This window comes from Schistocerca gregaria, chromosome 10, assembly GCF_023897955.1.
Source record: "Schistocerca gregaria isolate iqSchGreg1 chromosome 10, iqSchGreg1.2, whole genome shotgun sequence".
In the NCBI taxonomy this organism is placed as follows: domain Eukaryota; kingdom Metazoa; phylum Arthropoda; class Insecta; order Orthoptera; family Acrididae; genus Schistocerca; species Schistocerca gregaria.
In genome coordinates, this window is record NC_064929.1 from 65,636,544 (window position 1) to 65,864,268 (window position 227,725).

Genomic DNA, 227,725 nt, shown 5'->3' on the forward strand with positions numbered 1-227,725 from the left:
TACACATCTGATCAAGTCACACTGATCCATTAGCTTCGGCTTATACCGACATTCAGAGCCACAGGCACATTTCACGAGTAAGTGGTATTGCTTTGCAATATCTATGTTTACTTTGAACCCATGGACTGACAGAACCCATGGGCTGACATGGTTCAAACGCTAATCATTTCTGCAGAACAAACTGATGTACATATGTTGAGAAAATGTACAACCTGCCACTAGTGATTCAAGATGTACTGTTTTTTTCTGAACAGTTCAGTATTTGTAAATAACCCTGGAAAAACCCATTAAAAGTCCAAACTGTAATTACCAGAATTAGGCTGGCAGAGAAAATGAGATGGTAGTGGACAATTTTATGGGCACCAAACAGTGGATCAATCCCAAACCTCTTTCCTGTAATTCCAAGAGTGATGCTGTGTTACATTGAATTCAGCTGTCAGTTTTGAATGTTTCACTTTGGAACCGTGGGGCTATACCCCCCCCCTCCCCCTCACCCCCCTTCCACTCAACCATAAGAAGACAAGTATGAAAGCTGTGCCACACGTGTATTTATCACAGTTGTGTGTGCACTCATCAGACGAAGGCAATGCCATCTCTGATCAAAACCTTGGACAAATAAAATATTTATTCAGCAGAAGCAAAAAGTGGGTATGTTGTGTAAAGTGGGTAGTTTGAAATGTAATTGCCTCAGTCATGTCAGAATAATGTAATTGAGTAGATCGTTAACATGAATGAGATAAATTTTTCTTATGGAGTTATTTATTTTCACTTTGCCTTCATTTCACAACCAATTTTAGTTCTTAAACCACTGTCCAGTGATTGATGTTGTTGTTGTTGTGGTCTTCAGTCCTGAGACTGGTTTGATGCAGCTCTCCATGCTACTCTATCCTGTGCAAGCTGCTTCATCTCCCACGACCTACTGCAACCTACATCCTTCTGAATCTGCTTAGTGTAGTCATCTCTTGGTCTCCTTCTACGATTTTTACCCTGCACACTGTCCTCCGATACTAAATTGGTGATCCCTTGATGCCTAAGAACATTTCTTACCAACCGATCCCTTCTTCTGGTCAAGTTGTGCCACAAATTTCTCTTCTCCCCAATTCTGTTCAGTACCTCCTCCTTAGTTATGTGATCTACCCATCTAATCTTCAGCATTCTTCTGTAGCACAACATTTCTAAAGCTTCTATTCTCTTCTTGTCCAAACTATTTATCATCCATGTTTCATTTCCATACATGGCTACACTCCATACAAATACTTGCAGAAACGACTTCCTGACGCTTAAATCTATACTCGATGTTAACAAATTTCCCTTCTTCAGAAATGCTTTCCTTGCCATTGCCAGTCTACATTTTATATCCTCTCTACTTCGACCATCACCAGTTATTTTGCTCCCCAAATAGCAAAACTCCTTTACTACTTTAAGTGTCTCATTTCCTAATCTAGTTCCCTCAGAATCACCCGACTTAATTCAACCACATTCCATTATCCTCGTTTTGCTTTTGTTGATGTTCATCTTATATCCTCCTTTCAAGACAGTGTCCATTTCATTCAGTTGCTCTTCCAGGTTCTTTGCTGTCTCTGACAGAGTTACAATGTCAGCGGCGAACCTCAAAGTTTTTATTTCTTCTCCATGGATTTTAATACCTACTCCGAACTTTTGTTTCATTTCCTTTACTGCTTGCTCAATATACAGATTGAATAACATTGGGGAGAGGCTACAACCCTGTCTCACTCCCTTCTCAACCGTTGCTTCCCTTTCGTGCCCCTCGACTCTTATAACTGCCATCTAGTTTCTGTACAGATTGTAAATAGCCTTTCGGTTCCTGTATTTTACCCCTGCCACCTTTAGAATTTGAAAAAGAGTATTCCAGTCAACATTGTCAAAAGCTTTCTCTAAGTCCAGTAGGCTTGCCTTTCCTTAATCTATTTTCTAAGATAAGTCGTAGGGTCAGTATTGCCTCACGTGTTCCAACATTTCTGCGGAATCCTAACTGATATTCGCCGAGGTCAACTTCTACCAGTTTTTCCATTTGTCTGTAAAGAATTCACGTTAGTATTTTGCAGCTGTGACTTATTAAACTGATAGTTTGGTAATTTTCACATCTGTCAACACCTGCTTTCTTTCGGATTGGAATTATTATATTCTTCTTGAAGTCTGAGGGTATTTCGCCTGTGTCATACATCTTGCTCACCAGATGGTAGAGTTTTATCAGGAGTGGCTCTCCCAAGGCCGTCAGTAGTTCCAATGGAATGTTGTCTACTCCCGGGGCCTTGTTTCGGCTCAGGTCTTTCAGTGCTCTGTCAAACTCTTCATGCAGTACCGTATTTCCCATTTCATCTTCATCTACATCCTCTTCCATTTCCATAATATTGTCCTCAAGTACATCACCCTTGTGTAGACCCTCTATATACTCCTTCCACCTTTCTGCTTTCCCTTCTTTGCTTAGAACTGGGTTTCCATCTGAGCTCTTGATATTCATACAAATGGCTCTCTTTTCTCCAAAGGTCTCTTTAATTTTCCTGTAGACAGTATCTATCTTACCCCTAGTGAGGTAAGCCTCTACATCCTTACATTTGTCCTCTAGCCATCCTTACTTAGCCATTTTGCACTTCCTGTCGATCTCAGTTTTGAGATGTTTGTATTCCCTTTTGCCTGCTTCATTTACTGTGTTTCTGGTTTGTGTATAAATTGTAAACAGCCTTTCGCTCTCTGTATTTTACCCCTGCCACCTTCATTGATTATAAAAAAATTTCCATATGTATAAAAATGGCAAAGTTTTCACATATTGTGTTTCCATTCACTTTGTTTTACAAAAATTCAACTGCTCTTGATGTTTTGACTCTCAGGTGCAAGGTGGTAAATGTGCAAAGCTATAACATTTCTTTCCTTTTGTATGCAAACTAACTGCCAAAACACCAAGAACATATACATTTTTGTAAACCAAAATGAATGGGAAAACAAAATGTGAAGATGTTGCCATTTATGCACATATGGCAATTTTTCTAGATAATCAATAGACAGCAACTTAAAAATCTAAAAGCACTTCGAAACAAAAGAAAAGTTTAATCATGAATGGTTCCAATGCCTTTGTTCATACGGTGTCTATATCTTGACAAAATGTCCTTGAGATTTGCATGCACAAATTTTCACGTGTTATAAGCAGCTTACGTCAGCTCAGATTCATAAAATACGAACCTATTTCATAAGAAAAGTTCAAGTAAATAAAACTCTCAGTGGGAAAAACTGACTCATTAATTGTATGGCTGTGGTACTCTCAGTGAAAAAGAGTTAGACAGTTGACATTTCTGATTGTTAATTAAAGGATTTTGCTTCATTCTGAAATTAGAATTCTTAGTTGGAGACACTAATTACATCTAATTAAAATAAGCCGGTATGGGTTGCACAACCATTCACCATACATAACGTTTGGGGTCTGTTACAAAAATTATAATTCATTACAAAGTTAGCTTCATATTAAGTCACTGTACTCATGTGACTGAGTGTAGAAAATTAATATGAATCACATAAAATCAAATATGCAATTATTTATCAAAACAAATGTTTAAGTTTGATATTTGGCATAGTAAGACACTTTTGTGAGGGAAATAAGGTGTTTTAAGGTGGAAGAGCAAGCTAAGAAAATTTTGACAAATTATGCAGAATTATTATGGGGTAAGTAATTGTGATGAATTTTAAAACAGCAAAAGATAATGAAATGCCTGTTGAGGAACTACTGTCAGTGGCTGGGGTCACAATGTTTATCTTACCTTTGGCGTTTTGTGGCTTTGAAATGACAAGATAGACTGTTTTGTCTTGCACATTAAAATATAAATTCCAGGAAAAGAAGTCTTGTTACTTTTTAATTACATTCTGGACCAACTTATCTTTCAAACAATGCTAAGCATTTCATCATTGTTTATATTTTCTGTCAGTCCTTAGTTGGTTCTGCATTGTCCAGTTACATTAATGTGACTACATGTCAGAAGCCTGAATAAATATCTTTTGCAGCTTGGACCACTCCGAGACATGCAAGTAGAGTGTCAGTGAGGTTCTGGAAGGTACTGACAGGGACGTGGCGCCTTGCCGACCGCAGTGTTGTGGCCAGCTGTGTTAGGTTTCTCAGCTGATGATTCATGGCACGAAAAGTGCGATCGAGGTGGTCACACAGATTCTCAATTGGCAAACAGTAGAAACATACTGACCAAGTGGCACTCTCATCATTTCAAGAAAACTAGGGAAATGAATTCGTGTTTGATTTACGGAAGCAGACATTCTTTATGGTTAAATCTTTAATGAAATTTTGACTAATATATTAGAATAAATTTAAAATATGTTTCATTGAAATCTTTTTATTGGGAGATACAAAAAGTTTGTTTTCTGCTTTAAGCAAATCACTTGGATCAATTTGGTACAAACAAATCATGAAATTACAGCTGTGTCACCCTGAAACACGGAATATCTAAGGAGGTAATCAAACTTAATCATCTCAGAATTCGTAGAGTTGCACATTTCATTGTCCTGGGCCTTATTTCCCCTTAGTTTTCTAGATACGTGCAGAACTGACAGGTAGAAGGGATGGTGAACTGGTAGAACAAATTTAAGATTTTTTTATGTCTTGCATTTTTTTGTATGGTATTGGATTTGCTGCCCTAGCCTAGACAGTTACGTAATTTCAGATTATGCTTGCAAATCTGTTTCATTACATTTGAGGTCAATTGATTTATACTTCTCTGTACAGTCATCACTGTTATCCATAAAGCTTGAGTCCTTGAAAAATTGTATTTTTCACATTTGTGATATCTTTGTTCTCACTCTGAAAAGGGTTTGGTAGCTTTTGTAGTGATTTAATAGGCTTTAAAAATCCAGAAGCTTATCAGTCAGGTCTCGAACTATGAAAGATTTACACTTCCGACAGCCACTCACGAGGTTCAGCCACGTCAAAGGTGTGAATGTGTCTGACCTCTCCCTTTGATCTTGACTTATGAAAGAATAATCTGTGTCATTTGGTAAGTATGTGTGGCCACTCACAACGTAGTGCATAACAATATTTTCAAGATGGGACAGCTCATTGACCAGAAACATTAAGAAATGAAATGTGTTCCAATCTCTATTCTGTCCGGAGCAGCAATTGCTAAAAAGGCATAGGGTTTTGATGGTATCTGTGTAATGAGGGAGGTAATCACTTCCTGAGAACATCTTGCCCCACAGTGTTGAGACAATATGTTTGTGACTATTTTTTCTCTATCTTTTTGATAGGAATGTCTTCCGAAATAGAGCATCTGAAGTTGGCTTAGATAATAGACCTCACTCATATTTAAATATGGAAGGTGCAGTGAATGGTGATGGAGTGAGAACATCACTTCCCAAGAATATCTTGCCCAACAGTCTTCAGGCCACATGTTTGCGACTATTTTTTCTTTATCTTTTAGATAGGAATGTATTTCGAAATAGAGCATCTGAAGTACCCTTAGATAATAGGCCTCACCTGTATTTAAATACAGTGTGCGCTCCAACTCAGAATTTGTAGTTGGTAAGGACTCATTATTTTTAACTTTTGCTATTCAGTCATTCAAAATACCTCACACTTTAGTGCCAATTTGATATGATTGTCTTTCTGGGTTCTTAAAGTTAAGCAAGTTTCTAGGTCTTCCTCAACTTTTATTGCTACTTCAAATGTAACACATGTCTCTATTTAGATACAAACTGGCTTTTCCTCTTACTCACTTTTTTCTTTGAATGGTTCATACATTTTATTAATGGACATCTCAGGAAACAAGTATTGAAGTAAGGACTTTGTTTCCCCATAGCGGCTTCTGCATTTAGGAAAGCTTTAATATTGTCTCTGATCCATGTAAGTTTCTCTTCAGAGACCTTGTTTGGAGGAGATTTTCGTCCCCTTTTGTCATTTTCAGGTATTCCAGAGTCATTCTTTTTAATTCTTAGTGCATAATCAATTCTTTTATTGCTTACTTAGCTCACACCTAGAAAGAAATTTTTACAAACTCTTTTGTCACGTAACATGAACTGTCTCATCGCACTTTTGTGGCTAGGTGCCTGATTAGAATGCCATTACTTATTTCGTTTGGGTACTACAATTTTTACAACATTACATAAGAAGTCATCTGTGTGCCCCATGAAGATAACTGGTAATTCATGTTGTGTGTCACTTTTCAATTTTCTGTACAAAAATGCTCACTGCATTTAAAGCATCCTGTTGCACAATAACGCATGCCCCGAAACAGACAACCATACGAGAGCACACTTCAGTGATGCGGATGGGAAACACTGTTATATCTTCCATACAGCTGGGATCGTTTTGTGATTTTCACACCTGTAGTGATCCGAAGAAAAACATGCACAGACATAGGTTTCAGTATGAGGAATTGCTGGTATCGTCTCCCATACTTGGAATACATGTTTTAATCTGTGTCCTGATTAGTTTTGAATGGAAGCATTTCATGGTCATGTTGCAGCAGGGGTTGTTTTCTTTTGGCTGCTCCTTATAATTTTGAAGAAAGAACAACGTACTATGTTACAGAGATGTTGAAAAAATAAAAATTGATTGGGCTGGCAATAGAATTACAGGGATGTGGTGGAAAAATTACACAGTAGATTAGTTCAACTTTTTAATACGTGCAACACAACAGCAAATAATACCTGGATTACTGCAATTTATGTGGAAGAGAAAAATAACTGCAAAATTTTATGGGAATATCACTATTTACAACAGCAACTAAAATATTTCCAAGACTATAAAAGAAAATCGCAAAAAAGTATAACTGAAGCTTGGAAATCAATGTAGGTTTAGAAGTGAAATGGGTGCCTTATTTGTTGTTGAACAGTGAATAGACGAAAAAAATAATTTGAACTGTTCTCTATGCATTCCATTTTTTATCTTCAAAAGGCACACATTTTGGTAAATTTTAAAAAGCAAAGTCCACATGATTCAGTGAATGAAATATAGAGGTTATACCAATCCATATACTTCAAAATTGTGTTAGACCATGGGAAACAGACATAAACTTACAAATTAATTATGGCATTAAAAGGGGATGTGGCCTATAACTGCTGCTATTTATTATGCTTTTATTACTGTGATAGTCTTCAGACTGAAGACTGATTTGATGCAGCCTTCTGCACTAGTATGTCCTCTGCAAGCTTCATCTCTGTGTAAATACTGCACCCTACACATAACTGAATTTGCTAAACAGTCAAGACATGGTCTCCTACAACTTTTACCACCAACAAAAAATATAGCAAGTAACAATTCTACAAAATGCTTGGCTCTTGCCAAGATTTTCACTGCAAATGTACACATTGATAAATCATATACACGTGTTAAACAAATATATAATCACAAAAACAGTTCACTGAAAACCGACTGCTTCTTGATGTTTCAAGATGTGTTATTCTTTGGAGAAGACCACATAGTAATGGATTAAAGTGGAGATTGTTTGCAGATATCTGTATACAAAATTCAAAGAATTCTCAGAAAGTATAATATGAAAATTTTATGAACTGAAATTAGGCAATATCAATAGCTTTGAATGGTAAAACTTCCAGTCACTAATAAAATAATATAGTAACAGACTTTACATATCTGATAAAAGAAATACTAACAAGATTTCACAAAACCAGTCAGAAGTGGCTACCCTATCTGGAAACGATTGTTGGACTTTGAAGGAAGACACTGTTTCACCAGGCCGTATATTAAAATACTTTATTCTGCACTATCAGTTTTGGTAATGCTGATTCTAAAGTGCGTCTAAGAACATAACAACATACCATGTTGAAACAAGAGAGCTACAACATCTACATTGGATGCAGCAATACACAAATATGTTGTTGACGTAGTTCTCTTGTTTTATTATGGTGTGTTGTTATGTTCTTAGATGCACTTGAAAATGGACTATGCCTAAAGCTGGTAGTGCAAAATCAAGTAATTTATAAACAGCCCTGTGGAACAATGTCCTCCTCCAAATTTATTGGAGCTGTGGACCCCAGCCAGATTACAATAATTGTTAGACTCTTTGCCAAAATGATAAAGAAAGTATAAATAATAAACAAATGTGACTTTTTAATTTTGAGAAAGTCTGAAAAGTACACAGTACATGGCATGTAAAAAAACTAGTACTTGATGTATGAGGGCTGTTCAAAAGCATCAACTTTTTTTCCTTTTCTTTGTGGAAACCGAGAATGGTATCAGGGAGCGCTCTCTGAGATATACATAGTCCATATGCCAGACTTTTTTTTTTTTTTTTTTTTTTTTTTTTTTTTTTTTTACAACTGTGGAAACAACTAGTCGCTGGCAAACTGTTGACAAGTGAACATGTGTAAATGGTAGTATTCAGATTTTATGTTGTCAACAAAATGACAGAAACAACATTATTGCAACAAATTTTGCTTTAAATCTGGCGATTCTCAAGTTGAAAAAATCTGCAAGATTAGACAAGTGTTTGGGGACGAAGCAGTAGGTATCACACAGATAAAGTAGGGGTACAACCACTTCAAAGATGGCCTCTCATCAGTGAAGAATGTGCACATTCAGGTAGGCTCTCAATACCTGCAAATGAGGTCAGTATTGATCGCATAAGGACCCTGGCAATGCAAGATAATACGAATCGTGATCAGAGAACTTGCACGCAAGGTTAAAATTAGTATTCAATCCATTTCAACAGAAAGTCTGGGCCTCAGGACGATTTCAACAAAATCTGTGCCAATGCTGCTGACAACAGAGCAGAAGCAACTTTTGAGATTGCACAGCACATGCTGGATAATGTGAACAGTATTAACAACTTTCTCAACACATCACTGGTGATAAGTTTTGGGTTGATGGATATGTCCCATAAACAAAATTCCAGTCAATGGAAGCATCCGTCATCCTCAAGACCCAAGAAAGTGAGGCAGGTCTGCAGCAATGTGAAAAGTCATGCTGACCTCATTTTTCTACTCCAATGGCATGAGCCATCATGAGTACAGCCCAGAAACAAGAAATGCCAATAAGGAATACTACCGAGAGGTTCTACATCGCCTTTGTAAAGCAGTGCGATGAAAGTTGCGGGACTTGTGGGCAGCAGCCATTTGGTGACTCCTCAGTAGTGTGCCTGCTTGTCATTCTCAATTAATTCAGAGTTTTCTGACCAAACAGACATGACTGTGGCTTGCCAGCCTCCCTATTCCCCTAACCTAGCACCGAGTGACTTCTGGCTTTCCGCTAAACTGAAAGAGACTCATAAAGGGACCAGAGTTCAGAACAGGGAAGACATTATGCAGAATTCGATGGAATAGCTGTGCTCCATACCAGAAGAGGTTTTCCATGATGCTTCCAACAATGGCAGCAGCGCTAGGATAGTGGCCTACTCTGAAGGTGACTAATGTCAAACAACTGCATACGAATAAATACTTATTTCGTAAATGAAAGTCCGATAGTTTTTGAACAGCCTTCTGTATAAGCACATCAATCTATATAAACATATCAGTCTACACAGTACCATCACATTGCAACACAAAGATTAGGAAGACCGTATCATTTTCAGATTGAACAACTCGTGTAGTCACAGTGTGGAAAAATATTCAATACTACCTGATTGATGATGGTGGGAACACTGCCACCAATGATGATGACTTTGAAGACTGAAAATAAAATAATCTACAACCTTCTCTTGATTGCATCATTACTTAAAAATGTGCATTACAGTTAAAAAACTGAGAGGGGCCAGAGAAGAGAAAATAAAGTGTTTCTTTACTAAATCCGAAAAGAATCACACATTTACTTGGGCTGCAAATTCTCTAGATTTTACCCCTGCCATTGTATGGTCACAAACTGTGAAGTTCGATACTTATTTTCCCGTGTCAGTCGCACACTGTATCTAAATGAAACATTTTATTTGTAATTTTATTATAATCTGTTTAGCATAAGGACTGATTTCTTATGTACTATTATCTGTTTCACGTTAACCTGGCTAGATGACAGCTGAACAATGTTCATCCAAAGCAACCTGTGTTCCACACACAGAACTGACCATTAGACAACTGCACAGTGTTAGTTTGGGGTGCCAAGGAGATGGGCATCGGCTGACTGGGTCATTGACAGAAATTACCACAAAAAAACGAAAAATTAAGAAAGACTGCTATAAAGGAAATACAAAACTGTCAGGTGGCTTGAGTCATAACTCAGTTTGCTTTGAAATAACGTTTACAACTCAACTCTGTAGAAGTTTATGTATAATGTGTTTTATGACAATATAGTTATTAAATGATGACTAACTGAAAACCTCAGCGGCCGACAGGTGTTGTTTATATACCTCGATGTAAGCCGTCTGCCATGTAAGCAGGAGATCCCGGGTTCGAGTCCCGGTCGGGGCACACAATTTCGGCTGTCCCCATCGAGGGATATCAACAACACCTGTCGGCAGCTGAGGTTTTCAGTTAGTCATCATTTATTCCAGGGAAAAGCTGCACAGTCATCAACAGTAACTGTTCTTTCGAGAACAAGTTACTGTCTTTGTATATATAACATAGTTATTGCACACACAGTTGTAGCACTAAGAGATGTTGACAGGTTGGTTTCATTTTACTGTGCCAGCAACATATCAGAGTATATAAGTGTTGGCTTTACCAAAAGTCTCAACACCCCCTTGCTTTAAATGCTCATGGAGAACTTGGCAAGGAGAGCTAAATAATTCTGAAAGTTTATTAAAGTGAAACAGTACATAATTATACACGAATATTTTGACACATCTGTACAGGCAACATCATCTCTGACTTAAAAAAATCTCTGAGAAATTATCATACACTGCAGTGCAAACTGAGATTACCATAAGATGCAATATTGAATGATATTTTTACTTTATCTAAACTAATAGTACATTAGCTGAAAATAATCATCGTTTTTAAAATCTATCGGCAAAAATTTCTCTGGGTTTTTCTCTCTGCGAAAATCTCTGAAGCCAGCTGGAGTAATAGTTTAGAGACACTGTTAGCATGTGGGAGGATAATTTATTGGTCCAGTAAGGCTTTCAGATATAGTTAATAATCCCTTTTTATTTTCATTCCAAATTACATTTTCTACAATGGACAACTATAATTTGTGGAAAATGAATAAAAGTAGCTGCTGCAGAATTGATTTCTCAACATTTTCCGTGAATTTTTTTCTTGAGGAGGAAGGACCAGTCAGTCATCATATGGCCACTGACAATATTTCACCTTCAAGAGACGCATGCCCCTCTCTTCTTACTTCACTTGATAGATCACGTTTTGAGAGCAATATTTTCTAATTCTATGACACTGAGGTTTATTTACAATGCTTACCTAACATAAAATATAACAAGTAACACTTCTGCAAAACTCTTGGCTCTTACGAAAGCTATCATTGGAAATTTACAATCCGTTATCATGTATACACATTAAATAAGTGAGCAGAAAATACGATTGACTGCAAATTGACTAATTGATTTTAACTCTAATGTTTTGACTTCGTTATGGTACTTCTTACATTAGGTTGAATGCTGTATGTGCAAAGTAACTCGACACTTGACATGCATGCTTCTTGCAGTGAATGTAAAGGAAGTGTAAACATTCCTCCATTCCCAGCAGCACCCACACCAAGTCTAAAGTTACAGTACGAGCACACAGCAGACAATGAAAGACAAAAAATAAACACAATCTCTCAACATTTATTGCAGTAAGTTGTCAAATGAGCAAATCAGAAAAGGACGAAATACAATGTAAACATCCTAGCTGGGGTTCCTTACTGCACTAAAGCAGACAGATAGGGTATGGGGGGAAGGGGGATTATGGCTGAAGTAGGTAGAAAATGTTACATAGAATTCTTCACCATTAATGTTCAATCCAAAAAGTTTCACATTAAAGACAAAAATGTGACATTTTTGCCTAATTTTACTGGAAACAAAAGTAGCATAGCACAATAAAAAAAGTATTTAAACCAACAATACGATTAACAGTCACGCAAGAGAAACAGACTTGAGCTGGCCAGTAAATCGAGGGAGAATACAATCACACAAAACAATAATTTTTTTCTGAGTTACAGATCAACAGCTACTGAAATTTCTTTTTACTGGAAGCTCAGCTCACCTCAGATAGCTTACTTCTTCCTCAAAATGACAGTCACAGATTTTTCTACTTTTCATCACGCCATAATTTAATCAACAGCACACACATAGATGTTTGCTTATGACTCTCTCGAAGACCCTATTTCTTCATTAACTCCTAAAATTATACCATAATACGGCAATGAGGTCAACACATTTAATTTCTGCTGATTAACACCTAGCACATTTATTAGGAAACAATACGACGGACACACAGAGAAAGGACCTCTGCAACGACTAATGGAGAATAGCAGCTGCAGCTCACTGCCGCAGCTCTCCTCACGAGTGAGCAGCACCAGCCTCACAGCTCGAACGCCTTTTCAGCGACAGGGCTCAGCTCGTGCCCGCTCTTCTTCAACGTAGAAACAATTTTATCCACAGCTGCACAGAAAACACAAATATTTAGACATTATTCGAAATGGAAAATTCTTGTAGGCAAAATCTAATAATGGAAAATCTAGGTTACAATAACAACACGATGTATATATGCGGACTGAAACAATGAATGAAAATTTGTACCATGGTCGAGAGTTGAACCTAGGTCTCTTGCTCACTAGGCAGATGCACTAACCCCTAAGCCACTGTGGCAAGTGGCTTTGCACAATTGCACTGATTACCCTAAGGGTGTACATTCAGGTGAGGAAGAAAAATTCCTAGCTTCTTCCTGGATTTCCCAGTGAAACACACATTTTACCCAAGTGAAAACACACTTTTTTCTGGGTGGAAACACACAATGTCCCAAGTGAAAGAACTTTTTTCCATGTCAAGTGAGAGTATACAATGAGCCTTTGAATGAAAAAGGTTTTATACACCAGCACAGGACTTCCCAGCATTTTAGTAAATGGAACCTAGAAAAAAACAATGCATTTTAGAAAGCTCTTCAATGCGCAGCAAAATGCACATTGTATATTTTCGTATTATGAGAGTATAAATACAAATTCCCCAAAATACAACCTGGTAATTTCCAAAGCACTGAAATTGAGATTGTGCTGAGTGATTTCTGCTGTCAGCTAATCATAGCTCATATCATTTGATCTTGCCAGTAAATGACAGCAGATATGCAGAACATAGGGGTAGTCAGCAAATAGCAACTTCACTTAATTATTGCAAGCAAACAACCAGGAAAAGTTAATAGTTTAAATTAATGTACATACAGTATATCTACAAGAAAAGCTAAGCTTACACACACAACATTGCCCGTCAAAAACTTTATGCTGTTTTTTCCAAGGGGATGGTCAGGCAGGTTCCTAAGAGCACAGCTTAAATTGTAGTAGCTGAATAATTCTGACAAGTGCGATAATAAAATATCACTTCAGTACACAGTACATTTCTTGGGTTACCTGACTGAATAAATGTTCTGACGAGCACTTCGACTTTTCTACAGAAAAGGCAATTACAAGTGAAATTGTTCAAGAACTCACCTTCCACTTTTTTTGGAAGGATAATTATATTTTTTCCATCATTATTGCATAATTTGTAACCTATGAAAGAACTAAAATAAATATGAAAAACTAATCTTGAAGCTTGGTCTTTCTTAGTGTGTGTTATCCTTTAAGATATTATCAAGATCAAGAGATGAATACACTAAGCAGATTCCGAGGGATGCAGGTTGCAGTAGGTACTGGGAGATGAAGCAGCTTGCACAGGATAGAGTAGCATGGAGAGATGCATCAAACCAGTCTCAGGACTGAAGACCACAACAACAACAACAACACAACAACAACAACAACAACATTATCAAACACAAATGTTCCAGTAGAATTTTAAATAATGGCGTAAATGGCTGGTCCTCAAAAGTCTAGAATTTAATAAATTCATCGCGCATTCTCACATGTAACATACAGGGTGGCATACAAAATGTGTTACAATTTTGTTTTTGAATATAAACTTTATTGGCAATACAATCTGAAAGGAACATATACTACAGTGACAAGCCGTCCATGGAGATTCGTTCTAACTCAGCACATGCTCAATATGTCCACCATTTCGTTTCCTAACTTCCTTCAAATGAATATTGAAGTTAGTGATTACCCTACGGCACATGTCTTCCGTAATTTCACTGCAAGCTTGAAGAATAAGTCTTCTGAGCTCCATTAAATCACGTGGACGTTCCGGGAAAATTTTTTCCTTTAGGAACCCCCAAAGAAAAAAGTAACATGGATTGAGGCCTGGACTATTGGGGGACCTATTTTGTCCGTCATTGAAGCGACCTGGAAACCTGAGTGAAATGATCCGCATGTCGAAATGCTCATGTAAAAACTCCAACAAAGTGTTTGCAGTATGTGGCCTTTCTCCATCTTGCATGAACCACTGCGTGTTGAAGGGCAAGGCAGTAGCAAGAAGCTGTGGAATGATTCTGTTGCGACGTCATGCTCAAATAACGCTCGCTGTTCACAGTTTCTTCAAATAAAAAGGGTCCAATAACTCCGTGACTGGAAATTGCTGCCCACGCTGTAATCCTTGGAGCATAATGTTGTCGTTCATGAATCACTTGTGGGTTTTCAGTGGCCCAAAAGTGTACATTTTGTTTGTTAACCACACCGTCTGAATGAAAATGCGCCTCGTCTGAAAACCAAACATTGTTGAGTGTTCCTTCCCTATCCTCCGCCCACTGAACAAACAGTAGTCTCTGCTGCTTGTGTTCTTCAGTGAGCTTCTGCGCACAGGTCATGTCATACGGGTACATATGGAGGTCTCTTAAGAATTCGTTGAACGGAGCGTCTGGATATTCCTAGTTGCACTGCTGCCTTTCTACACGATTTCCCGAGACTTCTCTGTACAGCAACTCATTCTGCTTCAATATTCTCTGGCAAACAAACAAGCTTAGGCCGAGGTCGCTTTGCTTCCAATACTGTTCCTTCCTGTGCAAATTTATTGTACAACCTGTGGATGGTCTTCTTGTAAGGGACCCATTGTGTGTTAAACTGTTGTCGAAAACGCCAACAAGGCTTTTCATTTCATGAAAAAGTAACACAATTGCCGATTGTTGCTGTGTCGTCAGTCTTCCATTGTCAGCCATTGCTGCTTACTAGTCTCCTAGCGGCAGTATCGTGAATTACACGTCATTTCTTAAGTCATTTGTTTTTTTCCAAGTTCTGCTGGTGCTGCTGTAGAGATCCCAGTGGGATATCTAATGTGTGAAGTAAATTGTGAAAGAAACAATTGGTAACACATTTTGTGCGCCACCCTGTAATTCATCTTGTGTAAAAGGGAATTTATTTTGAAAGTAACATTTCTCAAACCACCATTTGCAACATTTTCCCACGACCTATTACAAACATAAACAGGTATGACATCTCGCTGATTGAAAGCAGCTTATAATTACGAAGTACGACACAGTATTTGTTCTACAGAATTCAATGCTGTTTGTTTTAGCAGACTGCTTGTGTGTGCACTGTGTTTTGTTGTTGTAAATAGCACATCTTCTGAAGTTTTACTTTGCTGTTTCTTTTTCTCTCATTTGGTGTTATTGCTGCAGTATTTATCTGCAGTAGAAGGCTACAGCAAATTCCTTTGTTATAGTATCAGTTTGTTCCAGACAAAATTACAAAAATTTGACTGAAAACTAAAACAATCAAAATTTCTCAAAATTCCCTTATTGAAAAATCCCGGGTTTTTCCCATATGAAGAAAACCCTGGTTTTTCCCAGATGAAAACATTCCCAGGTTTTCCCCGGTTATCCTGGAGCGTATACACCCTGATCATAGCACACCTCTCTCCTCAAAGCATTGAGGAGAGAGGTCTGCTAGCGTATTCTGTGTTGTTGTGCAAAGCCACCGTGCCAGGGCGACAGTCATTAACGCATCTGCCTAGTGAGCGGGAGACCCAGGTTCAAATCTCCGTCTCGGAACATATTTTCATTCTTTGCTTCAGTCTGCATATACACATCATAAATGTTTGAGACCTGAAAAGGTCCCTGGAACTATATAGTTTTCATTGGAATAACAACAATACAAAAAGGATAAATTGCTGCTCACCACAATGAGTGTGCGAGATCATGTTGTTGGGAAATTCCATTAGAATTTCACTAAATTTTTAAACAAAAGCAGGGTGGGAGACTTGGTGTCTCAACTCCAAAACACACCTAACAGTAACCAACACCAACATGCCTAGCTTTCAAAAACAATTGTTTCTTTTTCAGGTAAAGAGGAAATCACAGAGGAAAATTTTTTGGGTGGTTATGGAAGGGAGGAGGGAAACCAGGTTTCCCACGACGTGAACTGATCAGCAAGAACATGGTGACCACTGACCTCCTATCTATATTTTCCTGTCCAGGTGATGGCGGTGTCACCTTGCAAGGAATGACTGTTCATCAGACACATGCATGGCACACGCAGTATCAGTGAGTGCACTGTTCATGTGTAGACTGGGGAAAAAACATGACCTATCTGAGTTTGAGTGAGGCTAGATTGTGACGGCTGGAAGTTCAGCATGGGCATTTCTGAAACAGCACAACTTGTCAGGTGTTCGAGGACTGCTGTGGTGTCTTCAATACATGACGAAACCAAGGAGAAACTACATGCAGACAGTCATGTTTGGGAGGGGGGGGGGGGGGGGCACTCCTCATTATCTATGTCTGTCACTGTAGGCTGGGCAGACTAGTAAAACAGGACAGGCAGCAAACTGTAACAAAATTAACATAAGACTTTAGTGCTGGGCAGAGTACAAGTGTATCTGAATACATAGTGCACTGGACACGCCCAATGATGTGCCTATGCAGTGTACAACCTGTGCATGTGCCCATGTTAACTCCACGACACTGCCAACTATGACACTGGACATAGGTGCAGTGGCAGACACAGCAACCTACCGAGGCTTCATTGCTCCCGTGCCACAACATGTTACCGTTGCTATCTGTGCCGAGGGTGGACATACCGGCTAATTGGCAGCTGGTCAATCTTCTGACTGATTAGTGTCAGCCTTACATTTAACAAGGAAGGAAAGGAAACCCAAGAGAAATGTGGGAAGAAAATTAAAGTTCAAGAAGAAGAAATAAAATCATCCAGGTTTCCAGGATGGAAGGTAGGAGACGAGGTACTGACAGAAATAAAGTGTGACAACAGATTGTGCATCGTGCTTGGGGGAGCTCAGTCAGTAGAGCAGCCCACGAAAACCAAAGGTCACAAATTTAAGTCTTGGTTCAGTATACAGTTTTAATCTGCGCCAGGAAGTCACATTCATAGCTGCTGATGACAAGGGAATTCTGTCATCGGAGAAGAATTTGGAAGAGTAGGTGAATGGAATGGGTAGAGTACTGAAATAGAGAACTTATGACGAACATGTGAAGTTAAACAAGAGTACTCTAATGTAATTGAATTAACTTATGTGAAGTTGAAGAAATTAGATTAGGCAATGAGAAACTAAAAGCAATAGAGGTGTACCCCTGTTTTGGCAGAAAAACTACTGATGATGGCCAAACATTATGGGATGTAAACCAGCAACAAGGAAAGCAAGCAATATCGAGTATGTTGAACAACACAGTTGTCTGACACTAATATTAATGACAAGTTGATAACTGTGGCTGTGCTCGTGTATCAGTAGTTTTGTTATGAGGAGTGATGGAGAGCAAGTAAACTACTGTACGTGCAATAACATCATCTGCCCTCACATGTCTGGCTGTTAGGGTGAGCAAAGCTCGAAATGCACACCTCGCTCTTCCCCCTCTCAAGCTGGAGCCATGAAGAGAGGGGGAGGGAAAGTGATGAAGGAATACTGTAGATGGAGACTAAGGCTTGCAGGTTCAAACAGGCATCAGAGTACAGAAAAATAAGAATAAGAATAATAATAATAAGATGATGATGATAACAACAACGAAGATGAGCACTAGCATGACCACGACCATCACCACCACCAGCAACAACAACAATGTAACAAAATGTTCTCTGTTTTCCAGCCGCGTCAATTCGAATAATATGCTCGAGCTTTCGAAGGCCATATGCCACAGAGACAAACCTGCAAATAGGCTCACCAGACAAAATATTAGCTATGTTGCGACATTCCATGCGATGAGAGAATTAATAACACTTCGTGTGGGGTCCTGGTTATTAACAAAATATGTTCAATCGTATGGCCCTTTTAGCAGTTATAAAATGTAAACATTGTTTCAAAATTGGCACTTGCTGTATTGTAAAGTAATATTTTTTGTACTGTTACTTTGCTTCCTCGGAGTCTTTCATGACGGCATACATGAGTAAAATGTTCTCGGTTTTCCAGTCGTATCAATTCGAATAAAATGCTCGAGCTTTCGATGGCCATCTCCACCACCGTCGTCAGGAGTTCACTGAGTGCCGGGACTGTTACGGTCTCCCGCTTATATAGGCATGATGACATCATCAGCAGCCAGTCAGATCGATCCAATGTGGCGCGCGTGCATAAGTCGACCCGGGCAGCTAGCGGAGCTACTGCCCGTGGCAGCACCGGTGACGTCAGGTGGCACCGAGGGCAGGCACCACGTTTAAAACTGCTGCTCCCGGGTCGCACACCTGTCTCTGCTTTCTTTCGATGTCCAACGCCTGTCCCCATGCCCTGCTGAGTGTGTATCCCTGGTCTCTGTTGAAATTGTTGTTGTTGAAGCAAATCTCTGCCACTTCCTTTATAACGGAGTCCCAATATGCAGTCACTCGAGCCAACACTTTTGTATTTTTTAACTGTATTTTATCTTTGTTTTCTAGGCAATGCTCCGCTATGGCTGACTTGTCAAGCTCCCTTTGTTTTATATGGCGCTTGTGCTCAGTACAAGTCTCCGTAACCGTGCAAATTGTCTGCCTAATGTACATGCTGCTACATTCACAGGGTACACCATACACACCGGACACTCGAAGAGCAATGTCGCCTTTAACAGGGAGCAACGTATCTCGTATATTGGGGGCGGGCCAGAACACTGGTCTTAGCCCATGTTTCTGCAGCAGACGGCCTAACTTGCCACTAGTTGCTCCACAGTATGGCAGGAATGCAGTCCGTTTGGCCTCTTCTACTGATTCGTCGGCGGCCCTTGAAAGCGTTTGCAGTGTCTCTTTTGCTGTATCCATTTTTCCTGAAAACACGTTTTAAGTTCTGCAATTCAGACTGTAGGTGGTCGTCGTCAGAGATAATCTTGGCTCTATGAACCACCTTGTTCAGGACAGCTTTCTTGTGTACAGGGTGATGGAAACTATGGGTGTTTAAGTACCGATCAGTGTGAGTTAGTACACTGAATGACCAAGCTGGCCTCCTGCCTTCCACTCAACCAAAACATCCAATAATGGTAGCTTGCCGGGCTTCTCCACGGGCAATAGCTCCGCTAGTTGCCCGGGTCGACTTACGTGCAAGCGCCACATTGGATCGATCTGACTGGCTGCTGCTGATGTCATCATGCCTATATAAGTGGGAGACCATAACAGCCCCAGTCAGTGAACTCCTGACAATGGTGGTGGAGATGGCCATCGAAAGCTCGAGCATTTTATTCAAACTGACATGGCTGGAAAACTGAGAACATTTTATTCATGTATGCCATCATGAAAGACTCCGAGGAAACAAAGTAACAGTACAAAAAATATTACTTTACATTACAGGAAGTGCCAATTTTGCAACAAAAGTTTACATTTTATAACTGCTAAAAGGGCCATAAGATTGAACATATTTTGTTAATAACCAGGACCCCACACGAAGTGTTATTAATTCTCTCATCGCATGGAATGTCACAACATAGCTAATATTTTGTCTGGTGAGCCTATTTGCAGGTTTGTCTCTGTGGCATAGTGAGTAAAATGTAAAAGTAAAAAGTACAGGTCCAGGTTTTGACCCCTGCTTAGCCCTAGGCTCTTTTTTTGTCATCTAGCAGTTCTTTCCCCTCTGGCAGTTACTTGTTAATGGCAAGGAATACTATGTTTAAGAGTTCACGTTAAACTGCAGATCCCTCTTCAACTGGCTGGTTAAGTCAGTTCAAAAGCAACAACTAACCAGCCCCAGAAGAATTGCTCCTGGTAAAGCACTGCAATGTTCAAACCAACCTTTGGGTTGATAATAGTCTCATCTTTTACCTCGAGTATTCACATCTGTTCACACTGTCCCTATGAACACGCTGGGATTCAAAATGCTGTCCTAATTGCGAACCCCGACACTGGCGCATTATGCAGACAGTAAGTATAAGAATCTCAAGGCCTGTTACAATGAGAGCTACCTCTGCAAGAGAGGGGATGCCACATTTTATGGACCATAAGAAAATAAAGATGCACCTTAATTTTTAAGCAATTTTTAAAAAAAACACCACTTTTACTATTAGACTGAAAAGCCACACTAAAGAAATTTCTTAGTTTATAAAAAACCAAACTGTCCTTTAAAATCCCTGAAAATCATCATCTGAACTACTACTTCGTCCTCGTCCTCTTCACCTATAATATGGTCTTCACTGCCATTGAGAGCATTACTTATGCTGCACTTCTTGAGAGATTTACCACTAATGTCTTCTCTCTAAACCATGGCTGTTTTGTCCACTGACACACTTGTAGGTTGTTTTGAAGCTCCCTTTGGCATGAATTCATGTTGGGTTTCATCCATTTGTTCCATTCCTCTCATACAAACTTCAAATGGTTTAATTATAAAGACATCAAGAGACGGCAATAGTTGACCTCAAGGAATAACAGCAAGCTCTGTATTTCCCTTTTCTCTTTCTCAGAATTTTTCAAATGACTACAAAACCAGTCTAGAACAAGAAGAGAACACTACTTCAATAAAGCACCTTTTCTTCTGTCCTGTACTCTGTTAATCCATGATTTGATACCAGCCATGTCCACTCAGCCCTTGTCATGTACATGAATAACAACACTTGGCAGTATTCCAGAAGGTTTTGGCATTGTTTTGCATTTGAAAATGATCATTGGATTAAGTTTAGTATCATCAGCACAACATGAAAGGACAACAGTATAGTGCATTTTTTCCAAGTCCACTTGTTTTTATAGTTACAGTTTTAGCACTTTCACAGTAATAGTACTGTTACTTGGCACATCAATTGTCAGGAGAGTTTTGTCCATATTCACTCTTTGACTTAGTTCTGCACTTTTTCTTTCAGTAGTGCAAAATGCCACTCATCTGTTCTGTTCCCATGCTGTTCTGCATATGCTATTACTGTCAATTCATAGCCCACATAATATGAATACCTTTTACTTTTCCCATTACGAAAGTAGCTATGAACAAAAATGTTGTACTGTTACTGACAACACAAATCATGCAGGAAAGACACAAATAACTGGCAGAAACTCAATCAACTAACATGACAATGCCTCACCAGGAAAGCCTGAGGAATTACAACACAAATCATTTTCAATTCAAGTTCACTGGCACTTTAGACTAAAATGATGCATCATAGGCCAGACAGTGCTCTGGGTTTGTGATGGCAGGGCGGGAGGAAGACAGTGTTAGCAAGCTCGTGAATTTCCGTTGCTTTGGCACATTGCTGCTGCCAATTGAATCCAATGTTGCAAAATAGAGACAGGTTTCCAGCAGCATCGAATATATGGTCATTTTTAAGACTGGTGGAAATTTTAAATAAAAAAGGTAAACATTTTTATATTAATTTCAAATATTAGGAGGCAATTTTCTGAAGGAAAAAAGTGTGTTTTTGTTGTGTACATAGCTCCGTGCAGTCAGCGTGTACACAACTTTCCCAATAGAACACGCCCCGCTAAGCACAACAGCACAGGCGCAGCGCTCGTCCATCTCCGCACTACGAGATGGCGCTGTCTTAGAGACGGACCAAATTCTGCTTCTGCCAATCCGCGTATTAATATGTAACGCAGCCACTGAGATTGCTGCTAACATAGAACCTTTTCTCCTCGCGGAGCACACTCGCACAGTTGTACTTCAACGCGTGAGGTATTATAACAAGTGTACAGACCTCCGATTAGTCAGTCTGCATTTGTCTGCACCAGTCTGTACCAGTCTTCATTAGTCTGTACCAGTCTATAGTCATGTTTCAGCCTGCGCCTAATAAGATTATCGTACTCCTGTACATAGCCATGAAGATAAATGTATAGACCACTTGTCAAGTATCAGAGATATGTGAGAATAAGATTAACGTACCAAGACCAAAGTAACTTCAGATTCTCAATTGTAAATAGCATCCCGAATCAAGTTAAGTAAGGTTTATGATTGTTATTATTTTAATAAATGTGTGTGAAAATTTTTCAAGTTCTGTTTAATGTTGGTTACCGTCAATCTGCTACTCTAAGCGTGCAAGTGGCATTTCTATCGTCTGACCTAACGCCAGAAGATAAACACGCCACAATAAGACCACGAGACATATTGCTGACACTCGTCTACTTTGTTAGAGCGTCAAGTCAAATAATCTGATGGTGTGCGTACCGAAGGTCTTACAGTACGCACAACACAGTTTTACAACCCATAAAATACAGTGTGATAATCTCAGGGCCTGTTATAAAGAGTGCTACCTCTGCAAAAGTTGCGATACTGTAAGCTGAAGGACCTGTGTAAGCAATTTTAAAGATTATGCTCCATTCAGTGAAAGAAAACAAGATTTTTCCCAATTTTTAAATTTTTTTCCCCCAGATATCCTCTACTCTCCATTGAGGAATAAGGAAACAAATTAAAAACTTTTTAAGAATGTCAAGAGTCCAGGAGAAGCTGGAATTCCCACTTAACTTCTCAAGGCTACAGACAAAGCCCCATGCTCCAAAATCCACAAGCTAATTGAGTTAACTCAGATAAAACAGGCAGTCCCAGAAGAATGGGGGTTATCTGTGATATGCCCCATACAAAAAAGGGAAGATAAATTAGTATCAAACAACTATAGGGGCACAATATTACTAGACATCCACTACAAGATTATCTCTATCTATCTATTAGAATGATTTAAATAGCAAAAGAAACAATTTGAGAGTACTGAGATTGTTTTCAAACAGCAGAATCAACCACAGATCAGATTTTTGTGTTAAATCAAGTCTGTGAAAAAAATTGTACACACATCAAAAATAGTTCTGCATCACCTCAGTTTCGAGAGTTCCAGAATATGTACAGCAAATCAGAACAGAGATCATAAACATAACTTCCGCCTTTTTTATTGCCATGAAAACCATACATTGCATGTTGTACCTCCATACAGCGAGACCTTCACAGATGGTGGTACAGATTGCTGTACACAAGGGTATTTCTAATACCCAGTAGCACATTCCCTTGCACTGATGCATGCCTGCATTTGCTGAGGCATACTATCCACAAGTTCATCAACGCAATGATGGTCCAGATTGTCCCACTCCTCAACGGTGATTTGGCGTAGATTCCTCAGAGTGGTTGGTGTGTCAGATCATCCATAAACAGCCCTTTTCAATTTAGCCCAGGCATGTTTGATAGTGTTCAAGTCTGGAGAACATGCTGGCTACTCTAGTTGAGCGATGTCTCTATCCTGAAGGAAGACATTCACAGTACGTCCACAATGGGGGTACAAATTGTCATCCATGAAGACGAATGCCTCGCCAATATGCTGGCTATATGGTTGCACTATCAGTCGGAGGATGGCATTCACATATCGTACAGCCATTAAAGTGCCTTCCATGACCACCAGAGGCGTACGTTGGTCCCACATAATTCCCCCCCTAAAACAGCAGGCAATCTCCACCTTGCTGCACTCGGTTGACAGTGTGTCTAAGGCGTTCAGCCTGACCAGGTTGCCTCCAAACACATCTCCGACGATTGTCTGGTTGAAGGAATATACGACACTCATTGGTGAAGAGAATGTGATACCTACCGTATTCTGAGTGGACATCAATCTGGTTCACTCTGAGATGCCTGGACACTTCCCTTGTTGAGAGCCCTTCCTGGCACAAAGTAACAATGCGGACACGCTCAAACTGCAGTATTGACTGTCTAGGCATGGTTGAACTACAGACAACACAAGCCTTGTACCTCCTTCCCAGCGGAGTGACTGAAACTGATTGGCTCTCAGACCCCCTGTCTAATAGGCGCTGCTCATGCATAGTTGTTTACATCTTTGGGCATGTTTAGTGAAATCTCTGAACAGTCAAAGGTACTGTATCTGCGATAGAATATCCACAGTCAACATCTATCTTCTGCAGTTCTGGGAACCGGAGAGATGCAAAACTTTTTCTGATGTGTGTACAAATATGGCCAAGAACAACACTTCCACTTTGTAGAATTTGAGAAAGCTTTTGATAGTATCTGTAGATGGTAGAATTTGGAATATCATAAAAATTGGTTAGACTTGTAGAGGGATACTTAACTGACACAAAAGCTACGGTTACTAAAGACAATAAGATGACACAAAGTTTCCAAGTGGAAACAGGATTAAGGCAAGATGGGTCACCACCTGTCCTTTTGATCTGGCACACTAATGTGGGAGATCAATAGAGAGAGCCTCCCAGGTGATCAAGATAATTAAAATAGTACCTGTTTGGTACATGCATATAACACTGTCATAGCAGCATGCACACAACAAGAACAGAAAACAGGTATTCTGACCATGGAATTAGTGGGATAGAGGTTTGAGCTACAAACTAGTACTGCAAAGACAATATGGAAGAAAGCTCCATAACTCTGAAGATATAATAGTGAACTATACTGAGCATAAGCATGAGAAACAGTTTATGTATCTTGGGTCAATTTTTACTGAAGTAACATAAGCTGAAGCAGACATTAAACCAAGACTGCAGGCAAGAAACACATGCTGTTGCTTCCTAATTCATGTATTCATTCCTTTAAAATGATAGAGCACAGCAATCAGTTGTCCTTTTCTTCCAGGTTTTATTTGGCAAAGTTTATATTTCAGCTAGTGCCTAGTCACTATTAATACACCATTTTTATAGTATTAATGCATGTTCTAATACACCAGTCCCTGTTGTTTGGCCTTCTGTGACAGAAGCCGAAACAAGTCTTACTTCTGGGAGCAGAACTCAACATTTGGCTCATTGTGACAAAACAAATATTTTTATACAGCCATTTTATTTACAAAAATATGCAATATTTGGGATTTGGTACAACCTTATGGACTTAAAATTTTAAGCCTACTAAGAAGTGTTTGTTGCAGTATAAGAATGCCTTATTTTAAAAGCCTAATTCTTCTCAGTGGAAAGAGAATTCTCTCTTATTTCACAATTTTGCATTTTACGATATGATATTATTCAGATATGTTCTTTTTATCGAAAACAGGAGCCCAAAAATAAGCTATTTAAAAAACTACCAATCTGATAGTTAATCTAAATAACTTCATTTTTGAATGCATGTCACTATTATCTGTAATTCTGGTTTTCTATGTTGATATTAAAAATTTAGTTGATATTTTTTACAATTTTCCAAATAGTTTGCATAAAATTGGACTGTTAGGTGTTAATCTCTGAAAACTGTGTTCATGTGAACTCAATGAGAGTGGCAGAGTGTTTTCAGTTGCCCTGAGACTGCAGTCGTGTGTGTGTGTGTGTGTGTGTGTGTGTGTGTGTGTGTGTGTGTGTGTGTGTGTGTGTGTTGTTGACAAAGGCCATTGGCCGAAAGCTTTAAGTGTGAAAATCTTTTTGTTGTGCCTGTCTGCAACTTAGCATCTCCGCTGTATGGTGAGTAGCAACATTCCTTCCCATATATTGTTAGAATGAGAGTTATGTAAGTCATGACCATACTATTTTATAGGAATGGTGTGCTAGGTCAAAGCTGTTCACCACAAATTCAATGTGATTACTGAAAACTGTTATCACTCACCTTCTTTGTCAATGCTGTCGAGGAAGGCCCACGCAATTGAGAAGCGGGGCAGGAGAGCGACATGGTGCAACATCTGCACCAAATATTCTGGTTCATCTATAAAGTGCTTCTCCAGTGTGCGCAGAATCAAACTGAGCATCTGACCGTCTAACTTTGTACCAACCACTGCAAAAGAAATGACCAATGACCAATGATGTACACAGCAAAGCAAAATTATTTGCAATGACAAAAATGCCTGAATAAATATGTTCTTCAGAATATAACAGCTGTGAGTTACAATTAAAGGGAAAAAATTCTTGCCAAATTGCAACAGATATACAGAAATGATCACAGACATGCTAGCTTCTGTACACAGGAGCAAAGAGAAGAAACAAATGGGCTAATGCAAGAATTAAGCAGGAAAGAAAAGGAGAAAATAAATGTCATGTGGAATTGTCAAACATTCTAAGTGACAAATCTCTCATTTGTCAGGAGAATCAAAAACAAAATGTGTGTCTTTTTGTACATAACTTATTTCTATCGCAAAAAAAACTGGCCAGGTGCGAGTAGGACTCATGCACTGAGACTTCTGTACAAACCTAATTATGTGTATGGACAGTTCATCCTTTCCGGGAATCTAGGCTCTCACTGATTTTTGCCTATTATCGACATTGATACTGGCACAATATTGGTCCCAGGGGTAACAAGTGACGAAAGAAATACTTTTTCATATTCACAATTTTCTGATACTTTTCCTGTAATACCTTCCTTTTTGCCAAAAATTACAGTTCAACACCAAAGGGAAGTACCCTATACGTTTTGATGAGCGGGTTTGTGAATATCAAAATATATCACACAAATGGCTGTATGTTTCAATTCGCTTTGAGTTGGAAACTAATATTTATTTTAGCACCAAGGGAACATAGACATAAGTATATGGTATAAATTTAAACTTAACACATCAATCCATTCCTGAGAAAAAGGGGTCTTGACAGACAGACTGTGGGATTTTAGAATCTATGCCTCCATGGTGTGTGAATGTATTTTGTGTTGCTACAGGCAACTGCAGACAATACGATTTGTTTTCTTCCGTGTATTGAGCTCTTTGTGCGTGAAATTCATGTAGTTTGTGTAATGTATTAATAAATAGTTCCAATCAGAGACTGCCCATAAATTACTCTGCTAACAGGTTATGGGCCCAGGATTATAAAAGTGGCTTAATATTCCAAAAAAACTGCGAGATCACCGGCTCACGAAAAATAGCAGAAGCACATGGTAATTTGGGATGACGTAATCGCTAAAACTGTGGTGCCAGTAAATACCAATTCATTGCCTATGATTGAAAAACTGATGGGAAGAGAAAATTATAGTACATGGCAGTTCGCTATGCAAACATATTTAGAACACGAACAATTGTGGGAATGCGTCAGTGGTGAAGTACAGGATGCAACTAAAGTTTGTAGAGCAAGAGCCAAAATTACAGTCTCTGTCGGTACACGTTCACTTGCAAGATACATTTACAGCAATCTACATCTACGAGTGAGGTATGCAGAGGCATCTCACCGGTGGCGAGGTCCTCGACGGCAACGGCCCTGAGCACCGTGGCGTACCCCTCGAGGCTGGAGTCGGGCCGGGAGCCGCCCCAGGCGCGTGTGAACTCGTAGGGCGACGTGATCCTGGCGCCCGGCTGCAGCGACAGCCGGCCGAGGGCCGCTACCTTCTGCAACCCGTCCCCATCCCTGTCCCGCTGGGCCGCCGAAGGTCCGGCCTCTGGTGTGTTCTCTCTGGTCCCCCTCACTGTGGTCGTCCCACTGTCTTCAGACGAACTTTCGGCTGACTGAAAAAAAAGCACAGTATTACAACACACTGACTCCCTCACTGCTTACCTAGCACTGTCTGGTCACTCATTATGCGTCTTACAGATGGCATGTTCAGAAAGTAAGTGTACTGTGACCATAATAGGCTGCCTTTTTTGTTTTTTTGAGGTTGGCAACAAAGAGTGGTAATGGGGAATCCCCTGATACAGTAGTACGTAAACTCGATGTTGTTGTGTCTAGTTGCATGAAAGATGTCGGTAAGAAATCCCACAAAGTGCAAACCCCATGCTGTGATCCACTTCCTACCCACATAAAGAATAACGTCTACTGAAATTTTTCTGCAAATCCAAGTTTTTTGCGGGAAGTGTGTTATGAGCAAAATAAGTGTGTTTAAGTGGTGTAGGGTGTTTACTGGAATCAGAACAAATGTTCTTGATGAACAAAGGAGTGGAAGATCTTCCAATCTGAGTGATGAGTTGGTGCAAAAAATTGAGGAAACTGTTCATGTAGTTGACAGTGAGTTACATTCCTGTGATATTTCCACAACTCTCCAGAACTCTCTTAGACAAGACACTCACAGAAACAATGGTATACTGGAAATTGTGTGCAAGGGGGGGGGGTCTCAAAACAGCTGACAGTAGCACAAGGAAAATCAAGTCAATAGTGTCTGTGAGTTTCCTGAGCAACATGAACTGGAGGGTAAGTATTTCCTGGTCTCTACTGTGACTGGAGATAAAATGTGGGTGGCTCATTACACACCTGACAAAGAAAAGACAGCCACACTAATTCTCCATTTGCTGAAAAATTCGAAACCACAAATTCTGGCTCCAAAATCATGGCCTCAGTGTTTTGTGACCAGAAAGGAAACATTTTGGTTGGATTTCTGCCTCAGGGGGAAAGGGCAGGTGGGGGGACCATCAATGTGCAACAATATTGAGACCCAAAAGAGGCCAAAAGGAGGAGAAAGCTAATGAGAGGAGTGTCCTTGTCGTTTGGCAATGCAACTCCTCACACAACCTTAGCTTCCATCTTTTCCACCTTCCTTATGGCACACATTAGTGGAACTAAATTTTCAGCCAATCAGCAGGTGCAGAAAGAGGATCTGAAATGGAGAAAGGAGCTGGGAGGAAAGAATTCTTTGAGGAGGACATAAAGAAGCTTGTGGAATGGTCCAGTACACGTACTGAATGGGACAGTGATTATGTGGAACACTAGTTAACAAGTGTATCAACAACAGCCTGCAATTTTTTTCCAAATACGCTTTTTCTATATATAAAAATCTAGTAGACTTACTTGCTGAATATGCATTGTATTTGGTGCCTCAAGTTTGGCTGGAATTGCGGTCCACAGTGCAGGTTATGGCATAGTTGAGCCTCGACTCACAGTGCCTCAAACCACAGGCTACCTATTCGTTTTCTATTTGGTGGAATAAATGGCAGCTGGTTCCCACTGTAGGAAAATTTAAGTTAATGAAGATGAGTAGGAGCAATCATCCTGTAATCCTCGAATACAGTATTAGTGGTTTGCTGCTTAGTGCAACCACGTTGATTAAATATCTAGACGTAGCATTGCATGGCAACATGAAAAGGATTGAGCGTGTAATGTCAATTGTAGCAAAATTGAATGGCCAACACTGACTGATTTGGTGAATCCTAGGAAAGTGTAGTTCATCTATAAAGGAGACTGCATACAGATCAGTCATGTGACTCATTCTCAAGAAATGCTCGAGTGTTGGGATCCCCACAAGGTCAGATTGAAGGAAGATATCAAAGCAATTCAGAGGCAAGCTGCTGGATTTGTTAGCGCTACATTCAGTCGTCTAGCGAGTATTGTGGAAAATGCTCTGTCAACTCAAATGGCAGTTCCTGGAAGGAAGATATTTTATTTTTGCAAAATGCTATTGGGAAAATTTTGAAAACCAGCAGTTGCAACAGACTGAACAATGATCCTATGCCTCCAGTTTAACATCTCAAGTAAGGGCCATAAAGACAAGACAGAAATCACAGTTCATAGAGAAGCATTATGGTGTTACGCATTTCTCAAGAAGAGCAGTGTGTATCCCTACATATGCCTGATTGACAAATAATATTCTTGAACAAAAGAACGACAAAACTAATTATTATCTATTACAGTGCAACTGTTGTGTGGATATATTGTGTTAAGTGCACACGCAGAACCAGGCGATAGGATGATGTGTATTTCAAGATAGGATGGTGACCGCAGTAACCTTTGTTATGCACATCCATTATTGAAGTTCTTGCTCGAAATGGAATTTGTCTGCAACGTAGCCAAATTTTCAGTCTTGTTGAATGTTCCTTTCAATAAATAATAGAGATATTACATTAGATCCCTCACCACTCAAATCATTACGGGGAAATCTTTGGTTTGACATGATGCAACAGAAGGATGAGTACTATGGACTGCAATGGACACCATAACAAATATCACACTAATTAATATACATTTGCTCTTTCAACTGGGCTCATAAAACTATAATTTGGACAAAATTATGTTCAAAATTAGAACCAAACTTTTTGATAGGCCTGGATGCCTTATGAGATGGACTGTTTTAAGCAGACAGCACCTACAAATCTCAGAAACCAATTGTTTTTTAGAGCCACATGCAACTACTTTCAGGATGTGCGCAAAACATACAACAGCAGAGTATGCTGATATTTCACTTTTCTGCAAAGAAGACCAAAGTTATTAACTCAAATGGATACCTGATGATACACCTTCTATCAATCACCCTAGGTAAATAAAAGAAATTACATAATTTTATTATTCAGTTTTAAAGATGGAAAAGTGATAAAATAAGCACAAATATTTATGCCCAATGTCGTGACTCGCCTATCTTTCAAAGTGCCGCCACGCGATTACGTGCGTCCTCTACATGTGGTGCTGTCTGCCAGCCGTGCAGCAGCAGCGCCACCTAAGCGGCCAGCCAGCCAGCGACCGCTAGACTCGGATTCAGTTACGAGTTGACTGTTAAAGTGTACACACGTCTTACTATGTTCACTCGATCTGTGACTTTCATGTATTGCGTCTTTCTTGAAATATATTTTAATGATTAATGGATTTATTTTAATACCATCCTCTCAAAGAAATTTCTTGTTCTTTAATGGAAAATCTCATATAAAGATGTGAAACAAATACTAACAAAGAGATAGAGAGGCTGGCCAGTACTTACCTCAGCTCAGTACAGCCGATAGATACACAGAAAACAGAACTGAAAATGTATGTTCCTAGCTTTCGGAACAAATGTTCCTTCATCAGGGAGGAGAGGGGGGAAAGAAAGGGAAGAAGGGAAAGTGGATTCAGTTACTCACAACCCAGGTTATGAAGCAACAGGGAAAGGAAAACAGGGAGGGTAGCAAGGATGGGGGCATGGTTGTCAGAGGGAAGCCAAAGATATTCTATTGTAAGTACTGTGCCAGCTTCAAACCAAAGAGGATGCATACATTGGTATGACAACAACTAAACTGGCTGAGCGCATGAACGGACACAGACAAACTGTCCGCCTAGGAGATGTCCAATACCCAGTAGCACAGCATGCCCTCCAGCACAATTCTAGGGACCTTGGAACATGCTATGCTGTATGTGCCATTTGGCTTCTCCTGCCCAACACCAGTCCCTCTGAACTGCAGAGATGGGAATTTGCACTCCAACACGTCCTTTCATCCTGCCATCCCCCTGGACTGAACCTACGTTAAACAACGTCACTCCCATTTACTCTTCAGTCTTCTCCTCTTTCCCTTTTCTCTTTAGCCGTTCACGCATCTTTTCATCCTACATAGTTGTGTTTACCTTTATACTATATACCTCTTTACTTCTGTATGTATCGTCTTTGGTTTGAAGCTGGGGCACAGTACTTACAGTAGAATATCTTTGGCTTCCCTTTGACAACCATGCCTCCATCCTTGCTACCCTCCCTGTTTTCCTTTCCCTGGGTTGTGAGTAACTGAATCCACTTTCCCTTCTTCCCTTTCTCTCCCCTCTCTCCTCCCTGATGAAGGAACATTTGTTAAGAAAGCTAGGAACGTAAATTTTCTTGAAATATATTTTTTCAACTTGAAGTTATAACACCCAATCTGACAACAATACACAAATCTCAAGACCCAAATTGCAACAGTTACATCAAAATGTCTCATTGTATTCAGAGTAAAAAGACTTTATGAAAAAAATTGTGTGTGTGTGTGTGTGTGTGTGTGTGTGTGTGTGTGTGTGTGTGTGTGTGTGTGTGTGTGTGAGAGAGAGAGAGAGAGAGAGAGAGAGAGAGAGAGAGAGAGAGAGAGAGAGAGAGAGAGAGAGATCCACACTGACATTGTCGTGTTTACAGAGCTCAGTTACATTTCATGTCTATAATCTTACGGTGTCAGAAAAGTTGAAACCAACAGCATTACACACACCTTGTCCTCTCGTTTCGTTGCACAAATGTACTTGGGTGCAACCTTCATCTTTACAGGGCTGCCCAGTCCCGGGATTTGTGGCAGGAATGATGCAGATGGATGTGGAATGTTCCTTTGTCTTCTTCTGCCTGAAAACATAAAACACACTACACTGTGAACACAGTTCAAATATTTGTTCATTTACATTTAACACTTGTCAAAAGTTAAGACTACGTTGGTTCTGAAAACAAGCAATACAAATACTAATATATAACTGAGTGTTGAATAAACATTTAGACTCCTAAGTCCTCATCTAGCAGATATGCTGCATCAAACAAACCCACTATACCCTGATTGCAGCACATACTATACACCATGTGCTTTTTCAGCATCGCTTGTTTTTGTTTCTGCACATTGCCGAATTGCTCGAGGCAAAAGGAGGTGGAAGATGATATTACAAGATATCCCATGACTCTTGTGACATTAGAATCACTATCACCATCACCATCACCCATAGTTTGCAGCTTCTGGCGGGGACTGTTCAGAACACACGCCCCTCCATCTTTTCCCGTCCATTCACAATTGACTGCTCAGGTCTTACAATATGCACTGAAGCTGACAAAAGTGGTTCGCTCGTGAAGCACTGGAAGAAAATAATTCCACTCCACTTTGTTTACAATGGACACGTTGCTGCCACTGCTATAAAGTATCAAGGAACTAGTAATGCCAAAGATGAAATGGGAGACACAATACTGCATGAAGAGTTTGACAAAGCACTGAAAGACCTGAGTCGAAACAAGGCCCCCGGAGTACACAACATTCCATTAGAACTATTGACAGCCTTGGGAGATCCAGTCCTGACAAAACTCTACCATCTGGTGAGCAAGATGTATGAGACAGGCAAAATACCCCCAGACTTCAAGAAGAATATAATAATTCAAATCCCAAAGAAAGCAGGCATTGACAGATGTGAAAATTATCAAACTATCAGTTTAATAAGTCACAGCTGCAAAATACTAACGCGAATTCTTTACAGACGAATGGAAAAACTGGTAGAAGCCGACCTTGTGGAAAATCAGTTTGGATTCCATAGAAATATCACAACACATGAGGCAATACTGACCCTATGACTTATTTTAGAAGCTAGATTAAGAAAAGGCAAACCTACGTTTCTAGCATTTGTAGACTTAGAGAAAGCTTTTGACAATGTTGACTGGAATACTCTCTTTCAAATTCTGAAGGTGGCAGGAGTAAAATACAGGGAGCGAAAGGCTATTTACAATTTGCACAGAAACAAGATGGCAGTTATGAGAGTCGAGGGGCATGAAAGGGAAGCAGTGGTTGGGAAGGGAGTGAGACAGGGTTTTAGTCTCTCCCTGATGCTATTCAATCTGTATATTGAGCAAGCAGTGAAGCAAACAAAAGAAAAATTTGGAGCAGGTATTAAAATCCATGGAGCAGAAATAAAAACTTAGAGGTCACCGATGACATTTTAATTCTGTCATAGACAGACTTTGAAGAGCAGTTGAACGGAATGGACAGTGTCTTGAAAGGAGGATATAAGATGAACATCAACAAAAGCAAAACGAGAATAATGGAATGTAGTCGAATTAAGTAGGGTGCTGCTGAGGGAATTAGATTAGGAAATGAGACACTTAAAGTAGTAAAGGAGTTTTGCTATTTGGGGATCAAAATAACTGATGATGGTCGAAGTAGAGAGGATATAAAATGCAGACTGGCAATGGCAAGGAAAGTGTTCCTCAAGAAGAGAAATTTGTTAACATTGAGTATAGATTTAAGTGCCAGGAAGTCGTTTCTGAAAGTATTTGTATGGAGTGTAGCCATGTATGGAAGTGAAAAGTGGATGATAAATAGTTTGGGCAAGAAGAGAATAGAAGCTTTTATAATGTGGTGCTACAGATGAATGCTGAAGGTTAGATGGGTAGATCACATAATTAATGAGGAGGTGTTGAATAGACTTGGGGAGAAGAGGAGTTTGTGGCACAACTTGGCTAGAAGAAGGAATCGTTTGGTAGGACGTGTTCTGAGACATAGAGGGATCACCAATTTAGTATTGATGGGCAGTGTGGAAGGTAAAAATCGTAGAGGGAGACCGAAAGATGAATACACTAAGCAGATTCAGAAGGATGTGGATTGCAGTAAGTATTGGGAGATGAAGAAACTTGCACAGGATAGAGTAGCATGGAGAGCTGCATCAAACCAGTCTCAGGACTGAAGACAACGACAACAACAACAACAACATAATGCCAAATCACATAGAATCATTTGTTCACAAAATGACTGTAAATATCACATAATTCTTCATTGTGATGGTATTATCTCTTACACAGCATATTAAATAATTGATTATTTGCATTTTAGTTCATACAATATAGTAAAAGCAGCAAAGCATTCTGCCGTGGCGCCACACAAACCAACGGTTGGCTACTGCGGCAGAGATAAGTGGCATCCGCAACTTAGTGCCGGAGTGCTCCGTCAGCCGGCGCTAGAGGCGTTCCCGCCAAACATTCAGTCAGTCAGCCACGAAATACACATGTGCACGAGTCTTTTTCCTTGTGGATCACAACACTATAATATCACCATCCACCAGTCCGGGATCTCCAACTGCCGCCAATCATCACTATGGAATCAGTGGAGGAAGACTGGAGGTGTTGTGTTGAATAGCCAGAAGAAAGGCAAACTGTTGTCTTTTGACCCGCTGTGGACTGCTGCCCGGGAGATACTTCGATGCAGCCAGAACATCCATCTAAGCTGAACCTGAAATTTGAAACTCTAAATTCAAGGGGAGAGAAAAATTTTAGACCGCACCTCCAAATCGAAACAAAGTTGGTCCATTGTAGTTTGGTTCGAGTCGTAAGCTTAGCAGTTAAGCTATACCAGGTAGCCATTGCTATGCGTCAGGCACTCCATCCATATTTATATGGGTACCCTTCCTTTTTCACGTGCTTCATCTGGTTTGAATTGATTGCTTATTTTTCTTTGATATAAGTGCCATTCTCTTTGTTATAGGTGTTTACGTAACTCTAAGCTAAAAATGTGTTACTATGCTGTGTCATGCATTGTTTGTTGAATTCTGTGTTTAAGCCTGTCGCTGCTTGCGGCATGGCTTGCTTTTGTGCACGCTACCGCCGCTTACAATTTAAAAGAGAGAGAGAGAGAGAGAGAGAGAGAGAGAGAGAGAGAGAGAGAGAGAGAGAAATCGTCTCATTAGCGAAACAATGGCAAGAGACTGCTATTTGTTGTTAGTTACATTGCTGCCTTCTTTGATAATGATCAACAAGAACCAAATAACAGAATGCATGTGATAGAAAATGTTCTGAACGAGAGTTTAGCGAAAAATTTTCTCCATTTGAAAATCTTTGCAGACGCCTCTTTAGTACATAACATTCTGCACAGAAATTAGAGTCATCTTAGATTTAAAAATCTAATCAATTGCTGTGCTCCATTTCTGACTGTATCACTATTAGGCACAAAAATAAAACGAATATAAACATGACATGATATGTATATTCCTCCGCATTTGCTGTTGTCTCACTCTAGTTTCATAGTTTATTAGGCAGACAGGTTTTAAGTGAGATAGCAGCAAACATGAAAGAATACATGGCAAAATGTTTATATTCGTATTATTCTTATGGTGAAGAGAATATTGCATGTGATTCACAATTCATCAAAGTTCCTATTAGCAACCATCTCTTCTCATAGGTAACAAAAAAGTCAGAACATAGACTTGGCCATATTGACAAACATCTCAAACAGTCTTGCCAGTCGGATTTTCATAGTACATTGAAATGCTGCTAAATTCGAAGATGAACAATACTTCATTTCTATTTACTTCGTTGGATAATGTATGAAAATGCAGTGGAGAAAAAAAGCTCGTCTTCCACCTTTTTTTTATTTATTTACTGACACAGAGGTTTTGGCGGCAGTATTTATCTTTGTGCCTGCAAAGCATGCCTGTTTAGTAGCGCTACATATATTCGACGGCAGAAGTTAGTTGTGGCAGTACCTACCAACATTTTTCAGAACTTCCGCTTACTTTGCAATCAATTCTAAGCCACAGGCAGTTTTCTGGATTACAAAAACCAGAACAAAAGTGCGGCTTAGATTTGAGTAAATACGGTACTATTGGAAGGTCCATGGCATTATCAATATAATCATTTTCAAACATCATTACTGTACATACATCACCAAAAATATCATTTTTTAAAAATATAATTCGACTCACAAACAAAGCTACTCACCAAATGGCAGCAGGAGGAAACATACATAAAATTTGAGGAACTGAGCAGGCTTTCAGAGCTAGTGGCTCCTCCTACTGGCAGAAGGGTTATAGGGGAAGGAAGAAGGGTGGAGGAAAAGGACTGTTGAGGTTTGGGAGACTTACCAGACAGGATGAGACGTAAAGACTGACTGTCGGGGACTGCACAGGATGAGACTTGAAAACCTGAGAGCTTCCTTCACCTCTAGGCTCCCAGGTTTTCAAATTTCACCCGGCGCAGACATTTGTGCCCGTCGATTTGCTTCAAATGTAGAGGTGCAACACCTCGGTGCAATCGGGTTCTGTAGGCGGCTGAAAATATTTTTCCTTGAAGGCACTGATCATCTCGGCTCACAGTGGGATAAATGTGTTAACAGTGATGGCAATCAGTTTTGAAATCATAAACAGTTTACTTACTTTCTTTCCCATCTGTTTCATTCTCCTGCTCCTTGTAAGAGGGTAATCCCAAAGGTAAGGTTCCTATTATTTTTATAAGTACATAGATCAGGTTATTTCGACAATGGTTTACATCAGTCTACAGCTTGAACATTTAGCTATTTTTTGACAGAATCACCATTTCTGACGATGCATTTTTGTAGATGCTGTGGCAGTTTTTGTATGCCCACGTAATACCAGCTGGCCGCCATGCTGTTTATAAAGTTATGAACCTCTTCTTTCACCTCATCATCAGAGCTGAATCACTGGGACCATAATTAACGCTGACAGGTACAATGAGACTCTGAAAAAACTCAAATGGGCAATTCAGAACTGCAGAAGAGGAATGTTGAGCAAAGGCGTACACATTATCCATGACAGCACTCGCCCACACACTGATCAGCAAATCGTTGCTCTCCTGCAACAGTTTCAGTGGAACATAATCATCCACCCACCCTATAGTTCAGTGACTATCACATGTTCCCTAGGTTAAAAGAAAATTTGGCCGCAAAGCGATTCAGCTCCAACAATGAGATGTTCATAACTTTCTGAACAGCATGGTGGCGATCTGGTATGACACGGGCATACAAAAACTGCCACAGCGTCTACAAAAATGCATCGACAGAAATGGTGATTATGTTGAAAAATAGATATATGTTCTAGCTGTAAACTAATGTAAACCATTGTAGAAATAAACAGTTCTATGTACTTATAAAAAAAATAGGACACCTTACTTTTGGGATTACCCTCGTATATCACTACTAGTGTAATTCATCACAAAGCTACTCATGTCATTGATAGTAACCATTAACCTATTTCTATTAACAGTAACATAGCACTACTATGACCCTTAATACAACAACAAATCCTGTAAATGTAGAAAATAGCACAAAAATTGCACCGCAATAGCAGAAAAAAACTAGATACAGCTAAAAGCAAACATGTCATTTTTTATAACGAGACACATCATGCACAGTACTGCCTGAATTGCAGCAAAACTAAGTTTACTGTCTTTCAGCATGCACTGCCTCCACATTTCAGTCAGTATTGTGTAATTTTTTAAGAATATTTGCATAACAGTAGAGGTATTTTTATGAGACCAACAGAAAAAAAGACTTTTTTAAATGATGGTATCTTTCCTGCTGCTGGCAAACAAGCAACTTGACTAAAATTAATTAAATCCGAGCACTGTGCAGTGTTTGAGGTGCTCCCTAGTATTCGAGCACCGTTCTATGCCATTACCCGATTCGCCTGTCGTGCTGCTACCAGCAGGCTGTGGGGCTTCTCCCGTAGGCTCGGCCGCAGCGAGTCTGTCCCCCGTGTCGTCGGAAGTGGTCGGTTTGGGCTCTTCCACATTCGTCTCACTGCCCCGTTTCTCTCGGTCAAAATTAGATTCGTCTTTGGCAGGTGCAGTCCCCTCGCCACTGGCACCACCGTTCACAACTGGCTTTTTTTGTGGCGGCTTGTAAAACAGATGAAATGTTTCCATCAAATGGCACTCAGTCTAACAACTGAAAGTAAACATTAATATTCAATACTATTTTACATTGGTTGTAATGGTCTGACCTAATCATATTCTAAGACTCACTGTTTAAGTACTCATGAAACTTTATTGCTTCAATTAGTTGCAAAGTTCACAATCTTACATTGTCATAAATATAATGCTGTCCATTGAAATTGCTGCACGAGGCGCGATAGCAGGTACCAAAATCTGACTTATTCTGCTTATCTATACTACTACATAATGACAAGTCGGTCTTTACCAAAAATATTGACTGATTTACTTCAAGTTTTTACATGGTACCCTAATAAACACTGAGATGGATGCGAGCTACATCTTGCTTCTATACATAAAGGGTGTTCCAAAGAAACAAACATTAGAGACAGGTTCCTTATACCAAAGTGAGAGAAAGGTCTAATAAACAATGGCCCTTAAATGCATACCTTAAGAGCGATGAACACTTGTTGAGTAGAAAAGGTGTGTTTCACACAAGCAAATATGTAAAAGTGTTCACAGATCCTACGATATGTATTTTAGAACCCATGTTTACTGGACTTTTTACTTATTTCTGGATAAGTAACCTATCCCTAATGTTTTCCCGTGATTTTTTATTTTTCAGACACCCTGTACATAGAAATGGATGTGTGTATGCCCCACATGTCCTCCTAAACTACTTCCAAACAAACTTCGCAGGCATATTCCTTACTGTCAGCCACGACCACTGTGGGCCTAAAAACCACCTATCTATCAGAAGGGTGGGGGTGAGAGTAAGAAACAGCACAGCCCTTGACATGCAAATACTCTAACTTTGGTCATCCAGTATTTGAGAATGAGAGTACTTTGTGACTTGCAACAAATTTTACACATAATTTGAAACCTTTACAAAACTTTTTCTCCCTGATAAACCCTACAATTGGATAACAGGAAAAAAAGTTTATCACTTACTACATTTTAGCTGTTCATGCAGTAAAAATGCCACATGATGCATGATGTTTTAATTCGTTGTTGTTGTGGTGGTCTTCAGTCCTGAGACTGGTTTGATGCAGCTCTCCATGCTACTCTATCCTGTGCAAGCCTCTTCATCTCCCAGTACCCACTGCAACCTACATCCTTCTGAATCTGGGTAATGTAGTCATCTCTTGGTCTCCCTCTACGATTTTTACCCTCCACGCTGCCCTCCAGTACTAAATTGGTAATCCCTTGATGCCTCAGAACATGTCCTACCAACCGATCCCTTCTTCTGGTCAAGCTGTGCCACAAACTTCTCTTCTCCCCAATCCTATTCGATACTTCCTCATTAGTTATGTGATCTACCCATCTAATCTTCAGCATTCTTCTGTAGCACCATATTTCGAAAGCTGCTATTCTCTTCTTGTCCAAACTATTTATCGCCCATGTTTCACTTCCATACATGGTCACACTCCATACAAATACTTTCAGAAATGTCTTCCTGACACTTAAATCTATACTTGATGTTAACAAATTTCTCTTCTGCAGAAACGCTTTCCTTGCCATTGCCAGTATACATTTTATATCCTCTCTACTTCGACCATCATCAGTTAAAAACTCCTTTACTACTTTAAGTGTCTCATTTCCTAATCTAATTCCCTCAGCATCACCCGATTTAATTTGACTACATTCCATTATCCTCGTTTAGCTTTTGTTGATGTCCATCTTATATCCTCTTTTCAAGACACTGTCCATTCCGTTCAACTGCTCTTCCAAGTCCTTTGCTGTCTCTGACAGAATTACGATGTCATCGGCGAACCTCAAACTTTTTATTTCTTCTCCATGGATTTTAATACCTACTCCGAACTTTTCTTTTGTTTCCTTCACTGCTTGCTCAATATACAGATTGAATAACATCGGGGAGAGGCTACAACCCTGTCTCACTCCCTTCCCAACAACTGCTTCCCTTTCATGTCCCTTGACCCTTATAACTACCATCTGGTTTCTATTCCAGTCAACATTCTCAAAAGCTTTCTCTAAAGAAACGTAGGTTTGCCCTTCCTTAATCTAGCTTCTAAGATAAGCCGTGTTCCAATAATTCTATGGAATCCAAACTGATCTTCCCCGAGGTCGGATTCTACTAGTTTTTCCATTCGTCTGTAAAGAATTCGCGTTAGTATTTTGCAGCTGTGACTTATTAAACTGATAGTTTGGTAATTTTCACATCTGTCAACACCTGCTTTCTTTGGGATTGGAATTATTATATTCTTCTTGAAACCTGATGGTATTTTGCCTGTCTTATACATTTTGCTCACCAAATGGCGGAGTTCTGTCAGGACTGGCTCTCCCAAGGCCGTCAGTAGTTCCAATGGAATGTTGTCTTCTCCGGGGGCCTTGTTTCGACTCAGGTCTTTCAGTGCTCTGTCAACTCTTCACGCAGTATCGTATCTCCCATTTCATCTTTATCTACATCCTCTTCCATTTCCATAATATTGTCCTCAAGTACATCGCCCTTGTATAGACCTTTCTGCTTTCCCTTCTTTGCTTAGAACTGGGTTCCCACCTGAGCTCTTGATATTCATACAAGTCATTCTCTTTTCTCCAAAGGTCTCCTTAATTTTCCTGTAGGCAATATCTATCTTACCCCTAGTGAGATAAGCCTCTACATCCTTACAGTTGTCCTCTATCCATCCCTTTTTAGCCATTTTGCACTTCCTGTCGATCTCATTTTTGAGAAGTTTGTATTCCTTTTTGCCTGCTTCATTTACTGCATTTTTATATTTTCTCCTTTCATCAATTAAATTCAATATTTCTTCTGTTACCCAAGGATTTCTAGCAGCCCTCGTCTTTTTACCTACTTTATCCACTGCTGCCTTCACTACTTCATCCCTCAGAGCTACCCATTCTTCTTCTACTGTATTTCTTTCCCCCATTCCTGTCAATTGCTCCCTTATGCTCTCCCTGAAACTCTGTACAACCTCTGGGTCTTTCAGTTTATCCAGGTCCCATCTCCTTAATTACCCACATTTTTGCAGTTTCTTCAGTTTTAATCTACAGGTCATAACCAATAGATTGTGGTCAGAGTCCACATCTGCCCCTGGAAATGTCTTACAATTTAAAACCTGGTTCCTAAATCTCTGTCTTACCATTATATAATCTATCTGAAACCTGTCAGTATCTCCAGGCTTCTTCCATGTATACAGCCTTCTTTTATGATTCTTGAACCAAGTGTTACCTATGATTAAGTTGTGCTCTGTGCAAAATTCTACCAGACGGTTCCTCTTTCATTTCTTTGCCCCAGTCCATATTTACCTACTATGTTTCCTTCTCTCCCTTTTCCTACTACTGAATTCCAGTCACCCATGACTATTAAATTTTCGTCTCTCTTCACTATCTGAATAATTTCTTTGATTTGATCATACATTTCTTCAATCTCTTTGTCGGGTGCGGAGGTAGTTGACATATAAACTTTTACTGCTGTAGTAGGCGTGGGCTTTGTGTCTATCTTGGCCACAATAATGCGTTCACTATGCTGTTTGTAGTAGCTTACCCGCATTCCTATTTTCCTATTCATTATTAAACCTACTCCTGCGTTACCCCTATTTGATTTTGTGTTTATAACCCTGTAGTCACCTGACCAGAAGTCTTGTTCCTCTTGCCACCGAACTTCACTAATTCCCACTATATCTAACTTTAACCTATCCATTTCCCTTTTGAAATTTTCTAACCTACCTGCCCGATTAAGGGATCTGACATTCCACACTCCGATCCGTAGAATGCCAGTTTTCTTTCTCCTGATAACGACATCCTCTTGAGTAGTCCCCGCCCGGAGATCCGAACAGAGGACTATTTTACCTCCGGAATATTTTACCCAAGAGGACACCATCATCATTTAATCATACAGTAAATCTGCATGCACTCAGGAAAAATTACGACTGTAGTTTCCCCTTGCTTTCAGCCGTTCGCAGTACCAGCACAGCAAGGCCGTTTTGGTTATTGTTACAAGGCCAGATCAGTCAATCATCCAGACCGTTGCCCCTGCAACTACTGAAAAGGCTGCTGCCCCTCTTCAGGAACCATATGTTTGTCTGGCTTCTCAACAGATACCCCTCCGTTGTGGTTGAACCTACGGTACGGCTATCTGTATCGCTGAGGCACGCAAGTCTCCCCACCAACGGCAAGGTCCATGGTTCATGGGGTGAGGTGTTTTAATTTATTGATTCTTTACAATTAACTGTATCCTGGACACATTTTGTAGACAGTATTCACATATACTAAAGAATGTACAAGCAAAAGTGTATCGTTATACAACACACAAAAGTATCCTAATATGAAAAAAATTATGTTTTTTACAGAATTTCTTAAACAACTTTTCTACGTAGTTGCCACCATTCTTTGGACATTTTTCATAGTGGAAAAACTAACTCTACTACACCCTCTTCATAGAAAGATGACACCAGTGGAGACAGCCACTGCGAAACACAGTTTTTTGCATCACCATCGCCGTCATAACTCTTTCCTCCAAAATCACACTTAAAGTTCAAGAATGAGTGGTAGTCGGAAGGCACTAGATCAGGCCGTACGGAAGGTGACCTAACTGCTCCCAATTTAACTGTCGGGTTAGGTTTCAATGACACCAGCAGAATGGAGACGTACATTGCTAAGAAGCAACGTAATGCTTCGGCTCGACACACTAAAGTTTTCTGTGTTTCACAGTATCTTACCACACTGACAGTTTCAGCAACGGGAAGGAACACTACAAACAGAATGCCCTACTTGTCCCAGATCACAGCGCACGACTTTTTGTGCTGACAATATTATTCTGAATTTTTGGTTCTTGGGGATTGTAGAGTGCCTCTACTTTGTTCAATGCTGCTTTGATTCTGGAGTGATGTCACAAACCCAAGTTTTGCCACCATTGACAATTCTGTTTAAGAATTCATCTCCCCATCACTGTATCTGGTAAGAGATGCCAAAGCACTGTCAATTCGCTTCATTTTCTGATCATCAGTAATCACTTTTGTAACCTGACAAGAACACAGTTTGTGAAAATTCAAGCAATCTGTGAAAATCTTGTGCAAGAGTGTTTTTGAAATTTGTGGAAACTCATGACAAAGCATTCTTACTGGGAATAATTTTTTTTCACGAATTTTCTCAATCACTTTCTCAACCAAACCATCGCTGACAACAGAAGATCACCCACTCCATGCTTCTTCACAAACAATGGTCTGTCTGTTATTGAACTGCCTCACTCGCTCTCTTACCATTCCACCAGTCATCACACTTTCACCACAAATCTCTAAAAATTGATAATGAATTTCAGCTGGCTTAACATTATTCACATTCAAAAACTGTATCACAGTCAGTGAACTCAGAGGTTGTCTTAAGCATTTTGAACAATCACTAAGATATTTAAACAGAACACAATCCGGTTGTAATGGCATCAGTGGAAAGTCAATGAACCAGAAAGACATGTCTGAATGTGCAGAGCTGCAACAGCATCACCTTTATTAACACGTCCCTGGCATTTGCCAGCCATGGCTGGATAGACAGTATCGAAAATTACAAAGGCACTAGAGAGCCAAAGAAACTGGTACACCTGCCTAATATCGTGTAGGTCCCCCACAAACATGTGGAAGGGCCGCAACACGATGTGGTACAGATTCGACTAATGTCTGAAATAGTACTGGTGGGAACTGACACCATGAATCCTGCTGGGCTGTCCATAAATCCGTAAGACTACAAAGGGGTGGAGATCTCTTCTGAACAGCACGTTGCATATGCTCAATAATGTTCATGTCTGGGGCGTTTGGTGGTCACTGGAAGTGTTTAAACTCAGAAGTGTGTTCTTGGAGCCACTCTTTAGCAATTCTGGATGTATACTGTGTCGCATTTTCCTACTGGAATTGCCCTAGTCCGTCGGAACGCACAATGAACATTAATGGATGCAGGGAATCAGACAGGATACTTACGTACGTGTCACCTGTCTACATGTAATAGGTGTCCCATGTCACTAACTGCACATGCCCCACACCATTACGCCGGCCGCAGTGGTCTCAGTCCGGAAGCGCGACTGCTACGGTCGCAGGTTCGAATCCTGCCTCGGGAATGGACGTGTGTGATGTCCTTAGGTTAGTTAGGTTTAAGTAGTCCTAAGTTCTAGGGGACTGATGACCATAGATGTTAAGTCCCTTAGTGCTCAGAGCCATTTGAACCCACACCATTACATAGCCTCCACAAGCTTGAACAGTCCCCTGCTGACATGCAGGGTCCATGGATTCAGGAGGTTGTTTCTATCCCGTACACGTCCATCGGTTCGATACAATTTGAAATGAGACTCGTCCGACCAGGCAACATGTTTCCAGTCATCAACAGTCCAATGTCGGTGTTGACGGGCCCAGGTGAGGTGTAAAGCTTTGTTTTATGCAGTGGTCAAGGGTATATGAGTGGGCCTTTGGCTGCAAAAGCCCATATTGATGGCATTTCAATGAGCAGTTCGCACAATGACACTTTTTGATAGCCCAGCACTGATATCTGCAGCAATTTGCAGAAGGGTTGCACTTCTGTCATGTTGAACAATTCTCTTCATTCGTCAATACCGTCCCTGCAGGATCTTTTTCCAGTCGAAGTAACATCGAAGATTTGATGTTTTACCGGTTTCCTGAGATTCACAGTACACACGTGAAATGGTCGTACAGGAAAATCCCCATTTCATTGCTACCTCGGACATCCTGCATCGCATTGCTCATGCGCCAACCATAAAACCACATTCAAACTCACTTAAATCTTGATAACCAGCCGTTGTAGCAGCAGTAACCGATCTAACAACTCCGCCAGACACTTGTCGTCGTACATAGGCGTCGTAGACAGCAGCGTCGTATTGTGTCTGTTTATGTATCACTGTATTTGAATATGCATGCCAATACCAGTCTCTCTGGCATTTCAGTGTAATATGTAATAATACAAAAAACTTTTAACAGATTGAGCATTTTAGAATACATACAGTTCTCTATTGACATTTGAGTTTTCTCAAAAATTTACTAGTTTTGGAGAAAGTTCAATAAATCCACTCACTTTCTTCACAGTAAAAAAAATCCTATATGGAGTAGAACAGATGTGGTTTTAAGCCCCTACACATTTTGTTCTTGAACCTCTCCAGTGGCAGGAGCTGTACTTCCTTGGGTAGCGACCTGAACATTCCACGGCAATTTTTGGAAAGCTATTTCTTGTTTGGACACTCAACAGGTTGGTATGTTTATGCTCTCTTTGTTGCATGTGTTGTGGTCACATATGTCATGCCTCTTGCTGAAGGAATCTATATTTTCTTAAATGTGAAGGAGGCACAAAAATACATAATGACTATTATAGCCATTATTCCCAATTTTGTGAATAATGACCTGTTCCGGTCTTCTACTCAATGTTGTGATTCTTATTGCTTTTTTTTGGACTAATAATACTTTCTAGCAGCCTACATAGTGACCCCGTAGCAACAGCCACAGCCACAGCCACAGCCAATATGATTGCGAAACAACGAATAATACACTATTAGGAGATACTGATCAGTTACCACATTTTTAATTTTTGCAGGGCATATATAGGTCTCGACAGTTCGTCACACATATGCACAGTGTGGTCCTGCCAAGTGAGACTGCTCTCCACCGTGAATCCCACAAGTTTCAGAATCCATACACAGTTTACATATCCTTTGTCACTGAGGGTATGTACAAATATTTGCATTTTTTCTTCACTGATTTTGATTTTGTTTATAAAAAACCATTCTTTTGTCTCAAACAAGACATCTGCTGCTTCTTGAGCCTTGCTGTCATTGATGCCTTTCGAGTGCAAAGTTGTGTCACCTGCAAATTGCATGAACTGTCCATGGGAGCTTAAGCCATTTACAAAAACTAGAAACAGGAAGGGAGGCCCATTACCAATCCCTGTGGCACACCATATTCTATCCTTCATTCTTTGTAACACTCCTTGGACTGATACTATCTGTCTTCTGTTTTCCAGATAAGATTTGTGCACTGCCAGAACAGTACCTCCAACTACAAAGCGACTGCGTTTATTTACAAGGAATCTATGAAAAATGCAATCAAACGCCTTACTAGGCCACAGAGTGTCACTGCTAAACGTTATTTTTCTCCGAAATTGTGCTTTATCCTAGTAACCATATCTAGTGCTGCCATTGTTGTATGTTTCCATTTATAACAACCATACTGTGCGTCTGAGAAGTGTTCATTATTTTTGAAGTAATACGACATTTGGTCTTTCATTGCAGTTTCAATTACTTTAGCAAAGATTGGAATTTTTGAGACTGGTCTGAAGCTCGCTACCATGTCTGGGTCACCCTTTTTATAAACTGGCACTGTCCTTGCAAATATCGAAAGGTCTGGAAATACATCAGCAGAGATATACTTATTAATTACCATAGTAATTGGTTCAGCAATATGACGGATAGTTTTCTTGAGGAAATCAGTGGACATCCCGTACATACTGCAATGGTGGTAGAATGAAACTGTAGTTACTTTCCAGACATGCCTCGTAGATTGCTGTGCCGAGTGTGGTGCTCCAGATGTTGACACATTGTCTATGTGGACCTCGCCTCATCTGAAACGCGCACGTCTCCTGAGTCGATGTATGTGATATGGCTGTACAATCCTCCGAAGCCAAGCACAATGTGTGTGACCTCAGCCATTAGCCACCTAGGGCCATCGAGATCCTGCACGGGATAGAGTACAGCCCTCCTGAACCAACAATTCCACATGTGCAGTGCTGCTGTCGAATTTTGACTGACGTTAGCAGCAATATTCGGTAACAGTAAACAATAGTCTTAACAGGTCACTATCCTGACTCAAAACCCACAGCATGATCATTAATTGTATGCACAATGCAGGTGACATAATATTTATTTACATCTGCATCTGTGTCAAAATTATAATTTTCAGATTCTATCACATAGTATGTTTTGTTCCAGTTTGACATTGTCACATACTGTCTTCAAAAAGGTTGCAATTTTAGAGACTTGCAGTGAACTAAAATCGACTTTGATGTACTATTCTTTTTATTAACAAGGTGAGGCCATGATATACAGATCATGGACTTATTTCAAACTTTGTACAGTTTTAGTAGTCCATTAGGACAACATAACGGGCAAGTGGTAAGGTGTACTTCTTAAGGTACCTTCACACCGAAAACCAACTACAACAAACAGAAACAGTTTGGCAAACTAGCAACTGTTGACAACTGTTGTCAACAGTTAAAAAATGTTGACAACGGCTTCAAACTGTTGTAAACACGCATTCAGCATTTGTTACAGAAAAGCAAGAATTTTCTAACTGAAGATGAACTAGCAATTTGTGTTATAACTCTTGGTGTAATTGTCTGTCATGAAAATCAGCCTGAAAAGATATGCATGTGGCTAGAGTGAAATTTTCACTCTACAGCGGAGTGTGCGCTGATATGAAACTTCCTGGTAGATTAAAACTGTGTGCCGGACCCAGGTACTGGCAGAAGTAAAGCTGTGAGGACGGGGCATGAGTCGTGCTTGGGTAGCTCAGTGGTACAGCACTTGCCCACGAAAGGCAATAGGTCCCGAGTTCGAGTCTCGGTCGGGCACACAGTTTTAATCTGCCAGGAAGTTTCAGATATACATGTGGTCCAGAAAGTTTTTGTTACAAAGAGAAACTCATGGAGCTTATAATTCTGTATTGATGGAGCTCTATGCTGAAGGCAGGCAGGGTTTCAAGAATTTTGTCAGAATGACATGTGCGCAGTTTGAAGAACTCAGGGCAGTAGCACCACATATTCAATGAAAGACAAATTTTAGAACTGCAGTATCATCAGCAGAACAACTTCTTGTAACCCTATGATTTTTGACAACAGGCGACAGTTATACAAGCTTAATGTACTCTCGTCGAATATCACTGTCCAAGATTAGTGAAACTGTGCCTAGAGTGTGCTGGGTTGTCGTGAATGTGTGCAAGGATTTTGCAAAAGTAAGTACTGGTATTTAACTTACTATACATTCTTAACACATTTATACACGTACTTACTACATATTCAGTTCTTTCCCAATAACTCACTATCTGAAGGCAAGGAACTGAAAGTTATTCTTAAGGTCTGCGATTGCCAGAGTAGTTGCCAGATACCTCAACCTTTAACTAAAATCATATAAGTTGCCGGAATCATTTTAAATATACGCACTAACACTCAGATAGTGTTTCTTCTGTAAGGAAGCAATGAAAATATGTTTTAAGATCCAAAATGGAACATAGTAAATGTTGCTGCCTTAAACTTAAAATAAAAAGACTGATAAAGTGAAATAATTTATTGTCAAAAATCTTTACTTATTTTGTCTCTCTCTCTCTCTCTCTCTCTCTCTCTCTCTCTCTCTCTCTCTCTCTCTCTCTCTCTCTCTCTCTTTTTGTTTTTCTAAAGAAATGATATCAGTCTGTTTCCTCAATATGGATTGCCAGTATCTGTGTTTCATCTGCAGCTGCAGCCTCATTTTCAGCTGCATTAAATAATGCCGCTCTTTCTTCAGCAACAGGTTGGGTTTCGGCCCGCTCTGCAAGCATTTCTTTAGCATTGTATATTACATCAGAAATTCTTCGTTTTACTTTAATAAGAACTTTCTCGTTCCTTATTTCTCTCAGTTCAGCGGCAACCCAATCTGCAAATGCAGAATGGGTGTCTGCTGTATTTGACTGTTTTTTATTTTGTAATGATGAAGCAACTGATTTCATGCACTTTACAGCTTCCTCTGTAACAGTGATCCTCTTCCTCTTTTTTGTGAAATTCAGATCTCTGACCGATACTGAGGGTAATGGGTAGCGTGCAGTTGATAGTGGTGTTGATGATGGTACTGCAGGTGGAAAGATGTTTTTTGCTACAGCTGAGATATCTTCGTTAATGCTTGTAAATTGTTCAGTGGTGTTGATTAACAATTCATGTGATCCATCATTATCATCATCCTTACCCTCTTCAGTGGTGGCTAAGTGGTGAACATTAAATGTTTCTGATAAATTCTGAAATACAGAAAATGTAAACTATAAAACACTGTCCCCCATAAAGATACTTATTAAGACATCGATTAAATTTTAACAGCATTTTTTCTTATTTTTGTAAGAAACATCTACAAAGGAAGAATGAGAGGAAGTATCAAATGGATTTGGAACAATACAGAACTTCCCACATAGTATGGGCGCGACAGATGGCCAACACATTGAAACAGTGCAGCCAGCAGGTACTGGATCATTGTGTTATAATTACACGTTGGATATTTAGTGTTTACCATTGGTAAATGCATATTACAATGTAATCAGTTATGAAGCAGGTATGCAAGGAAGTATTTCAGAAGGTGGTGTCTTCAACAGCTCCAAGATGGTGAGCGATTTTCTAAGGGAAAGATTGCTCTACCCACACCAAGACCACTTCCTGCAAGAAATGTGAATGTGCCATTTGTTACGGTTGGAGATGATGCTTTTGCTCTTACTGAGTACACTATGAAATCATACACACGGTGGCAAGAGAAAGGTAGCCAGGAAAGAATGCTTAACTATCGAATACGTCGCACTAAAAGAATAGTGGAGAATTTTTTTGGAGTACTGTCAGCAGTTTTTTTGGGTCCTAGAACAACTATGCACGCAAGTCCTAAAAAAGCAACATTAGTGACTTCTGTAGCTGTGTCTCTGCACAATTTTCTTAGAAGAGATAAAGAAAATGCCACAGCTTACTCATCATCTGGCAGTTTTGATGTGGAAGATCCAGAAACAGGCAGAGTTTCAGATGGCAGATGGAGGATGTCTCCACAAAATAAATGTCTTCAGAGAAAGGAAGGCAAAGTGGGAAGGACCGCAAAAAATATAAAGGATGAATTTGTAATAAAGTGAAATGGAAAGAGAAGTATGCATAAATAAATATCGAGGAAAGGACAAATGTAATTGCAAACTTCCAAACAAAACCCTTGTAGCGTTATTAACAATATAAGCCATTAATTTGCAAACTACTTCGTATCAGATGTTGACAAAGTGAAATTACAAGAGAAATAAATTTCCAGTGAAAATACAGACGCAATTACAAAATAACTGCCTAAAATTCTTACAGATTCAGTTACGCTATTGAATGACATTTTAGTTACGACTGTAAATATTTTTCACCCTGGCTTCATATGCTCATAAAATATCCATTTCGGAATGTAGATCTCAGCTGTCCCTGACCCACTTCTAGTTTGGAGCATTTCATAATGCTCACGATTGTACTGTGTTTACATATTCATCCATTTCCTTTCACCTACATATTCGTCCATTTCCTTTCACACTCCACAAGCAATACACCAATTCTATGAGAAACATCTTTCAACAAGCCTTCCCTTTATATCTGTCTTTACATACAGAATCAGATGGATCCCACAGAGGTTTCCTAATTTGAATTTCTAACAAAAACTGAATAGTTAGATCTGTTGCCCACTGGTGAGTTGCTACTGTCAAAAGTAACACAGTAGACGAAGAAAAAACAGCAGACGACACAGCAAATGTCCATGCATAAGTCACACGATTCCACCGTATTTTTGATGACCATAACTTTAAACTCAAGACAAAACTTCCCTCAACTAGTTGTTCAAACTCACGACTTCAAACAACTGTTGACAACAGTCAAAAACTAAGTCAAACTTCGAGTTAAAAACAGTTGTCAACCGAGTTTGTTGGAGTTGGTTTCCAGTGTGAATGTACCTTTAGGCATTTTCAAGAAAATTGCAAGAGATGTTTCATGTGTCAGTGATTTAGCAGTGCATTGCAACCCTGAGCAGAAGTGGTGATGGCAGCCATGTGATTAGGGTCCAAGCTCCATAACTGGTACACTGCTAGATCAAGTCCCCCCCCCCCTCTCTCCATATCTATCTATCTCCAAATTTGCATGACCTTTTATTGAATTTACAATGTTATTCAGCTGTTTGATCATTTTTATTATCACAACAAATATTATAACTATCAACAAGTAAATGACCAATGACTTAAGGTTTTCCTAAAAATGTATGCCTGTTGTGATTTCTCAAGTCCTTTATACCTGCACTCAGGTAAGATACCGAAATTGCTTTGCACCTGGCTGCTTTGATCTGCAGACACAAGTTTCAAGGACAATGGGACAGGCTTGAAAAGCCTAGGTCAAATGTTGATAAATAAAGGTGTAAATAACTTTATTCAATAATACAAGGAGTTACAATATACCAGAATATAAGGGTAATGTAAGATTGTCAGATGTGCTTTGAACATTACAAGTTGCAGGATATTTTTCATCCAGGCATGGAAAACATACATTAAAATAGGATCTATTGCACAGAATGAAAGCAATTTTCCCATGTGCACAAGGAATCTTCAGAGTTTTTAACAAAAAACAAAGCTCTTAGGAAAATTTCTTGTTCATCCAAAAATTTGGATGGAGACTGCACATAACGCAACACCTACATAAATATTGCTGCTGAAAATTGGTTATGTATGGCTGAATTTATTTTAATACCATCCTCTCAAAGAAATTTCTTGTTCTTTAATGGAAAATCTCATACAAAGATGTGAAACAATTACTAACAAAGAGATAGAGGGGCTGGCCAGTACTTACCTCAGCTCAGTACAGCCGATAGATACACAGAAAACAGAACTGAAAATGTATGTTCCTAGCTTTCGGAATAAATGTTCATTCATCAGGGAGGAGAGGGGGGAAAGAAAGGGAAGAAGGGAAAGTGGATTCAGTTACTCACAACCCAGGTTATGAAGCAACAGGGAAAGGAAAACAGGGAGGGTAGCAAGGATGGGGGCATGGTTGTCAGGGGGAAGCCAAAGATATTCTATTGTAAGTACTGTGCCAGCTTCAAACCAAAGAGGATGCATACATTGGTATGACAACAACTAAACTGGCTGAGCGCATTAATGGACACAGACAAACTGTCCGCCTAGGAGATGTCCAATACCCAGTAGCACAGCATGCCCTCCAGCATAATTCTAGGGACCTTGGAACCTGCTACACTGTATGTGCCATTTGGCTTCTCCCACCCAACACCAGTCCCTCTGAACTACAGAGATGGGAACTTGCACTCCAACACGTCCTTCCATCCCGCCATCCCCCTGGACTGAACCTACGTTAAACAACCTCACTCCCATTTACTCTTCAGTCTTCTCCTCTTTCCCTTTTTCTCTTCAGCCATTCACGCATCTTTAGTTACTCAGGTTATGAAGTAACAGGGAAAGGAAAACAGGGAAGGTAGCAAGGATGGAGGCATGGTTGTCAGAGGGAAGCCAAAGATATTCTACTGTAGGCACTGTGCCAGCTTCAAACCAAAGAGGATGCATACAGAAGTAAAGAGGTTTATAGTATAAAGATGTAGGATGAAAAGATGCATGAATGGCAAAAGAGGAAAGGGAAAGAGGAGAAGACTGAAAAGTAAATGGGAGTGAGGTTGTTTAACGTAGGTTCAGTCCAGGGGGATGGCGGGATGGTAGGACGTGTTGGAGTGCAAGTTCCCATCTCCACAGTTCAGAGGGACTGGTGTTGGGTGGGAGAAGCCAAATGGCACATACGGTGTAGCAGGTTCCTAGGTCCCTAGAATTATGCTGGACGGCATGCTCCGCTACTGGGTATTGGACATCATCTAGGCGGACAGTTCGCCTGTGTCCGTTCATGCGCTCAGGCAGTTTAGTTGTTGTCATACCAATGTAAAAGGCTGTGCAGTGCAGGCATGTCAGCTGATAAATGACATGTGTAGTCTCACACGTGGCCCTGCCTTGAGTAACTAAATCCACTTTCCCTTCTTCCCTTTCTTTCCCTTCTCTCCTCCCTGATGAAGGAACATTTATTCCGAAAGCTAGGAACTTAAATTTTCGGTTGATTTTTGTGTTTCTATTGGCTGTACTGAGCTGAGGTAAGTACTGGCCAGCCCCTCTATCTCTTTGTTAGTAATTATTTCTTGTCCTTTGTCAGATATGAACATGTTTGAAGGCATTTGATAGAATTTTTAACTGGCCCATAGAAGTAACAGTCACATAATATTTTTTATAATAATAACAATGGAAACAAAATAAAAGTTCATGCAAATACACATGTATTTTCATGTTACCTATAAAAGTTAATACATATCAAGGAATAAGACTAATGTTGGGAAAAAAAAGAGCAGGAGTCAATCCCATGATAATGGAGCTTGCAATTTAAAAAATCATTTAACTTTATGATTTTTCATCGTTTGTAGGTTGTTACTTTTTTGTTGTATAACAAACAGCTTCCCTCTAACTTTATTTAATTTTAATTACAATATCTAGACAGTTTTACTGACAAAACATTTTCACAATGGCCATTGACTCTTACAAGAAACTTATTTCCTTTTTCAATATTGCATTCTATGGACAATGCTTGTTTACACTGTTCGCAGAATCTGTTATTGGAGAGAAGATGGGGAGGATGGATCCGGATGGCACAGACTTGTGAACAGTCAATGAAGTTGTACCCACAACATGTTGTGCACTTGGTGACCAATTCTGCACTCATTCAGTGGACAGCTCAATGGTAATTATGCCCACATTAAAGGCAGTGCAAATGTTACAGCAAAGCAGGTATAAGATATGACTGCTCTGAAAGACAGCCCTTCACAGCCTTTCCTGTAATGAAACAGGATAAGACCATAGTGAGGCAGCAACAGAACATGCTGGGTGGATAAACAGGACAGGTCTCACACCAGTGTCTTCCACAGGGGAATGACCTATGTGGAAATGGATAAATAGGTGTGACGTAAGGATGGTCGGGTGATGCTGAGGGAATTAGATTAGGAAATCAGACACTTAAAGTAGTAAAGGAGTTTTGCTATTTGGGGAGCAAAATAACTGATGATGGTCGAAGTAGAGAGGATATAAAATGTAGACTGGCAATGGCAAGGAAAGCGTTTCTGCAGAAGAGAAATTTGTTAACATTGAGTATAGATTTAAGTGTCAGGAAGTCGTTTCTGAAAGTATTTGTATGGAGTGTAGCCATGTATGGAAGTGAAACATGGACGATAAATAGTTTAGACAAGAAGAGAATAGAAGCTTTCGAAATGTGGTGCTACAGAAGAATGCTGAAGATTAGATGGGTAGATCACATAACTAATGAGGAGGTATTGAAAAGAATTGGGGAGAAGAGGAGTTTGTGGCACAACTTGACCAGAAGAAGGGATTGGTTGGTAGGACATGTTCTGAGGCATCAAGGGATCACCAATTTAGTATTGGAGGGCAGCGTGGAGGGTAAAAATCGTAGAGGGAGACCAAGAGATGACTACATTACCCAGATTCAGAAGGATGTAGGTTGCAGTAGGTACTGGAAGATGAAGCAGCTTGCACAGGATAGAGTAGCATGGAGAGCTGCATCAAACCAGTCTCAGGACTGAAGACCACAACCACAACAACAACAAGGATGGTCAGGGATATTTTGTAGATTGAGCGGGACATTAGGAGAACTGTGGTAGACTTTCCTCACTCTCATGCACAATGATAGCCACGTGTAAGTAATGGAGTGGTGTTTCAAATGTGACATGTAGCCCATTTCTGGTAAAAACGTGTTTCAGGTTATTCCTGTTTTCCTATTATTTGTGTGTAATCCTCTTACTAAGAAGCTGGCAGTATACAAACCAGTGCCAAAACCATGACAGGAACATAGCTACACACCAACATCACAATATTGTGTCGTGGCAACTTCCAAATAGCGCGTCAGATGTTCTTTAGCCCAACACAGTGCACCAAGAAGTCCCTTGCAGAAATACTGAGCAAAGCTGCCTTTATGGATGCTCATAATTGTTGAAGTGTTGCCAGTGCAGGATTTTGTGCTAGAATTGACCTCTCAATTGTGTTCCATAAATGTTCAATGGGATTCATGTCGAGTGATCTAGGTGGCTGTATCATTCACTTAAATTATCCATAATGATCTTCAACCTAATCGCAAACAATTGTGGCTCGGTGACAAGGCGCATTGTGATGCATAAAAATTCCATTGATGTTTTGGAACTTTTAAGACCAAGAATGGCTGCAAACGTTCTCCAAGTAGTTCAGATGGATCAGAGTACAGTGTCCATTCCATGTAAACATTGCCCACTCCATTATGGAGTCACCACCAGCTTTGACAGTGCGTCGTCGATAACTTACGTCCATCGCTTTGTGGGGTCTGTGCCACACACTAACCCTACCATCAGCCCCTACCAACTGCAATCGGGACTCATCTGATCAGGCCCGGGTCCAATTGATACGATCACGAGCCCAGGGCAGGTGGTGCAGGCAATGTCGTGCTGTTAGCGTGCCTGTCACCTGCTGCCATAGCCCATTAATGCCAAATTTTACACCACTGTCCTAACAGATATGTACAGTCAAGGAATATTTTAGGGAATTAATTTAAAAAAAATTATTTCAAAGGGCCAGTGGAATCTTTAAAAGTTTTCTCCCAGAGTAATTCACGCCGTCTCTAGATGACGAGTTGCTTGTCTTTCAAAACCGAGGCGGTTCTGTCCAGTTAAAGCTGCTGACAAACGCCCTGAGCCCTCTGCTGAAACTGCCAGCAAATTCACGCCACTGGTTTTAGCCAAAAGCGTGCGCAGAATACCAATCACGTGTGTGGACGCTGGAGTGGCCTGCGGTGCAGAACAGTGTTGCCCCTCTCTCTTGTAATCAAGACCTCGAGCAGAACAGACGTCTTTTTGGAAGGCACAGCCTCTGGCTCTGCTTTCCACGACCAGTCACCAACATAAGTTAGCATGAACCAGTTCCCCTTCCGTTGCCCATTTTAATTAATTGTTCGACCTTCTAGAGTGGCCTAAATCTGCTAACTTCTGACCCTAGGTCTGTTCTTTGCACTCCGTATATTGTAATATAAAGGGTGGCATACAAAATGTGTTACCATTTTGTTTTTGGATATCAACTTTATTGTCAATACAATCTGAAAGGAACATATACTACAATGAAGAGCCGTCCACGGATTTGTTCTAGCTCAGCACATGCTCAATACGTCCACCATTTCGTTACCTAACTTTCTTCAAACGAACACTGAAGTTAGTGATTACCCTAAGACAAACGTCTTCCGTAATTTCACAGCAAGCTTTAAGAAGTAGTCTTCTGAGCTCCATTAAATCGCGTGGACGTTTCGGGAAAATTTTTTCCTCTAGGTACCCCCAAAGAAAAAAGTAACATGGATTGAGGTCTGGATTATTGGGAGACCTATTTTGTCCATCATTGAAGCGACCTGGAAACCTGAGTGAAACAATCCGCATGCCAAAATGCTCGTGTAAAAATTCCAACACAAGTGTTTGCAGTATGTGGCCTTGCTCCATCTTGCATGAACCACTGCTTGTTGAAGGGCAAGGCAGTAGTAAGAACCTGTGGAATGAAGCTATTGCGAAGCATGCTCAAATAATGCTCGCTCTTCACAGTTTCTTCAAAGAAAAAGGGTCCAATAAGTCTGCGACTGGAAATTGCTGCCCACGCTGTAATCTTCGGAGCATAATGTTGTCGTTCGTGAAGCACTTGTGGATTTTCAGTGGCCCAAAAGCATCCATTTTGTGTGTTAACCACACCGTCTAAATGAAAATGCACCTCGTCTGAAAACCAAACGTTGTTGAGAGTTTCTTCCCTATCCTCCACCCACTGAGCAAACAGTAGTCTCTGCTGCTTGTGTTCTTCAGTGAGCTTCTGTGCACAGGTCATTTGTATGGGTACATATGAAGGTCACTTTTAAGATTGCGTTGAACAGAGCATCTGGATATTTCCAGTTGCACTGCTGCCTTTCTACACGATTCCCTGGGACTTCTCTGTACAGCAACTCATACCGCTTCAATATTCTTCAGCGAACAAGCAGGGTTTAGGCTGAGGTCGCTACTCTTCCAATACTGTTGCTTCCTGAACAAATTTATCGTACAACCTGTGGATGGACTTCTTGTAAGAGACCCATTGTGTGTTAAACTGTTACAGGAAACACCTCTGACTCACTCCAAGGATTTTCATTTCATGAAGAAGTAACACAATTGCCGATCGTTGCCGTGTCGTCGGTCTTCCATTGTCAGCCATTGCTGCTTACAAGTCTCCTAGTGGCAGGATCGTGAATTACACGTCATTTCGTAACTCATTTGTTTTTCCAAGCTCTGCTGGTACTGCTGTAGAGATCCCAGGGGGATATCTAATGTGCGTCGTAAATTGTGAAAGAAACAATTTGTAACACATTTCGTGTGCCACTCTGTATCCTCTTTATTGTACTTAATTTCCTGTTTTGTAATTTAATGGCAGCTCTGGATGCCCACTATCAAATTCTGAGCATTCGACCTCCTGCACACTGCTGCCACGAGGCATATTTAACAACCTTCTTCCCCCTTCCCTGCCATTTTGTATATTAACATTGGTGTCAGAAGTTTCTCTCCCCATCCCCAAACCACACACTCTTTTACAGATACATTTGTCCTACATCCTGCATTGATATCTGTGGTTATTTCACGCAGAGTTGCTTGTCTGTTAGCACTGACACCTCTACACAGATGCCACTGCTTTCAGTCATTCATTGTAGGCTGTTGGCCATTGCATTGACCGTTTTGAGTGGTTGTGGCCATAATTTGGTGTGCTTGGCATACTATTGACACTGCGGATATCAGAATATTGAATTCCCTTACAATATCCAAAATGGAATGTGCCCTGTGTTTAGCTCCAACTACCACTCCTTGTTCAAAGTCTGCTCATTCATGCCATGTAGCCGTAACTCCATCCGAAACAATTAATACGGATCACCAGCTATTCACGTGAATCACCTGAGTACAAAAAACAGCTTTGCCGTTGCACTGCCCTTTTATACCTTGTGTAGGCAACACTACCACCATCTTCATATCAGCATATCATTCTCCCCTGTGCACAACTAAAGAGCTGTCCTGGAACCTGGAGCACTGTCCTCAATCCCGTTTTCTGGTTACCTGCCTAAGGGCTTCCACTCTCTCTCTCTCTCTCTCTCTCTCTCTCTCTCTCTCTCTCTCTCTCTCTCTCCCCCCCCCCCCCCCTTTCAAGTCCATAAAAATAATTTATTGGTTCGAATAGTACAAAGCATCACAATTCTTCAAAGTAGGACCATCTTACATACAGATTATTTACCAGAAAGATTTTTAAGCACTGTATGCATCCTGGGTTGGAGTGTCTCTGAGGACTCAGGACTCATGTAACAGCAGTTTTTATGTTGTTCACCATCTTGAATGGCATATTTTTGAGTGTGTGTTGGGCCAAGGGCAGAATACAAATGTGTGCCAAAGTGAGGTTGAGACTTTAGCTTACCACCCCCCCCCCCCCCACCCCCCTCAGATAATCCTAACCGAGGAGGTGGGGTGGCTGGACGCAGTGTCTCAGAGGAGCTTCCTGGGAATGTCTCTGGGCTGTCTGATGCACACAATCTATTCCCTCAGCCTTTTGAGCACTTCCAAATAAAATGCAGCACTGATGGTCTATCTGGCAGATACAAACTCATGGTGGATGATACCAGTAGCACTGAAAAAGACAACGAGCACTGCCTTCAGCTGGGATCTGCTCTCACAGCTGCCTTCTCAGAACACGGTGACTGCAAGGAGTGCCACTCCGAGCTCTGTTTCTTTGCCTGAGGGTCGTCTTCTGAAACCTGTGATTCCTAGCCAGTTATAACACTGTCCAAAAAATTAGCACCCTTTCCACACTATTCCAGTGTTCTTAAAAGTAGCACTGACTGGTTTTCTGTGAAGAGTCTCACTCTATTTTAGAAGGACACGACATATTCATTTCTGCATATCTAAGGGTATTACACCAGCAATGTGTGTAACACTCGGCGAGAAGATAATAAATAGTGTGGAAAGCTCAAAATTCTTAGGTGTCCACATTGTTGAGAATTTAAACTGGAAAAAAATTTAATTTGCAGCTCCTGAACAATTTATTTCGGCCACATTTGCACTTAGAATCACTGCAAATCTTTGGGAGAGATAAATCTGTAAGCTGACATATTTTGCATATTTTCATTCAAATGTGTCATATGGAACAATGTTCTGGGGTAGCTGAGTTAAGGAAAAAAGTTCACTGTTCAAGAACATGCTGTAAGAAATATAAGGTGTTCACCCACATTCTGACCACTGCTTCACAATGTATAAACACTAATGTACATAATTACAATACTGGAGAGGAAACATGACATTAATTATTCCAGATCAGCTTAATGTTGTCTTTAGCACAAAAAAAAAGGTGCACAATGCTGCAACTAAAGGTTTTGATCACTTACTCATGTATACAAAATATCTGACATACAGGAAAATAAAATATGAAAACAAATTGAAAAAAATTCTCCCTGACAACTCCACCTAATCCATAGAAGAATTTCTATTATTGTAATGTGGGGTGGTGGGTAGGAATTACAAACTCACGCATGTACGTACGTGCCACCTCACATTACACTAATAGAAATTCTACGCACATGCACACGTCACCTCACATTACAATAATAGAAATTCTACAAGCGCGAGCACTTGCTCTCACACACATACAGGTAAGAAATGTTCAGCGTGTAACTGTATTTACAAATTAATTTGGGATGTGAATGTAAAATGACTCATTCCATATCATTATGATTCATCGTGCAAAATGTTCCATGCAGCACGAAACACACCGACCAACCAATAGACAAGCTCTTGTTTGGACTTCCGGTCATCAGCCAAATTTTTGGCACCATTTTTGCAAACACTTTCTTCATCTGTAATTGCTCGATTGCAGTCTTTTAGACAATGGTTTTAGGATGTAACACATTGTGGGCTGTCACACAAACACTCATTCTACAGTCTGTGTTCTCAAAAGATCATGCAAATGAGGCACACACTCTTCACCTTTCGATGGCAAAATGTCTACGCAGTCGCTGGAAATATTTCAGTAGCAGACTTTCTGAGTTTTACGCACAACTTGATTGTGTACTGTTGCTCAATGAATGCTATACACGGCTGGACCTGGACTGAAAACAGAAGTTCACATACAAATATCCTGAGTCTCTGAGGTCTGAGAAAACTGGGTTTGGTTATGTTGGGAAGCTAACACCTATCAACTAGTCTGCGTGGGGACAACGTTCTCCTATCAGTAGCAGTGCCAGAACAGAACTAGTGATATTATTTTATAGACAAAATTAGTGTACATTGGGCTGGTGCATAAGTTCATAGTGTTTTCCAGTTTAATAAATACACCAGATACATATAACAGAGTGTTTAGTCACCAATAATATATTCTTCTTCACTATTTATAACAGTCTGCAACACCGGGGGAATCTTTGAATCCAGCAACTGTTTAAATCATGCAGTTTTGCGGAGAGGAATTCATTTAGCCTTGTTCGGAGCACTCTTTGATTTAGAAAGGAAGTCCCTTGAAGGATATTCATTAGAACAGAAAAGGTGAAAATCTGAGGGCACAAGATCAGATGAATAAGGTGGGTGTGGAATTACTTCCAAGCCCACTCCTGCATAGTGTTTTTTGTTGATCCAGCAGAATGCTGGCAGAAATTATCGTAGAGTAGCATCGCTTCACAGTCTTCCTGGTCATTGATCTTTGATTGTGTCTGCAAGACATCTGAGATGTTGCCAATAAATGTCAGCAGTGACTGTTACACCTCAGGGAAGCAATTCGTAGTACACCACACTGTCGTCATTCCACCAGATATAGTACATTATCTTTTGTAAGTGCATGCAGGTCTTTCTTTCTATGGGCAGCTGCTGCTTTGTTTTGGCTCAGTCATTCTGTTGTAGTCCAAGAACAGTATAACTTATTGCTGGAACAGTTAACACAGATGGAAGAGAAAATTCACACAACTAACAATACACAACTGGCCAAAGGAGCCTTGTACTCCAGCCTACATATTCAGTAGTTCCACCAACACACAACTGCTGTCCTATTAGCTGGCGAGGCGGCTTCAACTGGCCAAATCGAGCATAAACTTTAGATATGAGCTACGAAGTGACACGCACATTCCATTCGTTTCTTTACGTTAACATGCATACACAATTTCTCATTGCCATTAATGATACAGGGCAGGATTGGGCCATGTTGTTCACAAAGCTCATTGATGATGAGCAAGCAGAGATGCTTATATGACCACCAACTGATTTTTGTGATTTTGGCTTATACGGTGCGGATCCCCTACACACGATTTTTGAACTTCACCACTGCATGCAAATGTCACACAATGGTGGAATGATTGCAGTTCATCACAGTTGCCAGTTCTCGAGTAAAGTGAGATGGATCACTGTGGATTAGTGTGTTTAAACAATCTTCATCAAAAAGACCCCCCTTTGAGATAGAAAACCATTATCTTCTCATGCTCTGTCCAACGGAATTACCCTAAAACATACTGCAAATGTTTCTGGCTGCCTTTGCTGCTGTCACCCCTCTACTGAAGTCAAACAGAAGAATATGTCAGAAATGTTCCCAATATTCCACTTAGCACTCCATTGTCTAGCAACCAAGGCTCCACTCACTGGCAACCTTTCAATGAGTTTGATACTTATACACCTCAAATTCACCTTGAATTCAGTAACAGATACTATCAATATACACTCCTGGAAATGGAAAAAAGAACACATTGACACCGGTGTGTCAGATGCACCATACTTGCTCCGGACACTGCGAGAGGGCTGTACAAGCAATGATCACACGCACGGCACAGCGGACACACCAGGAACCGCGGTGTTGGCCGTCGAATGGCGCTAGCTGCGCAGCATTTGTGCACCGCCGCCGTCAGTGTCAGCCAGTTTGCCGTGGCATACGGAGCTCCATCGCAGTCTTTAAACACTGGTAGCATGCCGCGACAGCGTGGACGTGAACCGTATGTGTAGTTGACGGACTTTGAGCGAGGGCGTATAGTGGGCATGCGGGAGGCCGGGTGGACGTACCGCCGAATTGCTCAACACGTGGGGCGTGAGGTCTCCACAGTACATCGATGTTGTCGCCAGTGGTCGGCGGAAGGTGCACGTGCCCGTCGACCTGGGACCGGACTGCAGCGACGCACGGATGCACGCCAAGACCGTAGGATCCTATGCAGTGCCATAGGGGACCGCACCGCCACTTCCCAGCAAATTAGGGATACTGTTGCTCCTGGGGTATCGGCGAGGACCATTCGCAACCGTCTCCATGAAGCTGGGCTACGGTCCCGCACACCGTTAGGCCGTCTTCCGCTCACGCCCCAACATCGTGCAGCCCGCCTCCAGTGGTGTCGCGACAGGCGTGAATGGAGGGACGAATGGAGACGTGTCGTCTTCAGCGATGAGAGTCGCTTCTGCCTTGGTGCCAATGATGGTCGTATGCGTGTTTGGCGCCGTGCAGGTGAGCGCCACAATCAGGACTGCATACGACCGAGGCACACAGGGCCAACACCCGGCATCATGGTGTGGGGAGCCATCTCCTACACTGGCCGTACACCTCTGGTGATCGTCGAGGGGACACTGAATAGTGCATGGTACATCCAAACCGTCATCGAACCCATCGTTCTACCATTCCTAGACCGGCAAGGGAACTTGCTGTTCCAACAGGACAATGCACGTCCGCATGTGTCCCGTGCCACCCAACGTGCTCTAGAAGGTGTAAGTCAACTACCCTGGCCAGCAAGATCTCCGGATCTGTCCCCCATTGAGCATGTTTGGGACTGGATGAAGCGTCGTCTCACGCGGTCTGCACGTCCAGCACGAACACTGGTCCAACTGAGGCGCCAGGTGGAAATGGCATGGCAAGCCGTTCCACAGGACTACATCCAGCATCTCTACGATCGTCTCCATGGGAGAATAGCAGCCTGCATTGCTGCGAAAGGTGGATATACACTGTACTAGTGCCGACACTGTGCATGCTCTGTTGCCTGTGTCTATGTGCCTGTGGTTCTGTCAGTGTGATCATGTGATGTATCTGACCCCAGGAATGTGTCAATAAAGTTTCCCCTTCCTGGGACAATGAATTCACGGTGTTCTTATTTCAATTTCCAGGAGTGTACAAGGAGAAGAGCACAGGAACTCTGGAGAGATATACCAAGAGTTTACACTTTTAATTAAAGAAATAATATTTTACACCTGGTAACAAAATTATGTTATCTCTTAAATGAAGTATTGATATTAAAGAACTCAGAGGAAACAAATTCTTATGGTATACACCTTATACATAGCTGAAAGGCTTTTTTTTAATGCTATATGTATATGTGTGAACAGTTTAGCTGCTGAACGAGCAGTTACCTGCTTGGGACAGTTGCAGTCGCCACCCGGCAGTGGCGGCAGGCCGAGTACCTTGCGCTCGTGGCACATGAGGCAGATGATCTGGGGCGGGTGGCGCACGAACGGTGGCTCTCCATTACAATTGCAGAAGTTCTTCGGCAGCCCGTAATCCGTCATAGGCCCCTTGAATTCGGTAACAGATACTATCAATACACAAGGAGAAGAGCACAGGAACTCTGGAGAGATATACCAAGAGTTTACTCTTTTAATTAAAGAAATAATATTTTACACCTGGTATTCGAGTCCCACATTAGTGCCTCGAAGGTGTTTCTTTATTTATAAATATTCAGTTACAACCAATCATTAAGATTCTTTAGGTAAAAATGCAAGATTGCATCAAACATACTCAGTATTGATAAGGTACTTGGCATCTGGACCCCCTTGGCTTACTAGAATTAGGAAAATAAAATAGATATTTTATTGGTATTCCTGGTTTAAAGCCGATGAAAAGCATTGTTGTCAGTACTATATTGTTTAAGTCTAGTGTGGTTAGAGCAGGAGAGAGTTCCGGCACACTTTGCTCTTCACATGAGCGGGTTCGTTGATGAACTGTTACTGCGACAGCTGTGATTCGGCATCATCTCCAGACCCACTGAATGACTGAATGGACACCACACATCCCGGACCTTACCAGACTGATGACTTATTACGGGGAATGATCAAGTCCCGTGTGGTTCAACAGTGGAACAAGATTAATGTATTGTGTAAAGGCATTGAGGAGGCCTTTCCAAGGGTATCTCCAGAGATACTCTGCAAGATGTCAAGGGCGGCACTGAGACAAGAAGATCTCTGTATAAGGCGGAATGACACACACATACACGGGACACACAGTTTTTACAAGTCACGGGACACACAGTTTTTACAAGTAAGTACTCCAAGATACAATACACTTACCGATTTCATCTCAAGTCATACAGTGTGTGTCAATTCAGCATCATGAAATTTAGTGGGAAAAAAGTATGTTAGACTTCTGTACTGTATGTGTTCGGAAATAAAATATTTCCAGATTATGAATTTCTTGAAAACGGTAAAGGTCCATGAAAAATGTATATTTCGTAAGTTTGTAATATAGTATAGAACAAAAAAAAGTAACTAATAAACCGAAAGTACTAGCAACCCGACAGATTATTTGCTTTAGAGCTCCCTTTTAGAATGTTCAAAATTAGGTGAGATACTCACTCACAGTCTTTCTTTTAACTCACAGATTTAAGAAAAAAGTAAAAAAATTAGAGTTTTTCTAATCTCAACTTTGCTGTTCAATATTACTACTACTCACTACATAGCGGAGATGCTGAGTTGCAGATAGTCACAACAAAAAGACTGTCAAGCAAGTACGCTTCCGGCCTAAAAGGCATTTAAGAAATAATAATAATTCCAATAACAAAGAAAGCAAGTGCTGACAATGTGAGAAAATTAAAGAACTGTACGGTCACGTTTGCAATATACTAAAACGAATTCTTTACAGACAAATGGAAAAACTGGTGGAAGTTGACCTCGGCAAATATCAGTTTGGATTCCGTAGAAATGTTGGACACCCCCATGAACCATGGACCTTGCCATTGGTGGGGAGGCTTGCGTGCCTCAGCGATACAGATGACTGTACCGTAGGTGCAACCACAACGGAGGGGTATCTGTTGAGAGGCCAGACAAACATGTGGTTCCTGAAGAGGGGCAGCAGCCTTTTCAGTAGTTGCAGGGGCAACAGTCTGGATGATTGACTGATCTGGCCTTGCAACATTAACCAAAACGGCCTTGCTGTGCTGGTACTGCGAATGGCTGAAAGCAAGGGGAAACTACAGCCGTAATTTTTCCCGAGGACATGCAGCTTTACTGTATGATTAAATGATGATGGCGTCCTCTTGGGTAAAATATTCCGGAGGTAAAATAGTCCCCCTTTCGGATCTCCGGGCGGGGACTACTCAAGAGGATGTCGTTATCAGGAGAAAGAAAACAGGCGTTCTACGGATCGGAATGTGGAATGTCAGATCCCTTAATTGGGCAGCTAGGTTAGAAAATTTAAAAAGGGAAATGGATAGGTTAAAGTTAGATATAGTGGGAATTAGTGAGGTTCGGTGGCAAGAGGAACAAGACTTCTGGTCAGGTGACTACAGGGTTATAAACACAAAATCAAATAGGGGTAATGCAGGAGTAGGTTTAATAATGAATAGGAAAATAGGAATGCGGTTAAGCTACTACAAACAGCATAGTGAACGCATTATTGTGGCCAAGATAGATACAAAGCCCACACCTATTACAGTAGTACAAGTTTATATGCCAACTAGCTCTGCAGATGACGAAGAAATTGAAGAAATGTACGATAGAATAAAAGAAATTAATCAGGTAGTGAAGGGAGACGAAAATTTAATAGTAATGGGTGTCTGAAATTTGAGTGTAGGAAAAGGGAGAGAAGGAAACATAGTAGGTGAATATGGATTGGGGCTAAGAAATGAAAGAGGAAGCCGCCTAGTAGAATTTTGCACAGAGCACAACTTAATCATAGCTAACACTTGGTTTAAGAATCATGAAAGAAGGTTGTATACATGGAAGAATCCTGGAGATACTGACAGGTTTCAGATAGATTATATAATGGTAAGACAGAGATTTAGGAACCAGGTTTTTAATTGTAAGACATTTCCAGGGGCAGATGTGGACTCTGACCACAATCTATTGGTTATGACATGTAGATTAAAACTGAAGAAACTGCAGAAATGTGGGAAATTAAGGAGATGGGACCTGGATAAACTGAAAGAACCAGAGGTTGTACAGAGTTTCAGGGAGAGCATAAGGGAACAACTGACAGGAATGGGGGAAAGAAATACAGTAGAAGAAGAATGGGTAGCTCTGAGGGATGAAGTAGTGAAGGCAGCAGTGGATAAAGTAGGTACAAAGACGAGGGCTGCTAGAAATCCTTGGGTAACAGAAGAAATATTGAATTTAATTGATGAAAGGAGAAAATATAAAAATGCAGTAAATGAAGCAGGCAAAAAGGAATACAAACTTCTCAAAAATGAGATCGACAGGAAGTGCAAAATAGCTAAAAAGGGACGGATAGAGGACAAATGTAAGGATGTAGAAGCTTATCTCACTAGGGGTAAGATAGATACTGCCAACAGGAAAATTAAAGAGACCTTTGGAGAGAAGACAACCACGTGTATGAATATCAAGAGCTCAGATGGCAACCCAGTTCTAAGCAAAGAAGGGAAGGCAGAAAGGTGGAAGGAGTATATAGAAGGTTTATACAAGGGTGATGTACTTGAGGACAATATTATGGAAATGGAAGAGGATGTAGATGAAGACGAAATGGGAGATACGATACTGTGTGAAGAGTTTGACAGAGTCGAAACAAAGCCCCCGGAATAGACAACATTCCATTAGAACTACTGATGGTCTTGGGAGAGCCAGTCATGACAAAACTCAACCAGCTGGTGAGCAAGATGTATGAGACAGGCGAAATACCCTCAGACTTCAAGAAGAATATAATAATTCCAATCCCAAAGAAAGCAGGTGCTGACAGATGCGAAAATTACCGAACTATCAGTTTAGTAAGTCACAGCTGCAAAATACTAACGCGAATTCTTTACAGATGAATAGAAAAACTGGTAGATGCGGACCTTGGGGAGGATCAGTTTGGATTTCGTAGAAATGTTGGAACACATGAGGCAATACTGACCTTACGACTTATCTTAGAAGAAAGATTAAGAAAAGGCAAACCTACGTTTCTAGCTTTTGTAGACTTAGAGAAAGCTTTCACAATGTTGACTGGAATACTCTTTTTCAGATTCTAAAGGTGGCAGGGGTAAAATACAGGGAGCGAAAGACTATTTACAATTTGTACAGAAACCAGATGGCAGTCATAAGAGTCGAGGGGCATGAAAGGGAAGCAGTGGTTGGGAAAGGAGTGAGACAGGGTTGTAGCCTCTCCCCGATGTTATTCAATCTGTATATTGAGCAAGCTGTAAAGGAAACAAAAGAAAAATTTGGAGTAGGTATTAAAATTCATGGAGAAGAAGTAAAAACTTTGAGGTTCGCCGATGACATTGTAATTCTGTCAGAGACGGCAAAGGACTTGGAAGAGCAGTTGAACGGAATGGACAGTGTCTTGAAAGGAGGATATAAGATGAACTTCAACAAAAGCAAAACGAGGATAATGGAATGTAGTCAAATTAAATCGGGTGATGCTGAGGGAATTAGATTAGGAAATGAGACACTTAAAGTAGTAAAGGAGTTTTGCTATTTGGGGAGCAAAATAACTGATGATGGTCAATATAGAGAAGATATAAAATGTAGATTGGCAATGGCAAGAAAAGCGTTTCTGAAGAAGAGAAATTTATTAACATCCAGTATACATTTAGTGTCAGGACGTCTTTTCTGAAAGTATTTAAATGGAGTGTAGCCATATATGGAAGATAAATAGTTTAGACAAAAAGAGAATAGAAGCTTTTGAAATGTGATGCTACAGAAGAATGCTGAAGATTAGATGGGTGGAACACGTAACTAATGAGGAGGTATTGAATAGAATTCGGGAGAAGAGGAATTTATGGCACAACTTGACTAAAAGAAGGGATCAGTTGATAGGATACATTCAGAGGCATCAAGGGATCACAAATTTAGCATCGGAGGGCAGCGTGGATGGTAAAAATTGTAGAGGGAGAACAAGAAATGAATGCACTAATCGGATTCAGAAGGATGTAGGTTGCAACAGTTATTCAGAGATGAAGCTTGCACAGGATAGAGTAGCATGGAGAGCTGCATGAAACCAGTCTGGAGTGAAGACCACCACCACCACCACTGCAACTGCAACTGCAACTGCAACTCCGCATCTCCACTATATGGTGAGTAGTAATCTATCCTTTTCATAATATTGTCTTTCCCATCCTTAATTTTCCATTGTTGCATTAATATTTGTATTAATACAATTTATTTAAATATTACATTTTTGAGTTTTTACAAATTATTCACTCAAAAACCCACATCGAAAATGTATGCAAATTGCACAGTATATTAGTCAGTTATTATAAGAGTAGTTGGTGCAATCTAAGTGGGCAGTTCTTTGTGTGTACTCAAAGTGTTGGAGATTTTCAGTATTATGCGAAGTTAGCATTTAATTTCAAGTGTTAAATAAGCATGTTGGCACATGTTATACAGACAGCTGAACTTTCACATGAATTGCTCTGCTTAGAGTTTTGTATGTGGTTTCAACTTTTTGTTGGAAAAAATACCAGCGCGGGAATAACAGTAGCGAAAAGGTGAGATGGATGGTTTATGAAAATGGACACAAGAAGATTGTGTTTAAGAAACATGGAAAAAAGTTGTTGGGAAATCTGGCTGCCTTACTTTGTCCCCAAGTAACTGTATTGCCATCAAATCCATTGTGTATAAATTGCTATATTATTGTGCGTATGATAATCAGTGGTTGGTGGAAGAAATAACTAGTACCTCTTATGAGCAGCAAGATGGAACAAACTCCTTTAAGACACCTCACAGTTTGGCAAATACTTTCAAAATACGATCACCAGTTTATCAATGTGCAGTTTCAATTCCCGAACTGCTGCTATTCTTGGATCATCCTAGCCCAGAGCCATATTCAGCCCATCTTCACAAGTTCTATGAGAAGGGGAGGAATGAACTCTCTTTCAGCAGCTTAGTGCTGAATGTTACAGAATGAACCTCTTTCGGCGGACTTCTTGTAAAGCAGATGAAATATAAATACAGGGTAAAAAAATTTTGGTTAATCAATTGATTGCCTAGTGAAGTTTATGGACTCTTCACCTTACATTTCAAACACTGAAACAGTGTGTGCAATTCTGATTCATGGTATGTCATGAAGGAAAATCAAGACAAAAATGGGTAGAAATTTGTGAAAAAAATTATTAGAAAAAAGCATAAAGCTAACATGCATTTTCTATATCTAAGCTTGTTACAAAATGCTAGAATGGAACCCAAAGTCATTTTCCCACTTACTTACAGCACTGTAAAACATACTTATTTTGACTCAGAAATGCCACTTTTGCATTACACTCACTCAACATCAGCAAACATTAAAATATTAAAATCTCCAAGATATTTTGACCTTGAGTGCAGATAGGTCTATCTTAAAAATTTCCCACTCTGTCTATACCTTCCATAAGTACAATGGGCAAATAATACCCCAGACAATTTTTAGAATATTCATGATGAGGGTTTTAGAGAAAAAGAAATTATGGCATTAATGCCATTGCTGACAGCATAGTTTCTACATTTTTATTCCTCAAGAGAGTTAACATCCTATGACTATTATATTGCTTTCAGTTTTTTTAATTACAGTTTCTTTTATTCTCAATTTCAATAACAAATTTTCACAAATAACCACATTTACCTAAGTTTATAATGTTTTAACAAGTCATTTAAGTCAACATAAAATGGAAATCTTTTATTTTTGATAGATGTCATGTGGAGCTTCAAATGACATGTATTTTTTGCAGAAACACTGACGTCACACATTCAGTCTTGACCTGTATGATACTATATGAAACTGGCCTACTGTTATGATCCACAGGTATGCGGGACTTGTTAGACAAACTGTATATGTGCAAAAGACACTTGGAGAAAATTAATTGATTACCTGCTAGCTGTTCTCGTGGTGTACAGCAGTATTCAAACACACAGCCTGTTAACATAGATCTAGAGAAAAGGCAGAACCTCTCCCACCACTGCGATACACAGGCCATGATGTGTACACATTAGAGATATCAAATGCTACGAGGGTTGCCCAGAAAGTAATGCACCACGTTTTTTTCTCGGCCAAAAACAATGCTAGGAACGTGAAACGTTACGTATGTATTATTTGAAGTCTCCTGAGTGAGCACGCCAAGTTCCCGTCACTTCTGACAGATAGCGTAGCAGCAGGACAGTTTCAAAATGGTGTCTGTAGCTAATGTACATCACAAACAACGTGCCGTCATTGAATTTCTCACTGCAGAGAAAGAAATTGTGGGGAATATTCACAAATGCTTCTGTAAAGTGTACGGAGGATCTGCTGTCGACAGATGTACAGTTAGTCGCTGGGCACGGAGGGTGAGGTCATCAGAAGACAGTTTGGTGGAGCTCCACGATTTGCAGCGGTCAGGGAGACCATTCACGGCTGTCACTCCTGACGAACCTGACCTAGCCCCCTACGACTTTCACTTGTTTAGGCCTCTAAACGATGCCATTTGTGAAAGACATTTTGAGGACGATGAGGAGGTGATTTACACAGTGAAGCACTGGATCTGCCTTCAGGACAAAGACCAGTACCAATAGGGCATACACGCCCTTGTTTCACGCTGGAGGAAGGCCACAGAACGAGATGGAGATTATGTGAAAAATAGGGTGTGTAGATAAAACACTACTCTTGTGTGTCATTCTCATTATGTTCCATGAAGAATTATTGAACAAAAATGTGGTGCATTACTTTCTGGCAACCCTCGTAAATGGCTACATTTGCTTGTCATATTGGACACTACTGTGATGAACAGATGGTCATGACTGATGGATCCTATTGTGATCAAGTGGTTATAATTAGATTTTAAATATTCACAAGGGTCTATGTTTTTTAGATCCATGTCAGTTCTAATATAATATAATTTATAAATGACACACACATCATTTCATATGAATGTGCACAATATATACCACTGATGATGGGCAGCATGGTGGAGCACTAGTCTGGCAATTCATATAGGATGTTTCAAAAAGAAAATATGAGAGGCGGCTGAAAAGTCAATGCAAAAATAAAAACTACTTGCATGTTTGGGGTTAACCTTTATTTTTCAACATAGTTTCCTTTTAGACGCTTCCTCCAATGCTGTTCTAATTTGCTGATCCCTTCCGAATAATGGGAATTGTCCAAGTCTGCAAAATAGCTATTAGTTGCTGCAATCACCACCTCGTTCGAGAGGGGGGGGGGGGGGGGGGGGGGGGGGAGATGAGAAATGAGTTGCAATTCCATTTCCATTAATTTTGCTACCACAACTGCTGAGGTTTGTGCTGGTGCATTGGCGTGATGGAAAAGGACTTTTTTGCAGTCCAATCGCCGGCTTTTTTCTTGCAGCTCAGTTTTCAAATGGTCCAATAACAATGAATAATATGCACCTGTGATAGTTTTACCCTTTTCCAGATAGTCAATGCGAATTATCCCTTGCGAATCCTGAAAGACCGTCGCCATAACATTTCCAGCCAAAGTAATGGTCTTCGCCTTTTTTGGTGCAGATTCTTCATTGGTAACCCATTGTTTAGATTGTTGTTTGGTTTCAGGAGTATAGTAATGTATCCACAGTGACTAAACAATGCTTGAAGTCCTGCGCATTCTTCCTGAACAGCTGCAAACCATCCTTGCAACAATTCACACGATTCCATTTTTGGTCAAGCCTGAGCAATCGTGGGAGCCATCTTGCAGGTAACTTTCTCATATCCAAATGTTTATGCAAAATATTATGTACTCGTTCATTCGAGATGTTACAGCACTAGTAATCTCATGCACCTTAACTCTTCCATCATCCATCACCATATCATGGATTTTATCAATGATTTCTGGAGTCTTAAGCTCCACAGGGCACCCAAAGCGTTCAGCATCACTTGTGCCCATATGGTCACTATGAAAATTTTGAAACTACTCATAAACTGTGCAGAGTTACCGTAATGTTTATCAAGCTTCTTTTTAGTATCCTGAGGCATTTTGCCTTTCATAAAGTAATGTTTAATCATAACACGAAATTCTTTTTCGTCCATTTTTTGACAATCACTCTACTTCCTTGATTCACACAAACGCCAAACACAAAGAAATACACCAATATGGCTGAAACTTGCTGTGCGTTTTTCCAAAGATGCTACTAACTAAACATGACCTCGATACATGCCGGTGGTGCCGTCTCTCGAACTTTGCACGAACTTTTGAAATGCCCCTTGAATGATTTACAAAAGTATTATGCTGTCAAAGCAATCCGCAGCTGCACCACGGCTTAGTTATTGGAGGAACAAATACATTGTCTGGTTTATATTCATTCCCACTACATGTTAGTTGTCTTCTGTTTGCTTGGTTACTGTCAAGTGTTGCAAAATGGCAGCAGAAATCATTTTGTATTCTCAAATTTGCAACGTGTGATTGCCTGATTACATTGCACAGACATCTCAGGTTGAGCTATCAAACTGATCCTCCGAATGGGTGAAACATTTGCAGATGACGCTAATAGTTTGTAAAAGCAGGACTTGTATGTGAAGGAAAAAGTACTGGCCACCCCCGTGTTTCAGATGATGTCGCACAAATTCAAACCACTTTCCACCGTAGTCCTCCAAAATCAACTTCTTGGGCAAGTAGGTGTAACAACAGCATACAACAACTTGGCATATTTTGGGACACTGGACAGTTATGAAGCCATACAAGTTACAGCTCATACAGGCTTTACATCATGACACCTAATGCAAACTTGTGGCATTTTCTGACTGGTTTCAGAATGCTACTGACAATGAAAACACTTTTGCATGACATGCCGCGTTCACCTTACTGAGAAAGTAAAGAAACAAACTGTTCAAATATGGGGCCTACAGAACCCACATGCACAAAAATAACATATAAAAGATTCGCCCACAGTGAACGTGTTTTGTGCGACATCCCAATCTTTGTAGAATGATATTTTCACTCTGCATTGGAGTGTGCGCTGACATGAAACTTCCTGGCAGATTAAAACTGTGTGCCGGACTGAGACTCTAACTCGGGACCTTTGCCTTTCGCAGGCAAGTGGTCTACCAACTGAGGCAAAGGTCCCAAGTTCAGTCAGGCACACAGTTTTATTGTGCCAGGAAGTTTCATCCCAATCTTTCTGTTTACAGTCCATTATTTTTTGATGGAAACATGATTAACGGTCAACAGTATCTTGCTATGTTACAAAACTAGTTGTTTCTGAGGCTTTACAAGGGCAACTTCATTTTCAACAAGATGGGACACCCTCTCACTGGAGTCGCCACGTGCACAAATACCTAAATGAAACTTGACCGAGCTTTTGAAGTGGTCAGCAATTCTCAGCTGGCCTCCACCGTCACTGAATTTGATGCCACGTGACTTCTTTCATGAAGCACAATGGCTATGCACTAACACTATGGCAAAACATAGAAGGATAGAAGAACTGGATCCATACTGCCATAACATTTGTGACTATGTACACACTTACTCGAGTGACTATGTACACACTTACTCGAGTACGGATGGAATTCGATTCAATGTGATATTGTTTGTGTCACTGGTGGAGGACATATTTAGCATCCATAATCTAAACCTGAGCGACTCGTAAATGTGTGTCCCAAATTTAATAGTTGTATCTCACACAATCAAACATATGCATTTGAAATATGTACAGAGTGTTTCAAAAAATTAATTAATTCATAGTACCTACAGAGGTGATTGTAAAGTCAGTTTGTAGAGAAATACATCAAGGTTTGCCTCTAGTAGTTCATTAGTGCCAAATTGCACCATAAGGAGCATTACCAGCAGTTGCGTTAAAGATAGCTGCCTTCACTGGACCTCAGCGTGCTAGCTGTGTGTTTTGGTTTGGAGAATCGAAGTTGGCGACAACAGTTCAGCATAATTTCTGTACCAAGTACAATAAAGAGCCTCCTAGTAGGTCTACAGTTTATGAGTGGCATAAATGTTTTTACAAAACAGGGTGCCCCGCAAGTCATGGGCAATCATCAGCTCATCTGAGCACATCTGAAGATGATGTTGAGCGAGTGAGATGATGATTTGTCAACAGCCCTACCATCCCACTACCTGGCTGACATCTGGGTCCATGGATTGCCTGTGATGTGCCAACTGCATGGCTTCCACATTCCCCAGACCTGACATCACCATTTTTTTTTAATGGGGATTCTCAAGGATATATTGTTTTTACCTCCAGTGCCAGCTTCTCTGCCTGAATTTAAAGCAAGAATTTACACTGCCAATGAGCATGTTACACCTGCAGCGCTACAGTGAGTTTGATAAGAAATTTTGGGATTTGTGCTCGAAAACTAACAGAGGCCATAAACATCATCTTCAGTAAAAAAAAAAAAAAAACCCACACACACCTTGATGTGTTTCCCTACAAAGTATCTTCTACCGTATCTTCTTTCAATAAAGTTATATGGATTTTTTAAAGTTGTAAAGCCCTTTTTGAAATACTCTGTACATTATTTTTTAAACATGTTATATTTTGCATGCAGCTTATGGTTTTCAGTAAGACATCTCCTAACACAAACACAAATTCTGATTAATTTTTCTACACTCCATTTCTTCAGCAGTCTCACCTTTGTGTGGTGGTACTGCAGGCAGGCTAAGCACATGACTGGCTGTGATTCATAGCCACAGAAAACTTTTGTAAAGGCATCGTTGTCACCTTTGACTTTAAAAACTATTTATTTATAAAATTTGCTTTGCAGTTTTCATCATTCAGTCACTGTCCAGTGGAGGACAGCAAAAATATTGTGACTCAGCAAACTTCAAAATTTTAAATATATCTGACCTGTGAGGATCTGTCTTGAGTGTAGCCTTGTACACAACTGAAACATGCATGATGAAAGACTTCAAAACAACAAAATATTTGAAACAAGGTGCCACAAAAGAATGCTGAAGATTAGGTGGGTAAGTAGTTATAACTAGGAACAGGAAAAAATTTTCTAATTTGGCAATATTTTTTACTAAATTGGTATTTTTTTGCATGTTTTTCTCCAATTTGGTGTTAACTTTGGGAAATCTAGTTTTTCGACAATTTTTTTGTGTCAAATTTGGTGTTATTTCCTTGCAAATTAGGTGTTCTTTGCTGCCAAATTTTCCCGTATTTTTCAAATTAGGTGTTTTTTGCCAAATTACGTGTGTTTTCTGCCATGTTCAGTGTTTTTTTCTCCACTGTTATTGCTTTGCCACATTGAATGTTTTTTGCTAAATTCCATGTTTTTGTGAAACTCAATGATGCTAGTTTTGCCAAACTGGATGATGTTTATTGTGCCAAATATGGAGCTTTTTGTCAATTCACTCATTTTTGTTGCATATACGTTCACAGACCAAGAATTTGGGATAAAAGCACTTCAAGAAAGAAAGGCAGACAAGGAACTGGAAGTAACTAATTGCTGACACAGTTTGGCAATGGTAAACCCTTCTGGGTGTGATGTTCATTGCTCTGACTGGAGGAAAAACAGTTTTTAAAGTCAAAGATATCAGTGATTATTTTCATAAGAAAAAGGAAAAAAATCAATCAAGACATACCATTATTTTTCATAAAATTATTTAATTGGATAGTCAAAAAATCTACTCACCAAGCGGCAGCAGAAACACACACACACACACACACACACACACACACACACACACACACACACACACACACACACACACAATAAAAAAGACCGTTGTGACTGGCAAACTTTCAGAGCCTGGCTCCTTCTTCAGGCAGAAGGGTTGAAGGGGAAGGAAGGAGGTTGAAGGAAAAGGACTGGACTGATCTAGGAAAAAGAGGTAGATTTTGGGAAAGTCACTGAGAACTGCAGGTCAGGGAAGACTGTAAATTTCTTAGATCTCTCCAGTCCCTTTCCTTCCCCTTCAAACCTTCTGCCTGGAGGAGGAGCCACTGGCTCTGAAACCTGACAAATCACAACAGTCTGTGCGTGGGCGTGTTCTGCCGCCACTTAGTGAGTCGACTTTTATCTATCCAATTAAATAATTTTATAAATAACTGACTGTTTTTGTCATTATTTTTCAAACGTTTAAAAAGAGCATTTGCCAATACTAGTAGTGCAAGTATTATGAAAATGTGTGAGGCGACTTGGTATATCTAACAAGTTGGTACATTTCACAAAATCCTGCATTTTCAGCTCAAAGGATAAAATAAAAATGGTGAGCAAAGTTTCTGAAGATTTCAAGGTCAAAATCAGTGCCAAACAAGAGGAGTCACAATCTCAGTTTTTATTGAATATTGTAACCAACAAAATAATTGAAAAACTAAAACTGGAGGACAGTTTTTGAACATACCTTCAGATGTATCGATACTGCTCTATTAGGTGACAATGAACATAAAGGCTAGAGTACAAGACAGTCAACAAATGTTACACACGGTGAGGGTATTCAGTTGAATACAAATAAAACAATGTTTCTTAATTATAATTCACCATTTAGGAAATAATAATGCACTCCAGTTAGTACAAAAATCTCTGCAAACTTATTTAATTAACTCTGCACTCTATTAACATTGACAAAAATGATGCAGCCAAAACTGAATTTCAGATTCAAAAGGTCATATTGCTGTAGAGACTTCAGACAGTTTCAAGAAGCACATTACTTTGTAGCAAATCTAAATTGTTCATATATAAATCATTAATTGCACCAGTTTGAGCCTACAGAACTGAAACAGACTTCCACAAAGAAAGGAGAAAGAAAACTAGAGATCTGAAAGCAAAATTTCAGGGAAAATATATGAACCTATAAGAGATTACTAACTTTGATGGATTGGTTAATCTATATGAAGTTTCTTTTATTGTTTTTGTTGTTGAAGGTAGGTGAAATGCTATGTAGGCAGCAAAACTGTACAGAGAGCGATATCCTGACAAGAACCCCCTTTCTTAAGGAAGTTTTCTCGTCTTGTTGCGACGCTTCAGGAAACGGGAAGTTTCAACCCACAACAACGTAATCGTCGTAGCACTCGCACAGACGAAGCTGCCGAAGTTACTGTTCTTGCTTCCATTGCTATGAATCCACATGTGAACACACGACAGCTTGAACAAGAGATTGGCATTCCTAAAACCAGTGTACATCGTATTCTCACATGTCACCGGTTCCATCCTTACCATGTACACCTACATCAAGAATTGCATTGGAATGATTTCCAGAATCGTATACAGTTCTGTCAATGGGCACAGCAGCAGATCCTTGCCAACCCTACCTACTTCTACAATGCTCTATTTACCGATGAATGTTCCTTCTCAAACAAAGGACAGGTAAATACAAGGAACATGCATTATTGGTCCAGCAACAACCCATGATGGCTAAGACAGGTGGAACATCAGCATCATTGGAGAGTTAACATTGGTGTGGGATGCTTGGTACTACAATTATTGGCCCTTATTTCATCAATGATAGTATAAACAGGACAGTGTATGCCAACTTTCTCAGGCGAATTCTTCCTCCTCTTCTGGATGAAGTGCCGCTAAGAACCAGAATGCTTATGTGGTATCAACATAATAAAATGATTTTTCGCTGTTCCTAATTATAGACGTGTTACTAGTAGGTTTGATCATCACGAACGCACCTTTACAGGTGGAGCGTAAGGCCAGGAGGTGTTGCAGCCCTCTTTGAGTGGGGGGTTCATCCTGCCGCCCCACGGAGCCTCCAAGATCTTGTCGGGCAGCGGCGGCGGCTGCCATGGCTCCTGTCGGCCCTCCCACGTCCTCTCTGACGATGGCAGATTCTCCAGCTTCTGCTCTGTGACCTTGGTGGCCCTCCTTTTCGACACAACGCTGATCTGGGAAGGACTTCCCTCTTCCTCGATCTTCATCCTGCAAAATAAAATATAAGAGTCTACAGCTCTGATGAAACAAAAGTGAAAGGCCTCACACATCACATGAATATAAATGTCAGCACACTAGCTGTAAGAAATGAATTGTACTGTCACTTGAGACACACACACAATACATAGCAGTAATAAGAAATAATGTTGGATTTGTATTCAATTTGACCATTCCGTTAAGTCATTCTACATATGGATGGAAAAATTGAAAAGTTAGTTGAAGGAGAGAAAGTACACATGAACACAGGTACAAAGTATACAGGCCTGGACAAAATGGTGAATAAATGCAACACTAACTGCCTATCCCATCAACTGACGGGATCTGAAAATGTGATTACACTGACAATTCAGTCATTTGACATGGTAAAATTTCTCCAAATTTTACCAGGTGTACCAGTATGAAATGAGAGTTAAGATACAAATGTGACGATAGGAATCATTTGTTGTGAACGAGCCTTAATTTCTTTTTGTTTGGTTGGTATCACATTTGTGTCAAAGATATTTAGTATACATCAAGTCACGGAACAAACAACATCATGTTTTCATCGTGTTAACAATGTTGAATTTAGTGCCAGAAAGTGAAGATTTGCGGAAAGCATTAATTTTCTGTTTTCAATTGCTGGGGGGGGGGGGGGGGGGGGGGGGGGGGAAAGTGCTGCAGAGTCACATTGAATGCTTGTCGAGGGGTACAGTGATCGTGCTCTATCAGAAACAACATGCAAAATGGTTTCAACGGTTCATTAATAGTGATTTTGATGTAAGAAATGAAGAACATGTAAGACCACCAAAAAAGTTTGAAGATGCTGAATTGCAAGCAATATTGGAAGAAGATGATACTTTGAGTCAGAAGCAATGCTACACAAAACAATTTCTGACTGTTTGAAAGCTATGAAAAAGATCCAAAAGTGTGGAAAATGGGTGCCACATGAATTGAATGAAAGACAGATGGAAAACCGAAAAATCATTTGTCAAATTTTGCTTCAAAGACATGAAAGAAAATCAGTTTTGCATCGAGTTGTTACTGGAGATGAAAAATTGATTTATTTTAAGAATCCTAAACGGGAAAAAATCATAGGTTAATCTGGGACAACCATCAACATCGACTGCAAAACCAGATCGATTTGGCAAGAAGACAATGCTCTGTGTTTGGTGGGATCAGAAAGGTGTGGTGGATCATGAGCTTTTAAAACCCGGTGAAACTGTGAATACTAATTGCTACAGACAACAAATGATCAATTTGAACTATGCATTGATCGAAAAAAGACCAGAATGGGCCAGAAGACATGGCAAAGTAATTTTTTTACACGACAATGCACCTGCACACAAAGCAAAACTGGTTCAGGATACAATCTAAATACTTGGCGGGAGCTGCTACCCCACCCACCGTATTCACCAGACTTGGCCCGTTCCGACTACCATTTGTTTTCATCAATGGAACACACATTGGCTGAGGAACACTTCACTTCCTACAAAGAAGTTGAAAATTGGGGTCTGGTTGGTTTGCTTCAAACGACGAACATTTCTACTGGCGTGGTATCCACAAATTCCTAGAAAGGTGGTCAAAATGCACAGAAAGTAATGGTCAGTACTTTGAATAAAATGTTTTTACTTTTCAATTCAAAATTAGTGTTTCATTTTCACAAAAAAAATGCACATTTCATACCGGTACACCTGGTAAATAAAAAAAATCATGTATATTAAGGGGCTTGGGCAGTCTTCATTGTGCAGTGAGGGAACTGTGATTTCTAAAACAGCTGGTAGATGGTGGAAATGTAGTTTCTAAAGCAACCAGTTAATCATATTTTTGTATGAAATCCAGATGCTAGGCAATGGCAGCTGTTCATTCAGTATGTAGCTAAACCAGGGAGACAGCTTTCGTTTTCTTACAGACAACAAAATTGTGTGAATTCTCCATCATTATGTTGCCAGTGACATTGAGGATGACGTCACCAACACTTCTGATAACGCTCCTGTGCAAGAAGAACTGCGTCGAACTTGGAGTCAGTATTTCTCAACTTTGTGAAACAATTTTTTGTGATCTTTCCTGACAGTTCTTTATTTTCTGAAACATGACATACTTTATTTGTTATGGGCAAATTGGAAATTCTGCCTTGGACTGTGTCTGCAAGATGTCTCAGTTGTTGACATTAAATGCCAGCAGAGGTGGTCACACACTGGGGAAGCAATTCGTAACATCAAACCATCGCTGTTCCACCAGACGTATAATATTATCTTTTGTGGCTGCATGCATGTCATTGTATGGGTAATTGCTGCTTTGTTTGGACTCATCCATTCCTTCATTTCAATATGTTGGCATAAAAACATGATTTCTCATCACCAGTAATGGTATAGGACAGGAATGGTCTGTGTTGTTCAAAACACAGCTGGTGATGAGCAACTACAGATGCAAATAATGCCATCTGCTGGTTTTTGTGATTTTGGCTTAGAGCATGCAGTATCCTTTCGTCCCTTTTCCACTGCACGTAAATGGCACACAGTCACGGAATGGCTGCAGTTCACATTTGCCAGTTCTCAAGTACAATGACATGAACTGTTGTGGATTAATGCTTTTAAGCGATCATCATCAAACCTCGAATGTGAAGAGTCACTGATATCAAAATGATCCTCCACGAAACGAGAAAACCATTTTCTTGCCATACTCTGTCCAATGGCATTATCCCCATACACACCATAAACGTATATGGCTACCTCTGCTGCTGTCGCCTCTCTATTGATCTCAAACAGAAGAATATCCGCAAAATGTTCCTATTTATCAACTGGGCACTCCATTTTCTAGCATCCACAGCTCCACTCACTACCTCCAAATGACAAAATGTCAATACGTAAATGCAAATAGCAACAGTGACTGACAAATAAAAAAAAAGAAAACAGTTGATAAATAAACCGATAGTAACAAGAGTACCAACACACAAAACTGAAACGCTACAAACTTTTGTACCAACCTAATAATTTAGAATCTCACCAGTACACCACTGATTGTTTAAAGAATTAAACTCCCAAACATTAAATAGCTTCAAACACCTGATTACATTACTTAATATGCTAAATATCATGTAAGCAAGAAAAAGTCTAAGAAAACATTTCAAATTGCACTAAAAGTTTGTTGAAAGTCACTAAGTGAATGAGTAAAGTCTGTGTAATTAGAGTTCCATTTTAAGCAAAAGCTAGTTTTTTCAGAAATCTAAATGTTTATGACATGTCTCCTTAACAGTGTGGCCCAAGTTGATACAATTTTGCAGGTACACTATGTGATCAAAAGTATCTGGACACCTCAAAAAGATACGTTTTCATGTTAGATGCACTGTGCTGCCACATACTGCCAGATACTCCAGATACTACATATCAGCAACCTCAGCAGTCATTAGACATCGTGAGAGAGCAGAATCGGGCACTCCGCGGAACTCACGGACTTCGAATGTGGTCAGGTGACAGTGTCACCTGTGTCATATGTCTGTACATGAGATTTCCGCACTCATAAACATCACTAGGTCCACTGCTACTGATGTGGTAGTGAAGTGGAAACGCGAAGGAACATATACAGCACAAAAGCGTACGAGTCGACCTCATCTGTTGACTGTCACAGACCGACGACAAAATAGAGGGTCATAATACGCAGACATCTATCCAAAAAATCACACAGGAATACCAAACTGCATCAGGATCCACAGCAAGTACTATGACAGTTAGGCGGGAGGTGAAAAAACTTGGATTTCATGGTCGAGTGGCTGCTCGTACGTCACATCACGCCAGTAAATGCCAAACGATCGTTCGCATGGTGTAAGGAGCGTAAACATTGGACGATTGAACAGTGGAAAAACGTTGTGTGGAGTGACGAATCACAGCACACAATGTGGCAATTTGATGGCAGGGTGTGGGTATGGCGAATGCCCAGTGAATGTCATCTGGGAGCGTGTGTACTGCCAACAGTAAAATTCAGAGACAGTGTTATGGTGTGGTCGTGTTTTTCATGGTGAGGGCTTGCATCCCTTGTTTTGTGTGGCACTATCACAGCACAGGCCTACATTGATGTTTTAAGCACCTTCTTGCTTCCCACTGTTGAAGAGCAATTCGGGGATGGCAATTGCATCTTTCAACATGATCATAATTCACAACCTGTGGCGGAGTGGTTATCTTGCCACCTCTATTGCTTCTTTTATGACACTATCCTAAAAACTATCAGTCTGTATAACAACAGACATCTTGTCAAATGCTTCATTGTGTCACCTTACATATCCTGAGAAATCAGTGGTGGCAGAGTATGCTCCAGAAACCAGACATTGTATTGCATTTGACAAGACATATGTTATTAAACATGCTAATCGTTTCTGGGATAGCACCTTGAAAGATACAACAGAGATAACAATTTGTGACAACACCCTCAATAAAAATGGCGTCCTGGCCATCAAAAGGTTGAAGTGGGCGCAGCTGGCACATAATGTAAACAATTTCATATATGGAGCTGGAATGAGCACTGATGACACAAAAGGCACCGTGGCTGTATAAGGACAGTAACAACAGCCACTCGACAATTCCCAAAGAGTACTTGGTGAAAAGCTCATGGATTTTAAACCACTTGATGGAGCTGGAAGCTCAAGAGAATCTGATCAGTGCATAATGCCAGGAAACCGTGACTCAGACAAGGTGTTTGGATATTCCTGATACAAACTTCTAGGACTTTTAGATGGGGTGAGTACATAATACAATGGTTGCCCAGAAAGTAACGCACCACATTTTTTTCTTCAATTCTTTATTGAACATAATGAGAATTACACACATGAAATAATGGTGGCTCATCTACACACCCTATTTTTCCACATAATCTCCATCCTGTTCTATGACCTTTCTCCGGCGCAAAACAAAGGCGCGTATGCCGTGACAGTAGCAATCCTTGTCCTGGTGGCGGAGCCAGTGCTTCACTGTGTGGAACACCTCCGTCATCATCCTCAAAAATATCTCCCACAAATGGCATCCCTTGGAATCTGTCCTCACAATTGACATCAGCAGCTCATTGCAACACGTCACGTGTGACAGCTGCAGATGGTCTCCTCGACTGTTGCAAATTGTGGAGCTCCGCCAAACCACCTTCTGATGACCTCTCCCTGCGTGCCCAGCAACTGACTGTACTTCTGTCAACAGCAGCTGCTCCGTACACTTTGCACAAGCGTTTGTGAATATCTGCCACCCGTTCTCTCTCTGCAGTGAGAAATTCAATGACGGGACATCGCTCGTAACGTACATCACCTACAGACGCCACTTTGAAAGTGTCCTGCAGCTGCACTATCTGTCGGAAGTGACAAACTTGGCGCGCTCACCCAGGAGACTTCAAATAACACATATGTATTTTTTCAGCTGAGAAAAAAAGTGGTGCATTACTTTCTGGGCAACCCTCTTATTTTGAATAGGAACACATGTCCAGAAACATACCATTTCTGTTCTATGACTGCTTCAGTTCAGATGTGTAATGTATCCATGTCTACTGAGGGAAAGAGAGAAGTCTCAGAGTTGCTCATCCTGGTACACAGTAAGGTAGAGAGAACGACTCGTTCTTGGAAGCTGTGCCATTGAATGTCCATCAGGAAATGTTGTCTAAGCACGATGGTGCACTACCTAACTTCTCACATGCAGTTCAGAGGCATCTCATCTCAACAGATGGTACAGTTAAAGAGGGATAGACCAAGAGGGCCCAACCTGTCACCACCATGACCACATGTTTAACTCCTATGGACTACTACTTGTGGAGATGTACAAAAGGTTTAATTTACGAGACTCCTGTAGGTAACAGGGGAAGATCTGCTGGTGTGAGCTCTGGCTGCTGCACTAGAAATTGGAGAGAGACCAGGTCGTATGGAGAGAGTAGCAGAACATGGTTCACAGATACAATGTCTGTAATGACATTGGGGGTCAACGCATCAAGTCGCTGTTGTAACGCATCATACACTTCTGTAGATATAGTATGCTGTATTGTTCTTTTTTGAGGAATAATGTATACAATGAAACCAAGTTTTAATACACACAACTGTGTTTAAGTGAAACAGATATTTTGTTGTTTCCTTTTAATTTGGTACCAAATAATTATACTGTGTCACACCTAATTCAATTTCTGAAGCAGTAGTGGGTGAGTTAAATACAGTATAACCTCTCTTTTACGTTCCCAGAATCAACATTTTCCCATCGTTTAAGACTTTTTTATTGTTCCTGTCAAATTTCCACAACATTAATTTGCACCAGATTTTGCTTCAACATATTTGTAATTTTCCCATAATTTACGCATTACGAAAAAATGTCCGAGGAGTAAAAAATGACACTGGCATAATGTTGGCTGTCCAGTAGTGTTTACAAATATTATGTGATTAAAGTTCTTGACACCAGGGCACTCCACTCAGCGTATTTGAACCAGTAAACGTGTAAAAGTTTGAACAATTAATTGCGCATCTCCCACTGCTACCAAGCTCTTGGCATGATAACTGATGGGGGTAACCAGGTTTGTTCAAATAAAAATATCATGATCAACCACAACCATTTCTAAACTGTCCCTACAGTGCAAACGCAGTTTCATGACTGTTTTGATCATTGTGACACCTTTGTCGAACCACATTTAGCATGTTTCGGCATTTGGCCACTTGTAGCACTAGTTGACACTGTCATTCTCTTTGCGTTGCTCAAATGTTTTTAGTTTAAAAACAGCACCAATCACACTTTTGTTTTTCATACTGAGCAAAACATGTTTCGAGAATTTATTCTCGTTGTCAAGTGCAGTATTTACGTATGTAATTTTTTGTGATTTTACACAAACAAACAATGTGGGTGATAGTTTATGTGTGTGGGGTTTTCTACACAACTGAGGATGCACAGTACCTGATAATCTCATAAAGATGACTACAGTGCAAGAGACGCAGAATAACACACATTGAAACACCACAAAAACTACTTACATACATATTTGCACTTGACAATGAGAAAAAATACTAATTCAGTATTTCATTATTTAAATAAGGCTTCCAAAAACATCGATTATGACATACGAAATTGACTCAGACATTACACCCAAGACAGTTATCGGTTCCAGTTACATCAGTGAATTTTATTTAATAAACCTTTATTAGATAATAAAGAAGTTCCGGGCAAGTCTTGATGCCTGTTACAAACATACAGGGTGTTACAAAAAGGTACGGCCAGACTTTCAGGAAACATTCCTCACACACAAAGAAAAGATGTTATGTAGACATGTGTCCGGAAATGCTTAATTTCCGTGTTAGAGCTCATTTTAGTTTCATCCACCTATGCTCGATGGAGCACGTTATTCTGATTTCATATGGGATACTGTACCTGTGCTGCTAGACCATGTGCCTTTACAAGTACGATACAACATGTGGTTCATGCACGATGGAGCTCCTGCACATTTCAGTCGAAGTGTTCATACGCTTCTCAACAACAGATTCGGTGACCGAAGGATTGGTAGAGGCGGACCAATTCTATGGCCTCCACGCTCTCCTGACCTCAACCCTCTTGACTTTCATTTATGGGGGCATTTGAAAGCTCTTGTCTACGAAACCCCGGTACCAAATGTAGAGAGACTTCGTGCTCGTATTGTGGACGGCTGTGATACAATACGCCATTCTCCAGGACTGCATCAGCGCATCAGGGATGCCATGCGACGCAGGGTAGATGCATGTATCCTCATTAACAGAGGACATTTTGAACATTTCCTGTAACAAAGTGTTTGAAGTCATGTTGGTACGTTCTGTTGCTGTGTGTTTCCATTCCATGAGTAATGTGATTTGAAGAGAAGTAATAAAATGAGCTCTAACATGGAAAGTAAGCGTTTCCGGACATGTCCACATAACATATTTTCTTTCTTTGTGTGTGAGGAACGTTTCCTGAAAGTTAGGCCATACCTTTTTGTAACACCCTGTATATCATACACAAAGTGCAAAAATGCAAGGGGGTATCCTATACATAACTTTTACAGCTTAAAACCTTATTTCCCACATTTTACACCATTTTTGTAAAGTCACTTGAAAAGTGTAAAAGTGGGGTTTCACTGTATCTCAATTGAAACTGTCATAGAACGGGATGGTAGTTTCCAAACATGGGTTCCTACCCAAAATATTATGTACTCACTCCATCTACAAGTCCTAGAAGTTTGTAATGGGAATTTCCAAACACCCTGTACAACTGTAATCTTTGTTGAATATAGTTAAGTGCTCTCATTCTCAAATACAGGGCAAATAAAGTACTTACATGCCATTAGTTACGCTACCTGAAGGCAAACATGCAGTCTGTGACTGTAATATTTGACTTACTGTGTTAAACTATTATTGCAAAATTATACCTCTGAACGAGTAGATTATGACAGCATTTTAAATTTTTAAATTTGGTCAACAATTACAAGAGTTATTGAAAATCAATTTTTGTTGCCCCTTGTAGCTTTACAACATATTTAAAAATAGCTAAAGTTAAACCACTACACAAAAAAGGAAGCCAAGAAGCGATGTCAAACTATAGACCAGTTGCTCTACTGTGCTTTATAAAATTCTGGAGAAACTCTTTTATATGTGTTGTTGTTGTCTTCAGTCCTGAGACTGGTTTGATGCAGCTCACCATGCTACTCTATCCTGTGCAAGCTGCTTCATCTCCCAGTACCTACTGCAACCTACATCCTTCTGAATCTGCTTAGTGTATTCATCTCTTGGTCTCCCTCTATGATTTTTACCCTCCACACTGCCCTCCAATACTAAATTGGTGATCCCTTGATGCCTCAGAACATGTCCTACCAACTGATCCCTACTTCTGGTCAAGTTGTGCCACAAACTTCTCTTCTCCCCAATCCTATTCAATACTTCCTCATTAGTTATGTGATCTACCCATCTAATCTTCAGCATTCTTCTGTAGCACCACATTTCGAAAGCTATTCTCTTCTTGTCCAAACTATTTATCGTCCATGTTTCACTTCCATACATGGCTACACTCCATACAAATACTTTCAGAAATGCCTTCCCGACACTTAAATCTATACTCGATGTTAACAAATTTCTCTTCTTCAGAAACGCTTCCCTTGCCATTGACAGTCTACATTTTATATCCTCTCTACTCCGACCATCATCAGTAATTTTGCTCCCCAAATAGCAAAACTCCTTTACTACTTTAAGAGTCTCATTTCCTAATCTAATTCCCTCAGCATCACCCGACTTAATTCGACTACATTCCGTTATTCTCGTTTTGCTTTTGTTGATGTTCATCTTATATCCTCCTCTCAAGACACTGTCCATTCCCTTCAGCTGCTCTTCCAAATCCTTTGCTGTCTCTGACAGAATTACAGTGTCATCGGCGAACCTCAAAGCTTTTATTTCTTCTCCATGGATTTTAATACCTACTCCGAATTCTTCTTTTGTTTCCTTTACTGCTTGCTCAATATACAGATTGAATAACATCGGGGAGAGGCTGCAACCCTGTCTCACTCCCTTCCCAACCACTGCTTCCCTTTCATGTCCCTCGACTCATAACTGCCATCTGGTTTCTGTACAAATTGTAAATAGCCTTTCGCTCCCTGTATTTTACCCCTGACACCTTTAGAATTTGAAAGAGAGTATTCCAGTCAACATTGTCAAAAGCTTTCTCTAAGTCTACAAATGCTAGAAACGTAGGTTTGCCTTTCCTTAATCTTTCTTCTAGGATAAGTCGTAAGGTCAGTATTGCCTCATGTGTTCCAGTATTTCCACGGAATCCAAACTTATCTTCCCCGAGGTCGGCTTCTACTAGTTTTTCCATTCATCTGTAAAGAATTCGTGTTAGTATTTTGCAGCTGTGGCTTATTAAACTGATAGTTCGATAATTTTCACATCTGTCAACACCTGCTTTCTTTGGGATTGGAATTATTATATTCTTCTTGAAGTCTGAGGGTATTTCGCCTGTTTCATACATCTTGCTCATCAGATGGTACAGTTTCGTCAGGACTGGCTCTCCCAAGGCCGTCAGTAGTTCTAATGGAATGCTGTCTACTCCGGGGGCCTTGTTTCGACTCAGGTCTGTCAAATTCTTCACGCAGTATTGTATCTTCCATTTCATCTTCATCTACACCCTCTTCCATTTCCATAATATTGTCCTCAAGTACATAGCCCTTGTATAGACCCTCTATATACTCCTTCCACCTTTCTGCTTTCCCTTCTTTGCTTAGAAGTGGGTTTCCATCTGAGCTCTTGATATTCATAGAAGTGGTCCTCTTTTCTCCAAAGGTCTCTCCAATTTTCCTGTAGGCAGTATCTATCTTACCCCTAGTGAGATAAGCCTCTACATAAGACTGTCAAATTTCTTAAATAAATGTAATACACCAGTGGCATCTCAACATCGTTTTAGGAGAAATCACTGTACTGAAACAACACTCTTCTTTTCTGTATGAAACTCTACAGGCCCTAGGTAGGCAGGAACACGCCTCAAGTATATTCCTAGACTTGCATTTGATACCATCAATCATGATAAATTGCTACGTAAGATTCAGAAATGGGGTAATAGGGGAGCAGCGCTTAACTGGATTAAATTATACCTCCATGAAAGAAAACAACTCTGAGATAACACATGAAGTAAATGGGACAGACAAAACTCATCAGTGAGATTTATTATTGGTCAAACACAGTTCCCCAAGGTTCTATATTGGGTCCAATTCTGTTCTTGCTAGATGGAAACAGTTTACATACAAACAGTAAAAGCAGTAAGATATACCAATTTGTAATGACACCAGCACCTTAATTACAGGAAGCAGCAAAGGAAACTTTGAAAATTACATTAATACTGTCACAGAGAAGATAGTACAGTATTTTGATGCAAACAGTTTTGATAATAAATCCGGACAAAAACTATTGCAATGGATATTTTAACCACTCAGAATAGGACACCAGCTAATCCTCCTGTAGAAATAAGTGGACAAGAAACTGAAAAAACAGGAAATATAAATTTTCTCAGTATATGGATTCAACAAAACATGAAATAGGATTCACACGTAGACTATCTGAACAAAATACTGAGCAAAACATGTTTTGTAATGAGAATAATAAGAAACTGTATATCACATGATGATCTCAGGACCATATGTTTTGCTTATGTTCATTCAATATTGAAATACAGGATAGTGTTTTGGGGAAATTGTGGAGGTAGTCTGAAACCATTTAGATTGCAGAAAAAGATTATAAGATTAATTTGAAGGGTTAGATCAAAGATCATCATACAAGCCACTATTTAGGAAAAATAAAATGCTACCACTTTGACATATTTATATCCTTGAAAATGTCTTTATTATAAAAGAAAAACTAAACAGTGGTAGACCAAGCACACCCCGTAATGATTCTGTACATAGCTACCACACAAGACAAATAAATGATGTACATGTAACACAAACAAACAGCACTATTACAGAAAAGCATACTCCACACTGGCTTGAAATTTTGCAATGCACTACCCAAATCCACAAAAATAATGATAGACATAAATAAGTTCAAATCAACTGTGAAGGATTATTTGATCGAGAACTGCTTTTATACAGTATAGGAATACCTAGAAAAACAAAACTGTCTTACCGATTAAGACTGTTTTTATCAAATGTGTAAAGAAAGAAAAAAAAAAATTCAACAATTTTATCTTTTTGTTAAAATGTCTGACAAAAAATAATCAAGTAATATGTATGTAATTAATGAATGGTCCAATATCTTTTGTACACTGAACAGTCCTAGATTCACAGGACCAATAAATAAACAAATAAATAAATAAGCGTGCCTGGAAGGTGGGAACAACATTAGCAATTTAATTACGCACATGGTACCTGCTGGTTTAGCAGTTTATTTTGTGATGCAGTGTCCTGGCTTGGAGGTGTGCACCATAGGAGTACCTGGACAATGCAGGTGACATCACGGAAAAGAAAACACAAAGTTATATTTTGTATATGTATCAGTACAACTTCGAAGAACTGTTATTCCTGTCATACAGATTGCAAGTAAAAAAAATGGCTCTGAGCACTATGGGACTCAACTGCTGTGGTCATTAGTCCCCTAGAACTTAGAACTACTTAAACCTAACTAACCTAAGGACATCACACACATTCATGCCCGAGGCAGGATTCGAACCTGCGACCATAGCAGTCGCACGGTTCCGGACTGCGCGCCTAGAGATTGCAAGTAATGTAATAGATCATGCATTTATTGTCACTGTTTTGTAAAGGAAAGTCCTATTTAACCTGATTATGTACTCTATATACACTTTTACTGATCAAATATTAAATGCTCTGAATAGCTGGACATCACCCATTGGTATTTTTGTGATCTCTCAAACGCCTTTGATTGTGTAAATCATGAAATTCTTTTAGATAAGCTAAATCATTATGGTTTGAGTGGGACAGTGCACAAATGGTTTAATTCATACTTAACTGGAAGAATGCAGAAAGATGAAATAAGTGGTTCATGTAATATTAAAACAACAGCTGATTCCTCAAACTGGGGTGCTATCAAGTACAGGGTCCCACAGGGTTCGGTCTTAGGTCCTTTACTGTTCTTGATATACATTAATGACTTACCATTCCACATTGATGAAGATGCGAAGTTAGTACTTTTTCCTGACGATACAAGTGTAGCAATAACATCCAAAAACCAAGAACTAAGTGATGTAATTGTAAATGATGTTTTTTCACAAAATTATTAAGCGGTTCTCAGCAAACGGACTCTGTTTAAATTTTGATAAAACACAGTATATACAGTTCCGTACAGTAAATGGCCCAACTGCAGTAATAAATATAGACCTTGAACAGAAGTCTGTAGCTAAGATAGAATTTTCAAAATTTTTACATGTGTCCATTGATCAGAGGTTAAACTGGAAGCAACACATTGATGGTCTGGTGAAATGTCCGAGTTCAGCTAGTATGCTATTAGGGTTATTGCAAATTTTGGTGATAAGAATCTCAGTAAATTAGCTTACTATGCCTACTTTCATTCACTGCTTTCGTATGGCATCATATTCTGGGGTAATTCATTGTTGAGTAGAAAAGTATTCATTGCTCAAAAACGTGTAATAATAATTGCTGGAGCCCGCCCACGGTCATCCTGCAGTTGGGCACTGATGACCACACTGTTTAGCCCTCGTAAACCTCAAACAAACACACACACACACACACACACACACACACACACACACACACACACACACACCTATTTAAGGGTCTAGGGATTCTCACAGTAACCTGACAGTATATATATTCACTTATGAAATTTGTTGTTAATAATCCAACCCAGTTCAAAAGTAATAGCAGTGTGCATAGCTATAACACCAGGAGAAAGGATGATCTTCACTATGCAGGGTTAAATCTGACTTTGGCACAGAAAGGGGTACATTATGCTGCCACAAAAGTCTTTGGTCACCTACCAAACAGCATCAAAAGTCTGACAGATAGCCAACTAACATTTAAAAATAAATTAAAAGAATTTCTAGATGACAACTCCTTCTACTCATTAGCTGAATATAATAATAATAATAATAATAATAATAATAAACAACTTTAACATTAGTGTCATGCAATATTTTGCGTAATGAAATTTCTTGTACAGACATCTTTTTACACGTTCCACATCATTATGAAGTGTCGTATTCATGATCTATGGAACAAGTATTAATCTAATCTACCTAATTGGTAGAAAGTGTAAGATAATTAAGGGCTTTCAGTTTTCAGAACAGGAGAAGTTGGTAATGAGACATGTACATCAGAGAAGGATTATGAGATTATTCTGAAAATTGAAACAATGATTCAATTTTCAGAATAACCTCAGAATTAAAAAGTAACAGGGATAATCTCAACACATGTACTGTCAAACAGCAAAACACTTGTACTTTTATCTAAATTCTCTATTTCATATTAAGTTCATTACCAAATACCTAATTATTAATTTTAATAAACCCACAATTTTTAATTACTGGCTGTTTGAGAACAAAATTTGATACAGACTGTAGAGGCCATTACTATTCTAACATAATGTCGACATCTGTCAGTCCCATCTCTCACCACACACACACACACACCACACCACACCACACCACACCACGCTCTGCTGTGGCCTCCAACAGTGTCGAGTTGATGCTTCTGCACAGGACAGGTCCAAGGAGGGGAGGGTGGTGGGGTGGGGGGGCGGGTGTGTTGGAGGTTCAAATGGCTTTGAGCACTATCGGACTCAACTGCTGTGCTCATCAGTCCCCTATAACTTAGAACTACTTAAACCTAACTAACCTAAGGACATCACACGCATCCATGCCCGAGGCAGGATTCGAACCTGTGACCGTAGCAGTCGCACGGTTCCGGACTGCGCACCTAGAACCGCAAGACCACCGCGGCCGGCAAGGGGGTTGGAGGGGGGGGGGGGGGGGGGGGGTTTGTGAACTGATACATCCACTGTATTACTGTGTAGTTTGAACTATTGACTCAACCGTTATGCTATTCTATTGTGAAATGAATGTTTGCAACATGTGAAAATTTGTGCCTGACCGAGACCTGAAACTGGTTTTCCAGCTAATTGTAAGCAGTCACGTGAACCACTTTATCTAACCAGATCTCTGGGTCTGATCCAAACTTCCATTTGTCATGGAGTCTACAAACCTTATGCTCACACTTTTCACGATTACCGCACAGGGAGAGAGAAATATTTTACTGTCATTTTAGCCTCGACACACGGATACATTATTGATTGTTACAATGCCTGTATCTTCACATTGCAGTATGTTTTAGACATGCACGCATATGTAATTTTGGACTGGACCTCGAGGTGTATTCAGATAGCCAAAATGGTATGGGCGACCATTTGCAATAAGCAGGAAATCCGTGCTTGAGCCCTAAACTAGCACAAATTTTAAAGTCTTGCTAACAACTGATGGGAAACCACATTTGAAAATGTGTGTTCATTTCATAATATTTTTCACAGCTGTAATCATCAGAACTTCCATACCAAGTTCCTACCTTGCGGTATTACGGTTGCGGGTTGGGTTGTTTGGGGGAGGAGACCAAACAGCAATGTCATTGGTCTCATCAAATTAAGGAATGACAGGGAAGGAAGTCAGTGGCGTCCTTTCATAGGAACCTCCCAGCATTTGCCTGGAGCAATTTAGGGAAATCATGGAAAACCTAAATCAGGTGGCCAGACGCGGGATTGAACCGTGGTCCTCCCGAATGTGAGTCCAGTGTGCTAACCACTGCGCCACCTCGCTTGGTGGTATTACGGTCAATAAGGAATACTACTTGGAAGTTATGTGCCATCCGCGTGGAGCAATCCGAAGAAAATGTCCAGAATTGTGGCAAAACCACTCATGGAAATTACATTACAATTATGCTCCTGCTCATACCTCAATACTTGTTCGTGATTTTTTGGCAAAAAACAAAATCGTTATGTTGCATCAGCCACCATATTCGCCGGACATGGTCCCCTGCTACCTCTTTCTATTCTCGAGGCTGAAGAGGTCCACAAAAGGACATCCATTTGCCACCATCGATGAGATAAAATAATAAGAATCACTACAGGAGCTAAACACCACAACAAAATCTGAGTTCCACAGTTGTTACCAAGATTGGAAAAAGCACTGGAACAAGTGTTTTATTTCTGAAGGGAAGTACTTCGAAGGACACAAGCTTGATGTTGATAATGAAAACTAACATTATTTAAGAGAAACGAACATTCTCATTACATTCTGATCACACCACATTTAAAACCAAATACTTTTTTTTGTACTTTTTTTATTCATCTGTCCATCTCTGTCTGTCTGTATTTCGATCTGTTAAGACCCTTTTTGTCCAAAACAGTTTGGCGTACCAATTTAGAATTTATGTCACATATTAAGGGCAATGTCCCTTTGGCAGTATAAAAATTTTAATCGTTTCAGTAAATTCAATAAAAAGATATGGCCATTCATGTCACAAGTTTCATACTTAAGAACTTGCTCATTAAAACCTATAGGGTACTTCCTATTGACCTAGAATCATGAAATTTGGCAAGAAGCAAGGTTTCACAGAGTAAGTGAATGGAAATATTGAAGTTTGTTACTTTGTAATTATATGACATGAAAACAAAAAATGTGTCTTGTCATTCGTTAGCTGACTTCAAACCTGAAATTAAAACATTCTTGAAAGGCTAGGAATCCCTGAGACTGATAACTTGCCCATATTAATATTGGTAAGAGGTAACAATCATCAATATCCTCAATTTCCAGAATGGGTGACACTATACAAGTTCGTACAGAACCCTCAGTGAGAAACTCCTACGAACATGGCCAGCTTTCATTTACCTCATTCCCTATAATGTTAAATGATTGATTATAAAATTTAAAATTATTTACAATCATGAAATTGATATATCCAAATTAGTTATGATTACTAACCTTGGAAGTCAAAATGCTATAGGCCATCATATTGTAGCACATTGGTAAAACTTTCCACAAATATATGTTTTAGTCATTATGCAGAAATGAAGAGGCTTGCACAGGATAGATTAGCATGGAGAGCTGCATCAAACCAGTCTCTGGACTGATAGCCACAATGACAACATTTATTGAAAAATATGATATGTAGATAAAATACAAACAGTTACTACGAGTGTGATTTCTATCTTTGACTTTACAATTGGCCAACATTTATGCTACGACTCAGCCACTACTGACCAGACTGATGATGATTTCTAAATTTGCAGTACTTATCAGTGCTCTGAGATCATCTAATGCTCAAAGGTGATTTTTTTTGTCATTCTGAGAACTTCACTGTACTGCTTTAGGAAATGTATATCTGCACACTGACCCTTAAATCCTATAAGTATGAAGAAAATCAAAGACAGCAGAGCAGTTGGTAAGGTCCCATTTAAACAGAGATGCACTATGTCTACATTTATGTTACTAAATGGTAGACTGGTCTACTGGTTTATCACATCATCTTTTCATGGAAAAATTATCGCATTCAAAAGATGCAAGAGTATGCCTCATGCACAACTAATGGAACAGTTTTCTTTAAGTTATTCTTACTATTTCTGTTACATTAATTGGGGACGGAGGAGGGGGGGGGGCAGAGAGAAAAAGAGAAGGAAGAAGTGAAAGTGAAAGAGGTGGTAGGAGGAAGAAGAGGAGGAGGAGCAAACAGAAAGAAAGGAAATTAATCAGACAGTACAAGAATGTTGACATTAGTGTTAACTCCAACATAGCTGACCTGACTCCTTTCCTCTTGGCAAGGCACTTGTTCTTCATCTGGTTGGCCAAAGATTTGGCAAGACCATTCTCTGGCTGCAGTGCCACTACCCGGTTGAAGTCCTCATAGGCCTGATAGCAACAGACAGTACAAGATTAGCTTGTTCAATGAGAACTGTGATTACACACGTCAATGATGAAGAGAGGTCAGCACAGTCGAGATGACTGACTTGAAAAGGACACACAAGCCTAAAATATACAATTTAAATGTCAAGATTTAGAGATTTTTTCCTTCTTTTATCTGTTAGAAAACTAAGATGTAAGTAGTTGCTACAAAATTTACCAAGTTGCTTCACTGGAGGGAAAAGCAAACAAGGGATACTATGGAAACAGGTGAAAGAAGTCATATAAGATGAATTTCCCAACATTTAACAACACCGTCCAATTTTGTGTAGCTCATGTGACGGATTAGCTACGTAACAGTATTACTAACTCACAGTTTTATGGAAGGAACATCATTCATCGAAAACCCACTGTTCTGCATAGCTCGAGTTGTCCAGTTGTTCAATACCTCTAGCATCATGATCAGAGCATGCAAAACATAGCAGTTTCAACTTTATGTAGCAAATGTGTACAAACATAACAACAACATCAAAAAATATTCAAAATCCACCTCAACTTTTTGCACTGTGGAACATAAATTTATAAGAGACACTGTTTTCATTTTAAAATTTTTGGAATATTCTTAACTTTTTTGCATTATGTAAAGAAAGAAACATTAGATATTTCTGTTTTCATTTATAAATTAATTCAGGTCACAAATTATGTGAATATCAAAGGGACAGTTGCACAGCAAGTGCAGGAATTTGTAATGAACATGTGCAATGCCACAACTTGTGAAAAATGCTCATTATTATAAACTGCAATGTAAATTTAATTCATTATAATAAGTGAAGATGTGCCTTGGAAGTGATGAATAATTCAATGAAGAACATAACGTTGTGTTTCAACCAATGAAAGCTAAAATGAACTTTGCTGAAGTATGTGGATTGTGATTGTACGGCTATTGAACAACGTCTATTAACAAGACTGCAACCACAAAAGTTAAAAAGTGGTAAACTCATGTTTCAAACATATTTGAAGAGTGGAGCAATAGCCACAGCAGATGGTGGTCTCCTTGATAGTATTAAAAAACAGCATGGCAACAATGTTTCTCAACACTGTAAAACAATGCCCAGAGTAAGCAGTTATAATGTGGATACAGCATCACTGTTTGAAGTGTGTAGAAATACAGTTTTCATAGCTGGTTGAAGCAGCTGCTATGGTGTTTCTTTTTTTGTGATAGATCTGTGGACTTATATAATCTTATACCAAGTGTTTCATCTTGTGCTACAGAAAAACAGAAGCTAAGGCGACACAATCAAGTTCCTAACCCAATTAATTCAAAATGTGGAAAGTCGTAATCGTGAGCAAGTTTTTTATATACATACTATTGTTTCCATGTTAAGGCATTATTTGAATGCTGCCAAAGATAGTCAAGTTGAGGTTAACTGGGATGAACTCTTGATGGATGCATTAGTGCCATTTTTCAGTGGAAAATATGTGAGGGAATATTGATATGAATTAAGATAGTTTACTACTACTAACCACATGGGACACATTGAGCAGTGGCAGAAACATTTGACAGACTGTTGGATAAGCTATCAGACAAAAGCTGTAGATGTAGAAACAAAACAAACACACACACACACACACACACACACACACACACACACACCTTATTCATCTTCATCTCAGGACATCTGTAGATGACAGTGCCTGTGCACACGCACAGGTGTTCGCTAAAACTATCGATAACTTTGACAGCAAACCCAACTGGGAATGTAAATGGTTGAAAAAAGGGCAGTCAGTCAGCAAATGGTGGACAGTTGAAAGTTAGACCCAATTTGTGCAGCACTTAAACGGTGATGGTTATAAAGGCAGTGTCCAATATGCAGCCTACTTAAAATGATTTCCTCTTGGCAGGAGGGCCAAGAGGTGGTCGTCCAAGCCATTGGGAGAGGCTTAATTAGCCAGAGTTTATTCTCATGAAGGGTGGACCAGTGGCAATGCCAAAGTAACAGCACCTCCTGACAGATGGCAAGACAGAGATCATCAGAGGGAATGGAAGAACTAGTGGGCTGAGGTAACAGGACTGCAGCAGTGGCAGCAGCGTTTCCTGTCAAATTGACATGCCCAGTAACCCACAGAAACATCACAGAAGCTCCTTCAAGATTGAGTGACAGCTCTCCTGGACCCCTTGCACTAAGAGATGGACAGTGAACGGCACGCAGAGGCTCTGAAGGGCACTGAGAGTGTCTGAGCAGATGACAATTGAAAAGCCTGTTTCGCTGAATGTACTCTGTCACCTGATACTGGGAGAAGAGCTCTGCTGAATGTACTCAGCAGTGTGCCGGAAGCTGATACCGAAAAAGGTCAGCACCAATGACTAAAGCACACCCAACACCACAGTGACTCCGAGAGCACATCAGTGTACACAAAGGTACTAACGCGAAGTTCCGTGCGAAGGTCGTGAAACTGCAGGCGATAGAGCGATCCTCGAAGCAAATGAAGGTCAATGTGAACACAGGCCACTGCACGAAGCCAAGGTGGTGAAGGGTTTACATCCCTCGAGAAATTTGCGGGTAGCGTGAAGTTAAGCTGTCTGAGCACTAGCCGAAGGAGAACTCCAGGAAGTAATAGTAAAGAGGGACACGCCCCCTAATGGACATCAAAGGAGGAGGCATAGGAAAGGTGGCCACGCATCACAGACAAACAGCACACATATCTGCTGAGGAGAAAGTCACGGTGGCAGGACTGCGGTAGTTTGGCAGCTTCTGCGTACAGATTCTAAACTGTGCTAATGTAAAAGGCACCACTGACCAAACAGATGCCAACGATGGTGGATAGTATTGAGACGGTGTAAGACAGACGTACGTGGAGATGCACAAACAAAGCACCTATAGTCTAGTTTTGAACGGACAAGGGACCAATACAAACGGAAGAGGGTGGTTCCATCTGCAGCCCAGGAAGTATCATTGAGAACACACAGGACACAGAGACTGCATACAGTGGGCTGCGAAGTGAGACTCGTGGGAGGACCAAGAGTGTTTCCGATCTAGCACGAACCCCAGGAATTTTGTAGTTTCAACGAATGGAAGAGCAACAGGCCCAAGATGAAGAGATGGTGGGAGAAACCATTTGTGCTGCCAGAAATTCAAACAAACTGTTTTCTCAGTGGAAAAACGAAAGCCATTGTCTATGATCGAGACATTGTTGAGCACGCCTATCAATGAGACAGGTCCATGGTTAACTGCAATAGATGGCAAAATTGTCAACAGAAATGCAGCCAGAGATGCCTGGCGGGAGACAGGCCATTATAGGGTTAATGGCGATAGCAAAGAGGACGATGCTCAGGATGGAACCCTGAGGCACACCGTTTTCTGGGGTAAATTTGTCCAACAGAACCCACACATACCTCGAAAACTTGGTCTTTTAAAAATTCCTCCAGGAAACAGGGCAGGTGGTCATGGAATCCCCACAGGTAGAGAGTACAGAGGATACTAGTTCTCCAGCAGGTGTCATACGATTTCTCTAAATCTAGCACGAACCCCAGGAATTTTGTAGTTTCTCTAAATCGAAAAACACAACCACAGTCTGCGATTTCCACAAAAAAAAAAAAAAAAAAAAAAAAAAAAAAAAAAAAAATATTCAGCACATCGGTGGACAAGGTGACAAGATGATCAGCTGCAGAATGGCACACTCAAAATCCACACTGTGCAGTGGTTAGTAAATTGCGAGACCCCACCATACGATACAGGCTTGAATCGTATGTTCCATCGCCTTGCAACCACATCTGGTGACTAATGTGGTGGCAGATGGAAGGAAGGTATTTGTCTTATCAGGCTTAGTTACGGGGATGACAGTGGCTTCACACCAGCATGTGAGAAACGTGTCCAAGCCAAGATGTGGTCGTACATATTAAGGAAAAAGTGCTTGCCCTCAGAAGAAAGGTGTTGCAACATCTGTATGTTAACAGTATCTGGCCCTGGGGCCAAGGATCGGGATGAAGTGAGAGCACAATCTAGCTCCCTCACAGTAAAGGTGGCATTGTAGCACTCACGATTCTGAGAAGAGAAAGGGATTGCCCAAGGTACCTCCACTCGTTGGCAGTGGAGGAAGGCAAGGTGATAGTGGGAGGAGCTCGGAATCTCGGCAAAATGGCAGCCCAAGGTGTAGGAGAAAGCAATAGGGTCTATGATGAAATCGTCTGCTGCTGTCAGGCCGGAAACTGGGGAACGGTTGGTTGGTTCCAGGGAGCCGTCTGAGGTTGGCCCAAATGACAGATAAGGTAGTGGAACCACTAAAAGAATTAGTGAATGAAATCCGGCTAGCTCTTTTGCTACCCCGAACAACGTGATGACACTGTGTATGCATCTGTTTATAGTGAATGCAGTTTGCTATCATACGATGGCAGTTAAAAACGCAGAGAGCACACCTCTGCACGCAAATTGCTTCACGGCATGCCTCAGTCCACCAAGGGAACGGGACATGGCGTGGTAAGGAGGAATGGAAAGTTTGTAAGATATTCCACCTGGTCATCACAACTGAGGAAATCTTGTTCATCAAATGTTGCCAGGGAGGAGTAAAGTCTCCAGTCACACTTAGTCAGCTGCCATTTGGGTGTGCACACAGGTGGAGTAGGAGTCAACAAACAGATAGCACACAGGTTATGCTCACTCACATAGGTGTCAGAACGGACCACTCGAGACAATGGCCAAGCTGGGTAGTGCGGAAGGATAGATCCAAATGGGAGTAGGTGTCTGAGGAGTCGGAAAGGAACGCGTGTGCTCCTGTGTTAAAGCAAAAGAGGTTATGTTGATTAAGGTAGGCCAAGAGGACACCTTCCTGACAGGTTCTGGGATAATCCCGAAGGCGATGGTGCGCATTAAAGTCACCGAGCAGCAGAAATGGGTGAGGTAGCTGCCCAATAAGCTGGAGCAAGTCTGTCCTTGTGACATCAAATGACTGAGGGATGTAAATGGTACAAAGGGAAAAGATAAAGTGAAGAAGGAAAAGGTGAACTGTAACAGCTTGCAGACAGGTAGTCAGGGAGACGGGTTGACTATGATCATCATATGGATGAGCAGCCTGACTCACCCATGAGATGGAATGCCCTCCTTGTGGGAAGGTCAAAACGGACCAGGAAGAAACAAGAAAGCTTGATGCAGTTGTGAGGACACTTTTTTTTCCCCCAGAGGCAGAGTACAAGGGGACACTGCGATTCTAAAAGCAGCCATAAATTGTCTCTGTTGGATCAAGGGGCGTGAACGTTCCATTGGAGGAAAGTCGTGTTGAAGGGGTGTCACCACAGCACCTGCTGAGTGTCAGTCTATGAAGACTCACTGCTAAAGGGCACAGATTCATGAGGATCCTGCTCCATGAGGTCCACAGAACTGTGTTTTCTTCTGCTGTTGGCCTGCAGAGAAAAACGGTTGGTGGTGCGCACCGGCGACACACAGGCCGGCCAGGCAAAGGGTATCACGTAGCGACACTGTTCGAAGAGGGTCTTTGAGTCAGGGAAGGTGAAGACTGCCTGCCTTTGTTGGACTTCAAGCCTTTCCAGTTAGGAGGGTAAGACTCGTGTTGGTTGGCTGGAAGAACATAGGAAGTCTTCGTTAGAGTATTCCTTCTGTCCTTTCTGGCCAGCTAGATGTGTAGCTGGTGACTGCTCCTTGAGGCAAGGGTTTGATGGATTGTTGCACAGTTGGAAGAGGAGACGGTGGTGCTACCTTGACACTGGGCTATTTCACAACCTTAGGGCTGAATTTGAGGTCACATGTCTACGTAGTTATGTCCTTCGTGGAGCGAGATGTAGCAATAACAGTACTGTAGGGACCAGACAGTAGAATGCAGGGTTTGCAACTATCCAATAACTTGCAAATGACTGGGTATGGTATTTGTCCTTTACCCGGATCTCCTGGACAGCCACTCATCCAGATGCTCTGGACAATCTCGAGAGGAGGCAGTACAGTCACCATTGCAGTTGATGCAGTGGGCAGAAGGAGGCAGACAATCGCCCTCGTGGGAACCCCTACCACAGGTTACACATTTCACCAGGTGTCAATAAGACAGCTGAGTGTGGTTGAAACGATGACACTGGTAGCTGTGAATCGGGTTCAGAAAGTATGGTCTAACTGTGATAACTTCATAACCGAGCTTGGACAGAAGCACCACTCTATCAAAGGCAAGAAAAAGAATGCATGTGGGCACTAAAGAGGCATCTACCTTTTGCATCACCCAATGGACAGCAATAACACCTTGATCAGAGAAGTATGTTTGGATTTCAGCCTCGGTCAGACTGTCTAGCACCCTACGGCAAATAACACCACAGAAAGAATTCAGAATTGACAGAAGCAGAATAACAGGGGAGAAGCAAAGCAGCAAGTAGTTGTTCTTGAGAATCAGGAATAGTCTCCAAAAGCAAAGTGCAATTCTGTAAACACCAGCAGGATTTGACAGGGCCGACAATTGCATCAACACCTTTCTGAAAAATAAACTGGCCATTGCAAAGGCTTGGCCATCTTCAGTGTAAGAAACCACGAGGATACATGGTGCACCTGGGAGGGTCTTTGAATTGGGAGCTTCATTCCATTTACATTTGATGGACGTGAACTGTAAAGATGATGATTGACTCATTGCAAGGAAATCCCCCACAATCGCCAGCATCTCCGATGGTGTGCTTCTTCCGACTGGGGGGCCCCTCCACAAAGGGGCACACCTTCCTTAGGTGATTGTTCACACCACCTGAACACCGAACAGAGGGACCAATCAGCAATTTGGGAAGATAGTAGCTCAGGCAGTCATCCCTCTCTGGGCCTGGCCTGTACGAGGAAGTACGTACGAACCCAACCTGTCAGCTCAGTGCTGGGAATTACATGTTACCCAGTCACCTGTTAAGTGTCAGATGTGTGGGCCAGCCTTCAGGAGCACACAGGGTGGAAGAAGAAAAGAGAGGAGCCTCAAACACCGAAGTGGAGGAAGGATAGGAGAAGGTGGGACTGTTCGTGTGTCAGCTACAAATAGTGTTGAACGTAACACCCCCAGACATGTTCCCCAAGGGAGTGGAAAAAGAACAGAAAGATAGTAGACATGCAGCACAGAAGAGAAATGATGATCCAAAGGCTGGAGTCCCTTGGTAACCAAGCATGAACACACCAAAGAGCGGCAAGTCTGTGTGTGTGTGTGTGTGTGTGTGTGTGTGTGTGTGTGTGTGTGTCCCCTCCATCCATCTATACCCAGTAATAACGGATACAAGTAAATGAAACTGCACAAGATGCACCATAAGTGTGAGACTCAGTACATACCTTCTGGTAACTGTTCCTGTTTTGATGAGAAATTCCTCTTCTCATGAGAGCTTTCACATTGTCAGGTTCCACTTTAAGAACTTCATTGCAGTCTTTCAATGCCGCGTCATAGCGATGCAGTTTAATCACTGACAAAAGCAAATAATTTGTGAAAAACACTTATTTTGAGTAAATAAATAGTAATACAGACCAAGGGAATGCATGTTGTGCTCAATAAGAATCACTCATTGTAAAACTGAGGCATGTTATTCATTCATTTATCCTTTCATTTAATGTCCACATGTTTTGTGCAAACGGTGGCCAAGTAAAAGACAGCTCAAAGAAAACAGCTATGCTAGCAGTGTAGAATAACGTAAAAGCACTGCAGAATATAAAGCTTCAGGTTGCAACAAAATACGCAACACTTCGTGCAGCTGGCACTACAGGGCATAAAAGACAGCTGTTCACAATGTACCACAGTGCTGTACAGGTAGTCGAGACTAGCAGTTTGACAGAGGAAATGTGTAACCTATCGAGCTGGGAAACATCAAATTGGCCTATAAAAGCTGCCTAGGCTACAGTACACTCTAATTCTCACTCTCTTATGCCACTAACTTAGTCGGTCAGGCTTCTGAAATATTTTATTTCATTGACATTAGTATTTTAAAGTTTCCCACAATATGAACAAGTAAACTCCTTCATAAAAATTATGCAAAAACTATGTTTGCACTTTTACCTAAGCAAAGTAATCTCTGTGTTGATTTTATAGTGTTGAAATTCACAAAACTTTGAGGTAAAAACTATAGAAATGTCAATTTCACATCTACAAATGCAAGAACAAATATGTGTTTAATATCTGAGGACAATTTTAGCACGAGAAAGAAATTGCCTCCAAATGACAAAGAACAACTAAGTTGGTGATGTAAGAGCACAAGACGATATTCAAAATCTCACTTGACGAGCACTCTGTGGTTTCAGTTGCTTTCACAGGCCAATTTGAGGTTGCTTTCCGTATCAAACGGTCTAGAGTTTCCCCTTTACCACTTTCGTACTTTGTAAACAGTTACTGTTTGTACCCTACTAAGTAAATATCATTATACCACAAAGCAGGTGAGAATGATCGCTTTTTATGATCATAATTTCTCACATTAGAATTTAATCTTTGATATTTTGTTGGCATATGGTGTAAAAATACACCATACCAGTTTCATTGTTGGCACTCCTGTATCTCAAAAAGTGTTTAACTGAGCCTACACAATGTTACAGGAGGCCTTCGGAGAGTCTGTTCTTCCTGCAGCACAGCTCGAAGATAGTTTAAACTGTTTAACCCTGTGTCGCATAGTGACCACTACAGTGGACAGCTCTTAATGGTCGCTTCTTTAGCATTTTCAATCAGTCCTGAGGCTGCAAATGCACACAGTTCACTGCAGTGGAAACTCCCTACTGGTGTTGTTTCCTGCAAGCATTTGCAGCCTCAGGACTGATTGAAAATGCCAGAAAATTAACCATTATAAGTTGTCCACTGCAGTGAAATTCATGCACCACAGGGTTAAAGGCGGAAAACAATTTCAAAGGAGAGTGCACCTGGCACTCCTGTTGTTGCTTTCACAGAAGAAACAACACTGCTGCTGTCCTTGTGAGAATGGATTGGCAAATATCATCATTAACTTGTTCTGGAATACTGAAAATTTCATTGGGTGCCACCCACAAGCTTGTGACAGAAAATTATTTTACACGAAACATTTTGTGAACAGTGAGTTCCAAGACTATTCCCAAATGGAAAGATATTTGCATGCAGTGTGTGAAGTGCATCCTTCACGCTTTCTAAGTCCAGATTTAGTTCCATATGACTTTTTATATTCCCTAACGTGAGGAAACGCTTCTGTGAAAGGAAACAGTAATGAAGACTGGTGGTGATTCTGTGGGACCTTTCAAAAAATGGTTACCTGTGTGCCCTTGCAGACTGGCAGATATGCTGGGGCTAGTGCATCCCACCAAAAGGAAACTATTTTAAGAAGGACAATCAAAATTATGAGAATGAGTAACGATCATTCATTACCAAACTGGTCTCGTATATTGAAATAATTATTTTTATAAATTAGACTGAATTGCTGGTGAGAACTTAACTGTACATTGCACAGAACTGACAATAGACACACGCAAATGTGAAAGTGAAGACACTGTTGTAGCTTTCAGAAGTAATAGGCCATTCCTCAGGGAGGATACAGGGAGTGGTGTGGAAAGGTTGGGCACACCACCGGGGCTATAGGGTAAAAGGGAGCAACTTGTTGGCAGGGTAATAATTGCAAGTTTCCTCAAAAGGATTCTGTCTGCCCTTGTCGCCACTACAGGTGGCATCCTTTCAACCTACAGTCCTTTTTAAACTCCCTCAACCTACCCCTATATCCTCCCCAAGGAACGAACTCCTAGTTCTGCAGGCTAGAACAGTGTACCTACTTTTGTATGTTCCCGTGGGCAGTATTAAACATTAGACCTACTGGCTGACAATCTGTCTCAATTTATTAGCTTTTTTGTCTTTTTTTTATATACAATTACTATTTTAAAGTTTCTCATCTTATGGATTAGACATGGCAGCTGTTAAGTCAATCATTATATTTATTTACCATAGAACCACTTTAAAGTATTGAAAACACTGTAACCTTGCAGGCTCTTATGAATAACAGTGTATTTTTATACAGATTGCCAAAATTTAATTTTTGTGGGTGATGGTTTTCACGATGTCACACCTCTGTGAAATGTATTCACAGGACAAATTGTTTCAACACACGACATATTCGTACCTATTGCCATCTTGGTTTCTATCACCCAAGTGGTTTACACATTATCAGCACTCTTAAGCTGCAGTGTGGCTCAATGGCTCAGCGCCACATTACATCTCTCTATGTTTGAAGTTCAACTCCCAGTTTAGGATTTTCTTATTACTTCTCACTTCATTCAATGACTTACTAATGTGAAAACCATTTTGTTCCACCCTGTCCAGACTCTACATTAAAGGAAACTCCCCATCTGACTGACTACGTAAGTAAGTTACAAAATCTTAAGACAACAAAGCCACACCATCTAAAATAAGACCATGCCTAGGAAACCACAGTAACATTCTAACCAACCTTAGGTTACTGTTTCAATATTTACAAACATTCATCCATTTTGGCATTTTATTTCCAGTAACAATAGATAACAGAGCTGATGAAAGTACTGTAAAGACAAACAGTGCATTGTGAAAGCAGTTTATAACATCTTGATACTAAGCAAACCACTGCCACCAACAACAAAACTGAAAAGGATAAAATGAGTTCTTCAGTGGTACTGTATCAGGTAGACAACAACATGAACAACCAAATGATCCATTACCTATAATAAGAGGGAAACACACTGATGGCGGTTTAGCATGAGATCTGGCTATCTCATACAGTTTTTAATGTAACAGCTGATACAAGAGATTAGTGAATAATCTGATACATTCATATTTTTTGACACCAATGTTCATCATATCAGGTTTTTGGCAATAACATACAATTCTGAGTTGACAATAGAAACTTTTGGATTTTACTTTGAGGATTTCGTTTCATTCTCCAATTACTTAGCATAATCATTAAAATTAACAATGTCTGTTAAACACACTTATGTATTCACTGTTTGCGTCACATAAATTTTCAAGGTTTGGTAAACTGTGATCTTTATATGAAAGGCACCATTAATTCCACATTTTACTAAATGTTAAATAAGTACATTCATATGGGCAACTGTTGAAGCTCAATACTAATGAAATAACCCATGATATCCCAAAAAAATTAAGACTAATACTATAAATTAAAACTGTTGTAATATTAATACTATTCTGTCAAGAAATTTATCAATTTATGAGGAAAAAAAACAAGCTGATAAGTGACCAACAATGTAACAAACAACATAAAATGTGTGTGAAAAATTGAAATTAACTGAGACCATTCACCAAATAGTACACAAAAATGAATGAAAACATGCTAGCTTTTAGACAAATCATTTCACACGCAAGAGCTCTCTCTCTCTCTCTCTCTCTCTCTCTCTCTCTCTCTCTCTCTCTCCCCCCCCCCCCCCACACACACACACACACACACACACACACACACACACACACGCACACGCACGCACACACGCACGCACGCACGCACGCACGCACACACGCACACACGCACACACACACACACACGGATAAGAATATGACACACAAGCACTGTACAGTGAGTTTGTGAGGCATATAATGACGACGATGTAGTAGTGTGGGGGATGGGTTGACAGGACAAATGGAGAGGGATCTGTTGTGTAGATGGTGTGTGTGCAGCGGGTTATCAGTGATCAAACCAGTGGGATTATGGGAGTGAAGGATATGTTGCGAAGATAAATCTAGGGCGGGGGGGGGGGGGGGGGGGGAGGGGGAGGAGGAGGAAACAATCACATAGGTTGTGTAGCAGCCACTGAACTCTCACACAATGTACTACTGGGTGGTCAAAACTGTTCTCAGCCATAGTTCAGCAGAGGCCATTCATTTCACAGCTGGATGGTGGTCATGCTCACACAAAAAGCTGTGTAGAAATTGCAGCAGAGCAGGACATGACATATCTGCGATAATAGGAGGCCCTGCCTCTGTTGGGATAGCATAAGACTGTAACAAGACTAGAGTACAAAGTGCTGGGTGGGTGAATCAGACAGGTCTTGTACCTGGGTCTTTGATAGGCATATGACCCATAAGCAAGAGGGTTGCCATAGCAATAGGCCAGGATGATGTGCAGGTTCACTGGGACGCAGAAAATCACTTTATCAGGTGTTGTTGAGTATCCCTCCCTTCCAGGCACGATGACATGAGGGTCTTTCAGTAAGTAATGCAACACTTTTTCCCAGCAATTTCAACTGAAAAACGAGGAATTTGTTGTTGGGCATTGTGGAATAGTCCTACTTCATCCACTATAGTTTCATGAAATACCAAAATGTGGCAGCACTGTTTTGCCTTCAAAATAGCGACTGTAACAGGGGTGCGTTCCAAGCAGAGAGCTGTAATTGAGTTTCTTTTGGCAGAAAACCAGAGCATTGCAGGCATTCATGGGTGCTTGAAAAATGTCTACAGAGACCTAAAAGTGAACAAAAGCACAGTGCGTCACTGGGTGAGGCAACTGTCATAAAAACAAGGTCATGCACGCCTGTGGCATCTCGCATCTTCTGCATGCAGGCTGTCCACACACAGCTGTAACTCCTGCAATAGTGGATTTGTCACCACAAAACTGCAAACCAACTTCTTCTTTATAAAACTGTAGAATGCAAGAGGGGCTCACAAAACTTAACTTGACTGGTCTGGAGGAGGAGGAGGAGGAGGAGGAGGAGGAGGAGGAGGAGGAAATTAGTATTTACTGTTCCATCGACAACAAAGTCATTACAGTTGGAGCAGAGGCTCCAGAGGATGCAGAGGGAAATCTGCTGTGTCCTTTCAAAAGAAGTAGTCTGGCATTCACCTGTAGCGATTTAGGAAAATCACCTGGACTGTTCTTCCTCAGCCAACCTAAAGCCCATATCTTGTGCCTTCCCATTTCCACCTGTTTGCCCCAGTGATTGATGCACTCTGTAGAAAGCAGTAAATGGATAACGGTGAGGTTATTGACGCTGTAAGACCTTAGCTCCAGCATCGACCAGTAGTGTGGTAATGTGCGGTGGCAGAAAGTAGCTACATTGAACAGAGATTATGTCGAAAAATAGGGTTTTGAAGCCAAAAGAGTGACAAATGATGTGATGTACTGAAATCCTGAATAAAACCAACCAACCCCCAGAAAAAAATGTGTTGCATTACTTACTCAATGCTCCTCATAGCTAGTCAATGCCCAGGCAAAGACCACTGTTCAGTTACTCTAATTCGTGGTGATACTGGGTGGCAAGGGGGGGGCACTCCTTTTTAGCTGACTCTTGGGGAACGTGGGTGGATTAGAGATGCGTGAGGATATGGCATGGGAAATCTTTGCATGTTAGGTTTGGAAGATCAGAGATTGCAGTTCAGGATGTAGTCTGTGGCGAGGGGTTGTGCTGCTGGGTGGGTAGGTGGAGGGAGAGAGGCAGGAAGTGAGAGGAGGGGTTGGGAAGGAGCAATTGGTGGAAGAGAGGGAGGCAGGCAGTGTGCAGGACAGGAATCCATTGGTCTGTACAGCAGGTGAATGGGACTGAAAAGGGACACTGGCATCAGAGCTAGTGATTTTGGGCTGCAAAAATGACAATCACGTGTAGGCACCTTCTTGTGTGTGTGTGTGTGTGTGTGTGTGTGTGTGTGTGTGTGTGTGTGTGTGTGTGTGTGTGTGTGTGTGTGTGTGTTGAGATAGATATAATAAACAATGTTGATGGTTTTAGGTCAGCAACCAGCCACAAATTTACTTTCAGTTCTTTTATTCAAAGGGTACCGTTACCGGTTTTCGAATCATTGTGATTCATCTTCAGACGGTTTACACGCTTTCTTTATGACATGTGGTGTGTTTTTTACAGATTAATTGTCCTAAAATATAAATAATACATAATTATAAGTATGCCATACACAGATGGTTGCGTTACAGGTTTTCATTGCACGTGACTTAAGTGAAATGTCGGTTTGGTGTGTTTGTTTCCATAACATTCATCCAACCGATGTGAATACATTCCCACTGCATTCTTATTGTTGCATACATATATTTTTCTCACTAAACACTTTAGATTTGTCACCGAAAAGATTTCTACCATGCACCACATGTTTTGATACATACAAAGAGCTTACAAACATATAAGTCTCAAAGATGCTATGATATATTGTTACATTTGAAGATGTCATATGTTTGGAAAGAATCATATATGCACTTATGCAACTGAAGTGCCTTTTACACTAGTACAGAGACATTGATTTTTTGATACTGTTACATTAATTATAAAGTAGTGGTGTTCTTTTTTTTACTGTATAGGTAAAATAGTACATTATTTAACTATATTTTGCATCATGAGAATTATAGTAACATATAAATTTGCTACTTGATCTGCAGATAGGCATACTAATATTATTTGCTTTGGAGGGTGGAAAATAATTTTTGGAAACTTTTCAGGAAAGGGATGTTAGCTAACTCTGTTTGTTCATTAAGGATATAGTCTGAGGTGCTGTTTTTGTCGTGGTTGGTTGCTGTCCTAACACCATCAACATTTGTCTTCAAATAACAGCCACGGTCTCCATCATGTCACCATATGACAAAATTGCAATAAACAATGTTCTGGACATACACTTCAGCATATGCCACAACTACTTACTTGCTATGGCCCTATTGTTGTAGGCGACAGGTGTCGGGAGAATCTGAATTGAGGCAGAGTAGTGCTTGATGGCGTTACTGTAATCGGCCACTTTGAAGAAATCATTGCCTTTATCCTTCTCTCTAGTGGCTAACAGCTCCCGCTCTGTCGGTGTCAAGTTTGCTGCGACATAAATCGGGGCACAAGTCACAGAAGATATATTTGGCTGCAATGATACTTCAAATTAATGCTATTGGCTCAATCACATCAGCAAACAATTTTTTTACTTCTCAGTGGACACCAAACCTTAAAAATTATTGAATAAAGGAAGCCCTTTTCCATGTAAGCTGTATTTATTTAGACCATTGTTTCAAGCAGACATTCGCAAGAAAGAAGCAACTTATTTACAAGATGTGCGACCGATCCCATGTGTTTGGAAATCTGTGTTCTTGACAGTCTGATGGTCATATTGTGCAATTAAGTGCTTTGTCTATTTGGATTTACACACGTTATAATGTTCGCTTCTCCACTTTGTCCAACACTAAAGGTTGTATCAAAAACTGAACACACAACATTCCCACCCTGCACATGTAATGAAACTGCATTTTCACTATTTAGAAAATAATATGATACACTTGTTTAATATGCAGTGCAATCTAATAAAATTTTTATTTATTTATTTTTATTTTATGTCTATATTTATTACAGTTAAACCAAGCACACACATGTATCAATGTGAAATATACATGGAGGAGAAAAATTGTGTCACGAAGTTTTAACCCTGGATAGCTGATGCCAGTAGGAACCAAAATCACTAATGTTGTGTAGGTTGACAATGCACCATTTTTAAACTATGGAAACTTGGTGCTGTGCACTCTGATTGGCCACAGGATTGCCCTGTTGCCGTTTGTTGGTTGACAGGCAGTGCTATGGTTATTGGTTCACAAATACAAACTTCCCTTGCCCCGTCACTGCCCCAACATGATACACACACATCTCTAATAGGTCTTGCTGTTTGTCTCCACCTCACATCATTCACACGTAAGCTTCGCTTCGGAGCACACACATGTCATCTGTGATTTAGTCATGCAGTAAGCATGGCGGCACAGTATTTGTTTGAAGGATGGCGAGATATAGTTTTTGCTTACAGACTAGCCGACAGTAATGCACATGAAGCTCGACGGCTGTATGAGGAATAGTACACAGCAAGACACCACCCACAACTACAAATGTTTACAGAAATTCACTGGCGACTTGGCAAAACAGGCTCATCAGCAGGATATTGTGGTGATGCTGGAAGACCTCAAACAATATGGGATGCTGCATTTGGAGAGACGACTCAAGGAAGCGTCTACAACAAGTACTCGTGCAGTTGGCTATGACACGGGGGTCACTCATCGGTTAATCTGGGAACATTTTGAGGGATGACTGCCACCATCCATTTAGATTCCACCCCGTCCAAGAACTAAATCATGTGGCGGACCATGAACAGAGACTAGGATTTTGCCGGTGGTTTCTACAATGTGTTACACGAGTGCACCTTCCATCGGGATGGCATTTACAACCGTTTAAACATTCATTCATTGCATGGCAAGTGGAAATTCTAACATCACATATGTCCACGGACACCAGGAATGATTTTCACTCACCATTTGGGCAGGCATTGTGGGGAACCATCTGACTAGGCTGGTCTGTAAGTTCTTGACTTACCGGCGCAAACAACCTTCACTTTTTGCAAGAAGCTCTACCCGGCCTGCTGGAAGATGTTTCCTGAACATATGGCAATGCATGTAGTTGCAGCACGATGAGGCGCCCACACAACAGTCATGCTGTGTGCAGATATTTAAATGAACTCTTTGATGACCAGGTAATTGCAGAGGTGCTCATCGGACATGGCCTCCACGATAACCAGACCTCATGCCACTGGACTTTTTTCAACAGGGATTCTTCAAGGTTCTTGTTGACCCACCCAGATGCGAATCACCCAGAAATGAACAGGATTTAAGGGATCACTTTCAACATGCCGCCAATTACATCAGGGCAATACCAGGAATCTTTGAAAGAGTTTGGCAAAACACCATTCAATGTTATCAAGCTTGTGTCGCATCAGAGGGTCCCCAGTTCGAGCATTTGCTTTAAATAAACAATGTCTTTGCTACAACATGGCCGTTTCAGGGCCGACACTATTTGTTAAAGACTTTCTGTATGCAAACTAACAGCTGTTGATGAGTTTGTCCCTGGTACATCTTTTCATGAAATTACAATGGATGTGTCAGGACCCTGGCATATTTGCCGCCAGGCCCCCACAGTGGAAGGCTGGCACGCTACCATCTAGCATGTGGCCCACCTTCGATACACTGCAATCTCCAGCAGGCAAAGCATTTGTAGTCACGCATTGTCCAGAGCATCCGAAAACAGGGGAATACCGCAGATAATCTGAGTGCATGGCACCAAGTTTCCACAGTTTAAAACTACGTTACGCTGCAGAAGGGCATGAATATGAGGAAGGAGTCATCATTGGTGATGAGTGATGGGCACACCACCACACACCCAAAACAGAGCAAGCCTCTACGAAGTGGAAATATGCTGGGTCTCCAGTACAAAAAAATTCAAACTGACTGAATCTACTAGGAAAGTGCTGTGACAGTGTTCTGAATTATGCATGGTGTATTACTAGTGGACTCTGCTGAACATGAGGCCACTTTGAACACTGCAACTAACATTAAAACTTTGGTTAAGTTGTGTCATGCCCTGTTTGACAGAAATGACAACTCTAATACTGACACTGTCAAGCTTCTTCGTGACAATGTTCAACCCCACCTTGCTGCTCCTGTTTATGAGAAAATTGCTAAACTTTCGTAGGAGGGGCCCCAGCATCCACTACACCATCCGAACCTTGCATGTTTGGACTTTTTTTCTGTTCAGTCCAATGAGGAAATTCCTAGACGGCTAACATTTTATGACAGATAAGGAAGTGAAAATCAGAAGTCCATAGGCGGCTATACTCCAACCAAATGGACTTCAACAAACAGGGCATATTGAAACTGATACCACGACGGGAGAAACGTGTTGAGAACACTGTTGATTACGTAGAAAAGTAGGCGAATTACCCGAGTTCATTTCAGATCTTTTTTTTTTTGTTGCCTATTAAACATTTTAATAATAAAATTATTGTGCGTTACTTTCTGATCTTCCATCATGAAATCTGGGAAGTAAACTAAGCAGCTCAAACAAACACGAAAAAATTTAGTACAGTGTACTCCCCATTATTTGTGTGTGGATTATTCATGCATACAAAAAAATGCCACACACACACCCAGGGACCAAAAGCCCAAGATGTGGGCTGCTAGGGGCAACCATGGATCGTAAGACAGACCAGCAGCAGAATATAACTGTGCTGAGCTGTGCCCCAGCACGCACAGACATTGGCCACCGACACTACTACCCATTAAGTAGACACCATCCCAAATACACATTTGAAAATATGTCAATCCTTCATAATTTATTAGTTGTGCATCATCTCTTCCCCACATTTTCGTGAATAACCAGGAGGATACTGTACTTCCTTTTTTTACAGGACACTGACAGCTTTACAAGAGAGAGCCCGGGGACAAACCTGGTATCACCATCTCAGCATTTCCCTTCCCTGCTTTCTTCATTTCGTCCTGCAGGCGCTGCACCTGCAGCTGCTCCTCCCGCCGCTTCCTCTCCCTCTCCTCTTGCTGCTGCTGCTCCTCTATCTCCATCAACGTCAACTCCTTGTCTGCATCGTACTTCTCCCAGGCCGAGTAGTCTCGCGGCACCGGACTGCGCTTCGCTGGAGGTACTTGCTGTCCAGTTTTAGACTGTGTCGTGGCCTGTGGGAAAACCAAAGATAATAGAATGCAATGAACACACGCATTAAAGTTAGCAATCTGCTGTAGCATCTTTTATTATATTCTAAGCTCTAATATAACAAGGCTCCCAAGGAAAGAAAAAACTATACAGCAAAGGCTGTCATGGCTAGTATTTACTGTATTTAGCAAAGAATACTATAAGCCTGAATATAAGAACCCCCCCCCCCCCTTTTTTAAGAGGTTCCTAGAGAAAAACTTATTTTTTAACATATTCTGGCTAGTCAAAATGACAAACTTTTAATGACAATGTATCTGTCTAAAAAATTAGCATTACACCTATGCTAACTTATGCTATTTATTGATTGTCAACATTTTGATAATTAAAGAAGAAACCAAAATAAAACAAAAAGAAAATGTTTACATTAAATTTCATCTTCACTGGTGCCTTTGTTTAGCCTGTCATCTGTGGTACCACTGTTTTTCATAACAACAACAACCACCACCACCACCATCCCTAATAGAGAGTTGTGAAACTTGTATCTCCATTGTTACACATATTTGGGTGTGTTTTCCAAATATTTTAACACAAAGCCGATTTCGTATCTATACTGATGTGAGAATGTTACAACGCCTTTTACTACAAAAACATATCGCCAGCTTGCCGCTCTCTTACTGGCTGTGTAGAAACAGCAGCTGAGACACTCCTATCGTTTGCATCATAGCTCACAGTGAGTACCGACAACACTGTTGCATTAAGCACGTGAGTACACCACTGGCCGCAGTCTAGACTTTTAGCATCTCCTGCAGAAATGTATGATATCGTTGAGTATCAGACCAATTTTAAAGTCAATTCGATTCTGAATAGAAAAGGATACAGGCAAACAGTTTAAACATGATGGTGGTGGTTGTTGTTGCTGTCTTCAGTCCCGAGACTGGTTTGATGCAGCTCTCCATGCTACTCTATCCTGTGCAAGATTCTGCATATCCCAGTACTTACTGCAACCTACATCCTTATGTATCTGCTTAGTGTATTCATCTCTTGGTCTCCCTCTACGATTTTTACCCTCCACGCTGCCCTCCAATGTTAAATTGGTGATCCCTCAATGTCTCAGAACATGCCCTACCAACCGATCCCTTCTTCTAGTCAAGTTGTGCCACAAACTTCTCTTCTTCCCAATCCTATTCAATACCTCCTCATTAGTTATGTGATCTACCCATCTAATCTTCAGCATTCTTCTGTAGCACCACATTTCAAAAGCTTCTATTCTCTTCTTGTCCAAACTATTTATCGTCCATGTTTCACTTCCATACATGGCTACACTCCATACAAATACTTGCAGAAACGACTTCCTGACGCTTAAATCTGTAGTCGATGTTAACAAATTTCTCTTCTTCAGAAAAGCTTTCCTTGCCATTGCCAGTCTACATTTTATATCCTCTCTACTTCGACCATCATCATTTATTTTGCTCCTCAAATAGCAAAACTCCTTTACTACTTTAAGTGTCTCATTTCCTAATCTAATTCCCTCAGCATCACCCAACTTAATTCGGCTACATTCCATTATCCTCATTTTGCTTTTGTTAATTTTTCCATCTTATATCCTCCTTTCAAGACACTGTCCATTCCGATCAACTGCTCTTCCAAGTCCTTTGCTGTCTCTGGCAGAATTGCAATGTCATCAGCGAACCTCAACATTTTTATTTCTTCTCCAAGGATTTTAATACCTACTCCAAATTTTTCTTTTGTTTCCTTTACTGCTTGCTCAATATACAGATTGAATAACATCGGGGAGAGACTACAACCCTGTCTAACTCCCTCCCCAACCACTGCTTCTCTTTCATGTCCCTTGACTCATAACTGCCATCTGGTTTCTGTACAAATTGTACATAGCCTTTCGCTCCCTGTATTTTACCCCTGCCATATTTAGAATTTGAATGAGAGTATTCTAGTCAACATTGTCGAAAGCCTTCTTCAAGTCTACAAATGCTAGAAACATAGGTTTGCCTTTCCTTAATCTTTCTTCTAAGATAATTCGTAGGGTCAATATTGCCTCACGTGTCCCGACATTTCTACAGAATTCAAACTGATCTTCACCGAGGTCAGCTTCTACCAGTTTTTCCATTCATCTGTAAAGAATCTGTGTTAGTATTTTGCAGCCATGACTTATTAAACTGATCGTTCGGTAATTTTCACATCTGTCAACACCTCCTTTCTTTGGGATTGGAATTATTATATTCTTCTTGAAGTCTGAGGCTATTTCGCTTGTCTCATACATCTTGCTCACCAGATGGTAGAGTTTTGTCAGGACTGGTTCTCCCAAGGCCGTCAGTAGTTCCAATGGAACGTTGTCTACTCCGGGGGTCTTGTTTCGACTCAGGTCTTTCAGTGCTCTGTCAAACTCTTTGCGCAGTATTGTATCTCCCATTTCATCTTCATCTACATACTCTTCAATTTCCATAATATTGTCCTCAAGTACATCGCCCTTGTATAGACCCTCTATATACTCCTTACAACTTTCTGATTTCCCTTCTTTGCTTAGAACTGGGTTCCCATCTGAGCTCTTGATATTCATACAAGTGGTTCTCTTTTCTCCAAACGTCTCTTTAATTTTCCTGTAGGCGGTATCTATCTTATCCCTAGTGAGATGTGCCTCTACAGCCTTACATTTGTCCTCTAGCCATCCATGCTTAGCCATTTTGCACTTCCTGTCAATCTCATGGTAGATGTTCATAAAAAGCCAAAGTACGCAGTATGGACCCCATGGTTGGCAGCGAGACGAAATTTGTTGCCTGCTCACCACTCCTCTCCCCACACTCTTTACACTTCTCAGCTAAGGAGGTATCACTGTCGCCCGCAGTTTCTGGCAATGGTGCCGCTGTGGCCATCGCAGCTTTGGTGTCTCCCTCTGTTGGAAAAGGGAAAAGGTTGCCTGTTCACATGCATTTAAGGGTCAGAGTCAGTCCGAGTCTGTCAGTCTGGGTGAGTCTGGTCAGTTGGTCAGCCAAGTTAGTTTGGGTCTGTCTCGCATCCGCATTGGTGAGGCGGTTAGTGTGTCTATCGTCCTGAGTGCTAGTATGTGTTAGGCCACCAGTCTACTCGAGTTTGCTCAGGCAATGGTCATATGGAAGTTGGATTGATCAATTGGTCGGTTGCGCACTGAGACACGAGATGACTTGTCCGTCTGGAGCATCGGCGCATGTGAGGTCACCACATGAGTCCAGTGGGCCGCGCCGTATAGTGAGGCATAGTGGCTTCGTGGCCAACACAAGAGCAACAGGTTTCAACCCACGACACCGGTCTGGCCAGGGCGAGCTGCGATGCCGTGAGAAGGGAGATCAACGCGCCTTTGTGCGTCTGTTGAAGCGGCTGGCAGTAGACTGTTCAGGATGGGGTGCTACGCCAGGTCTTCACCAGAAATCGCAGTTTATTAGAAGTTAAGTGACTGGAGATATGTTGTTTCTTTTACTTGTTAAATTCTACTTGTTTTCTTGGTCAGTCTCTCGTCCCCCGCTTGCTTGTCGGACTCTTGTCCGCATTTGTTAGGCAGTTAGTGTCTGTTGTTCTGTCTGTCGGTCTGCCATATATTAATAGCTGCCTATGTCATGTTTGTCGGATTTGATGTTAACGAATTTCTTGTTTAAAGGCTTGCCTATCATCTTGTGAGGTGGTATATGTGTAATGTAGAGCATGTTGAACTTTTTATGCAAGTCTGCATTTTATGGGTTTTATTTAAATAATCATTTTAGATTATAAGGTTGCCACCCTTCCACCGTAAGATTCCTTAAAAAACAGTGTACTCTTTCAGGGGTTGTTTGTGAGCGGTCATGACAACGGCCGTGTTGAAAAAGAGCAGCCAAGCTTCTCAGCCTGCAGGCTCCTACTGTTAATATTGTTCTTTTGCCTTTGAATAAAATTTTAACTTGATATTTCGAGGGCGCTTTTCTGCTTATAATTTTAAATCTGTTTTTGAAAAAGCTTTTAGGAATAAAATTCACATTTGTTAAAAGTAATTTTCCTTCAGTTACTTCCTGGCAACTACTTCCATGCTCACTTAGTGTGATTAAATGTGTTAATGTTCTTGATGCATCACTGGTAAATAAAGTAAATTCTGTAAGAAAAGATTTTGAAGGTAAAATTCATTATTCACTTCTGTTCATTGTGATAGCCTTATGCCACCTTACAGGGAGGGTCTGTATGTCCGCAAAGTACCACTCTACTGGCTACCTTCGAATGTCTTGCTGCTTCAATAACCTCGCCATCATCCACATTCTGCTTCTCGTGGGGAGCACCCTTCACTGGACCAAACAGATGGAAGTCAGAAGATGCGAGATCTGGGCTGTATGGTGGATGAAGAAGACCAGTCCAATGAACGTTTGTGAGCTCCTCTTGTATGTACAGGCTTATGTGAGGCCTTGCATTGTCATGGCAAAGAAATTTGTTTCCAATTTGAACAGTTCTCAGGTATCCAACCGGGTAGTGTCGTAATTTCTCCACAATATTTCGGCAGACATACACGGCGCCCTATATATACTAGCCGAGAGGAACAGCACAGCATTCGTCAGGAACCACCTGAAGATGGCAGCGTGTACGTCTGCTGAAATATTGTGGAGAAATTACGACACTACCCGGTCGGATACCCGAGAACTGTTCAAATTGGAAATATGCCGGGAAAACTTCAGATCGCAATTTTGTTTCCAATTTTGTCGCAATGAATATGCAGAAGTCATTTCTTCCATTTCCTGAGAGCAGCACAACACAATTCAGAGTTGATTGTTGTGCCACGAGTGAGTGCATCAAACGGAATAACCCCTTAAGAGTCTCAGAAGACAGCCACCACAACTATCGGCCGAGGTAGTGGCTTCGAACTTTTTCTTCAGAGGGCAAGTGATGCAGTGCCACTCCAGGGTTTCTGGTTTGATGTGATGAACCCACGTTTCATCACCTGTAACAATGTTCGAAAAACAATTTTCACTATCAACCTCTTAACGTGCAAGCAATTCTGCACAGATGGCCCTTCGCTGCTCTTTCTGGTCTTCTGTCAAGCAGTGACAAACCCAGTGGTCACACACTTTTGAGTGGCACAACTGGTGGACAAGTGTGTCAGCATTACCAGAGACATCCAGTTGTGCAGCAAGGTTTGTGTTTGTGATTTGTCGATCACCTCAAATGAGAGCGTCCCCGTGTTCCAACATTGCAGGATTCACAGCTGTGTGTGGTAGGTCGTCACATGGCAGACTGGACAGGTCTGTGCGACCTTGTTGCAATGATGACAGATGCTTTGCCCAACAACTAACTGTGCTTTTATTCATTGCCAGTGTCCGTACGCTTTCTGCAAGCACGTACGAGTATCTGTGACACCCTTGTTTTCTGCCAAAATTAACTCAATGACAGCCCTCTGCTCGGACTGCACCTCAGTTACGAAAGCCATTTCGAAGGCTACGTACAGCGCTGCCACCCATCGAAACTTCACGTAACTATGGGGGCTGAAGTGGGAATATTCTAAGATGTCCCACGTAAAATTCTGCGGTTTTTAAATCAAACTATGGCCAAAAAAACAGAGGTGTTGCATAACTTATGAATGCCACTCGTATTTCTGGTAACTTCATAGTTTCAAACAGAAGTAAAAATGTTAAAGGATTCTATAGAACGAAAAGTGTGACATAAAATGGAGAGAGCGATGAGCTGCCCCCTGCCTTCCACTAATGAAGGCTGCAGCCTTGGGAACTGTTTTCTCGTCACTTAAGTAGTTAGTTTCAACCCAGGTGGGCTTTCCGTACTTTTCATGCACGTGCCCGAGTTTGGATGGATGCAGGCTATCGGCAGGATTTTAATTTAATGGTGTGTGACGAGGGCCTACCGTCTGGTAGACTGACCGCCTGGTGCAAGTCTTTCGGTTTGACGCCACGTCGGCGACTTGCACGTCGATGGGGATAAAATTATGATGATTAGGACAACACAACACCCAGTCCCTGAGTGGAGAAAATCTCAGACCCAGCCGGGTATTGAACCCAGGCCTTTAGGATTGACAGTCTGTCGCACTGACCACTCAGCTACTGGGAGCGGACACCTGCAGGATGAGGTGACAAGAGTAGTCTTTCTAGATGTTGCAACACCTGCTGGTCAGCCAGTTACAGTGTGCCACTGCTATCCCAGATCTGCAATGTGCAGCAGACCGTGGAACCTCAAGGATCATGACAACAGTGATGACATCGCGATAAAGGAAGTCAGCATTCGTTAATTAAATCTTACGAAGAAAAAATTTGATGCCATTTCACAGAAGTTGGTTTTTTCTTGAGTGACACTTCAGATGGCATGGAAGAAGACATACTGGCGACAGAGTCTATAGCTATAAAATTACCCCGTCACTTTGCCAGTGAATTGCAGCACATAAAACTGCAAAAATTTTAATAAACAATGGTGACTGAAAATTTCCTCACAGAACCAACTTCCACACACACAACACAGAACACTTCAAAATTTGTCAGAAATATTACAAAAAAAAAACTGGAAAAGCAATTACATGTCTTATTAAAATATAGTAATTCCTGATTGTTTTGCAACATAAGTGTATTTAACAAACTAAAATGATGAATTTTTCTTAACTGTGGTTAGAAAATCTGTGCTCATATTCTATTACATATATTACAATGCTTTCCAATATCACTGCAATAATTTTTTTTGTAGCTGTAGTTAAGTTAAAATTCTGTTGTAGACAACACATGCACAGCTTAATTAAGAATATACAAATACTTCGGCAGCTGCACCCACAGAAGTGGTGCAGGGTCTGGGTAGTGCAAGTTTAGTTCATGCTAGGAGCAGTTATGCTGCACAAGATCAGATTCACATGCATATGTTAAAATTATCTAGGGTTTATGAAAATTTTGTGAGGAAACTTTGATGATTATTAAATGGCGCATCAAATCTCATTTTAAGCTCACTTATTTTTTGGAATAGAATAAATTCCAAACTACAAAACACAGGACTTGGATACTGCAGCAAGCAAATATTTTAATTATCATGGTCAACAACTGGACATGCCACATGAGCAGACTATAAAGTACTGCTTCATTCTACACCCACAATATGCTCAAGTCATGTTCTGCTTTGTAACCTCATTGAAGCAAAAACAATTCAGATGAACATTCTTCATCGAATTAACAGCAGGGGAGTGTTACAACAGGCATTGGGCCACGGTCTAAGGCAGGCCTGTTTCTCTGCCTAACAATTCATCTCCTAATGCCTATCGTAATGAAACTGGTCTGCCTGCATCATTCTCTACGTATCAGGTGTAATTCCTGATACAAGATGTTTTATCACACATTTTCAGTTATAATAAATTTTGTAATTGTTCCTTATAAAAAAAGGTCTTGATTATTTTGATGAATGTAAATGTCAGAGAGTATGTAAGCAATGAGAAATTTAATAATCTTTGACCAATGTGTTGTTATCTTTGCATTTAACAAGCTATGGGCTATCAGTGTGTGAAGAAATGAGCTCCTGTGGAGTAGGTTATTGAGAGAGGTTGGGCGAGTATTGCCCATTGTGTTTAAACAACAATGCTCAAAAGCATCTTTTAAAATTATGAAACACAAGAAAAAGCGTTGCTTAAAATTTGTGACAAGATTTCAATATGACTTGCTATGTCCTCCCTACCAAAATGTCCTCAACCCAGTCACAAATTGCACTTGATTCCCCCATATGATCATACCTCTGAGAATAAGCGCAGGTGTGATAATGACTCAAATGCTTTCCAGAAATCAAAAAAAACACTGCCTCTATGCGACTGCCTTGATTCAAACTTTCAATATGTTGGGAGAAAAGGCCAAGTTTGGTTTCACATGACTGATGTTTTTGGAATCTATCCTGGTTGATATGTAGATTCTGTTCAAGACACCTTGTTATGTTTGAGCAAAGAATGTGTTCTAAGATTCTGCAAGAAATGAATGTTAAGGATATTGGACAGTAGTATTGTAGACCACTTCGACTACCCTACGACATCTTCCAACCACCGGGCACGGTTTTCTGTTCAAGGGATTGATAACAGATAATAGTTAACGGAGGGGCTAACTCGGCTGCAAATTAAGTATAGAATGTGATAGTGGGGCTTTATTCAGTTTTAACGATTTCAGTTGCCACTGACACTAACATTTATTTCAATCATCTATTCAATGGCTAAAGGATTAAATTGGGGCAGTTCTCCTGGCTTTTCCTTTGTAAAAGAATGTTTGGAAATGCTTTGCTACACTCACTCAATTTCAGTTCCTGCCTCGTCCTTGAATGACTAACTGCGATGACACTAAACAACCTTTACATACAACCAGAATTTCTTTGGGTTTTGTGAAAGATCATCTGACACTATCCTACTACAGCAGCTATTGAAAACTTCAGACATGATCAAATGTAAACAGTAACTAGTAAAAGAAGCATCAATACTTACGCAAACGATCATAAAAGCAATTGCCATCTGAGCTACAAAGATAAATTGACAGTGGCAGTGTCAGTAGCAAACAATATCCTGAGACCAGGGACTGAAATTAAATTCTCTGGTGCTGTAGTTTTATCAAGGTCAAAGTGGTGCTATGCCAGGATGTACAGGAAGCCAAAGAAATTCAAAAGCACTTTTACAACTTTAGCCGAAAAGGCAGAGAATTTAAGTTAGATAAGTTATCAGCATCAGTGCTAAATGAAGCAAATACACTGCTGCTATAGTCCAATTCTTTTATCTTGGTGGCTCGTGCATGGCTGCCCAGGCGCGGGAGATTGCTGTGTTGCCAGTTGCATGCGCCAAGAGAAGCAGCACCATAGTATATTATAGTTTGCAAACTTGCGTTTAGGGGGGAGGGCACAGTTTATGAAGTAAAGCTACCACGGCCACATTAACCCTTTCACTGCTCCAGAGAAGTGCTCCCCGCATTCCGCGCTGTGCACGATTTTGTCATCACTGCACTGCTCGCCTGTGCAGACACATGGTGTTCCGACTACTTTGACGAACTTATCATTCGATTTCACAAAAACTACTTAGCCCAAAAATGTGATTTTTATACATCTTTGGAATGGTACCTTCCCGCCATAAATGACTTAATTTTGTTTCGATGTTCAAGGCAGCTATTGTGCAGCATTAAATGTAGTAAAACATTGCACGAAATTTTGAAGAGTTTGCAGAGGTAAAAGTCCACAGAATATGCATTCTGTATGGTCCATTTTAGTTGCACTAGAAATTTCAAAAAATTACATTCAAATGAATAAAATTCATGAAGTAAGACATTTTGATATTGTTTTTAAATAAAGAAAATATTAAGCATCGAACATGATTTGAACTCAGAACCTTTTGCTTAGCAGCCACACACCTTAACCATTACGCTAACACAGCTCGTCGTTCAACAGAATTCCTGGAGTACTTTAAAGACTCATGCAAAATACCGACAAACACTGTTGGTATGACTACGAATTACTCACGTTTCATCAAAGTACAATAGGAAATAAACAACTACTGCTGTTCTTTATTACGAAAAAGCGGTTAGTGAGAATGAATTTCCTTGCTATCACCTGAATTAGGAGGCTTATTGCTTGTTTGGTTTAATTAATTAATAGAACATAAAGCAGTTGGTATAAAGAATGTTTTATCCAAACTTACTTTCATAGAAAGTCAGCTATCAAGACATGGCTTTTGTTCAATTACTTTATTTATGACTGAATGTTTCTAAAACTGAAAACACTTGTCCATGCTCTGCACGGCAGTTGAGCTCTGCAACGTCTTTCTCTGTTCATTGGCTGACTGTGTTTTGTGACGTCAGATGCGCAGAACGAACCTAAACTCAGCTGCCGTCATAAATGACGTGCACTTTAAATGAAGCAAATACACTATCCAGCCCCATTAATGTGACCACATGCCAAAAGCTTAAATAACCACCTTTTGCAACAGAGACTGCTGCGGAACACACAGGAAGAGAGTTAGTGAGGTTCTGGAAGGTACCGACAGGGATGTGGAGCCACGGAGACTCCAGTGCCGTGGTCAGGTGCACTACATTTTTTGGATGAGGATCTTCGGTGGGTACGGGTGTTCGAGGTGGTCCTACAGATTCTCAATTGGGTTTAAATCTGGGGAGTTTGGTGGCCAGTGGAGTACAGTAAACTCACCCTGGTGCTCTTCGAACCACGCACGTACAATATGAGTTGGGTGATACACAGCACCGTCCAGCTGGTAAATGTCATTGCGCTGAGGAAGAACAAACCACTGTTATGTGTGAAAATGGCCCTGAATGACAGATATACTTGTGTTGATCCACTTTTCCTCCCAGAATGTGGACACCACCCAGGGAATATCCTCTGGCCTGTACCCTTCTGACAATTTTTGCAGGGAGTTTGCTTTGAGACGTTTCATGCCACACTCACCAATGGCTAGCTGTCCTAAACTAACCTCCTCCCACACAGGCCAAAAAGGTCCAACAGTACTGATTGGCCACCGTGTCATCTCAGCCCATAGGCGTCACTGGATGCGGATGTGGAGGGGCATGTGGTGAGCACACCACTCTCCCGGCCGTATGACAGTTTCAGAGACCGGAGCCACTACTTCTCAATCAAGTAGCTCCTCAGTTTGCCTCCCAAGGGCCGAGTGCACCCCGCTTGCCAACAGCACTCGGCAGACCAGAAAGGTCACCCATCCGAGTGCTAGCCCAGCCCGACAGCGCTTAAACTTTGGTGATCTGACTGGAACCGGTGTTACCACTGCGGCAAGGTCATTGGTGGCTAGCTGTCTCACAGAGCAAAAACCTGACTCGTCTGAGAACACAGTATCACCACACAGTGGACGTCAGTTGTGATATTGGTGCCCAAACTGCAGCCTTTGTTGGTGATGAACAGCAGTCGGCACGGTCGCAGGAGCCAGCCACCTGCTGCAGAGGCAAATAAGCAGGAATGTTTGCTAAATTGACACTCAGGTGACAGTGTTGGTAGCCCTCGGTTCATCTGGGTGGTCAGTTGGTCAATAGTTGCATTTCTGTTCGCCCGTACCCATCTCCACAGTCACCATTCACCTCTGCCATCTATGGGCCCTGGCAAACCCCAGTTGCCTAGGCGCTGGATTTGATAATGCCATTTTCCCGTGCACAATATACTTCAACCACAGAGCCATGTGAACAGTTCACAGACTTACATGTGTCACGAGTCAACGGCTATGTGATTATGTGAAAACAGTTTGGCTTCCTGAGATTGCTTGCATTCAAATAGCAACTAAGCCTTTACAGCCTCTGAGGATACTTCCATTGCCAGAAGAAGAAACATCAGCCATGGAAAAACATCTTAAGACTGTGACCTTAGTCGCTACAACTGAAACCACCATCCGAGGAGCTTCTGTCCACACCACACTGATGAAGGGCCCAGCAAACAGAATGTGTCTCAAATATGTGATAGGCTCAACTCATTTTTAGTTCTAAAACATAGGTTGTTTTCACTGACAGCAAGTGTTAGTCAGAGATGAGGTAAGATCAGCATCAGGAGCGACCTATGGAAGTAGGACAGAACCAATCCTGTTCTCTGAGTACATAAACATTCTGCCAAACAGGATGAACAGCAATCAGACAATTTGCTGACAAGTTCAGGGTGACTAATAGAATTTCTATTTGATGTGACGGCTGACAGCTTTCCCTTAATGTCTGAATACAGTATTAGTGGTACATTGCTCAGCCCAGCTATCTGTCCAGGAAGAAATTAAAGAGTGAAAATGTATTTAAAATTATGTTGCTCTGATCTTCTACACACACACACAAAAACACACACACACACACACACACACACACACACACACACACACACACACACACACACACACACACACAAAAAGAGGAGAGGGGTGGTTGTCAAGACCGCAGATAGCTTATAAAGATACATGTTCTTCCAACACATCATTTGCTAATGGGACACGAAGGAGGGGAAATTATAACAAGATAAAATAAATCATTTGCCGCACACAGCTAGGTGGCTTTCACAGCATTAACAAAAATCTAATCTAGATGTAGACAGCTAATCACTGGCCAAAGATAGCTTAGGCACCCAAGAATGTGCCTCCAACTTAAAATGGTCGCAACAGAACATGATGTTCCAAATCGCTAAAATATTTTTAGAAAGCTAAAATAAACAGAGGTTTTTAAGGTTGCACACTTACACTTGCAGGTTTTGTTGAGGCAGACACTTTAGCTCTAGACCGCACTGCTGGCAATTCCGACACATCCATCGGTTCTGCTGCAGCCAGCTTCAACTCTTTCTCTTTTGCACGCATCTCGTCACTCCATTTCTAGAATGTAAACAACCACACTTACTACGTATTCTTCTTGTAACAAAAGTAATTCACATACTAACAATGTAGGAAAAGACAGATTGCTACTTACTGCAAAGATGACACATTAAGTTACAGGCAGGCACAATTAAAAGACACTTACACATAAGTTTCCAAGCACAGCCTTTGTCAGAAGAAGAAAAACATGCACCTTTCATTCACATAAGCAAGTACACCTCATGCACACATGACCGCCAACTCCAGCAGCGCGGACCAGAATGCCACTCTGGATGAACAAGGTTAATAATATTATGGAAAAGATAGATTGCTACTCACCATAAAGATGAAATGCTGAGCTGGAGACAGAAGAACAAAAATTGTGGCATTCCAGCTGGAGCGTGAGGACTTAGTGGCAGAGAGAGAGAGAGAGAGAGAGAGAGAGAGAGAGAGAGAGAGAGAGAGAGAGAGAGAGATAGTGTGAGTGTGAGTGAGTGAGTGTGTGTGCTCTTCCAAAGAAGACTTTGGCATAAAACTAAATGTGTAACAGTGTTTTCGTTGTGCCTGTCTGCAACTGAATGTGTCATCTAGATGGTGAGTAGCAATCTACCCTTTCCATAATGTTGTAGATATTCTGACTTGGACTTTCCATTTTTTAAGGAACAAAGTTAACTTACCAACAAGAAGAGGCTGCATCACACTAGCAAATGAATGTCTAGTAATGTCTAAACTCAAACATTTGTGTCTACTGCTGTGCTTTTTAATAATTTATTATCTCACACAATTAATTTGGGTAGAGGCTGCTGCCAAAAAACCTTTAAGCGAAATTCCAATTGAGACCCCCACACCAGCATGTCACAAGACCATAAGAACCTCCAGCCAACAACTTGACCAACAATAAAGCTTGTTTGTTGGTTATTGGCACATACTAAGAGTAACTGGAGATGTGAACATGATAACTAACAATTTTCGGTAAGTTACCCTTTTTTGTTCCATCCATGGCACAAAGAAAAGAAGAGTAATATACGGTTCTATTCAATCATAAATACATTTTAACCATGTATATTACTATACACTATACAATACACACAATATGCACCAAAATATTCATCAAAGATTTACCGAGCGAGGTGGCACAGTGGTTAGCACACTAGACTCGCATTCGGGAGGACGACGGTTCAATCCCGTCTCTAGCCATCCTGATTTAGGTTTTCCGTGATTTCCGTAATGCGTTTCAGGCAAATGCCGGGATGGTTCCTTTGAAAGGGCATGACCGATTTCCTTCCCAATCCTTCCCTAACCCGAGCTTGCGCTCCGTCTCTAATGACCTCATTATCGATGGGACGTTAAACACTAACCACCACCACCACCACCACCACCACCACCACCACCACCACCACATCATCAAAGATTTGTCTAATACGTAATACAAATTTTCTGACTTAATCTTGCATCCTTGGTTTTTAAATTGAATAGTGCATTAATTATGACAAAAAGTTATTGTGCTGTTCTATAAATCAACACATTATCAGAACATTTATTTCAAATTTCCATTCGTTGGATTCATCAACTGACAATCTAATTTTTAGCTACCGACTTAACCTTAACATGGGGTTTCATTACACACACACACACACACACACACACACACACACACACACACACCTAACACAAACAAAAGAAAGATCACATCCTACCCAATTATTAGACAATCCACATAATAGGATTTTTAATTAATGTAGTATTAACACACCTGTTGTTCTCTATACTGCAAATTATTTACAAGGGCTATTCAGAAAGTACCAAATCTTATTTTTCCATCATTGAAACAAACAATGGTATCAGGGCACACTATGTTTGTATGCATATCAAGTGTGTGTGGCTGATTTGTTTTGTGATTGCAGAAAGAAGCAGTTAGCGGCTAGCCATTGACACGTGAACAAATGTAAGTGGTAGTCGTCTCATTTTGTGTTGTAGGCAAAATGATAGAAAAAGTGGAATAATGTTACTGCAACAGGCTTTGTTTTTAGCTTGGGGCTAATCATGTTGAAACAATCCGTAAGGCCTGACAAATGATTAAGGACAAAGTACCACACAGATAAAGGAATGGTACAGCTTCTTCAAATATGATCCCTCAACAATGAGGACTGCAGCACATTCAGGGAGATCCTCAAATTCACAAACGAGGTTGTTACTGACTGTGTACAGAACTTGGTGATGCACAATAGATGAATCAAATCAAGAAACTTGCAGATGACATTAAAATTAGCCTTCAATCCATTTATTTCTTTTTAACAGATCATTTGGACCCCAGGAGGATCTTGGCCAAAGTTGCTAACAATGAGCAGAAGCAACTTCATTTGGAGATCACACAGTAAATGCTAGACACTGAGAACAGTTACCATAACTTTTGTAACATAACAATCACTGGCGATAAGCCCTGGGTTTATGGGTACAACTTAATGACAAAGTTCCAGTCATTTCAATGGAAGCAGACAAAAAAACGTGAGCCAGATCTGCACGCTGATTGTCGTTTTTAATTCCAATGGCATGCTTCAACACTAGTACACCTCAGAAGGTGTTAATGTCAGGGAGTACTACCAAGAGGGTCTGCACCACCTTCATGGAGCCGAGAGATGCAAATGGCCGGACTTGTGGGCAGGAGACATTTGGAATCTTCACCCACCATTCACAATTATCTCAGATTTTTTGGCCAAAAATGACACGGCTGTAGTTTGTCAGCCTCGCTGTTCCCTTGACCCTGCATTAAAGCAGTTCTGGTTTTTTCTAAATGGGAAAATACTCTCAAAAGAACCAGATTTCAGAACACAAAAGAGATTATGCAGAATTTGATATAGCAAGTGTACATCATACCAAAGGGACTCTCCTGTGATTCTTCCAGCAGTGGCAGCAGTTTTGGCAGAGGTGTGTAGAAGTTGAAGGGAAATACTCTGAAAGTGACTGGTTTCAATTTTATGCGACTTAAGACCGATTTTATAAATAAAACACAGATACTTCTTGAACAGCTCTCGTATTATTTCTTACGATTAACAATGTACAAAAAGTCAGAATGCTGCTTACTATAAAGAAGACACAAAGTTGCAGACAGGTACAATTTAAAGATACTTTCATTAAACTTTTGGCCACAACTGCCAACTCCAGCATCTCGGGCTGGAATGCTGGTCCGAGATGCTGCAGTTGGTGGTCATGTGAGTGAGAGAAGTGCTTGCTTGTGTATATGAATGGTGGGTGTTTTTCTTTTGCTGATGAAGGCTGTGGTTGAAAGCTTAATGTAAGTGTCTTAATTGTGCCTGTCTGCAACTTTATGCGACTTCTTTACAGCAAGTAGCATTCTCTCTTTCCCTACATTTTTGATATTCCTACCTGGAGTTTCCATTGTTTTATTAAAATTAAGGTACTTTTATATTCAAGGAGAGCATAAGAGAACAATTGACAAGAACGGAGGAAAGAAATACAATAGAAGAAGAATGGGTAGCTCTGAGGGATGAAGTAGTGAAGGCAGCAGAGGATCAAGTAGGTAAAAAGAAGAGGGCTAGTAGAAATCCTTGGGTGACAGAAGAATTACTGAATTTCATTGACGAAAGGAGAAAATATAAAAATGCAGTAAATGAAGCAGGCAAAAAGGAATACAAACGTCTCAAAAATGAGATCGACAGAAAATGCAAATTGGCTAAGCAGAGATTGCTAGAGGACAAATGTGAGGATGTAGAGGCTTATCTCACAAGGGGTAAGATAGATACTGCCTACAGGAAAATTAAAGAGACCTTTGGGGAGAAGAGAACCACTTGTATGAGTATCAAGAGCTCAGATGGAAACCCAGTTCTAAGCAAAGAAGGGAAAGCAGAAAGGTGGAAGGAGTATATAGAGGGACTATACAAGGGTGATGTACTTGAGGGTATTGTTATAGAAACACAAGAGATGTAGATGAAGATGAAATGGGAGATATGATATTGCGTGAAGTTTGATAGAGCACTGAAAGACCTAAGTCGAAACAAGGCCCCGGGAGTAGACAACACTCCATTAGAACTACTGACAGCCTTGGAAGAGCCAGTCGTGACAAAACTCCACCATTTGGTGAGCAAAATGTATAAGACAGGCGAAATACCATCAAATTTCAAGAAGAATGTAATAATTCCAATGCCAAAGAAAGCAGGCGTTGACAGATGTGAAAATTACTGAACTATCAGTTTAATAAGTCACGGCTGCAAAATATTAACGCGAATTCTTTACAGACGAATGGAAAAACTGGTAGAAGCCGACCTCGGGGAAGATCAGTTTGGATTCCGTAGAAAAATTGGAACACGTGAGGCAGTACTGACCCTACGACTTATCTTAGAAGCTAGATTAAGAAAAGGCAAACCTACGTTTCTAGCATTTGTAGACTTGGAGAAAGCTTTTGACAATGTTGACTGGAATACTCTCTTCCAGGTTCTGAAGGTGGCAGAGGTAAAATAGGGAGCGAAAGGCTATTTACAATTTGTACAGAAACCAGATGTCATTTGTAAGAGTCGAGAGACATGAAGGGGAAGCAGTGGTTGGGAAGTGAGTGAGACAGGGTTGTAGCCTCTCCCCAATTTCATTCAATCTGCATATTGAGCAAGCAGTAAAGGAAACAAAAGAAAAATTTGGAGTAGGTATTAAAATCCATGGAGAAGAAATAAAAACTTTAAGGTTTGCCGATGACGTTGTAATTCTGTCAGAGACAGCAAAGGACTTGGAAGAGCAGTTGAACGGAATGGACAGTGTCTTCACGGTGAACATCAACAAAAGCAAAACGAGGATAATGGAATGAAGCCGAATTAAGTCGCGTGATGCTGAGGGAATTACATTAGGAAATGAGACACTTAAAGTAGTAAAGGAGTTTTGCTATTTGGGGAGAAAAAAAATGATGATGGTCGAAGTAGAGAGGATATAAAATGTAGACTGGCAATGGGAAGGAAAGCATTTCTGAAGAAGAGAAATTTGTTAACATCGAGTATAGATTTAAGAATCAGGAAGTCATTTCTGAAAGTATTTGTATGGAGTGTAGCCATGTATGGAAGTGAAACATGGACGATAAATAGTTTGGACAAGAAGAGAATAGAAGCTTTCGAAATGTGGTGCTACAGAATAATGCTGAAGATTAGATGGGTGGATCACATAACTAATGAGGAGGTATTGAATAGAATTGGGGAGAAAAGGAGTTTGTGGCACAACTTAACCAGAAGAAGGGATCGGGTGGTAGGACATGTTCTGAGGCATCAAGGGATCACCAGTTTAGTATTGGAGGGCAGCGTGGAGGGTAAAAAATCGTATAGGGATACCAAGAGATGACTACACTAAGCAGATTCAGAAGGATGTAGGCTGTAGTACGTAGTGGGAGATGAAGCAGCTTGCACAGGATAGAGTAGCATGGAGAGATGCATCAAACCAGTCTCAGGACTGAAGACTACAACAATAACAACAACATATATTAAAGTTAGCAAATAAAGAGGTGGACAAATCTCTATTAAAATCCACTGTGCAAGCATCATTCCAATGGCAAACTATAGATGGCAGGTAAATTTGCACTATGTGATAATGTTTCTCCACTGTATAACCAGTCAGAGATTAGGAGTGAAAAGACCAGTTCTCACCTCCACCTCCGAGGTGACCTCCTCCCACTGTTCTGAACTCGTGGTCTCCTTCCTGAGAGCAGGTTCCTCTGTACGAAGTACACGACTGTCGGGCTTCACTTTACGCAGCCTCGCTTCGGCAGATGCGATGAGCTGGGGATAGAAGCCTTCTTCACCCGACCTGCAAATTCACCAAAAAAGTGTCATTTTTGTTGTATTTATACCACCGGCCATCACAAACCGAAACTGTAATGCAAAAAAACAGAAGTAATTAATTTCAGTTTTAAAGTATATGAAAGGACGCAACTCACTGTTGAAGCTAGAAGGGCTACTTTTTAACTCCCTGTCAACATAGATGACACACTTGACTCGGCTGTACAAGTGTAACAAAGAAAATATAAAAAATGGAGGAAGTTTACAGTGTAACAGTCCATTAGAAAAAGAATAATAAGAGATAGCTGACAAGCTTGGGTTGGGGAAGGAAATAGCACGAATGTTTTTCAAGAGAACAACAATGGCATTTGCCTCAGGCAAATTCCATATTTTCAGATTTCTGGAAAGCATTTGACACAGTGCCTCATTGAGGGCTGTTAACATAGGTACGACTATGTGGAATAACATCACAGATATGTGAGTGGCTAAAAGACTTTTTAAATAATAGAGCCCAGTAGGTTGTTCTTAACAGCAAATGTTCATCAGAGACAACGGCATCGTCAGGAGTGCCCCAGGGAAGTGTGATAAGACCACTATTGTTCTCGATATACATAAATTATTTGGTGGACAGGGTGGGTAGCAATTTTCTGCTGTTTGCTGATGGTGCTGTGGTGTACAGTAAGGTGTTGAAGTTGAGTGACTGTAGCAAGATACAAGATGACTTACAAGGGGACCATCAGAAGTGTAAATAACGGATTCTAATGGGTCTCAGATATATTTTAGACAGACATGTCCTGAGTAGGAAGACATCCTCTTTTTTTGGGATGGGCCTCTTGTTTTTGAGAAAATTAGTTCCGAAGTTCACTGCGCACTGTAATATGCTTAATGTTTGTTAGCCATGCTCGAATCAAGTGAGCGTGGCACAGCAGTTAAGGTTTACAGCTACGATGCTGGATGTAACATGTTCAGGTCCTTTCCACGTTTTTGCTTTTTTTAAAAAAAAAAGTTGGAATGGTCAGTATTTTTCCATTTTATTTTACAGATTATCAACACACAGTGTAAATTGTGTGAAATTAATAAGAAGTTTAAATTGTGTAGGCTCTGTCAAACAGAAGGCAGACTGTCTGCATGGACTTCCCATGCGAACTCTGTGTATTGTGACAGTGTATCGCCCTGGTCACCGCCTTTTATCTGGCTAATGCGATATAATTTCATGATGCAGAGAGTTCACACAGACATTGCTCAGTGAATTACGAACATGTATTGCCACAGTCACACAAAAGGCAATGACCTATCTCCTAAACCGCTAGTTTGTATTTGACTTCAATGTCCTTTGCTCACAGTGCGTGGTTTGTGCCATGCATGTTCAAAGAGTACAGTGAAATGGACAACCCAAGTGTGTGTACAGAAGTGCAGCCAGAAGAAGAAACATCAGAGGTAGAGAAGTTGAATGAACAATTGAGAGGCGAAATCACTAACACCCTCAAATACCCCGAAAATTTACTTCGTAATTCAAATCTGCTACCAAACACATGGTCCAGCACAATTTCTGCTAATTAAATTGCAATTGGCAATGAAATATGTATCTCAATACAAGACCTGTTGGCCAAGAGACGGATCATCTATGACGAATTATTAATCAACAGAGAAGACGAAGTGCACGAATATGAGGTGGTAAGTTTCACTTTTGTGTGGATGTTCTCTTTCTTGCGGACAAATTGACATAATATAAAGCTATTTACTTTGCAGTATATGGGAGTAGACGGAGATGGCGACTTCATTGCCAACGAATTCACACATGAACCAGCAGATTATGTGTGTGTATCCTACAAAGAATGTTGAGTTGCTCTTGCACTAGCACAACCAAAATTGAGCATAAAGAGTTTGCAGTCCATAGCATCTCTTGATTAAAACATAAATCAATGATGTATCGATGGAAAGAGGAGGTGAAACAAGGTGGAACTCACGATAAACGGAACACTATCGATCGTGAGAACAGTTTATCAAAGTGAGACAAATTTGTAACAGGTGAATTATATCAAAATATATGTCAAATACATTGTAAGAAAGAGATGGGCTTTTAAAAATAATATAATTTCTTCTGAGAGCAGGTGACAAGCAGAACTTCACAGTAATGGGTGATGAACACTGCTGTTCCACTTTTACCAGTTGCCTTCATTTCGTGGCCAGCTCTGCTTGGGACAAGGATTTAAACAAAAGCGTTAAATTAGGGAAAAGAAGATTATGAAGTTCATAAGTTCCAAAGAATGTGCAACGATGGAAGTAGTTGTAGTAGCTGCGGAAGAATTCCACACACAAACAAAAATACTTATTGGAAATTTTAACCTCAATTACACAATCAACACCAATCAAACAGGCTGTCAATATCAATCAACATACATTAGATCCCTCTCAGAGAAAGGGGTGAGAACCATTCTTGAGAAAAGAGAAGATGTAAACAAGGCAAGTCATTCGTAAACAGCACAGTACACTAACTGCATCAGGAAAAGTGATCCCGTACTTTTTTTTTTATGCATGCAGGAAACGTCGCGAAAATTTGGCCCTAATGTTCAAGAAAGAGTCGATGAATTAACCCCCAAATTTAGAAACTTAATTGTATCCTGCACAAAATCAGGGAATTTCACGAAACTGGTGTATGAAGACTTTAAAATCTATGATTCTTCTGTATGTGTGACAGGAAAAATTTCTATGTATCATACATACAGGGGAGGGCAGACTGATCTGACCATATACAATCACCATCTTCATGGATGAGAGGAATGTGCACCTGCACTGTAAAAGTTATTCCACCAAAGTGTACTCCACTTTGCCAGCCTTGTGACATATTTTTACCGAGAGGTTAAAATTTTCACAAAGAAGATTCAGAATGCTCCCCATTTGTTGAAGACCAATAGAGGAATTGCATCTAGAGGCAATTCCATAAAACTACACTCATTAATTTAGCATCAATTCAGGGCACCTGCTTTTTCAAATATGATGAAATACGCATGGTTCGCATCATAGTTAATGGATGAAAGAGAAACCTTTCTGAATGTAAATGAACAATGTTTTTTGGTATCACTCTTAAAAACTCCGTGCACCTGCAAGACAGTAGCTTTTATGAAATGTGCTTAATGTTGTAAAACATTGTGTTTCGGTTGATTTTATGACAAATATCAGCCAGATTTCTGTTGTGGCATAGGAAGGGATGCAGGCGATAGCGAGTAAGATTTTGTAATAATGACATGAAAATTAAATTACTATGGATAAACTGAATATTTCACACAATGTACATACACTGTTTGTTGATATTCTGTAAAATAAAATGGAAAAATTTTGGACTTTTCTGATTTTCAAAGAAGCAAAAACACAGAAAGGGCCCAAATATGGTATCTCCAGCATGGTAATACAGAGCAAACTGAACTTCAAAATCAATTTTCTCGAAAACCAAGGCCTGTCGCTAAAAAGCAGATAGCCTCATTCTCAGGGCATATCCCTCTACAACATATCCGAGACCCATCAAAATTGGTTGTTTACACTTCTGATGGCCCCCTTGTTAGACAAAATTTCTAGTCTGTGTGATGAATAAATGTGGAAAAATATAACTTAATGTAGATGAATACACAGAACAAACCTGTGATGTCTGGTTAAAATATTACTAGTGCCCTGCCTGACACAATCAAGTCAAAATAACTGGGTGTAATGCTGCAAACCAATATGAAATGGAACAAAAGCACATGAGTACTGTGGTACGGAAGGAGAATGGACAACTTCGTTTATTGGAAGAATTTTAGAAAAGTATTGTTCACCTGCAAAGTGCAAAGAAGACCATATACTGAATGCTGCTCGAGTGTTTAGGACCTGCACCATGTCAGATTAAAGGAAAAGATTGAAGCAATTCAGAGCAGGCTGCTATATTTGTTACCGGTAGGATTGAACAAAACCTAAGTGTTATGGAGGTGGTTCGTGAACTCAAATGGGAAATACTCGAGGGAAGACTATGTTCTTTTCAAGAAACACTATTGAGAAACTTTAGAGAACATGCATTTTAAGCTGACTGCTGAACAACTCTACCGCCAGCAACATACATTGCTCATAAGGACCACAGAGATAAGATTCAAGAAACTAGGGCTCATATGGAGGTACACAAACATTCATTTTTCCATCGCTCTATTTGCGAGCCGAACAGGAGAGAAAATAACTAGTATTGGTACTGGATCCACTCCGTCACGTGCCGTTATGGTGGCTTGTGGAGTGGACCTACATCTGGGTGCCACTCACATCTACATGACTACTTCGCAATTCACAATTAAATGCTTGGCACAGGTTCACAGAACCACTTTCAAGATATTTCTCAGCCATTCCAGACTAACGGCAAATGGGAAAAACGAGACCTTAAATCTTTCTGGGAAAGCTCTCTTGTTACAATGCACATTTCTGCATACAGAGGTGGCAGCCTGCAAAATATCTTCACATTCAGACAAGGAAGAAAAAGTACTCTCTCTAGCTGGAGCTGCTGGAAATAGCAGTCGTGTGAGCGCTGAGGTGTGCTTGCTAGTGTGACAGTGTGTGTGTGTGTGTGTGTGTGTGTGTGTGTGTGTGTGTGTGTGTGTGGTTCTCTGCAGAAGGCTACAGCAGAAAGCGAAATGTGTAACAGTCTTCTTCTTGTGCCTGTCTACAATTCAACGTGTCATCTTTACAATGAATAGCAATCTATCCTTTGCACAATATTATTGATACACCAAACTGGACTATCCGTTGTTCAGTTACTTTACAATGAGTCAATACATTAAGTACAGGGTGTACATAAAGTCTGGGAACACTTTCAATTATTTATTGCACAAGAACCAAACATTGTACAGATATATTTACGTCATTTTGAAGAGAAACCCTGAAAGCTTTTTTCATGTATACCGCCACAGCACAGTTTGGTAATCTGGCGATAGTCAGCGCTAGTCGCAAACATGCTGAGTTCAGGTGCGGAGGGAGCTTTCTGCATGTTGGAGTTCGACAAAAGGAAGTGTGCTACAGCTTTTCATCGGACATTTAGAACCAAGTACAGCAAGAAGCCACCAACAACCACTGGCACAACAAATTCATTATGACGGGTTGCTTGTGCCTGCCAAAGAGAGGTGGATGTCCCAGTGTATGGCAAGAATTCGGTCACCATATTGACGTGAGTGAAGTGAATGTGGAGCACATATGAAACACATTCATAAGGAATCCAAAGAAATTGGTGGGCCGTGCATCCTGTGGACTCAAAATGGCTCCAATGACAGTGTGGAAAGTCCTGCAACAGAAGCTGTCTATGAAACCATTCAAATTGGAGCTAGTGCAGGAGCTCAATGATGATGACAAAGGTAAGTGTTTTGAGTTCTGTTCACAGTTGCAACAAATGAATGAGGATGTGGATGGCATTGTTGATCGCTTAATTTTTAGCAACGAAGCCACTTTTCACACTAATGGAAAAGTGAACAAGCATAATTGTCAAATCTGGAGTACAATGCATCCACACAAGTGCACTGAACTGCCGTGTGGTTCCACAAAGGTAAACGTTTCTTGTGCCTTGTCACACTGAAAACTGTAGGGGCCATTTTTCTTCAATGAAAGCACTGTCACTGGTTATTCCTATTTGGACATGTTGCTGCAATGGCTGATGCCTCAAATGTAATCAGACTCTCCGTTCATCTTTCAGCAGGCTGGGGCTCCATCCCACTTTCATCGTGAAGTTCGTGGGTGCTCAACATACAGCTGCCGCATCAATGGATCAGCCGTGCTACAGAAGAGGACAGCTGTTTCATGAAATGGCCTCCCTGATCACCAGATCTCACTCTGTGTGACTTTTTTCTGTGGGGACACATTAAAGACCTGGTGTAAGTACCACCTCTAGCATGTGATGTAGCAGAGCTCTGGGAGAGAATATGGGAAGCGACTTCGGCAGTCGACGATGCCACGCTGGGACGGGTATGGCAAGAATACAATTAACGTATTGACATCTGCTGTGTCACTCATGATTCACATATCAAATCCAGAATTAAATTTTCACTCTGCAGCGGAGTGTGCGCTGATATGAAACTTCCTGGAAGATTAAAACAGTGCGCCGGACTGAGACTCGAACTCGGGACCTTTGCCTTTCGGGGGCAAGTGCTCTACCAACTGAGCTACCCAAGCACAACTCACGCCCCGTCCTCACAACTTTACTTCTGCCACTACCTCGTCTCCTACGTTCCACACTGGAAACATCCCCTAGGCTGTGGTAAGCCATGTCTCCATAATTTCCTTTGTTTCAGGAGTGCTAGTCCTTCATGGTTCACATGGGAGCTTCTGTAAAGTTTGGGAGGTAGGAGACAAGGTACTGGCATAAGTAAAGCTGTGAGGACAGGGCGTGAGTCGTGCTTGGGTATCTCAGTTGGTAGAGCACTTGCCCGCGAAAGGCGAAGGTCCTGAGTTCGAGTCTCAGTCCAGAACACAGTTTTAATCTGCCAGGAAGTTTCACATATCGAATGTTCGTAAAAAGAAACTATCAGAGTTTCTCTTCAAAATGCAAAATGTATGAGATCTGTACAATGTTTAGTTCTTGTGCAATAAATAATTGAACATGTTCTCGGAATTTACGTACATCCTGCATTTGACGTCCAGCAAGTAAGGGAGGAAAAAGTTTCAAATTATGCTTGCAGTTTATTGAAAGCCACATAATGCTCTCATTATGAAACACTGGATGAATATAGTATTGGTAATTAGTACTATGTGAAGCAACACCTAGTTCTTCGTGTGTTAAATGTTTATCACTTCATACCTCCTGAACTGTGTGTCAAACAATGATTTAATTTTGCAGGCAAATTCAATGGTATGTGTGCATGTTCTCTACAAACTGTGTCGGAAATAGAGTTGGTGGTACAGAAGTAATAAATTAAAAGATCACATCTCATGTAGAAGTCTGTCTGCAAGAACAGTGAAAACGTAATAAACAATAAAAAATTTTCATGTGACCATTTTTTTGATGTGAGAGCGAGAAAAAGTTTAGTAAAGATTTGAAATTGTGTGTCAACTTTCCTGAAAGTGACTATGTGCTCTCATTCTCAAATACTGGATGAATAAAATCTGGATATTTGTGTGCCATCATTACTGCTGTCTCAAAAAAAAAAAAAAAACACACACACACACACACACACACACACACACACACACACAGAGAGAGAGAGAGAGAGAGAGAGAGAGAGAGAGAGAGAGAGAGAGAGTGTGTGTGTGTGTGTGTGTGTGTGTGTGTGTGTGTGTGTGTGTGTGTTTCTAAGTGCAATTCTTATCTTATAGTGTTGCTCTTTTAATATCAGATTATATCTCTTAACAAGTAGATTCCTTGGGCAACAGAAGAAATATTGAACTTAATTGATGAAAGTAGAAAATATAAAAAGGCAGTAAATGAAGCAGGCAAAAAGGAATACAAACGTCTCAAAAATGATATCGACAGGAAACGCAAAATGGCTAAGCAGGGATGGCTAGAGGACAAATGTAAGGATGTACAGGCTTATCTCAGGCGGGGTAAGATACACTCCTGGAAATGGAAAAAAGAACACATTGAGACCGGTGTGTCAGACCCACCATACTTGCTCCGGACACTGCGAGAGGGCTGTACAAGCAATGATCACACGCACGGCACAGCGGACACACCAGGAACTGCGGTGTTGGCCGTCGAATGGCGCTAGCTGCGCAGCATTTGTGCACCGCCGCCGTCAGTGTCAGCCAGTTTGCGGTGGCATTCGGAGCTCCATCGCACTCTTTAACACTGGTAGCATGCCACGACAGCGTGAACGTGAACCGTATGTGCAGTTGACGGACTTTGAGCGAGGGCGTATAGTGGGCATGCGGGAGGCCGGGTGAACGTACTGCTGAATTGCTCAACACGTGGGACGTGAGGTCTCCACAGTACATCGATGTTGTCGCCAGTGGTCGGCGGAAGGTGCACGTGCCCGTCGACCTGGGACCGGACCGCAGCGACGCACGGATGCACGCCAAGACCGTAGGATCCTATGCAGTGCCGTAGGGGACCGCACCGCCACTTCCCAGCAAATTAGGGACACTGTTGCTCCGGGGTATCGGCGAGGACCATTCGCAACCGTCTCCATGCAGCTGGGCTATGGTCCCGCACACCGTTAGGACGTCTTCCGCTCACGCCCCAACATCGTGCAGCCCGCCTCCAACGGTGTCGCGACAGACAAGAATGGAGGGACTAATGGAGACGTGTCGTCTTCAGCGATGAGAGTCGCTTCTGCCTTGGTGCCAATGATGGTCGTATGCGTGTTTGGCACTGTGCAGGTGAGCGTCACAATCAGGACTGCATACGACCGAGGCACACAGGGCCAACACCCGGCATCATGGTGTGGGGAGCGATCTCCTACACTGGCCGTACACCTCTGGTGCTCGTCGAGGGGACACTGAATAGTGCACGGTACATCCAAACCGTCATCGAACCCATCGTTCTACCATTCCTAGACCGGCAAGGGAACTTGCTGTTCCAACAGGACAATGCACATCCGCATGTATCCCGTGCCACCCAACGTGCTCTAGAAGGTGTAAGTCAACTACCCTGGCCAGCAAGATCTCCGGATCTGTCCCCCATTGAGCATGTCCCCCATGGAGCCTCGTCTCACGCGGTCTGCACGTCCAGCACGAACACTGGTCCAACTGAGGCGCCAGGTGGAAATGGCATGGCAAGCCGTTCCACAGGACTACATCCAGCATCTCTACGATCGTCTCCATGGGAGAATAGCAGCCTGCATTGCTGCGAAAGGTGGATATACACTGTACTAGTGCCGACATTGTGCATGCTCTGTTGCCTGTGTCTATGTGCCTGTGGTTCTGTCAGTGTGATCATGTGATGTATCTGACCCCAGGAATGTGTCAATAAAGTTTCCCCTTCCTGGGACAATGAATTCACGGTGTTCTTATTTCAATTTCCAGGAGTGTAGATATTGCCTACAGGAAAATTAAAGAGACCTTTGGAGAAAAGAGAGCCACTTGTATGAATATCAAGAGCTCAGATGGAAACCCAGTTCTAAGCAAAGAAGGGAGCAGAAAGGTGGAAGGAGTATATAGAGAGCCTACACAAGGGTGATGTACTTGAGGACAATATTATGGAAATGGAAGAGGATGTAGATGAAGATGAAATGGGAGATACGATACTGCGTGAAGAGTTTGACAGAGAACTGAAAGACCTGAGTCGAAACACGGCCCCCGGAGTAGGCAACATTCCATTAGAACTACTGACGGCTTTGAGAGAGCCAGTCCCGATAAAACTCTACCATCTGGTGAGCAAGATGTATGAGACAGGCAAAATTCCCTTAGACTTCAAGAAGAATATAATAATTCCAATCCCAAAGAAAGCAGGTGTTAACAGATGCGAAAATTACCAAACTATCAGTTTAATAAGTCACGGCTGCAAAATACTAACGCGAATTCTTTACAGATGAATGGAAAAACTAGTAGAAACCGACCTCGGGGAAGATCAGTTTGGATTCCGTAGAAATATTGGAACACGTGTGGCAATACTGACCCTACGACTTATCTTAAAAGGTAGATTAAGGAAAGGAAAACCTATGTCTCCAGCATTTGTAGAATTAGAGATAGCTTTCGACAATGTTGACTGGAATACTCTCTTTCAAATTCTGAAGGTGGCAGGGGTAAAATACAGGGAGCGAAAGGCTGTTAACAATTTATACAGAAACCAGATGGCAGTTATAAGAGTCAAGGTACATGAAAGGGAAGCAGTGGTTGGGAAGGGAGTGAGACAGGGTTGTAGTCTCTCCCTGATGTTATTCAATCTGTATATTGAGCAAGCAGTAAAGGAAACAAAAGAAAAATTTGGAGTAGGTATTAAAATGCAGGGAGAAGAAATAAAAACTTTGAGGTTCGCCGATGACATTGTAATTCTGTCAGAGACAGCAACGGACTTTGAAGAGCAGTTGAACGGAATGGATAGTGTCTTGAAAGGAGGATATAAGATGGATATCAACAAAAGCAAAATGAGGATAATGGAATGTAGTCAAATTAAGTCGGATGATGCTGAGGGAATTAGATTAGGAAATGAGACACTTAAAGTAGTAAAGGAGTTTTGCTATTTGGGGAGCAAAATAACTGATTATGGTTGAAGTAGAGAGGATATAAAATGTAGACTGGCAATGGCAAGGAAAGCGTTTCTGAAGAAGAGAAATTTGTTAACATCAAATATAGATTTAAGTGTCAGGAAGTTGTTTCCGTAAGTGTTTGTATGGAGCGTAGCCATGTATGGAAGTGAAACATGGACGATAAATAGTTTGGACAAGAAGAGAATAGAAGCTTTCGAAATCTGGTGCTACGGAAGAATGCTGAAGATTATATGGGTAGATCACATAACTAATGAGGAGGTATTGAATAGAATTGGGGAGAAGAGAAATTTGTGGCACAACGTGACTAGAAGAAGGGACCGGTTGGTAGGACATGTTCTGAGGCATCAAGGGATCACCAATTTAGAATTGGAGGGCAGCGTGCAGGGTAAAAATCGTAGAGGGAGACCAAGAGATGAATACACTAAGCAGATTCAGAAGGAGGTAGGTTGCAGTAGTTACTGGGAGATGAAGAAGCTTGCACAGGATAGATTAGCATGGAGAGCTGCATCAAACCAGTCTGAGGACTGAAGACCACAACAACAACGACAACAACAACGACAACAACAACAACAACAAGTAGATTCTGACTGCATTTTAAACTTTTGAAATTGGTCAGTAGCTATGCATAAAAAATTAAAAACAATTTTTTTTGCCGCTGCTGGACATTGTTTGATAACAGTAACCAGTACCATGCCCCAAGTTTCAGGACAGTCGTTTAGTAATACAGATTACCACTTTTTGCAGGTATCTTTTTAATGAAGCAGGGTTGCCCACTGCTATCCTGTTTTGGTTTTACACACCTTCAGTAACTTAGTTAAGCAATGAACTTTTATCCTTTTTCATTTTCACTACTCAGATTCCGACTACAGATTCTGTGGCCTTCAGCCTCATAGTACAGAATTCAGAAATAGTTTAAATAAATTTCCCCTAGTAAAATCTATTATTTCAGTACATTCTAATGTCTATTCTGAAAGCAATTAGCTAGTCAGTTCTATTGAAAATGCATAGTATTAACAGTTATGGACAATGACATATATTGTGCAATAAATATTAAGTAAAATTCGAGTGAGCTAATAGATCAAATTCAGCTATAAGACTGCATCCAAAAGAAAGCTTAAATTTTACTGATTCCAGCAAAGTGTTTAAATTAACCTAAAGTCTATTAGTTAAATAGATATTAAGACTTGAAATCTGTAGCCTGTACGACTTTCAGTGCCAATTGTGACCAAACTACCAAATAATTCCGAGATCTGTTTCGATACTTTTGCTACCTTTATTTTTCTACGTAAAATAACTTCAGTCTCAACTTTGTAAGTACATTAATTAAGAATTAAGTAAATTTGAATATGTAAAAATTATTGTTCAAAAGGGCTGCCATGGTTATAAGTTGGGAATTCCCACAGCGGATGCATAAGTTAGTTATGCGTATTTAAATTGACACAGCTCACTCGTGTTATTTAAATAATAAAATCAAATAGTTAACTTCAAAAACAGTTAGAAAGGATCATTTTAACCATGGCAAATTATGAACTATAATATAGTAACAGAAATAGTCAAATATTCAAGCACTCGTCTATATACGGTCCGAGATGGTGCAGTTTTCAGTTAGTTCTCGGTCAGATTCTCTTGGAGCAAAAGTGCGGCAAGTTGGTTAATTTTTCGGTAATTGTAATTGTGAACTTCGTTAAAGACTGAAAGTTTTAGACCTACCTAATGTGATGATTATATATAAGAGGCCTGGTTACACGAACATTGTGCGTGTGAGTGATAACAAATAAATAGCACTGTGGTTGACATAAATGTTCAACAATGAGTACGATCTTGACTTTTGATTTTGGAAAACTTAACCTAGGATCCTGGCTTCTTAATTTCAGTGTGATTTAGGTGAGACGGGCGCAGCTACCGGGAAGACAATATTAAATAAACAAAGCAAGGTAGGTAGAAAACACTGTGCACTATCTACTGGGTGAGGAAATGTTTCAACGCCGGTACATCCGGTTGTGACGTGAACTTTAAGTGGCACTAATAAGTAAGGACATGTCCCGGCATGTTACATCTTGTCTAAACCAGTTAGCAGTTGCTCACTTTGGAAGCTGTTCGATAACAGTAGCCAAGAACGTGCCCCGGGTTCCAGGATTGTCATTTAGAAATACAGATCATCACTTTTTGCAGATATCTTGCCTAAATAATTCTGCAATTCCTTGCATGTCTCTTAAAGTGCCACCTTGCTCGGTCCTCATTATAGGAACCATTCCAGCATTCACCCAATATGATTTAGGGAATCCCAGTCTCAATAGGCAAACATATGTTTTAACTCTAGTTTTGTTGACTGTAAGTCCAGTAATTTAACCACTGTGCTATCACACTTGATAAATTAACTACAAACACTGCACATACAGAATAACCATCAACCACTTTCAGAAGAAAAATAAGCATCTGCTATTATCAGAGAGTTAGGTTTGAATACTGAATTACCACAAAGATCACAAAGTTTTTCTCTGTAACCTTAACTCAAAATAAAATCAATCTAGTGTAGGGTGTCAGAACATGAAACTGGAAAAGGAAGACTGAAGTATAACAACATACAAAAATCAAGGACTGCAGTAGAGTGAATGAAAATCCTCACAAATTGGCAAAAAAGGTGACTATAACCACACTCCATTTGCCTTAGACTGCAGTGGTGTGCGAGCGTTGCATTTGTGTGCGTGTGGCAGAGCGCCTACATCACTCAAGTTGGGCCCTTACTAAAGAAAGACAATACAGGGTGTACTGGAAATTAAAGAACAGTCTCACTGCTGCCAGCATTCTCAGAAACAATTGAATCAATAATCATGAAAGATAGACTACTGAATTACACAAAAAAGTGCAAAATTTTTACAAATTTCGGTTTGCAACATGGAAGTAGTACAACATCGGCCATCACAGAGTTCACAAAAGTGGTACAAGAGGCCACTGACTACGATAACTATGCTGCAACCAGATTCTTAGACTTGACTAATGCTTTTGACTCTATTGATCCTGAAATACTATTGAACAAGTAAGAGGCATTAGCAGCAAAAGAATAGCAAATGAGTGGTTCCAATTTTATTTGGAAAAGAGAATGCAAAAGATAAAGATAGTTCATGTGTATGCTGCTGACAAGTTTTTAAAAAAATAATTGTCAGACAAGACACACATGAACATAGGTTTACCCTGAGGTAGGGTACTGGGCCCATTCTGTTCTTAACATATTTAAATAACTTTCAAGACAGCACTACGCACAGAGAAAAAGTTGGTCTTCCTGGCGATGGCAACATCATGATCACTGATTTAACACAAGAACGTCTATAAGAGAATGCAAATGAACCCCTTAATAATGTTTGTAATTGGGCAGTATGTAATAAATTCACACTGAACACACAGAAATAAGCAACACATGCTTCAGCATAAAGATGGGAAACAGCTTTTGTCGCATTAAGCATAGCTGATAATAGAGCATAGTTGAGTAACAAAGGTTTTAGCTTTAATGTTTATAGACAGTCAACATGGAATGAACACACAAAAATACCGGCAAAAAGGATGCCATCAACATATTATGCTCTAAATGCATGTCCACAGGATGCCTCTTTCTTCACGCATGCACTAAAATTAGTGGAAAGAACACAAATACGCACGAGCAAACTCGAGTCCACACACTCCCTCATTGCACAAGTAGTCTGCTATGAACCCTCTACTTTGCTTGCAAGTTTGTGATGTGTTAATTATGATGAAAAGACAACAAATAAAAAAATCACACGAAGTCAGCTGTGGGTAAAGAAGTATCTACATAAGAGAGGTACAAGAAATGCTAAGTAACAACAAAGAATGGTTCGCAAATTTCAGGAGGAGGTCAAAGTGAGATTTTAGATTTCCTGCTTGGAAAACTGGAGTGAAAAGGCTGGCTATAACATTTCATTAGTTGGTAACTGGTGACTTCTAGGCCTACACTAGTTTGAAATACTTATTTCGCATTTCACAACAAAGCATTTCAGTGATTACTCTGGAATCTGAAAAATAGCTAAGGGAGGTTCTTAGCTCTTATGGAAGGTCAATTAATTTTCAATGCATCTTGGTATTTTATTTTACAAAAGAGTTGTTTACACAACTTTTATCATGAAAGCTAATATATAGCTTAAAATCCTTGGGCTCGACAAAACTGAGAATTTCAGAGACACTATAACTTACTAGAATGGAGTTTGCGTTTTCCTATGTATTTTTTTGTCCCATTCATGTTGCACATTGCAAAAGCTACAAATATTCCATCATTTGTTCTCTTTAGATGCTAGGGTCTTCATTCATGCAATTAAGTTACCATAACATGAATATTCATCAACAGCTTTCATATAGCCCTACACTTTTCATAAATTTCTGGCTTATTCTTCACTATTTTCCCACTCTGAGATTCATGGCACCTTATTCTGTATAGTGATATGACCAGAGACTTTTTATCTAATAACTTACTTGACACTCAGGGCATCACATCTCCAACTTTTTATTCAAATAATCTTTAGAAGTGGGATTCCATATGACTTCTCTTTGTAATAGTCTACACATTTCAGTGTACTTTCTTTGGAGTCAACAGATCTTGTTATGATGTTAAGGTTGTGATGGTGGTGATTGTCTGCAGTCTGAAGACTGGTTTGATGCAGCTGTCCACGCTACTTTATCCTCTGCAAGGCTTTTCATCTCCAAGTAACTACTTCAACTTACATCCTTGTGAGTCTGCTTACTGTGTTCATCTGTGTCGCCCTCTACAATTTTTACGCCCCACACTTTCCACTTCCATCCAATACTAAACTAGTGATCTCTTGGTGTCTCAGGATGTGTCCTATTTACTCATCCTTCCTTCTACTCAGGTTGCGGCAAAGACATAACTGCACACAAATAGTCTTATATTGTAGCCTCAACACTACACCACTGCCTGTCATCAGCTAAACAGCACAACAAGAGATTCCCATCAAACCTGGGAAGCAATGTGATTTGCAAGGCCTCCATTTTGTGGAAATTATTCATGCACAAAAGCACATGTAGTGTTGCGCTGTTGGAAATGTAAGGGCGTTTGCAAAGTTGAACAGAAAAATGGCACAGTGTGGACACACCTTTACAGTTCTACAGGGTTTTACAAAAAGGTATGGCCAAACTTTCAGGAAACATTCCTCACACACAAATAAAGAAAAGATGTTATGTGGACATGTGTCCACAAACGCTTAGTTTCCATGTTAGAGCTCATTTTAGTTTCATCAGTATGTACTGTACTTCCTCGATTCACCGCCAGTTGGCCCAATTGAAGGAAGGTAATGTTGACTTCGGTGGTTGTGTTGACATGCGACTCATTGCTCTACAGTACTAGCATCAAGCACATCAGTACGTAGCATCAACAGGTTAGTGTTCGTCACGAACGTGGTTTTGCAGTCAATGCAATGTTCACAAATGTGGAGTTGGCAGATGCCCATTTGATGTATGGATTAGCACGGAGCAATAGCCGTGGCGCGGTACGTTTGTATCAAGTAGATTTCCAGAACGACGGTGTCCCGACAGGAAGACGTTCGAAGCAATTGATCGGCGTCTTAGGGAGCACGGAACATTCCAGCCTATGACTTGGGCTGGGGAAGACATAGAACGACGAGGACACCTGCAATGGACGAGGCAATTCTTCATCCAGTTGACGATAACCCTAATGTCAGCGTCAGAGAAGTTGCTGCTGTACAAGGTAACATTGACCACATCAGTGAATGGAGAGTGCTACGGGAGAACCAGCTATTTCCCTACCATGCACAGCGTGTGCAGGCACAATCAGCAGCTGATTGGCCTCCACTGATACAATTCTGCGAATGGTTCATCCAACAATGTGTCAATCCTCATTTCAGCGCACGGATGAGGCTTCTTTCCAACGTGATCAAATTGTAAATTTTCACAATCAACATGTGTGGGCTGACGAGAATCCGCACACAATTGTGCAATCACGTCATCAACACAGATTTTCTGTGAACGTTTGGGCAGGCATTGTTGGTGATGTCTCGATTGGGCCCCATGTTCTTCCACCTACGCTCAATGGAGCACGTTATCATGATTTCATACGGGATATTCTACCTGTACTGCTAGAACATGTGCCTTTGCAAGTACGACACAACATGTGGTTCATGCACGATGGAGGTCCTGCACATTTCAGTCGAAGTGTTCGTGCGCTTCTCAACAACAGATTCAGTGACCAATGGATTGGTAGAGGTGGACCAATTCTATGGCCTCCACACTCTCCTGACCTCAACCCTCTTGACTATCATTTATGGGGGCATTTGAAAGCTCTTGTCTACGCAACCCCGGTACCAAATGTAGAGACTCTTCGTGCTCGTATTGTGGATGGCTGTGATACAATACGCCATTCTCCAGGGCTGCATCAGCGCATCAGGGATTCCATGCGACGGAGGGTGGATGCACGTATCCTCGCTAAGGGAGGACATTTTGAACATTTCCTGTAACAAAGTGTTTGAAGTCACGCTGGTACGTTCTGTTGCTGTGTGTTTCCATTCCATGATTAATGTGATTTGAAGAGAAGTAATAAAATGAGCTCTAACATGGAAAGTAAGCGTTTTCGGACACATGTCCACATAATATATTTTCTTTCTTTGTGCGTGAGGAATGTTTCCTGAAAGTTTGGCCGTACCTTTTTGTAACACCCTGTATCACCTGTTTGTAATAGCCAATGTGTAACATAACTATGTTGTTGCGTGAGAAACAGCTTGCTGTAATCTAGCTTCTCATCACACAAAACGTTAATTCGCTCATGGAGCACCCTCTCCTTCACCGTGAAAATGTCAGAGTACACACAAGCACTGCAACATCTACAACAATCTGATGCCTTGAGTTCACTGTCATCAATCAGCTTCCATACAGTCCCCACTCAGTCTCATCCAGTTTTCACCTGTGTCCAAAACCTAAAGGACACCTTTGGGGTCTTTACTTTGATAGTGACGAAGCAGCACAAGCAGAGGTGACGTTGTGGCTCGATCAACAAAGTCAAATATTCCACAGTGGCAGTATCAACCAACAGGTCTCCCGCTGGGAAAAGTGTGTGTGTCGCCAGAGTGACAATATTGAGAAATAAATATATGGACATGAATAACAAAGATTAAGAATGTTAATACAGTTGGTTTTCTTCAAAAAGTTTCTGAAGCTTCCACAGAAAAAATTAGGGGCTATTACTTTTCCACATCATCATCATTCTGAACAGTTTCCAGTCCCAGGTTGGGTCTGTTTGGAAAATAACACCACCTAGTCCTGCTTTCCCACCATCTTTCTGTGTTCACTCTGGTCCAGTCGTCTCTTTTCTCTACACACACCTCTACAACTTTCAGCCTTCTATCTCTTAGTCTTCCACTTGGTTGCTTCCTTCGCATCTCCATTATGTGTATCATCTTGGGAATACTCATGTTTTCCACTCTCTTTAACTGCCCATGCCCTCCTAGCCTTGACATTTCCATCCTGCTCTGCAATGGTTCCTCTTTCACTATTTCCCTTACACTTTCATTCCTCATCCTATCTTTCATTGTTACTCCTACCCTACTTCTGCGGAATTTCATTTCACACTACTGTAATCTGTTTACATCTATTTTCTTCATTATCCATGTTCCAGAAGCACAGGAAAAGTACTGGAATGCAGAAACTTCTATATAGAACTTCCTTGCTTTTTGTGGGATGTCTTTGTTCCAAACCAGGCTCCTAACACTACACAGCAATGCTTCTTCCAATCTGCCACATTCACTCATCTCCCTCTCATTTCTTCCATTTTCCTCAGTAACACTTTCCAATTACTTGCACGTTCCACCTTATTCAATCATTCACCTCCAATCTTTATTGCACTAGTCAGTCTATATTTCTTTCTGCGAGTGGTGTTCAATACGCAATGCAACAATTTTTTTTCTACTTTTCTTTCTGAAAGCAGACTGGTTTTATTCAGGATTCCAATAAATCATTATTCCCCTCTCTTTTGGCTACAAAACTATTTTTCAACATAATTCCATTCACTGCAACAGCCTTACACTACGTTACTTGAAGGGCCTTTATGCCCAAATGGTACCACTGTACTGTTCAACACTGGAGGCGATGTCATGCTGCGTCAAACTCCCCATCATCCACATACTACTTCCCCAGAGATCATCCTTCATTGAGCCAAACAATGGAAGTTTGACAGTGCCAGATGCAAGCTGTAGGGTGGACACAGAAGAACAGTTGAAGAATCTCATCTCGAGTGAGCAAACTTGTGAGAGACTTTGCACTGTCAAGGAGAAGTAGTTCGCTTGCACTTTTGTGACAACGAACACAGTGAGAGAGTATTTGTACATTCCAACATCGCAGGAGTCACCGCTGTGTACAGTCCGTCAACACACAGGAGTTGGACAGGTCTGAGCAACACTGTTGCAATGTTGATAGATGCCTCACCTAACAGCTTACCGTGCTTTTCTTCACTGCCAGGTCTCTACAGACATTCTGCATGCACCTATGAATTTCAGCGATGCTACTGTTTTATGCCAAAGGAAACAATGACAGCTCTCTGATTGCAACACACCTTGTTACAGATGCCATTTTGAAGGCTACTACACTGTTGCCACCTATCTGACCTACACGAAAATATAGGGGCTGATGAGGGAATATTCCAGATGTCCCACAACAAAATCTGCACTTTTTTCAGCTTACACTGGCCACAAAAAAAGTGTGTTCCATTACTTATTGAAAGCCTCTCTAGTTGTAGTCAGGATCTCTCGCATTAGTTTATATTATATTTCCTTCCGTACTGTGTATCAGCATACACAGATGCCACAGTGCTCATTGGAAACAGCGAAGCAGAGATTAGGCAATTATTTGTGGAGCTTGTAACAGAAGCATGAAGACTTGGCCTGAAAGTAAATGATGATAAAACAAGATACATGATAGTTCGAAGATGTAGAGGTCAATGGGATAACCAATCACACCTACTTGTTGGTGAACACAAATTCAAGTGTGTTGAACAGTTCAAATTTCTGAGATCAGTGATAGATGAACAAAATCAGAGACAGATAGAAATCAAAGCGTGACTGCAAAATGCTAACCGAGCCTATTATGCAATACAAAATCTCTTAGGGTCCAAACTGCTGACTAGGAAAAGTAAAAGTTATATAATACAATCATCAGACCAGTCCTAATCTATGGAGGCAGAAACTTGGAGCCTAATGAAAACAGAACACCACCATTTACAAGTATTTTAGAATAAAGTCTGTAGAAAAACCTTTGGTCCATATTCTGACAATGAATCACAATGCTGGAAGAGAAGACACAACATAGAAATCCACAAGATATCGCAACAACCAATGATAGTAAACATAATAAATGCTGGAAGACTGCAAGGAGTAATTGGCGCAATGACACTGATTGCATATGTGAAAGTTTGGGAATAAATATCTGGCAAAAGGCAGCACAAGACAGGAGAATCCGGAGGAATCATGTGAGATCGGCACAGGAGCTTCGAGTTACACGTTACACATTTGGCTGAGTGTTGAGAAGACAGTTGAGTGAGGGTGAAACAGTGACACTGGTAGCAACACATCGGGTTTGAAATGTACACTCGGACTGTGATAACTTCATAGAATGCTTTGACCTTGGATGGATGCACCACTCTACCAAAGATGAGAAAAAGAGTGCATGTGGGCACTAAGGAGGAATCTACCTTTTCCATCATCCGATGGATCGCAATGACACCCTGATCAGAGAGAGATGTTCGAATTCCTGCCTCGATCAGACCACTGAGCAGCCTCGTGTAATAACACCACAGGTAGACTTCAGAGTTCTATGGGGCTTAACAAGAGCAGGGTAGCTGTGTAAAAGTGAAGTGGCAAGCAGTTGTGCTTGAGAATGACAAGTAGTCTCCAAAAGCAAAGTGCCATTGTGTAGGTGAGGTCAGGATTTCACAGGGACGACAACTGAATAAGAAACAGATTTATCATTGCAAAGGACTGACCATCTTCAGTACATGAAACACAAGGAACTGTGGTGCAGCTGGGAGGGTCTTCGAATCGGGAGGTTCATTCCGTTTACATTTGGTAGCCATGGACTGCTAAAATAACGACTGGCTCATTGCAATAAAATCGCCCACGATTGCCAGCATCTCTGATGGCACTCTTTAAGGGTCTTGAGTTATACTTACAGTGGCAGAACATTAACAACAACCAAATTTGATAAATTAAGGTTGATAGATGACTAGTGCAATCTAATCATAATGACTCTGTCTAGGTTAAATGAAATATGGCACTTGAAAACAGCGGCACACGTATCACTGCAGAATCTACTAATTTAAAGCTACTGTAAAATGTCAAACTTTGAGATACAAATGGAAATGAAGAGTCAGTGTTAAATAAAGCCATATAAAACACAATATTAAATGCAACACATGCAAGAAACCAAATCATATTGCTAAATATTCTTATACAAAGCGTGAAAAAAAGGTGGACTCTCATCAAAAAATAATGGAAAAAAATAAAGGAAATGTAGCTAGAAAACTCTATCTCATGAAAGAGATGCGGTATTTAGATTACTGTGCCTCGAATTGGTTAACTAATGGTAAAAGGAAGCTTCTTCATAATATCAAGTCATGTAATAGCTCTGTGGTCAACACAGGATGTGAGGGCTTAGTACCAGGGACTTCTGGAAGTGTTGATCTGACATTGTGTACTGGTGACAGAACAGAGGAAGCAGAAGCATGCAATTTCATTCACATCCCAAACATAGCTGTGAATTTGCTCTCAGTAAAACTGTAGGCAAAGGGTGTAAGGGTAGAGGAATTGTGAAGTTTTAGTTTCAGGATAGTCCACTCAATGTCTTCTTGGATTTAAAATTTCTGTACTCTCAGCACCAAATATGAATGAATAAATGTTTGATGTAACATGACTAATCATTAAGTAAGGTTTCTATTTTGATAATTATTTATCTAGGTAAAATATGAGATTAAGTTTCTGTGTGTGTTTCATAATTTCGGTTTGAAGTGTTCACTGGCCTTTGTACAGCGTTGTAGACATGACAGCCGGCCTGTGTGACCGAGTGGTGCTAGGCGCTACAGTCTGGAACCGTGCGACCGCTATGGTCACAGGTTCGAATCCTGCCTCTGGCATGGATGTGTGTTATGTCCTTAGGTTAGTTAGGTTTAAGTAGTTCTAAGTTCTAGGGGACTGATGACCTCAGATATTAAGTCCCATAGTGCTCAGAGCCATTTTGTAGACAACAATAAATGCTCTGACATAACCGCAAGGGCAGCAGACACTCCAGTGCCATACACCTTTCTGTGGAATACCTCAAAGCAGGGGCCTGCCTTGGAAAATTGTTCACAATAATATACAAAAAAGGAAAGTTTTTGCCAAGGACAGAAGATGTGTCTTGCAGGACCAGAGCACACACAATTTTATCCTGCTGGAGCCTCACACGTGGTGTCCCTACAGTTAGATACAAATCCGGATGGGAAGACATTTTTGTTGAAATTTAGGGTACAAGATGAGAACAAATAAGAAAAGTGAATTCATCTCTAATGCAGGCTGGGACAGTTGTGAATAGAAGTAACTGCCAAAGTGCCATCTAAGAATGGCATGTACTGCCTGAATACGAGTGAAATGAAAATGCTGCTACATAAAAGGCAGCAGATTTCTAAGGTACTGCAGTCTAGGATGTACGAGGGGCATTTCAAAAATCCGTGCAAAAATAAAAACTACTTACATGTTTGGGGTAGACCTTTTCCATTTTTCAACATTGTCTGCTTTTAGTCTTGTACACTTCGTCCAATGCTGTTCTAATTTGTTGATCCCTTCTGGATACTAGTAATTGTCCAAGTCTGCAAAATAGCTGTTAGTTGTTGCAATCACCTCCTCGTTTGAATAAAATCGTCCCGCCAGCCACTTCTTGAAACTGGGGAACAAATAGTAGTCTGAGGGAGCCAAGTCTGGAAAATAGGGGGGACGTGGAATGAGTTGGAATCCTATTTCCATTAATTTTGTGACCACAACTGCTGAGGTGCGTGTTGGTGCACTGTTGTGATAGAAAAGGAATTTTTGTAGCCCAATTGCTGGTGTTTTTCTTGCAGCTTGGTTTTCAAACGGTCCAATAACGATGAATAATATGCACCTGTAATAGTTTTGCCTTTTTCCAGACAGCCAATGAGGATTATCCCTTGCGAATCCCAAAAGACAGTCACCATAACCTTTGCGGCTGAAGCACCGGTCTTCACCTTTTTTCGTGCAGATTCTCCCTTGGTAACCCATTGTTTAGATTGTTGTTTGGTCTCAGAAGTATGGTAATGTATCCATGTTTCATCCACAGTGACAAAACGATGCTTAAAGTCCTGCGGATTCTTCCCGAACAGCTGCAAACCATCCTTGCAACACTTCACCCAATTCCGTTTGTGGTCAAGCGTGAGCAATCGCGGAACCCATCTTGTGAATAGCTTTCTCATGTCCAAATATTTATGCAAAATATTATGTACCCGCTCTTTTGAGGTGCCCACAGCACTGGCAATCTCACGCACCATAACTCTTCGGGCATCCAGCACCATATCATGGATTCTGTCAATGATTTCTGGAGTCGTAACCTCCACAGGGCGTGCAGAACATTCAGCACACTTATGCCCATATGACCATTCCAAAAATTTTGAAACCACTCAAATTGTTACAATTGTAGGTGCAGAGTCACCGTACTGTTTATCAAGCTTCCCTTTAGTCTCTTGAGACTTTTTGCCTTTCATAAAGTAATGTTTAGTCACCACAAGAAAATTCTTCTTCATCCATTTTTTGACAATCACTCAACTTTCTTGATTCACGCGAATACCAAACACAAAGAAATTGACCGATATGGTTGAAACTTGATGTGCTTTCTTTCCAAAGATGCTACTAACTAAACATGACCTCGATACATGACGGTGGTGCCATGTCTCTGACATTGCATGGACTTTTCAAATGCCCCTCATATGAATTTGGAAAATATATTGAAGATAGTGCAGGTTTCAAAACGATTAAATGAGGACATTTTGATGAGTTGTGCACCAAGGAAAAACTGTCACAGCTTCCATTCAAAACTAGCAAAGTAAATTCTAAAAACATCTTGGCCTTAGTACATCCAGATTTGTGTGGGCCAGTGGAGATCTTTACTTTATCTCATTTTTCAAGATGCAAGTTCATCTATGTTTTGAAGAAAATGTCTGAGGTCAGACAGACATTAGAAACTTTGAACTCACAGTGGAAAAGCAGACAGCAAAAAATAACCAGAAGTTGCGGCCTTACAATAGAAAAGAACATGTCAATGATGAACTAAAAAGATTTCCAACTTTGGAAGTTATCATCAATCAGCTTACAAAACAATACAGTCGACAGCCTGAGCTGCAACAGTTCTTTTTGGCTTAAAGTGATATGTTATACCTTATCCTTTCAGTCTCACAAATGGTGCCAGCAACTTTTAAAAATAAAATTTCTTTTCCAGCATTTTAGGTATGTGTGCACAGAATTTTTGTTTTGTTTGTACATGCAATGTGTGCTGTGGTGAATGTAATATATCTGCGAAACAGGGCACGAGGCAGTGATATTACGGCATGTTACAGCAGTTTCTGCAGCAAGTGATTATTCCGTGCCGGTTACGTCCCTCCTACGAGGCTCTCTCAGACATGGAATCCCCGAGACTTGGAGACTTAGGTGTTAAAATCTCTAGGCAGTTAAGTCACTCAGTTGGTTGACAGTAAGGACATACAAGGGATGCTGTACAAGGCAAATATTGTATAACTTTGAGTGTAACCAACTGTAAAAATGCAATGTACTCAGTGTAATGGAAAGTTGCAAAGAAGAAGAGTCTGAAACCATTCAGCAACAGCTGGCTTCTTAAGTCACTTTCGAAGCTGACACAGGCATTGCGATTAAAAAAAACAGAGAGGGAGAGAGTCTGAAGGCAAGATACCTAGGCTACAGTATTTCTGCAATTGCTTCCAAGAGCAAGAAGGTAAAATTTGTAATCAATGGGTTCGTAAAACATACACAAAAATGGACCATTATGGATGCATGATATACTGCAAGCAATAAAACATTGGCTGAAAAAGCCCATACCACAAAGTTCAATGCCAACTCATCTAAGGAGTATTATTTCTCCACCCATTGCATTTGGATATAAAATGCCACATGCATTTTGGTATAAGAGTAAGCCTCCTCTAACGCACCAGGTAAATTCTGTCTGCAGTGCACTGGCCCACATCCCTCCAAAATCCCACTGCAAGAAGTGGGATAAGAACTCACAGAAGTTGATATCTGTAGGCTACGCCAGGCAACCAAAGGCTATTCATTCATTGATAGACTTGCCAGATATTTGTCAGCAGTGATCTAAATTTCTTGGTGGAAGAGAACTTTTTAATAAGATCACCAATGTCTCAGGATTAGACACAAGAAGCAGTTCTTCATTACATCAATACTTCACACACACTGAAGAAGAAATTCAATTTGTCAGCAATAACTGTTTTATTGTTTTGACAGCAATCCAATGAAAACTGAAGCTCAAGATGACGAACAAGAGAACTAAAATACGGATCCTATAGTTCAACTAGGGATTAAACATCAAAGGTCAGGAAGTTAACCAAAACCCAAGGAATGTCCTGACCATTTTACTTTCTACTTGCAAGAAGACATGTCAAAAAGTCTTTGGAAGGGATAAATAAGAGAGAATGGAAAAAAGCAACGAGCAAAATTCTCATCTGTTTTTTAATGGCACATTCAAACAGGTACAGCTATCCAGCAGACCAAACCTCTCAAGACAAAGTGGGTGCTAAAGATCAAGCCTGGAACAAGCAGTATGCCAGAAACATTTACTGATACTTATATGTTGCATGGGTCACTTCAACAATTCTTTTATCAAAATGATGTGGAACAAGTCAGTTTACAGGTCATGTATACATGATTAGTGTTAACATTAATGAACACTATTTTACTCCTACACAAGCAACTACACTCTTTTTTTTATTAACTACCAGTTTTTAAGTCAAACTTTGTCCATGGAATAGAGAAGAGTTGTCCAGGAGAAATGACTTTAAATTAGATTCAAAACTAGCTTTGCTACCTGTCAGACATTTTATGTTTTTAGGCAAATGATCAAAAGTTTTTGCTGCTGTATATTGAATTCCTCTCTTAGCCACTGGCAGCTTTTATAATGGGTAATAAAGGTCACTTTTCCCTCTAGAGCTGTAGGTACAAACAACACTTTTCTCATATTGAGGTGGATTATTTATGACAAATTTGATTAGCGAATACATGTACTGTGACGGCACAATAGCTTGAAGAGTACATACACGAGGTGAACACCACATATTATTCTTACTGTTCACTTTTGTGCAATTGACACTTTCTCTCTAAGTGATGAGTTACCCCAGCAAATTATTCGGCGAGACTGAATAGAAATTTGCAAAAATGTCTGGAGGCTGATACATTTGTTTCCAAGATCAGCAATTATATGAAGAGCAATAGTAGCTGTACATAACCAATTGAGAATCTCAGTTATATTCTTCTTCCAGTTCGAATTTTCATCAATGTGTACACCCATAAACTTGGGGCATTGTACGCTGGCTACTGACTCCTGCTCGTATGCTACATCAATTGTTGGTGTAACTATTTTTGTGCAGAATTGAATGTTGAGTGTTTGGGGAGATCATTTTCAAGGAACCACTCAATAATTCTTTGGAGAATATCAATCACCATCTCTTTTGTAGCTTTGCTCTAATGGTTATTTCCTATAACACTAGTATCGTCTGCAAAAAGTGCAAACTTTCTCATTGAATTAAGTGGAAGGTCATATACATTTATAAGAAATGGAAGTAGACACAAAATCAAACCCTTTGGGACTCCCTTTACGTCATTCCAGTCAAAGGGACCAAATTTAAAAATTGTCCCCACTCTACCATCTCCAAATCTAACGAAATTTGGTGCGAAGGTTCTTATGGTCTTTGTTGGTTATATACCAGATTTCAGCCCACTATCTTTAGTGGTTGAATTTTTATGGGCTTTTACAGAGAGGCTACTCATCTTTGCATCACGTACGAAACTGCGGATCTGCCAAGTTTGCTACGCTTTTTTTAGATGTTCTAGAAAACATTTGGTCATTTTCTATAATATACATAGACACCATGGCAAAAATTAGAGATTTAGCAACACCTAAATAGAGATACGAGCCTTTATAAAGCGGCTAAAAAATTTGTCACACTATTCTGAGAGCCCAGATGTGACCTACCACTGCTACTTTTCATATGAACCAGTCACACCAAACCTTCATGGGGTTATTCCTACCTATGATGTCTATATGGGGATCAAATTTAATTTAATTAACATTGCATGCCTAGATGAAACGACATGTTTCTGCAAAGTTGGCCAAAATTTTCTAAGTGCAAGTTTTAGGGTACTTTTGCGGGCAGCATCTCAACTCTGTCTTGTAAAATCCTTTTTTCTCTTGTGGCAGCTGGAAAGAGCATGCTTTAAGCTTTCAAAGCTACATTGTTTAATTTCTAGATCTTGCATATTGTTGAGTAAGAATACCTATCAAAAGTAGGAAAAATGGATGATCAAGGAATACAAAAAATTAATAGAATTTGAAATTGTAAATAATGTGTAATTGTATTGTGTTTTAATAGTATAAGATTTGACTGTGGGGTATGTAACTATGCTAATAAGAAATGTTATTACATTATTTTACAGTATAGAATGTAGCTATAAGAAAACCTTATAACATGCTCTTAAGATTATAAAATCTAAGAGATCATAATGGAATGCTATGTTGCTTTGGACCGTTTTAACCCTACAATGCATGGTGGTGCAGATATGCATTATCACTCAGTTTCTATCAGCATTATAAAGCAGCAATAGTTTGTTAAGGCTCTCTCAGCAGTGATACATTGCTGAATCAGCACTTTCAGTTGTTGCTTTCATTATTGGCAGTTTTCACAGTGTCAGTCTTCTGTGCGGTGTGATCTTTGGCATTGACATTGTACAATCATACTGTTGAGTACTCAATATTTGAATAATCAATAATCATTGTTGTAGCTGCAGGTAAGCACTAAAACAATATGTTTGATACACTAATTTGTATATTTTATATACAAACAAGAGAATCTGCTATGCTTCAAACCAGCATTCATGAGCTTCCAAAATTGCTTGCTATAGGTTAATAAACTATTGTATAAAGTAAACCAAGAGACCCTTGCATCCTGCTACTTTGGTGGATCAGATGGAGCTGACTGTCTTAAGTCATCACCATTCTATTATAGTAGAAGTCGACTACAATCAGTTAAGAAAATGTCATCAGTGGACAAGGAGCTTCTACAAAATAAGTCTAGGCTTGATTTTACTGAAAATGCCCAAATGTATTCATGTCATAATGGCTTGTTGCTGACAAAATTTAAATGCCTGCAAAAGGAAAAGACCTGGTAAAGTAAAACATGTAATCAAGAAGCCTTTAATACCTGTAACCTTGCACTGTCTAACATGGTTGAAGTTACTGGCTAATGAAGTTTTTATACCTGGTCAAAAAAATTGTACCAAATGAAGACATGAAGTGGCCCAAAAGGAATCATCCCACAAGGATATCAAGAATCACCATCCACTGAAGGCATGGATGTTGTTCATGCTTGCTTGACTGCTAATACTTCATTATCATCATTTGGAGTGTCACCATTAGAGGTTCAATGCATCAGCAAAATGGATTCAATGGGATATATAAAGCGCAAAGTTCTGAAAGCCCAAGGTAGCATTAATAAGGTAATTTCCATAGCTGCTGGTGTGAGCCAAGTAGATATTGCTCAAATACAAATGGAAGAGTGCCAAAAATGTACAGATATGAACATCTTAATTGAAGAATGTAAGATTAAGCTTCAGACTTCAAGCAACTGCAGTTAAGTCCAAATTTTGACCCTGCCCCAAATAGCTAGACTATTGAAAAAAAAAAAAAAAAAAAAAAAAAAAAAAAAAAAAAAAAAAAAAAACAGCGAAAGAATTTTCTGTTTCAATCAAAATGGTGAAGAAGGCTAAGGAACTAAAGATGGAAGATAGGATTTTGTTAACACCTGCAAACCAAAAAAACTCCATATGAAGTAAAACAAAATTTTCTCACTTTTTTGAAGATGTTGAGATTTCTCGTTTATGTCCAGGCAAAAAGGATTGTGTTACAGGAAGAATAAATGGGGAAATGATTCACAACAAAAATGCCTGCTGCTCCTTTGTAACATGAAAGAAATGTTCATTGCTTATTTAAGCAATACGGAAATCAAGGAAGCTTCTCAAAATGTTGTGAGCTCAGTCTGAAATAGTATATTACAGTTGGTGTTTCTGGATTACATTCAGTATATGTTTGTGCAATTCATCAAAATATCAAATTAATGTTGGGTTCAGTAACATCCATCCAAAGACTATGATCCTGAAGAAACAATGGAATACAAGCGATGGGTCCATACTGAGACACACACATTAGACGTGTCAGAACAGTTGAAGATTTCATGGAGGCACTTATTCTGAAAATTAAGGGGTTTAAGAAGCCATCGTTTTGTGTCAAAACATCAAAGAAATCTCTCAAAAAAATGAATTAATTATAGTGATGGGTATTGCTGAGAATTATTCATTATTTGTCCAAGATGCTGTGAAAGGATTTCATTGGAAGAATAGTCGGGCCACATTACATCCATTTGTTGTCATTTTGGATGCAATGAATGTCAGAGTATTAGCATTTGTATATCAGCAATTGTCTGTCATGATACCACTGCTCTTCATGCCTCTCAAAGTTAATAGCATATTTCAAGACAAATATTGAGAACATTAAGAACATTTATTACTTTAGTGACGGTTCAGCTGCACAGTATAAGAATTACAAAAATTTCATCGATTTATGTCTGCACGAAAAGGATTTTGGTATCACTGCTGAATGGAATTTCTTCAGAACAAGCCACAGTAAATCGTCTTGTGCTGGCATTGGGGGAACAGCAAAAAGACTAGCAGTACTTGCTAGTCTGCAGAGGCTCTTAGATAACCAAATACTGATTCCATATGATTTGCTCAAATTCTGTGATGACAGTATTCCATGCATACAGTTTTAATGTAGAAAAAGAAGAAATTGAAAAGATTCAGAATGATCAAGAAACAAGGATTGTCATGAGACATACAATACCTGGAAATCATCAATTTCCTGAGGGTCGGCTTTGCACAGGAGAGCCACCATGATAGGGTGGAGTCATAGGCTTCTCAACGATGGCGGCAGCGTGCCCACGCTTCTTTGACCATACGGCGACAGTCTGAGGAGGTCAGGTGAGCGACATTGAGTTTCTACAGACCACGACTATGCCACACTGGCTGTCGGGCAAGAGGGACGTCACAGGGATACGCATCATGGTCTGAAAAGGCCGAGGGGCAGACTTCTGCATGACGTGTGCCATCAGCAAGGGAGCGGGTAACGTAGATCTACATCTACACTTATACTCCGCAAGCCACCCAACGGTGTGTGGCGGAGGACACTTTATGTGCCACTGTCATTACCTCCCTTTCCTGTTCTACTCGCGTATGGTTCGCGGGAAGAACGACTGTCTGTCTGAAAGCCTCCGTGCATGCTCTAATCTCTCTAATTTTACATTCGTGATCTCCTCGGGAGGTATAAGTAGGGGAAAGCAATATATTCGATACCTCATCCAGAAACGCACCCTCTCGAAACCTGCTGAGCAAGCTACACCGCTATGCAGAGCGCCTCTCTTGCAGAGTCTGCCACTTGAGTTTGTTAAACATCTCCGTAACGCTATCGCGGTTACCAAATAACACTGGGACGAAACGGGCCGCTCTTCTTTGGATCTTCTCTATCTCCTCCGTCAACCCGATCTGGTACAGATCCCACACTGATGAGCAATACTCAAGTATAGGTCGAACGAGTGTTTTGGAAGCCACCTCCTTTGTTGATGGACTACATTTTCTAAGGACTCTCCCAATGAATCTCAACCTGGTACCCGCCTTACCAACAATTAAGCAGAGTTTCCAATGATGCTACAGCATTCACAGTTAATACCTTTGAAGCAGATTAAAAATTCCAGCAATTTCAATTTCAAGTTTTCACGCAGGACAATATGTTGCATGATACATCCAATTGGCAATTTTTGCCGTATTGGTGTGACATTTCATGAACAACAAGACGTCCTCATCAGCTTCATGCACCCAAACAGTTCTGCTTGTTCCTTACACTTGCCAAATGCTAGACACCTGCTGGGTTCCTGAGCAACATATTTCCAAGACTACAGAACCACCACCACCACCAAGACAATAACAGTTATCCACAATCTGTCCTTGATAAAATTGTAGAACTGTTTAACCAAAAACGGAACTGAGTCTTCGGTATTTGTGTTTGGCAAATTTGGTGTGTTTTGTATTATACTTGTTTTTATGGCGTATGTTAAAGTAATGATGGAAACTGATTTTTATACTGGAATAAAAATAATTAATTATAGGACTTAATGAGCAAAATATTTCACTTTTCAATCTTCTCGAAGTGCCAAAATAATAACTTTTGGAGTGTATTCATACTAATCAAAATACAAGATCCAGAAATTAAACAATATAGTTTTGACAACTTAAAGCATGCCCTCTCCAGGTGTATCAAGAAAGAAAAAGGATTGAACAAGATACAGCTGAGGTATATCTCCCCAAAAATTTGCATGTAGAAAATTTTAGCAAACTTTGCAGGTGCATATCTTTTCATCTAGGCATCCAATGTTAATTAAATTTGATCCATACATAAACATCACATGTAGGAATAACCCTCTGAAGTTTTGGTATGACTGGTTCATATGAGAAGTAGCAGTAGTCGGTCACACCTTGGTTCTCAGAATAGCGCGACAAATTTTTTAGCCACTTTGGAGGCTTGTATCTGTATTTAGGTGTAGCTAAATCCTAAATTTTTGCCATGGTGTGAGTCAACATAGAATTGTGTCTATGTATACTAAAGCAAATGACTAAATATTTTCTAGAAACTTCTAAAAAACCTTGGCAAACTTTGCAGATTTCTACCTTCATACCACTCTTTAAAAACCACTAAAAATTCAACCACAGAAGATATAGGACTGACATTTGGAACATAAACATCTAAGACCATATACAAGCTTCACACCAAATTTCATTAGATTTTGAGATGGTCGAGTGGGGACCCCTGGTCCCCTTAACGTGGAAAGACACGTTCGCAACATTTCTCCAGTGACTAGAATTTTCTAGCCTTTCTGGCACTGTCTGAATTATTCAGTACAATCTTTGGCATTTTGTTTGTCAAGTATGATTCAAACCAGCTGTGCTTAAGGACAACAATTTTATAAAACCTGGTTTTTTTTAAGAGTAACAATATACACAATAAAATGCCTTAAAGATCACAAAAAATACAAACAGGCGATATAGTATTATTTAAGACTTATATGATGAGTGAATGTATAAATAGCATCCTCAGTAGAGCAACCCTTCTGGAACATAAACTGTGTAACAGGACATTCTCAAGTCAAGGGCTGTGGTAATTATCCAGAAATCTGTCTCTCAACAACACATTCATTTATTTCTATTTGTGATTATGAGGCTTTGCCACAGAAGATAACTGATTTATTACATATGGCTCGAAATTAAACAAATTAATATCTATCACTAAAATATGATATTGTTCAAAGATGATGACTTCTATCCCATTCTTCAGTTGACCTTTAAGTATGGTTCGGTACAATTAAGTTTGTTCTCTATATAGATACTGACTGATGTGGTGACAAAAGTTAGAATATATGATGAATTTCATATGAGATTAACAAGATCCTGCAGAAAACTGTTTAACAACCAAGCATACTAAACAGCCACATTAGGTCTTAACGCTCTAGCAAAATTTAACATTAACAACCAGTCACAACTAGAAAAAAATAAAATGAATTGATAAATATACCACTACGGATAAAATTAAACAGACTACACTACATAAAATTCTGAGACACTCAACCACACGAGGGATGAAATTACACAATGACAAAAACATCTGTCCATTTCTCCGCCAAAGTAAAAATTATGTAGTGCCTGTCCCCCACTCCTCTTCCTTTCGTCACTTGAAGTGTGATTTATGTACACCATATTCACCACAATACTTTGTGTCTCATTTAAAACAGCATGGCTGGCTTTACCTCACATTATATTTCTAAAAAGTATAAAATGTATTAATTTTGGTGTAAAATATTTGCTCATTGCCTCAAGTGTGTACAGTGCTGGTGAAAAATATAAAACATCACGTTTGAGAGGGCAAATTGCATTGTTATTTTTATTATTGTTGTTGTTGTTGCTACTACTACTAAGACTTCCTATTACTGTATTAATTTTAAGTTTTCAAAGATGTAATCTTATAAAACTATATGGTAAGTTTGCAGAAAACAGAATGTGGGGAGCATTCAGAGTAATTGAGAGGCACTGCATAAAAATTTGCATTATTGCATGAGAGTCGCTTTGGTAGATTATAACCTGCTAAAGACAGCTATCTAAGCTCCAGCCCAGTTCAGATTGGTGCTCAATTGTGCAGACTAAGCTTTGTTGGGGAAATTTCATCGTTCAAAATTTGATTTCCAAATCTTGTTACAGCCCAGAAGTTATTGTCGTGAATTTTGTGAAATTACTAGTTCCTATTAATCAAGCGTGAGCAATAATAGTACACTTTGTATCCACCAAAGAAAATTGTGCAGTTCAAATTGAGGATGGTATTAAAATTTTGCCCTGTGCAATTTCTTCCGGGGAAAAACACCCGAGCTAATATAGTGGTTTCTATAAGTGAATCAAGTGTTGTCGTTTGTCCATGGACAAATACTTAACTCTTTCTCATTCTACACCCACACTCATTCTCCGAAACCCGCAAACCATACAGAAAGCTACATGTTATGGCGCTCTACGGTACGTATTGAGCTGCGTCATTTATTACTACATAAATAATTACAGTTTTGTCGTAATCCTTTACTTCCGTAAAAAAGAGACAAAGAAACAATGCGTCCCACACAAACACTGAAATTATTTTACTTTTCTATGGCTTTATCAGCGTTATACTGAAGTAATTCTAGGACTTGTATTCTGAAATCGAATGGTGAAGGCTAGTATTTGTTAATAAGTTGTTGCACAAACTGTCATAAACTGAAAAACGTGCTGTATTTGACCAAAATGGGGCAGTTTTTCATTCTCACCTTAATATCTTCACTATTTTTTCTAGTTCTTTCTCATCATTACACTTCTCCACATACTCGAAGTTTAGATGCTCAACAGGAATATCGTATTTCTCTAGCAATGTTTGCTTTTTCGAATTTCTAACCTCTCCCTCCTCATCCATTATGAGTCGTGAACAATAACAGTTCACCTAGCCTTGAAAAATTGACAAGTTCACGCACGCCAGCGAACACCGCGACGCAAAACTCCAACGATTCAGACAACACATGCGACAGCAGAACACCCAAGAATATTCTTGGCAAATCAGCATATATAATCTCTGGAACTCGTAGTTCAAGTAATCAGACTGGAGGCGCACAAAAACCAATGGGAAACAACTGTTTGTATTTCAGTATCACATTCTTGTTCGTATATAAGCGTCATAAATATTCGATCTTTGTTGGAGTCCGTATCCCTCGCAATGTGTTCAACCTTCCAAGTTCGTTATCTTCCAGTGAGCTGCAGTAACCATAGCAACCAGTAGCTGTCATAATTTCCATGGCAACGGTGATGCTGTCATAAGTTCCTGCGTCCATGCTGGCGCTAAAAATGAACTGTGTTTGTATGAAAATAGCTTTAGTACTACATATTTATGCAACAAGGTGCATTTCCTATCACCTAATTTCTCATCAGTTTCATTTATATAGACGACTACAATAGATATCACCTGTACACTTAAATGTTTAGATTTGGTTGTAGAGATAACGAGTGATGTAGTTCTCAACAAAACTTTTTTGAGACACTATTGCAAAACAGTAACGCACCTTCAGAACTACAGAGTCTTTAGGTATCACGAGTCTATTAGCTGCTTTAATTCAGTCATCGGTTTACTCTGTTGACAATGGAACAGAAGAGACTGAATTAAGTTGATCTTCGAAAAGCTTTTATGTCGGCAAGGACATTATTTCAATATAGGAGGAAAGGTTTAGGGTAGGAAATAAACTCAGTATCGGTAGAATGGGCTCATGTGCAGTGACAATACACAAACTTTACGCAGTATTTAAGTGTTTATGCTTTGCATCCGCCAAAATCTTCTCGCGCTTTCGACTTTCTAGATATCTTAATGGTTTCGTAGTATAACACTTTCAACTTTGTGAAACTACATTTGATTCCTAATGAACATTGTTTGGTAGCAAGTCTTTAGAAGCCTTATTCAGTGTAATACTGTATCGGGTTGTTGATGTTTCCATGGTGCCCTTTACGTAACTCTATTGGGGCATAATCAACATCACAGTGTGGTATGATCGACTTATATGAAACAAAAGATTAACAGTATACGATATCAGGCTTTGCCGTGTCACCTTACTTTTATTTCGTGTCGCACGAACGATTCAAATTTGTACGTGGGTGCTACTGTCAATCGGAAACAAGACCCCAGTTTTCGTAAAGTGAACGAAGTTAAAATGCCTGACGTCACAAATACGTCGTATTATTCTTACGCTAAATTCTCCAACATCAGTGAGACATCTCTCAAGAATGTAACTCTGAAGGATACACCATATTGTGACGAAAGCTTGCCAGGCGTTGTCAGTCAGGTATCTGGTCGCAAAAAAACGACCTCGTTTTATTAATGTATACAACGCTATTGAAACATCACTGTGCACATAATAATTTAATATTCCTTAAACGTTACAATATCATTTAGAGTGTAGTCCACTCTGATATATGAAGTTATGCCCAAAGTCATAAACCACACACAAGTCACAGCAATAGCATAACACGTGGACATTTTAAAATAAATATCCTTCAAATCAGTAGGTAGTCACTGTGAGCATTCTCATTGTACTGTGTAGGCCTTCTTAGTCTGTGTCTACATCCATATATCTACACTCTTTAAATCATGGTGAAGTACATGGTGAAGGGTGGTCTCAATGTAGCAGTTGTAAGGGTTTCTGACCGTTCGTTCACATATGGAGTGCAGGAAGAATCATTGCGGACTCTACATTTTTCGTTTTATGAAATGCACAGTTTTAAATTACTGAACATTTAAACAAGTTTCCAATCTCAGCACCACTTAGAAGTCTTATCAAGATATGATTGAATATTTAAGCAGCTTGTTTCAGACAGTACAGATAACTGCATCAGCTGCAAAAAAATCTGAGGTTACAATTACATTGTCTGAAAAGTCGTGAATATACAACATGAACAGCAAGGGTCCCAGCATACTTCCCTGTGGCACACCCAAAGTTAAATCCGCACCTACTTGATGACCTTCCGTCGAAGATAATATGCTGTGTCCTCCCTACCAAAAAAATCCTCAATCCAGTCACAAACACTCTGCAAATTACTGCAAACTGCTTGACAAAGGGTATCTCTCACTGTATCACACATTAGGGCTTCTTCCCATTACATATGTGTATGGACTGTAGGATGTTTAAAAACCTCGTACACACTAATTATTCTTACCTTGTCTTTGCATTCCATTCACTCAATTGCACCTGTCTGTAACATGGAATCAATCAAAACTGCATACATTGGATATTTCACTTATGACATTTGGTATCACCTTCTGGGTAAACCAGTCACAAGCAAAAGAAGTCTTTATTGCACTTAGGGGGGCCATTGAAATTATGATAAGTGTGCATCCCAGATGCTCTTGCAGAAATTTATTCAAACAACTAGAGATCCTCACCTTGCCATGTCAACACATTTTTCCACTAATGAGCATTGTGAACAAGACTCATACAATTTACAAAGCAAACACTGCTTATACTATAAGTAAATATGATATTCACATAGTTAAAAAAGATCTCAGTGTGGTACATAAAGGATACCTTATTTAAGGATAAAAATATACCATAAAGTTTCAGTTCATGTTAAATCGCTCATTGGGAATATGACTAATTTTAAAAAAAGAAAGAAAACATGTAACACTTTATCTTTTGAATAGGTCCTTCTATTCTTTACAGGAATTTGTTGACAATATGTAATACTTCATGAAATTTAGTCAATTTTAAGTATTATCGTAGGAACTGACTAAGTAGCACTGACATATCAGCTTTTGACAGAATTCTCTTTATATGAATTAGAATGTAAGACATAATTTGTTTGTGTGACCATTGTTACTACTATAATCTTTGCTATTATTTGAACACTTTGACCTCACTTTTTGTGTATTTGTTTATATATGATTTAGTTTACAAGCCTGATGACCTTTAACACTGGATGGTTATGCTTAAACTGACAGTGTTGCGAGTTCTGCAGTAGTGGGTGTGTACATTGCAAGATGCTGAAACACCATAGGTATGCTCATTAACTGATGCAGTCGTGGGTTATACTGAAAAAAATAATATTCCACTTTCTGCCACCAGGTGAAAATATGGCAGTGTAAGCAGTCAGAATTTGGTGTGAGTACAAGAAAAGGGGAAGAATGATCAACCACATGATAATGGTGTTTATGGCATGTTTATTAGAATATGGTCTCAAGTTACAGCATGTGTTCAGTATGATCTCCTGACTCAGCAACTTGCAGGAGCCGTAACATGGCATGGTCGATGGTTGCTTACAGGGTATCCTGTGTAATCAGAGCAATACGTTGACATATGCTACTCTTCGGATCAGGTAGTCACTGACTGACACAATCTTTCATATATCCCCTTTCATATATCCCCACAACCTGAAGTCAGTCGGAATTAGGTCGAGGAATCTGGAAGGCCACATATCATGAAGTTGCCCAGAGATTACACGGTCATTATGGAAGGTTTTTTGAGGCAAATCTTTCACCTGGCAAGCAACATAAATCTTTCACCTGGCAAGCAACATGCGTTGTCATCTGATCTTGCATGATAATAGTGGTGTGAATACAACTGTGTTCTAGCAAAGCTGGAGTCACATGTTGCACCAGGAGGTCCTTATGACATACAGATGTCATTGTACACATAACTGGCCCGCAATGTATCATCTTCTCGAAGAAAAATGGACCGAGAATGATGGAGCTTGTGAAACCGCACCACGCAGTCATATAAGTGGAGTGCAGCGGATGTTCCTATACAACATGTTGCACTGTAGAACCCCATATGTGACAAATCTGTGCATGCGCAGCACCATGCAGGGTAAAGTGTGCCACCAAAGAATAATCCTCGGGCACATGTTATCCATTTCAGTGTGTGCCATAATATGAAAGGCAAAGTCATGGCATTGTAACCTATCGTAAGACTTCATTTGGAGCACATCTACATCTACGTGATTACTCTGCTATCCACAATAGAGTGCTTGGCAGAGGGTTCAATAAACAACGTTCAAGCTGTCTCTCTACTGTTCCACTCTCAAACAGCGCACGGGAAGAACGTGCACTTAATTTTTCTTTGCAGGCTCTCAATTCTGTTACTTTATTGTGATGATAATTTCTCCCTGTGTAGATGGCTGCCACCAGAATGTTTTCGCAACCGGAGGAGAAAACCGGAGAAGATCCTGTTGCAACAAAAAATGCCTTTGTTTTAATGATTACCACTCCAATTCACATATCATGTCTGTGACACTATCTCCCCTTTTTTTCGATAATACAAAACGAGCTGCCCTTCTTTGAACTTTCTCAGTGTCGTCCATCAGTCCCATCTGATGCGGATCCCATACTCCACAGCAATACTCCAGAATAGGGCGGACAAGTGTGGTGTAAGCAGTCTCTTTAGTAGACCTGTTACACCTTCTAAGAGTTCTGCCAATGAATCACAGTCTTTGGTTTGCTCTACCCACAACATTTTCGGTGTGATTGTTCCAATTTAGGTTATTTGTAATTTTAATCCATAAGTATTTTGTTGAATTTACAGCCTTCCGATTTATGTGACTTAATCCGTAATAGAAATATAGCAAATTTCTTTTAGTACTCATGTTAATAACTTCAAACTTTTCTTTATTCAGAGTTAATTGCCACTTTTTGCACCATACAGATATCTTATCTAAATCATTTAGCAATTTGTTTTGGTCATCTGATGACTTTACAAGATGATAAATGACAACATCATCTGCAAACAATCTAAGAGTGCTACTCAAATTGTCTCCTATGTTATTAAAATAGATCAGGAACAATAGAGGGCCTATAACACTTCCTTGGGGAACACTGGATATTACTTTTATTTTGATCGATGACTTTCCATCTGTTAGTATAAATTGTGACCTTTCTGTCAGGAAATCACAAATCCAGTTGCACAACTGATGCGATATTCCATAGGCACAAAGTTTCATTAGAAGATGCTTTGAAGAACGGTGTCAAAAGCCTTCTGGAAATCTAAAAATATGGAATCAATTTGACTTCCCCTGTCGATAGCACTCATTAGTTCATGAGTATAAAGAGCTAGTTGTGTTTCACAAGAACGATATTTTCTGAATCTGTGCTGTGTGTCAATGCATTGTTTTCTTCGAGGTAATTCATAATGCTTGAACACAGTATATGTTCCAAAACCCTAGTGAAAACCGATGTTAGTGATATGGGCGCAGGACCACCACCGGTATCCACATGGATTGCGACCAAATCCACATGCCCAGACCAACATACCCGGTGGAAAGCTGGGTACCCCGTTTTGCAAAGACTGGTGAGGAGCAGGCCGGAGGAGGTGCAGCAGAGTCCTAGGTTGGCGCCTTTGGAGGAGCTCTGCGGGGCTGCGTTCTCCCATCGGTGTGGTCTGGTATGCCGTAAGGGAAAACATCAACGCCTTCTCTGCAGGAAATTCGTTCACATACTTTTTCATCTGCATCTTAAATGTGCGCACCATGTGCTCGGCTTCCCCATTCGATTGTGGATTAAAGGGGGGAGAGCAAACGTGCCGAATACCGAAGCGCCTACAAAAATCCTGGCAGGTCTGCGAAATAAACTGAGGTCCATTGTCCAATACCAGGGTGACTGGCAGACCTTCCACAGAAAAGATTTTTCAAGTGCCTGGATTGCAACTTCTGAAGTGGTTGAGGAGCAGCGAACCACATATGGGAATCGGGAATAAGCATCAATGACAATGAGCCAAAAGCCATTGAGAAATGGGCCCACAAAATCTATGTGAACACTTTCCCATGCCTGGGTTGCAGGCGGCTATGAAGAGAACGCTGACCTGGAAGACGCCTGTTGGCTCACACACTGGGAACAGGCGGCCACCAAGTGCTCAATTTCTCTGTCAATACCGGACCAGTACACATGTCTGCGAGCCAAGGTTTTAGTACGGGAAACCACCCAGTGCCCCTCATGTTGTAGCGTGAGGACCTCCCTTCGCAAACTTGCAGGAACAACCACGCGAGGAACTGTATCATCGGTAGCCAGAAGGAGAACTCCTTCCAAGACCGAGAGGCGGTCTCGTAGAATAAAATAATTACAAAGAGGGTCCGAGGCCCGGCCTGGAGGTCGGGATGACCACCCCTTCTGAACGAGGCATACTACTTGCTGGAGAACCGGGTCAGCTGCCGTTTGCCCTGCGACTTGAGAACTAGTGATCGAGAAGCCATCAACCACTTGGCGGGTTGCCACATCCAAATGAAAACACATAATCTCCTCCTGATCGAACTTAGGATGCGGGCCCACCGGAAGACGGGAAAGAGCGTCGGTATGCTGTCCGGTAGGGCAAAAATGATTGTCATAATGGTACTTAGAGAGGAACAAGTCCCAGTGCTGCAGTCTGTGGGCCACCCTATTCGGCATCTGAGAGGCGGGGACAAATCACAATATTAATGGCTTATGGTCAGTGATTAACTGAAACTTCGTGCCATACAAGAAAGGGTGAAACTTGGTAACAGCATAGACAATGGCCAAAGCCTCTTTTTCCACCTGGGAGTAATGGGCCTGCGCGGGACTAAGAGTTTTAGACACAAACGCCAGTGGCTGCTCAGAGCCATCCATGTTGCGATGGGCCAGGACTGCCCCCACCCCATACTACAAAGCATCTGTATCCAGGACCAATGGCTTATGGGGGTCAAAAGTAGCCAAACAAGGTGCTGACATGAGGAGGCCCTTCAGCGAGGTGAACGCTCGCTCGCATGCAGGCGACACCCTTGTGCAGATCGCAGTACAGAGGGCGGGCTATGGTAAAGGCCCAGGGAATGAACCAGTGGTAATAGGCGATCTTGCCTAAAAAAGCTTATAATTCCTTCAGCAAAGCGGGATGCGGAAGGTTGACGATACCTTGGACCAAACTTACTAGCAGCTGGATTTTTTTAGGCACTTCGGTATTCGGCATGTTTGCTCTCCCCCCTTTCATCCACAATCGAATGGGGAAGACGAGCACATGGTGCACACATTTAAGACACAGATAAAAAAGTATGTGCACGAACTTCCTGCGTAGGAGGCGTTGACATTTTTCCTGACAGCATACCGGACCACACCGATGGGAGAACGCAGTCCCGCAGAGCTCCTCGACGGGCGCCAACCTAGGACTCTGCTGCACCTCTTTCGGCCCGGTCCTAGCCAGTCTACGCAAAATGGCGTACCCGGCTTTCCACCGGGTATGTCGGTCTGGGCACGTGGGTTTGGTCGCAATCCACGTTGGATACCGGTGGTGGTCCTGTGCCACAATGGCTGCTGGCTCTGCACCTTGCAGGCAGGGGACCGGGAGGTGTGTTGTCACCAAAATCAGCTACGTCCATGTTTGGGCACCCACCCTCCGACCCCTCGGGCGCCGGCTTCCCCATTGCCGGCACCCGTGTTGTTTCCTCAGGGGACTCTACCGTCCCTCCCCCTTGTGACTCCGCCACACTGCGATGGTTCTCAGCCTTGGCAGCCTCCAGTAGCTCCAGCAACAGCATTGCCAGCATTAGAGATGCCCCGGTGAGATCCGGCGCCCTTCGCTGGCCAGGTTTCTCAGGAGGCTGGTTCGCCTGTGGTCGTGCCTTCCCTGTCGTCCCCGCCACTGGGTCTTGCCCCTCCCGAGGTGGAACGGGATCCAGAGTTTGACAGCTCGACACCCGTTCTGTCCCGGGCCTCTTCGTCAATACCGGACCAGTACACATGTCTGCGAGCCAAGGTTTTAGTACGGGAAACCACCCAGTGCCCCTCATGTTATAACGTGAGGACCTCCCTTCGCAAACTTGCAGGAACAACCACGCGAGGAGCTGTATCATCGGTAGCCAGAAGGAGAACTCCTTCCAAGACCGAGAGGCGGTCTCGTGGGACGACAGGGGTCTCTTCGTGTGGGTCACTTCCAACCGCATTCGAAAGTTCAGGCTCGAGGGTTGTCAGATCCCCCCGACTCCAGCATTCCAATGGATGTGGAGGTCATCGCTACTGCAGTGGATCACAGTGGCTTCACCCCCCCCCCCCCCCCCGAAGGAGGAGGAGTGCGTTAGCCACCAGAAAGATCGTGGGAGGCGCACATCGGCATGGCGTGTCACAGACAGTAGTTGCCGCAAGTAAAGTCCCGTCCACCAGAGGGCATGCAGGAATTCAGCCGCACCCTCTGCTGGCGGAACAACAACAACAACTCAGGCAGCACGGGCCGTGCCCGGTCAGTTTTACATCGGGCACGCCTAGCAGACAGTTCCCGGTCTACACTATGTGAAGTGCGACGGACAACGTGAATCGTGTTACTACAGGAAGCATAAAATTATTTGTATTTCTTGTGTGGTTCAAATGATTTTCCTCAAATAATTTTTGCCTGCTGTATAGGAAGATGATAATTTCGTAAATGTATATGGAGCGTACAGTTAGGATTTGCAGTTGTCAAAATAATTGGCGACAAGATTATGTTTTCTGTGTGGTACGCATGTACCTGATAATTTATTTCTGAAGTTTCATTATACAATCTAATGTTAATTATTATATTTATTTCTGGATTCATTTAGAAAATAATGATATAAGTGGGTGAAGATTCTTCTTTTGTCAGGAAAGTTTGTAAACTCTTTTTGTCCTGTAAACTCTTTAGAATAGTAGTAGTACTGCAGAATGTGGGGAGCAGTGGGCATGCGTCTGATGAAATTGGACGTATTTTTATTGGTTAAAAACAGTCTAGATTGCAATTTTAGTTTTTTTATTTTTCAACGACGCATGCCACCTTATTTAGGCATCTTCAGGTTATCTTTCCTAGATGGATGCGAGTAAGCTTACTACTTGAGCCCCCATCTTATTCTGTTACTCGCTCCTGTGATCGGGAATGCGTTATGCAGATCTTGGCATCGCTCGCGTCCATCTAGAAAAGATAACCTGAAAATGCCTAAATAAGGCGGCACGCGTTGTTGAAAAAAGCAAAAATAAAATTGCAACCAAGACTGTTTTTAACCAATAGTGTTAAGCACTGGTTTGCTGTATGCCACATACGGACTGGAAGAATTTCTACGTCTTTTTACGTTTAGCGATAACAATGTGAATTTGTGTTCTGAAATTGAGATTGTAAAGTTAGTTTGATGTAGAAGAATGGGATAAAATATAAAAAAAAGTCATAGCAACAGAAATTACTTCATTAGTTACCATGTCAACTGGAAATCACAAAATTAAAAAAAAAATCAGCCTGAATAATCTACCCCTAGACATAACAAACTGCAGCCAATAACGAGACAATGAAGATAAGTAACAAAGTTATTTGTGCATCTTACACCTCTCAAAGCTTTTGAAAAGAATAAATCTTTATGGAGAGCCTGAAAATAGACTGATGATGTGATTTATACTCAGATGATTTGTGTGAAAAGATTTCCAACATGATTATGGCCGCACAACAGGAATTAACAGACTCTGAAAGTGGGATAGTAGCTGGAGCTAACCACATGGAACATTCCATTTTTGAAACCATTAGGGAATTCAGTATTCTGAGATCCACTGTGTCAAGAATGTGCCAAGAATACCAAATTGCAGGCATTAGCCCTCACCACAGACAACACAGTGACTGACAGCTTTCACTTAATAATATTGCACAGAGTTGTCAGTACTAACAGGCAAGCGATGCTGCATAAAATAAACACACAAATAAATGTGGGACAAATGACGAATGTACTGTTAGGATTGTGCAGTTAATCTGGTGCTAAGAGGCTGCGGCAGCAAATGGTCGATGTGAGTGCCTTTGCTAACAGCACGACATCACCTGTTGGGTCGATACTCTATTAGCTGGCTATATGACTGCAAAACTGTGGCCTGGTCAGATAAGTCCCAATTTCAGTTGGTAAGAGCTGATGGGAGGGTTTGAGTGTGGCACAGACCCCATGAAACCGTGGACCCAAGTTGTCAACAAGGCACTGTGCAAGCTGGTGGTGGCTCCATAATGGTGTGAGCTGTGTTTACATGGAGTGGACTGGATTGTCTGTTCCAACTGAACCAATCATGGACTGGAAATGATTACATTCAGCTACTTGGATACTATGCATTCATGTTCCAAACAATGATTTATGTATTACAATGCACCATGTAACCGAGTCACCATTGTTTGTGATTTGTTTGAAGAACATTCTGGACAATTCGAACAAACGATTTGGCCATCCAGATTGCATGACACAAATCTCATCAAATATTTATGGACATAATCGAGATGTCTGTTTGCACAAAATCCTCCACTGGCAACACTTTCACAATTATGGATGGTGGTACAGGCAACACGGGTCAATATTTCTGCAGGGGCTTCCGATGACTTGCCGAGTTGCTGCAGTTCACAAGGAAAAAGGAGGTCAGCAACTGGAAGCATTTAATTCCCTAAATAGGAGTAGATGTTAGGAGTGATTTAAAATGGAATGACCATATAAAATTAATCGTCGGTAATGCAGATGCCAGACTGAGATTCATTGGAAGAATCCTGAGTAAATGCAGTCCGGAAACAAAGGAAGTAGGTTACAGTACACTTCTTTGCCCACTGCTTGAATACTGCTCACCGGTGTGGGATCTGTACCAGATAGAGTTGATAGAAGAGATAGAGAAGATCCAACGGAGAGCAGCGCACTTCGTTACAGGACCATTTAATAATCGCGAAAGCATTACGGAGATGATAGATAAACTCCAGTGGAAGACTCTGCAAGAGAGATGGTACGGGCTTTTGTTGAAGTTTCGAGAACATACCTTCACCGAGGAGTCAAGCAGTATATTGCTCCCTCCTACGTATATCTCGCGAAGAGACCATGAGGATAAAATCAGAGACATTAGAGCCCACACAGAGGCATACCGACAATCTTTCTTTCCACAAACAATAAGAGACTGGAATAGAAGGGAGAACCGATAGAGGTACTCAAGGTACCCTCCGCCACACACCGTCAGGTGGCTTGCGGACAATGGATGTAGTTGTAGATATTAGGAAGTATCCTATGACTTTTGTGATCTCAGTGTATACTCACTCCAGCTGGTGTGTTGGGACAGAAGCTAGGTTCCTGTCGTGTACTCCATTGTGGCTATGCTGCTTGGTGCAACAGTAACTACAGAACACCACATTGCAGGATGCTATGTTAGCTTATTGCATTATGCAGTACCCAACTGCAGAATTACTTCAGTGGTTGGCTGGTAGGACCCTTGGATGACTGCGATGGCCTCCCTCTGCTGATGCCACTGTCATAACCCAACGTGACTTGTGGCATACTTTCTCTAAAAGGTCACTTGCAGATCAGAGGTGACGTGATATTTTTGGTCATTTGTTCCTTGGTACACTATAGCATATATGCAGGGTGAGTCAGAAAGGAATGATATAGAAATTTATTGAGATAACTTACAGAAATAGTAGATGCATCATTTTGCAGCAAACAACTTCTAGTTTCATTCACGTAGTGCCTCAGTACCCCATTCTCCCACCAGGAGCGCCAGTGTAGTGCACAGTTAAAGTGGCAACTTTCACTGATACAGAGTGTGCTAGCGGTGTGTTTTGGTTTCATGAAATGAACTCTGCAACAACTATTCAGCATAAATTTCCCACCACATATGCTGAAGAACCTCAGAGCGGGCCTACAATTTACTCTCAGCATGAGAACTTTGTTGAGATGTGTTGTTCGCTGTGACATGATAAATCACCAGGTCATCCGCCTGTTGACAATTATATTGAACAGGTTATGGATAGCTTTGCCCAGAGTCCACAAAAATCGATGCGATGTGCATCTTGCGAGACTGGCATTCCACAAAAGACTGTTTGGTTAGCACTGTGTAGATATTTACAGTTGAAACAATATGGATTCAATGTGGCACAGCACATTAATGATACAGATAATGTTGCTCAGGGGAATTCTGTGTGGAAATGTTGCATTGGATAGAGGGCAACGAGATGAACACAATAATCTCCAGGAATGAATCAACATTTCGCATCAGTGGCAAGGAGAAAACCCACAGAAATTGGGTCAGCAAAAATCTACATACAACCTTGAAACACATATGTGATGGCCTCAAAGTTAATATGTGTTTGGGCCTTTCGCAAAGTGAAAGTATGCAGCCCTTTTTTCATCATGGAGAAAACTGTCAGGTGTTGTATACCTGGATATGCTTGAAAAGTTTGATGAAGATGACTGTGGTGGGATGGTTTACTACCAACAATTTATGCTGTACAGTTGTTGAAGAAGTTCAAAGTTTCCTCGATAATTGCTTACCAAGTTGGCAGGTTGGCCATGAAGGGACAATCGCCTGACCACCATGCTTCCTGGGCTTGAGAACACTGGATTTCTTTCTTTGAGGCTTCATTAAAGAGTGTGTGTACTTTCCTCCCCTATCAAACAATTTAACCAACCTAAAAAATCAAATCTGCAATGCCACTGCACAAGTTATGCCTGATTTGCAGCAATGAGTGTGGGAAGAAACTGATCACCAGTGTGATGTTGCCACATCACAAATCGTAGTCACAACAAACCTAAATCACGATTGACACTTTGATATGTGGCTTGAGGTTTTTTGTTACAAAATTACACATCTACAGATTCTGCAGGTTATCTCAATACATGTCTATATCACTCCAAAGTTGTACAGTCGTTTTTGACTCACCTTGTATGTAACCATGTAGTGACCATGGCTACTGCCAATGTTCTCAACATCAAAGAAAAGGCTGGTTACATAATTTTTGGATGATGCTGCTTGTCTACACTTTGTGGCATTGGCAAAATTTGAATATTACACATATTCACCCTGTTTCATATACTTTTCTGTACATTTGAGTTTTAGCAACAGCTGTGGTGTAGTTCTGTCAATGCTATGGATGTAAAGAGAAGTGTGTGAAAGGAAGACCAGTTACTTTTCATCAGTATGTACAACAAATGTGTAATTGTTAATGTCATATTGATATGAGACACTTTCCGAATAAGTACAGGAAAAAAAAAAGAAGAAGAAGAAGAAGAAGAAGAAGACTGGAATAACAATGCTATGGCTGGAGCTTGTGTAGTATGCATTTCTGCTGCTAGGCGTGTATAACGCAGCTCATTGCCAGTTCAGTGCCACCAGTGTTATCAACCAAGCTTGTTCTGTTCATCTGCAGTGATTGCTTTTGCTTGCACTGTTTTCATTTTCTATGATGGCATGTTCAAGTGAACAATGTGCAGGTGTGAAATTTTGTTTCCTACTTGGTAAAAATGCTGCTGAAACTGTTTTAATGTTGAAAACAGCTTACCAAGATGTCACTATGGGAAAAACTCAACTGTAAGAGTTGTTTGCTTGACCTAAAAATTGTGACATGTTGATTGATGACAAACCTCATTCTGGACATCCATCAAATACCTGAACTGACGAAAATATTGGAAAAATTTCAGAGCTTGTCCCCACAGACTGTTAACAGTCAAGTGATCAATTGTTAGAGATTAGTGGGTTATCTTGGAGCTTGATTCAGAGAATTTTAACAGAAGATTTGGGAATGAAAAGAGTTGCTTGCCAAGTTTGTTCCTCAGGTTATGACTGACAATCAAAAGGAATGTCGAACTGAAACATGTCGTTCTTTGAAACAACAGCCTGAAACTGATCCAAATTTTCTGTCAAAAGTCACTAGGCCTACTGGTGATGGGTCATGGTGCTATGGTTTTGATCCAGAAACAAAGCAACAGTCAAGCCAATGGAAGACATCATCAACACCCTGTCCAAAAAAGTGTCATCAAGTCAAATCAAACATCAAAGCAATGCTGATTTGCTTTTTTGATGCCAAGGGTGTAGTTCATTCAGAGTTTGTTCTCCAAGGTCAGACGATCAATCAAACTTTTTATTTCACATTTTTTAAGAAGATTGTGTAATAGGTTTTGTCAAAAAAAGTCCCCATTTGTGGCAGGCAGGAGATTGGTTCTTCCATCACGACAGTTTCTGGCTAAAAATGACACAGTTCCACTGCCCCCATGCACCTTATTTGGCTGACCTGGCTCTGTGCAACTTTTTGTTACTTCCACATATGAAAAGGGGCACAAAAGGACACTAATTTGACAACATTGAAGAAGTCAAGAAAAAAATGAGGGAGGAGCTGTTAGCAATTTCTGAAGATAGCTACAAAAAATGTCTCGAACCGTGGAAGCACCGGTGGGACAAATGTATTAATAGTAATGGAAAGTATTGTGAAGAGGATAGGATTGTTTTGTAAACAGTTTGAAAATATATAGCTTTTAAAAAATAATTCCAATTTTTTTGGGTACTCCTTCGTATATATTGAAAAGTATTGAGGCACAGTATTATAAAGTCTTGTATTGTAGAGATAATTTCTGCAATTTTGTGGCCATTTGTTTAAAAGACAAGTGCCAGATAAACTTGCAAGTGTGTTTCAGTAAACTACCGGTCAGTGTATACTCAATGGTGCTAAGTTCATATGCAGATAAAATTTATATATAACAGTCTGATTAATTTCCTCCATTTTATGCAGGTTCTCAAACTCTTGTGTGTATCTAAATATTTATGCGCAAAACAAGTTTGCTATACAGTGTCATTGTAATGTAATTTATTAGAACATATTGGACAATATGGATTAGTGCAATAAAAAAGGCAAAAAAACGTATTGTTGGCTGTCACTTGTTTCATTACTCCAAAATTCGAGCATTTATCGTATATTTTTTATTGTTTGTGCATAGTATGTGGTTTTACACTTCTTATGAGATGGTGAAAACATGCTATAGGTATTTTACTTATCTATAAAAAGCAAAAGGATAAATAAAGAAAAATTGAAAACAATAATGGACAAGCAGGTGGTGGAAATTGCTTGCCATGTTTACTGTAACAATTTCGTAGTTACAAATGTGTTGTTTTTCACTTCAGTGCCATCGGTAGCATCATTGTAATGTAATTAATTACAACAGAGATTCTACAATACTAATAAGTGCAACAGAAAATGTAAAAAATATTGTTGGGTGTTTCTTCTTATTCCATTACCAAAAAATGTAAATACAGTGGAATCTTAGCTATGATACCGTGGCAGAAAACCACAAAACTGTTTACTCTTCACATCTTTAAGCTAACTTCAGTTTCTAGTATAAAATTCTTAAGATGTCTGTAAACTGCATATACGCTAAATAACGAAAAGTGTGAGTTGATCCACATGAGTTCCAAAAGAAATCCGTTGGAATTCGATTACTCGATAAATAGTACAATTCTCAAGGCTGTCAATTCAACTAAGTACCTGGGTGTTAAAATTACAAACAACTTCAGTTGGAAGGACCACATAGATAATATTGTCGGGAAGGCGAGCCAAAGGTTGCGTTTCATTGGCAGGACACTTAGAAGATGCAACAAGTCCACTAAAGAGACAGCTTACACTACACTCGTTCGTCCTCTGTTAGAATATTGCTGCAAGGTGTGGGATCCTTACCAGGTGGGATTGACGGAGGACATCGAGAGGGTGCAAAGAAGGGCAGCTCGTTTTGTATTATCGCGTTATAGGGGAGAGAGTGTGGCAGATATGATACACGAGTTGGGATGGAAGTCATTACAGCATAGACGTTTTTCGTCGCGGCGAGACCTTTTTACGAAATTTCAGTCACCAACTTTCTCTTCCGAATGCGAAAATATTTTGTTGAGCCCAACCTACATAGGTAGGAATGATCATCAAAATAAAATAAGAGAAATCAGAGCTCGAACAGAAAGGTTTAGGTGTTCGTTTTTCCCGCTCGCTGTTCGGGAGTGGAATAGTAGAGAGATAGTATGATTGTGGTTCGATGAACCCTCTGCCAAGCACTTAAATGTGAATTGCAGAGTAGTCATGTAGATGTAGATGTAGATACAAAATTTTATTGTACTTCTGAAGGTGATCCATCTGTGGCAACAAAGTAATAACACTCAAAATAGATTAAGCAGTTTACAGCCTAAAATGGGCCGTCCCAAGATCACGGACTTGAGCTGCAGCAGATGTGGACAGAATTCTCTTTCTGCACATGTGGATGTTCACTCCATTGATATTTATACTCCACATCACATATGAGCAGCCGTGTATGGGAGCATAACAGTGAGTGACAAGTTGTGCTATTATTTTTCATGTCTCTGTGATTGGGGACAGTACAGAAACACTTTGACAGAATTGTCCAGGTGAGACTAAGTGCTGGTAATACACATCATATTGTTTTGCAAGTATATGCACCACAGACAGGATGCACCATGGAGGAGAAAGAGCATTTTCTTAGTGAACATGAAGAACAAATAACAGAGGAGAACACCATTTTTATGGGTGATCTGGTTGGTAAAGGAAGATAAGGATGTGAAAACATCATTGCTCCTCGTGGTTATGGGAACAGAAATGTGGAAGGAGAGAATCTAATTGATTTCTGTGTGTGAAACAGCTTAGCCATAAAGAACACATGGTATCAGAAGAGGAAAAGTCATAAAATAATTAGGTACAGCTGGAATGGTAAGCTCAAGACTATGGTAGACTTCATCATCACTTATAGAAAAGCTGGTCAGTATGTTACGGATGTTAAAGTCATATCCAGTGTGTGCCTAGATAGTGACCACCAGCTATCGACTGTTGACCTAAAAGATATTCAAGTGCCAAAATTTAAACAAAAGAGAATGCCAAAGATTAAGACTTGATTGTTGAAGGACATGGAAGAATAGAAAATATAAAGCATGAATAGCAGCCAAGTTACACAAAACAGAGAAAGGGATAGTAGAAGAAGAATGCTCCTTATTCAAAGTAACCCTTGTTAGAGAATCCACAGACATCTGTGGTAAATGAGTGCCATACCAAAAGGAAAAGAAACGTCTTCATGCAATGATCTGGTAAAGACAGCAGTAAAAGACAGGAATGCACTGAAAAGGAAATTAAACCACGAAAAACAGAAAACAGATGATAGACAAAATGAACATCTAGCTCATGAATGCTGGAGAAAGAAACTAGCTGTAAAAAGACCGATGCAGGAAGAAAACGAAAAGTACTGGGAAGGCTTTACTACAAGGATAGAGGAAGAGTGTTAGGGAAGTAGGACATTACTGTACAAAGTACTAAAGAGCAATATGTAAATATCCTTGCCCTGGAAACAGACGATGGTAACTTAATACAAACAGAGGAAGGGATCAGGGATGAAATGAAAAAGTACTTCAACATGCTGGTAAATGGAGATGGGGCTGAGACAACCATAAATGACTGTAGAGTAATTAATGAAGTCCAAACTAATGGACACCCATTAACATGGCATGAGGTAGAAACAGCATTAAAGAGAATGTGGAATGAAAAGTTGACAGGCTTTTTATGATCTCAGCTTGGACATGATAAAGGCACCCGGTGTATTAGGCTTAAATTGGCTATATAGATTGTTATCAGTGGTTTGGAAAGAAAATGTCGTTCATCAACAAAAGCCACGCACATTGGATGAACTTCAAGAATCCATCGTACATTCATGTGCAAATATCCAACTGAACACGTTGCAGTCAGCAGTTCGTGCTACACTTTGGCGGCAGCGTTTGTGTGTGGATGTTAATGGTGACCCGCATCTCGTGGTCATGCGATAGCATTCTCGCTTTCCATGCCTGGGTTCCTGGGTTCGATTCCTGGCGGGGTCAGGGATTTTCTCTGCCTTGTGATGGCTGGGTGTTGTGTGCTGTCCTTAGCTTAGTTAGGTTTAAGTAGTTTTAGGTTCTAGGGGACTGATGACCATAGATGTTAAGTGCCATAGTGCTCAGAGACATTTGAACCATATTGTTAATGGTGACCATTTCGAACACCTACGATAATATCTTTAAGTTGGACTTCAAGCTACACTTTAACCTAAAATGAGACAACTCCATCAGTTAGTTTGCAAGTTATGGACAAAAAAAAAACTGAGCCTCTAGGCAAGTGCACTGACCACTGTGCCATCCAGACGCAATGGACACCACAGCTGCATACCCCCTGACAGACCCAAATTCCCAACTTATACCAGACACTACTGATGAAATCCCTACTTTTTAGCCTCATTACTCAGGGCACCCCTTGCCGATTCCCAAAAGAGTTCGAGCTCGGTGTGTGTCCACAATGACTTATTGGTCATCGTCACCATAATTTGCATCTGATGGGAGACGTGCTAAGGTAGTTTCGGAGAAGAAAAACAACGTTCTGCTTCTGATGTGGTCATTGGAATTGGAATTATCACTTTCAGGAGCTTCACAAATTCCCTCAGTGTATCACAAAGATTATTGTCTGTTATGTAATGCAGAAAGCTCAAAGTTCCACACATGCTTTTGAACTCCTCTCTTCCATAAATAACAGAGAGTTCTGTTTGAAGTTTCTTTGCTTCTAAAAAAGAGTAGCATTCAATAGCAGCTCTGAAAGATGTTTCTGGAAAACTGGAGGAGTAAGTAGAGAATTTCTCTGGTAGAAAGAGAGAGACTGCAAGTAGGTGTCCAGTGAACTTGAATCTTTCTTTTGACTCGTAACTTATGACATCACATACTTCTTTTGCCTGCCACATTAGATTACACATCGCTGTGCCATCTTCAGTTCTCCCTCTTTTACCATACCGTGTAAACCTGTTGAATTTTCACTCACTCCTTCCCTAATGTTTGCAATTTCATGCTCAAAAGCTGTCAGCTGATTTTGTGCATACGTTGGCTCACTATTCATTTTTTGTGGCTGGTTGTACAAAATATGCACATCGATAATGATTTTATGAAAAAATGAAAGCCAAAAAATGAACTTTTCATCCTTCAAAATCGTTACTAAGCCAGAGGCTTGCAGGATCATGTTCTCATTACACAGTTTTTCCCCTTGGTTCATGCACGTGATAATATCTTCCCTATATTCGAAAATGGTGTTGATGCTCCTTGATGGAAAATTCCAATGAGTAGGCACTGAATGTGGGAGTCGTTTTTGTACTGTTTCATCCAGAACTACTGTTCTTTGAGGAGACCCTGAAAAGAAGCTGCAAAGTCCCTGAAGTTTAGTGAAGAATATTCATACATTTTTATTAATGGAAGCAGCTTTAAACATAATGAGATTCAACTGGTGGGTATAACAATGAATGTATGAAGCATTGGGAAACTTTTCCTTGACAAGAGCCTGCACCCCACACGATGAACTACTCATACTGCTGCACCATCATATGTTTTTGCACTGTTAGCTTATGTGGACAGTTCCCCAAATGATTATTTATCTGTTACATGTTGGTCACCATTATATGTTTGCGCTGTTAGCTTATGTGGACAATTCCTCAAATGATTATTTATCTGTTAGATGATGGACATTGCCAAAGACTGCACATCATGCTTTTCTGGTGCTATGAAGTCCCAAAATCTTTCAACTAGTTTTCCGTTAGTGATGTACCTATATACTATAACCATTTGGAAAACACAGGCTACATCACTGCTTTCATCAGCTATTATGGCCAAAAACTCAGCACCCTTAATTTCCTTTCTAATTTCCTCTTGGCAGACTTGAAGCATGTACTGGAGGAGTTAATTCTGGATGGTTTTTGAGGTTCCTTTGAAAACTGTAGCTTTCTCTAAATGCGATTTTAATACAGAGTCTAATTCTGCACTAAAATTAATCAAGGAACGAAAAACACCAGGATTGGTAGGTGATTCAGTCTCATCATGTTCTGTAAGGGCAAGTTCCAACATACCACAGAAACGAATACAGTTAATAATTAGATTCAATATGTACCTATTATCGATAACTTTTTAGTTGTGTAATGCCACGGACCTTCTGTACCCACTGTCTAATTGGGTAGCTATATTTACATTGCCTAGACTTGCCATATTCAAAACATTATTTACATGGACTCAAAAAAGTTTGTGTTTTCTAATTTTGTCATGGAGGTGTTGAATGTCACAGACTCTGTGTTTAGACCATGAAAGATCTCCACCAAATAATAAACAAGGAAAACAAAGTAAGGCATTTTTCATGTCACAACTACACAGCCATTCATGCTTGTTGTACAATTCAGAGTTAAATTTCCTATTGAATTGGCGACTTTTTGTTTTAACAGTCTGGAAAATTATTAAAGCAGGATTCGACCTACCTAGCCTCTCGATTTCTAATTTTTCTTCAAACTTCCGTGAACTAAAGGGTTCAGAGAGCAATGAAATTACCTGATTCATTATTTCACGTATTCACTTGTCATTTGAGTCTCAAAATTCACTGTAGCACACGCTAAAATGACTAACACAACACTCAGGGAATAGCTAATTCGCTTGCAGCTACACCTGAACCGGTAAGGTGAAACGAGAATCCCACTTTTGTTCGAAGATCCAGTAGTTCCGTTTCTCTTCGGAAGAGTTCGGGCCCTCTTCCTACAGCTGGCAGGGTGGCCCGGGTGAGGTGTTTATACACACAAGGGCCACGTACGAGTACATTGTTGCCCCCGCACCCCCTCTGAGACACCCAAGTCTGCATTTGCAGCCACAGTGCAAACCCGCTGTTGCTGTTGACACGTTCCGTCCAACTCTGCTGCATTTGGCGTTTGGAGACTGGGTATTTCAAAATAGATAAACGGTGGACTACTTCTCCACTAGTATAGAATGCTCAGAAGGCAAACACAGTTGAACAAAATTATTCCTTGGGGGCGCACAAACCTGCAAACCTATACAGGAGCCGCCTCTGGCGGTGACCATTGTGACCAGACAGCATAGTGGTCAGCACATCCACCCAGTAAGCAAGAGATCTGGGTTCAAATTCTGGTCTAGCAAAAGTTTCAGCTTGCCCCATTTTTAACAAATCAATGTGAATTCTTTCATGGATGATGCTCTCTATAACAAATGGGAACACCAGGCTTTAACTTTGTTAGGATACAAACAATGGAAAATCCAGGATGGAATGTAACAATACTAGAGAAGGAAATTTGCTACTCACCATATAGTGGAGATGCTGAGTCGCGATAGGCACAAAAAAAAGGTTCACACAATTAAAGCATTTAGCCATTAAGGCATTTGTTAGCAGTAGACACACACACACACACACACACACACACACACACACACACACACACACACACACACACACACACACACGTGCAAATGCAACTTGCACACACATCTGCAGTCTCAGTGTGTGTGTGTGTGTGTGTGTGTGTGTGTGTGTGTGTGTGTGTGTGTGTGTGTGTATATTGCTGACAAAGGCAATAATGGTTGAAAGCTTTAATGTGTGTGAATCTATTTTTTGTGCCTCTCGCGACTCATCATCTCTGCTATATGGTGAGTAGCAACTTTCCTTCTTTGTTAAGATACAGTAACATATGGTATTACTGACTACAAAACTTGGAAGTGACACATTCTATTGTTCTAATCGAAACCTTAGGATTAAATACCCATCACAGTGAAAGTAACACAGAGACATAGGTACATGTAGACAAATGCATGATAGAAACCAATAACTCAGGTGCAGAGGTACTTATAGGCAAGCTTTCAAAAGTCTTTCTTGGTGCACAAATTTAACTGAGCCTGATGCTCACTTTCATAACATCTGCTGCAGGGTAATTCATCCAAGGCAGCTGATGCTGTTTGCTGGAACTCTCAAACTCAGTCACACTTTGCCTTTCGTGGTGTTTTAGGGGTTCTGTATACGGCATCTGGGGCTGTTTGCTCGCAGATGGGACATGACTTTGTTGCTTCTTACCTCCAATTCAAAACCACTGAGTGTGAAATCAGCAGTTTCCCAATGTGTGTGAACTCTTAATGGACTGATGAAAGTGGCTTGCACAGTACATCTCTACCAAGGCTTATAGCTAATATTAGCACATGAATGTTTTTTCTTTTTTTTCTGGCATTCTTTGATGGTTCAGCCACTACATCACAACAGTAAACACATAAAATACATTTTGTATTATAGAATAATAAAATTCTCTTATACATTTGGTGCACAGGAGAACCATGCATTGCCATTAACTTAAAAGGTGTTTTGTTTCATTTTATATAGCAGAATTGAAAATAAAAATAATACACAAAAGAACTCACTATTGACAACTTGTGATAGTTACAAAATCAATAAAAATACATTACATATGTTAAACCATTTTGTTTAAATGAAGAATGTGTACATTCACTCTGAAACTTGATTATAGTATTTACTTATTAGACAGATCATTATTTCACAGTATAAATATTATAAAAATAATGCACTATTTATGCAGAATCAGCTGAGAAGTACTAGAGTGTGCTTTCTGTTTGGCTGTCAATTTGTTTACATCGTAGTCTGTCAAATGTTGCATGGAAAGCTTCCTACAGCAACTTGTAATGCATAACAATATATATCAACGATCATGGCCATCTCCAGACAATAAAAATAATATATTTCTTAGTAAAATCCTCGAATATTGTATACCCAGGTGGAACACAGTAAACATGTGCTCAAGAACCATCTGACACCTTCACTTTATTTCTTTATTTAGCCATCCATGGACATTTTAAAATGTATAGATGTTGTCAGTTATGTATATTCATATATTTATACAGTTTGTTGTTACATGTAGTTAAACATTTTGACATATAAGTTATTGACAATCATTTTTGCTCCTTATCAAAATATTGTGAAACAAAAGCTATTTACAATCATTATGTACAAAGGAATTCACTTATAATGTAAAAGCAGTGTTGCTGCAAAAACAATTTAAGATTTTTCCTAAAGCGGTACATGTTGTCTGCTTCTTTTATTTTCTGCGGCAGTTTATTATACAGTTTTAGACCTTCATACAAGAAGCTATTTTGAGTCTTATGTTTATTCCTCCTGTCTAGGTGAAGACAGTGACTTGTTCTTGTACTATAGTTATGAAAACTGCTATTTGTGCTATAGTTTTCTATATTTTTCTTGATGTACACAATGGTTTGGAATATAAATTCAAAGGAACAGTTAGAATTTCTAACATTTTGTAAAGTTCTGTGCAGTGGGCCCGCTTACTGCTTTTTGTTGTAATTCTTAGTGCTCTCTTTTGCATTTTAAATACTGTTTGTAAATTCTGAGCACTGTTTCCCCAGAAAATAATACCATAACTAATTGCTGAATGAACATAACTTAAGTATACAGTTCTCAAACATTCACTACTGCATGCGGAGACAAGGACTCTAAGTGCATAACATGTTGTGGATATCATAGCATGTTCATTCCACTTCATTTGGCTGTCAATGTGCAACCCTAAGAATTTTGTTATGGGTACATCATCTATGGAGATGTTATCTAGTTTTAACTCTAAGGGACTCTTTTCTGTTCATTCTAAAGCATATTGTATTTGTTTTCTTTATGTTGAGAGTTACTTTGTTTTCCTGAGACCATTTGTGAACATCCCTCAGCACTTCAGTAGAATTTTCCAACATTTGTGCTGGTGTCTTACTGGTGATTACTATGTTGCCGTCATCCGCAAACAATATCTTCTCTCCATGGCTGATATGTTGCGGGAAATCATTTATACACACCAGAAATAATACAGGGCCTAGTACACTTCCTTGAGGGACCACAATATTGATATATTGTGGATCAGATATATGTTTCTCTATGTACTTTGATCCACTGGAGACATGTGTGACCTCTGATGACTGTACTCTGTTTTCTAGATATGAACAAAACCATTTTAGAACCACTCCCCTTACTCCTAGTGCCGCTAATTTATGCGACAGCTTCTGGTGGTCAACTGTATCAAATGCCTTAGACAGGTCTAGGAAAGGGCCAGTTACATAGCTGTTCTCATGTAGTGCTTCTAAAACTGTTTTTGTAAATTGTGCTATTGCAGATTCTGTACCTGTACCAGGCCTGAAACCATGCTGGTTATTGCAGAGGAGGTTGAATTTACTTAGCTCAAAAGCCTGTTTTTCGTTATTGTTTCTATCACTTTGGAAAAGCATGACAATAGGGCTATTGGTCTGTAGTTCTCAATGTTTCCCACGTCACCTTTCTTGTGAATTGGTAAAATTTTGGCATGCTTCAGATAGTCAGGGAAGCAACCAGCTTTGAAGGATTCATTTATGATTTCTGTTAGTGGAGCTCTGATACCGTTTATGCACTTTTTCAGCACACACACACACACACACACACTTACATCAAACTCTTGCAGTTTGCCAAGTACTGGCACACTTTTGCTGCATAATAATGTAAGGCCGCACACAGCCAAACAAACTGTGCAAGAAGTCATTGACCGTGGTTTCCAGTGTCCAGCATACCTGCTCACTCAAGCACCAGGAAATTACACTGTGTTGTATATATATTATGTAATAAACCCCCCCCCCCCCATGAACGATGGACCTTGCCGTTGGTGGGGAGGCTTGCGTGCCTCAGCGATACAGATGGCCGTACCGTAGGTGCAACCACAACGGAGGGGTATCTGTTGAGAGGCCAGATAAACATGTGGTTCCTGAAGAGGGACAGCAGCCTTTTCAGTAGTTGCAGGGGCAACAGTCTGGATGATTGACTGATCTGGCCTTGCAACATTAACCAAAACGGCCTTGCTGTGCTGGTACTGCGAACGGCTGAAAGCAAGGGGAAACTACAGCCGTAATTTTTCTCGAGAACATGCAGCTTTACTGTATGATTAAATGATGATGGCGTCCTCTTGGGTAAAATATTCCGGAGGTAAAATGCTCCCCCATTCGGATCTCTGGGTGGGGACTACTCAGGAGGACATCGTTATCAGAAGAAAGAAAACTGGTGTTCTACGGATCGGAGCGCGGAATGTCAGACCCCTTAATCGGGCAGGTAGGTTAGAAAACTTAAAAAGGGAAATGGATAGGTTATAGTTAGATATAGTGGGAATTAGTGAAGTTCCGTGGCAGGAGGAACAAGACTTTTGGTCAGGTGAATACAGGATTATAAATACAAAATCAAATAGGGGTAATGCAGGAGTAGGTTTAATAATGAATAAAAAAATAGGAGTGCGGGTAAGCTACTACAAACAGCATAGTGAACGCATTATTGTGGCCAAGATAGACACAAAACCCATGCCTACTACAGTAGTACAACTTTATATGCCAACTAGCTCTGCAGATGATGAAGAAATTGATGAAATGTATGATGAGATAAAAGAAATTATTCAGGTAGTGAAGGGAGACGAAAATTTAATAGTCATGGGAGACTGAAATTCAACAGTAGGAAAAGGGAGAGAAGGAAACGTAGTAGGTGATTATGGATTGGGGCTAAGAAATGAAAGAGGAAGCCGTCTGGTAGAATTTTGCACAGAGCATAACTTAATCATAGCTAACACTTGGTTCAAGAATCATAAAAGAAGGTTGTATACATGGAAGAATCCTGGAGATACTAAAAGGTATCAGATAGATTATATAATGGTAAGGCAGAGATTTAGGAATCAGGTTTTAAATTGTAGGACATTTCCAGGGGCAGATGTGAACTCTGACCACAATCTATTGGTTGACTCTGACCACAATCTATTGGTTATGACCTGTAGGTTAAAACTGAAGAAACTACAAAAAGGTGGGAATTTAAGGACATGGGATCTGGATAAGCTGAAAGAACCAGAGGTTGTACAGAGTTTCAAGGAGAGCATAAGGGAACAATTGACAGGATTGGGGGAAAGAAACACAGTAGAAGAAGAATGGGTAGCTCTGAGGGATGAAGTCGTGAAGGCAGCAGAGGATAAAGTAGATAAAAAGGCGAGGGCTGTTAGAAATCCCTGGGTAACAGAAGAAATATTGAATTTAATTGATGAAAGGAGAAAATATAAAAATGCAGTAAATGAAGCAGGCAAAAAGGAATACAAACGTCTCAAAAATGAGATCGACAGGAAGTAGAAATGGCTAAGCAGGGATGGCTAGAGGACAAATGTAAAGATGTAGAAGCTTATCTCACTAGGGGTAAGATAGATACTGCCTACAGGAAAATTAAAGAGACCTTTGGAGAGAAGAGAACCACGTGTATGAATATCAAGAGCTCAGGTAGCAACCCAGTTCTAAGCAAAGAAGGGAAGGCAGAAAGGTGGAAGGAGTATATAGAAGGTTTATACAAGGGCGATGTACTCGAGGACAATATTATGGAAATGGAAGAGGATGTAGATGAAGACTAAACGGGAGATAAGATACTGCGTGAAGAGTTTGACAGAGTCGAAACAAAGCCCCCGGAGTAGACAACATTCCATTAGAACTACTGACGGCCTTGGGAGAGCCAGTCATGAGAAAACTCTACCAGCTGGTGAGCAAGATGTATGAGACAGGCGAAATACCCTCAGACTTCAAGAAGAATATAATAATTCCAATCCCAAAGAAAGCAGGTGTTGACAGATGTGAAAATTACCGAACTATCAGTTTAATAAGTCACAGCTGCAAAATACTAACGCGAATTCTTTACAGACGAATAGAAAAACTGGTAGATGCGGACCTCATGGAAGATCAGTTTGAATTCTGTAGAAATGTCGGGACACGTGAGGCAATACTGACCTTACAACTTATCTTAGAAGAAAGATTAAGAAAAGGCAAACCTACGTTTCTAGCATTTGTAGACTTAGAGAAAGCTTTTGACAATGTTGACTGGAATACTCTCTTTCAAATTCTGAAGGTGGCAGGGGTAAAATACAGGGAGCGAAAGGCTATTTACAATTTGTACAGAAACCAGATGGCAGTCATAAGAGTCGAGGGGCATGAAAGGGAAGCAGTGGTTGGGAAAGGAGTGAGACAGGGTTGTGGCCTCTCCCCGATGTTATTCAATCTGTATATTGAGCAAGCAGTAAAGGAAACAAAAGAAAAATTCGGAGTAGGTATTAAAATTCATGGAGAAGAAGTAAAAACTTTGAGGTTCGCCGATGACATTGTAATTCTGTCAGAGACGGCAAATGACTTGGAAGAGCAGTTGAACGGAATGGACAGTGTCTTGAAAGGAGGATATAAGATGGACATCAACAAAAGCAAAACAAGGATAATGGAATGTAGTCAAATTAAATCGGGTGATGCTGAGGGAATTATATTAGGAAATCAGACACTTAAAGTAGTAAAGGAGTTTTGCTATTTAGGAAGTAAAATAACTGATGATGGTTGAAGTAGAGAGGATATAAAATGTAGACTGGCAATGGCAAGGAAAGAGTTTCTGAAGAAGATAAATTTGTTAACATCGAATATAGATTTATGTATGAGGAAGTTGTTTCTGAAAGTATTTCTTTGCAGTGTAGCCATGTATGGAAGTGAAACATGGACAATAACTAGTTTGGACAAGAAGAGAAAAGAAGCTTTCGAAATGTGGTGCTACAGAAGAATGCTGAAGATAAGGTGGATAGATCACGTAACTAATGAGGAGGTATTGAATAGAAGTTTGTGGCACAACTTGACTAGAAGAAGGGATCGGTTGGTAGGACATGTTTTGAGGCATCAAGGGATCACAAATTTAGCATTGGAGGGCAGTGTGGAGGGTAAAAATCGTAGAGGGAGACCAAGAGATGAATACACTAAACAGATTCAGAAGGATGTAGGTTGCAGTAGGTACTGGGAGATGAAGAAGCTTGCACAGGATAGAGTAGCATGGAGAGCTGCATCAAACCAGTCTGAAGACAACAACAACAACAACAACAACAATAAAAATATACTCTAAGAAAAAAAAAGGAAAAACACTTCACTAAGGAATCACCTGAATAGGACAGAAATCAGTAATGATGTTCATCTACAGACGAACAAATGATCACAATTTCAGAAAAAACAGATGCCTTGTTCAAGAGAATGTGCTTCACGAATTGAGCAAGTCAATAATGCGTTGGTCCAATTCTGGCCCTTATACAAGCAGTTATTCATCTTGGCCTCGATTGATAAAGTTGTTTGATGTCTTCCTAAGGGATATTGTGCCAAATTATGTCAAATTTGTGTGTTAGATCATCTAAATCCTGAGATGGTTGGATGGCCCTGCCCATAATGCTGCAAAAACTCTTAATTGAAGAAAGATTGTGTGATCTTGCTGGCCAAGATAGGGTTTGGGAAGCAGGAAGACAAGCAGTAGAAACAATTGAATGTTTGGGCAGGTATTGTCTTGCTGAAATGTAAGCCCAGGGTAGAATCCCCTGAAAAGCAACAAAATGGTGTGTACAAGGGTCACTCCAAAAGAAATGCACACTATTTTTTTTTAAATCCCTCTTTTATTCTACATGTTTGAAAGTTTTACAGTGTGTTGATACATCCTTTAGGAACAAAATTTTCATTTCTCCGCATAATTTCCATCCATCTCAACTGCCTTACACCATCTTGGAACCATCGCCTGTATACCCGCACAGTAAAATTCTGGACCAACCTGTTGGAGCCACTGTTTGGCAGCCTGCACAAGGGAATCATCATCTTCAAACTTTGTTCCACAAAGAGAGTCTTTCAGTTTCCCAAAGAGATGATAGTCACATGGAGCCAGGACAGGACTGTAAGGCAGGTGTTTCAGTGTTGTCCATCTGAGTTTTGTGATTTCTTCCATGGTTTTTTGACTGACATGTGGCTATGCATTGCTGCGCAACAGCAAAACATCCTGCTTTTGCCGATGTGGTCAAACACGACTCAGTCGAGCTTGAAGTTTCTTCAGTGTTATCACATATGCATCAGAATTTATGGTGATTGAATTTATGGTGGTTCCACTTGGCACGATGTCCACAAGCAAGAGTCCATCGGAATTGAAAAACACTGTAGCCATAACTTTTCCAGCAGAAGGTGTGGTTTTGAATTTTTTTTTTCCTTGGGTGAATTTGCACGATGCCACTCCATTGATTGCCTCTTCATCTCTGGTGAAAAATGATGGAGCCATGTTTCATCACCTGTCACAATTCTAAGAAATTCATCTCCACCATTGTCGTACTGTTCCAACAGTTCGCTGCATACCGTTTTTCTTGTTTCTTTGTGAGCCATTGTCAACATCCTGGAAACCCACCTGGCACAAACCTTTTTTAATGCCAACACTTTCAGTATTCCACAAACACTTCCTTCCCCTATCCTAACGTAACGTGACAATTCGTTCACTGTGATGCGTCTGTCAGCAGTGACCAATTCGTTAACTCTCTGCTCATTGTCTGGAGTATGTGCAGTGCAAGGCCTGCTGTTGTGAGGACAATCGTCAATATTGTCGTGCCCGCTTTCATCACATAACCTGCTTGCCCACCGACTAACTGTACTGCAATCGACAGCAGCATCTCCGTACACCTTTTTCAGCCTCTTGTGGATGTTTCCCGATTGTCTCGTTTTCACAGCACAGGAATTCTAGGACAGCACATTGCTTCTGACGAATGACAGGTGTAGCAGCCATCTTGAAGACATACTGTGACGGCACCACTCACGGGAACAGGTTGAACTAAGTTTGAAAACAAACGGGAACGATGTATTTACATACTGTAAAACTTCCACCCATGCACAATGAAAAAGTGTATTTTTACAAAAATAGTGTGCATTTCTTCTGGAATGACCCTCGTAGAATATCATTGATGTACTGCTGTGTGGTAAGGGTGCTGCAGATGACACCCAAAGAGATCCCACTATGAAATGGTATGGCAGCAAGACCATCACACCTGGTTGTCAGGCTGTATTGTGGGTGCAGGCATGTTGCTATCCCACCACTGTCTACGGTGTCCCCAGATGCATGTTCATCGGCCATTACTCAAGTCAATGAGATCCCAGGCCAAACATGTGTCTGATGACGCCCCAGACAGCAGTGGGATACTAACACGACTGTCCCACCCCCGTATGGCCCAACGACCAGGAATGATTGTCGGGCGTGCCATTTCATTTCATAACAGGATCGGTTTGGTTGTCATACGCAACATCCTTACAGCACAGTGGTATATTTACAATATGCTACACCCTGTTTTGTAGTCCTTCATGGCACTACATCCTGGGCTTACATTCCAGCAAGATAATGCCACCCATACATGGTGAGGGTTTTTACTGTTTGTGTTCATGCTTACCAAACCCTGCCTTGGCCACCAAGCTCACTGGATCTGTCCCAGTTGAGAATGTCTGGATCTCTATAAGCAGGGCCCTCCAACCATCTCGGAATTTTGACAATCTGTCACACTAATTGGACAGAGTTTGGCATGATATGCTTCAGGAGGACATTCAACAACTCTATCAAAAAGTTCCAAGCCAAATAAGGGCCATAGATGGACCAACATGTTACTGACCTGCTCAATTTGTGATGCTCTTTCTCTTGAATAAATAATACCATTTTTTTCTGAAATTGTAATCATTTGTTTGTCTGTACATGCACATCACATCTACTGATTTTCATCCTACTGAAGTAATTCCTTTGTGGCCTTTTTTTAATTATTTTTTTAAAGAGTTTAGTAAATAACTTTTTACTGTGCATCATAGGTACTTCATGAACAACAAAAGAGAAAGCATTCTATGTTACAACCATTGTTAAACTGTTATCTTTATTTGAAATAATTTATAGTAATCTTAATATCCTTTCTCCTTTTCACAGTTACAGGGGACTGCATCTCTACCATCTTTAAATCTAAATACATCAGAAACAGAAACACAAGATGAACTCATTCTGCCACAATGTGAAACACATCAGAAGGAATTCTATCATCAGCAGCTACAAAACAGCTGCACATTTTGTGCTGATAGCAGTTCACACACCTGTTGCCCAGAACAAACGGTCATATGTGGAAAACCAGACGTGAAAAACCAAATTTGGCAGGATTCGAAATATGTAGCACAGTTGCTCGAACAAGTAAAACCATTCAGCCAAGTCGAAAACTATGCTGCAGGTGAACCAACAGACGGAATTTCAACATCAAAGTCGAGCTCCAGCTGTAAGATGTCAGATATTTGTCATAGCAACACGTACAGCAATCATTCTCAGAAGAATTCCAGAGATCCCTCTTATGAGGAAGCGAGTTCCAGCAATACAAAATGGCAGAATGGAGGAAATAAGGCACAGGAAAAGAATGCCCAGTTGTTGGAACCCCATGGAAAGCACCCCACTGGTAACTCAATCTGCAGTGCTGAGAAATACGTACAATGTAAGAATGAAAATTTGAGACAGCAAAACAAGATGTTTAATTCCGAATGCCTTCACGGCTGCGTATCACCCATTACTGGGTCGAATAAACAGCTCACTGTGAAGCCAGGATCCTCTGTATCAAAATCTCCACACAAGGTGGGCTGTAAGGTGATGCCTCATCAAAATAGTAAACAAAATTCTATGCAGTCAGCAAAAACTGAGGTGGGCAATGAAGCAAGCTACCAGGGTGACACCAGCAAATATGATGACACAGCACGTTTGGAAATTTTTAAACTGCGCAACAGAATTAAAAGATACACAGAGGGATTAGACAGTCCCATACTGCGGAAATCTCACACATTTCATGCACAGAAGCCTGATTCCCCTTCGGCAAAAATTTTAAAATCTAAAACGCAGCCAGTACCTGAGTGCAGAAAGGACAATCAAAGTTTGTCTCATTCAAAAAGCCAGTTTCAGTACACCAAACATTCCTCTCTAATTCAAAAGAGTGCGCTACAAATGTCACACGTGGCATCAGTAAAGAAAAAGAGGAAGAGTTCTGAAACGTGTGATCGGCTACTGGGGACACAGAGAGAAATGGGAAGCCGTACTATGCCATCAGACGCTTCGTCGACAGTGTCAGACTGCCAGTCAAGAGAATCGTCTAGCGACAAGTCGAACAGGAGAGAGCCGTACGAGAGAAACTGGGACATGCAGAACCCGACTCATCTCAGCACAGAGAGAAATGTGTATCAAAAGAAAAGTGGCTCTGCTAAATCTGTACCACAACATGCACTAGTCAAAAACAAAGTGGACACTGCAGAACATTGTACAAAACAGTATCAGGGAAACTGTCCACAGCAAACTAAAACTGTCAAACGAAATCAGCTTCGCAGGCCTGTGCCTGGACAAAAACCCCTCTATAATTATGACCAGCTCTCTTACCAAGCCAGTGAAGTATACCCTGACCTAATATGTGAACTTGAAGAGAAACTTTCAGCTATTAATTCAGAACATGCTGATTGTAAATCAGTCAGCCCCCGGTCAAAACAGAGGCTGAAAAACAAATGATATTGTTTATGGGCACAGTCTGGGAATTTTCTAGTTCTTACATACAAATATGTGACGTATTATGCAATAAAATTTGAATAACAATAAATTTTCATATTTTTTCTTTCTTGTTCTTTTTTTTCCAGTGTATTATATATTCGTGATGGTGGAAGTAAAGAGGATACAAAATGTAGAATGACAATAGCAAGAAAGGCTTTTATGAAGAAGAGAAACAGAGGGTTGTTATAATTAAGCTTCCACTACTTCAGCCAGAGTAGATGGAAAGCTATTTACCATACTCAACTTTATAGGAACGATTTATAGACTGTGTGCTGCAGGATTTGTGTTGTTAGTAGTACGACTTGCTGAGACTTAAGCCATCGACAGACGGACCGTGCATCCGAAAGTTGAGCGTGCCAAGTTTCTGACGTCATAATGTGGAATAGCACATTCGGGAGTCTTTCCGAACGTGCAGAGCGGTATCTCGCATGTCAGTTATTCTGAGCATGCGCCTGAGCGTTGACCAACAAGATGGCACAACGCCAACTGCGTCACACACACGCCGTCTCCCTTCAGTACAGAGTTGTGAGGCGCCATATTGGCATTCATTTCAAGCCTATATGTATATATGCCGTTCCTGAGCACCAGCAATGAGAATCACTGGAAAACCCATTGTTAGTTGTGTGACTCATTCCAATAAAATAATGAGAAACATCATGTTTGTGGCAAAAGAATTATTGTGCCTTGCGTATTATGAGAGCAGGCTATTTGAAGGCAGCGACACACTGAATATCCACCCAAAACCCATTTTTCTTGGTACAATTTGTTATAATTAAATTTCAGTTAGTAACATAATTACCTACGATTAACGTTTTCAGTAAGGGGTAAGATATGATTTAAGCACAGGGACCATGATGTTGGTTTAGCATAATGAGTAGAGTCTCTATTCGGTAATGAGTTTACAATTCCAATTTTTTTCCTAACATTCGTGTTTTTATTAGGTTCTGATACTTTATTATTAGTTTAATATAATTATATGCTATAATATTGGATGTTATGTAAATATAAGTTCACCTTTTTTTGAGGGATGACTTTGTTCGATTGGCTTAATCTACAGGACAGCCTGCGCTACTTGTATAAAGATATTTTGCCCCTTTTATTTACGCTTCATAATTCACATGTTGCAAAGATTCTGCTATTGGGTAGGAACTGTGATCAAGTAAGACTGACCTTGGGGTTTTACTAAAATGTAGGAGTGATGAAATAATGTTTATCCTATGCGGAGAAGTATCCCAAATTTGTACCGCATTGTTTGTAATGGAACTTTTATAAGCCTGTGTCCTTATTGATTGAACATGGTACTTTCCTTTTTGTGGACGATAGAGGAAATGTGTGTTTTAATAGAGCTAACATGGGAATTTTACGTGCGCCCATTGAGTAAACAGTGTGATTTGCAAACTAGAAACATCCCTCAAACTGCCACTGGAGTGCGTTGCGATCGCTTATACCATGTTGGGGCCCACGTACCATATGCACAAGTAGCATCGTTACTGAGCGTTCAGCAGCACGTTGAACTCGGTACGCTCAACGTTAACGTTCAACAGCACGGTCTGTGTGCCGACGGCTTTAGTGTTGAAATACAAGGATCAGTGCGAATTACAGTTTCAGACAGTCAACATGAGTGTGCACAAAGTGAGCACATTAAAGCTGTTTTATCAAAACAACAGCAACAGTCCTGTCACTCTACATGAGTACTGACATGTTAAAGGAATACAGAGAAGCTCTCTCTCTCCACACTGGGGTTGAAAAACATGAATTGGAAGTTCAAATTAACTGGCAATTTGGGAATTGCTCCTGGGAGAGGCTGATGGCAAATTGTTAAACAACTTACTGTTGCCATGACTGAGCATGCGGGACACAGAGTGCGATCTTCGTGCAGTGCACAAGCTGTGTCATGACAGCTGAACATTCCATGTTCCACCATTGTTTCAGGCAGCTGAAGTGTAACATCTAATGTGGTTTCAGGTTGTCATGGACGTAGATGGTTGTCACATTGAACAACATTTGTAATGTGGAACATAAATACGGTATGCAATTAACAATTGTTACCTTCTTATGTGGGAATTAAAATATTTTTCTTTTCAACGGTTTATTCATTGCTACTATTCTGCATGTTGTTACAGAGGTTTCCATACAGTTTCATTGTCCTACACTCACTTGTTTTATATGGAGGTTCTCTCAAGCAGCAAAAGTTTTATAACCACCCTCTATGTTGACAGTGCATGTGTTAGGGAGTCTTTATAAAGATATTTCCCTGGAATGTAGCCTTTTGTGGAACTGAAATACGAAAAATGAGCAGTACAAGCAAAATAAGAATAGCAGTATTTAAGATATGCTGTAGATTAGGCGGGTCAATTAGGTGTCTAATGTAAATGTACTAAATAAAATAGGGAAGCAAAGTCTGGTACCACACGCCGCGGAATTTGAATCCGCACCAGACGTCATGGACGTCGAAGACCCATAGAGGCCTCTGCACCATCGCACCGTAAGCTGTGACGGCACGCGCCTCCTAGCTTGCTTTTAGTGTGAGGGTGCCACAGTGGAACACGTGGTCCCAGCGGCCAATAGCGGCACCCCCAATAGAGTATTTAAGCGCCTACCTCTCGTTCAGCCAGCCAGTCCAATCTCGCGTACGTCGGTTACACCTCGCTTCACGCTAGACAGCTTACTTCCCTGTTCTGTGTACGAGTGGACGTGTTTGTTTCCTTACGACTCCATTGTTCGATCTTGTTGTATCCATTCTGTCCTTCGTTGGTCGTGTCCGTCCTCTACTGTTGTGTTGTTGTTCATGGGCCTCTCTGCGGGTCCCGCCGCGCTTTCCGTCGTTGCTACCCCACGACCGTCCCGGTTGCAGTTACAACACAAAGAGCTTAGAGACAGAAATGGACTAAGACAAGCGGGTCAATATATAGCACACATTTGGAGTTACTTGGGAATAGTAAATTTGAGAGTGAAGGGATGTACCAGGTCTGTTCATAAAGTAACCTCTAATTAGATGCTAACAGCATCTGCTTGAATTTTTTATGCTTATTCAGTGTGTGAGTGTGTGTGTGTGTGTGTGTGTGTGTGTGTGTGTGTGTGTGTGTGTTCACTGTTTGGACTGTACCTTCACTTCAGAGTTTACATACTGCACCATATCTTGTCACCAGTCATGATTCCATTCAGAAATTCCTTCTTCTCTTCATGTTAGCGCTAAAGACATGTCAAGGCTAGGCCCATTCTTTTATCAATGGTAATCTCCATTACAGTTGTAAAAATTATTTATTTCTAAAAAGGAGAGCACAAACCAATTTCAGGGCTTGTTCCTATCTTCAAGTGCTCTAATAATATCTGTCCACATGGTTAAGATAACAAAAACAAAACAGAATCAACAAAAATCCTTACGGGTGAGGAAAAAAAAAACGCTAAACATACATTAAAACATGAGTGCACAAAGGATGTGTAACCAAGGTTAAAATGTGTTAAAATAGTGCATCTCTTGTACATGGCACACCCAGGATATCTGTTTCAATCCTACACCTGCCAGAAAGCCTCTCACAGAGGAGAACCTACATAAAAGAATAAACGTACCAAATTAAAAGATAGTAACCACCATTAAATGGTATAATAAGTTTTTCACAATATAATGTAGCTGGATGGATAAAAAATGTATTCCCAATTGGAAGGAGGACACACACACAGAAAGGTTTAACTTTTACGAGCTTTTGGAGCCAGTGGTTTCTTCTTCTGGCAATAGACTTGACGGGGAAGAAAGAGGGGTGAAGGAAATGACTGGAGAGGTTTAGCGAAAGGGGTATAGTTCACTAAACTCACTCAGAATCCTGGGCCATGGTAGACTCAGGGATGGGACGAGAAGGAAAGACTCATCCCTTCCAGTAAGTCGCCACCGACCTGGACTTCTGGGTGACTTTTCTGAACTGTATCCCTTCCCCTAAACCTTCTCATGAAGTTAGAAAGGCCATCTTTCAAACACTGAAGCATCCAAAACAAGGGTTATATAGACTGTGCACCTGCAGGCACGTGTGAAAACAATATAACCCCATCAGTAAAGTCTGCAACTCACCTGTTCTGCATAGGCACTTGTCAGACCTGTGCAAAGCACAACCCAAAGCTGCAATGTCGGTGGGAGCGGCCGTGTACCTGTAGCATTAGCTTGTGGACTGCTCGTGCCAATTTGAATTAATGTACCTGCCAACAACAGATCTTAGAAACCACAAACTATCATCCACTGCAGCTAATTTCTCTAATGTACCACTAATTACAGGTCACTGTGTCTGCATGTGAATACACTGCAAACCAACCAGTAGTGTCACACCAAAGTAAATTGACATAATTTCTGTATAGGTCATTAATACTTTATTGTAAAAGGGAAGTTGCCACTCATCATATAGCGAAGATGATGAGTCGCAGATTGGCACAACAAAATACTGTCACAAATAAAGCTTTCAGCCCATAAGACGGTTTGTGTGCGAGTTGTGTTTGTGTGTGTATATGTGTGTGTCTAGTTTTGACAAAGGCCTTATGGGCTGAAAGCTTTATTTGTGACAGTCTTTTTGTTGTACCAATCTGTGACTTTGCGTCTCTGCTATATGGTGAGCGGCAACTTTCCTTTTCATAATATTGTTACATTCCATCCTGGATTTTCCATTGTGTCATTAATACTTTATGTATTTTATTCCATTTAACTGTGGATTCTGCGCTTTTCATTGGGGAACTTTGGCATTTATGTAGGTCCTCTTCTGTGAGAGGCTTTCTGGCAGGCATAGAATAGAAGAGATACCCTGTGCATGCCACATACCAGGGATGTCCTATTTTAAAATATTTTAACCTCAGTTATGCGTCCTTTGTAGACTAACATTTTATAAGGTTTTTCCCTGAGGATTTCTGTTGCTTCTGTTTAGCTTTGGTTATCTTAACTATGTGGTCAGGTATTATTATTGATTTACAATTATGCAGATCCACCTGAAGATAGGGTACATGTCTGGAAACCAGGTTGTGCTATTTTTTAAAAATAAATATTTTCAACAACTATAGCGGTGGATGTCCCATCGAGAGAAATATGCACTATTCTTTCAGTTTTGTGAACATCACTTAAGTATTTTGGTACCCACCACCCAGAAAATTTATTATAGTCTAACCTCTCTGTGACAGTGTTAAAGAGGGTTGTCCTTGAAATCTGGGGAACTTCTTTAAGAAGTTCAGAAATTGTGGACTGACATCTCACAAGCACAATTTCATCAGTTTGTTGCACAACTCTATGAGATTCATCTGAATGTCTTCCTAGACCACTTCCGTCTTGCATGTCTATGCAACCAGCCTCAAATCTGCTGCTCCACTTCCTCACTACTCCACCATTTGTAACCCCATCCCCACAGGCACACAAAATAATCAATGACAAATCTTGATGACACTGACTCCTCATTGCAGGAAGTGAATAACAGACTGTGCCTCACAACTGCAGGAGATTCGTAGTAACACTGTTCATTTCACTTACTTGCTCTGCTTAACACTGACAAATGAAACAAACAGGTGATGGGCTGTGTCTTTTAAAGGCTCCTTTTCCGAACTTACAAGTGCCATGAAGGTGTTAGCATTTGTTTATTTTTATTGGCAATTTCCATTTAATTTATGAACAGCTCTTGTTTGGAGCTACACACACTACTGGCCATTAAAATTGCTACACCAAGAAGAAATGCAGATGATAAATGGGTATTCATTGGACAAATAAATTATATTAGAACTGACGTGTGGTTACATTTTCACGCAATTTGGGTGCATAGATCCTGAGAAATCAGTACCCAGAACAACCACTGCTGGCCGTAATAGCGGCCTTGATATGTCTGGGCATTGAGTAAAAAAAAAACTTGGATGGAGTGTACAGGTACAGCTGCCCATGCAGCTTCAACACGATACCACAGTTCATCAAGAGTAGTGACTGGCGTATTGTGACGAGCCAGTTGCTCGGCCACCATTGACCAGACATTTTAAATTGGTGAGAGATCTGGAGAATGTGCTGGCCAGGGCAGCAGTCAAACATTTTCTGTATCAAGAAAGACCAGTACAGGACCTGCAACATGCGGTCATGCATTATCCTGCTGAAATGTTGGGTTTTGCAGGGATCGAATGAATGGTAGAGCCATGGATAGTAACACATCGGAAATGTAACGTCCACTGTTCAAAGTGCCATCAGTGCCAACAAGAGGTGACCGAGATGTGTAACCAGTGGCACCCCATACCATCACACCAGGTGATAAGCCAGTATGGCAATGACGAATCCACGCTTCCAATGTGCGTTCACCGCGATGTCGCCAAACACGGATTCGACCATCACGATGCTGTAAACAGAACCTGGATTCATTGGAAAAAGTGAGGTTTTGCCATTTGTGCACCCAGGTTCATTATCGAGTACACCATTGCAGGCACTCCTGTCTGTGATGCAGCGTCAAGGGTATCCACAGTCACGGTCTCCGAGCTGATAGTCCATGCTGCTGCAAACGCCGTCGAACTGTTCATGCAGATGGTAGTTGTCTTGCAAACGTCCCCATCTGTTGGCATTCCATATTACCCTCCTGAACCCCCCGATTCCATATTCTGCTAACAGTCATTCGATCTCAATCAATTGGAAATTTACCTCATGTCAGCACATTGTAGGTATCGTGACCTTTGCCAACCTTATGTGAATGCTCTGAAAAGCTAATCATTTGCATATCACAGCATCTTCTTCCTGTTGATTAAATTTCGATTCTGTAGCACGTCATTGTCGTGGTGTAGCAATTTTAATGGCCAGTGGTGTAAATTGTATAGTACTCAAAAGTATTTTGTAATTGAGGTGTTATGTTGTCAGTACCAACTACATGCTGTCACAATACAGCAACAAATATAAATGTCACTCTATCAATACGTTCATGCCACCATGGTTACATCTAGTGAACAAGCAAGGTCATACAATACCAATGTAAGTATACACTGAGGTGGCAAAAGTCAATAGACACTCTCAATACCATGTCGGACCTCCTCTTGCCCGGCACAGTGCAGCAACTCATTGTGACATCGACTCGACAGGTCATTGAAAGTCCTCCTGAGCCATGCTGCCTCTACATCCATCCGCAGTTGCGAAAGTGTTGCCGGTGCAGGGCATTGTGCCAAAGTGACCTCTCAGTTATGCCACGTAAATGTTTGATGGGATTAATGTCGAGTGATCTGGATGATCATTTGCTCAAACTGTCCAGAATGTTCTGACATGGCGCATTGTCATCCAGAAAAATCCCGTCATTGTTTGGGAACATGAAGTCCGTGAATGACTGCATGTAGCCCAAGTAGCCAAAAATAACCATTTACGGTCAATATCAGTTTAGTTGGAACAGAGGACCCACCTCATTCTATTTAAGGACAGTCCACACCATTATGGAGCTGCCACCAGCTTGCGTAGTGTCTTGTTGACAACTTTGGTCCATGGCTTTGTGAAGTTTGTGTCACATTCGAACCGTACCATCAGCTCTTACCAACTGAAATCAGGAGTCATCAGACAAGGCCCCGATTTTCCAGTCATCTAGGGTCCAACCGATATGGACGTGAGCCCAGGAGAGGCACTGCAGGTGATATTGTTCTGTTAGCAAAGGTATTCACATTGGTCATCTGCTGCCGTACCCCATTAATGCCAAATTTCACAACATTGCCCTAATGGATATGTTTGTCGTATAATCCACACAGACTTCTGCAGTTATTTCACACAATGTTGCTTGTCTGTTAGCACTAATAACTCTACACTTACACCATTGCTTACAGTCTTTTAAGTGAAGGCCGCCGGCCACTGCGTTGTCCGTGGTAAGAGGTAATGCCTGGAATTTGGTATTCTCGGCACGCTCTTGACACTGTCGATGTCAGAATATTGAATTCCCTAATGATTTTCAAAACGGAATGCCCACTGTGTCTAGCTCCAACTATTCTGTGATCAAAGTCTTTTAATTCCCATTATGCAGTCATAATCAAATTGGACCCTCCCCCCCCCCCCCCCCCCCCCTGAAGAACCACAGACCTTGTCGTTGGTGGGGAGGCTTGCGTACCTCAGCACTACAGATAGCCGTAACGTAGGTGCAACCACAACGGAGGGGTATCCGTAGAGAGGCCAGACAAACTTGTGGTTCCTGAAGAGGGACAGCAGCCTTTTCAGTAGTTGCAGGGGCAACAGTCTGGATGATTGACTGATCTGGCCTTGTAACACTAACCAAAACAGCCTTGCTGTGCTGGTACTGCGAACGGCTGAAAGCAAGGGGAAACTACAGCTGTAATTTTTCCTGAGGGCATGCAGCTTTACTGTATGATTAAATAATAATGGCGTCCTCTTGGGTAAAATATTCCGGAAGTAAAATAGTCCCCCATTCGGATCTCCGGGCGGAGACGACTCAAGAGAACGTAGTTACCAGGAGAAAGAAAACTGGCGTTCTACGGATCTGAGTGTGGAATGTCAGATCCCTTAATTGGGCAGTAAGGTTAGAAAATTTAAAAAGGGAAATGGATAGGTTGAAGTTAGATATTGTGGGAATTAGTGAAGTTCGGTGGCAGGAGGAACAAGACTTTTGGTCAGGTGAATACAGGGTTATCAATACAAAATCAAATAGGGGTAATGCAGGAGTCGGTTTAATAATGAATAAAACATAGGGGTGCATGTAAACTACTACAAACAGCATAGTGAACGCATTATTGTGGCCAAGATAGACGTGAAGCCCATGCCTACCACAGTAGTACAAGTTTATATGCCAACTAGCTCTGCAGATGACGAAGAAATTGAAGAAATGTATGATGAAATAAAAGAAATTATTCAGAGAGTGAAGGGAGACAAAAATTTAATAGTCATGGGTGACTGGAATTCGGTAGTAGGAAAAGGGAGATAAGGAAACAAAGCTGCCTGATAGAATTTTCCACAGAGCACAACTTAATCATAGCTAACACTTGGTTCAAGAATCATACAAGAAGGTTGTATTCATGGAAGAAACCTGGAGATACTGACAGGTTTCAGATAGATTACATAATGTTAAGACAGAGTTTAGGAACCAGGTTTTAAATTGTAAGACATTTCCAGGGGCAGATGTGGACTCTGGCCACAATCTATTGGTTATGAAATGTTGATTAAACTGAAGAAACTGCAAAAAGGTGGGAATTTAAGGAGATGGGACCTGGTTAAACAGCCTAAACCAGAGGTTGTACAGAGTTTCAGGGAGAGCATAAGGGAACAATTGACAGGAATGGGGGAAAGAAATACAGTAGAAGAGGCATGGATAGCTTTAAGGGATGAAGTAGTGAAGGCAGCAGAGGATCAAGTAGGTAAAAAGACGAGGGCTAGTATAAATCCTTGGGTAACAGAAGAAATATCAAATTTAATTGATGAAAGGAGAAAATATAAAAACACATTAAATGAAGCAGGCAAAAAGGAATTCAAACGTCTCAAAAATGAGATCGACAGGAAGTGCAAAATGGCTAAGCAGGTATGGCTAGAGGGCAAATGTAAGGATGTAGAGGCTTATCTCACTAGGGGTAAAATATATACTGCCTACAGGAAAATTAAAGAGACCTTTGGAGAAAAGAGAACCACTTGTATGAATATCAAGAGCTCAGATGGAAACCCAATTCTAAGCAAAGAAGAGAAAGCAGAAAGATGGAAGGAGTATATAGAGGGCCTATACAAGGGCGATGTACTTGAGGACAATATTATGGAAATGGAAGAGGATGTACATGAAGATGAAATGGGAGATACGATACTGCGTGAAGAATTTGACAAAGCACTGAAAGACCTGAGTCGAAACAAGGCCCCCGGTGTAGACAACATTCCATTGGAACTACTGACGGCCTTGGGAGAGCCAGTCCTGGCAAAACTCTACCATCTGATGAGCAAGATGTATGAAACAGGCGAAATACCCTCAGTCTTCAAGAAGAATATAATAATTCCAAACCCAAAGAAACCAGGTGTTGACAGATGTGTAAATTACCGAACAATCAGTTTAATAAGTCACGGATGCAAAATACTGAAGCATATTATCTACAGACGAATGGAAAAACTGGTTGAAGCTGTCCTCTGCGAAGATCAGTTTGGATTCCGTAGAAATGTTGGAACACGTGAGGCAATACTGACCTTACGACTCATCTTAGAAGAAAGATTAAGAAAAGGCAAACCTACGTTTCTAGCATTTGTAGACTTAGAGAAAGCTTTTGACAATGTTGACTGGAATACTCTCATTCAAATTCTGAAGGTGGCAGGGGTAAAATACAGGGAGCGAAAGGCTATTTACAATTTGTACAGAAACCAGCTGGCAGTTATAAAAGTCGAGAGGCACGAAAGGGAAGCAGTGGTTGGGAAGGGAGTGAGACAGGGTTGTAGCCTATCCCCGATGTTATTCAATCTGTATATTGAGCAAGCAGTGAAGGAAACAAAAGAAAAATTCAGAGTAGGTATTAAAATTCATGGAGAAGAAATAAAAAGTTTGAGGTTCGCCGATGACATTGTAATTCTGTCAGAGACAGCAAAGGACTTGGAAGAGCAGTTGAACGGAATGGACAGTGTCTTGAAAAGAGGATATAAGATGGACATCAACAAAAGCTAAACGAGGATAATGGAATGTAGTCAAATTAAATCGGGTGATGCTGAGGGAATTAGATTAGGAAATGAGACACTTAAAGTAGTAAAGGAGTTTTGCTATTTAGGAAGTAAAATAACTGATGATGGTCGAAGTAGAGAGGATATAAAATGTAGACTGGCAATGGCAAGGAAAGCGTTTCTGAAGAAGAGAAATTTGTTATCATCGAGTATATTTTTAGGTGTCAGGAAGTCGTTTCTGAAAGTATTTGTATGGAGCGTAGCCATGTATGGAAGTGAAACATGGACAATAACTGGTTTGGACAAGAAGAGAATAGAAGCTTTCGAAATGTGGTGCTACAGAAGAATGCTGAAGATTATATGGGTAGACCATATAACTAATGAGGAGGTATTGAATAGGATTGGGGAGAAGAGAAGTTTGTGGCACAACATGACTAGAAGAAGGGATCGATTGGTAGGACATGTTCTGGGCATCAAGGGATCACCAATTTAGTATTGGAGGGCAGCGTGGAGGGTAAAAATCGTAGAGGGAGACCAAGAGATGAATACACTAAACAGATTCAGAAGGATGTAGGTTGCAGTAGGTACTGGGAGATGAAGAAGTTTGCCCAGGATAGAGTAGCATGGAGAGCTGCATCAAACCAGTCTCAGGACTGAGGACCACAACAACAACAACAACAATCACATTGGAAACCATTTCACATAAATCACCTGAGGGCAAATAAGCCAATGAACTGCCCTTTTATACCCTGCACATGCAATACTACCGCCATCTGTATATGTGCAGATCACTGTCCCATGACTGTTGTCACTTCAGTGTACAAGGGTAGTTTGAAAACCTCTCGGAACAGAATAGAAAAAAAGTATTTAAATCTGTTTTTGTTTTTCATATTTACAAATCAGCCAACTGGTTGCATACATTTTCTATATAACTTGACCAGGTTTTGTCACCTCTAAGGGTGACTTCATCAGAAGGTAAGGTAATTACATAAAGAACAGCTCATAAATCACTGTACATGTTTGATGATATGTTCTTCATGTAATTACCTTACCCTCTGATGAAGTCACCCTTAGAGGTGACAAAACCTGGTCAAGGTATATAGAAAACCTATACAACCGGTTGGCTGATTTGTACATATTTTTCAAATTTGTGTATACAGTTGCTGCAAACGACTGCCATATACAAAGTTGTACTTAAATCACTGAAACTCTTTTTATTTTTCAATGTTTTCTCCTTGTAGATTAATGCACTTGGTCCAATGATGTTCCAGTGCTTTGATCCCATTTTGAAAATGAGTTTCCTCTAGGCCTGCAAAATAATTGTCATCTCTGGCTATCAATTCTTCATTTGAACTGAAGAAATATTTTCAGTTTTGGGAAGATATGGAAGTCTGATTGAGCCCTATCAGGTGAACAAGGTGGGTGTGGCAACAACTCACACCTTAGTTCGTGTAATTTTGCCATGGCGACGGCACATGTGTGTGGGCGCACATTCTGTTGATGGAAGATGACTTTGTTCCTTGCTAAACCTGACCTTTTTTTGCATATCTTTTGTTGCAATTTGTCCAGGATGTTAGCATAGTGTTCTCCAGTAACTGTTTCCCCAGTGGGGAGATTATCTCCAAACAGAATCCCCTTTGCATCCCAGAACACTGATGCCATGACCTTTCCCACTGAAGGAGTTGTCTTTGATTTCTTTGGTGGCTGGGAATCAGCATGTTTCCACTGCTTTGACTATTGTATTGTCTCTGGGGTATATTAGTGCATTGAAGTTTCATCTCTGGTCACAAACTGATGCAAAAAAAATTTGTTCGTTTCTCCTAAAATAGCCCAAACATTGTTTTGATATGTCCATTCTTGTGTGTTTTTGATACAGCGTCAAGAGTTGCAGCACCCATCTTGCAGATAATTTTTTCATTTCTAATTCTTCAGTTAAAACGTGATATACCCTTTCAGATGACATCTGGCAAGCATGAGCAGTTTCATGCACTTTCAATTGACGATCTGCAATGATTTTTGGAGTAGCGACACATCTTGACTGACCACTGTGCAGATCATCTTTTAAGCTCTCCTGACTAAATTTAAATTCATTTGTCCACTTGACAACAGTTGAATATGAAGGAGCAGAGTCCTGCAGTGTATACTGGAAATTGTCATTAATGTCCTTTGCTTTCATACCTTTCTTTACGAAGTACTTAATCACTGCTTTAATCTCAGTCTTTTCCATCTTCACAAATCACTATACAGGACCAACAACGTCATCGCCACAGCTCTCTTCCAAGAGCACTAATATGGCACATGTTTACAGACAACAGTCCCATGAATATATGTGAACAACTCATTGCACAAGCACTGACCTCCTGTGGTGATTCTGAGAACTTTTCAAGCCACACTTGTATATTCCTTTACATCAAAACTAGTTTGTAATTTCCTTTGCTGGCATGGTATTTATTAACTGGTGTTACTGAGACATTCAGTGTTTATTTATAGAGGCAACTAGAAGCATATGAAAACATAAAGAATACTCAGTCGATGTGGGGCAAATTCTTTGAGTGACTTGAAGAAGGGTAAGTCACAGTCTAATGTTGCTAGAGACTATTGCATACATTATGTGATCAAAAGTATCCAGACACCTGGCTGAAAATGAGTTAAAAGTTCATGGGACCCTCCATCGGTAATGCTGGAATTTAATATGGTGTTGGCCCATCCTTAGCCTCAATGACAGCTTCCATTCTCTAAGACATATGTTCAATCAGGTGCTGGAAGGTTTCTTGGTGAATGGCACCCCATTCTTCATGGAGTGCTGCACTGAGGAGAGGTATGAATGTCGGTCAATGAGGCCTGGCACAAAGACAGCATTCCAAACATCCCATAGGTGTTTTATAGGATTTAGGTCAGGACTCTGTGCAGGCCAGTTCATTACAGAGATGTTATTGGCATGTAATCACTCTGTCACAGGCCGTTCATTATGAACAGGTGCTCGATCGTGTTGAAAGATGCAATCGCCATCCTCGAATTGCTCTTTAACAGTGGGAAGCAAGAAAGAGCTTAAAACATCAATGTAGGTCTGTGCTGTGATAATGCCATGAAAAACTACAAGGTGTGCAAGCCCTCTCCATGGAGAACGATCACACGATGACACCACTGCCTCCAAATTTTACTGTTGGCACTATACATGCTGGCAGGTGACATTCACCGGGCATTCGCCATATTGTGTACCATGATTCTTCACTCCACACGATGTTTTTCCACTGTTCAATCATCCAATGTTTGCACTCCTTACACCAAGCAAGGCAGGGCATCATTTGGCATTTACCAGGGTGATGTGTGGCTTATGAGCAGACGCTCAACCATGAAATCCAAGTTTTCTCACCTCTCCCCTAACTGTCATAGTGCTTGCAGTGGATCCTGATGCAGTTTGTAATTCCTGTGTAATGGTCTGGATAGATGTCTGTCTGTTACATATTATGACCCTCTTCAACGGTTGGCGGTCTCTGTCAGTCAACAGACAAGGTCTACCTGTACACATCCCTCTATGTTTTCACTTCACTATCACATCAGAAACTGTGGACCCAGGGATGTTTAGGAGCATGGAAATCTCGTGTACAGATGACGTATGACACAAGTGACACCCAATCATCTGACTACGTTCGAAGAACCCCATTCTGCTCTCTCACGATGTCTAATGACTACTGAAGTCACTGATATGGAGTACCTGGCAGTAGGTGGCAGCACAAGGCACCTAATATGAAAAACATATGTTTTGGGGGTGTCCGGATACTTTTGATCACATAATGTATCACAACAACTAATAAGTGAGTGGAGTTGACGGCAAAAACGGGAAAGAATAATAGCCAATAAGCAGAGGTCAGATCGTCATTAAAAAACAACTAGGAGGGAGACAGAATGACTTGTGAGCAGTCAGCTGATGATTCAAGGAAATCAGCTTGACAAATTAGGGATGATCTTGGAGAAAGGGGGTGGACAGTGAGAGGTGTCAGAATGAGATTAGGATGTAGAGGATGAGGCAAAAGTCTGGATACACACCTATAAAAGTTGAATGGTTTTGAGGAGTCGTATAATGGCGTTTGGTACGGGATGTCTATAGGTGGGGTGCAACTGACAGGAGCTATGGAGACAGTGGTGGCCTCTTGAAATCTGCCAGCTTGGATCCACGTTATGTGTTTCAGATGGGAAGGGGGTCATGTTGCACATGATTCTGAACTGCCTCTTTCTTAGTAATACACATAAGAAATCTGTTTTAATATATATTTATCTGTGTAGGAATTATGACCTGTTAAAGTTTGAAATTGCAAGGAGCTGATTGATTCTGTTCATAGTTGCAGGAGATCCACAATGGCACTACACAGAAGGACCACATCAAAATTGTGTTAATGAATGGTGGACAGTGTACCAGAATGATTACTGTTGACCTCATTGCCTGTCATCCCAAGAGAAATGCCATTTCTCATCTGACAGGATCCAAGTTATTGGACAAATTTCGTGCAACAGGTTCTGTAGTGGACAAGCCATGCAGTGGATGTCCAAGAACGGCCAGTGACAAGGAGGCTGCGACAGCAATTGTGGCATTGTTTGTGAAAGACCACACCATAGTATGTGCTGGTTATCAGCAATGCCCAGTGTCAGTCAGCATTTAATCCTGCATGTTTTGCACACGCACACACATCAAAGGCATGTCTTGGAGGATGACCCCTGATCAGTGTAAAAGGAATCCAAACTTCATATGACAGATGTTGTTGAGGAACGAAGCCAATTTTTATATGCAAAGAGAAGCAAATGAACAGAATCCTCATTACTGGTCAGATGGAAGTCCCTCATGGGTGGATCCATGTAAATATGCTGATGGTGAAAAAATGATGGTTTGGTGTGGGATTTGGAACACAAGGATCGTGGGTTCAGTGTTTATTGGTGGATCCTCGAATGGGAAGAGGTATCTTAACATGCTCCGTGATTATGTGCTTCCAGCACTGTTGAATCCACAGGATGATTTCCAAGACTTCTTCCAACAAGATAGTGCACCTCTGTGCTATGCTACTGAAGTCAGACAGTTTCTGGATGAACAGTTTGGAGGTCACTGGATAGGTAGTTCGAGTCCTATCGAATGGTCACCAAGGTTCACTGATCTTACACGTATTGACTTCTATCTGTGGGGACATTTGAAATAAGTTTTGTTTGAGGTAAAAATCAAAAATGTAGCCAATCTTTGCTGACATATTGAGGAGTCATGTGCCTCTATTGACGCGCTGATCCTGTAATGTGTGCAGCAGACTGGAAAAAAAGACCAAGATCGTATGGCCTGTGCAATAGAGGTGATATTGAGCATATGCTGCAATGCCAACTCTGATAAGTGTCCTAAACTTGTAACAGTTCATAGCTCCTACACAAACAAAGATATCTTAAAACAGATTTCACATGTATATTCCTGAGAATGAGACAGTTCAAAACAATGTGCCACATGATGCCATTCCCATCTGAAACACGTAGCCCAACTCCAGGATGGCAGATTTCAAGATGGTCACTGCTATTGCCACTCAGCCCTTGTGAGGCAAACTGAGGAGCTACTTGATTGAGAAGTAGCGGCTCTGGTCTCGGAAACTGACATCCGGCGGGGAGAGCAGCGAGCTGACCACATGTCCCTCCATAACCACATCCAGTGACGATTGAGGGCTGAAGATGACATGGCAGCCAGTAAGTAGTGTTGGGCCTTCATGGCCTGTTTGGGAGGAGTTTAGTCTAGTTCACTGTTAATGCCACAGCTCCTATAATTTGCGTCTCCACCTAGGCACACCCGATACCAAATGCCATTACGATTCACACATCGTTTGACTTTTATATGGGTATATCCAGACTTGTGCCTCACCGTAAACATCCGATTCCCATACACTGCTCACCCAGAACTTCATGACCACTTACCTACTATCAATATAAATCCACACAGGGGATAGCAGCAGCATCTGGTGAGCAATGACTGCTAGTCAGACACACACACATGGTGCATGACATATCAGTGTGCTGTCCATATGTAGAATGGGGAAGGCTCATAATCTATCTGCATGTCTTGTCGAGTGTTCAAGGAGTGCTATGGTGAGTTTCTTAAACATGTGGCAAAACTAAAGTGAAACCACATCCAGATGTGGGATAGGGCCGCCAACCCTCATTACAGATGTCGTAGGCTGAGAAGACTGCTAAAACAGGACAGGCAGCAAACTGTGGTGGAACTAACATCAGACTTTAATGCTGGGTAGAGTACACATGTGCCTGAACACTCATGTGCACCAAACACATATATTGATGGGCCTCCACAGCTGACACCCCGTGCACGTGTCGATGTTGACCCTTTCACTGCGCATTTACTCTCAGCGGCTCCCGCCCTGTGCATGTTATTTTCACCCGGTGCATATACATATGACTGTAGCGGTGTACCGTTATTATTGAGATTAAAAATGAGGCACAAAATCCAGTATTGTCAGTGTAAATCGTTTCCTTTTTTTTAAAATCTTTGTTCAGAAAGTATTATTTTGTTCAAAAAAGATACTTTATTAGGAGAAAAAAATTAAAAACATATTACATTAGTAATAATTCAAAGTGTGATCTCTCTTGAAACAACAATTCAAACATAAAGGCACAATACATTTTACACAAATGTATTTTGTGTCACTTCGTGTATCATGTTTTGCACATACAATACACCTTCTCTGGGCGACTTTCTTCAGGAAGTTCCTGGGATTAGTGAAATAAAGTGGCGCTTGGTTAGGCGTAAGGGATTGTCACCATCAGCCGATCTCCTTCCATGCGTCCCTCTATTTGTGATTGGTGGTGAATCTCTAGGATCGCCTTGATAAGTTTCTGTTGAATATCATATACTGAAATATTTTGTCCCGTTTGAGTTTTATATAATGCATGCGCATTGAGCAGAGACAGATCCACCAAATGAAAAAATACTTTTTTATACCATTTTACAGTTTTTCGTACACATCCTACTGAACTTAGCATGATGTCATTCCTGTCGACGGCCCCCATATTTTCAGTGTAGCTTACGATGCAAGCTGGTTCTGTTTTTGGTTCATTCGTGGTTCTGTCGGTTTTGTCAGTCACTATAATTTCACTTGTATGAAGAGTTGAAAGCGCCCTCATTTCCCGCTTGACCTGCCACTTCAGAGCAAGAAGTTGATCTGTTGACATAAACTCAATCTCGCCTTTTCTAAGTTTTTTTGATAAAGCAGACATGCCTTTGCGGTTTGCTCTCACAGTTCCACAGGCATTAGTCACTCTGTCATGCAAATAAGAAAATAAGGTTGGGCTAGTGTACCAATTGTCAACATATAATGTGAGACCTTTACCAAGATAACGTTCAAGTAAAGTGAGAACAATGCTTCCAGGTATTCCAACATTTACACCAAAGTCAGTTTCTTTTCTTACATCTATTGCTGCACCCACATAAAGTCAAGAATATAACCAGTTTCACAATCACACAACACAAAAAATTGCGGCGTTTGGAAGGAATGAACTGCTTGAAGAAGACACGACCTTTGAAGAGAACTAAACTTTCATCAATGCACAAATTTTTAAAAGGATAGAAAGCACCTGGAAATACTTTTCCTAAGTGATCTACAATTCGATGTAATTTCCAGATTTTGTCATCTCCAGGGTTGGCAACGGCTCCATTATTCTCTGGGGAACACTCACGTGGGCATCCGTGGAGCTCACGCAAGGTACCACGACGGCCAAAGAGTATCGTACACTGGTTGCAAACCACATACACCCCTTCATGACGATCTCGTTGCCTGACGTCAGTGGCATTTTTAAAGAAGATAATGGGACACATCACAAGGCCAGGAGTGTGATGGAGTGATTAAATTAACACAGTGGACTTGTTCCAATTGATGTGCTGGCCCTCACAATTCACCAGAGCTGAACCCGATCGAACACATCTGGGATGTGATCGAACGTGGAATCAGAGCTAATCACCCTCCTCCCCGGAATTTATGGGAATTAGGTAACTTGTATGTGCAGGTGTGGTGCTAACTCCCTCCAGCAACCTACTAAGGCCTCATTGCGCTTCCATACCACGGTGCATCGCCAATGTTATCCGTGTAAAAGACGGGCATACCAGCTATTAGACAGACGATTATAATGGTTCTGGTTGATCAGTGTACATATCTAGAAATTGAGTCAATGAATTCTTCGTCAGTATCAGATAAAATCTAAAATTGAAAAAAAGTAGTCAACAGTTGGTGTGATACATTCTGGCTGCTTATGTGGTGGAAAGAAAAAAAAAAACAGGTCAGGAAGGACAATAGGCAGAGAAGGTGGGGCGTACGTTGGAATCATTCTCCAGGAGCTCAAAGAAATCGACAACACATGCGAACAGATAACTGCGGTCAACTCTCTGATGCACTCTACACAAATGTCTACAAGTAAAACTGTATTAACTGAAGTTGTTATGTGTTCTGATTTTTGCAATGGCTACTATAGGTAGACTGTTTTTCACAGAAGTTGGGTTTCAGTGACAGAGCCACATTTTGTGTATCTGGATAGATAAACAGTCATAATGTGCGCATTTGGGGCACAGAAAACCTGCACGAGATTGCATAATACATTCATGACCCACCTAAATTTAGCATCTTGTGTGCTATGTCATCTTCGAATGTTTACGGACCACTCTCCTTCACAGAGAAAAGTGTGGCTGGTTTTGTGTACCTGGACGTGCTGTAGCAATGGTTTATGTCACAATTACAGTGAGACAGTGGAGAGTTCATTTTGCATCAAGTCGAAGTTACATTACACTTTCTTTCACATACTAGTGATTACCTCAATGGCAAACAGTCTCAGCATCAGATTGGAGGTGCAGCCCATTGTGATTCTCCACTTCTTCCGTGGCGCTAAGGGTCACCTAACTTAACTCCATGTGATTTCTATTTATGCTAAACATTGTGTGCTCCTGCATCCACTGTCACTTAATATGGAAGAGGTACATGAAAGGATAATTAGTCATCAATGATATCTATAGCAATGTGTGGCAAGAGTTTGCCTATCATATTGCCATTTTCTGCATCACGAACTGGACCCACATTGAGAGCCTGCACTGAGAACTTGGAGAGAGGCTCTATCCACTGATATGTGCCTATTTACTACATCTACACTCTGCAAATCACTGTGAGGTGCATGGCAGAGGGTACATCCCATTGTACCAGTTGATAGGGTTTCTTTCTATTCCATTCACATACGTAGAGTGGGAAGAAAGTTTGATTGAACACCTCTGTGCATGCAGTAATTATTCTAATGTTATCTTCACGATCCCTATGTGAGCGATGTGTAGGGGGTTGTGGTATATTCCTAGAGTAATAATTTCAAGCCGGTTCTTGAAACTTTGGTAATAGACTTTCTCAGGATAGTTTACACCTATCATCAAGTCTTCCAGTTCAGTTCTTCCTGTATCTATGTGACACTCTCCCACTGATTAAATAAACCTGGGACCATTCATTGTGCTCTTTGCTGTACACATTCCGTACCCCTTGTTAGGCCAATCTGGTACGGGTCCACATTTGAGCAACATTCTAGAACCAGTCGCACAAGTGATTTGTAAGCACTCTCTTTTGTTGACTGATTGCAGTTCCCCCATATCCTACGAATAAACTGGTACCCCCTGCTTTACCCACAACTGAACCTATGTGATCATTCCATTCCAGTTCCCTACAAGGTGTTACACCCATGTATTTTTATTAATTGGTCAATTCCAACAGCTGATATTATAATTACAGGATACTATGGTTTTTTCATTTTGTGAACATTTAAAGCAAGTTGCCAATCTCTGCACCATATTGAAATCTTATCACGATCTGATTGAATATTTATGCAGCTTCTCCCAGACAGTATTTCATTACAGATAACTGCAATCTGTATTTTATGCAGTTTCCACACAGCTTTTTCTAAAACCCTGGCAGTATTGGTGATTAATCCTGTGTAATGCTGCTTGTTTGTATGAGCTAAGATTCTCCTTCAATGCTGCATTTATTTACCCTGTTTTTACATATTTATTTATTGGCAACAATAATGGCAAGTAATTGTTGCTCCTGCAGATGCAAACTCTAATGTCAAAGGAGGGAATGTTGCAGTTCAAACATAAGTACCACCAGTGTATAATTCCAGTTGTTATATTAGAATGAGGAACATTGCATGTTTATTAATGTATAATTCCAGTTGTTATATTAGAATGAGGAACATTACATGTTTATTAACATCTAAACAGCATAATAAAGTTTTAATATTGTAGGGGTGATTTATGTAACTATATGGACACGTGTTTACGAGACACGTGCTAGATATATTAAGTAGTATTTTATCTTGCTGATAAAATTTGTATATGACAGAACCATTACCTCTGGATTATACAGATCTCCAAACCATTGTGCTTATTTTAAAGTGTAATGTTAAACACAAGGTGGCAGGTAGGGGGGGGGGGGGGGGGGGGAGAAAGGGCCTATTAATGTCAGCTGCATCAAGACTTTGTGTAGAATCAGTTGCAATGAGTGAAAATGTGTGCTAACATAGGATCTCCAGCTTACTCGGAAATGCATTAACCACTGCACCACCCAAATAGTGTTTATCACAGTTGTGTGGACTATCTCAGTATGCCTCTCAGCCAACCCACATTGCCCATCTATCTGCAGCCCCCTCTGTTTCCTCCACATTCACAATTTCCAGAGCATGTCCGGCATAAGTGTGCATCTGCACTGAAGGTGCCAGATGCATTACCCATTGAGGTGAATCAATTGTATAAAGGCGTGGTGTCTCTTCTTTCGGACACGTCCAAAAATAAACAGACACCATTCATTCATATAATATTTTAAAGTATTCAAAATGGAATATTTGAGTTATATTACGTATGTCACGGAGATTGAGTACCATTAATAATTTAGTTACCCAAAATTGAATGAAAATTAAACATATGGAACAAAAAAAAAGGAGAAACAGAAAAAGTTTTCCATAAAATATTTCAGTGAGTGATAAATTGCTAATTTTCACCATGTCAGTTTCAAATTCCATTTTTTTTTTTTTTTTTTTTTTTTCGCACACTGTCACCTTGCCACACTATTTCGTACTAATGCATCCAGGAGTACTGTCAAACATGATTGTTTTGATGGTGCAGAAGTTACGGTGTGAGGAGGCATAATGTTGCATGGGGGTTACTGACTTCCAAATCTTTGAACACTGTACATTAACCAGTGAATGTTAAACCTTCCACTGTGTGCATATTTTCAGAAGTGCATTTGGCTCCAGCTTCATATTTACAGGTGACTATTTGCAATCAGATCGAACTGTGCAGATGCGGAAGTACTCAAAGTAAGAGGATATTGTACAGACAGTCTAGCCTGCCTTTACTCAAATCCTATCAGGTTCCTGTGGGATGCATTCGGGAAAACATATTGCAGAATCTCCATGTGTTCCAACGTTTGGAGCCATTGTCAACCACACTGGTGGAGGAATGGTGAGCCCTACTCCAAGAAGTCCTTACCCACCTTGTGGCCAGTGTGAGAGTACACTGCAGAGAATTCATTGCCATCTGTAGTGATTGCACACTCTATTAATCCTTTCATAGGCACATTTTTTTTGCAGCAACTAAGCAAAGACAAAATTTTTGCTATCCTATTAGAATTGTGACCAAGTGAATAATTTTTTGATAATTTTATTTTTGTGATTTAGGACCAAAAACTATGGTGCTACATATATCACCACAGCACATTTGTGAGGTATTAAAATTATGGATGTAAATTGATTTTCCTCTTCCCTTTTGTGAGTGGTTGTGTGTTGCCGTCACATGTTAAAAAAATAGTGAACAGTGTTTTCTGTTTTCTTTTACTTTATTTAAAAAAAATCAATATTAAAGTTTACTTACCACAATGTGAAAACAATCCTAGAAACTTTATCGTGCAATAAAGGTATGAGCTGATACAGGTCACAGTAATGTATATAGCAGAAGGGAAGCAATGTGTTCTGACAACTATAGTGATCTCATGCAAGAAACAGAAACTGATTGTTGTAGCAGTTTTTATACAGCTGGTGATGTGTACCACCACAAGATGTCGGGCATAGACAGAGAACGCTTTAGGATAGCCCTAAGTTGGTGGCAAGTACGCTTCCTGCCTACCACAGATGACTTATTAATTCTGTGGTACGTGTACCTCCCAAGCCCCTTTCAGAAACTAATTTGGTGGTAACCATACTTCCCAAGAACCATTAAAATACCATTGTTGGGAGGGGGGTGCATACTTCCCAATCTTGAAGGCTATATTTCACAAACTACATCTGGTGCAGCAGACTGCCACTAGATGCTGCGAGCATACAGAAGTGGCAACCCATATTCCCTTAAATAGCACATTTAAGTGTCTGGCAGAGGGTTCAGCAATCCACCTCCACAATTCTCTATTATTCCAATCACGTACTTTGTGCAGAAATAACAAACATCTATATCTTTCCATACGAGCTCTGATTTCCCTTATGTTAATCGTTGTGATCATTTCTCCCTTCATATGTCTGCGCCAACAAAATATATTCGCACTCAAGAGGACAAAGCTGGCAACTGGAATTTCGTAAGATTCCTCCACGTTGAAAAACACCATTGTTTTAATTATGTCCATCCCAAATCCTGTAACATTTCAGTGACACTTAAAGAACACATTGACTTCAGTGTAACTATTGACTTTGAGTAAGTGTCATCGCTGTTCATCTCATTGTGTATTTCCTTCAGTTACCTACTGTACTGTACTAATTTCTTTCTATGTACATACCAAGTCTCTCTGAGCTGTGTTATTTGCCACTGACATGTCATATTGAAGTTACATTCATTATTTAAGTTTTGCACTCTGTGGAATAAACCCGAAACCTTTGAGTGTCTTCATGTCTCTTGCACCTATACAACCTTCTTTCACGATTCTATGAGTTAGCAATGATTAAATTATGTTCTGTTCAAAATTCGATCTGTGGACTTCCTGTTTCATTCGTTTTCCACAGTCCACATTCTACTGTTTTTACTACTACTACATTCCAGTCACCCATCACAAATTTTTGTCTTCCTTTGAAAAACTGCCTTTATTTCATCATAAATTCTTTCAATCTCTCCACAGCCTGCAGAGCTAGTTAGCATATAAACTCATACTACTGAGGTTGGGGAGGAAGGGGGCACTGCCTTCATGTCTCTTTTGGTGGTGCTGATGATGTGTTCACAACTTGCCTGCATTTCTATTTTCTTAATTATTAGGTTTATGCTCCATTATCCATTTTTGATTTAGTGTTAATAAACTTGTACTCATCTGATCAGAAGTGCATCCTTCCTGCCACCACACTTCACTAATTCTCACTATACGTAACTTCTATATATCCATTTCCCTTTTCAAATTGTCTATACTGCCTACCTGATTAAGGGATCTAACATTCTACACTCAGAAACTTAAGATGCTAGTTTTGTTTCTCCTGATGACATTCTTCCAAGTAGTCCCCACCTGCAGATCTGACTGGGGGCCTATTTACCTCCAGAATATTTTACCCAACAGGATACCATCATTTAACCATACAGGAGAGCTGCATGCCCTATTATTACGGCACCAGTTTGTCCTTGCTTTCAGCCGTTTGGAGCACCCACGTGGCAAGGCCATGTTGGCTGATGTTACGAGGGCGGACCAGTCGATTACTCCGACAGTTGCTCCAGCAACTTCTGAAAAGGCTACTACCTCTCCTCGGAAACTACATGCCTGTCTGGCCTCTCAACAGATGCTCATCGTTTGTGACTGCACCTACTGTATGGTTATCTGTCGAGGCGTAACCACTTCAAAGAAAGTGATATATTATTTTGAATATGTCTATCTGATGAAAGTGACTTCGGGTGAGCATCTTTTCTCTTGGTATGTAATTCAGTATTGGGCTGTATATTGTGTGGGGGAATTTTCTGTTCTTTTGCGTGTGTCGTGAGAGCAAGAGTGGACACGTTGTATCTGCAACGGGCGGCAATGGGCTGCTGTATTCCTGCACTTTGAGACACCTGCTGGATAGGGCAGTTATTCCTGATGGCACTGTCCTACCTAGGAAATTAGTTTTGGACTACAGAACTTCACTGTGTGTGATAATTGGTATAAACTCACTTTAAAAAAATACATATTAAAAAAGCAAGCAAGAGTTGACGTACAGAGCGCAAACGATAAAGAATAAGCTGCAGTGTGGCATCCATAAAATTGTATGCTGTCACTTACAGTAAGGAATGAATGTATGATAATGGAGAAGTAATACACAAATGATAAAGAAGCTGCATTTGAATTCATTTTTGTAGCAGTTAGTGCTTGAGATAATTTTCAGCTGGTACAGACTTTGTGTCTTCAAAAGTAACATGATTATTTCATGAGCTGTTTTCAATATGACTGACTGCAGCAGTGCATAAACTTATTTGTGCTGCAACAGAACAGATTCTATGAAAAGTCAATTTTTTGAGGGGAAATTGGGAAATATGTCAACAGCAACTCTATTAAAGGAATGAATGCTAAATCAATAAGTCAGAAAACAACATATGAACATCTCTCGGCACAATGTCAATGCACTGACTACAGCTGTATCAGCAGCAGCTCTAATTCCTACATCAGCTGCAGACTACCTATTGCCTGCAATGTAGTCAGTCTTGTCCAGTGAATCAGCTCAATGACGCATGCTGTTCTCAGCCTTTGGTGGGGTGTATTTGAAACACACTTTTTTTAAATTTTGTTGTGGGTGGTGGTTGAGGTGTGAGTGTTGAAATGAGATCAGAATAGATCTGACAAGGAGACGACATGGCCGTGGGGTGGAAGGATCCGTAACACCTCACGTGGTTAAAATATTAGGACACACTACCCGGAAAATACCGAGAAAAATCGATTCAAAGTTTCTTAGGTGCCTTATGAGCATACAATATTAGTTCATTGCCGAGCCGCCGTCTGGCCTAGATGGTTAGGGCTCGGACCCTTATGCCAGAGGTCTTGGATTAGATTCCTCCTCCGGCACATTTTTTTTCCTTCTGTTTCATTTTCTTTTGTTATTCCACCAATTATTCAAAAAGTTTCTCAAACCTACATTTTTTAACATTATTTTAGCTCAAGAACATAAAGTTTTTCATTCACTGAAAAATATTCGTACTCGTCGTCCTATCAAATCCACCGGTTAGTCCCTCAACCGTTTAAGGGGTAAAACCCAATGGGACTCGGGTCAAGTAAGGCTAGCAACCTCCTTCCCTGGTATTTTAAATATGATGCTGGCAACAATCAGAGCAAAATGCCTCAGACCTTTGGAAGTGACGGAGTCCCACCTCTAACTGACAAACCAGGGACTCCTAAGATACGACTTGGCAAACAAATGGTAATGAGATGGGGAGCTATTAATATCAATGGTGGCTATTCTGGGAAGAAGGTAGAGCTAGCAGAGGCTGCAAGTAAGATGGGGCTGGACGTTTTAGCTGTTAGTGACATTCGGTTAAGGGGTGAGAAAGAAGAGGAAGTGGGAGAATACAAGGTCTACCTGTCAGGAGTCAAAGCAGGATTAGCGCAATGGAGTGTAGGGCTTTACATCAGGAAAGAAATGGAACCCAGCATAGCTGCAATAAGGTATGTAAATGAACGACTGATGTGGATAGATTTGACAGTGTCTAGCAAGAAAATTAGGATTGTGTCAGTATATTCGCATTGTGAAGGGACAGGTCAAGATAAGATGGATAGTTTTTATGAGGCACTCAGTGATGTAGTTGTTAGAGTAAAGGACAAGGACAGTGTTCTGCTCATGGGGGATTTTAATGCCAGGATTGGAAATCGAACAGAAGGGTATGAAAAGGTTATGGGTAAATTTCGAGAGGATATGGAGGCCAACAGGAACGGGAAACAACTCCTGGATTTCTGTGCCAGTATGGGCTTGGTAATCACAAACTCCTTTTTTAAACATAAGAATATTCACCGGTATACTTGGGAAGGCAGTGGAACCAGATCTGTCATTGACTATATAATAACAGATCAGGAATTCAGGAAGGCTGTGAGGGACACACGTGTATTCAGGGGATTCTTTGATGACACTGCTCATGATTTAATCTGCAGTGAAATTGGGATTGTGAGACCAAAAGTGCAGGAGGTCATGTCCATATGTAGGATGATAAGAGTGGAGAAACTTCAGGATAAGGAAATTAGGCACAAGTACATGACAGCGATCTCAGAAAGGTACCAGTTAGTTGAAAGTAGTCAATTATAGTCATTGGAAAAGGAATTGACAAGATACAGGGACACAGTACTAGAAGTGGCTAAAGAATGTCTTGGAACAGTAGTGTGTAAAAGCAGGATGAAGCAAACGGCTTGGTGGAATGACACAGTCAAGGAAGCCTGTAAAAGGAAAAAGAAGGCATACCAAAAATGGCTGCATACTAGAGCTCAGGTAGACAGAGAAAGTTATGTTGAAGAAAGAAATCTTGGGAAGACTTTGGAAACAGGTTGGAGACTATGGGTCAAGCTGCTGGAAAACCATTCTGGAGTGGAATTAGCAGTCTTCGAAAGGGAGGTAAGAAGGAAATGACAAGTATTTTGGACAGATCAGGAAAACTGCTGGTGAATCCTGTGGATGCCTTGGGCAGATGGAGGGAATATTTTGAAGAGTTGCTCAATGTAGGTGAAAATACGATCAGTAATGTTTCAGATTTCAAGGTAGAATGGGATAGGAATGATGATGGAAATAGGATCACATTTGAGGAAGTGGAAAAAATGGTCAATAGATTGCAGTGCAATAAAGCAGCTGGGGTGGATGAAATTAAGTCGGAACTCATCAAATACAGTGGAATGGCAGGTCTTAAATGGCTACACAGGATAATTGAAATGGCCTGGGAGTCGGGACAGGTTCCATCAGACTGGACAAAAGCAGTTATCACACCAATCTTTAAACATGGAAACAGAAAAGATTGTAACAACTACAGAGGTATCTCTTTAATCAGTGTTGTGGGTAAAATCTTCTCAGGTATTGTTGAAAGGAAAGTGCGAGTATTAGTTGAGGACCAATTGGATGAAAATCAGTGGGGGTTTAGGCTTGTTAGACGTTGTCAGGTCCAGATCTTTAGCTTACGGCAAATAATGGAGAAGTGTTATGAGTGGAACAGGGAATTGTGTCTGTGCTTTATAGATCTAAAAAAGGCATATGGCCGGATTCCTAGGAGGAAGTTATTGTCTGTTCTACGAGATTATGGAATAGGAGGCAAACTTTTGCAAGCAATTCAAGGTCTTTACGTGGATAGTCAGGCAGCAGTTAGAGTTGACGGTAAATTGAGTTCATGGTTCAAAGTAGTTTCAGGGGTAAGACAAGGCTGTAACCTGTCTCCACTATTGTTCATATTATTTATGGATCATATGTTGAAAACAGTAGACTAGCTGGGTGAGATTAAAATATGTGAACACAAAATAAGCAGTCTTGCATATGCGGATGACTTAGCTGTGATGGCAGATTCGATTGAAAGTTTGCAAAGTAATATTGCAGAGCTAGATCAGAAATGTAAGGACTATGGTATGAAGATTAGCATCTCCAAAACGAAAGTAATGTCAGTGGGTTATAAACGGATTGAGTGCCAAATTGGTGGAACAAAGTTAGAACAGGTGGACGGTTTCAAGTACTTAGGATGCATATTCTCACAGGATGGCAACACAGTGAAAGAACTGGAAGCAAGGTGTAGCAAAGCCAATGCAGTGAGCGCTCAGCTACAATCTACTCTCTTCTGCAAGAAGGAAGTCAGTACCAACACTAAGTTATCTGTGCACCGTTCAATCTTTCGACCAACTTTGTTGTATGGGAGCAAAAGCTGGGTGGATTCAGGTTACCTTATCAACAAGGTTGAGGTTATGGATATGAAAGTAGCTAGGATGATTGCAGGTACTAGTAGATGGGAACAATGGCAGGAGGGTGTCCACAACGAGGAAATCAAAGAAAAACTGGGAATGAACTCTATAGATGTAGCAGTCAGGGCGAACAGGCTTAGATGGTGGGGTCATGTTACATGCATGGGAGAAGCAAGGCTACCCAAGAGACTCATGGGTTCAGCAGTGGAGGGTAGGAGGAGTTGGGGCAGACCAAGGAGAAGGTACCTGGATTCGGTTAAGAAAGTTTTGAAGTAATAGGTTTAACATCAGAAGAGTCACCAATGTTGGCACTGAATAAGGGAACATGCAGGAATTTTATAAGGGGGCTATGCTCCAGACTGAACGCTGAAAGGCATAATCAGTCTTAAAAGATGATGATGATGATCTATTTCATCTTATGGGGTTTCAAGGTTTAAAGGGGCTTTGTAAGGGTCCCCTTGGGATTATAACGGTCATCAGCGCATAGGACTGTGAGAAGTAAATGGCAGTTTGTTATTCGATTTTGTTGTGAACAGACATGCCCGTTTCAAATTTCAACATGTTATTCCGATCTGAGGTTAAACGTGTCGACTGAAGAAGTTGCTGGCTCACCTGAAATAGAAGAAGAATTCCTGAAGAATCCATTCATAGTGATCTATCAAAATTACGATTGAAGGATGCCGTGGTGTATTATGAAAGGCTGTTGATGGAAAATAATTTAATTGCATCGACACCTTTGGAAGAAATCTCTCGCAATGCTTTGTTCTTGTTTATAATTATTATATGTATAAAAAATGTTTCCCACGACTTTGTTATTCTGATTAAAAACCCAATGTTCCTCCTCATATACTTTACAATGAAAAATGGAAAACCCACCATGAATTGCGTTGTTGGACAAAAAGAAAATAATTTTTCCAGAATGAGATTTTCACTCTGCAGCAGAGTGAAAATCTCATTCTGGAAACATCCCCGAGGCTGTGGCTAAGCCATGTCTCCGCAATATCCTTTCTTTCAGGAGTGCTAGTTCTGCAAGTTTCGCAGGAGAGCTTCTGTAAAGTGTGGAAGGTAGGAGACGGATACTGGCAGAAGTAAAGCTGTGAGTACCGGGCGTGAGTCGTGCTTCGGTAGCTCAGATGGTAGAGCACTTGCCCGCGAAAGGCAAAGGTCCCGAGTTCGAGTCTCGGTCGGGCACACAGTTTTAATCTGCCAGGAAGTTTCAAAATAATTTTTATTCAATAATGTAACTAATTTAATAAAGATAATGTAAGTTTGGGAAACTTTCTGAATTGGTGGAATAACAAAAGAAAATGAAACAGAAGAAAAAAAGAAAAACAAAGTGCTGGAGGAGGAATCAAACCCGAGAAATCTGGCATAACAGTCCGGGTCCTAACCATCTATGCCGAACAGCAGCTTGGCAATGGACTGACATTGTATACTCCTAAGGCACCTAAGAAACTTTGGATCAATTTTTCCCAGGTAGTGCGTCCTAATATTTTAACCACGTGAGGTGTTAGAGGTCCTCTTTCACCACACAAAATTTTGGACAAATCCCCAACCCCACGGTCGTGCCATCTCCTTGCGAGTGACTTAAGTTTCCTTTTGTTGGGTACATACTGAGCTTTTGGAGTGTTGCAGAAGTAGACACCGAATTAGAAACTTTGATAGTTTACCAATTTTATTATTGCGCGCCAGTAATAACAAGAAGCATGGGTGCAAATGATCCAGAACAGTTGAAGGAAATGGATTTAAAGCATGGAATGTCAAGCATCAAATCTCAAAGTTATTTTTTTTTTATGTTCTTGCATTACTGGCATAAAAACCAAATTGTCTACTAGCCAATAAGAATAAAGATTAACTGCTAATGTTGTGCCACAACAAGGTAGCAAACGCTTTCGCTGAACAAGGATAGGGAAGGAAATCAGT

The 227,725-nt window shown here is 40.6% G+C and overlaps 2 protein-coding genes across 3 annotated transcripts; one reads left to right on the plus strand and one right to left on the minus strand.

Moving 5' to 3' along the window:
- Nucleotides 1–11,026: 11,026 nt before the first annotated feature.
- On the minus strand, nt 11,027–165,601 carry LOC126293499 (sperm-associated antigen 1). Of its 2 annotated transcripts, XM_049986748.1 has the most exons (14): nt 165,095–165,601; nt 131,576–131,735; nt 125,832–125,960; nt 113,451–113,691; nt 109,856–110,017; nt 102,578–102,705; nt 95,194–95,303; nt 77,712–77,958; nt 63,391–63,552; nt 37,949–38,168; nt 32,014–32,141; nt 27,351–27,624; nt 25,809–25,973; nt 11,027–12,494 (listed from the first exon to the last, which is right to left on the minus strand). In XM_049986748.1, exons 1-14 carry the CDS (start codon nt 165,235–165,237, stop codon nt 12,415–12,417), a joined length of 2,349 nt encoding a protein of 782 aa, XP_049842705.1. In that variant the 5' UTR covers nt 165,238–165,601; the 3' UTR covers nt 11,027–12,414. The 2 variants fall into 2 exon arrangements, with proteins under 2 accessions (XP_049842705.1, XP_049842706.1); XM_049986749.1 differs by lacking the exons at nt 11,027–12,494; nt 25,809–25,973; nt 27,351–27,624; nt 32,014–32,141; nt 37,949–38,168 and adding an exon at nt 48,472–49,186 and having other exon boundaries at nt 165,095–165,443.
- A 705-nt stretch (nt 165,602–166,306) lies between these two features.
- Nucleotides 166,307–197,391, plus strand: LOC126293500 (uncharacterized). The gene is made up of 2 exons (XM_049986750.1): nt 166,307–166,648; nt 195,686–197,391. The coding sequence occupies exons 1-2, from the start codon at nt 166,367–166,369 to the stop codon at nt 197,282–197,284; spliced, it is 1,881 nt and encodes a 626-aa protein (XP_049842707.1). The 5' UTR covers nt 166,307–166,366; the 3' UTR covers nt 197,285–197,391.
- The last annotated feature ends 30,334 nt before the right edge of the window (nt 197,392–227,725 follow it).

What these genes read in the sequence shown, in the direction of transcription:
- LOC126293500 (XM_049986750.1), top strand. Translation starts at nt 166,367, where the DNA reads ATGAAACAAAAGATTAACAGTATACGATATCAGGCTTTGCCGTGTCAC. An exon ending in TGCCAGGCGTTGTCAGTCAG is followed by an intron (nt 166,649 to 195,685) that starts GTATCTGGTCGC and finishes TCCTTTTCACAG; the next exon opens with TTACAGGGGACTGCATCTCT.
- LOC126293499 (XM_049986748.1), bottom strand. Translation starts at nt 165,237, where the DNA reads ATGGATGAGGAGGGAGAGGTTAGAAATTCGAAAAAGCAAACATTGCTA. An exon ending in AAAATAGTGAAGATATTAAG is followed by an intron (nt 131,736 to 165,094) that starts GTGAGAATGAAA and finishes GTGAATTTGCAG; the next exon opens with GTCGGGTGAAGAAGGCTTCT. An exon ending in GCCAAGAGGAAAGGAGTCAG is followed by an intron (nt 77,959 to 95,193) that starts GTCAGCTATGTT and finishes TTTATTTTGCAG; the next exon opens with GATGAAGATCGAGGAAGAGG.